The following is a 288,358-nucleotide window of genomic DNA, read 5'->3' on the forward strand; positions in this document are numbered from 1 at the left end:
TCAATCCCGCGAATTTTTGTACAATGATACGTTTTAATTTTCCGAAATTAATGTGACCGAAGAATTTTTTCCATTTCGAGATTCTTTTCACGAGTCTGTCGCAAATTTAGCGATACTTTCATTTCGAACTTTGCGATGAACTCTGACTCCTGGTCTGCACCGACGTAAATTGATTAACTGATTAATCTGGCAATTATCAACAAACGTATCGGGCAGAAACCACCGGTTCTGATCCGATAATCGAAACCGAGCAACGTTTGGGCACCGGTGTCCGTACAGAAACACCGGATGTGCCATTAACGAAGTAATTAACTCGCGGTCCACCGGTAACTATAGATTCCCACGGGTGAGCGTAAATCAACGACACGGGAATGCCTTAAAAGTTTTTATTTGTTTGTTGAAATATATCGATAACAAATGTACATAGAAAATAGAACAACAGTTGATAATTCAGTAAAAAGAAATTTACGTCCAAACGAATCAAGCCTATTACATACCGTAATTGGTTGCGGGAAAATATCTAAACGCGCGTGTATCAGGCACATGACTATCTATATATATTTTCTCTACCTTGGACATGTGTCGTCGTTGCACACGTGTGTGTGCGTGCGCGCGCACGCGCGTGTGTGTATATATTTCTATATTCAGCTTAAATCGGCTAATTAGCGGAAAGCGTTTGAGATCCACTGAACAATTAACTGTTGATCCGATTGCATTATATATCCGATACTGATCACCGTTTCCTTTGCCTCGTAGCGAGATTTCGTCATTCGAGTAAAGAAATAAATAAAAAGTGTTTATACAATAAGTGTTCGTACGCCGTGTTCCTTCGGTAAATAATACTAAAATTACAATATAAAAAACTCGCTACCGTTGTACTGGCTGGATCTACCAAGTCTTTTGAATAGAAGAACGCGTCGTCGCGCGCGGAGAAATCGTAATTGTGAGCAAATTTACGTGCACGTAACGCAGATCCCGATCGGGAGTCTCATTATTCTAACGAGTCGGTTTCGATAAATCGAAGAGTAAAAGTCAATACGTCGTGGTGATGTCGAAACAATTTTTAACGTTCCAGAGAGCACACGAGACATCGACACCGAAATTCGTCGATAGTTTTTCTATACGCTCGTAACTAAAGGAAAGCGACCCGTACACGATTGCTCGAAGGAGATTTTTTTCGAAGAGAGAAAAGATTCGCTTCTTTTCAAAATTTGAGAAAGAAATTCGTTCCTCGAGCAGAACGATTTGAAAATTTGCAATCGGTGTACATGCACCGCGCGTTGGAGAAGTCGTTGAACTTTTACGCTTTAATTTATCAAGTACTTTCCAATTGTATAATTGTCTAGTTGCCGGATACTTGCATACAAAGTTACAGATATACGTGTGTCACGATGCGAATTCTATGCGATTTTTGTATAATACGCGCACAGTATATGTATGTATGTATGTATGTATGTATGTATGTATGTATGTATGTATGTATATATATATGTTTGGCGTTACAACATTAAAAGTAACTTCTCGTCTTCCTATTTTAAATACGCATTATTGCAACGTTAGAGCGGTCACGAACAATAGAAGCCCGAAATTGCTACCTGCGATGTAAAAAGAAAACGTTTCAATCTCGGTTTTAAACGATAGAAACACAGCAAACTTAATGTAAAAAAAAAATCAACTAGCTGCTCGTGATTACGGAGAAGCTATCGTCCCCATCACAGTTTACTTTTTTTTTTTCACCACTCGTATTTCTTTTCCTTCTTTGCGGATAGAAGAGATTAAAATTAATCGCGATCGGGTTATCGGGAAACGACCAATTTGTCGCGAATCGCGCTTAAAATTAAGTAATGTCCCGGGAAGACTGAACCGAAGAGACTGCACTTTAACGATTATATCGGTGGGCCTTAGTTTTACAATTAACACGAGTTTCTCGAATGAAAAAAATCGCTTGAACAACGATACATCAATTTTGCTTCTTGTATCCTTCTACTTTTACGTTTAATCGATTTTTACATTCCGTTTAAAATACAGTATATGTATACATTGAAACTATATATTCTACATGTAACAACTTACGCCTAATATGTACCAGCTTCGTTCGTTTGCTTCGAAGGTGCATAATTTGCGAATATATATGATACACATTATGTTACACGAATTACACGGAAATAATCGCGATGTATACAGAAAAATATATTACACATTACGTTACAATAATTTAATTATGCACAAAAACGATTATTATCGTAGAATCGAATCGTGTCCTGCTTCGCCGTTTTTAAAAAATAAATTATTCTATTGTAGGATTCCGCGCAAATTATATTCAATAAAGATGAGCAAAAATGTCGCGGCTGGTGTCGATTGACTTGAAGCATTTAACCCATTCGCCCGAATACGTTAAAAACATAAAAGAGAGAGAGAGAGAGAGAGAGAAAATGACTAAAAAGAAATATCCTTAAGAATGTAAGCGTAATCGCGTGAGCAGTTGATACGAAGACAATTATTCTCCTCGAAGATATAATACGCGCTAAGAAAGCTGCAAAGTTTCAAGCTAAAAGCTTCCCGGCTTCTGTGTATTTCATATTTAACATGTACGATTATTTCGGTTTTTCCTTATCTAGGCGCGTAACTTCTTAATACGCTAAGAACTGTACATAAACGTAATTTATAAAATTCTAAAGCTGAAAACTCGTTATCGGATGCTACACCAGTCCTGAACTATTTAAATGTATCGTACACGAAATTGTGTTGCCGATTACGATAATATTTCGTTTGCAATCGTGAACGACAGTGAGACGAATTTTCGCTTTCGAACTAAAATTCTTGATATTACCTTATGAAAATATAACAAAAGCGTCATTGAACGCCGTTATCATTACATATTTTTATATATTCTAACGCTCGTTGATGTGCCCATGGCGTTCTGTGCAATATCTAACACGTTCGAACGGAATATCGATGATTATAAACCTTCATCTATATTTTAATGTACAATTGCTTGATAACAGGTTGCACTTTCCTAATTACACTTCATACAAATGTCCTTCGAAACGTATGCGTTCAAATGATCAGTTTTGTTATTACGAGTTCTTCGATGCTTACACTGAGAACAATCTATTATAATGATCACTTTGGTTTCTCCCCCTTGTTGGCAAATTCGTTAACCAACATTCACTTTACGCAATGTAAAGAAGCAGTGTATAGTGTATTGTTATTGTTGCTTACCAACCTGTTGAGAGGACTTTATTATATTGGACGATTATTGTACGGTTTCACCTTTAAGTCTATTTTGTTTCAACAAGCCAAGGTTTAAATGACTTTAATGTTCGTTTTCGAGTTATTTTTCTCGTTTATGCTCTTTCTGTTCTTCCGGTGATTCTTCACGAACAGCTGAAACCATTCTCAACATAAGAATGGCCAATAGTTTGTCCAGGGGATCCATGAAACCTCGCTGAATCCATTTTGGTATTGTTGTACGAGCATGAGAAAATCCTAGCTTTTGTAAGATGTAATCTATACCGTATGGTTCGATGCTTTTACCAGCCCACGAGAGTAATCTTCAATACGAACAATAAAGATTAATTAGTGCGATGTTTAAAAATGAGAACAGTAAGTGTTTTACGAGTAGCTCAAGTTTGTATTGTGTTACCGTTCATATTAGTCCTAAATATATACTACACTATATTAAGAAGGTTTTTTGTATCATAAACCATATTTTTACCATGTTAAAGCGAAATTTTATAAGATGAGAATAGTCATGGGAAGTCTGTTATTACCTTACGGTCGGTTCTAGGTGCCACGTTTTACATCTGTATGATCGCCAGTCTTTTATAAACATTTCTGATGGATCAAATTGTTTTCGTTTCTTTTCGTCTTCGGAAATAGTCGATATAGCAGCTGAAGTACTGGCCGTGGACGCAGCTCCGCTTCTCCTTCCATGGGAATCCGAATTATGTGCGCCCATATCCTGCATTATAAATTAAACAAGATTACGATTAATAATATAATTCTTCTAGGTACTTGATTCTTATAAAAACGTGTAAATTGAGCTCACCACTTCTTCCTTTACATACGATGTAATCAAATCGTGCAGAAAGAAAAAGGCTTCTGCATCCACCGTAACAAAGATATGGTCCTCAAATTCTGTTATAAAACTACATTCGACTAAAGGTTTTTCACCTGTGAAACAAACACTGCCTGTATAATAGATTCTATAAAATATTTCACCTGGTACTAAATGTAGCATTGTATTATAAATACGAGTCAATACGTTTAGGGCAAAAAATTTTTTTTTTAATTTTTCTTCTAGAATTACACTAATTAATTATCATTATATAGAGGAACATAAATGGTAAAATATGACAAATTTTATATCTAACGAATTCTATACCTATATGAATATGACTTCAATGATTTTTTATATCATATTTTGATACTTTTACAGTGAAAAAATGTATTAGCAGATTATAGTTATACTAGCATTGCTTATAAAGCATTTTCATACTATTCCATTAGTCTTGTACAAATAATTATCAAATATAATATTCAGTTTGAGTATAAAATTAATTCTCCTCTTTGTCTACAAAACATGCACAATAAATAAAAGTACAACCATGAAAATTTACTAATCATAAATAGTTAATAATTTTCAGTACCTTTTAAGCATTTACTGAATGTCTCATGTAAAGCAAATTGTTATGCAATAAGCAATAGAAATAAAATGTACACTATACACATTATAAAGCACTTAAAAACCTATGTAGTATACTCTACAAATTATAATTCAAGAGTATAAACCAAGTATTTCTTACCAGACTTCAAATAAATCAACTTTCACACTGTACTTACTATATAAAATATGCTTAGGCACTCCTAAAAATATAGGAAGAAAATAGTTGCAACACAGAATTCAGAAAGAGACAGCTTCTACTTAATAAAATTGAGTCTTTTACACTTGTGTACGCATTGCATAAAAAGAAATGAATATATAAAAGGTTTTGTTATGTGTAGTTGTATTGAATGCTCCATTGACAATTGTGTATTATCAAACGAACACGTATGTAAAAGAAGCACATTTAAGTTCATATCTATCCATTAAAATAGAACGCTAATACAAAAAATATTATTTACCAATGACATCAGGAGTTTTGGCGGTTTGAAGGTGTTCAGTTTTTAAATGTAATTGCAACGACGGTAGTGCAAATATAACTTCCCTTGCATGAGAATGTTCTTGTAACTTTCCAGAAGTTGTAGATGTACTTCTTCCACGAGTCATATTGCCACTATCAGATGTACTGTCTGTTCGTTCCCTTTCAACGCATGGAAACCGATCCACAGCTATAAATTTAAAAAATTTATCAACGCGTTAAACTAAACATTATAAAATTTTAATTTAAGAACAATTTTTAAAATTCGAAGATTATAAAAAAAAAATTAAAATAATGTTACCATGTACACGCACGCACGCACGCATTTTACGTACCATCGATTTCACTACTAGCAAATGCATAATGAAACCATTCTTGTAAGGATTTAAATTGTGGTGGAAATAGTAAACTGCGACTTAATCTACAGACAGTAGCCATAGAATGATGCCTTGCGTGTTGTTCTTGTTGTTGACCTAAACTGATGGTCAAAGTTTGCACGACATGGACGTCACACGTATTTGGTGCTACAAAATATGTAATTGTTACGTAATTTTGAATAAAATTAGAATCTTACGTGTAAAAATTGTGTTCAATATTTCTTACATTCAACACTTGGAATCTCCTGAGCTTCTGTAGCAAAACTAATACACGGTTCCTTTAACGAAAATAGTGCCCAACTTTTGCTCTTAAAATTAATCCCGTGGAAACATGCTAAACTAATGTTGCACCCATGAAGCTCCATTGTCCCACCGAGTACAGTCCCCGTTGATGGTAAAGAGAATCTTAAACTTCCTAATTGAAGACCTGCTACTTGGGCTAACACTCCTTGCCAATGCCTATGATGACGAGCATCCGATATCGTAGTTTGATTTAAGTTGCATGGGCCTGCGGTATGTAATTTTCAATATATATACACTTCGTTTCAATTATTTGTACTTCATACCAAAGACACGTGTATTCAAATTTACCTTCACAGGTAGATCTATGTTTCAGTTGCCTCCTTTTAAAGCTACTATTGTTTACCCTTTGATGTTTCGGTTGTAAAGAACTAAATACTCGTTTGCTACTTTTAAATTGTTGATTGGAAAATTCATCCAATTTATAGTACATTTTTAATAAATCAGCTGTTGTTGATTTACTAATCATAACTTGCAATTGATCCCATCCTAAGTCACCATGCATGAAAATTATTGCTGGCCTATATTAATATTTAATCAAATAGTTAATAATTCGACCAATGGAAGTCTGAAAAATAGGAAATATGTATAAATGTAACCTTCTTGTTGGCATAAAAGCATCTCCGCTATTACTTCGATTAATTTTCCATTCATCTTTTAGTGTTACATCCAATGAAGACACTCTAGACATTAACACACTAGTACCCATATAATCTAATCGCAATTCTAATGCAAATAACTTCAAACCCAGAGTGTGATCAGGTTCTATTCCAGGTTCTTCTCGAATATGGACTACAAAAATTTACATACATTATGTATCTAAGTTGAATCAAATTATCAATTTTTTAATTATTATCATTAATAACTTACTGTATGTATCAATTTTACTTAATTCTATGGTACCACCGACAATACCACCCTTTGCGTCTAAACTGGAACCTCCCAATCCAACACTTATGTACAAATTTTTATGTCCAGTACTACCTATGGATAGCCTTCCATCAGATCTAAAATCCTTTGCCATCCATGTAACATTGCCCATCACATTACTCATGTTCATATGAACATTTAAACGAGTAAAATTTATAGCAAATAATACTAATGTTTCCCATGCTGCCTCCCTTAATTTAACTTCTGAAGATGTTTGTTTATCAGAAGTAAAACTCCATCCTCTGCCAATATCTAATATAAAAAAAAAATAATATGGTTAAAATGATATTTGAAACTGCAATTGAAGAAAATTATGTTTTACGGCATACCTTTCAGTCGTGCATGTCTAGGTATATCACTCTCTAAACTTAATCTTAGTTTGTCTCTGTTCAATGTTGGACTTCGTTCTGGAGCACTTTTTGACAGCCCATCGGTAGCATGTCGATCGTAATGTTTTAATAAAGAACTGCCCATAACTGCTTCTTCTTGATTTAAGGAAGGACTACCATCACCTTCAGAATATGCAGTACCTGAACTTAAATCTCCCAGAAATAAACGACGCACTATACTACGTCTGTACCATGCTTTCGGAAAAGCCAAAATTTCACTTAATCTTCGCATATCATATTTAAACGATGCAGATCCGATATCAACAATTGCTGTAAGATTATATAAAAATATTTTATTATTTAAGAAACCCTTCCGATATCGTTAGTACGTTAAACTACTATTTCAACGTATTTTAATAATTATACTCACTAGAGAAGCGTATAACTGCACGACTAGTATCCGACATCTTCTTCGACTGTTCACTTTGGAAATTTATTTTGCGACTTCTTGACATATGAAATTTTACAAACTCAACGTTGATACTTAAAGAATCTTTTCTCTCACTATCCGATAAAGGCGACCACTGTGCTTCTTTCAAACCTGTTTTCTTTCCTCCGCCATATGGATGGAAAATATAAACAGAAAAATCGGCGAGACATCCAGTGACAGATAATCCACCAATCGCTGAACTTGCTTCTTTTCCCGTGGACTGTATGCCTGGAGATTTGTACTCTCGAAATTCTATGAGCTCTTCTTCCGCTCGTTTGGACGAAAACACTATATCAAGGGACGGCAATTGAAGCATACATTCTACACGAGAAACCGGTAAACAGGAAAACCTAGAATAACGAACAATTCTCATAACAATTAATATTTATAAACATATCGATAAAATTTATAAGACTTACCTGAATGTAGAAGGTTGCATATGAAAATATACTATCACATCAACTGGGAAACTTGCATAAACGTAATTGCTACTACTTGCTGCAGTAGCAGCCCAAGATGTGCTCTCCATGTTTTCTAATGGAAACACTGCGTTCGTTTGTACAGTACTATGAAAACTGGTTTTACTTGGTATTGGCTCTAATGTTTGCTCCAAAAATTCAAGAATATGTGGACTTATTATAGTTTCTTCTGGTATACTTTGAAGTGTCATCCAAGCAAACAAACTGGCCTTTTTGGTGCTACACTTCTTAAGTGATGTTGTCGAAGAAGGATTAAGCAAACTATTATCAGATGATACACGAGGAGACATAGATTCTTCAGGAAGCGTTTTAGATTCATAATGTACCTAAGAAATATTGTTACGAAAATAATATCAAAAGTAATATTGTCATTACTAGAATATCGCAGCGTGCATTTTTGTAATAAAATGATTTTACCTTCACATCTAAGCCAGGAATATGAAAAATTGTTAAGTCCACTAAGGGTACGTTTGCATGTTGCAAATATCGTAATCGAGACGTACTCGTAGTTGATGATTTTTCTTTACTACTTAAATGTTTTCTACTACTACTAGGACTGCTTGGTTGAAATTCGAAGGTGCCTCCCGAGCATGATCGCTCTTTCTTCATTCTACTCATACTGTAAAAAAAGTATTCATCATCTTAATTACATAAATTATGTACAATTGTAAATTTAGTCACATAATATACACGTACATTTTAATTTCATCATCTTTCCCTGGATCCTTTGTGTGGAGTACACATTTACCACTATTAATTAGGACTGTTACGTCGAGTTCAAAGTCTATATTAGGTTCTTGAGCTTTTTGAGGTGTTACATATGGTGATGAAGTCAATGATGATTGCTCTTTCCCAAACGAATCAAGTAATGGGGCACTGTAAATGTTAAGATACAATAATAAAAATCAAATATACGTATTTTGAGAACATAAATGAGTAACGATAAATTTCATGTTTTATTCTTGTACGTACTTTCCTTCCATGCTATCATAACTTGAGGTGCAACTAATGTCCCTGTTTTTTTTCCTTAACTCAACTCGTTCTCCTTCTATTTCAATAGTTTCTGGCCATTCAAGCTCTCTTCCCGGTAAACTTAATTCTGATCCAGCACTTGGTAATGACGATTGCCTACATAATAAAATAATTTTACTCAACTATAATAAAAATGCTAAAATTACGCAAAGGAACGTACCTGCCTATTGTACGTGTGTCACTAAAAGTAACGCGTGGCCCACTATGTGCTCTTACACGAAGGGAAGCAGATCTATAAATTAATATTCACTATTAAAAATAATATCTATAAATAAATATTCCCTATTGAAATAGATATGTCATACCGGCTTGGACCACTTCTAGGACTACTTTCATAACTAGCAGAATTAGCTGAATTAACTTCCATATTCATATCTTCAGGACTTTCAAGTTGATTTTCAAGTGTTGGTGATGGTACAATAAATGAACGTGAGCGGTACGTATTTGGTTTACCACCAAGCCCTAATTTACCTTTTATTCCAGATGCTTTGACTGACTGTCTTCTTAATTTCTGAATCATATCTCTGCATAATTTATATAAAAATATAAATAACGATGTTTTGTTTCACTGCAATCTATTAAAATTTACTGCATATATACCTTCTAAAATCTTTAAATACCATAGCTTCTAACTCATGCAAACGTTTCATTTCTTGTTCTATGGTACCATGAGAAGCACCTAATGATCGTAGATCATTTATGATCTTTGCTTGTTCGTTCATTTCTTTTTCAATTAATTTTGATCTCTTTTTCGCGTCGAGCGTGGGATCAAAAACAAATGCTGGTAGACTATCTGTCCAATTCTTTGACTTCTTCATTAATATACTCTCCTGCAAACAGACATCGATTAGCGAATAATACATGGACTATTATGTGTGTTAACTAACATAAAGAAGGTTAAGGACATTGAAAAATAAAGAAATTTTAGTTTATAACTATCTTGAAAACTAATATCTACTTTGTAATACATTACCAAACCAAAGGACCGAAAAAGTATTATAGGATAAAATAAATATAATTAAACCATACTTTTTTCTTAACCTGGCTAGTACTATTATCTGGCTGATCCGCGTCGTCGCTATCATAATCTGCAGGCACATGAATGTCGTCTTCCTCAGAACCAGTTAACATGGTTAGTGTGTGTCCAAGTGCAGATAATTGTTGTCCCACACTGACATCTAAGTGAATATCAACACCTTCCATTTGCCACTGTACGTTTAAAATCCACTTAGCATTATCTGAAAATAATTATAATAAATTATTTATGCAGTAGAAAAGATTATTATGATTATGTAATTATATTTTTATTACCAGATTTGTCTTGTTTTTGTGCAATTGTTCTGCTACAAACTTCATAAGTGCCTTCAGACACTATACACAAGTTCATTATACTACTATCAGTCACATCTGGTTTCCAATCATCCAAAGAAGTTTCAAAATCTTCAGCAAATCTTAAGCACAAACCCATAAATCTGCATAATATAATTTCAGTATTTTTAGTTCGATTGTAAAACTCACTAAGTTAAAAATAAATTTAACAATAACATCATACCTTCCTTTACTAACTAAACTACCACTGTTACATGCAGATATGCTTGTATTTTCTAAAGTCACTACCACAGCATCCCTTGATTCGCCATCATACAGTCCTCTATTCATGCCCCAAGTAGGTGGTAAAGGATTAAGGGGTAAACAAATACCCATATCATCCACAGTCAGTTGCAAAAATAATGTTCCCAGGTGAGGAGCACTAAGCTGACTTGTTATCTGGCCAAACGGAACTTTTTCAAACACTTGCTGTGTAGCCGTTAAAACCTCTTTATTCAAATTAGCTCTTTTCTCATTCCAATATTCATAAGCATTTTTATAATTTAACCACACAAGTATAGCTTTATCAATGGCCACCGGTTGAACATATATTAGGGGACGTTTTAACGTAATTAACACAACTTCTTTATCTTCGCCTTGTGCCATCTCTTCTTGAAAGGCATTACGTAATCCAACTCTAGTATTGAAAAAGGCAAATTGCTGGAACTCCGGTTCCGCCTCTTCAAATAAGACGTTCTTCAATAACTGACCAAGACTTAAATTAATATCAACTTGTGCCTTTCCAAATAATTTCATATATGGATTTGGTTGAGTAGCACCAAAAACGTTTTGCACTCTATTAGATAACTGGAGCTCGACAGCACCAGTTTCTAATCGTACTGCCGAATTCGTTGGTGTTGTTGCAGTCAATTGTATTCTCTGCTCATTGAGTGAAAAACGTTTAAAATCGTAGAAAATACGGTTTACTAAATAGTAATGACATGAAAATATCATACCTCAATGCGAATAATTAATGAGAATAATATTCTCTTTACAGCTGTATTATTGGGTTCTTCATCCTCTAACCATAAAGGAACAGGTTTCTCCCCACCATAAACTTTCTGTACAACTTCATTTACTTCCTTCATAAATACTTTTTGCACAAATACTAAATGGTTCAAAAGATCTGTAGTTAAAGAGTGTTCAAAGACACCAATATCAGCAGTAGCACTTAGATAACTGCCTTGCCTCAATACAACACCATCTATGAATTGTAAAATGTTCAATTGATCACATTCATATTGTAAAATACATATTTTTATAATTATAATATAAAGAATTATTTCCTACTCACCAGCTAATTTACTGTCATTCATATTACTGCTACCATCTTGAATATACTCTGCAGATACATGAACTTTTGGAAGTTCAATACTAGCTTCTGAAGGTAAATTTGCTTCTGTCACTTGAAGTTTCGTCGTAAAACTCAGAGTGTGATGAGGTAGGTCTATTGTAAATTTAGCTTTACTACCAGTTATACCAGAACTAGTGACTTGATCCATTTTGTATTGTGCTTGTAAAGATGGTAACAGAGCTGCTGTTATACTCAAACTTTGAAGTATTATATTAAACTGCATAACAATAGGTTCCAACAGACTAGATACAACTTGTGGCTTTTCTAGATCAACTGATGGCGCAGGTGCATAATGATGTGGACTACCAGGTACAGCTACATCTACTTCATCCTGCTGCTGACCTCTGGACATTCTTGAGGACGTCCTTGTTACCCTAAGTTCCTATATAAAAATTGTTATTCGAAATCATAACCAATGTAATCACTACACATAAATATAAATAATACTGTACTCAATTCAATTTTTGTCATACTTGTAAGGTTGATGATAATTGTTTACTGCCTCTGGTCATCATACCATGTAAAGCTACCGGGTGTTGAGGGATATCTATATTTACAGCGCCGACAGTTAACAAACCACTATTCTTATCCTTTTGACGTCTACTAATACTAGAATACAAAGCCTGCGATTTTCCTACGGTTACTCGTACGACGGTTTGTTGGCTAGGCGCTACGCCTTCTAGTAAAACAATCATAGTTCTACCGATTTGTCCAGTTAAGCTACATTCCAAGCTCGCAGGTCTTGATTTTTTACGGCACGTTAAACTGGCATGAAGACTTGTTATTTCTGCCTCAAGTTTTAATCCACTTAGAGTAGCTAACAATCTAGTCCTATGTATTCGGGCAACACCAAAAATAATTAATCTTGTTCGCCCTGTGACAATACCTGTAATAGAGTGTTATTAAAGTGTAATTTTAATTTTAAATATATCTTTTTTTAATTTAATTCCATAGTAAATATCGCGTTTGTACTAACTTAATTCTCGTGGAAGCGGCACCGGTGTCGAGCTATTTTCAGCGTTTAATCCTTTTTCAATATCTGCATCTTTCGTTTCGTTTAATAATTCATACTTTCGACCACTTTTATAGTGCTCCGACGCGTCCGCAGGTATAGAAAAACGATGCGTAATAGTTTTAGTCTCTGGTCGTGTAGCATAAAGATCCAACAAATAATAGATTGTTTTCCAGCACCGTGGCGTCGGATGTGGTGTATCTTTACGTTTATCAGGAATTACGACAAATTTATCTAAACCAGATCCATTAGGACTTGCTCCAAAGTTAGGAGTTATGACTCCCTCACTCAGGTTAATATATCCTTTCACACTTTTTCCAGTGCTGCGTAATTTCTGAGCAAAACTTTGTGGGCGAGATCGAATGCTTGTTCCAGGTGATGTGACTTTGGATATATTAGGTTCAAAATTACTATGAAGTAAAGGAACATCCATTTTTTTACCGCCTAGCAGAAGTTGTTCTTGTAAATCGGATGCTGTTAATCAAATGTAAAAGTATTAAATTTATGCTAAAGTTTAAAAAAAGAACACAATATATAGTATTTACTTGATGATGATCCATTTTTTGCTGTCGTGTCATTGACAATTAAGTTATTGTTTCGTTTACTTTCTGGTTGCTGTTCTTTTAGTTCCATTTGCGTTTCTTTAACATTCTGATACATATTACTAATCTGATGTAATAATCTGAGAAGAGGCATATTTACTTGTTGGCTAATGTATCGTATATTTAGACTAAAATTCACAACTGTACTTGTATGCTTCTTTAATTGGCCCCGAGATATGTACAAAACAGTTTGCTTTTGAATCATATCATCTACTGTCATATCAGCCATTTTTTTCACTTCTATATCAATACCAATTTTTTCACATAAAAATGCAGGAGTTTCTGGTGGTATATCCAAATGGAATTTGTTGTTTCCTTTCTTCGTTTGGTATTTATTACCTAACATGTTTATTAAAATTTGTATTAATTTATGGGTGTAATGCTGTTCATTAGATTTCTTACTAAACATTTTTCTTTATACCTTTTTTCTTATCTGTTAACTTCCCAAATTCACTAACAACTATATCAATACGCATAGTCTCCATACTTCCTACCAAAGATAAGTTTGACCCTAACGAATCTAAGGAAGACACATTGTTCACATTTCCTGAACCAATGGCTGATAACATTTGTTGCGGCATAACAGATAAGGAAGACAGAAGTGGCTCAAAAATTAAATGTGCATCTAACAGTCTGAGTGAATCTTTCATTGGATAAAGAAGAGTGCCACTGTGAACATCAGAGTCTTCTGTATCATCTGTTGTCATTGTATTAATTTTGGAATCCTGAAAAATACATAGATTCACTACATTCAAAGGTGCACTAAAATAAACAAATATATCATAACACACAAGGTGTGAAACAGTAATTGCATAAAGTAGCATATCAAATTCTAAAACACATTTCAAATACCTTTAAAGATTTTTGCTCTGCGCGAAAGACCTGAGGTAAAAGGAATAATAATAGTGACCACAATGTAATGTATATTTTGATCTGATTCTTGTTTAAAATTGCAATTGCTTACCCAATTTCCTTTTAAATTGCTTTTGTCATTGTCCTTAATAAATTCTTGTTGTTTAGCCATCCAACTGTACAAATCTTCACCTGTATTTAAAGGTTTATTGGAATGATGACTTGTTGGAGATGTCACTTGATCCAAGCTTCCAGTACTATGTTGACTACCATGTCCAACTCCAGAATAAATACTTGGATTTGAACCAAGTTGATGAGAATGAGAAATATGAATTTGCGGTGTCTTTTCTTCTCGTAGCGTGCCGTAACCTACCGTAAAACTCCATTTGTATTTACATGAACTTTATTTTAATAAGAGATTATAATATTAATTGAAAAAGTAAAATACAAAACAATGGTTAGAAAAATAGAAACATAAAATTGCATATAAAGGGAAACAAATATGAAACAGATGTCTAATGAGTGCTATGGTGAAATAATAAGCCAATACAAGTATGAAGAAGAAAGGAACCAACACATACAAATATATGTAGTGTTGTAATTGAAGTGCGAAGCAATGCAAACTGCAGACAAACCTAATAGTATTGTATAGTCAATATAGTTAAAACAGTCTGTACACTAGAGTATTCAAGTTATTAACACAAATAACAATTGATACTTTCTTTTTTTATATATCACTTATCCTAACTTTACTATATTTTACTATTTTCACTGTAACATAAATTGAATCAAGTTTTCTTTGATTCAATTTAACTGAGTGAGAAAATTCATATTACACCAATGTATAGACTGCCAATATATAGTCTATGAAGTTTGATTATCTCGCACTTACTTATGTTATTTGGTTCCCGAGTTTGATTGAATAATCCGCCACTTGCAAGCAATGGGAAAACAATACTTGCTCGTGTACTAGCAGGCACTTGCGTGGGTTGTAGTGATTTTCCTTTCTTTGGATGAACTACTGGTGGAGAGGGGGAGGTTAATGAATCCGGGCCTGGAACCGGTGTTGCTATAGGGGTTGTGTCTTTCCCCCGAGGAGAACTTACAGGAACCGTCAAACCATCACCACAAATACCTGGTCATTCCATATCAAGCCATATGTTTTGTTCAAAAAGCCCAAGATTATATTATCAAATTGTATTTGAAGAAAGCATATTACAGTTTCAATGACGTTTAGTATAATGTTATTTACAAAATGTAGCTGTTAATTTAATTTCTACAAATAGTTGCCCAAATGTAGGTTTAAAATTTAATTACTGTAAAGACTTATATGCAGAGTTATGCATCAAATTCTTTTAATAGTTACTTCAACCTCTTAAAGAGTTTTTAGATAAAATATATTATGAGTTTATAAAATCCTTTCTGAAAGTTTCTCAACTTAAAAAACTCTACATACAAGTCTAAGATTTTACTATTATTGGAAGTCAAAGAACAAAATCTGGGAATACTAGTAGAAGCAAATGAAGTGTTTATGTAGCATAATAGAGAATTTGTAATAAAATATTGATGCTAATGCATAAATACTTTATACTCACTAATTCTAAAGGCACATGCTATAATGTGCCTAGACAAAAATGCAGAGTAGGACATGAAGCAGTTATTAAAATTACAATTTAAAGCAGATGCTAGAAAGCTGCAGGTGTATTAAGTTAAAGTTTCATAAAACATTGGATAATCCAATAAAATTGTATCAGTGGTATAGGAATATTAAACAATGTATTTTTTCAATCTGCTGTATCATGGGTCATATAATTAATATTTTTGTTGAGTTCAACTTATAGTACCTGTAGTTTTTTCTTGTCCACTCTTGACATGTGTATGCTTATGCATGTGGTCCGTATGAATTAACATAGCACATTCATCTGTGACTTCCTGATCATCAACTTCTCCTGCACTACCTTCACCATCTGTCAGCAAATTTTCCTGTGGACGAATAAGTTAAACCCGAAATATTTATTCCATATCTTTAGCAATGAAAGATAAAATGCTTTATATATCATTACCAGCAATAAACAAAGTAAAAATCGATGTTTTCTAAATTTTAATCAAATGCGATAAAGTAAACGATTAATTAGTAAATAGATAAATCATTTTGGGAAGATTTTGGTTTCAGAAGTTTTGAATTTCACAGGAAGTCTTAAGATTATAACAAAATGTGTACGTATAATATTCATATTTTCAGTTATACGAAATATGCACAAGCATTAGAAAACCTTCACCAATTACAATTTATATCAAAATAAAGTGTAAATTAAAACTTTGTATTATATACAAAGTAGAATAAATATATTTTAGTCACAAAGTACATGTGTCAGTGGCATGAGTAGGTAACTTTTTTTATTAACAAAGACATGTATGCATAATAGCACTAGCGTATTATTTTATGTTAGAATAGAGTTAATGTTTAGTCACGTGGTAAAGCTTGTGCATTCGTTAGTGTAAAAATAAATTCAAGCTTTTATAAATTTTACTTATGAAAAGAATTTTTGAAGATATTGTGTTAGGACTACTGCTGTGCATATATTTTAAAAATTCTTACTCCATTTTATATCGAACTCATCCTTCTGCATTTCCTTGCTTATTTGCTGAAAAAAAAATTATCTACCGCATTATATTCCCCATAAGATGTATTATGAACTTCTGAATGAAATAAAAAACTTCTTTAATGTCAAAGTTATATTATTAAAAGAATGAAATTATGATACTTAAATATTATTTAAACTATTTACATACAAGAGAAATAAGATAACTACAAACCAAAATATGAAGTGTTAAAGAAAAAGATGTAATGTTAATAATTACTTCAGAAAAAAATTAATAAGGGTCAAAGTATTAAAGAATTTAGTTATTATGTTGCATGAAATTGAATACAACTCCATTCCAAATATGTCCAATAATATGTTCATACCTCATCTGGATCTGAAACAGCAAATGTGACGTTCAATGGTTTCACGTGTTTTGTTTTATAATTATGTTCCAACAACAATGGAGTGTAGAGAACATTTTTCCATTGCCTGCTCAATACTATAACACCCTAATAATAAGGTCATAAACGTAAATGCATAGATGAATTTGGTTTGGAAAATAAAAAATCTTATTCTTATCATGCTTACAATACAACTTACCTGGCGAAGTGTTGATAACAATGGTAAATCAGATTCTTTTAAGTTAACTTCAATATTTGTTAGATCATTTAATAAAACATAATTTTGTAAAATTGTACATAATTGACATGATGGATCTTCTTGTAGTGTTTTTGCTAATGGAGTTAATCTTCCATAACGACTCTAAAATATATAATAATAATGCTGATAATTTTTCAAGAAGTAATTTTTTTGTTACGTAAAAAAAATACATATTAAATACCTTAGCAGGCATATGAATTGCCTGCACATCTAATGCTTCTGCCATAAGACAAGCAACAATAGCAGTCGATCTCCTGTACATAGTTCTGAACATATGCACGATTCGCATTGCGAATTTATTACTAGGATTCATCCAAGCATTTATAGCAGGTGATGCCGTACTCAATAAATTCCAATCTAATCGAGTATAATCAATTTTCCGTGTTATTGGAGTACGCGGTGGTGCTGCAAAATTAAACCATACTGTTTTTAATTCTATGATACAAGAAACGGTATTTCCATTTCCTGCTTTTGAAGCGAGACTGGCACATGTAGCACTGGTATTTATTTGTGCTCCGTTAGGTAAATTCGTTGATGTTGTTTCTGGTTCAGCTGCAGTCACAGTAGGAGCTTTAATATGATAAATAAAATAGTTTGTAATAATATGATATATAGAATACACATAATACGTAAATTATCGTTAATCATCTAATTACGAGTTTTATGTACCAGTTGTATTGTCTAATTCCTCTTGACTCTTTACACTGTCTGTATAAAATAATTCAGCATCGATTTTTTTACTGTCACTTCCGTTCTCTCCTTTTTCAAACTGAGATCTTTTTACCACTTTAAGTTTGATACCTTCTAATCCGCATTCAAACATTATAAAACCCAATCTATCTTCTCCACTTCCTAGAGTAAATTCCTCTGTTGCTTGTGGAGGACCAGTTTGTTTCTGTAATAAATATATTTATAATAAATTAAGAATAATTTACACAATTCGATATAAATTAAAAAGAATAAAAAACGTACAGTTTTCTCTTTGTCATCTGTAAATTGATGCAGATAATAATCAACACATTTTAGCGGAGAAGTTATTCTGGTACACGTAAATAACACTCTTGAATAATGAGCGGGGATGGCCGTTATAACAGCATCTTTTAAAATTGACGATTCATTTCTAAGTCTACGCAACTGTGAATGAGCTTTGCCTGTTACATCAAATGTTTAAGTTAGTTCATTGTGATACATTAAGATTGCTATATTAATATTCAGAATAATGTATATTTACCTATATTTAACGTGACTACAATTTCTTCTTGTTGTTTTTCCGAAGTTTCTATGTAGACTGTCTCTCCACTTCCAATGTCAGCAACTACAGCGGCTGTTTGATGACCAGGTAAGAATGCCTTACTAATTTTGTTAACTTTTTTCTGATTTGGTAATACAACTGGTTTATGAAATGTTTGAACTACTTCTCGGGCTTGTTTTCCAATATAAAACCTTGCTGTTACATCGTCAAAACAAATAGCAAATAATGACACACACGTTAAATCGCGAATGTTCTCAAGTGCAGAAAAGGATATGATTTCTTCCACGACAGAAGCTTGTAATAAAGTTATGTTCATCTAAAAATAAATAATAAATTATAGAAAATTATATACAAAATATTACTACATAAACTAGAAAATTATATATTATAAATTATTAATTACCTTTGGTAAAATAATACTGCCTTGTATTTGAGTCATAATACTTTCTTCATAGACATTTGTTTGTAATGCGATTTTACCTGATATAAAAAAATTAATGTTAACGATATGTGTATACTTCAAGTACAAAGGAAATGTATTTAACAACTAACGTTTGTCGTCACCTTGACCATTTTTAATATTTCTTTCAGCAGTTGATCGTTTTGAACTAGTTTGCACTTGACCCCAATATGATAAACTCTGATCCTGTTTTAAAATATTAGCATCTTCGACTTTTCCAATACATTCATGATGAAGATGATTTAGAATCGTTAATGGATGTAAGGTGGCTAATGTTGGTATGATAGCATCAATAAAACGTTGCAAAGATTCCAACACCATGGGACTTAACATAATATCTACATCTCCTTTAAATTTTACAATAATCGTTGTACGTGATCCACTTTCATGCTGCACTGTTAATAATTCTTCCTCATTATGGGTTGTATGGTCTTCTTCTCCTAAGTATAATAGTATAATTTTTTATTTGTGTATAAATTATAATATAATAACATTTGTTTGATAATAATATCAAAATAATTATCACAAATTTTACCTTCCATTTGATTTAAAGTTGTACTATCCCACAGATATGGATGTGTAGGTGTTTTATTAGATGAACTAGCCACAGGCGAGCCATCGGATCGAGTGATCATTTTTAGTGATGTAAATCCCTCAGTCACAGTTTCAAATTTCGGCACATATCTTCCACCAACGTAAACTAATCTTCCATCTTCACTACGTTGAAAAAGAGGCGTAGTAAATGCACCACCTCCAGCTGGTATTGATGATTGGCTCCAATTTGAGCAACGTACCTGAGATTAATTATGCACGTTGTATTTATCAAAATATTTAAATATGCAATATACATGTGTTTGATGTTACCTGAGTTAAATGACTAACATAACTTGACATCAGTAATGGAGAATCAACAATCGGTTTATTTACTTGCATGTGCAAATTTACAAGGGTAACATCTTCTTGTGAAGATACAGCAGATATAAAACTTGTAGAAGAAACGGAATGACTATCAGACGAATCTCGTAATCCACCATTTTCGTTCGACTCAGCGTCGTTTTGAAAACTAGTGTTTCTATTTACTCTGGGACTTCGTTTCGTGTTTATTGTTTGTGGTTTGGCTCTCTCTAAAGTATGTGCTTTCTCAGACACAGGAACATTTACATTCGCTGAACTTTCTACAATAGATAAGTCCGATGAAAATTTCTTTTTCATGCTATCATTGCGAGTCAATACCGAACCAGATCCGACGATAGATTGACGTAAGCTAGAGGTACGACTTCCACTTAATCCATGACTTGTGTCTTCGTCAGCAGAGTAAAAGGCCTCTGAATGGTTTTCCGAAGACATAGATATTGTTCGTTGAACCTGTAAATGTAGAAATAATTTAATATAAAAGAATATATTGGAAGATAGTTGACAAAGAATTAAATCACACATTGATCCTACCTCTTTCTTTAACCTTTCATCAGACTCTGATTTTATATATAATGAATGACGAGAATCAGAAATGTTAATACCATCTACAGTTTTCGTACTTGTTTGCATTGAGTCAGAAAAATTCGTTTCTGTAGATACAATTGGTAATGATTGTGGACTATTTGATTCAAATGGTTCTACATCTGATGCATTGAAATAATCCACTGCTAATTTAGAATCAGACACGCTACTTTTTGGAGCACTTTCAATTTCAGGAACACTTAAAATGGATTTACTGCGCTCTGTATGTAATTTTGAATCTGAATCCAATTTTTGCGGCAACTGTGCAACAGGACTCGCATCAACTAATCGAGAGTATGGAACATCTTTTACACTGTTTCCACTGTAACAAAAAATACAAAAATGAAGTTCCCTAATATAACAAATGTGAAAAATTATCTAATTCTGCAAAATAATGGACTTGTCACATATCTTCACTAGAATTCATTAAATTTTATGTCATTGCACATGGCATTGTAAAAATGAATATTTGGAAATTAAAAATTATTTTTTACATTCAAAAGGTATGGAAAGCTTGCAAGAAATAGAAAATTTTCGTGAAGACAGGACCTACTGAAACTTAGGATACATTATAAAATCACATTGATGAATAGCAGTGTAAATGATATGCAGTTTTCACATTTTATTATTGTTATCAATTTTTCTTGGAATTTTTATAGTTTAAACTGTATTTATGAGTATATTATAAATTTAAGCATATTTATGCAACCATGCAGTATTTAAAAAATAATTTAAATTATTAATAAGCCAGTTCTAAGCTATTCCGAAGATTACCGCATTGATGTATAAGAAAATCTTCTGCCCAACAGTTTCCTTTCCCCACTGCATGCGAATGGACTTGCTGATGCAGCAATTAATTTTGTACTACTATTTTCTTCAAAACCGGAATCTTTATTATGATCTGTCACAGACCTTGGACGTTCGACACCCTTTTTCGAAGTATGCGATCCATCCTGCGTGGTGGTCAACTTTAATCCTATAACTGGGTGGTCTTGTAAAGATACATCTTGCAAGTTATAAGGCGAGGTATGAAATACCAGTTGCCCATCATGTAAAATAGACTGACCAAATCCTTTTTCTTTTCCAGACTCGTTAATTCTAAAATAAAAAAATTAAAAAATTATATAATTATATTTCTTATTAAATATAAATTCATATATAAATATTATACACAATATACCTATATGCAGCAACATTAATACCATCTTGAAAATCAAGGAAACTTGGTTTAAAAAATCTTGGCCCATTTCGATTATTTCCAAAAAATGCACAGCCACCTATGCAACCACACTTTGTTGGCTTTATACCACTTTCTTGAGGCCACAAAAACCATAAACGTTTTGTGGCTTCATCGTGTAATTTTAAATATTTATTTTGTACCAAGTGTAAATTGTGTTCAGGAGTTGGAAGTGAAATTGCAGCTTCCAAAATGACTGGGCCTAAAGCTACAGATCCTACTTCTAACCAAATATCAGATCCATCGCCTGAAATAAATTATAAATCAATAAAATTATATAAGTTAGTTTTAAGAACTGTATGTTTTCAAAATTGCACATTATTATTATACCTGACATACGACTGCTTGCATTATTATGTGATCTTCCACTACCAGTTGTATTGGTATTACTTGTGTTTGCAAAATGATCAGCCACTGATACAAACTGTCGTATTAATATCCTAGGTAACACACCAGTTGCACCAGATTTGACTTGTTGACCATGAAGATTACATGTTGAAATACGAATTGGAGATATCCAAACGTGTACAGTAGTTCCTACTTCTTGAAAATATAAATCAACTGCATCTATTGCTATTCTTGTCATTCTATATTTTATATCTTCAGAACTAGGACATCTGTAACAATATAATAAGTGTCTGCATGTTTTACAAAAATGTATAAATCTAAGAAATTATTGTGTACCTGTAATGTTTATCAATGTCACTATCAGGACATTGTAAAGGAGGGATACCATGATGACAATGATGTGGTAGATCAGGAGGACGTAAACTGTTTTCATTATTTTTTACCATTAATAAAAATGTTTCTAGAGATGTAATAAGGTGATGCATTTGAGGGGAACTCATTTTCCCAGTTAATTTTCCTAATTGTATTTCAATTAACCATGCATACTCCAAAGTTTCTTGATCTAAACTTCTTCCTTCATTACTGAACATTGCATGTCCTCTTACTTGCAATGCACTCAACATTAAATGTCCTTGAGTTAAATGACGTTCCTTGTTTGAGCGAACAACATTATCAGTAAGTAATGCAATTGCAGGTGAGAGAAGCAACTGAAGTTCTGTTTCTTTATACCGTTTATTCATTTCAAATCCAAACCGTTCAAGAAGTATAACTGGACAAGGTGGATCATTCTCGCCACAATTTTTCACTATATGAGCTTGTATATCATGCATAGTAATTCCAACTGTTACTTCCAATGGTCGATAATCTCTTGGATCAAATGACTTTGATTTTGCATCTTCATCTTCTACAGATTCAATACTGCTATTTTGCACATCTTTGTCTTTGCTTCTTTCTGTACTTACAGATGTAGGATTTGTTCGACTTTGTTGCATATCAGTAAAAGTTTGATAATCACCAAATAAGTTTTCTTTTAAATGTATAAAATTTTTCAAGAGTGATCCATACACAATCAATATAGATGGACCTATTTCAAGATCTAAACTAACTTTATCAGGAGCTATAGATTGTGGATCAAATTTTTGACTACCGTTTCTAGTCCATTGAAGACCAGGCGATTTTCTACATCGAGGAATTCTCATTGGAGATAAAAGAATTTCTTCTTTCTCTGGAGTTGTTATATTTGCTTGTGGGGTAGGTCCTAGAGGTGGGCATGGATGATATGTATAATTAATACTTAATGCCACAATTGGCACGGACCAACAGTCAACCCAGCCTGCACCCTTCTGACAAACGTTTCTCCATTTTTTATTTTTATTTAATTCTGATAAATAAATGTGTGAGCCATCACGTGTCATAATTTTTGCATTTTTATTCAAAGCTAATAAAATTGTACGACTTGTATTGACTTCTGGTAAATAAAAGGAAAGATCAACACTTTCACCTTGAATCCAAAAACATAAAGGTATTGTAACAGGTAAGTAGTCCACAAATGGGAGATCAAATGACAGCTCAAAGAATTCCCCACAAAAAGCAATGTGCGCATTTTCTTGATTCTGTGATGAACAATCAATCCAATTATATTCGTTACATAATGTAATCAATTCAAATTCTTTTAATAATAAATTAAATTTCCACGTATAAGGTACAAAATGTAAAATATCAGGTCTGGCTTTACTGGCCCAATCATTAATCATATCTTGAAAAAACTCTTTGTGCGAATAAACTAAGTTAGCAGTGGCTTTACATCCAGTTAAATTTAATGTCCACTCTTGATGATCATTCCACCTTATTGGATAATGACATTTTATACCAAATTCTAATGTTTCACTTTCAACTAAACTTCGATACTGTAAACTTGTAGTTGCTTCTAAATGTAACAGTTGACCCGTTATCTTTGTAGTATATCCATCTTGTAAAACTATCCAAGGCATAGTAATTTCCAGATAAGATCCAGGTCCTACATTAATATGAACAGCATTTGTTTCTCTATTCTTACTGAAGAGAATGTCAACTGTTGCTTCATTTAATGTTGATAATCTAATATCAAATGATTGAACTTGTCTTTTTTCTCCAGACACAGGTGTTTTTGTAACTTTTAATGGTTGATAATCATTAGGAAAAAAGAATTTAAATAAATGTTCTCTTTGTCTGTCTGCCCAAGGTCCATAACTAAAATCAGTACCCTTTCCACATTTAACATCAATACCCCAAATTGGTGGCATAGCTTCTACCATGTCTCCATTTACCAATTGAATCATTTCTGGATGTTCAGGAACAAATCCAGGTTCATCCATATAGTAGTAAACTTCCATATTATTTGAGCTTAATACAACAAATCCTTCACCCATGTATCTAGGTGGATCATCTACCATTCCTGTATATTTTGGACTAGGTGCTAAAATGACTTTGAAATTTTCGGCTTTACATTTTGTAAAATGCATGAAATGATCATGTCGGGATGCTGCTGGTTTTGTAGAATACACAAAATGCGCTTCTTCCACAGTTATTGACAGTGTTGTTGGTACTAATCGATTACCAAACACCAGTCTTCCCTAAAGTAACAAAATGTTTTAAACCTAGAAAAAGTGTATAACTTACTGAAAAATAATCTATAAACTAACCGTGCATACGTCTAATTTAATAACAGGTATTAAATCTCTCCAAGTTCGAGCTATAACATGAGCTTCTTTTTTCCTAATGTTATCAACATGACGTGATACATCCATTGCATTTATTTGTTGACGATTTTCACGAGCAGTATTATTAAATGATTCTACATCACGTTCATTGATATTAATAGTATGATCTTCGTCAGAAAATATTTGAGGTGTAAGGCCAAATGCTTTTTCTAGTTGTGCATATAGTTGACAGCGATTGTAAACATGTAATTCAAAGCCATTTAACATGACTGAAAGTCGAGTGTCGGAATGTGAAAGATCTAAAAAGAAATATTTTCATTGTTATAAATTTCTTAATACAAATTCTAAATGAAAAAATGTAAATATTATAATATATAAACAACTAATAGATAATAATATTTATATATTATAAAAGAATAATAAATGTTTATATATTATAACAGAATAAATACAATTACATAATTGCATTCATTATACAGAATACCTTCAGATACATCTTTGGGAACGTAACTCCTCCACCACCTAAATATAAGCCACCCATCCTGAACTCTGATACTATAATCTGTTGTGATATAAACTATATCTCTAAACATTATTTTTCCACTTAGTGCACTTAGAGTAAAAGACCCTAAATATAAAGAAATATTACAATTAATTAATCAATTATGATAAAAATATATCAATACAAAACAAATATTCATGTTACCAACACTTACCTACTTTAACATATCCATCCCTAATAACAAATCTATTTAATAATTTTGTTAATATATAACCAATAACTCTGCTATTATAATAGGCTATATAAATAATCCAAGAAATAGCAGATACTAATGAGCAAAGTAAATATATAAAACTACTATCCATCTTAAGATCATCGAGGATGACATGATCGGAATAATTCCAAAAAGCTGGTTCAATTCCAGAGAAACATGGAATTGTAGCATTGTACAGTTCATTCTCCTCCATGATGATGTTTTTTTTTTGTTTAATTGTCGAATCAAGAACTATTAGTCATTTTGTCATTCAACACTAAAATCATAAAAAAAAAGTATTTGTGAAAATGATAAAAAAATTCATTGAGTTTAATTTAAGATATTTAAAATTCTTTATTTATAGCTAAACATATGTACAATCTATGATTTATTATAAATTTTTACTTTTATCTTAGTTTTTCCCATTTTGATAAAAGTAAATATTATTTGTTACTAATGTTCAACAGTTACTATAGAAATGACAAAAAGGAAAATTAGAGTTTGTAAACATAACCTAATCAACAAAGTGTAATTAAAAAATAGTCTTTATAAGTTATTAATCAGCTATATTAAATACTAAACTATATCTCATGACATTTATTATTATCACTAATATTACTAAATGTAGAAATAATATTTCTTCTCGATCGAAAAGATGAAATTTCTTGTAACGTTATTATCAACGCGAAAAAACATTTATTACTGTTCACATTAAAAGATAGAAATTGTACTTCATCATACGTTGATTAACACTGAGTTATTGAAATGATTATCTACTTATCAATGAAAGCAGAATGCCTATACTGTGTAATGCAATCACAGTATTTTTTAAAAATATACTTTGTAAATAAATGTCAAGTCAACCTAATTTGTTTGAGGTATTTACCTTTATTCGGTACTTATATAAGAATTACATTCAATTTTTGTTGTGTCACTCATGGTTTTATGTTTATTAGTATATCAGTTTCAATAGATGTCATAGAACTGTCATCGATGGACAGCAACACACATAACCACTCCATAGTGACTACTGTCATTGACTATAGATTTAGTAATGATGCACTATCCTGTGCTACTGATAAGATTTAGCATATTTCTATTCACTTGACAAAAAGTGCCATCTATACCGTTTGTTAATTATTTCCAAGATTATTTAAATTAATAAAGCAGATTGAAAGTTAACAGAATAATATTTTGTAATTTATAGCTGCTTAAATTAACATTAGTAAAGCTTTTTAACAATATTTACTATAATATCATCTCCTATTTATTAAAAAATTCTGTTTATTTGGATTTATTTTCTCCAGTATATTTTTTTTTAATTATTCTTTTTGGCATATTTTCTACATAAACTTGCACGTCTATATCACATGAAAATGGCACATGATAATAGTGCGCGGTTAAATAAAATTCAATTACATAGAATCTGTACTTTTACAATCATTTCTATTTTTCCTAATGATACATTAAACAAATTTTAACGATTTGTAATGTTTTAACTCGTATAAGTGTTTCTATTTGTAGAATAGTACTTTAAATACTTTAAAATAATATCAATAACAACTTATATGAGTACTCGTTAAACGTTATTCTTTCAAATTCGTTTTACGTGTTTCATAATAAAAACAATTAAAAGTAATTTAAAATATTATTAAAACTTGTATATATGCAATTAAACTTTTTTTTCCTTTTCGCTTTCACGATAAAATGTTGTTTACTTTATTTACAAGTGTGTTTATTTTTTGTTTTTATAGTCATGGAAGAATCTATGGACACATTTGCTTGGACACATAAATTAGAATGTCCACCAACACTATGCAATGATTTAGTAAAAACAATGTTTGTATAAATTTTATTAATTACTAACTTCAGTTTAGTAATGTATATTGTTTAAAATGGATATATTATACAATTATGTATTTTGATTACAGACTATATTGTTGAAGATATAGTCATTTTTTGTAATAATAAATTATGCAATATTTTTGATAGATTACGTAAAGGACTCGTTGGATTTCTGTGGGATGATTTAGCTGATCTTATATTTACTTCTGATAAAGCTCAAATTATACGAAAAAATGTTTTACTACATCAATTAAAACAAGGGCTACCCAATAAAGTTGTTCAATGCGTGCAAAATATATCACACATAAAGTCAAATAAAAATGATTTAAAGAATCGAATATCTAAGTTAGAAGAAGAATACAAGCAATTAGATTTTACAGTGAGACAAAGAGGTATGCTGACTATTGGAAATACAAAAAAAATATCTATTTAATAAGTAATTTTGTTTAGTACAAGAATTACAAGAGGTATCGTCTAAGCATTCACAAGTAAAGGTAAGAAAACAATTGCTCAAGATGAAATACGATCAAACTAATACACAACTTCGTGATTGCAATGACATGAGATTAGTTTGTCAACATTTGATGCCAAACTCATGTAAAGATTTAGATCCTAAAACAATAATAGAAATGTTAGATGTAGTAACAAGTCTTTGGGCTGGAGCAAATAAAAGACAAGTATGTATTTAGGTAATATTTAATACAATAATAGTTGTAATTATAATTGCAATTATATTGTTCAGATTACATTTGTAGGTTTGGGATACAGTATCAAATAATCTTGATAATATTGAAGTAACTACATTATGGCATCATCTCTATCAAAATTTGGTAGAAGCTGTGGAGACATTAATTAAATCAGAAAATAGTAAATCTTCACATGCAGATGAAAAAGATATAAATGCTGGTGTAGCCAAAATATATGGACAACACATTTCTATGGTTTCAAAATGGTTATTATATCGTGCAAATGCAAATAATCATCAGCAAAGTGTTGTTGAATTTATAGAAAAAATTGAGGTACTATACATTTATGAAACATACATAATTTCAAATTAAAATTTATTGATATTTTAGGCAGCTTCAAATAATTCTACAGATATTAGTGAATGGTTAGCATTGGCATTGGAGGTTCGTAAATTAGAAAGTGAACAAAGAACTTTACAAGAAGAAATTGACAAAATTCAAAAAAATTTGGATGATAATAATATGTATACATTTGACCTAATTCAACTGACTTCAGAAGTACAAGATATAAATACTGAAATTGTATGTTAAAATTTTAAAACAATTACAATTTATTTGAGTATCATTACATTTTATATTAATTGTAAATGAATTTAAGGTGGAATATATGCAAAATATACAGCAATCATTAAACCTTCTAAAATCTTCCCCAATGCATCTTACAAAAATGAAAGAAAAGATATGTTTGGAATTAGAAAGAATACTAACATTGCGAAGCAATGGTTGTGACTCAACATGGTTGAATAATAATTTAAATACTGAATTAGATATATTTCAAGACACCTTGGATCTCAATGCTTTAAGAAAAATCATGTTAAAAGGGAATATTGGAGTTTACAGGTTTGTTTGTTTTTATATTATAGAAACTTATGGCAGTTGGTACATTTTACTAACATTTTTTAATTAATTTGTAATTTATGTAATTCTTTTAGGTACACAGAAAATTGCTTTAACAAAGCTTCTTTAACAATTAGTAACTCTCAGACTTTGAATATTACGTGTTACTTTCCAATGATTCAAACACCAATTTACTCTTTGATAGAATGTTATAAGAATTTAGTTTTACAATTTTTTTATAAAAGATTTGAACTATTGAAAGTTAAAGATACTTTAGATATATGTCAAATGCCTACATTAGCATACAAAGAAAATAACTCTCACACAATTAAATTGTTAAATTTATCAAAAGCTGTTAACAAAAAGACAAATGCAGAAATTGACGAGTTTAACGAAATATTAAATGTTTGGTAAGTAATTGGACAGAAATACTATTTTTACTGCACAAGGTAGAAATATTTATTTTTGTATATATATTTGCAGGATACGTCAAACAATTCAGAAAGTAATGGAAATTATTGAGAAAACTGTGGATGATGCTACTTTCTCAACCTGGGTTGAACGTTACAATTTATTATTATATATGTTACAAAATCCTAAACAGTGTTGAGAGTATTAATGTTTTATTTTATGTACTAAATATTTTTCATCACATAACATTTTTTAAATAAGAAAAACTGTAATGTTTAATGCGATTAAAATAACACGTTTGTATATAAATTTATAATAGTAAATATTATATCATTAAACGTCATTATCAGGAAAGTAATAAATTATTATGATTTATTTCAAATAGAATTATTTAACTACACATTATTTTACTCTTCAATATATTTTTTACTATTTGGAGTAGTATTGAAAAATTTGAGTCTTACATTTCGTTAAAATATATAAATATTAAATATATAATGTATGTAGAAAGTATTCGTATACCGACCAATTTTGAATAAAAATTTGGGAAATTGTAATTATTAACTAATTCGTTATAAATAACCAAATTCATCTTTCGAAACAGTCGACAGTATTTTCTTAAATAATAAAATAAATCGTTTTATTGTAAATAATTAAAGTACATAATTATACTTCCTTTATGCAAATAAGTGTATTAATTTTTTATTATGTTACTTTAAAAATACGCTACTCAACTATCATACCACACCATTAACATCCACCAAAGTTGAAATTGGTGCATGCGATCTGAAGTACCGACTTTATAAATGTCAATGATTCTAAAGCACTCTAGCGAAGTTATAAATATAGAAAACTCATCTCTGTATATATTTGTGATTTTATCGAAAGTATCAGTTTCAAAAAGTATTGTAACAATATTTCTTCCATTCATTCTTAAAGATGAAACGTGGAATATTTTATCAATATGCGATTTTTATTAACATTTGCGCATGTTCCGAATATTAATGTTCTTAAATGCAGATGGCGCTCCTGAATCATTGACATTTTCGAAGTCGGTATTTCAGATCGTGTGACACCAGTTTCCGTAAGACGAATCGTCTATTTCATATCTCATCTGTGGCGAGTGTTAATGGTTGTTGTATGGTACTTGAATAGTGTGTTTTTAAAATAACATAACAGTGAGAAATTAAAGCAATTATTTTGCATAAAGGAATTATAATTGTGTATTTTAATTATTTACAATAAAACAATTTGCTTTATTGTATGAGAAAATGCTATCGACTGTTTTAAAGCATGTATTTGGTTATGATGATTTTAAAAGTGATATTCAAAAACTAGCAACTACCGCTGTTTATAAAGGTTGTATATTGTTTCAATTAGACATTATATTGCATATTGTATTCTCTTATTTATTTATGAATACTTACGAATTCGTTTTAATTGTACTATTTTTAAAGAAATTAATTTTTGACATTATTTTTTTTTTAGGTAAAGATGATGTATTTGTATGTATGCCAACTGGAAGTGGCAAATCACTATGTTTTCAATTGCCAGCAATAATGAAAGAAAATAAAGTCGCAATTGTTTTTTCTCCATTATTAGCTCTGATGAAAGTATGTCATCTATTAATTTAATAAAGATATTTAGAAGTAGATTGGAACAAGTTATATAACAATAATTTATTATTACAGAATCAAGTTGATTTTTTAGTTAGTAAAAAGATAAACGCTAATTCATTAAACTCAAATACATCTACTAAAGAAAGAAATGCAATAATTAAGGATTTAACTTCTAATTCACCAAAGATTAAATTATTATATGTTACTCCTGAAATGGGAGCACAACCACATTTTCAAGTAAATTATTTTTGTTATTTTATTTGTAATAGTAGATTTATTGTAGAAAAGAATTTAAATAATTGTTAATATTTTTTTCTGTAGGATATAATAGTAAAATTAAGAAAAGCAGAAGTATTGTCTTATTTTGTTATTGATGAAGCACATTGTTTAAGTCAATGGGGTCATGACTTTAGGCCCAGCTACAGAAAATTAGGTGTATTTAAACAATTATGCCCTTATATTCCTATAATTGCATTGACAGCTACTGCTGCAAAAGAGGTAACATTTTTAGAACTTACAATATTAAAGTACATTTAAAATACATTTATTATGGAATGTATTTTTGCAGGTTAAAGATGATATACTACAATGCTTAAATATGAAAAATCCCTTGATATATTCAGTGCCTGTATTTCGACCTAATCTTTATTACGACATACGGTTTTTAGAAATATTAGACAAGCCATTTGAACATTTGAAGAAATTTATTTTGGAATCTCTTGGTTCTCAAGATGAGTCTATTTCAAAAGTAAATGTGTACAATATAATTATTATATGTAGCCTAAGAATTCATCTTATCACTTCTGATAAGAAATTTGAAGATTTTATTGATATAAAATTTCATTAAAGGTGTTATTTCAGGTAAAGAAAAATTGTGGGATTATTTATTGTAGAAAGAAGGAAACAACTGAAGTGATTGCAAATAAATTGACTAATTCTGGCATACATACTTTAGCATATCATGCTGGTATATGTCAACATTATTTTAAACTATCATAGCACTAATAAAACAAATAAAGTAATGAAATAAATAATTCTGTTTGCAGGTTTAAAAAACCAAGAACGTAATGAGGTGCAGAACAAATGGACGTCTGGTGAAGTACCTGTTATTGCAGCTACATGTAGTTTTGGGATGGGTGTTGATAAAGGATCTGTCAGGTAAATTATTGTATTTAATAAAGGCTGTGTAATGTTATTTTCCTGGGTACTTTATATTATTTAAAGACAAACCATAAACACATACTTTTTAATATTCTACAGATTTGTGGTGCATTGGACAGTCCCCCAAAATATAGCAGCATATTATCAAGAATCTGGTAGAGCAGGTAGAGATGGCAAACCAGCTTTTTGTAGAATATATTTTAGTAATGAAGAGTATGGACCGATTGCATTTCTTATTAAAGAAGAAATTACACAAAAAAATACGGAACTTGTAAAACTAAGATGGAAAAATTTTGAAAAAACTGTTTCATATTGTCTTGAAGCAAAGTAAGGATCATAAATTGTAAATATTTTTATTACAAATGCATATTTAATGTATTCTTGAATGTATATTTAAATAGATGCAGGCATGCTGTATTTTCTAAATACTTTGGAGATAGCCCACCACTGTGTAAAAATAGATGCGATGCATGTGAAAATAAAGATGCTGTTCAAGCAAGAATATCACAATTTGAAATGTCTCAAACTAGGTCACGTAAACCCAACAGTAATTTAGATGGTGTAGCACTACCAAAGTATGATAATGAGTAAGTAATATTTAATACATAAGTAATGTAAACTCGTATAAATTTCATTAGAGTGTGATTATTTAAATATATACAGCGAAGACGAATATAAAGGAAATCCAGTTTCAAGAGAAAAACTCTTAGCAGAAAGTAAACGGGAAGCTAAAGAATTCATTGAAAGACAGTTTGCTATTAGAAGAAACAATAATATAAATGACGAGGTATGCATGTAAAAGCTAGATTTATCAATCTCTAGTATTCTTTTTTGTGTCGTTATATTATTTCAGATAAAAAAACAAAATCTTGAAGATGCAAAGCAATCTCATGTACGTGCTGCTGAAAGTACTGATATAAAAATCAAAGGCTTGACAGTCCAAGTGCGAGAACATTTTTATGTTCAATTAAAATTAGCATTAAAAGATAACTATGAAAACACGTTTTTGGGTTTAAAAGGGCAGCTTCAAGAGAAAGATATACATAATATAGCCTGTGAACTTGAATATAAAGCATTATGTAATACCAAAGTTGCAAATAAGTATAGATTTGATATGTCTAAATTGGTACGTAATTTATTAAATTCATATAAACTTTTATTGTTTTAATTTTACTACTTAACAAATAAATATTTAACAACTTATATAAGATGTAGCAATTTTAATCGAGTTTTCACTTTGTTGATGAATAAAGATTTCTTCTGTGCGGAAGTGCATTACAACTAATACAATTCACGAATCATTACATGATTATAATGCAAATAATGAACAGGAAGTAGAATCAGCATATTTGAATGATGCTACTGTTAGTAAAAATAAACAAGAAGAAAATAATGATAGTTTAGACGCACAAAATAAAAGCGTATTAAATAAGTTTTGTGATAACGATATTCGCGTTTCTTCCCAAGAATCAAGTGCCACAAGCAAGAATAGTTTGTTTCCAACATTTAAGACTGCTTTAGAACTTAAGAATGACAAGAAAATAATAAAAAGCTCATCTAATAGTAATGTGAATTATTTATTTGATACAAACACTTTGAACGATGATAATAAAAATATCAATGTGACAGAAACGAAAAGTAAAGTTAATAAATGTACTACTCATTGTAATGATCGTGTAGATTTTGAAAGAGGTAATGTAAAAGATGATAATCTAAAGAACGTCGAATCATTGAAATTAAATGGTTTCACATGCGCCCGAAAACTTCACGAAGAGAACAAAATTGTATCTAAAAGTCTTGATAAAAAGTCACGAAAATCTTCGCAAGAAGTTCTGAGAAAAGATCTCAAAACTAAAAAACCACTTTGTACGACTAAAACAGTTTATGAGCAAATTTTGTCATGTGCGAAATTGAAAACTAATGCTGCAGTTAAAGAAATTATTGAACCAACTCCAATGAATGACAAAAATGATGATAGTACAAATGTAATTAAGGATTTAATACAATCAAAAACTCAAAGTAAAAGAAGATGTATAGATTCATTTGGAAATAATACAGATACTGAATCAAGTAAAAAGGTAAAGCTTGATGGAGAGACATTACCTTTAGGAAATACTAAAAATAGTATAAAAGAAATTGCTGTCGATCAGAAAAAGGATAAAATTAAAGATACGAAGAATGAAAAAATGTTATCAAGTATAAAAAACAGAAAGGAAGAAGAAACATTGAGAAATGAGAGGGGGGTAACGGAGAATTCAGGAACAAAAATACTTTTGGAAGAGGAACATCGTAAAACAAACCGTTCAAAACAACACTCAAGTACAATTGATAAGAAGGTACTGGTGCCTGCAGATAAAGCCATACAATTTAAAACCGCAGAAATTTTAAAATCATACTTAATGAAGTACTATCCATCTAAACGTATTCCTGATAGAACAACATTTTCAAAAACTTGTAGAGAAATGCATTATACTCTACTAGCTCAAAGAATATTCGGTAAGGTATATTTTAATAAGGTTGCACCGTCAATCTATTTGAAGCAAAGTACATGATAATTGTTTTCAGATAAAGAGGGAATACAGAAATTTGTTAAAAAATACTTGACACAGAATTAATATCTATTAAACAGAATCAGCAGAAATATTTAGCAGAATCCGTGGACTTTGATAATGATTAAGCTACATTTGTACATATGGCTATATACTACATATATATAAAAGATCATTTTTATTTAATTATATTTAAATGTAATGTAACATATAAATTTTAAATTTCTTAAACGCATTTATTAACTCTTGAATTATATTTCTTGAATTTAATATTATAATACATTTATATATACTTATATATTAAAATTTAAGTTTATCTCGCAACTACGTACTTCCTAGATGTACAAAATATTTATTGAATATGATCTTGTTTTTTAAGAAAATTTTTTTTGTCTTTCATAAGAGAAACATAGGGTAAAATAATAAGCATTTTTCAAGTTCTAGAAAATAAAGTACCAAGATATAAAATTTGTATTAAAATCATTTATTGAGCAATTTTTATAAATATTCGCATCACTAACATTTCACTGGCAAGAATTACAGTAGTTGTTACAGTGAAGAAGTTAACAACCATTACATATGTGCACATATGTGATATTGAATAATTTTATTCTTATAAAATATATTGAATATACAACTGAAGGAAACAGAAATTGTTATGTGTACTAATGCATTAAACATTATTTTTTTCATCATACATTAAACATTAAGAGAATATGATTCATAAACATATGTTTATTTTCATACTATAAGAATACTGTTTCCCTAGTTGATATATTATTTCCATAGGTGAGGCAAGATTGTTATTTAAGAAGTGTTTATATTTATTGGCCTACTTAGCAATTAAAAATGATATAATAACCTATGATTTTGAATATAATGATATATATTCCATATGAAAATTATTATCTTTTTAGACAGAATATGTGATATGTGTTTTGTAATTTTTCAAGTTCAATATTAATGCATATAATTTGAACAATGTAAATACTACAAGTATTGATGATTCATAACTTTTGCCTACGTATGTACAATATTTACAAGTGATTCTTTTCATAAAACAGTATAATTTTTTAAATGATTTGTGCAGGTTTTAAGCATTAAGCAATGGTTCATTAAAAATAAATATAATTGTAGTCTCTACTATTGTTTATCCGTTTTTAATATCATTTGTCTATTGTTAACAAGACTAACAACAATAACAATGTATATCTTTTAAAAAGTAATTTAATTATAACTCTTTAATTATAAAATTCGTGTAGAATACAAATTTGTCTATTAGGTATATTTAAATATTTTTTTGAAAACAATAAACTTATAAATTTTATAATTGCATAATTTGAGGTTACAGTAGCACAAATCATTTGGAATGATTATCGTATGCATTATGTACATGCATGCATTACTATGTCTGCACATACTTTTATGAGAAATAAAATGTCCTACCATTAACTATTAATAGGATGAATTGCATCGTGAGATTAAGATAATTAATTAGTTAAAAATTGGAAAATAATGATTAATCTCGCGTCCATTAATAAGAAGATATTGATAAAATAGATACATGAAATAATGTTTGACGAGAAGTTTATAAAATATCTCTTATAAATCATTCTTTTAAAACACCGTCACAAATAAAATAACATGTTTACATATACATATATATATCGAAGTACAATTTCACCGAAAATTCTCGTTTTCTATTTACTCTTCAATAAATATTATGTATAAAAAAAATGCTAAAATAGTGGGAATGTATAAATTCTTTTGTTATTGTTTTTATATAACAAATTTTATATATACTTTTATTTAATTTTTTAAAACTTTATTATGGTATGAAATTTATTTGACTATAAATTAAATTACTTATTTGACAAAAAGTGACAAACGGTGCAATTCCAAATTAATAATTTTTAAAAAAATATTTTTGCATTAACATTTATTTTTGAACTTTTCTAGCTTTTTCTCAAATATTCAGTTCAATTATGGCCTTGTAAAAATCACTTAGTTACTACACCAGTCTATAATAGTATCAGTCTTAATATATTTAATCGTTTATATAAAATTATGATACACATTCTTGTGCATATCTTTTTTATTTTGTCTAATTAGTGTACTAGTTCCTTAACGAACATCATAAATTACTATTCATAAAAAAATGGGAGTTTTTATAAATTTGATGCAATAACGTAGGCAAGGAATCTTGTTAGAACAAGAATTTTTATATGCATGAAATTAAACATTTTTTTCGTATTATTGTTTACTTTATAGATGGAGAATATTCTACGAACTTGCACCGTTTGTATTGATAGATGGTAATTGCAGTTTGATAAGAAAATATATAACGTGTGTCACTACTTACCGCGAAAGGTAATATTTACGCTACAATTGCATTTGAACTATATAGATATTGAGCTATAATCATGTCATGGATACTTCCAGTACATTTTTCAATTAAGTACTTAAAATATAGTTTCAATATAGTTTGATTTCTATGAAACTAGTGGAAAATTACAAAATGTTGATATGAATAAACCTAAGCTCTTGTTAGAGGTAGGAGCTCGTTCAGAACGATTGTATTTTCTCGAAGTCCGAAATTATTCGATACGTTTCATTAATTACGAGCATAAAACGAGTTTACATGAAAAATAGTCTCTTCCTAGAGTTTTGTTTGCAGATTATCGATCATACGATGTCCTCTTTTAAATTTGATATTTCTGTCGTTGGGTTAGACATCGCGTTTGGTTCCTTCGATTCGAGTAATGAACTATAGTAAGTGTCCATTTCCTTGGTTTTACACGAGAGTCGTCCGCTGCTCAAAAATTGTAGCTTTGGGTTCTTTATTTCCGGATTTAACCATTGCCTAGGAGATGCTGATTCTTTTGGTCGGTATAAAAGGATTTTGCGAATACCGATAAGTATCACTACGATTCCGATGAGCATTAAACAGTAAATCAGTATGTCCTGTAAAATTGGTAGTACGTTCAAGTAGAGCCAGAAGCGAGTAGACATTGACGTTGGCAACTCGCGCATCCCCTGAAAACAGCAATTCGTAAATGACACTTTTTTTTAATAATAATTTACACTTTTATGATAGAAATAAATAAATTTGTTACAATGACTTCACAACTATGAAGCATGAAACAAAAAAATGTATGCGAAACTGACGAAATGTATTGTTCATTGTTCATTGAAATAACTATTGAAAAAATTAAGTAAGCGAAAAGAGAAATATCAAAATATCGCTGGATGAATCTGTCAAATATATTTACGATAATGTATGTTAATATTCAATCGTTTTTGCATTAATTTGTAAATATTAAAATACAAGGAATATTGAATACAATTGTGACAAAATATTGCAGTAATCTGAATGCGACTTTACGTGGTTAATGGATCAATATTGATAATATCTACTATATCGATACTTTGTCGATAAAACTATTTCAGTGTTACCTACATCTTAATACTTACGATTTCGAACCATAGGAGCGGTAAAACGAAGTTCTCGAACTTCTCCACCCTGGCCATATGGCCAATATTTTGTAGGGCCATGTTGATTTGAAAACGGAATGCAAGGCTCACAGGGAGACCCGATTTTGGTTGAATATAAGCATAAGACTCGTGAAGATCTGCCCTCGGATTCAAACCCTCAACGGCTGCCAAGACCGATGGATCGGTTTTATAAAAATGCGGATACGACAAAGCGATTGGAAAGCCTGGAAAAGTCATAAGTCGTCGATACACGTAAGTTAAATTTCATTTGATTGTTTTTCATTGTTTTACTCCGTTCTCGATGCCACTAACTATAGTGACTACATTACCGACACGACATTCTCAATTTATTCACGCACGCATTTAGCCATATTACCGATCTGAATCACACGACATATTAATCGTTATTTATCGATAACGAAGACTGAAGACTATTATCCTGCGTTAATTGTTATCGACGTTCAAATCTATTCGATGAATTTTTTTCGTCTTACGAGGATAATTCGATGACGCTTCATTTCCATTAACGTGAATTGCGTCGAACATTATACGAACGATATAAAAAAAAAAGCAACTTAAGCATGTGTTTCAAGTCATTACATAGCGGTAATTCGTAACTGTGCATGTAAACGCGTATCCACATTTGATAAAGAGTACAACGCGAATTATCGATTACAACTTACCATAATAACAGTCGGTAACGTCGATTAGGCCAGCTTTTTGACAGTACCCATGACGACAGAAACACTTGTTTTCCGGGTTGAAAACGCCGTTATCTAATTCATTTTCAACGAATTTAAACATATACGTGTGCAGTCCATTCAAGATTTTTTCTCCACTTTGTTTCTATAACATAGAATTTAACATCGATCTTTATAAAGTTACTGCGTTACCATACGAGTCCATAGTTTTCATTGAAGTGATTTTCGTGCAACACGATCGAAAACAAGTACTTGAAACTTAAATTTAAATTCATACGTGCACCTATAGCGACGTTCGTCCAGTCTCCGAGAATTCTACTTTTCTTTCGTTCTGAGTATCAAGACCGGAGAAATTACATCATATATTTTCCGTACGCATAAATATTTTCTTATGAAAATTTACGAAAATACTGTTCTCATATACTCGTAAAATCACTTGTAGTAGACTTACGGAAGAAATTCTCAAATATCAAGATTTTTCTCAGCCCGAAAGATAGCGTTCTTCCTTAACGTGTACTAAAGTTCAACGTACCATGTAAGCACTTCTGCAGAGACTTTTCCTGAAGAAAAGTACAGTGTCGTTCGGTTGAATGTAACTTGGGAACTTGACTCCGTCGCTTGCACCATTCACATTCGCGCACTTTCCTGTCCATTGCGGTAGATTCACGTCGCCGTTGTACTTTTCAATTAGACCCGTTAGACGAACATCGTTTTCTCCAGTGTAAACTGTTTCATAATCGCCATCAAAATCGTACATCTGCGAGTAAAAAGAAGAGTAAATTCAAAACTACCGTTTACAGAATCGGTGAGAACGTTACGTTAGCTGGATACCTTTTTTGGGGACGATGTGAAAATTTATATAAAGGTACTGTATTTTTATTAACTTTCGGGTGCTGAACGTGTCATATACGACTCGTTGCGTGCACGATTATTTTATTACATTCCGTTAACATTTTTTGGTAATATATTTTTCTTTCTTATATTCAATTTTATCTCTTTTTATTTTTGATGTTTCTTTTATCGTTTTGTAGATTAATGGTATTCTAGTTGGGACTGTTAGGGGTTAAAGTAAAAATTATATTAATAATAGAGACTCACTCTATCGATGAGACCCAACTTGTCGAATTTGATCCAGCTTGGCATTACTTTGTTACCAAGGGTGACAAGGGAGGATTCGTAGCCGAACATAAATTCTCGTGCGGTCATGCTAACCAGTGGCTGGGAGTCAGTATGACTGATCAACATGTTCAAACCGAATCTAGTCAAATACGCTGAATCCTTCATTACATTCGTGATACTCTGGAACAAAAGAAAAAAATCGTTCGTTCGAACAGTCGTACTCGGAGGGTAAGTATTCAAAGTATTATAATCGAGTTTATTACGAGTTTCAATTTGAAATAGAACTTGAATTTCAAGTCGATCAATTCAAACTCAAGCTTTCAAATTTTCAAACTTTCAAATTTTCAAATTTTTAAATTTTTAAATTTTCAAATTTTCATATTTTCATATTTTCAAATTTTCAAATTTTCAAATTTTCAAATTTTCAAATTTTCAAATTTTTAAATTTTTAAATGTTCAAAGTTTCAAATTTTCTAAATTTCACAAAATCGAGTTTATTACGAGTTTCAATTTGAAATAGAATTTGAATTTCAAGTCGATCAATTCAAACTCAAGCTTTCAAATTTTCAAACTTTCAAATTTTCAAATTTTCAAATTTTCAAATTTTCAAATTTTCAAATTTTCAAATTTTTAAATGTTCAAAGTTTCAAATTTTCTAAATTTCATAAAATCGAGTTTATTACGAGTTTCAATTTGAAATAGAATTTGAATTTCAAGTCGATCAATTCAAACTCAAGCTTTCAAATTTTCAAATTTTCAAATGTTCAAAGTTTCAAATTTTCTAAATTTCATAAAATCGAGTTTATTACGAGTTTCAATTTGAAATAGAATTTGAATTTCAAGTCGATCAATTCAAACTCAAGCTTTCAAATTTTCAAATTTTCAAATTTTCAAATTTTTAAATGTTCAAAGTTTCAAATTTTCTACATTTCACAAATTTTCGTCATTGATCCAGATCTTCGATCCCCACACGTTTCTCCAGATATTCCAGAAGATAGTTAACAATGTTCCAAACCTAGTTCGTACTACCCAAAAAATCTATCAAGCCTACGTTAGCTATCGATCTCGTATTTCTCTTCTTTCGTTCGTAAATACATCGATTTTTGAATGGACACATCAAGGCGTTAATTACCAATCGCGCGTTATCGCGAAACCATTGAGGGGTGCGGTTCGTTTCAGATCATTATTCATTTCCGTATCATTTATTATTCGGTTTCATTTTGTAACGTGTCGAGCGACAGAGTCGTTCATTTCCCTAATATACGTAAACAAAGCGGTTCTTGAACTTCCGAGGTTCGTATTGTCTGCGAAAGTTCATTGACGCTGTTGCAATTGGCCGCGCATTTACCGCACCAACGTGTACGTCGAGTCTCTCGTACGTTTTAAATCAACATTCAACCGGCCGCATACATATGCATGCATAACGTATCGATACACGTGTTACATAAGGATGTACTTCGCAAATTATGCCTGGCTGTGCACTTCACCTGCTGTGAACGACCACTAAAGTGTCTCGAGGAACGCACCTTTGATCGTATCTTCGTTCGTCGATGACTCTTTCAATGAAACGTAACAGCCATTGAAATATTGCGAGACGTTTTCAAGTTCGCCAATTGTCGAGAAACTGCATTCGAAATCACAAATAAATTTATCACAAATAATACGTTCGCACCATTTTTTTCCAACGTGAACTCTAAAGAATCTTAAAAAAAAAAGAAACAATTCAAACCGGATCGGGTTTTCTCCATTCACCATTCCTCATTTGAACACTATTGCGAGCAGTGTTCCACTTCCAAACTTGAAATTGCATCAATTATCTTATCACACATTTCAACGACGATTCGAAGGAATATGTTTGCTCTTGCGATTCATCTACTTATCGATTTATGAGCGAGCAGAGTATCGTGATCGAGATCGAATTTGAGAAAGATTTTTTTTCTACAGATAGGTCGTGAGATTCGTTACGTTTCGACTAGAAAGAACAAAGCGTTTTATCGAACGTGCAACGTAGTCGTGTATACAGCATCGCTCTCTTGTCGAATGGTTTGCATAATGACGCGTAATAACGGAAATCGATAATTAAGGTAGCGAAAAAAACACTCGCACAACATCCTGTGCGAAACGTTTGCCATCTCTGAATTCAGGTTCGGTGGATTGTAAACAGTGATTAATTATTTATACGCAAATCTGTCGATCAAAGGCCCGTCGTTTAAGTTGCGTTGATAGAGGTAAATACGTAGGAATTGGACTACAATTATCGACACCGATCGCCGAACATTGAATTTTCTCTTTCGCGATCGGCGTTTCTTAACGGTAGAAGTGCAATGTAGCGTTGCAATAAAGTGTCACCTTTTTCTAGGTCATCGTAGTTATGAAACGCAAGCATTTAGTCGGGACGTGTCATTGTTTCGTTGGGGAATTATGGAACCATTCGATAAAAGTTTTCGATCACGTTCCATCGATTTCTGTGATCTCTACCATAATCTTCGCGTAAATCACGAAAGGAAGTTTCGCAATTGCAGCAAAGAAGGCAGTGGCATACGAAACTATATTGCAGACCAATTTTTCTATCGTTCCTCCGAATAGATTTTCCATCGAAGGGTATTAGATTATATTGAATGATCGGGAAAGTGTGTTTTACGTAGAAAATGACAAGGTGATACGCTATTTATCTTAAGAATATATAATTAAGTTACACACGTTGGAGAATTACTAATATCTCGGTTTCTGAGAACTGCGTGTCCTTGTGCCGTTACATTTTTAGTAAATTTATGCAACTCTGCGAAGATATTGAAAATCAACACCAAGTCAGCGCAAAGTAATCCAAGTAGGAGTAAGATAAACAATTATATTAATTTATGTCGCACGAGTTAAAAAATGTTTCCAATATTTCTAACGTCTCAGTTTCCAGAGACTCCACTGCAATTGTGTTGCATCCTCGTTGCATTTGTACGATTGTGCGTTAGAAGCATCGAAAACTCGTACCGATCCAGTACAAAGTAATTGAAAGAACAGTGATATTAAACGTGAACGACAATTATATTAATTTAAGTCACACACGTTGGAAGATGACTAATATCTCAGTTTCTAAGGATTGCACGTCTATTGTATCGTTGCATCCTCGTTGTATTTGAGTAGCGCAGGAGCGAGTTTGTTTTTACGTGGTTTTCCGTTAGATTAACGACTAAAGTCGAGTCGGTATAAAGCAATCCAAATAGCAATGGTATCGTGTGTAACGATGTTTAAAGTAACTTAACCTCGAACTCAGTACAATGGAACTAGGACCCGGTCCTAGTTACTAGACTCATCGCAACTCGCGATGCTTTCTCGGTGCAAGCGTGATGCACTCGTTAAGAATGCACTTCGTGCGTCGAATGGAAATTTATTGTACGCGCGCAGGAAATTGCGTTTTTTTTTTCTTTTTCTTTTTTTTTTCGAATGTAGTGTGACTCCACAGGTCTCCGCGGTTGTTTCCAGGGAAATCGAGATGCGTCACGCGGTGAACCTTGTCAACCCTCTTCCGTGTTTCAGGGGAATTCTTTTAACAAACAAGGCCACTCGTAGAACCGCGCGTTGTTCTTTAACGTTAGAACTACCAATAGATTTTGGTGTATTGAAGTATTCCTTGTACGCGTCTCAGGAAAATCGTTGATCGAGGAAAAAGAGGAACTTACGAGATTGATTATGTATTTATAGAATAAAATAAGTCGTTACGTCTTTTGAAAATATACTATGGAATTGAAAATAAATTTCTTTGTAAAAACAGCTGACTGGCGTTTCGACTGGTTGGTAAATCTAGCGTTAAAGAAGCTAATACCGCAATGATATGATTTATTACGACATTATATCGTCACTAGATAATTTTCTTAATAATTTTACTCGATCGAAGCTTCGTGACTGCTGGATTATTAGCGAGAATCAATTTTCTTCGTAAGAACAACTTGAGAAAGAATACAAGATGTTGGATATACAGGTAACTATTACAATTTTGGTTACTTCGATCCATAGTATCGTTTTCTGTCGTTTATGGTTGTTCCTTCAAGAGATGCAATACAGTTGAGACTGCTCTAATTCTCAGTTTTGCTACTAGTGAAATAAAAAACCCTTAAGTATAAATTCATAGAGTGAATAAGGTATTGATATAATTCCTCTAAAATTTGTTCTTCCAAGTATCGTTGGTATCTTCTGAAATAAAGTCAACGTATATCTCCGAATACAATCGGTAATTGTTCCTTGATTTTCGTCACAAATATATTGACAAATCTATCGAGATCTATTATTCTCCGCTACCGAAATTTCTTAACGATGTTGGCGCTCCAATGAGAAATGAATTTCGTACGTTATCTCGTTAGCTTCCTCGATACCCAAAGAAACGATTAAACATTCGACATATTATATTTACGACGTGCCATCCTGTCTAGCTTTCTGCTTAGCTGAACTGGCTTAGTTAATCGGTTACATCAAGTGGGAGAGATACGCGACACGTTTTCGTGCATATAGCGATGACCGATGAAAGGCACCGCACACGTGAGCAACTTCTCCTTTTAGCAACGATCGAAGATTGCAAAATCAATGATTCCCGGTGCACACGTGATGACAGTTGCGAATACGAATTCCTCGTTCGAAGATACTAATTTCATTCCGAGATTTCTTTTACTCTCTTCCGTCAGGGAACGACATAGTTTCGCATATCTCTCGAACGAGAACGTGTTTCCATCTGGAAGTTGTTCATAAAAAGTTGTTCTCTCGATCCAATCGTGTAAATCGTTTCAAAGATCCCATAAAACAACCGAAAGACGAAATACACCCAGGCGCCATGAATATTAATTCTCGTCATTTTGCGAACGAATAACGAAACGTAAAACACGATCGTTATCGAGGAGGTACGTCTTTTCGTAAAATATGTTAATCTCTGTGAAATCGTGTTTTTGGAATTTTATCGCGGGATTTTTTGCTCTCCGCGTAGGTATGCGGAATCGAATGGTAATTTTGCATTTCGCTGATTTTTTTTTTTCCTTTTCTTCGTGCTCGTGGCAATGATTTCCAGCTTCGCGAGAGAACCTCGCGATTGGTATCGAACATTTTTCGACAGCGACGATTTGAATAAACTCGATCTCTTGAGAACGGCAACGTAATTTTTAAATTCGTTGTAATTGAACGATGTATCGATATGTATCGCGGAGTACCTGGAAAGGAGTCACAGATTGTTACTTCGTCGAATGAGTATTATAATACATCGATAAATTACGATGGGAGTACCCCGTGTTCCTGGTAAGTGTCTGATTATGTAACAATATTATTTTTTTTCGATTCGAAAGAATAATTATCACCAGACTGAATTCTCGTATAATTGGACATATTACGACGCAGTTATGTTAATTATACGATATATTACCACTGAATTATACATTTCTTCGATAAGAAAGAGGGAACGAACAATTATGACAATTTAAACGGTGCTTGGTAAACTAAACTGTTTTTTTGGAGGCATCATCGAAAGTTTTGTTGTAGTCTCGGACCGGAGACGATAATATACAAGTTTGAAAAAAGTAACGTGCAGTGTAAACGGTGTGTAATAAAAAGAGACAAATCTGTTTTTGGAAATTTAACAATACGAATTAGTAATTCGCAAAAGTGAAAATGTTGCGATTCATAGTGGACGAAAAATCATCTCTCAATACCGATCAGTTTTATTTTGTTGGTAGATTTTTATTTATTAAGTGGTTAATAGTACTAGGGAATATCAGTGTGGAATAATATTGTTTAAAATTTATTTTTGCGAACATCGCGAATAAAATAATCAATATTTTTCCGGTTCGTCTGTTGCACATGCATCTAATCTTTGCATCAGACGCATTACACTTCGTTGAACGATTGCACACGATTGCACACGATGCGTTCGGTGATTTTTTCGTCACCTACTGACTTCTGTATATTATTACCTGACCTTTCTCTCTTGTTGTTTTTTTCAACTCTAATCGATAGAATTGAGAATTAATTTTGTTCGGTACTGGAAGACCTTCCCCCCATACAATCTTTTTTAATATTTCAGTGACATAATACATTCCATGATTCCTTCGTCATTCAATGACATCTGTATATTATTACCTGACCTTTCTCTCTTGTTGTTTTTTTTCAACTTTAATCGATAGAGTTGAGAATTAATTTTGATCGGTACTGGAAGACCTTTCCCTATGCATTCTCTTTCAATATTTCAAAAACGGAAACAAAAAGGCTTTTAATATTGTAAAATTATGCAAAATATACTATATATTTTACAAGTTGTTCGATGGCGTTAAATCTTGAAGTTAAAATTAATTTTGATCGGAACTGTAAGACCTTTCCCTATGCATTCTCTTTCAATATTTCAAAAACGGAAACAAAAAGGCTTTTAATATTGCAAAATTATGCAAAATATACTATATATTTTACAAGTTGTTCGATGGCGTAAAATCTTGAAGTTAAAATTAATTTTGATCGGTACTGTAAGACCTTTCCCTATGCATTCTCTTTCAATATTTCAAAAACGGAACAAAAAGGCTTTTAATATCGTAAAATTGTACAAATTTCATTCCAATATATATTGTGCATGTTCTTCAACGGTTTAAAATCTTTTACTTCTATCGGCCGATCGGGTTCACGTGTCACGAGAGCCGAACCATCCGTCGAGAAAATCGATGCAACGATTTGCATAATGAAACGCATCGCTATAAGTAAACGCGTAACACCGGAAAGCGTAGACGATAAGACGAAGTGAATGCACGATTACGCGCATCTTCCATTCATCGTCTGGCTCGTTTAATCTTCGTTGCATCATTTCGCGGACAAGAAAGTGCCACAGTCGTTTCTTTGGTTAGATCTATCGTGCCACGTGTAAGTTCTTTCACAAATAAAAAAATGAGAGGTCGTATTGTTCCTCGGGGAATCAACGTCGATAAATCGTTGACCCGATTGATAGACGTTCATCACTTGGAGAACGAGATATCGATACATTGTGATGTATTGTTCGATTCGCATCGAATACTCCGATGATGCCTCGTAGGAATGATTCTTCCGTGAATATGAATTTTTCGTAATATTCTTTCCACGCATCGTGCACAGTGTTTATATTTACAGTGGATAAATTTATGTTTCTTTAAATGTAAGTGACTTAAATTATTTTCAGGTATAATAGAACCTTGGTCAAACGAACTAATTGGGGAATGAAAATATTTGTATAAGAGAATTTTTACACAATTGAACAAGTGGTTAACCGAACTTGTGGAACTTCACAAGAACTTTTGAATCGCAAATCTTTTTGCAAGAAAATGGTACAATTTCTTCGATTGTTACATCCCTTTTGACTCGATAAAGTATCCACTGTTTGCATTCGCTTCAGATAGTTCTTAGTAGCAGATTTTTATTTTTTATACCGACAATCGTTGATTTTGCAACACCATATTCTCGCGTCAAATTCGTTGCATTTAAATTTCTCAATTAGGTTACATTTTTCCTGATCGAAATTACGATATACCGATATTAACGTATACCTTACTATGTTAATTCTTGCACTTACTATGTCAATTTTGCACCGAATCATCGCATATAAATAGGAAATACAGTATATTCGTATAATAAAAAGTTCACAAAGCGGAATATTCGTAAAATAAAACGTTCACGTACCGAGTGTCCATAAAACAAAGGTTCTACTGTACATATACCCATGGAAACAACCTCTAGCCAGTCGAATTTGAATCGAGAGTATCTACTTTCCTTCGATTCCTTTTTATCTCGTTATCTCGTTCGAAAATATCGTCACTTTACGATATCCAACGAGTGTAGCCAGCAATGTAATTTTATCGAAGCGATTGAAACAAATCGTTTTCTTTTCTCTGCTTTTAATCGCGGTTACACGGGTTATCGATGACCATCGGAGTCGTTTTTCTAATAAAATTACACCGTACGGTGACGTTTAATTGATTTATCGGTCGGTAGTTAATCAACGAGTGTAACGAGGCATTCAATTAGATAGTCGAGCAGTCTCGTAAGATAAAATTCTTCTCTTGGCGATGAACTGGCTTAATGTCTCTGTTGGTTAAGGAACAGACGATGCGAATTTGTAAAATCACGGGGTAATAAAGCAAACTGGTTGCAGCCTTCGAGTGCAACAAGGCTGGTGTAAACGGGGATGATTTATAGCGATTGTTTCAACATTCTAGGTCACAGCTGACAAGTAAGCGCAGTTTAACAAGTGTTTCGGTCGTCGGTTATGGTGGCTTATTAAGTATGAACGGCTTGTAGTTTCACCGCGATGTACGAACATAAATTCGGTGAACGAAAAGGTAGTTCTGTGTGGAGTGAACGGAAGACAATTGCATTTTAAGAGTCACGAGAAATAATTTAACACTAGAATTACCAAAGGGGACAATTCGACTTGTTTCGAATTTCTTTTTGAAATTACTCAATTATTGTCAATTATAAAATAGACAATTAATGGTAGTCGTAAATTAATTGATATTAGTAAATTAGTGATTAATATTAGTAGTTTGCATATTTAGTGTTAATATTTGTTCGCGTTTAGAGGCAAAGTTTAATAGATCAGTTTCTCCGAAGTGTTCGTCAAGGATGAATCGTCAATTTTTGTGAATCATGCATTGTAGGTTGAAGGACAATTCGGATGACTTATGTCTGAATAATAAGAGTTCACAGATTACTCCTACTACCGACGATTTCTCGTTCGAATAATAATAATAATTACGTAATGCGTGCAGCGAAAAATACAAACGACGATACGTACAAATGCTTAAACGAGGTGTCATCTAACCTCGGTAAAAGGTCATGTTCGAATAACTCGAATCGAGGATATCGATTGATTGTGTTGGATATTCCGGTGTAAATTTTCAAGAATTTCCGGTAATAATTTACTTAAATTACGATAAGTGGGTTTTACGTAGAATTTCTCCACGGTTTCGATAAATGTTCAAAATGGACGCGTTAGGATCGTGCGATTTTGCACAGAGAAGAAGAGAGGTATCCTTCGGACGTTAGGCGATGGTATTTAATTGACAGGGAGATTTCTCTGTGACTGATGAAAGGTCTTGACTAAGAATAATAGTGGAGAAGTTAATGACAGTGTTTTAAGATCTTGACTAGCGATAAAAGTGCAGGAGTTAATGACAGTATTTTAAGATCTTGACTAACGATAAAAGTAGGGGAATTGATGGCAGAATTTTAAGGTCTTGACTAACAATACAAGTGAAGTTAATGACAGTGTTTTAAAGTCAAGACTAAAAGTAGGGCAATTGATGACAGAATTTTAAGGTCTTGACTAATAATAGAAGTGAAGGAATCGATGACAATGTTTCAAGTTTTGACGAATAGTAAAAGTGGAGGAACTCCTTCACTTGTCATTAACTGATGACAATGTTTTAAAGTGTTGATCAACGATAAAAGTGAAAAAGTTGACGACTCAGATACAGGCCTTTGTTTGAAAAAATATCAGACGTTCCATTGCAAATCTAGGCGTCTATATTCGACAATTTGAAACTCGCATAAAAGTGAACTCGAATAGTTTCGAATAGTGTTTCGATTAACGTTAACATTGGAAAGTTAATAGTAGCCGTTTAAAAGGCCTTGACTCTTATTTTTATTCCCGAACGCGCAGCAGAAGACAACAAATCTTCCATCTCCGTGAGTTTAATATACTGCGGAGAAGTTATAATAGATGAATGGATAAAACGTTATTTATCGTTGTAATTAAAATGTGTAAAAGTTCTTGCGCTGTGTTCCAATTTTTTTTTTTCATCTCTGACGCAGCCAGTTCAAACTTTTAACCGTGACAAAATTTCCAGGCAAGATTAAACTTTGCGCGAAAAAACTTCTCATTTATCGATCGCTCTAGATTGCACAAACTCGAACAATTTACGAGTTGGATACATTTATATACGTTCTCCAAGGATTAATCAGCGGAAAAAGTATTTTTATTAATTATTCCACTCGAATAAAGTATTCCACTCGCCAATAGTGCGATATTCGATAATATCGTTATCCAACGATTAATTAGTAACAAAATATTTTTATTAAAATCAATTATTCCACTCACCAATAGTGCGATATTCGGTAATATAATTATATAAGGCTTAATCAGCAAAAAAATATTTTTATTAAAATCAATTATTCCACTCACCAATAGTACGATATTCGGTAATATAATTATTTAAAGCTTAATCAGCAAAAAAATATTTTTATTAAAATAAATTATTCCACTCACCAATAGTGCGATATTCGGTAATATCATTACATCTTCCTCAGTTCCATTGCTCATTTCCTGTACGTAGGTCAACGGATGATGAACCAGAGCAGTTACAGTGCCGTTATTGTTGAATTTAACGTTTCTGTGCTCTAACAATTCCCTGAAATTGAAAAAAAAGTTAATACGATGCAACTGCGTCGCTCGATAGAAACGATAATTAATTGTAATTCGTACGAATTATCACTCGATCGATATCTCCGTAAATTGAGCGCGCAATCGTAAAACATCACGTCGAGAGTTCAACACTAGACTACCAAAGGGTACAATTTAACTTATTTCAAACTTTTTTCTAAAATTACTCAATTATTAACAGTGGATCCTTGCCTACAATATTCATGGACAATTATCAAAATGGACAACTTAACGGTACTCATAAATTAATTTGCCCTTTACACATCCAACTTCGAAGATACGTATGTGATATAAATAGTAATAAGTTCACTGTTGGTGGTTCTGATGTTAATCCTATCGTTGGAAATCAGGATCGATATCGACGAATAGAGGAGAACTTCACTCACCTGTAAACGTACGGGCCCCTTTCTTGGAACCTAAGTTTGCTTTCCTTGCCAGACATGTATTCCTCGTGATTCGTCACATTGAAAAGATAGACCTTCAGGTAAAGCTCGATATCAGGTTTCCGCCATATTTCGAAAACCTCGCCGCCTTCGCCGAATATTACCTTCAGCTTGAAGAGCAATTCATACGGTTGAAATACATACAGAATGCATCCGGTGGCGAGGCTGAGCGAACCCAAAGTCATCAGTATGAAAATACCTGTATCGAAAAAGGACATTGATTGAACGTGGGCGATAATTAATACACTGAGAACGATCACGAGACATCTCGAGGAAGGTTTCCAGCGTTGACTAAAATTACGAGGATCGACTGAGAAGTAATGTGTATGTTTATAACTGGAATATAAAAGACTGTTTCGTGTTACGAGATACACAAAAATATAGCTGGCTTCCTTTGCTACAAATATGCGAAACAAGAACGTATAAATATTAATATTATAGAAACGTTTCACCAAGGTACAAATAATTTTAGTTGGTATTTTTAAACAGTTTTGAATTGAATTAAAAGCGTTTGAAATTACAAAGATACAGTTTCAATTCGCTGAATGTAGAATTGTGCAAGTATTAACGAATAACTGAATTTTTATCGTTATATTTTAAATCAGTTCCCTCCAAGGGAAATATTGATTATTTTATGTGCAATGTTTGCGAATATAAATTTTAAACAATACTATTCTGTATTAAGAAATAATTTTTATATCGGTTTACGAGATAGATGAAAAATTAGAAAAACGACTCGCAGAGGTAAAGAAACGAAAATCAAGATGTTCGTTTTAAAATTGATATTTTCAATTATCGTTAAAAATTTATCAGACGCATCGAATGATATTTCAAACGAACTCGAATGTAGCGAATTAGCACAACTTGTACCAAGTTTTTCAGTGAACCTAAAGATATACCGGTCTTGGAAACAAGTTGGGCGAGCAAGACGTCGTACGCAATAGTTAACAAGCAGCTATAAAACTGCTTCATTTCGTCACTCGATGCGTATTAATCGCGCGAGCGAAAAACGATAATAAAAATTTGCGAATAAGAATACTCGACCAATAAAAAATTTTATTGACATCTCGGCACAGTGTTTTATAATGCAGTAAATCGTTACAAGAAGCTCCTTGTGTAACTGTTACAGTGACGGGTAACTTTGTGTGTATTTGTTTTTTTTCTGCTTTGTCGAGCATCGTTGCAAATCGAATCGCTATGGAAGACAATCGTGAAAGCTTTAAACATTTTTAAAAAAGTCCTCTTGTTGTTCATCGACCGGTTAAACGTTTACGTGTTAGTTATTCGATTTATCGCGAGATCCTACCAACGAGACGCGCTATAGAAACATACGAATCATCCTTCTATTCTAATTTCTCAAATAACGTGAATTTGGAATTATTCGTCGAGGCATGGACATTTCCGAAATGTTAACACGTCACGAATAGTTCGTTAGATTTGCATGCGACACACTTGGAATATACCTATGTGAATTCCGGATTAGGTCTGGGTTAGATCCGGTCTACGAACGATCGTGACATTGTAATTTTTCACATTTAACGAGTCCGTGTTTCGGAAATTATTCACCGAGTCGTTGACTTTTGACGTCATTTCGAGTATACGACGCGATTCAGGAATTTTTCGCTTCTTTCGAGCGATTGCGCGCGTGTTATTGCTCGGACCAATCTTAGGAGAAGGTAGACCCGATAAACAATAAAACGTGCCACGTTGATTTTAACAATTTTAACGACACTGTTAGAGAAGGTAGAGAGAAGGTAGATTAATTAATGAAAGAAAACGTCCTACGTCGATTTTAACAATTTTGACGATACTGACAAAAGGGGTAGAGAGAAGATAGATGAAATAAAAAAAGAAAATTTCGTTTCAAGTCGATTTGAACAATTTTGACGATACTGATAGAAAAGATAGAGTGAAGGTAGATTAGACAAGAAAAATGTCCCACGTCGATTTTAACAATTTTGACGATATTGACAGAAGAGGTAGAGAGAAGATAGATGAAATAAAATTCGTTTCACGTCGATTTTAACAATTTTGACGATTCTGATAGAGGAGGTAAAGTGAAGGTAGATTAAATAATAAAAAAAAACCTCCCACGTCGATTTTAACAACTTAGACGATATCGATGGAAATATGCGCTCACTTTGGACCGATTGGTGGATACACATACCGCGAGTTAATTGTGCAATTCGAACGAGTCTCACGTAGTTGCATTCTTCCCGAGCGTTATGTTAATTGTTTCATTTCAGTTTACGATTAAGGCGCGCTCCGCGTTCGGTCAATTCTTCCATTGAAATTTCTCTGAAAATCATTAATCCCGATGACTAGGTTCCTTCGATTTGTTTTGAATAAATCGCTCGATATCCATACAACGTTTACAAGGAGAACGTTTGCATAATTGATGAACTCGCAATTAACGCACACAATTCGTATAATGTTTTCCCGTGACAATTATCGCGGCCGCCGGGCACGACGAACGGAACGCGATGAAACGCTCCACCGATCGACGGTTTAGGCTTGTTTTGCAAAAATTGACTCATTGACACGTGGTAATTAACGAGACACCCGTTTCATTTCCTCGTACGCGAGGCATTTACGTCTCCGGTTACCGAAGACATTGAGATTCTTGATGGAATGGATTTATCGTAACGACATGTAACATATGACAGAGATTTGCTGCGTGTTGTTTATCGATCTGATGAACAAGAATTATGAAAAAACCTTGGATCGTCTTCGAGATTAAGAACGAAGGACTTTTCCGTCACGATCTGCATGATTTTCTATTTTTGTTGCAACAAAGTGTTTCGTTATTAACATTTTCATCTCTTCGTTTCTGTATCGAGAGTGCCGTAGAAAGCCAATTTCTATCGCGGTTTATCGTTTCGACGATAACCGATTTTTTCCTCCGAAACGGCTTCTTATCGATCGAAGTACGTTCCAATTGGCTCCTTACGCGTTTCTGGGAACGAAAATTGGTTTCTCGGATCGACGATTCGAAGGACCTCCTTTGTGTTCGATAAACTTATCCTTGGTGATTTCTAGCATTCTCGAATTCTTCCTCCACTGTTCCCTCGAAAGACGAATTCGCTGCAAAGCCACTCGGAAGATATTTCACAATGTTAACAGTGCGGTTAAATACCGTACTAATTGATTCGATGGATCAGATTCGGTGTAGCGACTTTTGATCATCAATCTGTCGTGAGTACCGAGAGGCTCGGTATAAGAAAAGTTAATCAAAGTCGCCGACGTAAATCATCTTGTTAGAGAATCCAGGTTAATAACAGCCCGAGCATACGCCATTTTTTTCTTACCGCCGCAACATTTACCAACGTAGGAATAGGTTTGTTCGAGCATTGAACACGAGCCAGCTCGCTGCTCGGTTTCCTGAATCTTGAGTATTCAAATCCATGCGGATTATGCTCGATTCCCGCGCATTTTCTCCTCGAAGCTGTCCGGGAGAATGAATTGCACCCGGCACGTGCTGCGCGATTGTGGTCCTCGTCATAGTCCGTGGTGTTACACACCCACACTGATTCATCGGGACACGACGAACGTTATAACCGATTGCTTTGGTAACCGTTAAGTAATCTCATCGTAAATCACGAGGAATACGAATGCGTCACGGAAATGCGACCCGCGAACATCGATTCTGTCGCGGGGATCCGCGAGATGAAGATGTCTCGATGATTTATTAAACAATTCGTGACGCCACCAGACACCAAGCATCCGAAGAGAAAAATAGTACAGGGATCGAAGTCAAAGTCAGTTCAGTTCTCATTTCGCGAACGATACTCTCTTAGATTCGTGGGACGAGGATGTCTCGATGATTCATTGGACGATTCGTGATTCTATTAGACACGAAGTATTGGAATAGAAAAATAATTCAAGGATTATTAAAATAAGGATTGTTAGAATATATAAGGATTATTAAAATGACGATTGTTAAAATATATAAGGATTATCAAAATAAGGATTGTTAAAATATATAAGGATTATCAAAATAAGGATTGTTAAAATATATAAGGATTATTAATATAAGTCAAAGTCAGTTTAGTTCTCTTTTTGCGAACGATACTTTTCTAGATCCTTGATACGATGTTTCGATGAATTATTAAATAATTCGTAGTAACATTCACTGGCAACATTCAATAGCACAAAAATAGTATAATAATACAAAAATTAAAGGAAAAGTTAGTTTAGTTCTTCTTTTTATTCACTACCCCACTCCTTGTGGGGTTATTTGCAGTATGCACTTTCTAGTGCATACTAACATTGCAGGAGTATGTGCACGCGTCCTTATTCTACAATTTGAATCTATTTCGAAAAGAGTATCGATTGACGTTGAATTATCCGGATCTAAAATTTAAGTTAGTTTTGCTTCTTTTTACAATCTATCGTTTCGTTCACATTCAATCGGGACCCCATTGCAACGATTTCGTATTTTAATATTGCACAATTATCCACGACACGTGTTTACAGTGACGAAGAACGATAACGAGATGTCCAGCTCGTCAAGTGTGTATAATTGAATAAAAGAAAAAAGAACCTCGACGAGATGGAAATTCAACGATGGCGTGTCTCCGAGTGTAGGTACTTTTGTAACTGGAACAAAAAAGCGACGTTGGATAGCTTTTGTAATCTTTTTTTTTTTCATTCTGCAAAAAGAAGTACCTTCTGGAATCGTTTTTGCGAAGCCACGAGCAATCGTTCTGCATCCCTGGTGTGCATTTGCGAATTTTACACGCGTTTGAAATCGATGGACGGTGAGTTTCGGTTAAATATACATACGTACGCATAACCGATGAAATCTCAAAGGGGGATTAAGGATTGACAAATAGTTGTTTGTACGTTTCGTAGAAGGAGTCATTTTGCTCTCGACTATTGCAAGATTGCTGGCAATGCGGCACGATGTGGTAATAATTTTCCGACGCGGGTAATCGGGACGCGACTGCAAATGCAGTATCCAATAGAAAGTGCATATTTGCCCCCCGTCGTTATATTTTACATCCATGGAATCGCGGCTCTTTTATGGATGTTAAATCCGTGAAATATCAGCTCCCTGTCCGCGGGTGGGGACATTGCAAAATTATCGCCGCCGAAAACAACATCGTTTTGTTCGATATTTCCAAATCGTCGAACACGGTATGCAAATCTCTCCGCGGATTAACAATAGCTTTGTCGCACCAAACTCTGCGAATAGTTTCACGAATTTTGTGTTACGCGAGGTCTGTCTTCCGCGAGCGTACGTATGCTTGGGAGCAGCAACGGATAAATTGAAATAAATGAAATAAATTATTAGGTCGTTCGGAAAGTGATTTAGTTTTCAAAAATGGAGAATGTACAATTTAATAAAATGTTTATACACTCTAAAAAAATCGTGTTTCATTTTCACCAAAAAAATGAAACGACTTTCCGAACAACACAATAAATAAATTCTTGAGATTGATAAGAGAAAACTTCGAATCTATAATGTTTATCGTGCTATTGTATAAATATTTCATTTTCTACGATTTCATCCGGGAGTTTGGATGAAATTTCGTTCGAATTTTACAGTTGCATGGCAAAAAAAAAAATGGGATAGTTCGCTTAAAATTTCAAGGGTAGTTTTCATCCCTTATGCGTGAAGAGGACCGCCCCTAGAGATTACAGGGTCTGTTAGTTTTATTCTGAGATAATTAAGAAGTTTTCAGGTCGTTGTAACGTACAATGTACTCTAAAAACTAGATTTTCCGGAAAAGTATATTTTACGATACATCTCAATTCCGTTGACACAGTTTCTAATTTAAATTTACTGCAAAATTGATGCATTGGGTGTACAAATTAATTCTCGGCCTTTTCAAAATAAATTTACTCTCGGAAAAAATATGGCGGTTTTTGAGTCGATAAAATCGGTAATTAACCTCTTTCGCACGTCCGCTAAACGATATTGAAATAATCGTAACAAATGGTAATTTAAAGGGGTTAGGTCCCACGAATAAGAGTGAATTTTCTCACCCATGGAATCTTAGCCCCACTGGCGTTAATAATAATTTTTCGTCAGTTGGAATGCTAAAAACACGGTGTCTAATGTACTGTTTCGCGGAGACCATTGTACTCGCCACTGTTTTTTAAGGTTATGTCGGTTATAGAACTCTCCCGTTTCAAAGTTAACCTCTCGCGCATACTTCAGCACCCTAATGAGAAAAAAGTTTTCTTCGAACAATTACTGCGGTTAAGTTAATTTAGCTGTAAGTGTTCATTAAACAAAAAACTGGAACGTTTACATTTTATAAAGTATAAAACTACCAAAATCCGCCATAGTGCCTTGGAATTATCGATGAAGTCAATTTACCTCTAAATGTACATTGATCAAAAAACTGGTACGTTTATCTTTTACAAAGTGTAAACATTAAACACATTAGACAAAAAACTGGTATTATTTTTTATAGTAACCAACAAAATCCTCCAAGAATAGCGTATTGTAATTATCAGTACCAGTATCAAGTAACGAAAAAAAAAGAAGAAAAGAAACAAATACTCGTGTATTATTTTTCAAAGAAGAAAGCTCCCTTCGTGTATCGAGTTTCGTTAAAATCGATGATCGATCGGAGCCGTGTCGCGGCTCGATTAGCAACCTAGACGAGAGTTCCGAAATTGAATTTAATCCCGTCGAACTCATTAACGTCTACGACCTCGGGTCGTTCTCCACTTAATGTGGCACGTTACTCGGAGATAGCGTGTATCCATTAAGTAGATGCATTGTAGCATCGGGGCCGTTGGACGTCTGCACATGCAACCGTGTGCAATTTATCGTCGTGTTGTCTGGGGGGTTGAGGATCGCCGCGCCGCATTGCCATAACGCGCGACACGCAGCGTTCTCCTACCACCGCCGCGGTCTACGATCCACGCTCAGCATTGTCCGCGTTCCGTTCAGTGGCGTCTGGACTTTTTTGTTTAATACGCGGGTCGGCTCGTGAAATTGCGCAACGTAAATAAATCTAGCCGTGGTAGGTACTATGGTCACGTGCGCGCCGTTTGCACAACCCCGAACACGACGAGGCCTTTTAAGAGACGAGGGCGACCGTTTTGCGGAATGTCAGCTTCAATTCGCGGCGAACTGCTCCGCCAGGTAATAACGAGACACGAAAACACGAGATACTGCGCCCACCGATGATTACCTTTCGTAGATTGGGCCCGCGTTCGTGATATTCCGATTGTATGCGTATTTCGTTTCGTATCGGGTCTGTTTCGTACACGTTTCATCGAAAGTGAAACGTTCAAGTTGCTTTTTCAAGTACATACAATTTAACACGTTCGCTACCATCGCCGCGTATATGCCAGGTTAGGTTTCTTGTATCCGAGCTGATCGCGGTGTATGTTCTTTACGAGTTTAGGGTAACGTTTTGCGATAAATTTGTAAATAAATAGTGTTGAGAGGTAAAAAGATTATAAAATAAATGTATTTTAACAAAGGCGCACTTGATTATGGTGTAAGATTTGAATTGGGGTCGTGTTCGTGATTTTTCGATTGAATACGTATTCTGTTTCGTATCGGGTCTGTTTCGTACACGTTTCATCGAAAGTGAAACGTTCAAGTTGTTTTTTCAAGTATATACAATTTAACACGTTCGCTACCACCGCCGCGTATATGCCAGGTTAGGTTTCTTGTATCCGAGCTGATCGCGGTGTATGTTCTTTACGAGTTTAGGGTAACGTTTTGCGATAAATTTGTAAATAAATAGTGTTGAGAGGTAAAAAGACTATAAAATAAATGTATTTTAACAAAAAGCACACTTGATTATGGTGTAAGATTTGAATTGGGGTCGTGTTCGTGATTTTTCGATTGAATGCGTATTCTGTTTCGTATCGGGTCTGTTTCGTACATGTTTCATCGAAAGTGAAACGTTCAAGTTGCTTTTTCAAGTACATACAATTTAACACGTTCGCTACCACCGCCGCGTATATGCCAGGTTAGGTTTCTTGTATCCGAGCTGATCGCGGTGTATGTTCTTTACGAGTTTAGGGTAACGTTTTGCGATAAATTTGTAAATAAATAGTGTTGAGAGGTAAAAAGACTATAAAATAAATGTATTTTAACAAAAAGCGCACTTGATTATGGTGTAAGATTTGAATTGGGGTCGTGTTCGTGATTTTTCGATTGAATGCGTATTCTGTTTCGTATCGGGTCTGTTTCGTACATGTTTCATCGAAAGTGAAACGTTCAAGTTGCTTTTTCAAGTACATACAATTTAACACGTTCGCTACCATCGACACGTATATGCCAGGTTAGGTGTCTTGTATCCGAGCTCGTGTTCTTTACGAGATTACGATAACGCATTGCGATAAATTTGTAAATGAACACTATTGTCGAGGTGAAAAACAATAAAATAGACGTAAGATATCCTTGGTCTAAAGATAATTACGGGATGTAAAAACGGATATTCTCGCAAAAAGCTCACTTGGCCGTGGTGCAAGATTGTCTTCTCGGAGTCTGGTAGCGTACGTGTTAATTTACAATTTATTCTCCTCCATTATTAACAACTTTTTCCCGTGACGATTGTCATGGATCATTACGCGTAAGAGCTTTCAGATTTTCCTCGGTCGACAGTAATTATTTTCATTAACTCGATTAAATATTAATTTATTGGAATTGATACGTAAACAACCGAATAAAAAAAGGAAACAACGATTATTGCACAATTTAAGTAAAAACCGTACGAACTCACCGACCGATCCAATATTATACGTATTGCAACTACGCTGAAACGGGTTTTCTAAAAATAGCCCTAATTATTATAGTGGCTCCGTATACAGGCAAGACAGGAACATTTTATGTTAAGAATTATAAATTTACTTTAACATATTTGAATAAATATATGCTCGTATTAACGTATCAATTTCTCTGATAAAAATATTATCGAGTACGATAATGATTTGAATAATTTTTAATTACGATAAGTGAGCCTCGCTCGTTTATACGAAACGGGGCATACCGTTGTCTTTAATGGCTCATTGCGTGTGTAAGAAGCGGTCAAATCGTCGTGGAACGATTCAAAAGTTACGTTTCGTTCGATTTTAAACGAATGGACGAGAAATCTACGTGCATCACTTTCATTCTCTCGGATTTGCTTTTCTTTCTTCCTTTCTCGTTCGCTCTCCCTTTCTTCGACCGCTCTTCATTCTTTCCCACTCGTTTTCACTCGCTATCCTTTTCTTTGATCGTCGACAGCCACCGGTGAAATATTAGATTGCTGCGTAAGTTCTGTCTACTTGTGTACAACTTGTGCAAATTCGTAGTTATCTCAAACTATGTATTATCCATTGTTATTCTTGTCTGTTCTTTGATGCGTTATTCTATGTTAAAGTTGTGTTAATTTTTTTTATAAGTACTGATTGTACGAATGACACAGCACAGATAATTTACGCAGCAAGTCAATATAAAGCAGATCGCGAGTCGTACGCGTTATAAGTCTCTGCTTGGTCCCGAGCAGCGATCTTATAACGAGTATCGATCGTCCGTTGCTTTTCCTTCGATTAATGTTATTATAGTAAACGCGACTGGGTGTTTCTATATTTTCTCAGTCTTATCATTGCATTGTAAAGTTAAAAAACACAAATTTCATACGATAAGTTCACCGAACGCTTCTGTATTTCCTTAGATCGTTTCGAGTAACTGTGAGAACTCTTTTGCGTCCATGTATACAATTATACAGCAAAGTAGACGAAGCTTCGCGAGAAGCACCGGGAAATACTATCTTGTTGCGTTAACACGATTCCATTCCAACCCTGGAAATCTCGGAACTGAAGATTCTGCGGGAATAAAATTAAATGAGAATCTCGAGAAACTTGTGGAGAATTCGGTACATTTTCTGGAGCGCTCTGTCTCATTAGAGCGTACTCTGATTTTGAAGGAACTGTATTCTAAATAAAGAGTCAAATTACAGCGTGTTCATAAAGTAACAAATTCTAAGAAAAATTCATCGATTCCGTTTCCTTGAGATTAATTTTCGAAACGTTCGAAAGAAAAAAATTATTCTCTCAAATTAACAATTGAACACAACAGTCCAGACTTTACCTTGAAAGCTACCGATACTCTTATCGCAAATGTTCTTCCCTAATCGAGGAGAAGCTTACATCGAGTATACCTAAAGCGCAGCGAATAATTCTTCCTTCACGAAGTAACGTTGTTCGATATCCGTGGTTTCCAACCGGTGTATTGTAAAGCACGATCGAAAATAGCACGTGCAGTGCAACGTACGATGCAAAAATGATCGTCTCGATATGGAACGTAGGAGATAATTCCACGAGAGATAATTCCATGCCGCGACAAAGGACGCCGAGTGATTACAGAAAATAGTAATAGCGAGGATAAGTACCGAACGTTTATCCCGATACGTAACAACGCGTTGTTAGCGTTTTGAAATTTTCGCGTAATGATAGTACGCGAGAGCAATTCTTTCACTCGGGCTTTCCGTGTACCATTTCATCGTAAATGCGAACCGTCGAGACCATTTCTTCGTTCGATGCACAACGCGTTGTTTGTTTCCCGTCCGAGAGACCGAGGACGAGTGTCAAAGTTCACCGTGTGTGCAATCGAGTGCAGTTTCGTTGGCAGACGAACCGCAGGACGGGCACACATGAATTTAGGACTCTGATCTTTCGCACGGTGGAAAAGAAAGTAAAATAAAAAATCTCCCACGTTATTGTGCCGGATTAGCATTCCGACGTATCAAATGCCAGCCAATGAAATATCAAATTACCAAGTTTCACTGTGGCATTTTCAAACGGGCACCGTACTTACGTCTTGCACAAGTTGGGTGCGCTCCGACAACGAAATCTGCTTCGTTTCGGATCGATTTCAAACGGAGTATTATTCCTAACGAACACGCGACTTCGCGAAACGTTAAACAACGCGAATGAATCTTTTTTTTCTTTTTTTTTTTTTAAGACGATCGAGATCCTCGTCCGTGGATATTAACGAGATCCATAGATCCGGTTTCTCTCAACGTTTTGAAATTCATTGTTCGATACGGTCGCGAGTAATCGCGAGCGAAATCATTACATGGAACAGCAATCATCGGTGAACTGTAAACGCACGCGAGATCAGTTCCAGTTTTTAGAACGGATCGATGTGACACTGGTTTAATCGATCGATCGATTTTATAGACAATACTTATGTAAAATTGCATAAAATAAACGCAGCTATTGTTGGAAGGGAGAATAACGTTGAATAACTGGACAGTCATTACACAGCGGTGATACTGACATCATTCGTGGAATAAAAACCGTGATTTTATCGTCGAGAACCGGTTCATTATAGTAAAAAGGAAACACGATATTAGAATTTTCTAGACTCGTGATTCTTACTTGAATCCGATCAAATGTAACTCTTTCGGGATATTGGCGATTTCTTTTCGTAATTTTACGTATTTTGCATGCAACTTTGCAACACAGGTGCATACACGATTGAAAATAATTTGAGGATCAAGTATTACAAACGAAAGAAATACTATTTTACTGTGCAATAACGTAGGTGTTATTTCATTATCGTTTACTATTATTTCTATATTCCTATTCGAAGTTTACACAGTATAAATATCGTTTACAAATATTGATCGATACACCGAAGCAGGCGTTTCTAAAATCGAGCGGTATATTTTCATCAAAGACGAAAGTTTACGTATTTTTAATTCTCTGGTTTCCGAACTGTTTTAAAGAACGTTAAAAAGAAACCATATTAATTCAAAGGAGCGTCCTGGTATTATTTATAATTTTTTCTAGTCTTTTCAATGTTCTATAAGGTATCACAGACGAGTAAACGTTTTATGCAGATACAATTTTCGAGCAAGGAACAAAAGATAAAATAACTTTTATTTTTAACTTTAACTCGTCGAATAAAAATAAAAATTTCAATTTTGGAACGCTACGAACGAAAGTTTAATCGTTCGACCGAGCAACCGTTGCACTTATAAATAAAAATTTCAATTTTGGAACGCTACGAACGAAAATTTAACCGTTCGATCGAGCAACCGTTGCACTTATAAATAAAAATTTCAATTTTGGAACGCTACGAACGAAAATTTAATCGTACGACCGAGCAACCGTTGCACTTATAAATAAAAATTTCAATTTTGGAACGCTACGAACGAAAATTTAACCGTTCGATCGAGCAAACGTTGCACTTATAGATAAAAATTTCAATTTTGGAACGCTACGAACGAAAATTTAACCGTTCGATCGAGCAAACGTTGCACTTATAGATAAAAATTTCAATTTTGGAACGCTACGAACGAAAATTTAATCGTTCGATCGAGCAACCGTTGCACTTATAAATAAAAATTTCAATTTTGGAACGCTACGAACGAAAATTTAATCGTTCGATCGAGCAACCGTTGCACTTATTAGAAATTTCAATTTTGGAACGCTACGAATGAAAATTTAACCGTTCGATCGAGCAACCGCTGCATTTGTTTCAATCGAATTCAGCTCGTCTCTGATAAAATAACACGATCGTTTGTATCGTACATTCGCAATCGCGAAGATACGGTGCAACGTTCGTAATTAACGAGGTCTTTGGGCCATTCGTGCTAACAGTTCACTGTCTGATTTTGATCGAGTGACTCATCTCGAATATTGTCGCAAATATATATGTTAATACATTCCGTGTGTGTATCGTGCCATCGATTAAAGATGTACCTGTTACGAATAGGCAACAAAACGTTTCGAATGTGGAATGTAGACCTGGCGTGCGTTTCTGTTTTCACACGATACGTATTCCATCGATGTTCGCTCACATTTCGATTATCGTTATCGCCCTCTGTATAGTGGAATAAATTTCGCGCCGATGAATATTCGAATATTTCGTACGCGCGGAAAATTTCTACTTATTGCGAGTATACAACGAAACCGACGTTTATAATCTCCGTTTATCGTTACATCGAGAATCTAAAGTTCGTTAGTCGATTGGACTTATTCGATCTAATTTTTATCGACCGTGACGAGTTAACGTTCCGTGTTTGTTATTCGCTCGAATTAAATCGATTCGTTCGTTTTCTTTCAATTTCGAACGTTTACGTACTCGCGGTTCGGTAATTCATTCGTTCGTTAACAATCGTGATTCCTGTTAAGTATCGTAACAGGTGGTACGATTTCTTGGAACAAAAATCGTTACCGCCCTGTTATTGTTCGCGTAAATTTGTTCACGTATCTCCGGGACTTTTGTGTCGCGCATTTAAGTGCGATCGAGTGTCCCATTACGAGATCCTCTCTTAATTAGTATTGCTGAAATACTGGTTTCCGGTATTGTACGAGGAAGGAAGCTTTTCATATTCGAGGATTTGATGACGGTCTTACGATTCACCGACACGTGTGTGTCCAGGAAGGATGATCGTTATTAGCATGAACTACGCGTGTCGCTTATTTATTACTCCATTGAATGCTTCATATGGAGACGGGTATACTCTCCTTACTTTTTCCTTTGTTGTCACGGAGAAGGTATCGTAATTGTTTCGTTGGTCGTCGACGCGAGATTTCATAGAAAAACAAACATTCGAAACCGAACGGCGACCAATTGTCACACAGAGTTCAAATATATGAATTTTTGTTTCCAACGATCCTTTAATGAAATTCAAATATACACTTCTCACACGATAGTAATTTTATAATCGAATATGCTTAATCGTTTGCATCGATGATTAAATTAATATTATTTGTGCATCGAAGGATTGAGATGTTCATTCAATCGTTTTGAATAATTCTTTAAATTGATTCAAATTTGATTGAAAACCATCGTACGTTATTGTATCGAGTTGTTCGGAAAGTAATTTCTTTTTCCAAAATGGAGAATATATAATTCAATAAAACGTTTATACATTCTAAAAAAATCGTGTTTCATTTTCACCAAAAAAAAAAAAAACGAAATGACTTTCCGAACAACTCAATATAATAATTATATAGCAAATCGTACGTAGAATTTTCTTCGATAAAATGAGACACTTCTCTTTCACGCGTTTACTTTAATTTCGAGTACGTGAACAATAGAGGGAATTGTTATGATGTAATCATTGTTGTATTGTTTCGTCGATAGTGTAATTTTATTTTACATCGGTTTCGTATTGGTTTTTCCTGCCGTAATTCATTTCAATTTCCCCTGAATCGTGCAACACAAACGAGGCTTTGTCTCAAGCCGAACGCTCGTGACTCGATTGATCGACGATGTACAGTTTGCGATCTTCCGCGGGCGAGTTAATTACTTTTATCGAAATACAATTATGTAAATGTACACAAATACGTGATACGCGATAAATTTAGCTCATTGTACGGGTGGAAATAGGTCGCGGTTTTCTTGTTTATTTTGCAGCGGTAATAAATACACGCGCCGCTATCTATTTACGAAATAATTGACGAACATGGGAGACATCATTGACATTTGACACGGGAATTTAGCAGAGGGCGATAGAAAAGTTAATTCATTGATAAATTCGACGTTATCGCGGTCAATAGACGAATCTCGTACATTTCGTACTGGTCCCAAACGCTAATTGGCAATTAAATATCCGTTAATCTAATAACGTTGAATAATCGCGATACATGTATTTTGCTTTCGCTCGAGAAATTTCTAGGTCAGCGAACAGACGAAACGTCGTTGCGTCCTTAATTTTTTTACAAACGCAATCCGCGATAGACTCGACTCGATCACCTTTTTCCAATTGTTCGATGTTGCAAAAATTTGATTCCTATCGATCATTTTTCCACAAGGCGAAAAGAAATTAGAATTTTCATCGAGTACGCACCGCGATTGATTTTCGTGTCGCTTGTCTATTCATTGGAAGTGTCGTTTAAATATCAACAACACTTTCGTTTCTCGTTAGCAGCGCGCACACGAAGCTTCAACGGGCGGGGCGGGGGAAAAAAAGTTGCAAACTCAACGATGCGAAAGTAAGAAGAAAACGAGCGTAAAAACTTCTATAAATTTACATAATGCGGACACAACCGCGAAGCAATGAACGCGTTTTGTACCACGATTCCGTCTTGTGAAATTTCTACGTAACGTTATCGGCGAATGCGCGATTTTTCTACAATTTCCTGCAATAATTGGAGCGAACTTCTTAAAAAGTTATTGCAGTGTTTCACAGGCCTGGTACCAGGAAGTAATTAACGATCGTTCCCGTATATTTCGGCCATGGATGGTGATCCACGCGTAAGAAAATGTATCGAATTTCGTATCCGCGTTGTGCAATTTGCAGCGAGTGCATCGATTCGTCGGGTGCATCGTTCGAAATTGTTGCGTTTCGAGAGTACACGTGCAACGTTCGCGCGGGTAGAATTTTTGAGCATCTTCGAACGTTGATTTTCATTGAACACCTCGATTCGAAATTCCGTATTCGTTCATGCGTACAGAATCGTGCGAATATTGTGATTCAATGTTATTAACACCGGTGTCTCCGTAAAACCAGTTTATCTTGGGAAAATTGTGCGCAAATTGCCATTGACATTGGCACAGGACTCAGGCTTGTTTACAATTACCAGGAACGCGTATACCTAGGAATCATTTTGGAGAACGCTATCGAGCCAATCGACTTCGGATAATAGGTCGCTCATCCGTTCCTCGAATACCGAGAAATCATAAATAAAGCAATAAGTGACGTATACGAACGACGTGCTATAAATTTCTTTACGACCAATGAATGTACATTTATCGCCGCGGTTATTTATTCGATTAGCGAATTACTTAAACCGTTTTTTTCCCGAATGAATTATCGGAGCCTGTCGCATAATTTTCAACTCCGATCCGTGAGAATTCCGAAGGGTGTGATATTTCGAAAAGGAAGAATGTATTATTTGCAACGCGTGTCGTTTCGTTAGTTAACTTTTATCCACGAGAATTAAATGGAAATTGTATCTCGAAAACAGAGAAACTAATCACAGTTTTTATATATTGTTAACACCATAAGAAGAGTAGTATCGAAGAAAAGAAAGTTTAAAAAGCATCAAGAAAATAATCACAGAAATTGTATCGATAACGTGCTTCGAGAAACGTTTGCAAGCGTATACGATACGTGTGTGTATAACGTTACTTTATCCTCGACTCTGATTCGCGATAAATGAAAGAAAACATTCTCAAAGTGGAAAAAATAAAAATAGAAACTATCAAAAATTCTTGTTCCCGTCATTTTATATTCCCCATTCTCAGTAAATCGAAGGAAATGTTAGTATCGAAGAAAAGAAAATATTAAAAAAATCAAGAAAACGTTTCTAAACGTATACAATACGTATATGTACAACGTTACTGTATCATCGACTCTGACTCGCGACAAATGAAAGAAACCGTTCTCAAAACGAAAAAAACAACCGTAGAAACAATCCTACGTATACAAGTAAGACGATCGTGGTCTCGAGAACTCTTTGTTTATCCATTGTGACTGGTAGACGGTACAATCATCGTTAATAGTTACTCACTTCTAGACCATTTCGGTCTGCCGTCCGAATGCACCGGCAATGTAGCATTGAAGAAGCGGTTCACGACGACCGAGGACTTTCTCCTAAGGCTATTCGTCTTTCTATTGATCGTCGTCTCCTCCGATTCGTTGGTCTCGGTTTGATTTTGATTGGCGGTCACCGACGAGTAAGGACGACCGGTGAAGCTGCACCATATCATCATGAAGTCCTTCATGGTGACACTTCACTCGCACCGTTTACCGTCTAACCGTGTGGAGAACGATCGAGACGCGGGGACGTTGGCGACGTACACGCGAAATATACACGTACGCACGACGAGGGAATTCACTTGGCGTTCGTTATTACGAAAACGGTTACGTTAACAGCGGTGTGTTTTGGCACAGAGAACTCGCGCGAAACGGAACGGGTTTGCCGGTATTACTGTTTACGGAATGAAACTGTAGCCAGACGGGATCGGTGCTTCGTCGGCACCATGCGTGGAACCGATCTAGGAATCCCAAAGTCGCTGAACTTAGTTTATTTATCGTTGGTCGCGGCTCGATGTCGAGGGTATACCGTTCGCGCGACACTTCGTACGACAAACTTCGTGGACCGCCACGTTGTTAAATGTACCGACGATTCTCGAGCACCTACCGAATCCACGGCTCCGTGATACGATTCCGATACGTACTCTATCACCGGACCGTGTATATGTATATGTATATACACGTGTATACACTCGAGAGAAGCTTGGTGTACCGATCGACGTTCCGCACGGACGATAATTTTTTTTTTCCGAACGCTACATGAATTGGCGGGAAAGAAAGAAAATGATCGTATCGTCGACCGACGATCGTTCCCGTCTCGACGAGCGAACTTTCTTCTCGGTGCGTACGCGGTGCGCTTCCGTGCAAAAGTGATGAAAATACTTTCAAAAAATGTGTTAGAGTCGTTGCAGTAACCCCCACCTTGCGTGTTTCGCCTCGACGATCGTGGGTACGCAGCACGTGGACCAATGACCAATCGGTAAACGGAATCGGTGCCCCACCACCGCTGGGACGAGATCGCTAGTTCTAGGTGGAGGATCGGATGATCACCTGGTAGCGAGACAATTGTGGTTCGTCGATCGTTTCGAACGATCAAAGGTCGATCGAATATCGATCGAGACCCGATGACTGACACCAGGTTACACGTAACTCTGTCTTCGAGGTTTCGTACATTTGAACGAGGCGGGGGTTAAGGAGTGGACGTGGCGGTAAATTGATAGTTATGGTTAATTACAGGTTACGATTATTATTCTGTCATGGTAACGCTTCGAACTGGTTTATAGTTGTTACGTGTGGTACATATTGGTAAGTTTTCGATATTGATTTCCTGCGTGACGGAAATTCCCTATTTGTGGGGTTTGAGTATGTTTTGGCTTGATTTTGTTAAATTTTGGTATACGAGAGAAATATTGGAAAATATTGTTAAATATTGAGATAAATTGTTAGTCGTTTGATAAAACTTATGGAACAACTTAGTTGATTTGGATTTGGTAAACTATGTGTAATTGTATATATTCAGAACTAATTCACACTTGACACAGGCTCGATCCAAACTTAACCCAGAAGATTTAACCCAAACCCAATCCAAACCTACTTTAGATGTTCATTAAAAGAGTTTTGAATTGTATCTGAGTAATAAATTTGCGCATTAACTAAATGTAGTCGATACAAAGTTTAATAGTAAAGAGATATTTTTTGTTCGAATCATTCGTTTGAAATTTGTATTACACGCGTGGCAATTAAAATGTTTGTTTACCGGAAACATTTTAGATCCATTTCACACTTTGTGATTTTACAAGACGATGACTTTGCATTACGGCGAGCACGGTCGCATATATTTTAGTTACTTTTTCTCAGCGTAATTATACCGATTTCAATCAATTATTGTATATTAACCTGCCACTTGGGGAGCTTCGTTTTTACAAACTTTTACAATCTTCCACGATCGAGCTCCTTCGATCGTTAAAGAGTATTTAACGTGTTGTTTACCTTTTTGTTACGTTTCAAATTGTACTTCAAATGTTGTTTCTCTTGTACGAAATATTCTAATTGCGTGTTTCAGGTATACACTGTTGCGTGGTTACAAACGACGTGAAAAACAATTTAATTGTTTAAAAACAACGACTCGAACTATATAATAGTTCGTTGACGACATTATGAATTGATTTCACGTTGAACAGTTTCGTAATGCATTTGATCTGTCATCAATGTAATTAAGTGTCGCATTTAGTTACAGGAAGTGAATTTTTTAACCACTCCCTAATCGAGGAGGACAAATTTATCTTGTACGAAAATTATTGGTCGAAACATCGAAAGAACTTCTATATTTTATTTTTGTGCATAAATTTCTAAATGTCAAATTCGATGACAATTCGACGACAGTTTTCCCCGATTCTCGTGTCGTAATTACTATACCTGTTCGTCTTGTTATTGCACAGTCACTCAGCAAAAACACTCGAGCAATTTTGTACCGAATAATATCGTTCGAACTTTTTTCCTGATTCAGTTTTAATTAAGTATCTGCACACAGATCGTAAATGCATTTGTCAACAAGTCATAATACAGAACGCCTACTCGATTGAATTGTAATTTTGTTTTGTGATCTCGGATCTTTTTGTTGACTTCGTTCGGAATCGTACTGGAAGTATATATGCGCGATTATTACGTAGCAAAAGAAAAACACTTTGAATCTATTGGCTGGAGGGTCATTTACGATTCTTCGTTTGAAAGAAACGTCAATTTTCGAGCCAAAAGAAGCTGCCATTTGGAAATATGCATATGTATAATAAATATAATATTTGGAACAATAACCTTTCGCAGAAAAATGCTTGTACAAAGTTGCGTGCTTTACGTCTTTTATAAATCTTCGTTTAAAAGAATCGTCAATTTTCGAGCCAAGAAAAAGTTACTAATTGAAAATTTTCATACGTTTATTATAATTTATAATACTTGGAATGATATTTCTTTCAGCTTTCACAGAAAACTTTTAATACATATCGAAATGTTACATTTTGAAAAAAATATCAATGTTTTCAAGTTTTCTGTTACATCGAGCAAAGTTATTTGAAGTTCGAATAGACGAGTACGTTTCTGGGAGTACAATTGTGCAATGTTACGCGCAAGAATTGATTTTCTTTACGAAGAGGTCAAGAAATAAACGATTTGAAGATTACTGTGCACATTCGGTCAGTCTTTATTCAAGTTTAATGCAACCGAGGGCAACAACTGACACGAAAGAGCGACGGTAACGTGATTAATGATCGCGTTGTTTCGAAATAGCTCGAGAAGTTTAAAAATCGTCGTTTCGAAGGCTAAAGATATACATCTACGTTAATTGAGAACGATCCAGGGTACGCGATACGAGGTATTTTATGCGGTTCGCTAGCACTCAAGGAAGTATCGAAAAATAACCGAACGTGGCATATGGGTCGTGCATAAATTGCACGAAAAGAATTATAAGTTCAAACGGACCAGAAGCCAATTTACATAGTATCGATATTTATTTTTTGTATAAACTACTTCCACATATTTCGCAAATACAGTGATGGGTATAAAAACTTTTCAATATACCTGTTGGGCGGCCAGGAAGTCTTAATTCTTAAAAATAAATCACGACCGTAACCAGTTTCGGAGGCGTTCAACCTTCTTTATACGTTCTGCGTAAAGAATTCATGAATCGTAAAGTTATGAAATCATATTAATACGCGTGTTTCATTCTTTTGTAACATTATCATCGTTCAATTCACTTTAGAAACTCGATACACATTTTTACACATTGCGTTCACGGTGCAAATAGAAACAATACAAATGAATATTTCAAGCCCACATATCGGTAGCTGATTAATACATTCTATAAGAAAGTTTTAATTAAAATATCCGCGAAATTGTATAATTTTTCAATAATACGTCTTCGTCGATCGTTTACAAGAATTGTTAAATAAATCTACCCGACTCTCGTTTTTATAAGCGGTTACCTCGCACAGCTCTCGGTACTTGCATAAGAGTTTCTTGAATTGGGAAAGATTTCATTTCTGTTTTACTTTTACAGTGGTGTGTTATCAGTTTGAAATGAGGTCGAATGATAGGTTTGGAGAAATCCGCGAAATGAAAAGTAAGTTTCCAGACAATTACATCGACCAGTTTCGGACCAGAGAAACTTTCGCGTAATGTAAAATTCAAGGCTGGTAAATTCCGAAAAGATTTTACCGTGTTTGTATGCAAATAAATTTTAAGCCATCGCCCGTTTTCGGTTCATTGTCATCGACTTTTTGCTCGGTGCTGTATTCATCTCAGTTCGTGACTCCTTTTAAAGGAGACACAACCCGACCATGGTCATCTAAACGATAAATTTTCAAATTAAATTTAATTACGATGCACACGTATCGTTTTGCATCGAAAGTGACGCATCGATGGACATAAACGAGACTGTTTTGGCGATCAATTTTCTTTTTCTTCTTTTGAAATACAATTTCGTTCAGTTTCGTTATCTGGTGTAAATTTTTATCGATCCCTCGTCAACGCAACAATGTGCTTTACACGATGTTATTGCACACCTTCGACGAACTCTTTCTTCTTTTCGTTGAACAGGTTTCATTTATTTCGTTTTACCGTTTCGTCTTTCGAAAACGAATTAAATTAAAATACGAATCGAAAGACTTTTCTTTTGTGACAATACTCAAGAAAGTTCGTAAATCAACGAGTTTACGAGAGATTAATTTTAACTTTGCTTCTGTTCTTTTTTTTTTTTTTTTTAACTTCTTTCGAGTCCTTTCGAACAATCATCTCGCACATTACATTCGTGATATAAATAAGACCTTCTCTGTTCATTAATCAACCACACCGACCAACCTACTTTTGTTTTGTTTTGTCGAGGAATAATTACTTCTTCCTTGATCACAATTTTTTCGCGATTTTTACTCGTTCACCTTTGTATAGAACGCACCTATTAAATGCAATTTGTGACGATTTACGTAGTCCTTCCCAGCCATATAGAAAATTATTCACGCATAGAGTGGCTTTATTTGTATGTAATTAATGGTATGAAACACGATATAATTGCAGCTCTGATTCAATGCTCATATAAAATTGTATCGACTAATTTTTTCTCTCCATCGTGTCTTACACGGTTCTTTGATGCATGTCACTGTTGAAGAAACAATGTTTTGCTAATTTTATACGATTCGTATCGCGATTTACATTTATCTACTATTAACGAGGCGAGTTCTTTCAGACAACAATTGTTTCTTTCAGAAACAAAATATAAATACGATATATGAATCTTTATATATACTGTGAAAGATTTGCGTTGAGATATTGCAAAAAATTGCTATAATTCGTAGTTGAACCTTATCTAAGTCACTCGAACTATTGTTTAGGTTTTATTGTTCTACTTTTTAGAACGTGGACAATTTTTGTGTTAAACGAACGAAGCGATCTTTTGCATAATTCATAAAGTATTACCACCCATCGTATATTTATAATTCCAAAACAAGTAACATAAGGTACTGAACGTTCATGCAAATCGTTTAAGTTTATAGGCTCGTCAGAACACCATAAACGTACGCGTTATGACCATTTTTTGACGCCATAAAGTTCTTACCAGAGTTCAAGGTGTCTCGAGTGTTTTAGCTCGTTTTTGTGAAATGCAGCAAATTTCAAATGCATTTTCGAGCGTTACACTCATACGTGTGTATCTTTGTACGAAAGCATTTGTACAAAGTATCTGCAATGTATAAAAATTGCATTTACTACTTTTATACCTGTCGTTCGAGACTCGTAATTCACGATGGATTTACAAAAATATATTTTCGTGACATTAAAGACAGACATTAAAAAAAAATGCATAAATCAGATCCTGATTTGTGAGGGCACGTGTAGAAAGTAATAAAAAGTTTAACCTTGATTCAAGCCTGATTTAATAGAGTAGAAAAATATACTTGCAAATACATCGTTAAGGAGTCTGTTTAAAATGTCATCTACTTCGCCAAAGTACGCATAAACTTTAGATAAACCTTGCATATTAATATAGACTTTAAATTGTGATGCAACGAATTGTATGCACTTATCGTATCGAGTGACAAGCAACCTGATAAGTTTCAATGAAAAATACTGTTATTGTTTAGGATTCATATCGAGTTACAATAAATGTTGTTAAACACGTTCAATGAAAATGATCGATAAACCGTGGTGTGTACCACTATACACTTTTACTCGTCTCGTTTCAAATCGTAACGAAGTCAATAAACACGCAATTAGGTTTCTGTTTTGTAACACTTTATGAATTAAACTATGTTATAGTTATCGATTTCATTGAACAGTTCTCCTACCAAGAGGCTCGCGGTGCAAGGATTCATAATATATGCGTTTTTAATAAAAGTGACACAAAGAATGGACACGTGTCATTTCAAACGATTAACTTGATACGATATGGCTATTTCGAAGACGTTTTACTATAATTTACGAGCACATTTAACGATGATTAAACGGTTACGTAAAACGAGCTCGTTACTTCCTTCTTCGGATAAAATATTTTTTTCATGTAAAATTAGAACCAGATTCCAAACAGAATCTACAAATTACGTTTCCTTCCTGAATTGCAAAGTGCAGTGTAATAATTTCATCGATTCACATCAGTGCAGAATCGACATCCTAACATCATCGATAGATCGAAACTTATCTGCACGTTACCGATAACTTATCGTTACTTACTGACGATATTTTTAATTAGAATTAAATAACACAAATCGTTTATCGTTTTTGTTGTTCGTAAACAAAATTCATCGACGTTTTTCAGCAAGTTTCGCAATTAATTGCGTTTCGTCTTGATAATTTGAACATTTGTTTACTCGTGAATCGTATTAGTGAAAAGTGTCAGAGATGCACGAGCACGATACGTGCTAAATGTAATTAAGAGTCGAACCTTTCATTAATTTTAATCAATGGTTAACGAGACACGTATTATATCGTCATTTAGTGGATTCGTGATTCGACGCGTCGATTGTTTTCGACGTTACAATTATAATAACAAAGACAAGCCTCGAAAGCGGGCCATTCTGGCGTATCCTTTATAACAAATTCGCCCTCGATCTCCTATTGCGGTATAATTATGCGTAATTGAATATCGATTAAAAGTGGTAGGAAATATTCGCAAGAACAACGATCTCGTGTGCATTTTTATCAAGAGAAATAAATTTTACGTGAATGGGAGAAGAGACAGCGTAGTGTAAACGAACTAAATCGCAATTGAATTTCAAATATAGGGGATTTCGAATTATTGGTCGTTAATGTTCACTCGATTTAACAAAAAGCGACTACAAATGTTAAAATTTCGCGAGTATCGTAAACGAGATCGATTGCAAACATTCTCTTGACTTTTCGTTGAATTTTTTTACCGAACAAGATATCGATTTTGCGACATTATTATCTCATTTAGCGAGTATTAATATAAAAAACAACGAGAACATAAAATCTTCAAATTTATTCGAGGAAGATGACTTCGTAATGGTGAAGTCTCTCGAAGGATTGACGGTTTAATAAATTTTGCTAGGTTAATATTCATAAATGCGAGAATCACAAAATTGTTACGCTATTAAAGGTCGTGAATTATTTTCAACGATTCGAGACATTTACAAAAGTCAAATCAAGCGAGTAATATATTCCCAATGATCACGGTATGTCTAAGTAGTGTTTCAACGTTTGGAATGTTTTTTTTAAATATCTCATAATAATGGAAAATTAAATACGAAGATATTATTAAAAATCTGGGAGGATGTTACTTTCAGAAAGGAACGAAGAAAGGTTCAAAATGTTAAAAAATGAATTGAAAGTGTGTTGTGACTATGAAAAATGCATTTCGTACATTTATTTCTGCTATTTGTTATCGTACACGGTGTTATTGGTAGTCTTCTTATTATAATTGCAACGATAATTAATCGTAAAATTAAAAATTATCGATACCTATCGATGACAAATACTAAGTAAGCTACAAGGGGTTGAACAGACTACTTGTTCCATTGATATTGAGTTTCGATGTTTTTCTGGGCATCGAGTAAACAATAACATAATGTTCAGTATTGACAACGAAATCGTGCACGATGTCGAAAGGTCAAAGTTTAAAGAAACGTGGCAAAGTCAAGCTTGTCGGTGTTCACCTTTGCACCGATCTTTTTTTTTCTTTATTTTTGTGCAATTGGGTGCATGATGTAAATAGAATCGATAACTGAAAATTGAACGTAGATTCCGGAAGTAGTCGATATTTTCATAGATAAATAAATAAAGACTCGTTATTTTTATTTTCCAGGTACAAAAGTATCTTTCGTAATATTTCGTTGTTATCGATATTTTTGAACATCAGAGTCGATTGAACACAATTTTCGGCCATAATCATACAGCGTACAAGAATATAAATTATTTTCTAAAGATTAACACCTTTACGGTGGCAGGTTCACCGTAGAATATTTTACGTTCGTTTTATGCAAATAAAATAAATTCGATTCGGGTATCTCGAGAAGTAGGTGAAAATATTAAACGAAAACAAATCAATTACGAATACACAAATCGATGAATTTCACACAGGACTTCGTCGTTGTCTGTTTACTGGCAATTAACATTGATTTTTTACAACGAACGAAAAATTAAATAAACGGTTCCCGGGGAACCGAATAATTATTGTTTGTGGGTAACACGACGTTACGATTCGGTGAATAATTTAGAGGAATCGCGAATTTTTCGAGCAACGAAATCATTGCAAATCTTCGCGTTGTTTCGACGTAGGAACTATTTCAATTGCGCGAGAATGTGAAATATTTAGCATGTTTCCGTAAACACGGTCCAAATTTACGTTCGATGACACACAAACCTCTTTTTGCACGTTTTATATTCCGGTCGAAAGTAACAAAACTGTTTGAAAATTAATTCGAGTCGGACACGTTAAAAAGAAGTTAACGACGACGAAAGTATTTATATACACACGGAATTACAAACTGCTTATTTATTCTTTACCGGCGCGGATTCGAAAATAGAAATTCGTTCCGTTTTTCGAAAGTAAGGAGAGACGAATTTTACATTTTCAAAGACTTCGATAAATGTTTCGCACTGATAGTAATCGTGGTGATATAAAATGAAAATATTTATTTCGTTTAGAGAATCATCTATTACAGAATATTTCATACACGAAATCAGTTAGAAATAACAAACTTTGCTCCATTTGGTGTTTCACATTTTTCGTTACAATAGTGAACCGTGGAGATCAACCATTTCTATAAAATAAACTATTTTGACTGTATATTTTCAATTTTTCCAAATTATTCGTTAACACGTAGAAAATCACAGGTAAATATTTTACTTCGATCGATTAAAATTTTTGGTCAAATTCCCTCGGTACAACTCCGCGTACTTGAACGTCCGTGACCTTTAATTTTCGCTACACCCACGAAAGAAACTCGTGATTTAATAACATAAATATGTGACTGGTCAATTCGTGCGAAATACTGCGAATTAAGGAATATGCGCAAAGGGATAATCTATGAATTAAGCGATAACGAAGAACCGATAACTGGAGTTCGTTAATCGTGTTTTATAAGTAGGTTACTTGGACTAGTTCGATGTTAAAAGTAGGTCAGGTCTGGGTCAGATCGTGGGTTAGATCAATTTTTTTCGACTTATTTTATGTAACTCCCTGGAGTTTCATCTTTCGAGATACTGTGTACGTATTCCCGTTTACCCTTGTACGTAGCTTTCTTAGAAATCGCAAACGTGAACGTAGATCTTGTTAACAACGTCTTAATCGAAAACCCATGTTAGCCCGAGTGACAAATTACGTGGAAATTGCATTCGATTTATTCTCCCGAGAAACACGTTTCGACCGTATCTTTGATCGTTGAATAAATTTTTTCCCGACCGTTAACGGAAAATGAATTGCAACTTTTCTCCAGAAGAAAAACTCACCATCGATATTACATTCACCGTTCACTTTGTTACTAATCACTGAAAATAGTATTGCAAATAAGTTGGCTCGAAATCGACGAAACCTAAGATGTGTTTATTTCCATTAACGAAAGAGCAAACAAAAAGAACCAGTGTTGCCGATCGCTTCAGCAATTATCTTCTTCCAAATAATCACCCGTGAACTCTGTCCGTTTCGGTTCTGACTCGTGTGCATGTTCATTTTTTATTTATGGGAAGTCGTCAAGTGATAGGTAAACTTAACATTCCTTCGCAATGATTTACAGGGTGTCCCAGAAAGAAATAGACTTTTGGAGTTCACTTTGGAGGATTAAGAAACGTGAGTCGAGTGTATAGCGAATAAGTTTTACTTTGTTCTTTATTGGAGAAGATAGAGGATAAATAAAATTCTATCGTGTAAAATTTAATTCTTTTTAAAACTTATTTCAACCATTTTCAAAACATTTTACGAACGAGGAATATCTATCTGGGAAACCACAAGCTTCCAAGAGGTAACCATGATTATCCACGAGTTCATTTTGCTCAGAATATAATCAGATCCCGAGATAAGCATACGAAACTTAAATATAAATCTTCATTGAAATCTATTCAATCGTTTGAACGCGCGTTAACAGTCATACACACTTTTATACGTTGTATAATACGCACGTGAAAAAATTGCATCTGGTATTACAGCGAATAATACTCGTTCGGTACAATCACGATTATTTATTTCTTACAAAATGTGAAAGTAATCTAACGATAAATACAGTGTCCCTTAAGTGCACTACTACAGAACTGATAAATCTACAGAAGCAATTTTTCCGCGCGCTAACTGTACAATCACGATCGTTTATTTCTTACAAAATATGAAAGTAATCTAACAATAAATACAGTGTCCCTTAAGTACACTACTACAGAACTGATAAACCTTCAGAAGCAATTTTTCCGCGCGCGAACTGTACAATCACGATCGTTTATTTCTTACAAAATATGAAAGTAATCTAACAATAAATACAGTGTCCCTTAAGTGCACTACTACAGAACTGATAAACCTTCAGAAGCAATCATTCCGCGCGCGAACTGTACAATCACGATCATTTATTTCTTACAAAATGTGAAAGTAATCTAACGATAAATACAGTGTCCCTTAAGTGCACTACTACAGAACTGATAAAACTCCAGAAGCAATTTTTCCGCGCGCGAACTGTACAATCACGATCGTTTATTTCTTACAAAATATGAAAGTAATCTAACAATAAATACAGTGCCCCTTAAGTGCACTACTACAGAACTGATAAACCTTCAGAAGCAATCTTTCCGCGCGCGAACTGTACAATCACGATCGTTTATTTCTTACAAAATGTGAAAGTAATCTAACAATAAATACAGTGTCCCTTAAGTGCACTACTACAGAACTGATAAACCTTCAGAAGCAATCATTCCGCGCGCGAACTGTACAATCACGATCATTTATTTCTTACAAAATGTGAAAGTAATCTAACAATAAATGCAATGCCCCTTAAGTGCACTACTACAGAACTGATAAACCTTCAGAAGCAATCTTTCCGCGCGCGTACTGTACATACACACGTGCACGGTCGAACGCACCGTGATCAGGGGATTTTAAAACCTGTTTTTCCCTACAAAAAGAAAAAAAGAAATCGTTCCGTAATTTTTATCGATTGCACACGATCTCTTGTGAAAGAGTTCGGTACGTGGAATATTAAAACGTTCCACGGTTCCACCGATGATCGGGATTTTTGTTTTCCACGTCTGAGACGAGGCTGGAAAATTGCAACGGATGCGATTTGCATATCGTAAACAGCCGGCCGTATGCAGCGCGGGATATTTGCGTGCAATTACCTGTCTTGCGAGTGGCGAAAAATATCGGTTGCAGATAGCGCGGCGGGAAACAAAATAAATGAAGAGAAGTAGGAAAGGGTGTTTTTGCACGGTGATGTCAGCCCGTAGGAAGAAAACGACCACGGTCGAGGATTTTAAAGCCAGTTTACGACTCGGTTGCCCTTCGGCCAGTTCCTTGGCAGAAGAACCAATTGTAAAAGAACAGATCGACGGAGCAGTTCGTCTCATCGGTGATTCAATGACTCACTCGCGGCCAATTCTCCGAAAGCGTCGTATTGGCGAAACTAATCGTTCGTTAACGGCAGCCGTGTACGGAGCAGATCTAACAAAATGGCCGACTTGTACCTCTATTTCTCTCGAAGACGGAGAAAGATCGCGGTGAGAAATTTTATCGTTCGTCAGGCTCCCTCGTAAATGTTGCGCGACTTCTTTCAGAAGTGCATCGGTGCACTTGCAGTGTACAATTATACTCGTTCTTATTTTTTTTTTTTTTCGTACGGAGCACTATAATTTTCTCGTGTAACTCTCTTTCGAGGTACTTCGGTGCAGTTGTAGTTGTTTTTTTAAAAAAACGAAACCTTATCAGTTTTTTTGCGCGATTCCTGTATAAAATTTATTAAACTACTGTGTTGATGTATTGAATAGCTTTTAAGATAACTTGATGAAATTCTAATCTCGGTTTTGAAATATTTCTACGGATGTATGAAAAGAGAACACGTAAAGGAACTGCTGATCACATTGGAAATCGATTAGAAAAGCAACGAAGAAGTCTTTCCGAAGAAAAACTTTTATTTAATATTTATTAGAGCACACATAGTATGTTCGCTTACATGTATATTTATTGCGAAAATGCACAAGGGTGAACCGTACGAGACATTGATAGTGATCCGAAATCACTCGTTCTCAAGTTCCATCGGAAATTTTCTCGAACAGTGAAAATGTTGAAATGCATCGCGTATAAGTCCGATCTAACGAAGGATAGACACAACAATGTATAAAAAACATAATAATGTAGATTTTCGAACGAGACTGTTAAAGACCGTGTTAATTACCATTGGCTAATGAGTTATTTCAACACATGTGGTAAAGTGGCTGTTATGTAAGCAGTTTCTGATCTTGAACGCAATTATAGATTTATGAGGGCACTTTCTGAAAGACGCAGTTGTATGGGAAATAACTGGTCTGCCGCTAATGTGCAGTTTTTACGGTTTCTCTCTCCAAGCTTCGTCGTTTTCAATGAACACGAATACTCTGGTAAATCTAGTTGCAATATCACTCGCATGAAATAATCCGGTTTTTCCTGTTCGGACTCAGTTGTCGCGATTAACGATGGTGAGTTCTTGGGGGCCTTCGAGGGCATGGGAGGTTTGGGGAATTCCTATGACCTACGATTAGAAAAGACACATACAAGATCCTCGAAATAAATATTAGTTGAAGGGTTCGTTGAACGTGATGATAAAAATTCTTGCGACACGGACAACATATTTCGTTCTATGATTCAAATTCGAACTTTGACTCGACGAAGAATAGTGTCTTTTATTCGTTATTCGAACGTAAATAAAAATTTTACTCCTCTCTGATCAAACATCTTTTGTATTTCTAGGATCTATCGAACTTTGGATCATCGTATTGGGTCACTTCGAGATCAATAATGGCAGTTCTATCGAGTCCCAACTATGAAGGATTCATGCTCCATGTGAATGGTATCGAGTGTACATCGAAGATAATATCGATGTTATTTAAATTTATATCGAGTTCGATCGGTATTGAAATTTTCTCCAATGAGTGCGAGATGTACCACTCACACATTTTTAAATCGATTTCCTTGAAAATGTAGCCTCGAAGGAACGATTCACTTTTGCATGTATAATAACTCGCTGCGTTGCATCATTGATTGGGGTGCATCCTGCACAATGTCGATCGATTACTATTGGTAGAATATGAGAGATCGTAATCATCTTTTTAGTAATCAATTTTAGACACGATATTATTACACGTCGGTGCGTCAAAGAAGGCGATTGAACAAAAACACGATTGCAATTCGTGATCATTAGCAATGTGGTTTATAAATCTCTTCGAGACTTCTTGCAGAAGTGTTTTTACTTTATTCTCGTTACTTTCTTGCAACAGTGTGTTGCCCGTGTTGATTTACAATTTAATGTCCGAACAATAATGCAGAGTATACATCACCATAACGTCCGCAGTTCGGATTTATGATCATTATTTAACGAATTCATAATTTTTATTAGAGACGTATACTTTTTGTGCTATGTTCGATCGAACTTCCATAAATTCCATTAGCAGCGGTAAGAAATTATTTTGTACGACATATGGTATTGTTATTGTGTCATACGTGATTTTTTGTCTCGTTGTGACACGCAATAAGAAATTCACGATCTCATTTTGAAACAAACTACCGAACGTGTCGTTTAATTTATGGATCGTACGATACATCGAGTAATAAAAAATTGTTTTCATCCACGAACGACACTCGTCAATCGTAAGAAGATGCGATGAAAAAAAAAAAATGGAGAAAAACGTAAATTAGAGATCGGCATAGATCGAGACTACCAAGTGTCATTCTGATTTTCCAGTTTATTTGGTATAACGAACACGAGATAGCTAATTAGCGAACACGTACTAACTATATTATTTGCATATACGATTGTGATATTTAATATGTACAATAAATTTCATCAATTTCTTATTATTCCCTGCATTGATCAATTGTTGTAAAGTTTATTGTTAATTAATCACTGGTAATTACCGTTTCGTAATTTCCGTGCGTAATGATAATTGATTCGGAAAAAGTATACAATGGAAATTTATTTACGTAATAATGAACTTGAAATCATTAGATAATTTTCACAATGATTAACTTTCTACTACGAAATACGCGAACATACAGGATGTTAATGGATAGTTATTCGTTTTTTGATCTTACTCGTTCATAAATCTTCTATCGATTAAAAACATTCAAAATTTCCATATCTTTCGTTTTGGTGAAAGTAAACTGACTCGATTGTGTAAACTAATTCCATTCCACACGAACACTCTCTAAAAAAAAATTTTCCAAACTTATTTTCTGACAAGAATGCAACAAGAACAGATATTTGTTTGAATAAAAAATTGATCGAAAGTACCAAGTATAACCGCGTAAGTCGAATTCGATCTGGTAGAATTTAAGAGAAATTGCACGATTATTTTAATTGACAACAATTATTAATCATAATGAAGAAAATGGCACTGCGATGCTACATTCAACGCCTTACGAATATCTTTTTAAACAGTCCGGGATTGACTACACGTTTCTTTGATTCCGTAATCGCGTTGTTATAACAAATGGCGAGTTCAAGAGTTTCCGATAATTTCTTTTGTACAGAAGAAATTATTGTGCCATATACTCTTTATCGCCAATCGTATTCTCGGACACGCTTATTGAATGTGTTTCGTAATAATGTGTGTATTTCGTCGATAGTCTTCGCAAGTTCACGGTTTTCGAGTTGCAATAACATTGTTCGCGATTAAAATTTGTTTTCATCGAGAGTTTAAGGATATTTCATTTATCTGTACAAATATGCGCGTTTCGTTCGCGTTTTGTCAACAGAGTTGCCCGAGTACACGCGATCGAGGTAAAGCACGATTTCTCGAACAAGAGGGACCACGTTTTTAATTTTCAAACTGGTTCGAAGAATGTTCGTTTATTCGAATAATCGAACTACCTCGATGAAACGGGATACTCAACCGAGTACTCAATATCCGAAATAATCCAAACCGATTCGTTTCTCCCGAACACTCGAATATTTTCACTCACTGCAGAAAACGAGTTCGAAAGTTTCGTACGAAATACATTTCCCGCCAAATTTTCGCCAATCTGTTTATCTCAATATTACTCACGACGTTTCAGAATTCGATGCATATTTCTATCCTTATCGGTTGCTTTGACGAGTTGCACGAATTCGATCACTGACGGAACATTTCAAACCAACAAATACGCGTCACATCGGCACACAAAGAAAATGGCCGGGAAACAGCGTGCCTATGTTCAATTCCCAAAACAGTATCAACTACATTTCAGGTACGAGGAATGAATCTACCATTAAATCACGGTATACCCGACTGGAAGCTGCATTACATCGTGTCCGGTATATGTACATAGTGTTTCCTTCACGAAAGTGTCGAGTTTCTTGTTGCGAGTTCCTTTTTAATAGATTTTTTGCCGATTCTTCAATTCTCCGAGTTTAATCGGCCGATCTAACGAGGCTCGAAGTCGAGTCCCTACCTCTCCACGTGTACATTTCAGAAAATCTTACATTATGTTCGGTGTTACGTGCGAGCATCGAGTGCCGCGGGACTTTATAAATTGTAATGATTAATTCAATGATCTTGATACGAGTTTCCCGCGCGATGTCGCCATGGTAATGATACAATGCGACGAAACCTTCGATTCTTTGCCAGCGATTCACTTGTTAACGTTTTCCAGGTATTTGTACAACGGTGACGCAAACGATGCACCTTTTTTTTTGGTTTCTCGAGCCTGTTAAATAAACACGCGGGTAAAATTCTGTACGATACGCTACTGTTTAACACCGGATTTAATCGATGTCGAAAGAGTATTTGGATCTTCGATACTAGCGAAAGGGCGCTCTAATTTCACTCTATAAAAACACGCGGGTAAAATTCTGTCAGAGACACTACTGTTTAACACCGGATTTAATCGATGTCGAAAGAGTATTTGGATCTTCGATACTAACGAAAGGGCGCTGTAATTTCACTCTATAAAAACACGCGGGTAAAATTCTGTATAATACACTACTGTTTAACACCGGATTTAATCGATGTCGAAAGAGTATTTGGATCTTCGATACTAGCGAAAGGGCGCTGTAATTTCACTGTATAAAAACACGCGGGTAAAATTCTGTCAGAGACACTACTGTTTAACACCGGATTTAATCGATGTCGAAAGAGTATTTGGATCTTCGATACTAGCGAAAGGGCGCTCTAATTTCACTCTATAAAAACACGCGGGTAAAATTCTGTATAATACACTACTGTTTAACACCGGATTTAATCGATGTCGAAAGAGTATTTGGATCTTCGATACTAGCGAAAGGGCGCTCTAATTTCACTCTATCGAAACACGCGGGTAAAATTCTGTACGATACACTACTGTTTAACACCGGATTTAATCGATGTCGAAAGAGTATTTGGATCTTCGATACTAGCGAAAGGGCGCTGTAATTTCACTCTATAAAAACACGCGGGTAAAATTCTGTATAATACACTACTGTTTAACACCGGATTTAATCGATGTCGAAAGAGTATTTGGATCTTCGGTACTAGCGAAAGGGCGCTGTAATTTCACTCTATAAAAACACTCGGGTAAAATTCTGTATAATACACTACTGTTTAACACCGGATTTAATCGATGTCGAGAGAGTATTTTGATCTTCGATACTAGCGAAAGGGCGCTGTAATTTCACTCTATCGAAACACGCGGGTAAAATTCTGTACGATACACTACTACTTAACACCGGATTTAATTGATGTCGAAAGAGTATTTGGATCTTCGATACTAGCGAAAGGGCGCTGTAATTTCACTCTATAAAAACACGCGGGTAAAATTCTGTATGAGACACTACTGTTTAACACCGGATTTAATTGATGTCGAAAGAGTATTTGGATCTTCGATACTAGCGAAAGGGCGCTGTAATTTCACTCTATTAAAACACGCGGGTAAAATTCTGTATGAGACACTACTGTTTACCACCGTATTTAATTGATGTCGAAAGAGTATTTGGATCTTCGATACTAGCGAAAAGGCGCTGTAGTTTCACTCTATCGAAACACGCGGGTAAAATTCTGTACGATACACTGTTTAACACCGGATTTAATCGATGTCGAAAGAGTATTTGGATCTTCGATACTAGCGAAAGGGCGCTGTAATTTCACTCTATAAAAACACGCGGGTAAAATCCTGTATGAGACACTACTGTTTAACACCGGATTTAATCGATGTCGAAAGAGTATTTGGATCTTCGATACTAGCGAAAGGGCGCTCTAATTTCACTCTATAAAAACACGCGGGTAAAATTCTGTATAATACACTACTGTTTAACACCGGATTTAATCGATGTCGAAAGAGTATTTGGATCTTCGATACTAGCGAAAGGGCGCTCTAATTTCACTCTATCGAAACACGCGGGTAAAATTCTGTACGATACACTACTGTTTAACACCGGATTTAATCGATGTCGAAAGAGTATTTGGATCTTCGATACTAGCGAAAGGGCGCTGTAATTTCACTCTATAAAAACACGCGGGTAAAATTCTGTATAATACACTACTGTTTAACACCGGATTTAATCGATGTCGAAAGAGTATTTGGATCTTCGGTACTAGCGAAAGGGCGCTGTAATTTCACTCTATAAAAACACTCGGGTAAAATTCTGTATAATACACTACTGTTTAACACCGGATTTAATCGATGTCGAGAGAGTATTTTGATCTTCGATACTAGCGAAAGGGCGCTGTAATTTCACTCTATCGAAACACGCGGGTAAAATTCTGTACGATACACTACTACTTAACACCGGATTTAATTGATGTCGAAAGAGTATTTGGATCTTCGATACTAGCGAAAGGGCGCTGTAATTTCACTCTATAAAAACACGCGGGTAAAATTCTGTATGAGACACTACTGTTTAACACCGGATTTAATTGATGTCGAAAGAGTATTTGGATCTTCGATACTAGCGAAAGGGCGCTGTAATTTCACTCTATTAAAACACGCGGGTAAAATTCTGTATGAGACACTACTGTTTACCACCGTATTTAATTGATGTCGAAAGAGTATTTGGATCTTCGATACTAGCGAAAAGGCGCTGTAGTTTCACTCTATCGAAACACGCGGGTAAAATTCTGTACGATACACTGTTTAACACCGGATTTAATCGATGTCGAAAGAGTATTTGGATCTTCGATACTAGCGAAAGGGCGCTGTAATTTCACTCTATAAAAACACGCGGGTAAAATCCTGTATGAGACACTACTGTTTAACACCGGATTTAATCGATGTCGAAAGAGTATTTGGATCTTCGATACTAGCGAAAGGGCGGTGTAATTTCACTCTATCGAAACGTGTATCGCGGTGCACGGGTGTGTATCGCGAAACGTTGCGAAAGCAGGTCGTTGTTTTAGGGTTTAACGCGTAATGATCGTTCACGGAATGGTTACAGCTGTGGAAATTACTTAACGACCCGGAGTAAATAAATTGCTATTCATAGGAACGGTAATTAGTTCGTTCGATGTGAGTTTCGTGCTCGATCGATCAAACACGACCGGTGGTGTTCGATTAGGTTCGTTTTGGAACGCAACACCTTACCGTCGACGATCATTTAAATTCTTACGATCGTGGAACGAAGTTACAAAATAGCCTCGGTTTAATTAATAATTAATAAGTTGCGCGGATAGTGATCTAGGGAGCGAATGTACGAGATCTCGTGAACGTGACAATGGTCGATAAGCGTTGGATATGTCAGGTACAACAGATGACAAATTATCGAGAATATTGTTCGAGAATATTGGAGACGAAATTCGAAATATTCCTTGAAGATGTAATTGTTTTTCGTGTCTCGACAATAAAGTGTTTTAAGTAAGTTTTACCAATTGATGGATCGCTTTTTTTAGTAATTAATTATTTACCGTGTATTCGTAGTATTATTCTGTATGGTTGTGAGTACAAACTATGTTTTTTTTTTCTGAAAGTAAATTTTGTGAAAGCTTGTCAGAGAAAGATATTTAAAAAATTGGTACAGGCTATGAGAGTAATATTCGTCCAAGTTCTAAAGATTCTAATTTTATTCGATACTAATTATTAGGACCAGAGAAATCCACGTCACTATGCAAGTGAGAAATTCTGGTGACACGGTACGAGGACCCTTATAATTTTCTGTACAGGTAAACATTTTTTTTTTATGAAAATTGACACAAGATACCGACCGGCGTAATATTCGTACGTGTTCACTATTCGTACGTATTTACGAAACACTTGTATCGAGTATAATTATACATTTATGCGATGTCATTATTTCGTCTATTGGCAATGTGGCGCGAAAAATTTGGAGCAAGCTGTACAAAATGTTTCTGGGTTAGAATGTCCTTCTGTGCCAGTGGATTAGAAAGTTTTCAACAAGTATTTCCGGTTTACAGGATTTTTTCGTTGCGATATTATTGAAGTTGTTGTGTCGAAATTTGATCTCGATCGGTCGTTTTCGAATACTTCGTTTCCTAACTTTCCGTTCGCAATTATGTCCCCCTTGTGCTCTCACCGTACAATTTTGTCACACAAATCGCACGCGTCCGTGTAGAATTATTTAACATTTCGTAAATTCAGTTCGTTGACGCACCCTTAAAATTGTTGGCCATCGCGACACCGGAAGAGTCATAACGCGTTACGTTAAATGACGCACGAAAGAAATAATGGTTGCACAGTAGCAAAACGCTTGCAGCTAGTACGAAAGGAATCCTGTCGGCACAATTATGTCGTCTGAGCACTGAGACAAAGCGACGGGAAAATAACATCGAAGAATCTAGGAAAAGAAAGGCGATCTTTCAGAATTTCTAAAGCAGACCACTTCTTACTGTGACAATTACTATACAAGAAGAAAGGAATCTTACCATATCAGCCATTTATTTTGAATTTTACGTATCTAAATCTTTCAACGACAAAAACGAAAACTATATATATATTGGGTTGTTCGTTTCGTTTTCCAAAATGGAGAGTACATAATTTAATAAAATGTTTATACACTCTAAAAAAATCCTGTTTCATTTTCACCGAAAAAAACGAAATAATTTTCCGAACAACCCAATGTATATAAATAATCCAAAAAAAAGGTCTTAGAATCGGTATTGTGCAACTGTTGATAAAACACGTGTAAAAGTAGACTTTCTGTCAAAACACTATAGCCAATCTAGTCACCCAGTTAAACGTTCAAATATTCTATCGCAATGTCAACGACGAATGCACGAATAAACGTGTAAATAAAACACGTGTCCGAATATACGTACACGTTAACGCTCGTGCAAACGTCTTAGCGAACACCTGTACCCTTTGCGGATACAATGAAGCATGAACGCCAATCAAACGTAAATGTTTCCAGAATATTCATCAGTTTCACACCAAGCACTATTTCCTCGTTGTCGGTGATTTTTTCCGGACGATATACCACGTTCCTCGCGGTTACAATCGTTTCTAAGCCTGTACCAATGGTACGCCAATCCATATTCATCGAGATATATCTCGTTGAAAAATGACAACTGTCGAACACTAATTGTTTCAGGCAAATTTTCATCACAATTTTTCCTATCATTAACCATTTATCACCGCGCGATTTACATCGATGAATTTTAATGCAAGAATCCTCGTCGTACACTTTTAACCCTACAGCGATAGATTTCTGCGCAAATGGAGGAAAAAAATATTCGCGATCGTTGATTTTCCATTCGGGAATCCGTCGCGAAAATAAACCACGATTTATTTGTTGTTCGCAACGCTTACTTACGGATCAGTTTCGGTATCCTTGCGTAGCAAAACATCTTAACTTCCTTTGGATACAATGGTGAACGCGCGACTTGTCACGTCGACGACGATGGGGATGAAAAATAATAAAAAAGAAAAAAAAAAATAACCACGATCGTTTCAACCCTACCGCACCAGGTTTCTGCGCAAATAGAGGAAAAAGTATTCGCGATCGTTGATTTTCCATTCGGGTATCCGTCGCGAAAATAAACCACGATTTATTTGTTGTTCGCAACGCTTACTTACGGATCAGTTTCGGTATCCTTGCGTAGCAAAACATCTTAACTTCCTTTGGATACAATGGTGAACGCGCGACTTGTCACGACGACGACGATGGGGATGAAGAAGTAATGAGAAGAAAAAAAAAAAAAAAGAAGAATAACCACGATCGTTCCAACGATGGATTTGGTGCAGTTACGGACGTCTTCGTCGACGACCGGTCGTGCACTGAACGTGGTGGCTTTATTCATCGTAAACCTTTCTTTTCGAACGAACGCCTGAAATCGTCGGCTGATAACCGACAGTTGCCACTATGAGTAGATAACGAGTCGAATCGTTCGTACGAAGACGGTAACGACTTATCTATTAGTGTACTGCGCGGGTGGAGATTACTGTGACTTTGCTCGCTGGCCGCGTATCTAGCCCCGTTGTGTCAACAATATGGGTGAACACGCATGTGTACGGAAACGTGTTTTCGGTACACGGAGCGTGGTTATCGTCTTTTCAATGAACACGAACAACTAATCTCGTATCTAACAATTTTTCGTGAGTTCTTCAACGATCCTTAGACCTTAAATTCTATCAAGGTCGACACAAGATACTTGCACCTAACAATTTGTACGATCGTTGCGCACACATCGCTTTTCTTAGTAATTATTTATTGGTTTTTGATACTTGAACCGTGTATTCGCAGTATCGTTTCGTACGGTTGCGAGTACAAATTATGTTTTTTTTTTTTTTAAGTAAATTTCGAGAAAGCTTGTCAGAGAAAGAGATAAAGATATTTAAAAGATCGGTGCAGTCTACGATGGTAATATTTGTTCAAGTTTTAAAGATTCTAATTTTATTAAATACTAATTATTAGGACCAGAGAAATCCACGTCAGTGTGCAAGTGAGAAATTCAGGCAGCGAGAATTACTGAAGATTTAGAATGTAGCAGGTTTTTTCTTTCGAGACACAATATCTACCAAGAAGGTCACAATATTGTCTAGGATATTTATAAATTTATAAATCGCACGATAATAATTGCGTATAAGTTTTGCGAACAATTGAATTCTTCTTTGTCACTATTTTGAAACGAGTTACTTCTTAAGCATTTTTAGATGTATACAAAGGGGAGTTGGTTCATAACTAAAGAATTTTTATTATTGTTTTTCTAACTTCCTCGAAGTTGTATAGTTGTAGATATTCGTTGGTGTCGATTGGGGTTGTGTTAAATTCGTTGTTTCATCCAAAGTATACGAATTTGTAAAATTCACAGATAAAAAAAATATTCAACAGAATATTAACGTCGAGCATAGAGATATTGTATAGACAGAGTTCGGTGGATTTGTCCCAGGCCGGTTCGTAGAGAAGAATCATCGAAAACGACCATAACCCGACCTCAGGTACAAACTTAAAACCGAGTATACGTTCGTACGAACATTTTCAATTCTATTCTCCTCTCACGTGTTACGAAACACCCAGTATGTGGAAGATAGTTTGCATATCGAGAATATTCGATTCGAAGATCGTTGCACGATAGAATCGATTGTTAAGTAGCCTCATTACGGATATCTCGAGGTTACGGTTACTGAAATGGAATATCACAGTTTCGATTCTATGGGGCGATAATTCACCTCGAGACGATTTCAACGAGTTCCGTCCCGCGATACAACGGATTCGAGATATTTACGATTAAGTGCGATGCATCTCGTTATTTCTAGTCACAACAGATGCAGCCAACGATACATATGTTGCACAATAAGTGGAAGATCGAGTGAACTCTATTCTCCGTTTTTTCCAACGAGTAAAATCTTCCAATGATTCAATTAATTGCATCCACGATGGAATATAATCGATTCAATGGCGAACAAAAAGTGTAATGAAGTTTTTTCTTCCATTCGTCTCAAACTGATACTTTTAATTACGCCAGTATTGCGTATGAATGGGTCGTGGGTCAGGTATTATCCACGAAGAGAATTTTAATGCGTTCGTCGTGCACAGTAAAAGGAAACGGTGCTGACAACGATGCGAAACATGCATCGGATTCCAGTTTGTTTAAACGCGATACCACCGACTTTGCATATTATTATCAGTTTTTTATCCTAACTGTCGCTTCCGATCTCTATAAGACGCGAACAATAATAAGTGGATAGACAATTTTATCGAGTTTAAGTAACGCTATTTTTAATTCAACGAGACAAATATGCCGTTGCAAAACGGTGTGTAAATTACAGGATCGTGTAATTGTTTCTCGTTCAATTAACCGTACGAAGAAGGTACTTACTTCTTTTTTTCTTTTTTTTTTTTTTAATGTAACGTTCGTTGGCGATCGTTGAACATGCAAAACTGTATTCTCTAACCGTGATTCGCGTATTGATAATTGGTCCCTGTTTTCGATCATTAAGCGAACCATTGCTGCAACGACCATTACGAGCTTAAATCCTTCTTCTCTATCGAAGTAACATAACCTCGTACTCGGGATCAACGAACGACCAAGGATAATACGGATGCGTAAAGATAATTGTAAAAGTTTTTTCGAGGAAAAAACTAATCCGGTTAAGCTTACAACTGTACCGAGAGATTCTGGTGTATCGAGGAAAGTGTAACTTGTACGCGTTTCAGGAAAATCTGAGGAAAAAGAGGAACGGAAAGAAATGGTCGAGGAAAAAGAGGAATAAAGTTGATCGTGTGTATGGAATAGAAATCGTCGTGACGTCTTCAGAAAATACGCCATGGAATTTTAAATAAATTTCGTTGCAGAAGCAGTTGGAAATGGTTATTTGGACCGGTTGGTGAATCTAATATTAGCTGTCGATAAATTCTTCCTCTCGAAGTCTAACGTTCAAAATGGCCGTATACATCCTCGTCCAAAAGCATTAAAACACTTATAGAAAGCGAATAAAAGACTGGTTCGAACTTATCGAGGAACACGAAAGAATCATCCGTCATTTGATATTTTAAATCATAAAATAAGTAGGCAACTATTGCACGTGGATTTGTTGGAAAGAAATTTTAAGGTTAGGTCACCATCGCAATAGAGAAAAATCGAAATTTTTGTTGTACAGAACGACATTTTGGATCTTTAAAGATAATATAGAAAAGGTCGCGTTAAGAAAATTACATTATCGACAAAAATATCGTAGTCTAAAGCGAGGACTGTATTTTTCTTCGAAGAGTCTTCGCCATTTTTACGAAAACTAAACGTCGCGATACTTACGGACGGGGGTGTACCTTCGATCAGGATTCTTTTATAAGATCGTGTTCTCCGCGTCTGCCCACCGAGGGAACCGGTCCTCGGGAAACCCAGAAGACCGCCCAAAACTTTTCAATTCAAATCCATTGGACCTTTCGCGCGACCAACCACATTTACAATCCCCGAAGAACACCATTGAGGGAGTGGCTCTGATAACAAAGCCAGGACTTGGTTTCACCAAGCCACTCTAACTCGTAAAATCCTTCAAAATTAATAAGAGACTAAAAAAAAAATACATTGCACTTGCCAACCAATCCCTTTAGTTCATACTTTCGTCAAACCTTCATTTTGTTCAATCTCGTTCCACCTTTAAAATATTCTCTCGATCAATTCTATAACTTCTAATAAACACATCCAGTAAGTTGCTCGATAAGTTTCATCGTTGCATAAGAAACGGAGCTATCAAGTTCGTCGTTTTATTTTTCCAAAGATAGTACTACTGTTCGATAAACATATGTAAAGTTTCGTGGAAATCTGTCGACTCGTTCGTACATTTACAATTATTCAAAGTCGAAGTGTCATAGTATATTTTTACAATGGAAAACACGAAAAAACTTATCGAACAACCCAGTCAAGCTACACCACCCCGTTTACATGTACGTTCGTTTCGTTATCGATATAACGCTCGTTCGAAACATCTTATTTATTTTTATTTCGGAGAATCGTACAGGTTTGCACTGAATTACAATATAGATTACTATTGCAACGATCTATTGAGTGTTTCTGTTCCAATTTCGTGACTCCATGAGCTGAGTGACACGAACGAGATATATCGACACTGTTTCCGAGTGGACTTCTAAACGATTATCAATATTCTTTAACGCAAAGGGGGCCGGTGTCGTTTGTACCTTTTATCCTGAAATCGGGGATCAATCGAGTCTTTGATCGGGTGAAACTGGCGGAAAGTTCTTTACCACCGTGTAAATGGACACACACCTTTTACGTAGAATAATTCTGGATCATCGGTGCGATTATCACGTACCATAAGGGGCAAGCTACAGAGTAGGTAAAGATCGATTATCTACAAGTTCATCGCATTACCTCGGTATTTTTCCCATCCCGTTTATGCAGAATCTATTACTGCGCTTGATCTATCGTTGTTTGCTTCGTTTCTTGAATTCGACTTCCTTTTTCCGGGTAGTTGATTCGCGCGAACGCCATTCGCAACGATCCTATTCAGCGGTCTCATCTTCGACTAATTATCCTTCCTCGGTTTGACGACGATACTCTTTTATCTTCCTTTTGTCCGCGGTTGTTAACCTTAAGCCTGACGAACGAAAAAGGTCTCTTGGTAATAATAACAACGACACGAATACGAAAGATAGTTTGTTTCAATTTTCGACGAATGATTCGCGTTGAATCGAAGGAAAAGGAAAACCTTAAGCCTGACGAACGAAAAAGGTCTCTTGGTAATAATAACAACGACGAATACGAAAGATAGTTTGTTCGAATTTTCGACGAATGATACGCGTTGAATCGAAGGAAAAGGAAAACACGGATATTCGCCCATTTGCATCGTTAGCGTATACATACGCGCAATTTTCCTGGTCATTATCACCAAAGTGTATACATAGACACTTTCACGCAGTTGGTGAACAGTGGTCGCCGAGAAGAGTTAAATTTTCCATTCTGTGGAAATTTCGTTCGTTTGTTGTCGAAATACAATTGAAAAGAATAATTGAAAAAGAGGATAAAAGAATATACGCATACGAATTTCTTTCTTTGTCGTCCTGTAATATGAAGGTTGTAATATTGCTCGAAATATTTGTACTTGGATTTGATTGGAGATAGGCTAAAAAATGATGATCGAGCATTTTATTTTTAATGTTTAAACTCCTCTTAGTTTTGGTTCTCTTTAACGATCATGTATATATGTAATATTAATTTATCGATATTGTGTATCATTGCCGAGAACGATCAGAAGAAAATGATGGAAACGCTAGTAAAATGTTCGGACGAAAGAAATGTTCGTTCAATAATTGTTTCATCATGATTTCGGATAACTGAAATCGACACAAGTGAAAGTATCGAGGTCGTTTCAAGGTCACTCGCATTTCTAGAACGCAGTACACATAAATAAACACGTTTTGTTTACAAATTTTCCAATTTGTAATATTTCCCTGTAATATTTGTAGCTTTCATAATGTCTTTTATTACCTGGAAAATATACCTACATATATTATGCAAAATATACCTATGTATCTCATACGTGTTACACGTAAACGGGGTGTACTCGTTCTCGAACAGTACATCCGAGTCACGTGCACAAAAATCAATCGTCGAATAAGGGTGTCAATATAAAGTTATTTGTTTTTCGACCTTGCTCGGTCATAAATCTTCATTCAATTAAAAATTAAAAAATTTGCATATCTTTCATTTTGGTAAAAGTAAACTGAGTCGATCGTGTAAACCAATTCGTTGAATAAATTGAACTCGATTTACGTTGACGCGTTCGATAGATTCATTTTCACTTTAAAAGAATTATCGCGCTTAAATTTTTCGCAAGAAACCTTAACCAATTCGACAAACTATATTTCTATCGAAGAAAAATAATAATGTTACCTTCAAGACACACGTAACTGTCGAAGGAGCAAATACTATCGCACTCGATCTCTTTCGAATCCACGAACTTCTTCTTCTTGGCTTGTCTACGTTTTCTCCTCGTTCTTTTACCATCAATATTTTTCTTCGCGTCGTTACTCGTCGCTTTTTCAACTGGTTTCGCTTTTCCCTCGGTTTTGCTTTCCTCGGTTCCATCGTCTTGCTTTTCTTCAGTCTCACCTTTCTCAGTCTCGTCTTCTTCAGCTTCATCGTCCAGCTTTTTCTCAGTCTTGTCTTCCCCGATTTCTTCATCCGGTTTTGTCTCAGTCTCACTTTTCTCGATCCTTTTGTCCTCTCTTGTCTTTTCCTCAGTCTCGTCTTCTTCAGCTCCATCGTCCAGCTTTTTCTCAGTCTTGTCTTCCTCGATTTCTTCGTCCGGTTTTGTCTCAGTCTCACTTTCCTCGATCCTTTCGTCCACTCTTGTCTTTTCCTCAGTCTCGTCTTCTTCAGCTCCATCGTCCGGTTTTGTCTCAGTCTCACTTTCCTCGATCCTTTTGTCCACTCCTGCCTTTTCCTCAGTCTCGTCTTCTTCAGCTCCATCGTCCAGCTTCTTCTCAGTCTGGTCTTCCCCGATTTCTTCATCCGGTTTTGTCTCAATCTCATTTTTCTCGATCCTTTTGTCCACTCCTGCCTTTTCCTCAGTCTCGTCTTCTTCAGCTCCATCGTCCAGCTTTTTCTCAGTCTGGTCTTCCCCGATTTCTTCATCCGGTTTTGTCTCAATCTCATTTTTCTCGATCCTTTTGTCCACTCCTGCCTTTTCCTCAGTCTCGTCTTCTTCAGCTCCATCGCCCGGATTTTTCTCAGTCTTATGTTCCCCGATTTCTTCATCCGGTTTTGTCTCAATCTCACTTTTCTCGATCCTTTTGTCCACTCTTGCCTTTTCCTCAGTCTGGCCTTCTTTCACTTTTTCGTCCGGTTTTGTTTTTTTCTTAGCCTTCGTCGATTTCTCGGCTGCTCTTCCCCTCTTCCGAATTCTTCGTTTTTCTACAAAAAAAAAAGGTAATATATTATATACAATCGTGTGATTCCTTTTTTTTTGATAACACCCAAAGGGACGTGCAGTCTACGGAAGATTTGTCATTGATAAAAAGAAAGATGTTATCTCTGATCGTGTATATATTTCTTTGAAACACACAAATCAATATATATGTCTGTGAAAGGTCTCGATTGTCATTAATAAAAAGAGAAATATTATTTCTAATCGCGTGTACACTTTTTTATAATACCCTAAGGGACATAGTGACCCGTAGACTCGATTATCCTGACACACAAAGTAACTACCAGTGTATATTCATGTATATTCATTATAATAAGTGCATCAGTTTTTCTATAGTAATATTATCACTATTACGTGTATTATAATACACAAGTTTTTTCTTTCTTTCAATAATAATATGCAACGTGTGTAATAATACTCTTGTTTACAAATAGAAGGTGATGTTATACGCGAGATATAATTTACAGATGGTGTATATATATATATATATATATATATATATATATATATATATATATATATATATGTATAATGTACACAAGTTGACAGTATTATTACCGATACTAAGAAAAACATGATCGATGATGAGAAACCAGAAAGTCATCCTTTATAAACTCTTCCATACCAGGAACGTGACGCTATAAACAAACTATAGCGAATGAGACACTTGTTTTGTACTTTTTCTGCTTTGGTTTTTTAATCCTTTGTTCTTACAGTTTTTATATTCTATCCCATTATTTTATTCTTACGTTCGAAAAGATAACTTCACCCACGTATCTTTACAAACGAAGCCACTTTTCTAACGTTTCTCGTATCGTGGTGTCAGTGTGTCTCACAGTGGTTCTATTTACCCAAGAAGTCGTAACTTTATCACTGATTTAAAACACCCGATGATAAATACTGTCGACACGTACGAAACGATGATATTCGAAAAAGAAATATATACATACGTAATTTACACGAACAAAAATCCAAAATACTGTCCTGGTCAATTCTATTATAAATTATCTTAATTTATTCTATTATAAATCTATCGAAGAGTGTTTCTACTATAAATATATCACAGAAAACTCAATTCTTTTCAAAAGAAAAGTAGCTTCACGTATTTCACTCTGTCCTCATTCTTCTCTACAATATTACAGAACAGTTCTACACTATAAATACAATTGTTAACATTTCTGATAGCATTGCGATCCAGCCACACTTTCGTTATTGTCAAGACGTTAATGGATCGATCGACGTTGAATTGAACTAAAAAAAATCAACGAAAACTATTTTTCCAAATTTTACTCGTGATTTCCGTTACGTCTGGCGCAGCTCCAATTGTCGATGAGTCAGTTTGCAGGCAAACGAAATGACGTGGATTGAGAAATCGTTCTCTCACTTCCAACGAGGGTTTAATCCTGTTTAGCAACAATTCTGACAGCGAAACGATTTTGTACACGTGCGTTTCACGTGTCTTCGGTTTTCTAATTTTCTTCTCCTTTTTGCATCTCTCCGAGGAAACCGTTGCAACATTTTCCGCTTGGTATTCGTCGATGCAGTCGGTTACCGAGTTCTTTTTCAATCTATCCTTTTTCACTTCCTTCTTCGGTTTTTTCGATTGTTCTCGTTTCCATTTCCTGTACAACCGGCACTCCGTGTTACGAAACATGTTCCCCGATGCGCGAGTAACTCGACGGAAGTTTATTTAAAAAATGTAAAACGATCCATGGATGGAAATGGATCGTTCGGTCCTACGGATCGACATTTCGATGGATCCTCGGTGTTCGTTGTTGCATCCTTACGTTAAACGCATGATCGAATTTCGACGATGTTTCGATATTTTGGGGTTAAAGTTGTACGGTTACATTTCGTTTGACGAATGAATTTTGTTACAAGGATTGGAGGGAGTGTGATCCTCATCGTTTGTTTTTTGGGCAAACATCACGTGGTTATCACCGCATGCAAATTGACACGTATCTTGTATCGTGTTTCGCAACGTTCTCGACTTCGTCGACGAACTGTCCAAAATTCTTAGTGACGCGAAAGTGAAAATAATCTCGACGAGAATGATAGATATTCGCGACTCTTCGATCCGAAGGGATTCGAACGAATGATTATCGGGAAAATTTTTGGGTGAAGTTTCGCGCGAATCTTTCACTGAAGATGTACGTAGGTTAAACGTTGTATCGAGTGTTCGTTTAAAATGTTGTGAGTTGCAATAATACTCGATTGGATCGCGCGAGTTACGTTCGAGTTAACGGGGGACGTTACGAGGAAATAAATTGTCGTTGAACAATGGAGAAAGGAAAAACGGTGTACGAAATCAGTCGGGAGAAGAAAGAGGAGTTCAAGAACAAATTGAAACAGCTCGCGGAATGCGACGAGGTTGTATCGAGCGAAACGATGAACGCTATTGGTCGCGTGACCGAATTCGTTCGCGGCGCTGACGATAACGCTCCTAGCAGCGACGAGCTCGATAAGGATCTCGAGGGACAGTACAACGACTTGAACTTCTTCCTCGAGTTGCCCCACGACACGTACTCGTTGACCAGAATCAGACCGGAGTTACCCGTATGCATTAAGTACGGCGTACGCTCGGGATTGACTCACATCAATATGACCAAGTTTTCGCCTCTGTCCAGAGGTCATCAGGTAAACGAAATTTTAACTTTCCAAGTAGGGGTGATCTTTCACAGCGCGATGAGAATGGTATAGAAAAGTGGAATATAGTGTCGAGGTGCAAAATAAATAGAAAGATCGACTACTTTGGATATTGTTTTCTGATTATGGTTACAACTGTAAACAGATGATCAACCAGGTGTTGATTTTAAAGAAATTGTAATGAAGTGGGTCCTACACGATAAGAGTTGTTTTGAAACATACAGGTGATCTCTATCAGCGCGATGAGAATATTATAAAAAAGTGTAATGTAGTATCGAGGTGCAAAATAAATTGAAAGATCGACTACTTTGAAAATTGTTTTCTGTTTATGGTTACAACTGTAAATTGATCAACCAGGTATTGATTTCAAAGAAACTGTACTAAAGTGGGACCTACACGATAAGAGTTGTTTTGAAACATACAGGTGATCTCTATCAGCGCGATGAGAATATTATAAAAAAGTGTAATATAGTGTCGAGATGCAAAATAATTAGAAAGATCGACTACTTTGGATATTGTTTTCTGGTTATGGTTACAACTGTAAACAGATGATCAACCAGGTGTTGATTTTAAAGAAATTGTAATGAAGTGGGTCCTACACGATAAGAGTTGCCTTGAAACATACAGGTGATCTCTATCAGCGCGATGAGAATATTATAAAAAAGTGTAATGTAGTATCGAGGTGCAAAATAAATTGAAAGATCGACTACTTTGAAAATTGTTTTCTGTTTATGGTTACAACTGTAAACAGATGATCAACCAGGTGTTGATTTTAAAGAAATTGTAATGAAGTGGGTCCTACACGATAAGAGTTGCCTTGAAACATACAGGTGATCTCTATCAGCGCGATGAGAATATTATAAAAAAGTGTAATGTAGTATCGAGGTGCAAAATAAATTGAAAGATCGACTACTTTGAAAATTGTTTTCTGTTTATGGTTACAACTGTAAACAGATCAATCAGGTGTTGATTTTAAAGAAACTGTACTAAAGTGGGACCTACACGGTAAGAGTTGTTTTGAAACATACAGGTGTTAAGTTATCTTTGACTCAATAGAAATTATTTTTATTAACACGACGAGTATATAATACAGCGTTTTAGAAAGTGAATAGAATTTAGAGCATAACAAGTCAAAAAATGTCCCACACACTATCCCTATCACTATCACTACCCTGTTACGTTGAGATATTATTCGAATAGAACAGTTCAATATTCCACCTAGTAATTACGTATCCAACCGATTAATTTTTTATTTTCGGTTACTTTGTATCGTTTCGTTTACCTTTTCGATCGTGCCCCGAGGAGTTGAAATAATAGTCACGACGTTGATTACATTGTAGCTCCGAGATCTGCTTCTAACTGCCTCCAACTAGATCGTTGAAAGTACACGGTCCAGGGTAGTGGTTACTGGAAGTCCCTCGAGTCGTTACCGGTCTTTTCGATCCATAAACCGTAATCTCGCGATCTGGAATCGTCTCTGAAACGATTCGAACGTTAAGCAGGAAAACCACGGGCGCGTAACCTTCGCGTAAAATTCAGCCGATTTGGTACACGCGCGAAGCGGGTAATAACAGTCGAGAGACTTCGATGCTTACCCCTTGTTACCCCTTATCGTTGTTGTCGATCGTTTCGTACGACAGGCCGGTGCAACAGCGATAGCAGCCTTCGCGACGACAATGGTTTACAAGTCTCGGTGTTGGAACGAGAAGGTTATCGATCAGATCATCGATGACGGGGACACGTTCTACTGCGAGTCGTACAAGAAAGTGAACACCGACGATCGACGTATGTTGTCCATCCTGGACCTGCAGAGGACTCTCTGCGTACAGAACAAATTAACCGTGAACATCAGCATCGAGGACGCGGCATACGCGGGTACGTTCCGATCTAACGAACCGAAGGAGCTGCACCTGTTGAAAGCGTTGGATCTGTTCTTCAAACGCAAGAACGCCGGCATCTTGTGCTCATCGGTGCTCCACGTGGCCATCTGGAAGGAGACCAAGTACTACAGCATCTTCGACGGTCAGGCCAGAAAGGAGAATTGCGAGCCGGCCTCCGACGGTGTCAGCGGTACCGCGAAACTGTTCCACGTCAGAGACCTGATTGGTGTCTTGTTCGTCATTCTGGAGAAGAGCAACGTTCAGAACGAGCCGTTCGTCATCTACGCGATAGCCATCAGCGGTGTGGATCACTATACCCAACCGATCGACACCAACGTGACGGAGAGCTTTTACAGCAAACCGTCCAGACGACCCAGCGGTTACAAGGTCCAGGAGAAGTATCGAGCAGTTGTTCAAGGCTCATACCACATCATGCATCCCCTGGTCCCTCAACTGTTACGCGGTCGTACCCACATGGTGATCGCTATAAGTGCTCTGATTTACTCGCGTCTGGTAAACGCTAACAAATGGACCACAGCTCTGGTCGACTTGATATTCAATCAAGCTAACATCTACTTCGTCGATCTGGTACGTGTACTTGGCAAGGATCTGAAGAACGAGAACTTCGAGCTGAAACTGGAGGAGGCGATGGGAGACGTAATACTCGGTGTCTACTCGGCCAAGGTGAAGATTCGCGCGAACGTTGTCCCAGGTCACGGTCAGATGAGAGGCAAATTCACCATGGACAGCGGTATACGAGAGTTCTTCCAGAGTCAGAGTTGTGGTTTACTGGAGTTGAAAGGGATCTACTACGCCATTTGGAAACACGACGATACGTATTACTACATGGATCCGTACGCCTGCGACGACGAGGGTTTCAGATCGGACACGGCCGAGCTGGATGGCACCGAGAAGAAAGGCGAATCGGCCTGCGTCACCATGAACAGCTCGATAAATCAGGTGCTGGAGACCGTTCTGGAGAACACGCAGAGCAGGGAGAGAGACGCTTTCATGATACACGGGGTGCGGGTTCTTTATGTGAAAACTGGCACCACAGCTGATGGACCGTTGGAAAAGGTGATCTATCGCGAGAAGGGCACCAGTCGCAGACCCCAAGCCCCAATAACCGAACCGTTCGTGAAGGAGTTCGGGGACAGGGACGAGCAAGCGATCAACATGAAACCGACGATGAGGCCCGAGATGGACAAGCTGAGGGACGCGGAGGTTCAGGCGCCATCACCGATGAGGGACGCCGATTCCTACATGATGAAGGAGGACGAGCCAGAGACGTACGTGGTGCTCCCACCGGACGAGGATAGGGAAACTGAGGAGTTACTGGACGAGGAAGAGGTGGTGGGAGCAACACCTTTGACAAAATTCGACCAAGACGAGGAGGAGTTTACGGTCAACGAGGAAGATCTAACTGAGAAAGGATTGATCGAGGAGCCGATCTTGAACATCGTCAGGGGATACAGGCTGATAAATCCTCAACGTTTGGTGGTTCGAGGCACCAAGAACTGCCTGGACGACGGTTTCAAAATAGAATCGAGGGGTAAGCAGGGATTGATCGCAGCTCTCGCAGTTCTGGCTTACAGGAGACTGAAGGATCCCAAGGAATGGCGAAATGTGGACATCGATCAGTTGGTAGACATCAGTGACAGGACCTACGGTGACGTCATAGCGTGGATACGTCAGGGGAGTCCCGCTATTATCGAAAAGAAGGAGATATTGGGAGAGGTGGAGGAGGAGGAGGAGGAAGTGCAAGCGGAGGAGGACGAGGAGGAGGAAAGGGAATTGGTACCGGCGCCCAGCCACCTGGAGTTGACGATGTTACCGGTTAGATTGAAATTGGGCAAACACGACGTCTTTTATCAGACGAGAGCGAAAGTTATCCAGGGTGAGGCCAATCCGCTCGCCAATCTCGCGGAGGCTCTTGAATGTTACTTCAATCGTTACTCCGAGTTGGTATTGGAGAACAAGAGGCTGATGTACGGTATTTGGAAAGAGGGCGCCAATTACTTCGTCTTCAATCCGTACGGTAGCGACGAGGAAGGTTGGAGGGTTCGCGATTACCCCGCATCGTTCGCCGTGACCGGTTCTTTGAACGAGCTGATCGATCTCCTCTACGGAACGATCGAGTTCAACGATCCCGGATTCGTCGTTCATTTCGCGGCGTTGAGCTCGATACAACCGGGTAAGTTCGCTGTCCAGTCGGAAATAAAGGTACCCGACGAGGCCACCGTCGAGCAATTCAAAACAAGATTCCTACCGATCACCGACGACGATCTGGAGAGATTGAAAGAGGAGACCAAGGAGCCGGAGAAACCGAAGGAAACGGAAAAGGACGAGCTGGACGCGATGGATATTGGCGAAGAGGAGGAGGAGGAAGAGGAGGATGTGGAGGAGGAGGTGGAAGAGGAAGGAAGAGGAGCTCGTTACGGTATGGAGGAGGAGGTGGAGAAACCTATAATAGATCCGTTGCTGGAGATCGGTGAACAGGATCAGCCGGATTCTCCCTACCGTCTCAATCTGGTTCTGCTGACGGCTGGTTTGAAGATACCCAAGCAGAACGTGGAGGATATGCAGCATGTGCACGAACAGGTGACCTTGGAGAAATTAAAGTACAACCATCCCCCACCGTACGTCATGCCGTCGAACAAGACCTTGCTGAAGCTTCTCGTGGCGAAGAAGGCCAAGAGATCGGTTCCTTCGTTGGTGTCGAGGTTCACCATCGACTCTGCGTTGGACGTGAAGAAGAAGGGTGGTTTCCCTGTGACGATGATGGGCAAGTCGGCCGTGACGATGCCCGACATCGAGGAGGAAGTTAAACCATCGAAGAAGATTAAACTCTCCCCGAAAAGTTACCTGTTCTCCAGACTCCTACCCATCTGCCTGATGCCTTTGAGGGCGATCAACGATCTCTACATTCAACACGAGGACACGAACAAAGCTCTCGAGGAAGCGGAAGCTGCCGAACGGGCGACGAAGATACGCGATTTCGTTCACGACGACGTGCCAGAGGTGCCAATTGGCGTTCGCATACGACCGGTGTTGATACCTCTTGGACCGGTTATCAGAACGCCTGTCCGCGAGAAGAGGGTGATCACCTGCTTCGAGAAGAAGAAACGGAAGTGTATGCTGGCGAAAGGCGACATGGGGGATTCCTTTACGGAGAAGCTCCTCTGCAATACCGAGAACCTACTGCTGGAACTCTTCTTCCCGGATTTCAAAGCGAAGGATCAGGTTCGTTGCAACAATCGAATAAAATTAACCTGTCGTGAACTATGTATCTCAATAATGATCAATGTGACAAAACTTAGCACGAATGTGAAACAGCACCAAAATGTAGGCTGTTAAAGTGGAGACTTTTGGTCTTCGGGGCAATAATGAACGCAATAAAATGATGAAAAGTGTTAACAATGATATTTTAAAGAATATCATGCTTTATGAGAGTATTATTACCCCGAAGATCGATAAAGGTACGAATAATCGACGATCGTCCGCTAGACGAAGTGTACCGTGGAACAAAAGATGATCTAGTTTTATCAATTGCTAGTTACAACCAGAGGAGAAGAGCATGGACTCCAGAAGCAAAAGTTTGAACAAAGAATTGGTGGATTCTGAGTTGACGACTATCAGAAGGCGAGTCTCCAGTCGAAAGAAGAAGTACCCTGACGAATCCGTCGGTTTGAAAGTGAGAATCGTCTTGAACGAAGTCGTTGAATCTGGTCTAAGCAAAGTTGTTGAATCTGGTCTCTCGTGTTTCTTCCAAGGTCACCGACGATGGGATTGGAATACTCCAAGGTAACCTGTGCCTGGAGAACCGCGCCGAGAACGAAGCCAATCACTTCAAGTCCTGTTTCTTCTCCGCGTTGTTGTGCATCCTGGCGAAGATCAAGCTGGACCCGGACAGGTTTCGCGCGAGCACCTTGGACCAGTTTATCTTCCTCGGTGATAAGATTTACCAACGAACCGGGAAACTCCGTTACAAACCGTACCGATGGTTTCATCGTGTGGAGATTCTCAACACGACGTACAACGTGATCGTTAAACAGGACACTTACGCAGACCCCGAGAACACGAGCGACGATGATCTCGATCCGATAATGAATTCGTTTCTCGAGAAGAACCAGACCGGGATAATAGTGTTCTCCAATTGCTCTTACGGTTTCTGGACCACTGACAAGAGATACTATCTGTTCGATCCTTATCCCTGCGACGAACAGGGAATAGCCAGCGAGGAGGGATACTCCTGTCTGATGGGGTTCTGCGATCTGAATTCTATGATGAAGAGGATCGAATTGAACGTGGGCGAGAACACGAGGAAACCGTATCGCCTATACACGATATGCATCGCTCAAATGGAGTCGAGGAAACGGAAGAAGAAACGAAAGAAGAAGATTGTCCGGTGCGAAGAGATCAAGGAACAGGAGGATCGAGTGGACGAGCCACCCGAGATGGAGTTGTCAACCGTGTCGTCGATGTCGTTGATCGAGTTACCCGATTGGGTGAACTCTGGATCCAGGACCAGTCTGGTGTACGACATGACCATTCCTGGTTTCGCTCCCATCGAGCATTACGACGCCTCGATGCTCGACGTGATCGTTCTCGAGAACGAGATCACCGTTCCTGTACAGGCTCCGTTCAAGAAACTCCGGACAGAGTTGACGGATGACATGGACGAGTCGGAAGCGGTGAAACTACTGGTAAGGAAGAAGACGTTCGACAGAAGGTTCAAGGCTCACGCGGCTGTCACGTCCCCTTTGGACATCTGTATCATCGCCTGGTCCTTGATCCACGATCCGATCACCTGGTCCGTGAGAACCGTGAGGGGTTTGTTCGAAGCTGCGTTGGACTACACCTTCGACAGTATACTGGCAGCGGAGGATTCGACCGTCAGCGAGATGACGGACGGTCTGTTGCCCGAGTTCGAGATAGCCAATTACATCTTTCGCGCAGTATTCGTCCCTTTACACTACGGGACCCTGTACGCGGTCGAAGGCTGGAACCTGTCCATGTCGTTGCAGAAGATATTCGAGACATCTAGTTACACGGGGGCTATTCTCGTTTGCAGCGAGGTGCACATAGGCGTCACGAAGAAGGACGCGAACTATTTCGCTTGGTGGATCGTCAGGGGCACGAAGAATTTACGGATCGTCACCTCGACCAATCTGACGGAGTTCTTGAAGTTGATCGTTCGTGAACTCGAACAGCCCGAGGAAGTGATCTTCACGATAAGAGTGATCACTGTGTCCTACGCTCAGAAGGTGGACCCTGATTGTAGCGATACCAGAGGTCTACACGAGCCCGTGGTACCGTGCACCTCGTTGGCGGAGATTCACAGGATGGCTACTGAACCCTACGATCTCGAAGCGATATTCAGACCAACCCTACCGGACATCAAACCGATCTTCGTACGCGGAACGGTCGCCTTGAGCAACAGGGATACCTTGACGGAGCCAAGAGCGAAACGCTGTTACTTCGTCGCGATTCTGGTGGTGATGGTGAAGAGGGACATTGTTCAGAGCCCGATGCCGGGAATGATAGACAAGATCCTGGAGGTCGCCGAATCGGTCTATAGAGAGTTTCAGGAACCCAAGTTCCATACAGAGCACATTCTGCGTAACGTTACCGTGATGAACAGGATCTTCGATCTGAGGGTCTGCGCGTCGCCTCTGATAACGATCACGATGAATCCTCGAACGCAAAGGAACGACTTCTACGTTCAGGTTAGTTGAAAATATCTAACCAGTGTTTACTTTTTGCTCAATCTAAATTACATCGATCCATTCCTAAGACCTGCTGTGTGTATGCAACTCTATTCTGTGAACAGTTCACTCGACGTGAACTCGACTGCCTTTGTGACATTTTTGAACACTTTGAACTGAATGCTTCACCTAGGATACTTGGAAGACTTTCTTCTATCCGATATTACTCACGATTGTGTACATTGTACGTGTAGGTTGGCCAACGGTGTCTACCATCCTCTAAATATTTTCTGGATCATCTTTTCTATCGAACTTTCTGACCTAATCCCTTCTATTGATATTGTACGTATTATAAAGATATTCTTCTACCGTAGGTGAAGAAACATTTGAAAAGATTCTTCAGGACATACGAAAGCGGAATTATACATTTCACGAACTGCTGTTACGGTTTCTGGTACTCAAGGGGAACGAACGCCTACTATTATCTAGATCCCTACCAATGCAACGAGAAGGGCAAGAAAGTTTCGAACGAGGGCAAAGCTTGTCTGTGCATCTTCTCGACCATTTGCCAGATGGTGAAGCACATGTGCATCAATCAGTTCGAGGACACTTCGGGTTTCTTCGTTCATCGGCTGAACGTTGCCTCGATCAACGTGCCACCGTTCAAAACCTTCAAGGAGGATCCGATGTGGTTGTACTTGGACTATCACTGGAACTTCAAACACGCTCCGGACATCGTGAAATTGAACAACAAGAAGAAGAAAACCAGTCAGGAGGAGGGCGAGCGGGAGATCATGAAGCTGTTCTGGAACAATTACGCGGTCGAGGTGTCCACCCTCATCTATTCGGCATGGGGCACCATCGGCTCGTTCGATTCTCGATTCGGTGATCGAGCTGGTAAAAATCAGGCGGCCATTTGCGTGGCGGTGCTTGCCATGCAATACCTCAGTCACCCGTCTAGATGGGGCCCGGCCATCTTGGATTCAGCCGTGATATGTGGCGACTCGTACTACACGGAAAGTTTGAGAAGCGCCACGTTGAAGTGTACCAAGCACTCAAACAGATACAATCTGCAGCCGTGTTTCAAGATATTCCCTCATTTGTGGACGATCCACTTCAAAGAGGACATCTGCGGGATTCTTTACGGCGCCAGGAACAGATTGACACTGGCAACAGCGCTGAACCATGCGTTCCAGAACTCGCCTAACCTTATAATCGAGTGCGATAAACTCCACCTGGCGGCCTTGTCGGCGAAGGACGGATTCTACGTGGCTGATCCGTGTTGGGTGGGGCCGCCACTCTTCGACAGAGATCACGGGGCGATCTACGTGCTACGATGTCGAAACATGAACTGCCTGGTGTACACGGTGGTGAAGATGTTGAACACGAACCAGAGGTTGGATTTCCGTTTGACCCCGATCGCGTTCACGTTCGAGCAGGAAGACATGAACTTCGTGGACAACGAGACTCCCAAGATCAAGAAGCAGGTTCTGTTGGAGCCTATCGGAACTGTCCCTGGAAAAACGGAGGATCCTGGTCCGCCGATAATCGGAGCCTTGACCTCACCGAACGTGGCTTCCTACCTGGTGTACAATAAGAACCTCGCTCTGGGTATCACGAAGGGCCACGAATTGGAGAATCCCGAAATAACTCACACCGCGCCTGTGTTGGAGGGTGATATAAAGACTAGCGTGCTGGTTAGTACCACGTGGCGTCTCAACAAAGGCCAAGCTGCTCCTTTGGAGAAGGTCGAACCGGTGTTCGATCCAACGGTGCTCCAACCCGATCCGGAGCACCGCGAGTATCATTCCTTCAAACCGTATAAATCCGTGCCGATGTCGATCACCGATTTACTGGCAGCTTGCGACGATTACCCGAGAGTGGTGGACTTCAAGAGCGAGACCCCGGTTACGAGACCTTTGGAGTGCGCAGCCGCGAGTAACTTCCTCGCGGAGACCGCGCGCCAAGAATTCCGCGCGAGGACGGCGGATATGCGCCAGGATAGCTACAAGACGTACAAACACCGATTGCCAAAACACAAGCCAGTGGAGACCGTTCATACGATCGCCGAAGAAGTCACCACCGACGGGGAAGAGGTGCGATACAACTCACCGGAAACTGAAAAAGAGGACGACACGGAAGACGAGAAGGTCATAAAAACGGAAGTAACGAGTGACGACGATTAACACGGTCGTTGAAAGAGAAGCTACGCCCGACGACGATTAACACGGTCGTTGAAAGAGAGGCCACGACGGAAGCTACGATAGAGGCTACGACAGAAGCTACAATAGAAGCTACGATAGAGGCTACAGCAGAAGCTACGACAGAAGCTACGATGGAGGCTACAGCAGAAGCTACGACAGAAGCTGCGACAGAAGTTACGACAGAAGCTACAATAGAAGCTACGATAGAGGCTACGACAGAAGCTACGACAGAAGCTACGATAGAAACTACAGCAGAAGCTACGATAGAGGCTACAGCAGAAGCTACGACAGAAGCTGTGACCGAAGTTACGACAGAAGCTGTGACCGAAGTTACGACAGAAGCTATAATAGAAGCTACGACAAAAGCTGCGAAAAAAGCTACGATAAAAGCTGCGAAAGAAGCTACGACAGAAGCTGCGAAAAAAGCTACGACAGAAGCTGCGAAAGAAGCTACGGCAAAAGCTACGAAAGAAGCTACGACAGAAGCTACGGTAGAAGCTAAGATCGGAGCCACGACAGAAGTTACGACTTACGAGGATTAACACGGTCGTAGAAAGGGAAACTACGACAGAAGCTACGAATCATTTTAACAAACTTTGTTAATAGACAATCTTTGTTAATATTATACACTTATCGTGACGTTATAAATATGCAAACAGTTAAACTAAGAGATAATTGGAAATCGTACAACTCACTATTTTACGAGAACATCGGCTTCCAAGGAAAAAATTATACGGAAACGCATTGATCAAACTGTAATTTATTTGACAAAACAACGTACAAATTAGTAAGAAATTTTCAGTAGTGGACGGCAATTAAGATTAAAATTAAAACTTTACAACAAAATGATACATAAGTGGTGAACATTATTTTATAAAGTTTATTTTATCCACGAAGACGATGACACAGTTACTAAGCTTAATAACGATACAAATCGTAAATGTAATAGTAAAATTGGGGATACATTTGTAAAAAATTACAGAAATATTTGTAAAGTGTATAAGCAATATTAAGATACGTCGCGTCTTAAATATCTAGAGACACAACGTTAATGGCGGCACGCGCAACTAAAGATAACGTTACCTCGCGTTCACTGATCCTTAATAGACGATTCTCAACGATCGCGGTACAAATGAAAATTAATAAAATCTATATAATCTATACCCCTCAAGCATTCGAAAATCCACAATATACAAAACACAGTATACAAACGTTTCAAAGTAGCTCGGATCGTTCTGTTTTGATATGATTGAAAGTGTGTGATCGATACGTCAATTCAATAATTATTTTCAATTACCTTCGGCGTAGGATATCGTAGATAAAATTTCATCTCAAATCATCTCAAATCAATACGGAATTCGGGATTTAATGTTTTTAACTCGGGTTCTCAACATTTACCTTTATATCTTTAGTCGTTCAACCTTCATAAAATTCGATACATTTGTATTTTATTAGTTTATAGGTATCTTGTACGTATTCACAGCAGCTTATAGGAAGCGAACTTTTCAAGCAACTTTTAAACGAACAGCACGTACGATACGAACGTTACACTTAGATTACATTTAAATGCGCGACAACAATATTAACAATAGAATTTAAGTACGTGAATTCGATTTTCTTTCGTGTTTGCGACATTTAGAAACGCGTCGCTATGTTTCAATCCAATACTTTCGAAAGCTTGATGCATTTGTTTCTAAAGAAGCCACTCGATGAAATTTTTACACGAAATAAAATTAACTCTTTTGAACATTTTTCAAATCTTCCAACGTTACCATGAATTTCGGTGAAATTCATATTTATTACAATTAAATGCGTGTGTATTTTGAAATCTCGGGTTCTTGAAAATTAATCGTATTTATCGAAAACATTTCGGGAGACTTTTGCATCACTGAGGAGAGTTGATTGACAATTTGTTTAAAAATTTGCATCAAGTTCCACGTATCTTGGTCTGCACGGTTACAAACGTCTCGTACACGAAAGAAAGAATTAGGCTCGGTCGTTGCATCTATAATATACTTTCACGACGCCGCTGTTGAACATTTAGCTTTTGCAGAGAGTTTATTCTATTTTCTGCTCGCTCAACTTTGAACATTAAGTCTTCTTCGTCTTTGTACGCCATTAGACGCATATCGAAAGGCAAACGGTTAAGATTAATGGTTATGGTAACGCGAATTTATTTACCCGCATAAAGGTGTACATTCTTCAACAACCGGTTTCCTTTTGTGGAATTTGCAATAAACTAGCTCGTTGCGGACCAATGATCCCCAAGCATCGTTTTATTCGAAATTACCGACGAAACCTTCGAATTCTATTCTTGGAAATTACTGTATCAGAATGTTCGCGTATTTAGCTCCTCCTGCGTAGAATTATAATAATTTCACGCTCTCTTCGATCGTCAAAAAAATTTCGGTTCAATAATATCTGTGATGCTTACGAAAATTTGAGCCATTCTATAATAGTTAGAGCCATCTGTTTACGATTGGACAATATTTTGATATACGTATTAAATTCCTTTCTTTTTTTTTTTCTCTTCAATTTCCATTTCCTTATATAAATTTAAACATACTCGAAATAAGTAACTCGTGAGAAGTACTAAACTAGATAGATCCATAGATCCTTTCCAGTCAAATGTAAACGTATGGCAAAAAGGTACTCGTACGATCAACTTTCGATACAATTTCCATTTCCACGTGAATATTATTCTTTCGAATTTGGAATCGTTCCTTCGTTACTGCGATTGCTTCGAATATCGTTCTTCGTCGTTCGACGATAGAATCGATTTTTCAGTGTCTCGCCATACGTTCACACTTTCTTAACGTTCTACGACTATTAAAAATAAATTAGAACTCATTTTTAAACCAGTTATCCTAAGACTAACCGTCGTGTATAAAATATGAAACGAAACATATTGAAACAGTTGCTTATTTCTATCATAAGACGTAAACTGAAAAGGATCGAATAATAAAGCGCGCCGTTTAAACGGCGGAAAGGTAGGAGTTTGATTGTATTTTAGAGCAACCATCTTGCGCGAACGACGAATATGTTTATTCGTTGGGCGTCTCTTCCTCCGTCGTTGGTTTCGTGTATAAAATTTCAGCGTATTCCGTTTTGTCCTCGTTCAAACGGCGTGGAGCAACACCTTGTTGCTGCAGCGTCAAGTCCAATTCCGCGTAAACTATTCCACCTTCGCCCGTGGATGGATTAGCCTTGTTATCTTGCCCAGCCGGTGTTGCGGTCTGCAGCTGTAAAGTCGAAATTACTTTGTTCAACATCTCTGTTTCATCATTGTTTCATTCGACATCTTTATTTCATCGCGAAAATATAGAACAGTAGAATATCGAATGGGCGAGATTCAGCAACAGTTGCATTGCAATTTGTATTTCTCAAAAGATAAACACCAAATACACTGTAAGAACAACTGAAGCAAGAATGATTAAAAGTCTTATTCAGATAAAAAATATTTGATTTCGTACCTGTCAAGTAAAAATTGCAATTTGAATTTTAAAATGAAATTTCAACATCTTTATTTCATCATTGAAAACACCGTGAAAACATAGAACAGTAGAATATCAAATGGACGAGATTCAGCAACAGTTGCTTTGCAATCTATATTTTTTAAAAGATAAACACGAAATACACTGTAAGAACAAGTGAAACAAGAATGATTAAAAGTCTTATTCAGATAAAAAATATTTGATTTCGTACCTGTCAAGTAAAAATTGCAATTCGAATTTTAAAATGAAATTTCAACATCTTTATTTCATCATTGAAAACACCGTGAAAATATAGAACAGTAGAATATCAAATGGGCGAGATTCAGCAACAGTTGCTTTACAATTTATATTTCTCAAAAGATAAACACCAAATACACTGTAAGAACAACTGAAGCAAGAATGATTAAAAGTCTTATTCAGATAAAAAATATTTGATTTCGTATTTGTTCAATAAAAATTACAATTTGAATTTTAAAATGAAATTATATTTCACGTTGGAAGAATAAGGTCTTATTTGTATAACTGATCCATGGAATAAACGTGGCGGTATGTTTATTCGCCATCTATTGCTCGAATCAAATTTTGTTCGTCTCTGAGTCAAAGTGTACGACACTTCGAGTGACTTACACGCATTAAAATCACTCGCGCGACGTCCACATTAATATTACATTCATGAGATTATTGTACGAAAATTAGATGTATTATCCATCAGAATTTTTTACTATTACATTACAGTGTGGTCCTTTAAAAATGTAGAAATTTGCAACCTTTTATTTTAAAAATTTGTAACTTAGAAATAGGTATAAATTCTCTCAGAAATAAAAGTACAGTACGATGAAAACGTTTGTGATGTACAGAAATCGTGCCAGAAGAATATTGTGTTATTGGAGGGTTGTCGTAATTTTTGCACCGTGTTGTAAGAGGGTACAGTACATTACCTTTTCGTCGTCCACTGTAACGACAGTCCTCATGGTGTCGGTGTCAGCGCCGGACACTTTGTCCTTGTTACGTTTGAACAATCGAGACAAGCTGATTTTCGGTTTTTTCCCACCTCGAGATGATCCGTCCACTTCCGTTCTGGAGTATCGACCAGCACTCTCCGTGTCGCTTCTGATCAACAACAGTTAACAATCTTTAGTACTGGTTTGATTTCTTCCAACGTCCTTGCACCCGAATAAGCTTTTGTAAGTAGCGATACGTTGTCCGGAAGGATGCAAATCCGGACAAACAAATGAAAAGCCTCCAAACCGTTCCAAGTAGACACAACAATCGATTATGAGTCCCGTTTTTTTCCACCACGTACACGTGACAATTGAAAAAAAAAAAGAAAAAACTTTTCCGATTATAATACGCGAGCTAACTCGAATAATTCCATAAATATTGACTTCAGGTGAAATTGATCGTAGCGGATGTCAAATGGAGATCTTGGAAATTACGAGTGGCGAAAAAAAATTTATTTATCGACACGGTGCTCGTTAAATTGTTCCATATATTCATGCGCATCAATTAGTATCGAAATCAATATTTGAGAAATTATTCAGGTTCTTCGTGACAGAGAAATATTGAAAACGAGCAATAAGAGGCAGAGTAATTGTAGCATTACGTTAAGTAGTAAAGTAGAATTAGCGATTATCGTCGATGACAACGTATTGCATATGGAGAAACTGACGTTCAAACTTGCAAAAAGAGTTACTGTGTGACGAACGTTCGTAATTGTCGCGTGTCATTTTTTACAATATCTCGTTGATTTATGGAAGTATTAATGACTCGACTGGCGTTGTTTCTTTTACGAGACTACTCTAGTTTTTCCACTCTCGCCCAAACACCGATATACATGCAATAAAATTCAAGTGTATTGTATAGAGGAAGAAACAAATACGCGAGGGAATCCTACCTTGTTGAACAATGCTGAACCAGACGGTCGTAAACGTTTGAGTATAAATATTAATCTCAACCAAAACATCTACACGTCCCCATAAATTAAAATAAAAAATTTTATTTCACACAAATTAAGAAAGTTACAATGTTTTATCCAACTAGAAACGATTCGATCTGAAATATTATTCTCTACTTTACTATTCGTTTTGCTCTATGATTTGCTTCTAATTATGGTTATCCTCGGTTTCAAGAACTATCACGAAAAGGTCCTCGGATTCATAACGCGGAATTACCTCCATTATTGTCAATCTATAGCGTGAGATGACATAGCAACTCGAGTTATTACGACTGGCTGTCGAGAACATTCCTTGTGATTTTTTATTTTCAAAAATATTCATTGTATTTTCACCGATCGTATCCGAATTATTTTTAATTCCGTGCAAGATGGAACGCTTTTGAATTGCACGAGTTCGCGAAAATTGGAGTTAGGTTATGTTTGGACACATTTTTATCGAGGAAACCTCGCCATCGACGATATTTTCATTCGAATAAACAAAATTTTTTCTGTCTCGAGTAAGATAGTTCCGAAAACAAAGTTCTCGACTCGATGTGCCGGGTGGACCGGATTTTTCTCCTTAAAATAGAGAATTATCTTCTATCCGAGCTAAAAGTAACTTATAACCGACCGTTTGAGATTTTTTCGTTATGCTTCGGATAGTTCAATTAACGAGTTCCTTAAATATTCGCGATAGCGGCTATAAAAATAGGGGATTGATTAGCGTCTGAATTGATGAAGGAATATTCTCTTACATGTTATTTTACGCGGCAATTATGATTTGAAAAGAAAAAATGAAACTAGATCAATTAATACTCGAGCATTCAAGGTTGGCTTATTTACCTTTGACAGCCACAGAAAGAGTTGTTGCAACAGATTCAGACTTTTCTTATTGCTCATTTTCAATAACAAGAATTTATGTAAAGCTACGAACCTTATACCAGCAGTGACTCGTCACTTATTTATACGAATTAAAGATAATTTAAAAAAAAAGAAAAAAAAACTCGTTTTACAGGAAACGAAATATTGTGTTTTCGATGGTAAACCGAGAGAATGTAACTTTTTCGAGTGATTACTTACACTTGTCTAGTTCATTTTAATTAAAACCAAAAAAAAAACAAATAAAATATACGACAGGTAGACGTAACAAATTTATCTTGGAATCACGATTTCCACATGGTCGATGAGATAAAAATCTATTAACGGAAATTCGAAGAAATTGAGAGGCTGCGATTGAATTTGATATTCAAATTCTCCAATGAAAAGGTTACTTAAGGCGATCGTTGATGCTCATAATCTTACGACAACGCGCAACATGATCGATTTCTGTCTACCGGCTACTGCAGGATGTTTATCAACGTCTTTTTTTTTCTTCAATTTTTCCCGTAATGCGTTTTTGCCGTCCCGAGTTTTGAGAAGTCGTTAACGAGCAAGTGTACCGCGCACGTGCTCCAAACGACGATTATTATTCTTCCGTTTTCAGTGCGGCGAATAACAATTTGACAAATAGAACACTGTTTCTCTCTCTCTCTCTCTCTCTCTCTCTCTCTCTCTCTCTCTCTCTCCCTCTCTCTCTCTCTCGTCGTCGTCGTCGTAAAATTTCGAACGCGAGTGGAAAAACCTCGCGTTTCCTATGCACGTATGACGCGTACGATGATTAATAAAGCACGCATTTGCGTTGCGAAAGAAACGTTAACGATCGCGCGAAGAAGCGAGCGAATTAAGCGTAAAAAAAGCGATGATGGTACTTCATGCGACGCGAGACACGATTTTTCCACGCATAAGTCCTTCGTGTGAATTCACCTCGTTTCAAATTATATATATGCACTCCCTTTTTGCGCGGAGACCGAACATTAAATTCACACGTAACGCGGCGGTTCACGATGAAACTTTTTCATCCTCGTCCAGCTATGCAATCTCGAATGACATTGATCTCAAAGTTACAATAAAATCATTATCCACGAATCGATCGTTCGTGATTTTGCCAAGTTCGCAATTATCCTGTGGACACGATTCGAACCAAAGCGACATTGGCTGAAAAATGGTATCAACCCTCGCAATACCATCCACGCGTGGGTCAAAACGGACCCGTAGTTTGAAATTATACAAATACTTGGAATAAAAATTCTATTGTTCCATCGTGTCTCTCTCAATTTCCAAGGAAAGTTATACCAGCTGTACAAGCGAGAGTAAGGTCTCTCCGGGTCAGAGGAGGCCTACGCGTGGGTCAAAACGGACCCATAGTTTGAAATTACACAAATAGTTGGAATAAAAATTCTATTGTTCCATCGTGCCTCTCTCAACTTCCAAGGAAAGTTATACCAACGGTACAAGCGAGAGTAAGGTCTCTCCGGGTCAGAGGAGACCCACGCGTTGTACAGCGAGGGTTAACATACCGGACAATGTGGATCGTGGCTCGTGTAACGTTACTCGATCTCCATGTATCTCCGTGGTCCCCATAAAATGATATTTCGACGAGAACAACACCGGTGAATGGCTTGATGGTTTTGTCGTGAAGAAACAAAAAGATAGAAAGAGGCTTGCCTTTGGCTACTGACAGTCTCCGCATTTTTCGATTTCTCGAAACGAAGGAGATTAATGCTCGCCGCTGCATCCGCGATGCTTCTGAAAATTGTGCGTTTTGCTAGCAAATATGGTGAGTACCGATCGGTAAAGATTTCCAACGGGAGTCTAGAACGAATCTTCCTTTAACTTTTTGTTCGATTACGTTTCACTTTTCACGTTCTTCAAATATTGAAAATAGTTCTCGGTTCGAAGATACAGAGGTGTTTCTTTATTCGAGGAATCTACTTGCGGGGATTCGGCGCACAAAATTAATACAAAGTAACTGCTTAACGTTATTTTTGAGTTACAGACATTTCTGGAATAAATTGTACCAGTGTACCGCGCAAATTGTTCAAAACGATCATCATTTTTCGACTAAAAATATTCATTTTTCCGCATTTTCTTGGATTATAATTATTCAAGGATACTGTTCTAAATTATTAATTAAAAATACGAAATATTAATTAAGATTATATTTTTCACACATATGTATATATTTTTGTGAAAATTGGCAGAAATATTGTTCCGTTAACGTTTGTGTGGAACATTCATCTTGGACGTTTCCAAATAATAGTAATTTTTTTGACTCACAAGTAACCGAGAAACTGTCATTGGACACTGTCACTGAGTATTTAATGAACAAGTCTTTTGCAACAAAAATTACTATGCGACAGATCGAGTATTTAATAGTAAAAAAAATGGAATAAATAGTTTCGTAGCTAATAGCTACGCGAAAGAATCGTGTCAGGAATCATTTCATCCAACGACACTGTGACAGTCATCGTTTGACGTAAACACGTATAGGGGCTCTATTGGAGTACTTCCGTATCGATCGAGAGGACGAAAATACCCGTGACTTTCTCTTCGTTTCAACCCGCCGAATTCATATCCACCGTAAATCTCATCGATAAAGAAACACCGTGTACCATTGGACGTTGTTCGATCGAAATTATTTTTGAAACCGACGTCACTTTTTATCGAAACGAAGCAGTGCAACGCCAAGTGGAAAAGTTGTGTCGTCTTTCATCACGTGGGTGCAATAGGGTTTGTCAGCGGAGCAAATTATACTCACTACGATAAAAGTACTAGCGGTGGGTTGGGGGTAAGAGTTAGTTACGGATATCGTTGGAGAATACTGAAACACCAAAGGAGTGCATCGTGCTACTAGAGATCCACTACGAACCCCGAAGGAATGGAATACTCACGACTCGCCGAGGTTCCTGGACGTTGAGCTACCTGAAAACAATTTAAAAGAAACAAGTTTCGTTTAATGATAAAAAAACACACGATCGATGGTAAAAATTGACCGGAACACTACCGAGCGAAAGTTTGGTTGCATTTCTCCACATTCTCGAGAGATACTCGAGACACGGTGGACGTTAAATGGACGTTCGATTATTTTTGAATTTCGAACGTTTCGAAGAAGGGTAGGACGGGATTCCGAGAATCGTAAGGAACGATCGAGAAACGAGTTATACGTATAATGTGTTAGGTACGTCTTTCCATAATTATGGCCCCTCTATGATTATTTATTAATGAGATATTAATACACGACTAGAACATTTTCAAGGCCCCGATGCCGATTAATAAACGGTTATACCGTGGCGGTAGTTTCCTCAGATGTATAAGAAATCCCGGAAACGTTATCGAATCGAAAATGTATCGACGGATGCAGGACGTATGGTAAATTGATCGTAGTTGCAAAAGTTATATAAAACCGTGAACGTTCGAGTCGTTTAGAAAAAAAAAGAAACATTCGTCAGAAAGATGGCCGTCGATGAAAAGCTGCGTTTGCGCGATGAATTTCAAACAATTTGCGAATTTTTCTACTCGTTGCATCCAAACTTTCGAACGGTAGTGTTTGCACTTACATCTATGTGTAAACGATCGACGAGAAAATTAACGAACGAAAATTGAACAACTTTCGGGGGATCTCTCGTGGAGGAAATTATAACCTAATGAATTGAATTTCCGATCGATATCGATCGGTAAGTTGAATAGTAAAAATTATACGTTCAATTTTGTAAATGCAGAATTTCATTTGGAGAAACTTGGCGATGGCAGGATGGCACAGTTTCGTGTACGTTCGTGTGTATTTAAAACAAATGTTTTATTTCAAAAATCATATAATACCTAAGTATAATATCATAGCGATGAATGAACTTACAGTTAATTACATACAGCTCTCTATATATTAATTTCATTTGAATTCTTAATTAGATTTACTCTTGCCTATTGCGTTGTATCTACAAGTACAGATACAAAATGTTCATGTTCTTCTCGTATTTGTTTCTTCGTGTGCTCGCAGTGTTCGTGTACGTGTGTGTACGACTGTGTGTGTTGTATCTATGTGTGGACGTGTACGGTACATAAGTACGCGTGTGTTGTTTCTTGTATTCCATTTATCGACCGTATAACATTCAAACTTCGACTTCTTATTTTCTTATTCGTAAAATCGTAATTTAAATCTGTGTGTGTGTTTTTTTTTCTTTTCTTTTTGTTGTTGTTGTCGTTTGCTGTCGGTGTCGTTTCCCTCGAAACGTGTCGTTCTAAAGTAGCGATCTCTGAAGTATTCTTAAAGTGCTTTCTCCACGGTGATGCTGTTTACATTGGGCCCTCGTTACAAAAAAGTATAGAAAAACGTCGGTACCGAGAACGGATCATCAAAACTGACGTTTTCGAAACGCGAGCATCGCGGCGGCTCGTTTAATTGATACGATTGACTTCTAAAAATGTTTCAGAGAACACCATTTTCAGGTATTCGTAAATCCGTTTATCTTTATAGTCGTATTTAATACCTAAACTTACGTTAACATAAATATATATATATATATATAATATAATATAATATATATATATATACTTCATTGTATGGCCAACGATCATGCTTCTTACAATATTACAGTACTTAACCTTTTTCTTTTCCACGTCGTTAATAAGTATTACAAATTTTCAACTTCGAGCTTTATTTCTAATTTCGTTACAAAATGGGCGAACGGAACGATGGTAATAATAATATCAACAATAGTAATGATAATCGTGATAGTGATAAAATTGCATTCGAAGTGCAACATTTCGTTACGACACACCGATTCGTCAGAAATATTTGAAGAAAAAGAAAAAATAATAAAAATAGAGAAAAATCCAATGTATTCGCTCGTTTCTTGCATGCGCTGGTACGTGTTCTCTACACTTGTGTACGTGTGTACGTGTTTGAGTGTGTCTTCCTTTGTTTGCACGCGCGTGGCGTACGTGTGTGCGTGTCTCTCTCTCTCTCTCTGTGTGTGTTTGTGTGTGTGTACATATACATTTACGTTTCGATGTATACGCGTACAAATGGTAAATCGTAGCATGATCATCGTGTTTTAAATAATTATCGTTACAGTTAATGAATCATAGAAATCAATTACGAAATAAGTGTCTTAATATCAGTTAAAAATGTACCGCAAGGAATTTTTTTGTACATTAACGTATTCTCGCGCGTAATATCCTTAAAAACACCGCGTTACAATCGATTATCGTTTCGACGCGCTTCATTGTCGTGTGTGGTCGCTACGCAGGCTGAACAACGCGTGTCGAACGTCGACCAATGGCCGCCCGATGTTCTTTTTATTGTATTTTTCCCCCAAGATCGTCGCGCGTCGCACGAACGCGTTTCCATTTATGGGCGCAAGGTGGTTGCGTCTTTCACGACGAGATGCAACGTCTTTGAAATGTTTCTTTTTTTTTCTTTCTTTTCCCCAATGCGCAAGGATCGCGAAAATTGCATTGAAATCACCGAAAGATGTTTCAAGGTTTCTCATTTGTGCACGCGCGCGCGCTCGTGGCAGTGATCTTCGTACTATGGTCAATTGGTAAGTTGGCGAGTGGAACGTTGCAAGCAGTTTAATTTTGAAAATGAATCGAATCGCGTGTTCGAGGAGTGGGGAAAGATAGGGTGGAAATAGTTCGAGAAGTAACGAGTGTTTCTATCGTATTATACTTGGGTATATGTACTTAGGTATACTTAGGTATACTTAGGTATACCGTTGTAGCTTATAACTATTATATAGATACAATAGGTACACTCGTTATTTTTTTCTACTCCACCCATTTTGTCTTTCCCCCACTTTTTATACGCGACATTCGAGTAATTTTTCTGGCTGGTTGCAAACGAAGTAAAACTAACGGGTGTGATTATTATATTGTAATTACCATTGTAACATGGAATACCAAATACAATAGATACACCCGTTACTTTTTTTACTCCGCCCATTCTGTCTTCCCCCACTTTTTATACGCGACATTCGAGTAATTTTTCTGGCTGGTTGCAGACGAAGTAAAAGTAACAAGTGTGATTATTATATTGTAATTACCATTGTAACCTGGAATACCAAATACAATAGATACACCCGTTACTTTTTTTACTCCGCCCATTCTGTCTTCCCCCTACTTTTTATACGCGACATTCGAGTAATTTTTCTGGCTGGTTGCAAACGAAGTAAAAGTAACAAGTGTGATTATTATATTGTAATTACCATTGTAACCTGGTATACCAAATACAATAAGTACACCCGTTACTTCTACTATTTCGCTTACATTGCTTTCCTCCATCATTACGCACAACGTTCGACTAATTTCTCTGGCTACACTGTTCACAGTTTCGAGTATAGAGTTTCAAGTAAACAAAGTTTCGCAAAGTGGTGCGAGGAAACATGCAAAGTATACTTTCCGAAAATTGTAATTACTCTAGTGTCTATCCCCCTAGAAACGACTCCGTCAGCATTCTTCAGACCCGCCAACTTATCAGCTCTCTGTAATACGTACACGAGGTCCTCGATATTAATTCCTTGGGACCCCGTTTGTGCTAATTTGTATCGTTTCACGTGTTTCGTTAAGCGTCATCTGGAACGCTCGAGACGACCGGAGACCATTTCATTTACGTGGCAAAACTTTATTTCCCGTTGAGAAGAAAAAAACTAGTCAAGGATTCGTCGTAGCCGGGTGAATGATAAAGCACACACGGTTTACCGTTCTCGATTAAATAAAATTCCGGTTTGTCCCGTAAAAAGAGTGCAACGAACGTCTCGAGAATGCCACCTGGGGTACGTTTAATGCGTATTCAAAAATGTTAATGCTCGGCCGCGTACGTCATCGCTGTTTCCTTTTTCATTTTATTTCTTCTTTTCGAATAGTTGGATCGTTATTTCTGTCGGTGCGAAATGAGCACAAAAATAAAAAAGAAGATTTTACGGCTTCCGTAATCGAGAGAAACGGTCGTCCCGGTCGTAAAGAAAGATTTCGCGATCCCTCGCGCAGATTTCCCAGCCATGCTTGCTCCTCTCGCCGCGAAACGTTTAAAATTCCCGCGCAACGCGCGTACGAAATGGATTTCGGGCGACCATGGGGTACCAGAGTTGTTCGAATACACACGATCGAATAAATCGTCGCGCCTCCGTTGTCGACGCGTCGAGTGGACGCGCACTGGCGCCATTTTCTTCCATTTCGTTTTTTTTTCTTTTCGTTAGGCTCTCTATTACATATACCGATACGTTGTTCTCGTTAGTACACATAATTACATACCACGACGGTTACATGCGTGATTCGCTGGTTAACGAGCGATTGAACGTGTTCTGCCAAGCGGGATCTTTCGCGAGGAGACGAGGTTTTTACGTTGATTCGGCAGGATGAAGTCGTACAGCTAACGTAAAAGAGGCAGGCAACATAAAAACATCGGCGCTTAAGATTTAATTTAAAGTATCAATGGGTCGCGACGCGCGAGATCGCTCGATACGAGTCTCGGAGTATCTCCAGAGACATTGGATCTGTTACGTTACGTTGTCAGGAATCGATCTTTGGGAATCGATTTGTGTTTCTTCGGACGATATTGAAAAAATCGATGGTCGACGATTTCGACGCGAAACGTATGCTCCGTGCGGAAGACCTTCTCGTGTAACGTATACACGTGTACACTGAACGCCTGTAGGCGTTCACCGCACGCTGAGGACCGATTGTCGAAGGGGTAACATTGTCACTGTAGATCTGGACTTGGATCAGTTTGAAAGATCGAATGGAGCGTCAGAGACGAAGGACGACACTATTTTATCAAATGTATAATTGTATCGGTGAAGATTTTTAAGTGTATGAGTGGACGATCGTTTGGTAACTTTTGGTAACATGGTAAACGATTTCTATTTGGCGTGTATATCGTATTCCGTATTTTCAATCCCATCGTTCGATAGAATATCCAAAACCTGCGACGAACACCAAACCCAAGACCCTTAAGAATCTTTAGGTTCGTCGCGAGATTTTAAAAAATCCTGAAAGCAGAGTATCCGAGTTACTTCGAATTTGAGGATCAGTTTGCAACACTCTAGATCTTTTCAGGGCAAGCATCGAAATGTGGTTTCAATTTCGAACCAAGTCCGATCTGTTCCGAGGGTTACTTTCCAAATTTCGAATGATCGAATTATCGTTCTTCGAACTCTCTCGATTTTCATTCAATTTGATCCTCTCCCTTTCGATTCTCGTCAAACACATCGTATCCTGATCGACACTCGGCGCGTATAGTTCGTTGAAAATGGACGTCCCGAGCGTCGCGACCCCGCTAAAAATACAATGCAACGAGAGGCAGTAGATCCGTGCTGGTCTCTCCATCTTGGCAGAACATGGATGCTCGAACGAGCGTTTCTGTGTTGTTTTTTTTTTCTTTCTTTAATTATTTTATTTATTAATTTTTTTTTCGCGGCGATACAGACACTCGGATGCGGCTCAGCCTCTTTAACGGCGTAAACAACACTTTCGACATTAGCGAAACACGATACAAAGTACTTAATTGGCAACATACACGTAATCGATCCTTAATACCTTAATATCCACGCTCTAGTTTTTCTTTCCCTACGTTATCGACCGTACGTGTCACGGACCGCGATCGATCGATTTCTCACCGCGCTCGCAATCTCGGTCGACCCTTCGCGAATTTCTTAAATCACCCTTAAGTGTTAACCCTATACTCTGCCCGATAATAGTCTTCCTCTCAAAAATTCACGGATAACGACAGGTCGCTCGGCAATTGGAGTGCAAATGGATAAATAAGTATTCAATTAATATTTACGAGTTGCAAGCCAAGTGCCCCCGACACAGAATATAATATATTCATTACTATTATTCAATCTCGTACCATAATATTTATAATATATTTATATATATATTTATTTATATATATATATATTTAATATATACAACACGCAGTAATTTCGGTCGTCTTCGTTCGACGAGTTCCCCCGGGGGGGATCAGAATCGCTCCACGTTTCGTCTTCAATCTTACTTTACTTTATTTTATTCATTTATTTACTTACTTAATTCTTTTTTTCTTTTTTTTTTTCTTTTTCTTTTTCGCATACGATCTCGACTGGGAGAACTCCGCGGAACTCGTCGAACAGGACGATCGCCTCTTTGTAAGTGAAAACACGATCGCGTATGGAAAAAAGTGAAGGAGTGTATGTGCAGAATTCGGAAATGTTTCGTCAACGAATGACAGATACAGGGATCGATCGATCGATTCTCTCATTCTTCTCTACTACCGCCATCCCCGTTCGTAATTAATTGTTTCTTTTTCTTTCTCATTAGGGTCACCTCCTCTGACGGTGCTCAGTTTCATAATTCCTCTGTACGACGCCGTGGAGACCCACGTTCGTGAACTTCTTTTCTCCTCTGTAACATATATTGCATCTGTGCGCGTGTGTGTATGTTTGTGTGTATGTGTGTGTCTATGTTTCGCGTGTACGTGCATTTCGCTCTTGCTTCGTTTCTCACGTTTCTCGCGACGACTGAGCTAAGCAAAGATCACCAGTACAAAAGTACAAACAACACTTATTGTCGACGGGAATGATAATGAAATTACGAAATTCACTTTTATCGAAAGTATTCCAGTCGCGGTTAAGTCTTACGGGTTCTTTTGGTTTTTTCTTTTAACGCTAGATTCTCGTCACCCTTTCTTACGGTTGCTTTTTTTTATTAAGAAGAAGAAAAAAAACAATGAAACTTCGCGTGCAGGACGAGTATTCGATGATGTGTGGACCCTTTAAACCCCCCATCCCCCTCGTGTGCGAATCGTCGCGATATTTGCGATCGATGAACTCTTTGCACCGAATGGGACGCCATTTGTGGCACGAGCGAAGAGGACAAGATTCTACCCGCGATGGATTCTACCCGTTTTCAAGTACATCGATGGAGAAAGGTTTCTGGGGCACGCTGCTATCGTTGTTAACGTTCAAGTTCGCCCAATTAATCTCTATCGAGTTATAATCGGTATTATTCAAACGAGTAATCGAGGCTCTTGTTCGATCGAAGGAAAGTGTATACGGTAAATCGAAAGAAATTGTGGTTAAAGAAAAAATATTGATTTGCAAAATTAGTAGAATAGTACCAAAATCTTGTTATGTTATTTCGAGGCAAGTTTCCATCGATCTTTGGAAATAAAAATAGAAAATTTCGTCAGGATTTACCAAGAGTGTACTTACTAAATTTACAAATTTATTTTAATAGAAAAAACCGTCTAAAAAATTAAAGATACACTTTAGAATCCATTTGCAAAGTTATTAGAATAGTAGCAAAATCTTGTTACGTTATTTCAAAGTAAGTTTCCATCGATCTTTGGAAACACAAATAGAAACTTTGGTCACGATTCACCAGGAGTGTAAGTAGTAAATTTATAAATTTATTTTAATAGAAAAAACCGTTTAAAGAATTAAAGATACACTTTAGAATCCATTTGCAAAGTTAGTAGAATAGTAGTAAAATTTTGTTACGTTATTTCAAAGTAAGTTTCCATCGATCTTTGGAAACGCAAATAGAAACGTTGGTGAAGATTCACCGGTGGTGTACGCAGTAAATTTTCAATCTAAATTTATTCTAACGGAAGAAAAACGAAAAGGAAGAAAGGAACAAGTCCTCCTTTTTCGGTCGTACCACGAATCACGTCCCATTTCGTATACGCGCGTTCGAACACGTCCGTTAATTACAAACGATCTTCGCGACGCTATATTCCACGCTAGTTAATCACTCGCGCGCGTTGAATATTCATTCCCGCCTAAACGCCGCGTCCCGCGTCGGAGCGTTTCCGGATACGGTTTGTCTTCGAGTGCTCTTAAATTATTGCCACGTGGACTCGAATTGCAAAACGATAAAACTCGTACCGTTAAACGTGTCTCTCTCTTGTACGCGAAACGACGGGAAAAACGGATATCGATCGACGAAAGATCGCCGACGACGCCCCGAACGAGGCGTCGGGACGAAGAACGCGCGACGAAGAGAACGGGTCCTCGTGTGTAATTTCGTTAAAAAAATCGTTAACGCGACGATACTCGCGAATACTGTTCTCCATATCGCGAACGAAAGGGAGAACACGAGTACTCGCGGAGTCGAACGCCGCCATATTGATCGAACGAAATTTTTCTTCAAAATACAGCGGTCAAAAAAGTATTCTGAAACCGTTCGTTCGCGATCGTTTATGGTACCATTCGCGTCGAATGCGTGACAAATCGTGCGTCAACCCATTTCCCTTCGTGGGACCAAGTTTTGGGTGATTCCAATTATTTTTGAGGTTATCGAACCTTAATAAAATGTTGTTTCAGCGACCGTACGAAAGATTGAGCGAACTTTGTATCATATTCTCTTCCATCACTTATCGATATTATCATTAATTTTTTACGTGGACAAGTGCAAGGGAACAACGGAACGATGAAAATTAATATTTGGAGAAGAAACGGGTTGCAACGTCTTGTAAAATGCGACGCCATTGGTCGTGGGATAATCTCGATGAGTTCACGGTGATAACTCGCGATAAGAGATACTGTCTACGTAAACGTTTCCAGTCTTTGTAATTCCCTAATTGCAAGTTCCCGGTATTTTTGAGGTTAGTTAGCCAACGTGCTTTTACAGATCGTTGAAAACCTCCGAATATTTAGGTTAACTTCGATATCGTAGTTCTCGAGTGGAATTATTTATTATTATACTGCGAGTTTGGTTTCCTTAATTGACACGGAAGATGCAACGGGACAGAGACAACAAAGTCGAAAGTTTGAGAGGAAATGGGTCGAAACGTTTCGCGAAATGCGGCGCCATTGGTCGTGGGATAATCTCGGTGAGTTCACGGTGATCGCTCGTAATACAAAATGCTGTCTAAAAAAGAGTGTCCTCGAACACTTTTGCAAAATCTCGATGAGCGAGGAATGTTTCCAGTCTTCGTCGTGACACGAGTGTATATATAAAAAAGGTTCGCGATGCGGATGGTCGCGACTAAAAGTTAAGAATATCGTTCGTCGAACTCTCGTGTTTCGAATCGTGCCGCCATAACGGTCGCGTTGACCACCTCGGTATAAAGTTCGCTACCCCGAGTTTTATCCTACGTTGTATCTTCGTGCATTTACAGTGTCGTTTCCGTGTAAGAATGTTTACACGATGAGTTCGTTAATGAACACCTCGAGCGTGCTTGTGCAGTCGCGGGGAAAAAGTCTCGTTATAAAAATTTAGCGCAAATGGGAAAGTCTCGTTATAAAAATTTAGCGAAAATGGAACGTTGTCGATAAAAAATGGTTAGAAAACGATTCAATGTATGCAAAATTCGTTAAGAGTGGCCTCCCTAAGCGAGGAGAACCTACGACGGACTTCGACGATATTTTTTCTTAATAGAAATCCGATATGTCGCGACACCATCCGATCGCGGAGTATTATAAAAGCATTCGCGAACAAAGAAAAAAAAAAAAAAAGAAAACAATTGAGTGGTTCGAGCGTCGCATCGTGCACATCCGCGCGTGCGCGCGAAAAAAGTCGCGCGACGTGGAGGGGGAAGAGGAGGGCTGTGTCAAAACCTCCTCCACCCACCCCCCTCGTTGCCTCAAAAATCGAAACGGAAAGAGGATAGCCTAGTTTCGATGCAAAATAATACTGTCCGTGGGACGTTGTAAATTACAAAAGTCGATAGGATCGCGCGTCAGTCGGGCACGTGTGGCTCGTGTACGAAGAAAAAAAAAAAAAGAAAAACCGGCTACGAACCAGAGCTACATCGTGGAATGTGTTCGTTTGTCTTCGAACGTGGTAACGGCTCGATATTGATAGATTTTCCTCGCGCGTGCACGCGAAAAACGCGGTTCTCTATTTTCTTTTCTCTCTCCTGTTTTCTTTTGTCTACTGTTCCTTTTTTTGTCTCGTTTACCACGAATGTAACGATAACTCGTTTTCACGACGGATCGCCGATCGAGTGAGTCGTGTGTACAAAGTTTTCCGAGTTCGAAAGAAATTTCGTTTTTCTTTTTCTCGAGAAAGAAAAATTTCCATAACTGTTTTTCCATTTCTCAAGGCGCGTCCCGTGTTTTCGCATAGGGAAAAATCTCGCGACTCGAGGAACGCGAGATTCTTCGAACGTGAGGAAAACGTTCGAATGGAGTTCGTTCGCGCGTGGAAATTCACACGTTCGTCGTGCGCGCGCAATTCGATCTAGGATTATTTTGTTCTATACCCTCTCCCCTTCCCCACCCCACCCGCCCACCCCACCCTACCCACCCCTTTGACGTAGATGAGTCCCATTAGAAAAAACCTCGACTACACAATTTGATTTGTTCGCGCGCCATCGTGAGATTTCCCCTTTTTACGGCTCTCGTCCACTCGTGTGTGATTTTTTTTCTTTTCTTTTTTTTTTCGTTCACTCGATAGCGTTTCATTTTAAATGCTAGTTTAGTCGCTTTCAAGAGCAACGCGCTGTTTCGTCGCTTTGGAGCGAGGACGACGACCGTCAACGATCGACAGTCTCACTCTCTCTCTCTTTCTCTCTCTCTCGTTCATTCTCTTTCGCGCACACACACACGCACGCACGCACACACACACACTCTTTCTCTCTCTGACTCTCGCTCTTTCTCTCAATACTCGAATCTCCGGATCGTCGTTCCCTATCACGGGAACGAGGCCACGATCGCGCGGAAAAGTTACAGAGCTCGTACGAAAAGTCTTACAATTTAAGAATCGGCTATCATTCATCCTAGAGTAGAACGGTACAATTTTAAGGACAGCTCGTAAACACGTGTTACTTAACGATATAACCTTAGCGATCTCCCTTGATCCCTTAACTCTTCGAGGTCCAGCCGGATGGACGAATTACTATATTTTCCGCGTGTACTATCGCCGATAATAACGCGAGGAGACGGGTGCGGTCTTTTAATTTTTTTTCTTTTCTTTTCTTCTTCTTCTTCATCTTTTCTCTTCGATTCGATCGAAACGCGGAGAGAAAAAGTTGACGCAATCAACGCGGAACGGGAACAGGCGGCCCGCTCTCGAGCGGAATTACACCTCCCCGGTTTCAAGTCACTGTTCGCCGCGTGTTCAGTACCACCGTCGATGGTCCTCGAAAAATTAACGATCGAACGACGTACAGTTGTAATCGGTAGTGTGTATGTAAATATCGTTTACCCAAGCGAATGTCCCCGGTGTTGGTGACGATTATACCCCCTCCCCGCGCTGAAAGGGGGGACGGCGGAGAGTGAAAAACCCGGCCCAGGCAACTCGCGCGACGCGGTTACAACGTCGCTTCGAAGATTCTATTTACAAAACTTACACCGTGTGACGAAAAAAGGTGAGCGAAACAAATTGTGTTCGCGGCGCAGTATCGAGGCGTCGAGGGATAAATCGTGTCCCGATTCGTCGACGAAATGATCGCGATTCACCGCGACGTCGCGTGAGACGTCGCTCGCGCTCGCCGAGAAAAGGAAAAAGAATACGCGGTCGTCGGTAGGTCGGTGGTGTTGGTCTCGCGTGGCTGCCATTGAAGGGACGAAAAAAATACTCCCCCGGTTCGTTCGTTAAAATGATAAAACAACTTTTTCGAACCTCCGCCCCCAACCACCGTGGCGCGAACTTCGAACAACTTCGAACCGCGACTCGTTCCAAATAAATACATCGAACCGAAACTCTTCGTTTCTCTTAAAACTATCGAGATTCGAGTCGAGGAAGAAGCACATGGACCACCAGGTACCTCGCGATCCTTCCGTATAACCCAGACTCGGGACCGAGCATCGCGGATCTCGGATCGAAACGAACCGCGCTCGATGACCGAACAACAAACCGACGCGACCCACGAGGGATTGTACGCGTCGGTGTTGTCTGTGAACGGATTCGAGAACCGAGTAGAAATACTCGGGACGATCGACCCTAGGTGTCTTCTTGGCACGAAAAAAAAAAAAAAAAAAATCTCCAACCGAAAGTGTAGAACGCCCGAACTCGAGGTATCCGAGATATCTCGGATCTATCGACGCGTCGTTGAGAACGATAAACGTAACATCGTTCCCCGTGACCCGATCTCGATAATTTTACCGGTAAAGATTCCAGGTTCGTACAGGATCGAGGTGTGTTTTTCGCCCCGATGGACCCCCACAGCCCCACCCTCTACCCTCGGTTCCATTTTGGTTGCGTTTCGGTTCGTCCAACGACCTCCGGGGCCAACGCATCGACCACCGCGAATGAAATTCTCCCGAGCGAGACGAGCAACGAGCGCAAATAGGGGTCGGTCGGTCGGTCGGTCGGTCGTCGGTTGTTCTTTTTTTTTTCCGGGGGGTTTCGTTTCATTTTATTTTTTTTTTCGTTTTTTTTTTCTCTCGTTAATATTTTGAATCCGCGTCTCAGAATCGGACGAGCGTCGCGCGGTGAACCGCCCTTAAACAGGTGTGTCCGTCTTTTCGTCCTTCTTCGGTTCCTTGACGTCCGTGCGGCCGTTCACGTATTCCGTGCTCGCGTGTATCGGATTCTCCTGGCCACCCTGCGGTATTTTCTCGTCGATGATACGCGGGTCCTCGTGATCCTCGTCGTCCTCGTCCCCGGGGGTGATGTGCGCCTCGCTTCCGGCGCCGACACCGCTCGCAGCTTCCTCGTCGCCCCGACGCCTCGCTGCAACAAGCAACGCCACGATCGGTCAAGGCAAAAGTGTGTGTGTGTATGCGTGTGTGTTTGTGGAGTTCTTTCGTAACGCTCTATTTTTTTTGTGGTTTTTTTTTTTTAATCGTTTTCGTATCGTCGCTCTCCTCGAACGCTCTTTGGGTCGGTGTTCGTTTTTCGACGTCGGAGGATCATTTTTCTACTGGGGTGTGTGTGTGTGTGTTTTTTTTTCTTCTTTTTTTTTTAATACAAACCGTGCACGATGCACGATCGTCGTTAAAGTGTGTCGGGCAAACGCGCGAGTTCTACGCTCGGATTTACGCAGTTCCTCTTTCTGACACGAGAAATGGTCCTCGATCGGTAGTATCGATCTTTGTTGGAGGTTGTTGTCCGATTCGCTCGAGTTTCATGATTTTTTTTCGACTTTTTCGTTACGCGTGATTTTAGGTGTCACGAAGCACGGTCCTGCGATATTTTTTTTGCGATATTTGGTTCCTCGAAGAGTTAGAACAGATACTTTCGAAGCGTTTACGACTGTGTGAATATCGATACCGAACTCGGTTTCAAGGAGTATCGCTTGGAAAACTCTTGGAAAGTAGAACAATTATCGATACGATGAAACGATACCGAAAGTAACATTGCGAAAAGTTTGTCGCGTACTTGAGAAATACTCGAAGCTCGAATCACCGATACAATAATAACACGAACGATAAGAACACAAAATGTGCACTTGGAAAAACGCTCGATTGTAGAAGTTCAAATTGTTTTGTTCTCTCAAGATTGTACAGATTAGAAAATACAAGGAAAAAATAGTACAGTATCCAATAGAAAGAGAAAATAAAATTAAACGTAACTTCATCTAACCGTCACGAGGTTACCGTACGAAAATAATCGATCTTCCATCGTGAAACTCGAACAATCCTCGAAAATTGATTACACTCGAATCGTTTCACGATACTCGCCAGGACCGATCTCGTCGAATATTCTCCGAATTAACGAACCTGTTCTCTCTCTGTACCGATTTCGAAAAAGATAATTTCCATCCAATGTCAGCGAATTCAAAATGACCGTTCAAACACACCGAGACAATCAAATTCTCTCGAAACGTGAGGATGAGGACTGCGTCCCGTGTCGCGTCACTCGGGCGTTTGCGTTATCGTGGGTGGATCGATCCGATCATCGAGCGGTTAATAATCATAGCATTCGCAAGCAGGTCATCGGCACTATACTTAAAACCAAGCAAGGTAAATTTGTGAACGAACGCGCAAACGTGGCCAAACTTCGAACAACCGTGATTAAGTTGAATCGTACGAAGTGGTACGCGTGTCGGGAAATTTCCCGGGAAAATCGGAAACATTGATTCGATATGGATGGGGGTGTTATCGGGCGAATTGAACGATGCAATAGGGGTGAGCTCGAAGGTTTCTGGGGGGAGTAGGGGTACCAGCATGCTCGAACGAACTAAATCGTGACGAAGACTTTCCGTACTGTTCTATCGGTGGGGGTGTCGGGGAAAATTGGGGGGTCGAGAAGCGATAATCGAGAGAAAGAAAATGAACGCAAAAGAGGTCTTGGATTGTTTGACTTGGAACAAATGTCACCACACTTGCCTTCGCCGATTGTTTAACGTTGCTTGTCGCAAAGAAGGAAACGTTCTCCACGTGGCCCACGTGTGGGCTTCGATCGTCCACCGGTTGGTCCCCCGTATGGAATTTGTCGAAACAAGTGTCGCGACAAACACCACCGACGTGTGTCCCCCCTCCCCAATCCTCGGTGTTTTTCAAACGCTCTCCCATCGCGACCTAACCGTGCACACTTCGAATCGAAGACTCGTCGAGTACTCACCGGGTTTCTAAATTTTTTTGCTCTCTCGTCGGTTCGTTCAAACCGCGTTTAAATACACGCTTGTCGGAGAAGTTTTCTTATTTTTTCTCTCTCTCTCTCTCTCTCTCTTTCTTTGTTTTTTTTTTTTTTAATTTTTGCGATGCACGCGTGCATGTTTTAGTTCGTTAACAAGCCCATAGACGTGTTCCCGTCGAGCGATTTTTCATTCGATTTGCCCCGAACGCCACGGTTCGCCGTAAACTTTTCTCTCGCCGCTGTGGAAAATTAGTTTCCTCCTCCGCACCACCGTGGTAGGTGGTAGCAGGCCGCAAGGAACGAAGTTTGAAAAACACTGCGTGAATAATGGTCGAATGCGATATAAAAAATTAGGTACTAGATAATTATTACGTACATGCTGCGGTGGTGTGAACTCGTGAAAGCGCAACGTGCATGCCGCTAATTCTGGCTGACGAAATGTCGATGGAAACGGTTCCCGTTCGATCGATCGCTCTCGCATAAACGATTTTCTCTTTTTCGCTTTCGTTTTCGATTTTATTTTCATCGAGACCAAACGGACGAGACTTTTCACGTTTGCAACGACACCTTCGCATCGGGCGACATTGTTGCGACGAATTTAACATTTTTCTGGCTGCATTTGAAATTTGAGAAATTTCATAAAACTATACACGCCCCCTATCGAAGTGTTCAACCCTTAATCAGTGCAGTAGTTATTTTGACACATATAATGGAATTTGGTAATTTATTAAAAAATAGAACGAATTCTATTCTTGACGATATATTCACCGAAGTTTGTCAAACACCATCGTACCAATTCCAGGTTAAGTAGAATTTTCAGTAATATAAATAACTGTAACGAAACTTAATTTTTTCGAAGAGATATATACACGAATTTTAAATCGGTAAAAATTCTATCTATCTTGTAATTGGTAAGATGGTGTTCGACAAATCTGAATTTATCATACAAAATTCAATTTATTCAGTTTCTTGGTAAATTACCAAGAGTGATTCGCGTCAGATTTGTTGTTCACAAATGTCGACAGATATTCGAACAATTATACGAGATCTTACCCACCGTATCGTATTATACATATGACAAAATAAACACCATACCGATTAAACACTTCATCTCGTGTACAATTCCATGAAAATCCATCAATTCCAAATTCAATCTCTCTTTTATTCTGTCCTACGATTGTCAACGTCATAACATTATACATACGACAAAATAAACACCATACCGATTAAACACTTCATCTCGTGTACAATTCCATGAAAATCCATCAATTCCAAATTCGATCTCTCCTTTATTTCGTTATTCTACGATTGCCAATGTTTACAATTATCAACGGTTCAGTGTTAATTGCGTTAAATTCTCTTATGAAAATGTTCTCGACGCAATGGGCCCGACGCGAAGGGTCGAACACTATATATTCTCGCGGTGAAATGTCTCGTCGAAAAGGGACAGTAAGCGATCGACGAGATTGTACGGGAAACGGTAGATCTTGCCAGCTTTTATTTTCCACGAGCGATCGTTGTCGAGAGCGCGTGGAATTTACGCGAAAAAATATTTGCGAGAAGTCGCGACGCGCTCGCACCGCGAGTCGATAAACGTATCATTCCGAACCATGAAATTTTGATTTGTTCATTCGTCGCGCATGGTCTCGCTCGTACGGTGGATTTCTGCCCACGAATAATCGAACTCTCGCCGCGTTCTTTTTTTTTTCTTCCTTTTTTTTTTGTCTCTTTTACATATTATCGACGAATTTGTACGATTTTTCCTCCGCAACCCTCTCGTGGCAGCTCGACTCGAACGAATTCGAAAAATGTATCGGAAAGCAGCGGAGAATCACGGAAATCGATCAACGCGGAATTTATCTTCGATTACAAAAAAATAATATATATTGTTTGGCACGTTTAAAGCAATTTTCACCCGTGGTTCCGAAGAGACGCTGAAAACCGACAATAAGGTATTTTATCGTTCGTTTTTAATGAAATGTAATCTCATTTTTCAATGGATCGGGTCATTTTATACGCAAGGTACTCGAATTTGCGTTCTTTTGTATACGATCGGAAACATTTCCAAAATGTGCATGTTGGCGATTACGCGCACGGATTTTCTGCGTAAATTATAGATACTTTATTTTACAATCGATAGGTTAACCGTTGATTATACATTTCTTTTCCAAGAGTTGAAGTTGTCGATGAAATTTTTTGGAAGATCTGTTAAATATTTGTAGAATTCTATGAAATAGAAGCACAAATCGAATTGTTTATAAATATCCCAGTTTTATGAAAGGTAATAAACGTTGATCGTGCGTAAAGTAAAGTTGGTACGTTTCCATCGTGACCGTTGGCTTCACAGCGCAAACAGTCGGAAGTTTGTAAATTAAAATGTGCTCGTCTGGCAAGTAACATATGTGTATAGGCCACCGCTGTGCACACTTTGGGAATGGTTAAACACTGAACTTTTCTCAAGTATTGGGTTTGATGTTCAGCAATATTTTCTTATGAAATTACGCGTCCTCCGCCACTTCGAGTGGAGTCGTACAGATTTAAAACACGACGATGAAAATAAAGTTCGTAAAGGTACGAGAAAATCGACAACGTCGTAGTTGTGCGGAATATTTAAAAAAAAAAGAAAGAGGTCCGTATGAAAATTCACGTTCATCTCGAAGCACGCATAGCTCGAACGTTACCACACTTTCACGCAGGATGAAAAATGTTACACGCTAGTCGAGAGTCTCGAGAAATTAACGTGCTGTAACAATCGATCGAGAGGGAACACCACCTTACCAATTCCGAAAAATTGTTATTCTTTTTCGTTCGAATCTTTAAACGAGTTTTTCTCGAGAAATGTTTCTTCGAACGGTACTGTAACTTTTTTAGGAAAAAAAACAATTTTTCTTTTCGCTGCAAGACCACAGAAATATTTTCAATATCATTCTCTATTGTCGATTTTTTTCCCTTAATATTTTTCGAGAAGATTTCAAATTGCTCGATATTTCCTACAAAATTTACATTCCCTCAATTAAAAAACCTATTGTTTCTCGATAAATCAATATTTTTCAAAATCGTCCAGTTTCTAAAAATTCCAATTTTATTCGATTCTGTCTATCACGACCAGAGAAATGAATCTCACGGTGCAATATCAAGAACTTCCAACAACGTTGTACAATCTTGTATTAATATTTGTAATATTTGTACACGTTGACGTAATTTTACGAAAATTGGCAGAGACACTGTTCAAAGTAGGTACTTTCGATCCACGCGCGAAACATTGATACGGGACGTTCCGTATTGTCGAGAAAAAATTCGGAAAATATCAGCTTTTCTTTCTATTCGGAAGACAGTGTTCCCTCTCTCAAGGGGGTGGGTACACGCTGGTATCCAGTGCAGTGATTAAGTGGTCCTCGTCGATGAATCGGGACGAAAACGTGAGATGGCCGAGGAGCTGATAAAAAAGTGGTCGCGGGGAAATAGTGACGAGCAGACGAGCTGATGATGAACGAGGAAACGAGCAATACTTTGCAGACAGAGGGATTTTGTTGCTTTGCTGCCTGAGGTGACTTACCCCTGGACAGTGTCATGCCTAGAGTACGGAATCGCAAGGTAATTGTTGATGTTTCTCCATATTCTTTACTTGGCCCGACTTGCATGCTGTCCTATCGGTAGCGGCACAACACACAAGACATTTGTATACATACAAATATATAAATGTAAAATCATAGGCATTTAAATATTAAGGTGGCATACAGCTAGCAGATATCGTTTTGCTCTCCGGTTGTTACCTATCGCGTTACACTATCGATCTATCTCAGATCGAACCCCTTTTCTCTTCCTCGTGTAACATTATCTCGTTCGGAGACATTTTAATGGTTTCTCGCGCGAAAAAGGTAAGCACGTTGATAGATTTTTGAAAAATACGAGAGATTCAATGGACGAGAATCGAAACACGTGATGCTTGTTTTCGTTTCTCGGGGACGTAACAGGAATCCCGAACTTCTTTTTTGGATCTTTTAACAATTTTCCGTAATACGTGTATCTTTGTCGAACGGAGGGACCGTGAAGATTTATTTCTCAGTTTCGTACAGTGATTTTCTTTTACTTTTCTTTTTCGTTGTATTCAAATACGAGAAGTCTTTGTTTCAATTTATGGCAAATGTCCGATCGTTGTTTGTAGAATTCATTGTCTGTGTGATCACGAGTCGTGGAGAAAGAAAAGGATACATTTGGAAACTTTTTTTTTTTTAACGAAATTGAAAAATAGAAATTCTTAATTACAAGTAGACGCGGTTTCGCACAGCACGAGAATTCTACAGGTTCGCGACTTTCGATCGGATATCCATCGAACACGTTGATTCGTTGCATTCTGATTTACTTGAACGCTGCAACCATCGAACGAAGAAAAAAGAAACGTACAACTCAATACGGCGAGAAGAGTCAGCTACAAGGTGAATGCTATAAAAAGAAAATTAATTTCGTACACGAACAACACTGTCGTGAATACCTACGGCTAGAAAAATAAAATCAATTATTTACACATCGACGCGCGGTACGTCGTACAAAAATCATAAATAAACGTTCTCCTTTCGCAAACAAAAATTATCCGTGTGGATGAACCGCGTAAAATCGCTGAACGAGAGTCGATTCGTTTATGGTTAAAGTTCGAATATTATTATTATTAGTATTTTTCTTTTCTTTCAATTCAACGCATCGCAATTTTTCTTCAATTTATTCGGTTTCACTGCGTCATCGTACACCGTAGTTTCTATCGCTTGTACGTAATTAAACGTAATTAAAAGTACACGAAAACTCGCCAAAATGGGGTAGGGGAAACACGTGGCACGGACGGAATAATTTATGCGAATTGTTGAATGAACGAGTACTCACCTGCGAAGCACCAGCGTCCGGTCGCGCGGGCAAAAATTAGTAGGAAAACGACGAGAATTAGCACCAGGGCACCAACGACGATCCCGATGATGGAACCAGCGTCTAAATCAACGCCTGAAATTTCGTAGAAACAAATTTTTTAGCTGCGGAATGTCTTTTCTTCTTTTTTACAAATTTTCGCGTCGTTCTACCTAGACAAAAAATTTACGATCGATCTCGAAATTTCTCCGCGATTTACTAGTTTTTACCACGTTTGAAAATTTCCCCTCGTGGTGTACTATTCACCGTTTCAAAAGTTACGTATCATTCAATGATTAAAAAAATAGAGAAAAAAAAAGATTCATCGACTCGTCTTTGGTTCGTAATATTTTATATGGAATACAAACTGTATTTAAAAAAAAAAAGATTTCTCGTTGCACGGTTTCCTTAGATTAACATTAAACTTGAAACATAATTGTATCATGCGCCAGCAGCTCAACACGAGTATAATCGAAGTTATTGTAATTTAAAGAAATTAAGAAAAGCTAGTTTGGGCGAGGCTTGATGATTCTTTAAGCGACATCGACAAATACGGGGCGTCCCAATCGTCACCGGTCGATTTGAATTTCCCGCTGTTTCTAAAACGTCGAACCGATCGACCTGAAACTTTACAGACGTCATTTGGACAGATGGGAGATTAATCGTGGAAAAGTACACGATGAACGCAATGTGTAATTCCTCGAACAGGTGATATCAATTGACCATTAAGATTCTACGTTTTGACACCTTTGGCCTTTTTTCTCTGGACTCAAATCAAACCGCGAAAACGTCGTGAGAAACTTTGTAAAAAAATCAGTGGTCTGTAAACAAGGCCGAAGAAACCAATTGGAAGATATCTTATCCCATACTTAACTCCCAAGTTTGTACTTTGAAATGAAAAAGAAAATATCAAGATCGTTCAAACCGTTCGAGTTTCATTCGAAAACAAAATCGACCGGCGATGATTGGGACACCCGGTATTTGCGTATCCGTCGAACAAAGTCACGATAGAATGATCCTCGTGCCGCGTGGAACGTTTAATAGAGAGAATTGCACAGCAAGCGTGAATGTTCCGCGCTGGTAATAAATATATTCGTACAGATTCAACAAGCGTACGAAGCCTTCCGCGCGTTCTGTGCGCGCTCCGTGTGGGACCAAAAACTAATTTTGATGCAAAAGTGTGCAAAGAAATCAGTGCCGCGGACCTGGGTTCGATATCGGGTAAGCGTCAATTCATAGAGAGGCAATCGCATAGAAATTTACACGCCTTTCATGAAAAATATAGATCTGCCATTCACGGTCCCAGTGATACGAATAACAACGTAACGTTAGACATACGCATATTCAGTAGCGCGGAGTTCCATTCAGGGCAGTTTCTATGAAAGATTTTTCTCTTCTTTTTTTCTTTTTTTTTTTTTTTTCATTTCAGCCCGTTTCACGGAAACGATCACGATTCCCAAACAAAATGACACCGCGGAACACGCGAAATGAACGGTTTTTCGTAGTTCGCGTTCACTGTGAAAATATTGATTTCGACAAACAACCACGACGATCGTTCCATCTCGCTAGAGATATCTCGTGCAACGCGCACGTGTTTAAAATATCAACGCTCGCAACTTTCAAGACCTCGAGATTAATTTTTTTCAGTTATTTCTTTTTTCTGCAGAGAAAAATTAAGCGTCGACTAAAATTTCATTTGCACCCAATGGAAAACATTGAGCTGGTTTACAGCGATACACGAGATACTGTACAATGAATCGTGCACGAGTCTTTCGAAAGTGATTTTTCGTGAAGATTCCGACTGTTGTCATCTATGGTGTGAAAAGTTCCAATTGGAGACTAGCTTCATGAATTTCTGTTCAAATCGATACGTACGTTGTCGAAATGTAGTTAAAGACTCTGATTGATCTTTCCACGGAATTTTTGAACGTTTTTATTATTCTCCGTTGAATCTGTCCAGGAATTATCGTCGATGAAAGTTGCAAGCGGTAGAAAAAAACCGAGCGATGAAATATTCAACGTCGATCATTGAATTATAAACATGATTCCCAGTGGTATGGAACTCCGCGCCCGGTTGACTACGATCGGCTACTTACGTATAGTTATTTGAAAGAATGACATTACCTAGTGCGTGCATGTGTTCGGAGAGCTTACCATAGAAGTGACTGAGCGCCCCTGCGTGAGTGCATGCGGTGAAGGATCGATATCGTTAGAAAAACACAGTGAGCACATGTACACGTACGCATACAGAAAAGTATTTTAATTCATATTTTTCGGCGGCACCGAAAACGTAATGATGACTGACGGTACATGAAGGTGACAACGAATGTGACGTAGACCGATAGACAGCGGTGTGAGAGGAGTATGCTCGATCGAACGGAATGGAAGTGACGAACACGAAGTGCGTGAACTAACAGCATGATCGACAGCTACCAGTGAATTCGAATCGTTTTTCATTTATCACTCTACACTCCTTTTATATCTTTTTTTTCTCTCTCTGACCCGCGATATTAAAATGTTTGCTACTACTGATCCGACGTTGAGGTAGAGGATCGAATTATTTTTTCTTTTTTTCGTTGGCTCACGTTTCGACCCTTAACGCACACGATCGTTTCTGCTTTCTTCGTTTTCCGTAGTCTTTTCGATTATCTTCAATCGAAATAAACGATTCCGCGATTCACGGCAGGAACAGGGAGATTTTATTACTCGTGGAGCATGGGAATCGCGAACGACGAAATTGCATCGAAGAAACTCGTTTGAAAATCAGTCGAGCACGTGTACACCTAATGATCGGTGTTACGAGTTTCGTTGTACCGGTCGTTAGGTGGGCGCGAGTACTCGATCGATTTTCGAACGTGTTTTTCACCAAAAAGGATTGTCTTCGGTGCGATTACGTTGTTCTCGATTTTCGTTTCACTTCGAGTCACAAAATTTTCTTTGCTCAGTTCGTACCGTGAATTACTACACTGGCAAGTATAGATAATTACTATTTTAGCGAGTATGGGATTCCTGGGTCGAGGGTCGAAATTCTGCGCCATTGTTACGAAAAATTGAAATATTATCTTTTCTCAAAGTTTAACGTGATGTTTGCCGTGTTCCGTTACGCTACTCCGGTGCAGAGTGCGAGTAAGTGATTCATGATACTTCAGTCGCGAACATTTCGATAGTTTTACCTGCAGGTTCTGTGGATGTCGACAAAACGATACGGTATTCGAAAGCTCCTTCGTCGTTGCGAGCTTCCAGGATGTACTCCTTCTCCGTGTCGGATTTTTGAACGCTGTCGATCGTGAGTATCACGCTCCACGCTCCTCTTCCCTGTAACAATAGATTTCATTCTGTCGTTTGAACATTTTTACATCCCACCGATGAAACATCTTGGTCGTCGAGTCACTGAAAAGAATTTCTCGTTAACGTTCATCGATTTGAATTAAATTCGCACTATAGATTGCTCCGTGCAACGAAGAGATTCTTAGAATAATCGTTGTTAATTTATAGTGTGATTTGCAAACGGTACCATAGAGTATCGGGCGATTCTACTTTCAAAAATGAATAGAAAATATGCAGCACCATTTCTTCTACGGGACATTGTTTCAGAGGAAGTAAATTTCAAAACTGCTTCACTATACTCTCACGAAAATACAAAGAGAACGTATCTTCTGTTGCAGGGACCCGTGGGTTAGGTCGCTTTGAAGTTTGGCGATCGTTCACTCTCTCTCTATCGTACTCACTCATAGTGAATCTCTATCGCTTCTTTCCTTCAACGATGCACAAGCGGTCGAATCAAAGCCTGTGATACGAAAGGTCGATTACGAGAACAAATTCTCCACCGTCCCTCCTTAAAAAGCTCCATTCGAATCTAACTAGCTCTTTGTCCAGGTTTCATTCTCCCACAGAACCGGGGTAACGCGCGAACGCGTTACGTTAAAGTTTCTCTCAAGAGTACCTCTCACCTGACCTCACGTGACCTCATGTGACCTCGCCTGACATCTCGTAACTACCAGTTACCTTTGGCAATCTCACGTGACGTCTAGTGGCCTCACGTGACCCCCGGTGACACCCCAGTGACCTCACGTGACCCCCCCCCCCCCAGTGACATTACGTGACTCCAGGGTAGCCAACGTGATCCCCCAGTAACCCCACGTGACCCCCAGTGACCCCACGTGACCCCCGGTGACACCCCAGTGACCTCACGTGACCCCCCAGTGACATTACGTGACTCCAGGGTAGCCAATGTGATCCCCAAGTAACCCCATGTGACCCCCAGTGACCTCACGTGACCCCCCAGTGACATTACGTGACCCCAGGGTAGCCAACGTGATCCCCAAGTAACCCCACGTGACCCCCAGTGACCCCACGAATCCTCCGGTGACGCCCTAGTGACCTCACGTGACCCCCCAGTGACATTACGTGACCCCCAGGTGACCTCACATGACCTCTGGTGACCTCTGGTAACCTCTGGTGATCTCTGGTGTCCTCGTGCGAAACTCAGAGAATTAAAACAAACCAGACTCGTATGTTCGTAGGACACTTTTTGAAATGCAGCCATGAATTTCCAAATCGTCCACTCATACGTGAAAATACACGTTAATCGTTGCACAATGAACCACGCGCGACTGAATTTACAACAATTCCTAGCGTTCGATACCCGCGTGAAAACGTGACCTCGATCGGTGTCACGACGAATCTCACTCACTTTTAACAAGAAAATCTACGAAATGGTCGCAACCAGTATCCGGGCACCCCATTGCGGTGTACAATCATTTCGATCTACAAGCCTACCCAGCAAATAGAAGGAACTCGAACCTCCATCGAGTGTCCACTCTCAAGAAACATTACTCGGTGATGATTTCCATTCTGTTTTCGTCGAACATTGTCGTTGTTCCCCCGCCACGAGAGTATCACGCGAACTTTGCACGCTCCCATTACTGGTTTTGTTTTCGATTTGTTCGACCGATCGGATGCCGCGATCGGTTATCTCGCGAGCCACCTGGACAAAGATCAACCATCCGCTTTGCGAGTTGCACACGCGATGCGAAACTCACGGGAAGAAAAATCGTCGATGCGTTCCATTGATCGACGCCGCGCGTCCGTGCACGCCCCCACCCCCTCTAACAAAGGAAACGCAACTCTTTCGAAGACCGTAATTGCGTTTTCATTGAAAACGAATTCGCGTTCGTCGACGGCAGCACTCGGCTGCAGTTTTTCACTCGACGACCGCGAGTCCGTTTGAAAGCCATTCACGCTACCAGCTAGACAAGCGGTTTTTTTTCCTCTTCTTTTTTTTTTTTTAACAGAGGAGGGGTTTGACTTTATTGGTTTCTTCTGGAGAGGACGTGGTTAAGGAATCTACGTCCATTCAGAAGACTTTCGAATCGCCGTTTCGAACGTCACGTGCACATATTGCAAAATCGAAGCGCATCTTTGAATTTAACGCCATCGATGGTATTACTATTTCTATTGGAGATGTTTGTTGTAATTGTCTTGTTGCTCCGTTTGTATCGATGTCCGTGAAATTTTCTTCTTCGTGCAAACTAATTGTAATTATCTTTTTCTCTTCAGATTCTTTCTTCTCTACTAGAATTCTCTCTTCTCTGTTAAAATTTTTAATTCTTCTGTTAAAATATTTTTTAATTTCTCATTGGATTTTCGAAAGTGGATGGAGAACAGACGAATTAATTTACCGAATATAATTAGTTCTTTGTTTCGATAATTATCACCGAATATTCTTCTTCCGAAATTTTCTTCTTCGTGCAAACTAATTGTAATTATCTTTTTCTCTTCAGATTCTTTCTTCTCTACTAGAATTCTCTCTTCTCTGTTAAAATTTTCAATTTTTCTGTTAAAAATTTTTTTAATTTCTCATTGGATTTTCGAAAGTGGAAGGAGAACAGACGAATTAATTTACCGAATACAATTAATGAATTCTTTGTTTCGATAATTGTCACCGAATATTGCAGTTAGAAACACCGTTAATAATTGAGCAACTTTGAAAAGTAATTGAAAACGGTTTGAATAATTCCTTTGGTAGTTTGAATGTTGAACGAAACGTGTAATACATTTTTCAAATTTCGTTCGTCGGTACCTTTCTCCCTGTCTTTGAAAACCGTGCATCGCAACTGTACGATGAATTCATCGTTGAATATCTTATTCAAGCTTTCTTACGTATTCTATTACTCGAGAGCAGACTTATTAATTATTTTTCGAGCTCGAGCGACTCATTGCTACTCAACGATGTTACCGAGATCTCGTAGCGATTCCTTTTGATCGCCAGATAAACACGAGAAACGAGATTTACCTTTAATTGTTTCGAGTCGCGGCAGTTGCTAGGAGTTGCGTTATTATTATAGAACAAATAGAGGAGGACGACGAGGAAGATCCAGAGACGTACGATTTTTAAAAGAATTTTTAATCGAATCGTTGGAAAGAGAGTGAATCCGCGACGATGCGTTATCCTCGTTATATAGCGACTCGATTTTGTTTTAATTGTAACAAACGAGAGTTGGTGTAACTACAATTCATCTAAAAATTACTTTGAAATTTATAGTAAACGATACTTGTTACTTTCTCCAAAAATTCTTTTCTAAGAGCATCGATTGCACAATATTTACGCGTTACTTTCACGGAACAGCGATTTTTACAATAAAACGATACTTGTTTCTCGTCAAACGAACAATTACTTCGATTACTTCAATTTTTAGTCACGTTTAACAGTTCGAAGAGACATTTTCCCAACGATACCGATAGTTAAATCGTTCGGAGCAACTACTTGGACCAATTTGTAGCGCCAGAATCCAGAAGGAATTTCATTAAGTCTGTTTGATTAGGAGAGAGGAACTTTCGATCCACGACAATGCGTAAAAAGCGTTAACCGTGTAAATCGAGGTCCCGGAATCCGAAACCTTTGTCCCATTATCCTCGAGTTTCTTTTTCTTTCCTCGTTCGAAATCCGCGCTTAATTGTCTTGTTGCTCCGTTTGTATCGATGTCCGTGAAACTTTCTTCCTCGTGCAAACTGATTGTAATTTTCTTTTTCTCCTCAGATTCTCTCTTCTCAGTTAAAATTTCTAATTTTTCTGTTAGAAAAATGTTGTAATTTCTCATTGGATTCTCGAGAGGGGAAAAAGGTTCGTTTGTTTTAAAATTCCTTGCTTCAATCGTTCGAGAGACAGTGTACCTATTATTATTTCCTCGTGAGAAAACTCCTGCCTGGTGATGACACGTTTTAATTGTTATTAAAACGTAGCTTATTCGAAAATCTGGTCGAAATAAATTTGGAAAAACAGCATCCTACGAGTGTTCACGACACGTGTGGTGTTGTGTTATCGGGATAGGAGTGAACGATCGATGAAACGTTTCGTCGACAACGCTTATTAGACTTTACAAGCAGGGGAAAATTTTACGTCTCGGTGGATACAAGCGGTTGCAACTTTCTCGTACATTCTCTCAACAAATTCATGGTACTTTATACTCCATCGTTTCCCTCGAGTCGCGTACTTTCGAGCAACCATCGGGTGGACTTCTTGCCATCGGAGGAACAGCGAACGATGTTTACCAGTTTCGATACAGATACGAAAAAAAAAACGATGAAAAGAATCGGATTAATTTACCAAATCGACGGCAGTCGAGGTCTCGAGTCGGGTGCTCTCGTCGGTACGACCCTCGTTGATCTTTTCATCGTTCACTCGCCATAAGAAGCTCGGTCTGGGGTTCGCGTAAACGGTTACGTTCACGATACCCTGACGTCCAATTACGTATCCAAAACGCTCGATGATTGGCTGCGGTTGCGGAGGATCTGTGCAAAAGATGGAAAAATTATCGTTCGATCGTCATCTTTCGCGAAAGGTTTCTCAACTTTGTCGAGAGTGTTGCTGAAACTTCGAGCGAAGAGATTCCAAGCTTTTTAAATGAATCAAAAGAGATATTTAGTGTCGCAAATCGGAGAGAAATCTGAGTATTTTTTTCTTATTACAATTTTCAACTAGTACAAATGATAACTTGTTTTAATTACGATTTACTTTTAGAAGGTCGTCGATCTTTTCGGAGCACTTTCGCGTTTAAAAACAATTGTGATTATTTTCCGAATCGGTCAAACTTTTCTCGCTCGAGTTTTGTGAATATTATGAATTATTACTATTTACTTTCAAAGTATCGATACTTTTCGCGTTTAGAAAGAATTGTCACAATTTTCCAAATCGATCTTTCTCTCTCAAATTTCTCAAGACACGTTGTTCTTATTCGAATTTTGTAACTATTATAAATTCCTACTATTTACTTTCAAAATGTCAACTTTGTCGCGATACTTTCGCGTTAAAAAAAATTGTCACAATATTCCAAAACGATCTTTCTCTTGATTTCCTACTTTAATTCCTACTATTTACTTTCAAAATGTCGTCAACCTTTTGTCGATACTTTCGCGTTAAAAAAGAACTGTCACAATATTCCAAAACGATCATTCTCTCACAAATTTCTCGAGACACATTGTTCTCGCTCAAATTTTGTAACTACTATAAATTCCTACAATTTACTTTCAAAATGTCAACTTTTTCGCGATACTTTAGCGTTAAAAAAGAACTGTCACAATACTCCAAAACGATCATTCTCTTCCAAATTTCTCGAGACACATTGTTCTCGCTCAAATTTTGTAACTACTATAAATTCCTACAATTTACTTTCAAAATGTCAACTTTGTCGCGATACTTTCGCGTTAAAAAAAAAAATTGTCACAATACTCCAAAACGATCATTCTCTCCCAAATTTCTCGAGACACATTGTTCTCGCTCAAATTTTGTAACTAGTATAAATTCCTACAATTTACTTTCAAAATGTCAACTTTTTCGCGATACTTTAACGTTAAAAAAGAACTGTCACAATACTCCAAAACGATCATTCTCTCCCAAATTTCTCAAGATACATTGTTCTCGCTCAAATTTTGTAATTACTATAAATTCCTACAATTTACTTTCAAAATGTCAACTTTTTCGCGATACTTTAACGTTAAAAAAGAACTGTCACAATACTCCAAAACGATCATTCTCTCCCAAATTTCTCAAGACACCTTGTTCTCGCTCGAATTTTCGGCCATTGGCGATACCAACGAGTGTTTCGTCGCTTACAGTATACTTGTAACTGCACGTTAGTTTCCTTGGGTTTGTCCAAAGCGATGTGACTGGCGACGCAACGAATAACTTTTCCATTGTCGGTCCAATCCAAGCTACGTGATGCGTTCTGCACGGCCAATGAGTTGTCGTCTACGTTCGAGTCGTAGATCGTCGGTCCTTGCTCGTTCCCGATCGGTTCCTCGTCTGACGAACGAAAAACAATACAAATAACACGTGCAAAAGCTCGACGTTGATCGAGACGCGAATATTAATCGAACGGAGCTAGGTCTAGTCGCTCTCGAGAGGTGATTACCAAGGAATAAGGAAACGTTCGCTGCTGGTCGGCCGGATGGTGCGCTGCAACTCACTTCCAGTTTCTCTCCTTTTCTGTAGACATTTCTGCCGTGTGAACCGGAGCTCAAGTGAAGTTCGGGACTCTTCGGTGGTTCTGTAATTCGAGTTTGTGGTTTTCATTCGTCGAGTCGTCGTGCTACCACCCAGCGTGGATTTGTTACGAGATTCGGAGGAAACAATCCGAAATTAGTAATCGGGGAGAACTACCGCGCTTTGTGACTTATCTCGAAACAAATACGTCTATTTGGATTGTTCAATTCGATCGCGACTCGAAGGGTTGAAATATTTCAGTTAGCGTTATATTTACTTACGGAAGCTACGAAGAGTTATTTTTGCAACGGTGGATTTGCAAAATAAGGAAGTAGGAAGTAGATCGAAGGAAAGGACTAAAATATTTAAGTTCGCGTTAGATTTATTTGCGGAAGATACGAAGAGTTATTTTTGCAACGGTGGATTTCTATCGTAGGAACAGATTAAAATATTTAAGTCGGTGTTACATTTATTTAAGGATTACGCGGAGAGTTTCATTTGTGCAACCGTGGATTTGTGAAGTAACGATGAGATTGAAAACCGAGAACGAAAGTTAAACTCGACGGAACGACAATACCGAGTTCGAGACTCGTAATTTTTATTCGAAATTTTCACAACGATGTTGAGAATATTTAACAAGAATTTAATTTTCAAAGGCGTTCGATCTCTGGGGATTTATCGCGAAATTCGAGAAACAATTCGAAATTTGCAACGAAGAGACTTAAGAAGGATGTCGGTAGTATTTAACGAAAGTTTAAATCTTAAAGAAGTTCTTCGTTGGTTCTGTAAATCGAATTTGTGGTTTTCATTCGCTTGTCCGTGGTATTCAAGCTTCGCGGATTCGTCACGGGAATCGAGGAACAATACAAAATTAGTCACGAAGGAATTTAATAACGACGTTACGAATAATTAAACAAAGTTCAAGTCTCAAAGAAATTCTCCGTCGGTTCTGTAAATCGAGTTCGTGGTTTACAATTTTCTTCTCGGTGTGGTATTCAAGCTTCGTGGATTCGTCACGGGAATCGAGGAACAATACAAAATTAGTCACGGAGGAATTTAACAACGACGTTACGAATAATTAAACAAAGTTCAACTCTCAAAGAAATTCTCCGTTGGTTCTGTAAATCGAGTTCGTGGTTTACAATTTTCTTCTCGGTGGTATTCAACCACCGTGGATTCGTTTCGAGAAACGTTTCGAGATTAACAATTCGGGGAACTTAATTAACGTTGTAATAACCACGTCGAAGAATACTCGAGGAGAGAATTTTCAAAGAAATCGTTACAACGAACGTGGCGTTCATCTCGGTAGTACGGATCGTTTGGTTAAATTCCTCGTTAAATCGGGGTTCATTAATTACCTCGAGCGATCGAATGTGCAAATCTCGATTTAAATATGGCCGAAACATCTTCAGACCCCGATTATTCCGTGCCCACTATCATTTATCTTTATCGACTTTATCCGAAACAGTAATATACTTCCGCGCTCTCTTATTTCTCCGGCCGTAAGCAGTTCTCTTAACGAAGATTAATTAGCTTTCGAATTCTCCTATTTTTGTTCTTCCGTAATATTCTCGTCCCCTCGCCGATGGAATACTTTCCACGGAGAACCGAATTTACGAAGCTTCGGGGGCTCCTTTATTAATTTACAAAATTACGCGCGAAATGTTCAACGATTATACTCGCGAACGCGACGAAATATTAATCTTTCGGAGACGAGCCCTTCTTGATAAAAATTAATTTTCTTCGCAACAAGAAGGGAATTTTTGATCAAAGAATTCGTTATTATCGAGGAAACGCGGTGCTGTTGAGATAACAACCGAGGGACGCGTACGGAAAAAGTATTAACATTACGCAACGATACAACCGTCGAGGAATATCGTCGATATTTCTCCGTAATCGATTCAATGGATGGAAACAATTAACGAAAGATTACACGCGTAATATGTATAATCGATAATGTTTTAACTCGAAACGGAACGTTTAATGCGCTTGAAAACGCACAGCCCGATTTACAGTTGATCGCTAATTACATTGCAGCGCTACCTTCGTCAAAATAATTAATTCCAATTACGAGATCAAATAGTGAAAAAATAATGCATTGTTCTCCCCGTGTTGTAATCGTTGCACTTGAAACTATTTTCGAGCCAATTGTAGTTTTATCGATTAATATCAAAAAGAAATTTAGATTAGATTCAGAAAAGAAATTTCGTCGATTTTATCTTTAATCGATTACATTCGAAAAGGAAATCTCGTCGATTTTATTTTTAATCGATTATATTCAAAAAGGAAATCTCGTCGATTTTATTTTTAATCGATTATATTCAAAAAAGAAATTTCGTCGATTTTATTTTCAATCGATTATATTCAAAAAATAAATTTCATCAAATTTATTTTTAATCCATTATATTCAAAAAAGAAATCTCGTTGATTTTATTTTTAATCGATTATATTCAAAAAATAAATTTCATCGAATTTATTTTTAATCGATTATATTCAAAAAAGAAATCTCGTCGATTTTATTTTTAATCGATTATATTCAAAAAAGAAATCTCGTCGATTTCATTTTTAATAGATTAGATTCAAAAAAGAAATCTCGTCGATTTTATTTTCAATCGATTCAAAAAAAAGAAATTTCATTGATTTTATTTTTAATCGATTAAATTCAAAAAAGAAATCTTATAAAATAAAGATTTTATTTCCAATCGATTAGTTTCTCGACTTCTATTGTCGAGAATACGATCTACGGGGGGGGGGGGGGGCAGAGATTAGATCGGTTTGAATCACACTTACTGGCAACAATGATCTTCACGGACTCTGGCACTTCCGGTTGGTTGGTGGACCCTGTCAATGTGCACTTGAAAATTCCGTTATGGCTTTCCTTGATATGGGAGATCGTGACCCCGCATTGACCCGTCTCGGTGCCCTCCCCGTAATACGCGATACCGTATTCGGATGGCGGTTGTCCTTTCCACAATACGTAACCTCCTTCCATGCCAGGTATCTCGACACGGCAAACACGAAGAGGTTCGCCCATTCTGCACATAATTTGCAAACTCTCGCCGAGCCGCACCGTGATCGGTCGTTTGGGCTCGATGTCCACGACCAATTTCGATTTTGTTCCTGAAACAATGAGAACGAACGAAATTAGACGGTAACCCACACAATTAGGTGGAGATGAATCAAATTGGACGATGATGACCGATAATTCAACGATTGCGGACAAAATTGGGTAGAGACGAACACAGTTGGACGAAGTAGAACAAAATTGGACAAAGTGGAACAAAATTGGATAAAGTGGAATCAAATTGGACAAGGTAGAATAAAATTGGACGAAGTCGAACAAAATTAGACGAAGTAGAACAAAATTGGATAAAGTGGAACAAAATTGGATAAAGTGGAACAAAATTGAACGAAGTCGAACAAAATTGGACAAAATGGAACAAAATTGGATAAAGTGGAACAAAATTGGATAAAGTGGAACAAAATTGGACAAGATGGAATCAAATTGGACGAAATCAATAAAAATTGAACGAAGTTGAACAAAACTGAACGAAGACGAAAAAAATTGAACGAGAACGAACGATCGCAAGCTGGTTTCCTTGCACAAATAAAATTAGGTAAAACAGGCGTCCACGTTTCGTAATATTTCTTAATTCCCGCGTCACGCGCGAGTCTTGCGGATATTTATTCGACTTCTCTCGAACTACGTCTGCGTACACGTGGTTTCATACCGTCGGGGATAACGAAGGCGCGATGTTTTATTCAAAGAAATAATAACACGTTTATTTCCTCTCCGCGAACAGTATTACATACATTTGTATCTGAACAGGCATTTTTTAGTTACTGCACGGTAGAATTAGTTTTTGTTTCATTTTCGAACGCATACGAAACAGGAGAATTTTGTAGTACCCTGTGTAAACAGGATTGTATTTTTCGTTCGATACTGTAGGTACGTAAAAATAACAATAGTTGTGCAAGCAAAGTATCCGGATAAATATATCGAACAGTAATGAAAAATAAAAATTTCAATCACAGGATCAATTTTCCCTTTGCATTCGAGAGTTTTGTTTCTATTGCAGACAGGTCGTTTGCAACTCGAATGAAATATTATAAATAATTTTATCCAGGATTGAAACGATAAAGCGTGCACACGAGGTGAACATAAAATCGCAAAAATGTTTATCGATTGAGCTAACGTACATATCCTTGAGCATCCTTCATCAATCGTGAACGCGAACAAGATGTCCCCCTTCGTAAATTTTCGACTAAAGTAAGTCGATGGAATCGATCGTATTTTCGCGGTCATCGACACATTGCAAAATACTGTGAACGTTCCTCGATATCCCCGTATTGGTCCACTCTCTGATATTAATTTATTCCCCGGTACTAGAAGCTCGCGAAGTCGCGCGCGACACAGACATCAACGAGGGGATTATGCAAAACGTATCTCGGCAGTAAATTTTAATCGACAGGCTCCTGTAAAGGATGCGCATAAACGAAGCGAATTCTCGCGCGGGAAAAGATCGAAAAACGATTCTGGGACCGTGTCGCGCGAGCGAGCGGACCAACTTTCTCGCGCGTGCGAGATTTATGAGACAAAAAAGAAAATTGATTAAATTCTATCCCCCTTGATCGTTGCCACGGTGTTCGTGTATCTCCCTTGTTCCGACACGCTTCGTGAAAGTCAGCCGACAAAGTTTCTTTCGTGTTTCTTCCCTTCCCCTTGTCCCACACCTCGCTTCGTCGAACACTCCCTCTACCGCGTCACCGCTAGCAATTAGGAAATTTCAATATTTTAGTTAACCTTACTTCTATCTCGACGTGTTCGTTCGCGAGGAGAAAATTTGACACGTTTTCTCGACGATATTTCTATCCGGACGGGCTCGAATATCGTTGGCTCGAGCTAACCGTTCGGGAATTCAAGTTTGTTTATTTTTTAGAGGAATTTATATCCGGTAATGGTAATTAATTAGTATTCCGCCGTTAGAATTAATCCTAGTCTTTCGCGAAGGCAAAGTTCGTAAATACATTTATTATTTCGAGTACAGAATTTACGACTTTATGCTGTTTCATTTTATATAGTCACGAATTACACGAACCGGTATAATATTAATATTAATCAATCAAGTGTCCCAAGAATTCCAAACACCTGTAATTATGCAACATTTTTCTACCTCTTAGCTCTTCTGCACAGCCAAGAACTCAAAAACAGAGAAATTTTCACTATCTGCTTTCTCGCTCAATATAGTCACGAATAATCGAGTATAATTTACTCAAATCGGTATAATATTAATCAATCAAATATTCACTTGTCCCAAGAGTTCCAAACATCTATAATTACATAACATTCTTTTACCTCTTACATCTTCTGCACAGCTAAGAACTCAAAAACAGAGAAATTTTCACTATTTGCTTTCTCGTTCAATATAGTCGCGAATAATCGAGTGTAATTTACTCAAATCGGTATAATATTAATCAATCAAATATTCACTTGTCCCAAGAATTTCAAACACCTGTAATTACATAACATTCTTCTACCTTTTACCTCTTCTGCAGAGCCAAGAACTCAAAAACAGAAAAATTGTCGCCATCTGCTTTCTCGCTCAATATAGTCGCAAACAATCAAATATAAATTACTCGAACCTACTCAACGACCTATTTATTCAACCGTCCCAAAGAATTCCTACTCTAATTACCATCTAAGCGCAACGTTCTCTCGTCGATGTCTCCTTCGCACCCGAGAGCTGAAAAACAAAGAAATAAAACGAGACCCGTGGAACCCGAAGGAATTTTCTTCCGTCGGGCGCCAATCATCCCCACCCATCTCCCTCCTTTCGTCGCTTTTCCGAAACTTTCCGTAATTGTGGCGGGTGTGTGTAACGGATAACGAGAACCAGCAGGCCGACAGTCCGCTTGTACTGCGAACGAACGAAAGTTTCGGCGCAAAAAGCTCGCGAAAGTATCGACCCGCCCACCCACCCCCCACTCCGCAGCGCCCGTGAGCGCGGGAGTGGGGAGGCGCGAACGCGTAGCGGCACATTCTCCATTAATAACTGTATTGTCAAACTGCTGTTCGTCGTTCTCCCGTATACGCAACTCGCATTACAAGGGCGTCCGTTGCGCCGTAGAGCGCCGCGGCGACCCCTCACCGTTGCTCCACCGACACTTTTAGCAACGCCATACTTCGGCACGTGCAACCTACCCGGCCAAAGTTTCCTGGTATTTTAATACCACTCGATAATTAATTATTCGCCGTTCGTCCAGCCTGTGCGGCGTTCTCGGCGTGGAATGTTCGAAAATGGTTAAAAGGTAATCTTCTAATGGGCGAATAAAAAGCGGGGCTTTCAGTGTTCCCTTTTTTTTGTCCTTTTCTTTCCTTTTTTTCTTTTTTTTTTTTGTTCACTCAGCACGGCTGAAATTATACGCCGTAGATTCGCGTCGCGAACGTGACTCCATTGTAAGAGGGTTTGGATATTATACGAAACCGGATTTCGTTGGGTTTCCAAGGGGGGTGCGGGCGGGAGGGGGAGAGGACTCGTTACAACGACTGCATACTTCGCGACACACGCGTGCGCGGTACGCGTGACGTGGCGTAAAAACGAGAAACCGCTTTGTCGAAGGCTTGTTCTATAACGGATTAAACTACGCCGGAGAGCCGGATTCGGTATCGTCGTCGAGTATCGCCCGGTGTATCCGTTTAAATTTTAAGGGGACTAGACACGCTCGAGTTGCGAGATCTTCTTTGGGAATTAATTTCGCGGGGACGAATGCGAGTCGAGATTTCTACTTCCGGGGGATGCTTGTTCGTATCGCGGGGAGTCGGGAAATATTTTTTGCCGAGTTATATTTATGCGCGTTAACAATGACGTTGCGTGAAATCGACTCGAAGAAATATAATTCAGGAGGAACAAAATTCATTGGGAATCAATTCCAAGAAAATTACTGCATATCTGGTATTTCTTTTTATTCTTATTTTTTACTTGTATCTTAAGAAGTGAGAACATTTTTTTCAGTTATGTATACCATGGTTGTCAAGACTGACCTCTATTTTTTTACTTAGTAAGAAATAATCAATTTTTCAGAAAGAGAACTTTCTTCCCCTTTATTCGTTACTATGCAATTAATTCCAACAATTACTCGCGAAGAATGAAAATTGTAATTTTACCTACGACTCGAGAGACTCGACGTCGAAATAATCTCGAAGAATATTTATCGAAAATGTTGCTCGTTTAAGGTACGGCTCTCGTGTATCGTACCGATAACGAAACGATTGAAATGCATACTTTTAAATACAAGTGAAAAAATAATTATTCCACAGTTGGCGTGCCGTGTGAAAATGAATTCCAAGTGCACGATGGTGTAAAAATTCACGTAAGGTTTTCGGCGTTAAGTCTGATTCGCGTAGGTGACGTATGCGTCGCATGATGGGGAGATTGCGCTTAAGAGGGTGCGCTCGAATTTCGTTAGAAAGGTTACAGCCAGCATCAATCTCGACCGAGCTAGAAACACTGCTCCCCATCGGGCCGAATGCGCTCGATCCTGTGCACGAGATGCCATTATGATAATGCACCCGAAGAAATATGATAAACCGGGCGTGGCGCGGGTAACGATTATCATATTTCATCCGACACGCTTCTTAACGCATCGAATAATAACTAGTCGCGAATTGTATCGGCGGTTCTTGCAGGCGTTTGTCTTCTCGCGTCGTGGGCTGGTTAGGTTGATGAACGAGCTGCCTGTTCGTTTTTCCAGCACGCGAATAAACGGATCGACTCGCCTAACGTTCCTGCCCTAAACTGTCTTCCTTGTTTTTTCTTTTTGTTTTTGTAGTTATAGACGAGTCTTGGAAAAAATAATTCCAGATCGCAAACTCGGATGTTTCTCGAGTAAATATTTTTGAAAAATGTAATTAATCTTAGCGATGTTGGTAATATAATAGATGCGTAAGGTTGTGAATTAAATTATTTTTTTGTTACTATTTGTTACTTTTTTCTTTCAGTATAGTAAAATTTCAGTGATTTCTCAAATCAATTCTTTTTTAAGTGGAAGTAACCTAGTTGTCTTTGTTAATGATAAAAGAGCTTGTATAAATTATCTTGGTTGTTTTTTAACTATGGACACGGCTCAGGGAAAATTATACCCGATTCTATAAATTTTTCTTTTCTAATATTTAAATCTCTGATATTTGACGATCGAATGTTTTCTTTTTCTTTAATGAAATTGATCTATATTTCGTCGAGCAACGAATACCAAGAAACTCTCGAAACTTGATTTTCTCTAGCCGTTTGATCAGCAATTCGTTTACGCGGGTATTTCGTATTCGTTGTATTATGTTTACGCTAATAATAATATACCGAAAGGTTCGTTAGCGCGTACATCACGCAGGGAAAAAATATATCATGATTATTATGGTCGTTGCTAATACAGTAAGTTATGCATTAATACATTATACATGAATATGGTAAATTATTCAGCGAGAGAGAATGAATGCAGTCATTGCTACGACCGGATGAAAAACTATCGTTACAGACTTTTACCCTTGTACCGTTACGGAACTTGAGAAATGATGTTGTTTCTTCCTTTTAATTTATTTAGAGCGCTTAATTGAATTCCGTCTACCTTCATTCGTGATTGTAATCTCCGTTTTTACTGCGACGGGCAAGACGGTACCTTAATTTCGTTCGGTGAAAGAACTCGCTAAGCGATTTCCTTGAAAGAAAGAAATCCTTTTCGATGTTGATTGTCTGGATTGGAGCGGGCTGAGTTTGATTTGTGAGCGAAGATTTTTGATTCACCGTATTCAATTTTTTTTTTTTTTCTCACAACGACGACGATTCAAACGAGACGTCTCTCGAGGTAACCAAACTTCGGAAGCCTATTGTACCTCGCTGTTCTTATTCCAATAAAAATAAAAAAAAAAAATTCGTACAGCATTGATATTGCGTACTTTAAAAATCGATATTTTTCAAGCAACTACATTATAATACAGTTTCGTTACAATGGAACATCTCGAGTCCCTCGACGAACTACCTAACCAAAATTTATTATAAAAATAACACACTCGAAAAAGTACTCAAAAACGAAAGAAACTTATACGTCTCGAGAAATACAATTACAATTCGTCTACTTTTCACGAAATATACAAGTATCCCACTTCCCCGCTTTCGTGAGCAGATTTCCTCTCCAATGGGTGAATTTCGCCTCTATTGACGATTCTCTCGCGACGATAAAACGAGTGCAAAAAAAAAAAGAAAAAAAATGTTTAGTTCGCCTCGCATCGGTGCAGCGCCGCTTTCAAGTTGGAATCGAAGAACGTAAATAGCGGCGCGGGGTTGATCCGATACGTTTTACCGGGGGAGAACCGCGGCTATTTATCGAGGGTACGCTCGATCCAGGAATTCTCCGACTCCGTGCACGAGTGACGAGTCTTTTATCAAGTTATACGGGTATTACGTAGACGCACGCGTTCGAGGTTTCTCGTCGCGGTGCCCTCGAACGAGAGTTCACGTCCGGCGGGCGATCGTAAACCCATAAATCCCATTTGATTTTCCGGTCATCAATTTGTTACACGGCTGACGTCGCGATCTAATTCGAAGTGGTCCCTCCCACCTCCCACCTCCCCCCACCACCCACACACCCCGTGTCCCTACGTTTACCGTTCGAGGGCAGCGTATTCCGAAAACCGCAGCAACAGATGCGATGATTTGTGGACAGTGGCGTGCATCAGGGCACCCGTGAACCTGATGCACTTTGCACGCGAGCGTGCTGCTACCCGCAGCGGGGAATTGCCACGGCGTTCGCCTATAAATTAAATTCCGTGAAATCCGCGGCAAGTCTTGTCCACGAAACCGTGTTTCTCTGTAAGTTGGCCCCCTCGAATCCTCGTTAACAAATGTACACGACAACGCGCCCGCGCGGTGACTCGATACGACCGCAGTCATACCTAACGGAAAATTATTTACGCGCGGGGTGATAATCATCTTCCATGTTTGTACGAAGAATCTACGATCGAGAGAAATTGGGAAAGATTTTTCCTTTTTTTTTTTTTTTTGCTTTTTTACGGAAATATATTTAAACACCACCGGTATAAAATACTTGACTCGGTGTTTCGACGTTTGAAGTTCTTTTTAGAATATTTTTGCAATATTTTTATTGCAAGATTCGATTCTATCTTGAGCAAGGTCTGTGAATAACGATCAAGGATTTTGTAGATTTTTTATTTTTTGTATGAAAGGTGAAACATGTAGGTGAATCTTAGGGATGGAAATTCCAGTTGGATGCACCGGTTATGGAAAACATTGGGTATGTAAACTTTTTGTTATTCACATACACTGCTAGTACCAGCCTTAACGTTTTGAAGTTTCAAGTTTAATATTTTTATTGCAGGATTCGATTCAATCTTGACCAAGGTCTACAACGATTACGTATTTTGTAGAATTTTGATTTTTCTATATATTTATTTGTAAGGAAGAATGTTTGAGATAAATTTCAGAGAGGATGAAAGTTTCTATAAGAGAGTTACATAAACTTTATCCGTATTTTTTCCAATAAAGAAAATATCGAATGAAATGTTCTACCTCGAACCCGAGTAATAATACTAATTTGGATGCTCCGGTTACGGAAAACATCGGGTATATAAACATTTTTTAGCTTTTGTCTTGCAAATTCTATACGATTTTTCCCTCCTCCGTACAATTTCGACGTACATTTAGCGGCGTAATTCTCGAAAAATAAATGGTGAAATTAATTCAGCGCCGTGGTTTCTTCCACCGCTGATTAATTCAGCGGTGAAAAGCTTGGAACAGATTTTTCCGCCGGAAAGTATTATTACGTATGCGTCTCCGTTAATTTTTTCATATCTTGTATTTTATGAAATATCAAGGGAACCTTGCGTTCTCCATACGGGCCCGTGTGCTTTTATTCTCCTAAGTAGTGCACCGTAGTCGATAAAAATGCAAATTCGATGTGTACCGAAGTAATCGTCACGCTTTGCAAACTTAAATTATATCGGTTCACGGTCTGTGGATTTCGATCGGAAATTCACGTTATCGAATCGAGAAATTCTTTCGCTTGGGGAAACTTTGGTGTCAATTGGGTGTCGAACCAACTCGTGAACAGTCGAATTGTTTATAAAATTTAAAGAAGTGAAAATTGGACGATATTGCCGTAAAAGTAGGGCAAAATTCGCGAAAATTTCTCGAAGACAAATTTCGAGATACGCCCTAAGATTAAGGGGGGACACCACTCTGAGAGGCCAGAAAAGGGTAAATTTTGCGAATTTTTTTCCAAGTAGTTACTAAATGAAAAATGTAGTCTTTTTCAGAGAATATAAATATAACTTTCAGCTTCATTCTACAATTTTGCTAGAGTAAAAATCGTACAAAATGGCGAAGCTATTCGCTGTTCCCAGAACCCCTTCTGGTGAACATTGTGTGTTAACCGTCACAGTTGACAAGAACTGGAAGCTTTGAAATAAAAACTGTAGATTCATAAACTAGAGACTATTGTTCAAAATATAGCGTAAGAATTTTCGAAAATTTTAATAATTCTAGAAATGGTCGATGTTTGAAGGAAAACCACTCGTTTGAAAGAAAGAGAAAAACGACTTTAAACGTTTATAAAAAATTGAATAATCAACATACTAAACATAGATAGAACACTCTTTACAGAAAATCTCTATAAAATTGGAACTAAATCGGATGTGTAATTCCGTAGATTTCGTGTCAGTCGAGAAACATAATTTCGAGGAGAACGTAAAGTTTATTAATCTCTGCCATTTCTTTAAACGTTTCACTTTCGAAATATCGTTTCGACGTAACGTTTTAGACGCTTCAAACTCTAAGAAAATAAAAAAAGACGAAAAATTTGAATTTTTTTAACTCGTCGGGGTGGTGTCCCCCCTTAATCCGTGTTTCTATTTAAAGTTCACCGTTCGGGGACACGACAAAGTTGTGGTTCCTCGTCGTAAAGAAAGCACAGAAAACAACCGACCAATAATCACGGAGCAGGTCCTTCCCAAGAGATACTACCACCTTCAGGACCACGATGTTTCGCGCGATGGAGCGGACAAAGAGGAGTAGACGAGCGGTGCCGACGATTCAATTTGCCTGGCGATTTCCACTCTCGGTTTTCTCCCCGCATCGAAATATCGTTGGTGAACGCGTTCGAGAAACCCCTCTCTCTCCCTTTTTTTTTTCCACACACTCGTGGATTTCCGTGTCTCTCATTTTTTCTACATTAAAGGAGAAAGCCACGCGTCCTGTTTCAGAATGCATGTAACCGCGAACAGGGACGAAAAAGAGCAAAGCGAAGGTCGAGAATTCAAAGCACAGGAAACACGTACGCGAAAATGTAATTCTCGCTAATGTACGGGGCAATTAAAAAGTAACTTCGGTGTTGCATAATATTCGGGAGCCCAGGACGAGAAATGTTTCGGTAAGTGATAACGACTTCTTATTCGTGGAGGGAAGCTCGTTTTGAATTTAAAGTAACGCACGATTGGAAATCGAGTCGATTCGGTGACTCGAATAAGAGGGAACGATTCGAAAAGAATGAGATTCTCTCGGGAGAGTTTTCTTTGAAGACACAGAGGGAAGCTCGAGGATTTCAAGCACGGGAAAACACGTACGCGAAAATGTAATTCTTGCTAATTTAGGGGGCAATTAAAAAATAATTTCGGTGGTGCATAATTTTCGAGAGGATATGCGATAACGAGTTTTTACTCGAGGAGGAAGATTATTTATAATTTAAAGTAACATTCGATTGGAAATTGTCGATTTGGTGACTGGAACGAGAGGGAATGATTCGGAGAGAAAGAAATCCTCTTGGAAAATTTCTCTTCGAATTTTACACGTTTGTAAATTCGTACGATCGTTGTCGATTATTGTAAATTTTCTACTGGTTAGATTTTAGTTATCTGTAACAATTATATATCCGAGAGTGATAATTTTTTGAGCGAGTCTCGGTAAGATATCTTCAAAAATTTCTTAATATATTTACCGATGTCTCGGTTAGATATCGTTCATAATTCATTAATTTATTATATTTTGATTTTTGCTAAGAATACTTTTTCTTCATTTAGGGGTAAATTTACAACAAGAATCGATTACAATTACACAGATCTACGAGTGTGCGGAATTTGAAACAAATTCTTGGAGAGTGATTTCGTTCTATTTGAATAAGAAACTTTCACGTGGATGTAGTTAAGTGACAAATAATTGTTTTGTCGCTTCTGAAGTAGCGATAAATTTTTTTTTCCTAACGATAAATGTAAAGTTACATCGGACAGAATGTGTTCATCGAGGTATATTTTTATGCGCGATACTTTTTTAAGTGAAAAAAAGAATATTTGACATCGCACGAAAAATCACGAACAAAATTCGTAAATTGAATTTTTTCCGACGCTGTACATATATTACCCAGCGATGGAAATGTTTAGTTACAGAGTATTTCTACGTGTCCGTCAATGTTACACGGCTGTTAAAATTCACAATTTTTGGAAAAATTCATTTTTACGCCCCGTATCGGTTTTCACGGCGGACGACTCTTAAATGTTATTTTTCCGGGTGACGTAATAACGCGATGAGATAATCTCGGTCGTACGAAATGAAACGTGTCAGGCGTGTAGCCACATACATACACAATTTCTCGCTGATTTCCAATTTTCTCCTTCGTTCCTGTTCGTCATATATGGGTCACCAGTGATATAAAACGAAATACGGAAATACGAAATGACAGATGTATTAATAAAAGTATTTAAAGAGATGTTAACAATGACTTATCGACAGATAAAAGAAAGAACATTCGATGGAAGAAATTAAAAAAAAAATAACTTCGAAGAGACGAGCACAACCAGACTTGAATTTCCTTTAAACATTTAACCAAGCTATTTTCACTGACACACGTTGTTCTATGAAAATGTATCTCGAAGCTTTTCGATATACAGGCTCGAGATGTTCCTAAGAACTTTAACTACGTTAAACGGTATCCGTTCGAATAAATGGATAGGAGAAATAAAGAGAAACCAGTAATCTTGGAGAAGAATAAAGAAAAGTACGACAATTAACTTGGAAAGAGTTAAATAGAAGTGAAACAATTAACTCGGGAAGGGTCAAGGAGAAATACAATAATTAGCTCGGGGAGATTTAAAGGGACAAGAATAATTAACTTGGAAAGGGTTAAAGAGAAATACAACAATTAACTTGGAGAGGGTTAAAGAGAAATACAACAATTAACTTGGAGAGGGTTAAAGAGAAATACAACAATTAACTTGGAGAGGGTTAACGAGACGAGGGGCAAAAAATGGTAGGGAAATACACCGGATGCAAGTAGAATATAGGAAGACAGGATGCATCGGACGAAATCAGGGGGTGGAGGTAGACAGCAGATGCAGGATGACGGCATAGCTGCAGCAAACCGCTGCGGTCAGCTTGCATGTGCACGTTGCAAGGGGTGAAACTAATCCAAGCCAGCACTTCTCGTATTAGATGATATTCCCTAACATTGCTAATTTCGCTTCGTGTGGCGTTACGAAATATGCGAGCCTCCATCCTCCACGAGTAACCTTCCCCCTTCGCCCTTATCCTACCTGGTTCACCGCATACTTGTAGATGAGAGGACGCAACTCGATTTTCATCGTAATCAGACCGAAGTGCTGGGAGTTCCAGCCAACTCGGACGTCAAAATTCAAGGCGAAGATTCATTCAAGAGACACGCCAACGCGAATATTAATTCTCGGTGATTCATTATTCCGGGAACTGTGTCATCGAGGACAGTGTGCATTCACTTTTCAATGAAAAGCGTGTCAACGCGTCTCTGTATTTTTATCAGCACTCGACAAAACGTGTCCCTTAATTTACTTGGTGGTTCAATAAGTTTCGTCGTTCGATAAAACTTATCGAATAGTGTTATACCAGTTTCCTCAATCCTCTTAAGATTAATTCGCATAGAATGTTCGACGAATTTCAATTTTTACAATTCTTCAAAGAATTGAAATTCGTCGAACATTCTACGCGAATTAATCTTAAGAGGATTTTGTTCCAGGGCTTCGACAAACTACACGTCGTATTTTACATATAACTTTTTAATGAAAATAATTGCACAAAGGGAAAACAAGTTTTCCGAAAAACCCGACGAAAATGATAAAACTGATTTTGAACTGATTTTGAAATTATTCTGCAAAATTAAATGTACTTGTAGCCCGTACAAAATTATTACGGTTAACACCGTACTGAAATTACGCGAGAACGGATTTCGAATTCGTTTTTGGAATAATTGTTTTTATTCTCTTTGCGCAATTATTTTTATCCGACGATTAATCGAACGAATTTTATTTTTTATATTTAATTTATAGTAAGCGAACGTGTACCGATATTTTTTACACGTAATGTTACTTTTTCCTGCAAATATTTGTAAATTCCAGTTTGGCGAACTCTCGGGTCCAGAGGGGTCACGGATGACCCCTGGAAATCATTCCAGTACTAAAGTACTCTACCTTCCAGCGATTTCAACAGTAGATTCTTTCTGTATTTCATTTCACACAAATATTAGATTTAAACTTGTGTAAATCAAGTCTGGTAAAAACTCAAGTCCAGGGGTCATCCAAGACCCCTGGAAATTATTCCAGTATCAAAATACTCTACATTCCATCGATTTCAACAGTAGATTCTTTTTGTATTTCATTGCACACAAATATTAGATTTAAACTTGTGTAAATCAAACCTGGTAAAAACTCAAGTCCAGGGGTCATCCAAGACCCCTGGAAATTATTCCAGTATCAAAATACTCTATATTCCATCGATTTCAACAGTAGATTCTTCCTATATTTCATTGCACACAAATATTAGATTTAAACTTGTTTAAATCAAGTCTGGTAGGATCTCAAGTCCAGGGGTCTCGGATGACCCCTGGAAATCATTCCAGAGTTAAGTACGAACGATCGTGTTAACGAAAGTAAGTCCATCGATTGAAACGTCGATAGATGGCGTCTCGCAACGAATTATCGTATCCATTAAACGCGTTGGAAAGCTCAAAGGTAAATATTCTTGGCGTCTGCTAATTTCGAAACATCCGGCCGACGACAGGTGACGCGGTGGTGTTCCGTGAAATGCCGCCGGTCTCTCATTTGCCTCCGAAACGCGCGGAAAGTATTAAACCGAGGGACAAGCATATGCAAAGAGGACTTGACAGAGAAAGTTTGCGCTTCACAGGGGAGGGGGACACGACTATCGAGTACGCTGGGAGAGTAGCTCTCTATGTTTCCAATCCCCAGAGCTTTTTCCAGACCAACCGAGCAAGGAAAAGGGTACATCATTCAACCCGTGGAAAATAGAGCAATCTTGTGACACATGGGAAATCCATGCATTACCTGTACGGTGTGCAGTTACTCACGAATGCATTGCATTTTTGCCGCCGGTGTTCCCGGTGACTGACTTTAGCACCGAAAGAGTCCGCGATCAGCAAATGGATGCATTCGTCCATTCACGAAACTCGTATTTGATGGCTTAATGACAACTGTCGGGGCTGTAAAAATAAAAAGAACAAAAAAAAAAAAAAAAAAAAAAACGCCGCGCGGCAACGTTTTAACAATTAGCGAGCCGCGTAATACTTTGAAACGCTTCCAGATGAAAGGATTCACGCACAGAGAGAGAGAGAGAGAGAGAGAGAGAGAGAGAGGTAGGTACTATACGCAATTTATTAATTCACCGTAACGATCTCGGATCGACGAGAAAAATCGCTCTCGACGCCCGGAGAAAATATTTTCCACGAAACTCGCACCGTTGTTTGCGAAATTATTTCGGTTCAACGGACAGAAGTATTTTAACGAGTTTACGGGAGTCGATATCGAATTCGGAGCTTGCGTTCAAGGCAGATTTCAGTTTACAATTTTGAACCCGGGGGCTTCGTGGATTCGCTGAGTGGCTTGCACCGGAAGATCGCAGTTTTTGGTACTTTGTGACATTTTGCGAGACGACTCGGTGTTTCGCTTAATAGACATATTTGTTTGGAGGACGTGAAATTTTATAATTTGGAAACTATTGGACCTGTGTTCGTTTGTTAAATTTCTATCAATTTGGAAACTCTGTTAGATCTCTAATCGTTTGTTAAATTTCTATCAATTTGGAAACTCTGTTAGATCTCTATTCATTTGTTAAATTTCTATCAATTTGGAAACTCTGTTACATCTGTATTAGTTCGTTAAATTTCTATCAATTTGGAAACCCTGTTACGTCTCTATTCGTTTCTTAAAATTCTATCTATTCGATTGAGTCTACACAAATTTACATATTCTATTTATATTATACAATTTGTACACGTAAGAGAGATCCAATACCTCGTGAAATGATTTCGAATCGTGCAATAACGATATTCCAAGAGACGCACACACGGTCCGTTAATTTATACATTACGTAGATTCGCTTTTTATCGGAATAGATCAATTTCAATATTTCGAATAAAACACTTCACACGTCTCTCCCGGATTTGAGCATCGTTAAACGTTCCGCATAAAATAATAAACGATCTTTGAAGAACGCAACACCTCGCGCTCGAAAAATGCAATACCGCGTATTTCTCGTTTATTTTATCATACGTCGCTCTCGATATCGAGCAATTTTCCAACGAAATGTATTCTCGTGTAACCGGCCGTGTTTATAAGTAATGTGCGCCGCGGAGAATTAACCAACACGTTTTTATCCGGATTTTGTTAAAAGTGCAGCAGGAAAACACGCGAGAAACCACCGATAATAAATTGTAACAACGGAGGACCGAAAAGAGGTGAATTTTATTGCGAAAATTACAGAACGAAGAATGGATCAACGGTTATAAACGATTCATTTAATGCATAATCTCGGAATATTTAATCGTCGTTGGAGAGTTAATCTCGCAGCCGTTACATCGCGTTTAACAAAACCAACGCATAAATTTTTCACTAACGCCGGTCACACTGATCCGAGCATAATTATCATCGCGTTGTAAATCGTATTTCATGCATTAACGGTATGAACTAGGTTCCACCGGCACTGCATTACGTCACGGTGTGTATATATTCGGCTAATTAGTCATTATCGAATGACGACACGCATCGTTAATAATCATTCAAATTAATGCAGGTTACGAAAGGACGATCGGTCGGCGTTTTGTAAATTTTCGGCCAACGAGAGCTAATAAATATTTTGTAATTGCTGGATAGAAGGGAGGGGGGAGGGGAGGGACGTCGACGACGAGTGTACACGCTGCCGCTCGGTTATTGATTTTTAATTTTAATTACCCTCCTCGTTAGCCTGTCGCAGCGAGCAAGTACGATAAACGCGAAACTCGATGCACATGCATCTATGCACGACCGTGCGCGCGAAATCGTGCGATTTTTCAAATGTTATTCGCGCGAAACGCTCCACCCCTCTTTACTTTTATCGTTTCCTTTTTTTTCCTCTTTTTTTCTCGACCGTCCATGAATAATAAAAAATTGAAATTCAAGCTCGATACACAGAGTTGCAACACCGTGGGATGTACCAACCGGGTCGAGAGATCGTTGTGCTATCTCGATCGTATCGATTATAATAAATTCTTGTAACTCGATAGAGAAAATCTCTCTCTGTCTCTCTCTCTGTCTCTCTCTCTCTCTCTCGTGGATGTTTTATACGTTGCAACGTTTAAGCGGCACGGAAAACAATTTATTTGGAAGGAAAATATCCATCGAAAGGGTCTCGCGAAATTTTTGCAAACTCTGTCCACAGAAATTACCATTTATTCGAATATTGCCGCGAAACGAGATGTTGAACCTCGTTCCGTGGTGAAAATTAGTAATCTAAATGAAAATGCACGGAAACGTGGAATTAAATGTTAAAAAATAATTACCCTCGTGTCCCTTCCAAAGACAAATATTAATTGAAGAGATAAGAAATAAAGCTACCGGTATTAAAATTAGACGAACCGTATTATTGTTAAACGTTTTCCAACGAAACTGGGACGAAAAAGGGGAAATACATTGCAAATTACACAACGAAGAATCACCGAACGTACGAATTCAACGGGTCGGAATATAAAACGAATTATTAAACAAATGGTACAAATTGAACACACTGTACACGTAGGTGAAGACCAACCGTGTGAAAGGGACCAGTACCACGCGTATCGTAACGTGATTACGATAACGTCCAGTATTTTTAAATATTGATCGAATTTTAAATATTATGCCGCGTACCTCGTGGTTCGATTTACTTAAGAAAACAGCAATGGAAACCGATCGACCCTTATCGATCATCGGCACTCCCGTACACGGTGAATCGAGTCCCCGTTATTTTTAATAAATTAAATTATTCACCGTCAGAACCGTGTATTTTCGTAACACACCGACGATGTGTTACGAAGAACGATCGAATATCTAATAATTCCATTTTCCCCGTTCGGTCTCGATATACTTCGTTAACACGTCGAGCAAGGTGTTAACGCGACGCGTTTCATCAATCCTCTGTTCCCTCTGCCTCGAGTGCATACACTGTAACCAACATCGAAATGAAAAAAAAAAAATTAAATTCAAACGAAGAGACACGGAGACCAATCTCTCTCTCTCTCTCTTTTTTTTAACCCCAACCGACTGAAAAGGTACTGAATCAATTCTCGACGGTTGATGGACAGCGAAGAAAGCCGCGAACGCCAGCGAAATGATAACAAAATGTCCGTTCGATCACGGTGCAAGAAATCTCCCGTCGAGGTCTCCCTCTCCGAGCGGCAATTTCGACGAAACGGCTACAAATCTTCGCGGAGATTAAGGTCGGTTTACACGGGAGTAAATCAACTCATCATCGGTCGTCCGGTTCGCTCTGCGGCAGCCCCGATCGACAGTTCTTCCCCCCACCACTGTACCCTGACCCCGACCAATCGGCCATTTCTTCGATCACGGGTAAAGGAGAGACCACCACCGCCGCCGTCACCCTCGTCTCGAACTCGATACGAGGGAAAACGTCATCGAGCTTTCCTCGTCGTTCGTCGCCACGGAACGGGCAAATCGGTTTTGCCCGGCCCGATGATAGCGTTGGAATCGAGTTACGCAAAATGGATTTCGCGTTAAATAACTATCGCGTGTCTCGTCGTCGGACGACGCGTCGGTTTCCGTCGGGGTGGGGGCGATCGTCCGAGAGCTTTTCACGCGACTCGTCGGGAGCTCATTATGAAATTTTCTCGATCGATGTTGTGTAAATATTGGAAGGGAGGGAGAAGAAACGGTGTGTAATTCTCACCGTGTAAAACGAGAACCAATCTCGTTGGACGACAGGGGAGGTGTCTTTGATCAATTTTTTTCCAACAGTGTCGCGAAACGAGAGTCGGTGGGTGAAGTATCGCGATCGATTAACGAATACTGGACGCGGTACAGCTCGGCCAGGCGAGAGCGTTGCGAGTGCGCGTGCGCGGAACGGTGAGTGGGATTGGCGCGCGGAGTCTTCCCCCACCACTTCGTGTTCCGCGTTGAGCGCTGGGACTACTCGGTACCGAAGAGAAAAGCCTATTGTAACTGCGCGACAAAGTAGAGAGATTGTAACTCGCTGGGTCTTTTTTTATTTACGTGGAAGATATTTTTAGAAAAACTTGTTTTTGAAGCGGGTCGAGAGCTGTGTGAGATTCTACGTATTGAAAGGTGCAGAGTTTGGAGGTTATAAACCGAACAGATGGGCAAGGTTGTACGATATTATTTATTTGAAATAAAGTGTCCGAGAACGATTTATTAAAAGTTAAAAAATTATACATTAATATTTTCCTTGGTACTTCAGCGAACAAAAAGTACGAAAGTGCTTGCACGATTACAATTATTAGTTATTCTTGTTATTATTATTATTATCATTATTATTACACGAACGTTCACGATCCGAGAGAAATCAAACGACGTCGAGTTATCGTTTGAAGAGGGTCCGAATTTGGTCGAAACGCGTCGGTAGTTTGTTTAATTAGATTTACAGTGGGGTCTCGTTTGGGAAAGTAAGAATACTAGGCGCGTGGATCGCAAATGGAAAAACCGTAGAGAGTCCAGTTCGCGAATTTTTCACGGCGCACGAACGCTCGGAACTTTTGCTTTGCCGTTGGATCGTTAACCGTATTTTTTGTTTCTGTATTAGAAAAAGGAATACAGGCCGGTATTAAAATCGAGAAAGAATTTTTAAAATACCGCGTAATTAGCCGTGGTTTCTTTTATTGAATATATTCGCTTGTTTCAGAAACGAAAGAAAAATTCGCGTTCTCTGCGAACGATGGCTGCTGGCCGAATAAAAACCGTTACACGTTGTTGTTTCGACCTTATTGTTGGATACGTGTGTGGACTCGTATTTACGAAAAATTACCGTCCAGATCGCATCGTTTTTTAGCAGAGAACGAAGCAACAGTAACGAAATACGACAAGAAAAATAGTATTCTTTGTCAAGCTCATGATCCGGGCAGTGTGAATGCTGCATGTAATCGGGAAAAACCTTCTTACGCGTACCTCACTGAATACTCGTCGTTCTTCAAAGTTTTTTAGATTCCACCTACTTTCCAAAAAGATAGAGCTAATATTCCGAACGTTCCGTATTAAATCTATGAACTGTCTCGAAGACTCGAGAATATTTATTTCAAAACGGAGCGACAAATGTATCGATTCTATCGATCTATCAGATTCCATTAAGTCTGAAAAGTAAAAAAAAGAAACTATTTTACTATTTCTTTCTCGAAATTATTCACGTCGATTGTTTGCGTTGATTCGAACGTTTCGTTCACCTCGAACACACCTTGGCACATTGCGCGTGCAATGTTACTCCGTTGTTCTTACAATCCTCCCTCGTGAAAGTATTACACTGTATGCTAATTGAAATAGAAACAACACGGAGATACATTAGTCGGTCGACAAGATTGCCTTTCTCAAAAAGATCGTTCCCTCGAGGTAGTTATCACGATCTCCTCGTTGTTCCCTCGAAACAGCAATGGCTTATAGCAACTCTCGTAGCCGTGCTTCCTTCGAGTTGTTCGAGAAGTTTGGCGCCTCTGTTGCTGCTACCGTTGCTGGCAGCGACATCGAGCGCTTTCTATTGCAAAAGCAGCCATGGTTCGTTAAACCGTAACAATTAAACGGGGCTGGGGATTCTTCGAGCTTTCTGTTCCGGATTTTTAACACTTCCGGGTTAACTGTTCACGCTTCTGGGTGTTAACAGAATTTTCAATTCGGCTTCCCTAATATTTGCTTCCCTGTCTTTTCGTGCTCGTAAATGAGACCCCTTGAAGAGAACACTCGCGATACGAGTTCGCAAAGATTCGCCGAAACTGGTCGAAGAATACCGAGCTTCGTAATAGAAACGATGTTGAACGAGCTTTCTCGTTAGTTGAATATTCACGTTTTTTTAGAGAACTTTTCAAAAATAGAAATTTTAAAGCCTGTAAGACACTCGTGTCGATAATTTCCCAGTGAATCTTTACAATTAAGATGCACTTCTGCTTTTGATTTTTATAGCAATTTCTGATGCGTGCAATATGTGTATCGAAAATGTTATTGAAAAAATACACTTTATACTGGAAGAATAAAATTATTCTCTTCGACGAGCCACAATTATTACTCGTTGCACCGTTGGGTCTTCTCGGACCCGGGTACAATTTACTCGGTTACGTCGTTGGTAGAATCTTCCTCGGAAATTGAGAAAGGTACTTTTCGGAGTTATGGGTTATTAAAAGGAACAACTGTAGCGTGCTGTATTTTACTTTATATTTTATTTATCGTTCTAGAAACTTACGCAGTGCAAAATGGAACTCGAGTGTAGAAGAGGGTATTAGATGCAGTTTTCTCGAGTCCCCTGATTCTTTTCTACAGCGCGAAGTAAATACTTCTAGTGTTTCCAGTACCTCTTCTGTCCATCAGATCGATCTAATGTATATTTCTCCAAAGAGATAAATTATTGTACATAAATACGTATAAACGTATTTTATTTTCATCGTACGATAAAATAAGAGAATTCTTATTTGAAACCTTTGCTTTTATCCCTTTTACTTCGATCTGGAGTTTCGAGATTTTTAATTCGAATCGAGTGGCGATTCAAAGTCGTTCTTTTGCAAGAGAATCGAGCTCGTATCTAGGGTGTTATTTTCACGGTGTTTCGTCGTAGATACGTAGCGATTAGAAACTACGCGGATAGAATTATTTAACGAATAATTGTCAGACAAGTGCGAGACGTACACTTCGAAGCGAAACGCATTTGTTTCGAACGTTTATCCGCGAACGCGATCTCGGCTCAAGTGTGAAATTACGAGTCGCGCTTGCTGGCACGCTCGATGTCGAAGCAAAGGTGTAAACACGACCCGAAACATTATCGTTAAGCCCACGCAGCGGCAAGGGATGCGAAAGTGGACGCAATTGGAGCTGATGACGCCTGTTTGCGGCATCATTTTGCAACGCGCGACACAAGCCTGTTGTTTTCTCGTAATAACCGTGTTCATTCTTACGCGATAGTTCCCGCGCACGAGAGTTATCGTTAGCATCGCGTACACGTTCCGAACGTTCGATGGAAACGAATTTTCCACCATTTCGAGCCGCTGGGAAAATAAAATAGCGGGCAGAAAGAACGACACGCGATTCCGACTCGACAGCGAAACCTGATTACCGATCATTTTCTGCTCGTCGAGCAAGCTCTTTCTCGCGATGCACGAATCGCGAAATAAAAATTCTAGAAATTTTAAACACGTTCCGTGGTTCGGTTTACCGATGTTTCGAGAAACTAAATATTATTTCAGAGATGAAACTTGACGAATAGATAATTTTGAAGGGGATTTAAAAAGATGCTCCAAATATCGGAGAAATGAGATTCAAGGAACAGACTCTCGCGAGACGCGAATTGTGAAATAAAAATTCTAGAAATTTTAAACACGTTCCACGGTTCGGTTTACCGATGTTTCGAGAAACTAAATATTATTTCAGAGATGAAACTTAACGAATAGATAATTTTGAAGGGGATTTAAAAAGTGCTCCAAATATCGGAGAAACGAGATTCAAGGAACAGACTCTCGCGAGACGCGAATTGCGAAATAAAAATTCTATAAATTTTAAACACGCTCCGCGGCTCAGTTTATCGATAATCTGAGAAACAGAGTACAATTTAAGAGGAATGAAATTTAGCGAGCGGATAATGGTGAAGTGAATTTAAAAAACGTGCTCGAAATATCGGAGAAACGAGATTTAAGAAGCAGACGTAGGTAGGTACCTAGTTAAAATTTATCCCGAAACTCTCGCCAACATTATTCGCAGCTGGTTAAAATTTCCCTTAAAATTCGTTCTTTCACGTCTATTGTAAAACTGGCCGGTAGAGTAGTTACATCACCTGTCTGATCCACAATTAATAGATCCAACACGATTCTCATTTAAACTGTAAGTTAGATCCAACCAAAATCTACTCGAGCTTTCAGCAAAGCCAATAAACTCAATTGGATATTAACCAGCGCCGCGCCAGACTCGCCGCCAATCTAATTTGCGTTCAACTAACCACAAACCAAACAATTCGGAAAATAATAACCATCGTGCCATTTGTAGCCGTTTCGTTCGTAGTTTCTTTCGACAAATATTCTATCTTTTATTTATTATTGCATTTTTACGCGTTTTATAATTTCTTGTGCAGACACAACGATTCGTTCCACACGTAGGTACCTTAATTTTGAAATAAAAAATTTCTGGCTAGAAAAGTAGGAAAGAATATTGCATTGAAAGTATTACAATTCTGAAAGAAACTTAATACGGTAGACAAATAAATATTCATTTTATAATTTTACGTATACATAGAGCGAGTCGTTATATTCTCTATTTTAAACAATAGGAAAAAGAGTTAGCTTTTTTTTAAGCTGTCTAATCAGTTTTTGGAACAGAATTCTAAGAATAAAAGTGTAGGAGTACAAATGTCCTAAAAGTAACTGTTCACAAGATATTCGTTCGACAAGTTACTATGCGAACAGTTACTCGTATAATGAACTGCAATAATGCCAGTATCATTTAACGGAAAGCTGTTAATGATACCTTGGAACATTCATAGTATCGATAATTAGAACACGAAGTTGGTAACGATAGCAGTTCGTGGATGGTTATTTCTACATTAATTACGACGCGTGATTAATTTGGTATCCTGTTCATTGACCTTTTGTTTCCCGACAAAACGAGTCACGGACGAATATTCCCTATAAATTGAACCCTACAGGCGGAACAATAGCATTTGTTTAAGCAATCCACGCGTTGTATGTAATTACATACCTGTTACACCGAATGAATTTTCGTGATTGTTCGATTTACCGCGCCGGGATATCCGAGAAATTTAATGAAAATTTCAAATACAGGAAAATCTGTCCCAGTTTCGCGAATCGACGCACACCGAACAGTCGTAACGATCAATTTTAACAATTTCTCGAGATCCATCTGGCAACGAAAACAATTCTTATTCAATCGAGAAGAAAATTTCAAATCCACTATCGTGAATTGGAAATTCTTCTCGAATACTACGATATAGATTTAAAATACTATCTACTACTAAATCACAAACGTTAAATGTTCGAAACACGATGGAAAGATAATTTTTGGAATCTACAAAAACTGTTCGCTACAACGTACGATCGAGTTCTAAAATATATTAAAATAAAATATACACGTTAAATCGTGCATTATAAACTATCCAACGACGAAAAATGATTGAAAAATGAATTTTTCAAATGATTTTTTCGCAATTTACTTACAGATCGAAGTACTTCTATCCACGATGGAAATGGAATCATTTTTCTAAAATTGTTTCGGCTCGAACAACGCATTCTTATTGCGAAGTTTTGCAATTAATGTGTTCCCGTGGAGGCGAAGATTCATCGTTCCCCTGGCCAGACGTCTATTGTGTCTGATCGTCGATCGAACAAGGGAAACAATCTCCTTTTCGAATGGTCGTGTTCGTGGCAGCTCGAAAATGCAAAATCAGCCAGACTGATCGTTGAAGCAACCGTTGAGGGCACGGTAGAATTGGCAACGAGTAAACTCTTATAAACATTAAAGTACGCAAAAAAGAGACCGGCGTAATCAAGGGTCGGGGCGACGCTTCCCATGAATCCCATGGTGTATTACCTTTCTGACGAGGGAAATTGCGTGCTCGCACGTTTGTTCTCAAACTTTTTTAATAAAGAATTTGTTGCCGGCAATGAGGCTTCTCTTTCACCATGGAATAACAAGAGTTCCCGGGTTATATTACGTCGGTGATAAATTGCCCGGGCTGCTAATACAAAGACAGCGAGTAGATTCTGGAAAAAACAGAGCCGGCATTTATATCTCGTATGCTCGATAATTAAAATCGTCTCTGTACGGGGAATTTTCGAAAAATTATTTCATCGTTGAAATGGATCAACACCCGTGGAATCGTTTGAACAAATAACGAAGAAGAAGGAATAGAAAACGGCACAGGCGGATAATAATAACGACGGAATTAAAATCCACTCGAGGATTTCATTTTCCCGTTGAATATTCATTGAAAAATCTACACGTCCTATCGAATAATTTCCCGGTAATGGACGTTGCGAGGAAAAATTACATCGAGGGCTGGTGATTCTTGTGTCGACGAGTTTCGCGCAACGTCGAAAATCATTGAACCGTGTGGAATTAAAATCGTTGATATTGCCTCGGATCGTGAGTGATCTCGAAAATTGTACGTGTATCGTTAACAGGATATTGTTCGATAGCGTACGATATCGTAAATTATACGTTTCCGTTGTGAAATGTTGTGAATATAATTTAAAGTATATTACAAATCGACTTAAGTATGAAAAAGGGACAAGTGCTAAGAAATGGAACGTTTAAGTCTTTCGTTACACGGAGCGTTTCGCGAAGGGTGCTACGATCGAATAACGAGTAATTCTATGTCTAAAAATAAATCGAAAACGTGTGTTAACTTTTGTTCCTCCGAGGATTTGTCGTCGAGAAAATTAATTTTTAATATTCGTACAGCACGCACTCGATGGAGTCTGACCGTTGCTACTTGTTTCTACTTGAATCATCGACCCAAGTAGAAACAGTGAGCAGTGGGCAGACAGTATAGTCAAGTTGCTCGTGTGCCTATTTACATTCGAACTAGATTTTCTCAAAAACAAAAGCTCGTACAACAAATTTTTATTCCACATTTTCGATTCATTTTTACGAAGAAATTTTTATTCCATATTTCTGATTCATTTACTTTAGAAGTAAAAATGTTTCTTTCATTATCCAGTCGTTGCTCAAAAATGAAGAAAAATTATCTTCAATCCAGATTTATCTTCAATTCAGCCAAGTGTTATTTCCTTCCACGGTGAGCGAAAATTTATCAAAGATATTCAATCAGTATTAAATAAGTATATCGATCGAAGTAAAAATGTTTTTTTTCGTTATCTATTCGCTATTCAAAAATTAAGAAAAATATTCGGATCAGAGCGGTCTTAAATCTAACTCGATTTATCTTCAACTCAGCCAAGTGTTATTTACTTCCACGGTGAGCGAAAATTTATCAAAGACATTCAATGATTACCAAATAAGTATATCGATCGAAGTAAAACTGTTTTTTTCGTTATCCATTCGCCACTCAAAAGTCAAGAAAAATATTCGGACCGAAGTTCTTGAATCCGAGAACTCGATTTATCTTCAACTCAGCCGAGTGTTATTTACTTCCACGGTGAGTGAAAATTTATCAAAGATATTCAATCATTACCAAATAAGTATATCAATCGAAGCAAAAATGTTTTTTTTTTCGTTATCCATTCGCCACTCAAAAGTCAAGAAAAATATTCGGATCGAAGTTCTTGAATCCAAGAACTCGATTTATCTTCAACTCAGCCGAGTGTTATTTACTTCCACGGTGAGTGAAAATTTATCAAAGATATTCAATCATTACCAAATAAGTATATCAATCGAAGCAAAAATGTTTTTTTTTTCGTTATCCATTCGCCACTCAAAAGTCAAGAAAAATATTCGGATCGAAGTTCTTGAATCCGAGAACTCGATTTATCTTCAACCTAGCCGAGTGTTATTTACTTCCACGGTGAGTGAAAATACTTAAATTCGTCCCAGGGCGCGGTATTAATACCAACGATAATCCAGAGTTAATTCCAGAAGCAATCGTGAAACAAAGCACGTGATATAGGTAGGGGTGCTTCGATTTCCGAAGGAACCACTCGAGGGCGAAAGTCGATGGAGAGGACCAGGGGTAATCTGACTGCGATTTTTTTTTCTTTCTTTTTTTTTTCCCTCGACATTCTTTGGTTTTAATGGATAGCCCTTACGCCGGAAGGGGGTCCACGAGTGTACTTGGCTGAAGTATCTCCGTGGCCAGGAAATGAAAAAATCATTGAACGACAACGAGGCGCGGGAAGAAAGGCGCGAGGGAACAGTCGAATGAAAGGACGACGGAAGGGCAAACGACGTTCACGAAAAAGACAGAAGTGACTCTCTGTCGATGAATTACAAGTCGACGATTCTCCCTCCTCGAAGGCGCGAACTTTATTCTCCGACGAGGAGGAATTTCACCGTGGGTCAACGGCGCTTTCTCGGTTTTAATTTAGCGAAACAATTGAACTAGGGGTAGAGAGTTCGGCCAAGTTACGACATTTTAGTTTCGCAGCTGTTTCGCGATTTATTACCGACCTCCTCCAGCATACACACACGTGTTTGAGTTATTTCGAACCATTGTACTACAGACGTGACTGCGAAAATTGAAGAATAAACATTTTATCGACGACGCGTCACCGATTCGAAGAACTTTATAGCCATTGTTAATTTGAATTTTCCTTTCGAACGAAAGAATCCGTTCTTGGAGAAGACAAGCTGGAGTTGTAATTTTCAGTCTCGTGAATAATTAACGAAGCGTCTCCAATTGGGAGACATTTTTGCGCTCATGAATTTGAAAGGGTACAATTAAATATACGAAACTAAAAATTTCCAATTAAAAGTTACTATTCGTAAAATACCCCTTTTGTCGTGCAACAGGAATTAAGTGTCTGGAAATAATTAAGAAAAATTCAATAGGTATTTCAACTCTTCTGTTGAATCTATGAACGAACTAAAAATTTCTAATCGAGGATTAATATCTGAAATCTCTTTACGCTTTAAGAGTGTGTTGGAATATTGGAAATAATTGAGAAAAAATAATTAATAGTTCCTTTAACCCTTAATCAAATTGGGAGAAATTTTTACGCTCATAAATTTGAAAGGATACAATTAAATATACAAAACTAAAAATTTCTAATCGAAGATTAATATCCACAATCTCTTTACGCTTCAAAGTGTATCGGCATATTGGAAATAATTGAAAAAAAAAAATAATGAACAGTTCCTTTGACCCTTCTTTCGAACGCATACCTTCTCGGGTTTGTTCCGTCCCGTTCCGTTCACATTTCCGAATAGTTACGATCTCTTTCGGTGATCGTAGGTTGGGGGGGGGGGGGGGGCAATTTTCTCGAATTAGATCGAAAATGGGACCCGATGAAATGATTTTCCCTTAGCTTTTTCCCACGAGTTTCTCTCAGTCGGTGCGCGTCATTTCGAGCGGCCGGTTTGCAAAGTACCTAGTAAAATCAGGGTGGCGCGTGGCTGGTGAGATTCTGCGCTCGGCAAAATTACGAAGAATACCGAGTTTCTTCGAGGGAACGACTGGACATTAATTCGAAACTTCGTGGAGATGCACGAACCAAGGGGTAGCGGGGAAACGTCGGAGTTTGAAACTGCTGCGCGGCAGTTAAACGGCTCGAGTCATCGAAGAACAGAGAACACGTTCTCTTTGGTTCAAAGGGAAAGCTATATAGTCGACGGCATTGTAAGACACACGTAATCCATGGGGTAGGGCGAGAGGATAGGGGTTGGGGAGAGGTACGGATTAGCCGACAGGATTTTGCGAAACGCGGCGCATCCGTGTTGATAATCAGATAGAAGCCGATTAACGTCTAGTGGCTGCTTAAAACGTAGCCAAATATCATCCGCAGTGTCCTCGTTCACAGAGACCGGCGCGACACTTGTGCTAATTCCCTCGCCACGATCGTGACGCTTTGTAATCTTCTTACGCGCTGTCGAACAGGTCTGTTATAATACAAATAACGTTAAATATATGCAAAGTTTCGTTATATTTCTCCATCGAGGGAGAGTTTAACCATCGTCCACCTTGAGAGAATTATTTATCATCGTATGGTCTGTGAGTAATAAAAATATGCATTTGCATAAAGATCTTGCATTTGCAAGATTGACTGACTGACTTGTGCATGTTTGAAGGTATTGGCAGTGTTGTGTAGGGTATTTTAAAGACCACCGTTTGATCACTGGATACTGGCTCTAGTCAAATATAATAAAGAAAAGACACCTGGTGTAATAATTAGTATAGATATACGACTACTGGTTTACTAGGTGTCCAGAAAACCAGTCCCATTATTAACACTGAATTGGGTCACCATTCGATCCTAGAATAGATACTGTCACCAATCGAATGTAACAAAAACGTAACACCTAACGTGCAAGCTTCCGACTATTAAACTCCCGAAAATCAGTCTCTAACAAGAAATCGATCCACTATTTGACCCTAGAGTAGATACCAACTCCGTTCAAATATTGCTCCACGCCTGATAAAAATATAGCACTCGATCCACAAACTTTCATCCTCATTTTCTAACCGACTCGTGCGTTCCACAGTGTTCCAAAAATCATACACTATCGATGCAGGAAACTGAAGAGACCTGGATCGACCGTGTCTCGACAAAGCGGCGTAAAATTAAGTATACGGTTCGAAGGTGCAGCCGTACGTTGCTATTAAGCTAACCTTGTGCCGTTAACCTAACCCCCGAGGATCGATAGAGGCGAGAAAGCGTAGCTCGCGAGGACATTCGCCCGGTGGGGAGCATTGTTCGCGGTATAGCTCGACGAGGCGATACATTCCTGCCAGGTGGAAAGAAAGGAACGTCGTGGACCGATGAGGGAAAAAAAGGTGTCTCGGAAGAAACAAGAGCCCTCGTTACGTGACGCAATGGGGTAGGTAGGTAGGTAGGTAGGTAGGTAGGTAGGTTGGTTGGTTGGTTGGTTGGTTGGTAGCTCGCAAGAGCCGATATTGAATCGCTGTCTCGGTATAGACGCGGTTGCAGGACTTTGGGGTTGGCAGCAGCATTAGGAAGGCGTGGTTCGAGCGAGGGTGGGTTTCTGGCTCGACGATGGATGCGGCACCTCCTGTGAGAACAGGAGCTTGATGCGGTTTTAACTGTCTCCGGTGACACCGGTTATAGGGACCCAATATTCTAGACTTCGTCCCACCTCCTCTACGTCGTTGTTCCTCGCGCCAGTTTTTCTTGGTCGCGCGATGCTATCGATGGAATTTTAACGAACCACCTTTCAGACTGGAAGACGTTAGCGATCGTGGTTTAATCTGCCCCGGACGGTGGCAACGGACAGCGGAGCTTTCAAGACCAGAGATTGGAAATATTTGCATCTTCGGTGTAGGTACGCGCGAGCCATCCGGTTATTAATGCTCCGACGGTGGGTAGATTCGCAACGATGATTCATCACGAAGAGCGACGATTTGAATGTGTATTCGTAAATGGGCAGATGTATCGTGGTATACTTTTCGGAGGTATTCGTAAATGGGCAGAAGTGTCATAGTACACTTTTCGGAGGTATTCGTAAATAGGCAGAAGTATCATAGTATATTTTTTGGAGGTATTCGTAAATGTGTAGAAGCACTATAGTATACTTTTCGGAGGTATTCGTAAATGGGCAGGAGTATCGTAGTACACTTGTCGGAGGTATTCGTAAATAGGCAGAAGTATCATAGTATACTTTTTGGAGGTATTCGTAAATGTGTAGAAGTACTATAGTATACTTTTTGGAGGTATTCGTAAATGGGCAGGAATATCATAGTATATTTTTTGGAGGTATTCATAAATGTGTAGAAGTACTATAGTATACTTTTTAGAGGTATTCGTAAATATACAGAAATACCATAGTATATTTTTTGGAGTATATAAAAATAATTCGAGTACATTCCGCATAAATAAATATCGGCTCAACGTGCAAAGAAAGATCATACTTCGAAAGGAGTGTATTCTAGAATAATTAATTTATTTGTTCGGTGGAATTATCCTTGGGAAAGTGCAAACGCGAGACGTGCTTCATTTTTCGAAAGCACGTTCGGTGCATAAAGAGTAATATTTTTCCAAGACGGAACGCTCGTTTCCCTTTCAAATATTGTAGCAATTAACGGGATACTTGGAAAGAGCGTACGGTTCCCTTTGATCTTTCTACGGTGTTCGTAAGAAAGACTCGAAAGCATTCGAACGTGTTTTATCATCGGTCGGCCGCGAGATTTAAATTTCCAACTGGATTATAAAAAAACTTCGAGAGCAGTGACAAATGTGTGTGTACGTTTATTTCGTTGTTACGATGCGTTCATTGCATGTAAATCGTGGTACACACCACGGTCCACGTTCTATTAATAAACAACGTTTATTCCCGGACGACCTTCGAACGATAACGAACTTATTTATTTGCAAATTTGTATCCCGATCGAAGAATTCGTCGGGGAGACACGACGTGTCGCGTTGTTACGTACGATGTGTCTATTTTTCTTCAGGAAGGAAATATAATAACATTTAATAAGTAAACATTAATAGAATAATATCTATGCCTCGTTTTGCACAAATGTGCGCATTATGTATAGATTGGTTTCTTTTTTTTTATGTTTCTACACTCCATAAATGCATAAAGGGGTCCAGCAGGTTATTAATGCACTCGTTGGAATATTTAACGTTGTGGAAATGTTTCATCTATGCGTGGGAAATACGCCATTGTTGGCCGAGTGGTCCCACGCATGCGCGTGAGAGAAACAACGAGGGGGAAAGGCCGTGCGTGTAGACCCCGATTTTGGAACGTAGCTCTGTGAGCTGATCTTTGCGCAATATAAGAAAGTTGTTCCGTTATAATAAATAATATTATACAGTGTAGTGTGAAATTATTTCCAACACGATATTCTTTACTTTCGTACAATTGTAGAAACCAGGAAAAGTAATTTTTATTCTTTATTTTATTATCGAGACCTATTATTCTTTATTTTATTATCGAGATCTATTATTCTTTATTTTATTATCCAGACCTATTATTCTTTATTTTATTATCGAGACCTATTATTCTTTATTTTATTATCGAGACCTATTATTCTTTATTTCATTATCGAGACTTAAATGATCTTAAACTATTGTTTAAGTTGGAGATAAAGTGGATGCAGGAGGAACGAGATATCCGTGGAGTATCGTACTCGAAATGGTGGTTTGGTTTTCACAGTGATAACAGGAGACGTATGTTGGAGCTTCGACACGAAGAAGAATACGACGCCTTATGTCGATCGATGTAGGTCGTTTCTCCATCAGCTCTCGTTGAAACGACTTTCGCTACCTTTCGTATAATTCATCAATGGGTTCGGTTCACCGTGGTAAGGAATGTGAGCAATGCTAACCCGTCCCATCGGTCACCATCGCGTAAACTCGAAGTGGCCCTCTGTATCTCGTGAAACAACAGGTTCGTGGACCCAGATTTATTAGGACATTTTTCGTGGTTCTGGAGATACAGAATGGGTCTGTAAATATCGTGAAGTCGCACTGTATCGTTTATTTGCGCTCTGATTAAGAAGAATAGAGGACAGACCAAAAACAAACATTCCTCGTAAATTAGAACCCAGACTTAACCTAAACCTCGAGGGTTTCATTAGTATTCGGCTAACAATCTCTCGCGTTTCCATCTCATAGATCTTACGCTTTTGAACAATTCGCAACTGCTATAAAATTTCGAGAAACGATTGACAAACATTCCTCGCGAATAAAAACCAACACCTCGTTCATCGATATTCGTCAGCTAAGTATCTCCAACTAAAAGTCACACGGCGATAACAGCGAACGAATGAGAAACAGAGTTGCACATTTTCATTCTAGAAACTTCCAGCCTTTAAACAATTTATAACCGCTATAAAATTTCAAAGAAACGGTACAATAAAACAGACGTACCCCGGGTATAAGAAAATCGATATCGGGCACGGAATATTACTATTGAATAGATCACTCGAAATTACGACCGAAGTCGATTATGAGACCGAATGGACCAGCCGTTTCGAGATACGGATCAGGAAGAACACTGATCTAGGGCCGAATTTCTCGGTAACCGCTGCAAGATATTGGATTTGGTGGCTGCATCAATGTGCGGCGACCACTTTGGTCTGAACAGAATCCTCTTTAAATTGCCCGGTGTACGATAGAGGTTTCTGTGCGGTCTGTTTCCGCTTCATAAGCCCGACTTCTCATTCTTCCCCTATTTTGCCCCGCACTTAAGAATCCCCCCCGATTTTCCGTTCTCCCCTTCGAATGTCATTATCGTGAACAGAATTTCAGATATCTCCATTCCCCGGGCTTAGTTTCGAATGAAACGAAACGCTCAAGGGTGTTCACCTTCTAGCTATTTTCAAGATACTCGGGGAATATCTCGTTAACGGGAGCTTTTTTTCAGCGACGCCAATTTTACGGCTTCTGTTTGCGACGATTCCCATCCGGGTAGATATCCCGGAGCGTTATTATAATCGATACACCCGTGCTTGAAACGCTCCACGACGTTCCACTGAATTTTTGAAGATTTTTACCAATCTCGTAAGTGTACGTATCGTGATATGTCACAACTACGCCATCTATCCATCACGAATTAATGCGGCGGACTGAAATGTCGAGTCACATGGAAGCAACAGAAAAGTATCTCGTGTTTACGACGTTCATTGAATCGCGAGAACGGGGAACGTTGGCAGTTGACAGGTTACAATTGGTGGACGATAACGTAACCGTTGGTAGGGTAAGTGTCCAAGTTTCTCGACTGGTCGAGACTTTATCGACGAGTAGTATTTTAAAACGATCGTTTTAGAGACATTGAAAGTTGTCTTTTAATTTTTGAGTTACACTTTACTTATCGAGTTTAATTATGGGTTTAATTGAATTTAATTTACTTTAATTATTGAGTTTCGGTGTCACATAAAACGCAATATTCTGAATTTCGTACAGTACCACTCCATAATGGGGTAAATTTCGACATACCGCACTGAAATATTCTTGACACGTATAATTTGTTAATAAAACGTTCAATAATTTCCTAGACGTGTACTGTATCACGTTAACACACGGTAACACCATCTATCGATCTCCTATCAACGACGCGACCAATAGATGTACTGTGCGCGATTGAGAAGAAGTCCTGCGGAAGGAACGCTGGTCTAATTGGTCAAAGTACAAGGCACACGCCTCGAATCTCGCGTATTCTGAATCTACCGGCTAGAAAAATCTACACTAACTGTTTCAAGTGACGAAGAAAGTAAACGAGTACCGTCTCGCAGGACTTCTTTCGAACCGTGCACAGTAGAAGAAAACGTCTCGTTAGGCAGTAAAAAAAAAATGGTGGAACACAGTGTCGATCCAACTAACCAGAAGTTCAGAGACCGAACATACTTTCCACCTCGTTCGCTCCGAACGTTTAGGGTTCTCGAAGTAGCAGCTCGGGTGAAAAACAGTGTTTCGTGGCGAAACGTTCGTTTGTCCAGAAAATACATTACAAAGATCACATCGCTCGATATTTACCTGTGCCACTGTCTGTTAAACAGGGCATCTATTTTAAAATTTCCCTCGCTGAAAATCTCGCCGCGTCTCTCTCCATTTCCGATATCACGCACACATATGTAAAACTCCGGGATATTCGCTCGCGAGTCTCTGAACCCTCCTCTGAACTCACTGACCCTCAAAAAAAAACCTCGCAGCTCGCTGACCACTCTCGAGGACTCTCTCCACGAGCCCACACGTACGAAAACACACGTACACTCGCGCAGAGCTAATTCGATTGCACGCGCCCTCGTGCCTCCTCGTGCTCCCGGATTCTGAACAATTTTTGAACGTTGTTCCTTTAGGAAGATTTTTCTTCACAATTATTATTACCCGGTTCGTTAATGGTAAAAACCCGATCCCATTGTCGTGTCCATTCCGTTCTCGCGTGTACGCACAATTGCCACCTCCGATACGAATCGTCGCGCGAAACAATTTCCAGCACGTACGAGCGAGAGGGGATTTATTACACCGGTCTGGCGTCGTTCTTTCCAGAACGAATGAAATCGCTGATACCGCGGGGCGTGCATCTGCATGTGCAAAGCACAAACAAACGAATATTTATACCTTTGTAGCCGTCCCGTGGAAGCTGTCGCAAATTACCGGCTCAATGGCCACCGCCCCCCTCTCGGTGCGCGCGCGACTAACAACCGGCAATGAAAACGTTATATTAATTAGCAGCTACGGCGACCGAGGCGGACGCGTAAAATGAATCGTCGAGAGCGTCCTCGAAAATATCCCTGAAAAGTGGGTTGGTTGGTTCCCTTGGTCCAGAAGAGCTCAACAACCCGAAACACGCGTGCCAACGAATGTTAATTAAATCACCGCTAGAAGCGGCCCAGTTCTTCCTCGGGGCGCTTCGTCTCGCTATTCTTTTCCTTCACTCCCCTTCGTTTCAATCTTTTGCCCTTTTTTTTAATTTCAGGATAATATAATCGAGAATTCTCCGTCCGTCTCGATTATATTATCCTTGCGAACTATTATATTTCCAGTGAGATAGAGGGGGCCTCGAGCACACACTACAAGGTCCTCGACGCGCAATCTTGTAAGTGCAAAGGGAAAGTGGGTGCATGCACTGCCGTGACGAGTGCACGCTGTCGCTGCACCTAAGCTTTTGTCGTAGCCTCTCCCTTTCTGCCGCTATTCTTTCATCTCCCATTCTTTTGCTTTTTCAAGCCCCTTTACGTGGCCCCATTCTTTCCACCGTTTTTTCCGCTATCTTTGCTTCGTGATGTTCGCCCTTTCAATGCACGTACCGAACTGTCGGTAGTCGGGGACCGAACGAACGAACGAACGCGCGTGCGCGCTGGATCTACCGCGCCGGAGATCGTAAGTTCACTGGCGAACGGGATTGGTCGAGCGACCACGCGCGCTCTTCTTATTGGTCGAGGCGGTCACGTGTACGTGGCAATCGCGCGACGAACGTCGCGATGGTGAGACGTCGAACAGAGCGAGAGCAAGCGAGAACGATGAATCGGCGGGATCCATTGGCGTGGACACGGGACCAAAATTCTTTTACCTTTTGTTACGTAATCGGGATACACTGTACGTAACAATGATTATCGTCGAGAACAAACAGTACGATTAAAGGAAATTTTCAACCCGTGGAACGATATCTTATTTAATGGTTTGGGTGTTGAAGATATCTGAATTTTGGTCACTTTGTAACAGCTTGCTTTAGAGCGTGTTTTGTTTTTTGTTAAAATTTGTGTACTCTTAATTTGATAAATTTTACACGAAGAATTTTGAAGAAATTTTCAATATAGGAATCACTGATACAGATTGGAGGACTTGTCGCAATTTATATACGAAAGATGACGAAATTGATTTTTGAAATTGATTTTTACTATTGTAGATCGTCAGGTACCAAAGTGGGATAAATTGATATTTCACGATAGATGGAAAAATAATAAGTTTTCTACATTTATTAGAATTTGTTCAAACGACCAGGATTCTGTTGAGTGTAGATTGATAAGTTTGATCTTAAGCGAATAGTCACATTATTCGCCATAGTGCTCGCTTTGTAGCACCATGTCGAATTTGCTCCTTTGGAATGTCAACCCGATAGTTAAGGTCCGCTAAGCACTTTGACGAAGAGGATATACGGGGTATAAATGATAATTGTTATTGTTCCGGGAACCACAATTTAATACACACGAATAGTAATTATTATAATTTACAAAAAGGTGTAAATCGATAAAAGTGTTTATTACCCTTCTCCTGTTAACGATCGATCAATCTCTCGTTCGTATTTTTATTTTTTATTTTATCATTTATCGTTGTCTACCGTTTCCTGACGGCTCATTCTACGATGTATTACTTTATTTAACGCCCTCGTACAAGTGGAAGGTAACAGACAACGAGCGTAAAAATAAATGAAACGTGGAAGCTCGCTTCACCTATTGTTGGCCCCGAGTAAACCTAAATAAAGAGAGTACTTTTTACTTTACAACTCGGGAATCGTGAATTTCCACGAACTCAAGTATTTACCAAACACATTTCTCTCTCTACTCTGATTACAACTACCCACGTGTAAAGTTTGTCTCATGAATTTACAAAGACCCGGCATATCCCCGAAAACTATACGTGTAGCTTTCAGTTCGCGTTAGAAATTCATCGAGTTAGCCTCTAAACTCTATCATGGCGGGAACTATCGTGCAAACAGTTGACGAAATATGTCTTATTATTACGGACGTAACTTTTCCCTCTTCACGCGCGAGCCCTCGCGAAAGTAATTTCCACGAGAAGTTTGCACAGAGGAGCGGTTAATATTCTGAAAACCGGCAACTCCTCGTTAAAGGTACAGATTCTTGCCTCGATAACAGTATCGAACAATCCCATTCTAATATAATCAAAAATTTCTCAGTTAAACCGGTGCTTCGATATCGTTACTCTCGGATGTCAGTCGTTGTAATGTAAAGTATACTTAAAAAACCAACATTTTTCCAAAAATTTTACACGGAATATCCCAATTCTCTCGATACAGTTTCTAACCACAAAAATAAATAATTCTAAAAGCTTACGAGAGAATCGTAAATCTCGAACAATTACGTTCGCTTTTTTTTTTATCAAACAAAGAACAAACAATAAATACAAGCTCTCTTAAGCAAAAAGGGGGCAGGCAGCAGGTGTCCCGTTCACAATTTCCAAATTCCAAAAATTTGTAATTTTCGAAGATCGTTCTCCACATCGAGCCTCCGATACTCGAGGCGAGAGTTCCAGGCAAGAAAAGCCAGTGGTGGGGTACGGGGTGGTATGAAGGGGTGGGAGGGGGGATCGGAACACGCGAGGTCGAAGCGTCGTCGCTCCGAAAAGGACTAGGCTTCAAAAATCTCGACGTACGCCATTACCGCCGACGTTGGATCCCATTTGAACGCCGCGCACGGTGGCTCTCGCAGTCTGGTCTCTCCTAATGAGGCTGGCTTTTTTCTTTCCTCCGTGCCCCCCTCCGACTCCCATCACCCCCACCCACGGTTCCCTCTCGCTCGCTCACTCCCACCCGTGGCCGTTTCTCGCGGTGTCGGCGCCGTCCCCGCGGCCCGGGCCATTTTTTTTCCATCCTCCCCTTCGCCCTTTGAACGAGAGAAGGTGGCACACGAAGAGAAACCGGAGCGGTGAATGTTATCATCGCGCCGCCAGATGCAGTCTGAAATGGCAACGAGAGGATACGCCACCAGCCAGACTACCACCCGGCATAATTAAAACTGGTACCTCTCCAGCATCTCGAAGGTTAGAAATACGCTTCTTTGTGAATATGTACATCCGCGACTGCCACACGTCGAGGCACTCCCTCTCCCCCTCCACGGTCCCTTGTTTACGTGTCGGTATTATTGTCGTCGTCGGCCGCGTTCGCTCAGGAAATAAGGCTCGTTGAAAATGTGGCGCGGGGAGCCATCTGGATCAACGAACTGACCCTCGAGACACGGCCGAAACAATTGTTTGTTTTATTGGGGATTCGATCAAGGATATTGGATTTTTGATCGCGATCGATAGTTTGTGACAATTTTTTTTTGTAGCATCAGGAATGTATTGTACGAGAATTTTGATACGATCCTCGAGGGGAGTGGCTCAAGCGAGGGGGTGGGGCTTAGATTTGGGATGGAACCGATATGGAAGAGAATTTTCACCGATTCTTTGTGCAGTGGAAAACGTATTGCTCGATAGCTTTAATGTGATCCTCGAGGGGAGTGGCTCGAGCGAAGGGGTGGGGCTTAGATTTAGGATGGAACCAATATGGAAGAGAATTTTCACCGATTCTTTGTGCAGTGGGAAACGTATTGCTCGATAGCTTTAATGTGATCCTCGAGGGGAGTGGCTTGAACGAGGGGGTGGGGTTTAGACTTGTACGATGGAAACGTTACGAAAAAGAATTTTCATCGACTCTTTGTGCAGTGAAATGTATTATCTATCAACTTTGATACGACCCCAGTGGGAGTGGTCAGTGGGTGGGGCTTAGAATTGCAACAAGACCGACACGAAGATGAAAAGGAATGTTCTAAGGAGCTTAAATTGGTATTGGGACTGATACGGAGGAATATTTATATCACGAGAACTGTATTTTACTCGATAATTTTAACACGATTCTCGAGGGGAGTGGCTCGAGCAAAGGGTAAATTTAATTACGGGAAACGGGGACGCGTGATTTAATTCGATGAAAATTTCTATTCTTTAATAAAGGGTAAATATCGCCCTGTGAAAACACCCTGCCTTAATGGCGACTGGATTACGCGTGCAACCGAACGAAAAATTGATTTCGTTATTTCGTATCACGGTGTCGAAGTCCATTTGCTTTTATAACGTTGTTACACGTGTACCGTGTGTTTTCGTATCGCGTCTACAACTGCAACATGTTTTTCAACGGAGAAATTGTCGTTAATTCGCTGTCATACGTTGCCAATGGACAATCCAATGAATTACAATACGCGAATACATAGCACTCCCGAATCCAGCTGCGCGAAAATGTTCCAAAGGGAACGTGTCACGGAGCAAACTGTATAGTTCAATAGCGTGGGGCGTCCGCCACGGAAAAAGCAAACCGTGAAACGTTCGTTTAAAGCCGATGTACCCTGGCTTCCTATTGACGAATGTGGAACAACTGAAATCGGGTTTTAAATCGGGCAACAATTTTATAGAATCACTTCGTACCTCTCAATTAACACGGTACCCGGGGAAAAACTGACAATCGATTATTTAGTATGTCGAACGCGCTCGTACAGAAATTCCATCGTACTTTAAACGGGTTTAATATTGCCGCGCCGAAAACATTACACGATTTAATTAATTAATCCACATCATTTCAACGCTTCGATCTTCCGCGATTCGAATTTTTGGGTAACACTCCGTCGATGGAAACGTTCGTACGATACGTTGCCACGCGTTTCGCGTCGCGATTAACATTAAATTCCGGTAACTCGTAATCACCGACCATAGCTGATTCAATTGTGCCAAAATTACTTATGCTCGTTCCCGTGGTAACTGCGATACACGTTGGTTTTCCCAGTTAATCGAATCTTAACAAACACGAACGCACTGGATATCTGTCCATCGACACGCTACCTTAGGATAATTATTATCTCTTAGTCGGTACTTGATGAATTTTTTTTTTTCATAAATGAATAATAATATAGAAAACTCGGTGTTAAAGTTATCGAATTTACTTACTCTCGGTATAAATCTTGAACGCATTTTCACTTCTCAGCAATACGACACGATGTTAATTACAACCCTCTCTTACCTGCAACATACAGAACGAAGTATTAAGAATCAGTTACAGTAGACAGTTTGAAAATTATTGCAATCTATCGTGAAAGAAAGTTTCTCAAATCTTTACCAGATACGTAACGAACGATAATTTCCCAATTTACAATTTCATACACGTAGAACGAAATTAAAACAGAGCACCTGTTTACAAGGCAAGAAGGATTAAAACATCCAGTCGAAAAAAAAATTAACAACCGGATAACCGGAAGAGTACCGCGAGAAACTCGTCGGATCTCTATCCTCTCTTCCGTATTTCTAAATCCAAGCGAAACATTTAGGTCTTCCGCTTCTCTTGGAATCTCTGCACGTATTCAACTCGACTGTGTGTATATATACATATATATGTTCCATGCAGTTTTGTTTATTCCCATTAATTCCAGAACCGGAACGAAACACTTCAATGGATATACGTGCCCTCTGCGAATCCAACAATAGGCGCATAATTGTCGCCTAATTAACGCCGTTTCCCATCTATTTCCGCGGGAACGGTGTTCCTCTCTCTGTCTTCCAATAATAAATTACCACCCTTGACTTTCGCCACGTCGATGACGTAGCAAGCTGTTTCTGTGATCTTAATAAAGTTTAGATGAACCCTCACGGAGTTTGTGTTCCCAAGGCGGTAGCTACTTAAGCAAGACAAGTGCGATGTAAACAGAGACATTCTCGACGGGCTGGTAACTTCCGGAATAGAGGGTGCACACGGACGTATTCCTAACTAACGAATCCATGCGAGGAACTAACTGCGGAGTGGATTCGTTTCGCCAACGAGTGCACTGCTTTCGATATTTTATCGCACCTTTGCGTTTCATTTTGGCCGGACGTCAAATCGCGAGTTCGTATTAATCTCGTGCCGGAAATAGGATAGGAGAAAAAAAATAAAAGAGGAACGCGAGTCTTTGGTCGCTTCGGAAGCCGAACAGAAGAGCGAAACTTCGGTACAAAACCGGGGATACTTGTAACGAGGAGAGAAACAGAAGTAGAAACGAGCTTTTTTAACGAGTTTCGGCTCGGATGTAAGAGGCAACTGGTAAGAGCTGGTTCGAGATAAAGGGAGAGGAATCGTATTTCACCTTGATCCTTGCGGCCGAGACGAGATGTAACTCGCCAAAGAAACCGGAGACGTCGAGCTGCGCGGTCCAATATCAGGAGTCAAGAGTACGGGGACAAAGTCTGCACGCCTTTTGGCCGTCGGTCTGCGCCAACTGTGTTGGCCGCTCAGTCTGCGCCACTTGAGTTGGCCGCTTCCCCCACTTTGAGTCGCGAACGGGGTTTGATTCAGCTACGTGCACGTAGAAGACTTATACGCGACGCTGTAGCGTGTCTTTTGTTTGTTTTCTCATTTATCATTGTATATTTATATTTTCGACATTTACTTCGAAAACCTCGAGTGGAGAAAGAAACTTTTATTTTTACTATTTTTTTTTTATTATTCTTTTAAGAGAAACTATAGGGGAGGAGCAAATACGAAGGAAACTCATAGTGTAGGGACAGAGCGTGGTGAAACATTTATGCAAAATTGGTTTCCCACGTTTTGCATTTAAGATTATCGAAAAACGAGCGCAGAAAGAAACCTCGACTTTCAGCGATATTAACGGTTAAGTAACGCCGAGTTAATTACAGACGCGTACAACGCAGCTATTGTCGTGCTGCCCCCTCCAAAAAACAGTAACTTTTCATTTCGTTTAATATCGTTAACACGAAACAAGCTTTAAACCCGTATTGTTGTGCAGCAACGGTGATAATTTAATTATGACAGCGGCAGGTGTGTTTCGTTATAAGCCGAAGATAATTTTCAATGTTTAAAATTACGTCTAACTTAAACGACCGGTGGCTGGACCTTCAGGTTCAGAAACCAGTGTCAATAATTTATTTTATCCGCTATGGACGAATTAGCCCCTACTTAAAAACGTTCATAATTTAACAGGGACGGCGACGTATCGTGTCCTGAATTCGCGGTCTTCTTAACGATTCGATACTTCGTTAAATAAATCGTTACGTATAATGCACACTAAAGCCAATCATGAGATTGATACGACTGGATATCGGTGATGCAATCGGGTATCGCGAGTAATTCGATACCTATTTGAAGAATATACAAGTTGTGTATGTTCATACAAGAATATGAAGTATATACAAGAAAATACAAGTTCAAGTACGCGAACTTGCGTACAGAATGACGAACAAGATTTGGACGATTGTTGTTTAGCGAACCAACTCCCCCGTTTCATACGCGAGAAAACCTATTTTGAGTACAAAGTACTTGACAGAGAGTATCGAAAGACCTCGAAATCACGGTTCATTGGTATCAACTTTCGATACCGGTACTTTTCTAACGAATTCATCGATTTGATACAAATATTACACGATACCGAGCAGGCATCGTCCTAAAGTACTTTCAAGGAAACATTAAACAAATATCAAGGGTTTTCACGAGGTGTCGATTCTTTTGTAGAAATATCACGTGTGTTTCGATACTTTCAAAATTGCATGCTTGATACCTAGATATTTGATATTTACATGGTTCGATATCTACGCGTTTAATACCAACATGGTCAATACTTGCATGTTTGATACCTACGCATTTAATATCTACACGTTTGATACCTACATATTTTATACCCACACTTTTAACGTCTACATGTTTGATATCCACACATTCGATACCCACACTTTTAACGCCTACATATTTGATATCCTATATACTATTATTATGATATAAAATTTGATACTGATGATATTCGATACCTACACTTTTGACACCTAAACATTTGATATTGTTCGATGCCAGGTTATACAATCATTTACAGTCTGGTAGTAATGGTATCGATTCGCTACCGTTCCTCATTCCTACCTGAAGCCTTCCTTAATCCTCGGATAGGCTCCTTCCGACGAAATCGTATTAATTTTCTGGTACGGTTATTTATTTTGGAACACGTCGACTGCACCAGTCGCGGAGCATCGTCGTTGCATTGAATTCGTCGAGGCGAACCGAAGCAACGTTACGGCCAACTAACGCCATTGATAGAAATCAGGATCGTTCTCGAAGAATGACGACTACGTTTCTGTCCTATTAACTTCGTGAGACGGCGTCGACTCGAACCGACGAAGATAAAATTGGAGAATTGCTGGAACGAAAGAGATACCATCCCATACTAATACCGCTCCCGTGGACAATAAATGTTATTCCCTCCGATTTTCAGAGAAGCCAGAACAGAGAAAGAGAGAGAGAGAGAGAGAGAGAGAGAGAGAGAGAGAGAGAGAGAGAGAGAGCTCGTTTTCGGCTTATATCTCGTCTTCACTGGCCATTAGACATCGAAAATATGGACGAAAAATATATACGTTCCGTGAGTGACATTATCCACGATGTAACGGTATACTCGTTGCTTCTACCTTGACAATGCTAGTTACTTTTCCGGCGAGTCGTTTCCTTATTTCGGGAAATGTCATTAGCGCTCGGTGCCAAGAAGCGAGCAACACTCCTCTCCGGTTCCAATCTAATGGAGTGGGGTCCTCGGTGTCTCTTTGTGCTCGAGTTGGCGAAGAATTGCGTTTACGTTCCTCCAGCTGTCGCCATTTTCGCAATTTTAGGACATTGAATTTGACTGCAACACCCATTAATTCGTTCGATCGAGCACGGCGATCGATTTTGGGTCAAGTAAAAGAATCGAATCGAATCGAATCGGTGCCCAGCGAGCGAGAACGGTGACGAGAAACTTAGCAAGTATAATTGTTGAGAGAACTCTGAATCTATTTCGAGTACAATTGTTGAAAGAATTCTGAATCTATTTCGAGTAGAAGTGTTGAAAGAAATCTGAACCTATTTCCAGTACAAGTGTTGAAAGAATTCTGAACCTATTTTGAGTACAAGTGTTGAAAAAAATTTGAACCTCTTTCCAGTACAAGTGTTGAAAGAATTCTGAACCTATTTCGAGTACAATTGTTGAAAGAATTCTGAATCTACTTCGAGTACAAGTGTTGAAAAAAATTTGAACCTCTTTCCAGTACAAGTGTTGAAAGAATTCTGAACCTATTTTGAGTACAAGTGTTGAAAGAATTCTGAACTTATTTTGAGTACAAGTATTGAGAGAACTCTGAACCTATTTCAAGTATAAGTGTTGAAAGAAATCTGAACCTATTTCAAGTACAAATGTTGAAAGAACTCTGAACCTATTTTGAGTACAATTGTTGAAAGAACTCTGAACCTTTTTTGAGTACAAGTGTTGAGAGAACTCTGAACTTATTTCGAGTACAAGTGTTGAGGGAACTCTGAACCTATTTTGAGTACAAGTGTTGAGAGAATTCTGAACCTATTTTGAGTACACTTGTTGAAAGAACTCTGAACCTATTTCAAGTACTCGAGACACACTTTGTGAAACTTTACAATCTTGAAATTACCACGAGCCAATGCATTTTGAATTTCGATTCCGAGAGAAAATCAAGAGTGATTCTACGCTACAAATTGTTTCTTTGTTCAAGATCCAAGTAAAATTAACAAGAAAATACAAGTTCAAGTACGCGAACTTGCGTACAGAATGACGAACAAGATTTGGACGATTGTTGTTTAGCGATCCAACTCCCCCGTTTCATACGCGAGAAACGAGTAGTTAATCACAGCTATCAAAATCCGTGACTCTTTTATCCTCCCCCTATCGGTGCATAATGGCGAATGGTACCGTGCAAGGGTCTTTGCTCATGAATCAGCCTAGTCTGGGTAGTTGAAAATTAGCCGGGAGCAACCGATACCAAGCTCATCGGTTTCTGGGCCGAAGTACCAGTCCAATAGGTCGCGCAGCCCTTTTTACATTGTATATTTCAGGGTGTACGATAGTCAATCAACCGGTCAATCGATCAATGCTTATCCATGCGCGCGGTGATCACAGGCCGCGTATTGTCGACGACAAAAGAGGACGAACTTTGTATCCAACTTTGTCGGATACAACATCGATGGTAGGTCACAGGAAGTTCGAACGAGACCTCGAGGATCAAAAAATATATTTTATCGCGCGTTTCGAGAGTGTCGACTTCCCCGGCTAAAGCGTCGCCATTTTCCAAATTTTCTTCCAATTTCAATTTCCGCAACTTTGGTTCCACGTGACGGATTTCGGAAAAAGACCTTTACTTTCAAAGTTCGGTTCACTGCGGGACCGATGCAACTTTTTAAAAATAGCTCTTTGATCGAGAACAGCGTCATCATTAATACACAAATATGGGGCTAAACAAAATTTTTACACTCTTCAAGGTACGAGTGTAATATCGTGCGAGAAGTTTAGATTTGCATTCACTTCGTTGGAATCAATTGTCAAAATTTGAATTTTTAAATTACCCTCCCTAGGAATACTACAAAATAACAAGAGTACATCGACCAATTATCGAATATTTCTTCTTAGACTACTGTGCGAACAAACATCGTGGACATCCTCAACTACCACAGGGATCAATTTGACCTATATCAAACTTCTTTTTAAAATCACTCGATCGTTACTGTTGTCTTCGTCCACGATATTCATGGACAGTTGTCAAAACAGGCAACTGATACTCGTAAATTAATGTACCCTTTCCTCTAAAGGCAACACTTGTTACTACGAGGTTGTAAAGTTTCCTTTCGTCTAACTTCGAAGACACCTATCTGGTTTGATACAAACAATATTATCGGTAGCGTCAATTATGGAAAAAATGGCGCGACGGTTAACGATCCGAACGGATCGTCGAATTTTTTCCGATCCGGTAACCGTGAACACGAGTATAATAGAACGTGACTGGTGTTCTCCGGCGAAACGTCAAATGTTTATGGTACCAGTCGCTGTGCACGTCTCGTCTCCGTTTAATCGGTGTACGTCGTCTTCATCGGTGCCATTTCGTAGGTCTCCGAGACGAACAAACACATTTATCAGGGCGCGTCGATCCATATTGCGCATCGAGCTCACTCTGACGATGCTCTCGACGCGGAAAATTAGCACGTTTGTACGGTCGCCCGTACTTTTACCAAACGAAACGCAATTAACTTTCGTCGGAGCCCTCTGTAACGTATTTTCCCGGTTCAAATGGCGCGCGATTTCTGGGTTGCGCGCGTTACACGTATCAGTTTTAACCGTGGCTCTTTGAAACGATCGCGAACTTGTCTTTGACGCTGGTTTTTGGAACGGGGTGGGAGATGGGGTGGGGGACCGTTTCTCGCTTGAAAATTACTCGCTAAATGAATTCGTTCGTGCACCAGCGGGACGCGTTTGTGTCCTCTTCAGCGCCGTGTGCATTTCAAAGTTTCTTTAATCGGAAACGGGATCATTTTTCGCGAACGATTATTCTTCCAGCGTGTTTCTCGTTACCAGGACGCGGCAAACGGTTTCGCGAAGTGTCGAAATACTTTTCGACTCCGTTTGCAATGTTTTCGCCCACGATCAATCGTGCCTTGAAACGAGAATATTTCAAATGAATATCGATTCGTTTTCTTATTCGTTCTTCTATCTGTACATTTTGATCTATTTTTCCAAGTCACTCTATCGGAATACCATTCCAAGTCTTAATCCTTTGCATTAAAGAGGAGTGTATTTTTTCTAATTTCGGAAGATTTCCGTAATATTTTCTTTCCTTTCTTCTTTTACCTGCAGACCAAGTCCGCAGTTGTCAAAGAAAGACACCAGGACACCCTGTGCACAATCTTAACTATAGTAACCAAGACATAAAACGATCGCTAGAAAGCTTCATATTTCAATATGATTGAAAATGGTTGATTATTTCCAAGGTTCGTTACGCAAGATGCACCCTGATGACCACGGTGCTAAATTATAATAAATATTTACCGATCGCCAGAGAATTCGACCACATTCTCCAGAAAGGGGGTGGGGGGTGGGTTTCGTATTTACACGAGTTCATTGTTGAATCGGTGGTCGCGACAGCTCGAAAATCGATTCACCGTCGACGTTTCCTGGGCTTTCACGATCGCGGAAGCTCGAGCATGTCGTTCCGCGACAATCAGGGCTCATCGTCGTCGTCGTCGTCGACGTTGTCGTTGTCGTTGTCGTCGTCGCCGCCGCGAAACCAGAAAGTCTGAGAGGACGTTGCGTCGACGGATGTCGTTGCGTCCTCGTCTTTCCCTTTTTCCCGTAGCCAAACAGATCGGAGCTTATTTCAATACGAATCGAAAACGGATTGCGGATATCAATGTCAGGAGCCTGAATGAAATTACCATAATAAAGGGCTCCCGGCTCGCTAGAGACGTCGGTGGTACCTGGACGACAGCCTGCGCCAGGATTCACCGAGCAAATGAATTATCGTATCAAACGCAGAATATCGTTTATCGATTCTTTACCAATCGAGTCTCTCTTCGATCATTCGAGCCGACTCGAGAGTTAAACGAACCAATTATACGTTCCTCCTGGATCGACGGAGGTGAGAGACGAAAGTGTCGCGGGAGAAATATTAACGAACGGTCCGTAAACGAATTTCACACATCGGAATTTTAGGGATTTTAATAGTCCTTAGGTGCACGGATCGTGTACGCTTCGATTTTTCGCGTCGAGTGTTTCCGTGGAATTTTTTCTCCCTCGATGGTGCCTCCGAGAGCTTCTCAAGGTTGAGAATCTCTGTTCTAGACAGACGATGTTCGGAATAAAATTGTGGAAGGAAAGGTTTCCCTCGTTTAGAGAATCGATCGTTCGGAGAAAATTTTCTGTTGTTTCCAGGTACCAGGAAACCTGGTTTGCAGTTTACCAGCATCGAAAGGGTTGATTCCCACGTGTCAATATTGTGGGTGTTGTCGAAGGTGTTGCGTATCCTCGACGAATTGAAATGTGAATATTTATAAACAACTCTAGCCAGTGTCTACTTGCTACGATATTTAAAATAATTTGTAAATAAACGTGTGTGTATATAGCAATAAATTCGACCACGAAATAATAATACCCAATATGGGTAAATATTGCTTAGAGTAACACGTGTGTGTGCGCGCTCGCGCGAGTGATATAAAATTCTAACCGATATTTACCTATGCTGTTTGTTAATACATTGTGGTCGAAACTGTTGTACTACATTGGTAAATTTAATCACGAATGTTCATTTGCAATTGTAACCGCTACGTACGTGTTGCGATACTCAAAATAATCACAGTACCGAACGTACACGTATGTGTTCGTAACCCTGAGGAAACTAAGCCAGACAACCGCGCTATCTAAGCGGAGTAACAGAACTTAACTCAACAGTCACCCAAGATTAACCCTCGGTTAGTCGCGCGACTTGGAGACACAAAATTACACACACGGTGTACTCTATACACCAAGTGAATATACGATTATTTACATCGGCGTACCGGGCCGGGGTTAAAATTAAAATTAATTTCAACGGAACGCAATTATTTCGAAAGCAATACCATTTTTCGTTTTCCACCGGCACGATAAAACGTTACGCGTTAAAAATACACCGCCGGGGGTAACTCGAAATACACCATCGGGGGTAGCGAGACGATTTGTAGAGAGTGAGAGAGACGGGGTGGGGGGAATTTTATCAGTGTAATAACCAACGAATAAAACCACCGTGTAACGATTTATCCGCGACGTTTACTCGATTGAACAGTTACATTTTTTATTTCGCTCGCCGCGATATATTTCGAATACATCAAATTCTAATTTTTATTCAACGAGTGACGCATCGAATTTATCTTCTATTCGTTATTGGAAATTTTTATCCGGATAAGAAATTCTGTCCGCCTCTGCTCGTAGATCATCGCTATCCACGACCAACAATAAAATATATTACAACATCGAAGAAAGTTTTCTTCTTTTTTTTTTTGTTTATTGTTTCGCTCGAACGACGTCGAATGATTTAAATTTATCTCAATTTCTATTAAAATTACTTACCTCGAACGCAACTTCCCGTTTGCAACGAAATGAATTTTTTAAATACAAACTCGATACAAGTTGCACAATTGGAATTTACGTAAATCTCATCGTCGTTGTATCTATCGAACCACAAGTTCCTCTAAGAAAAAAAATAGAAAAAGAAAACATAAAATTACCATAAACTTTATTCTATTTATTTTCATAACACAAATTTCATTTTCAATCATTCACATTTAATACTCGATTATCCCATTCGTTTCCACAACGAAGTATTCAACTTCGTCCCTCTCTACAAACTTATTTAATGAACCCAGATTAATACTCAATTATCCCATTTGTTTCCACAAAGTATCCAACATTGTTCCTCTCCACAAAATTATACAACGAACCCAGGTTAGATTCTCCCATTCGTTTCCACAATGAAATATCAAATATGGTTCCTCTCCACAACCTTATTCAACGAACCCAAATTAATACTCAATTATCCCATTTCTTTCTACAAAGTACCCAACATTGTTCCTCTCCACAAAATTATACAACGAACCCAGGTCAGATTATCCCATTCGTTTCCACAACGAAGTATCAAACATGGTTCCAGTTTGCGAAATTATTCAACGAATTCGAAATCAATGTATCGAATTTTTCTCTAACCAGCTTATCCCCGTAGAATAATATCGCTCTCCAATAGCGTTTCTATCTCCTCCGTAGCGTTCACCGTGGCGGAGGATTTTTTAAAAAGCTCGGGTAGCGTTCGGTCCGGGGTATCCGTGACGCGATAGAGAACTATAATCGCCGAGCGATATTTCTCTCTCCGCGGGAGACGAGGACAGCCAGGATGGGCGGTAGGAAACCGAGAGCCAACCTCGATCCTCTTCGCGTTGAAAACGCGGCGGAACGGTCACAAAGAAAGGAACCAGCCTAGCGGAGTATACGTCGATTATCGGGAAAATCCGGTTTTTACACGGTGTGCTCCCTCGCGGTGGAATTAATCTCTTTTCGGGGTGGACGTGGCCGTCGGTCTGTGAACACCGAGTCTGGTAGGTCGTAGCCTGGAGTTGGAGCCAGGAGTTGGAGGTCGTAGGTTGCAGGCGGTGCACGAGCAACGTCGTGGCAACGTCGCTGCGACGTCACCGGGAAAAGGGACGGCGGTGGCGTTGCGTTGTTGCTTTCTGCTCCTCTCAAAGCAATACTCCGCGCTCCGCGCCGAAACAATGCTGAGCGCCGGCCTGCGAGCTCGCTCGAGCATGAGACGGAATGGAACGGAACCTGTTGCAGCGTGCGTCAACGACGCGACGGGAAATTGGATTTTTTAGAACAGTTAGTCCCCCCGTCGGGCCCACCACTGTCGCTGGGATGCATTTCCCGTGTTCGTGAACGACGCATCGTTCCCCCTCCCCTCCCAGTGTCGCTTATGCTCCCTTCCACGTCCGTCCAACGAGCTCGCGATACGCAAACGAGATACGCGACGTCGACTGGTCAACCTTGTTACGTGATTTAGACCGGTCCACCCTCCAGGGAGAAAAGAACAATACCGCGAATTACAGGAGAGGAGTGGGAAGGCACACTGCTGGAAATACCGGTCCAACGTTCGGTACAGGGACGACAATACACGCCGACGGTGTTTTAATAAGCTTTTCGGTGCCTCTTGTTTCGGGTCGAAGAGTCGTTTGATACGGCGAACGACGCTGACTCGGCTGATATTTGCCTCGAATAATGGATGCTCGAACAAAAGCGTCCACGTTCTACCGGGTGAAAAATGTATACGTATGAATAAAGGTTTCGCGTATGACCGGCTGGACCACCGCTCGACTGTTGATCGATTTGATTGTTTTCGAATGTGGACGATGATTTTTTTGTCACCGACGACACGATTTCGATGGAAAGATGCTCGATCTTTTGTTTCGTACGCGTTTTCAAGGTTTTATTTTTGTTTCTTTGGGTTCGTGGTGGTCCAGCCCCAAGCTTATCATTTCTATGCACGTTGATATTTTTAATAAAAATTGACAGATATGTTATAGAAACTGTGCACTTTGGACACACGCGCGAAACATTTGTATGGTAGGTTCCGTACCATCGGAAAAAAATTCCGTAAAAGATATCTAAATAAAGGTGGTGTTCCCCGTTGAGAGGACGTCTCTCCTGCGACAAACGCGATACGGTAAGACTCGCGGATGGAGATTATCGATGTGTTCCGTATGGTTGATTAATATCCGCGACTGGATATACGCGTATCCGTTAGCCAGCAATCATTCTGGTAATGTATAATTGCAGCGACGTAACAGCAATTACAGTTCGCACGTAATCTTCCTGTCTCTGTTCCGGTTGTAACAACCGCCAGCCGCGACGGCATATCTCGACCGTAACAGTCCTAATCTCGGAGACACAGCTAATAACAAGCCGGAGATACCGTGATGCGCGCATATCAACAGATATTACCACGAACGTAACGTATTTCGGGTTGCTTATCGGTCTTCCACTCCTCGAGTCGAGAATCGCCTCGTAAGATGAAAAGCTGGTTCCATCAACCGAGGATTTTCGACGCTGTTTCGTGTCAAAAGCGACTCGGAGGATCGAGTGTTGCTTGTATCCGGATCGGTGGACTTAATGTTTCTTGTATCCGGATCGGAGGACTTGATGTTTCTTATATCCGACTCGAAGGACCAAAAGTTTCTTATATCCGACTCGAAGCACCAAAAGTTTCTTATATCCGACTCGAAGGACCAAACGTTTCTTATATCCGACTCGAAGCACTGAAAGTTTCTTATATCCAACTCGAAGGACCAAAAGTTTCTTATATCCGACTCGAAGCACCAAAAGTTTCTTATATCCGACTCGAAGGACCAAAAGTTTCTTATATCCGACTCGAAGGACCGAAAGTTTCTTCTATCCGATTCGAAGGACCGAGTGTTTCTTGTATCCGACTCGAAAGATCGAATATTTCTTGTATCCGACTCGAAGGATCGAAAGATCCTTGTATCCGGATCGGAGAATTGAAAATTCCTTGTATCCGGATCGGAGGACCGAAAGTTCCTTGCATTCAACTCGAGGAATCGAATATTTCTTGTATCCGACTCGAAGAATCGAAAGATCCTTGTATCCGGATCGGAGTATCGAACTCGAAGAATCGAGAGTTTCTTGTATTCGATTTGAAGAGCCAAACATTTCTTATATCCGACTCGAAGGACCAAAAGTTTCTTATATCCGACTGGAAGCACCGAAAGTTTCTTATATCCGACTGGAAGCACCGAAAGTTTCTTATATCCGACTCGGAGCACCGAAAGTTTCTTACATCTGACTCGAAGCACCGAAAGTTTCTTATATCCGACTCGAAGCACCGAAAGTTTCTTATATCCGACTCGAAGCACCAAAACTTTCTTATATACGACTCGAAAGACCGAAAGTTGCTTGTATCCGACTCGACAAAAATTTGTTTCCGGACAATGTATCGTGACACCTGAATCTCTGCCATTGTGTGGATTCTGTCATTTTATAAATACAAGAGAAACAGAACCGTGGAACTTCGCTCCAGAATATTCTTTCGCCATCTTCTCTAGGTAGGCTCGGATGAATGAATTCAGGGATAGCAATCGTCTCCCTCAAAGTAGAGCTTTCAGGAATGGAAAAACGTGTACCTTTAGTCGCGTCTGTAAAGCCTCGGTATATTCGTGGTCTATGGCTTGATGAATACTTATATTTCGTCAGCGTGTTTCTATTCGTTTCAGGGTACTCGAAACGATGGTGTCCTATGGAGATAGAAATTACACGGTTTCAAAGGCGGAATCAAACGGATGCAACACAATCTTTTTAAATACCAACCGTTTGTAGATTTTAGGATAACTTTTGCTTCATTTTCATTTGTAACCGAAAAAAAGAAGAGGAGTGAAAAATTTTTTTTACCGTCCGTTCTGTATGCGCGATGAAAGAGTAGATTCATTTTCATATAGACTTGAGCAAAATTTGATGTCTTCGAAATAATATGCAATTTTGTAAATTTAAATATTTGGTGTATTTGACTGCAATTCAAGAAATAATTTCGTAAGTTAACAAACTTCTTTACGATCACTTCCATGAAAGAAATTAATTTCGTTCGAACGTACAAAGTAGGTAGATGCAGGTACTTGCTCGACGACTATTTTTCTAATAAAAACTATTAATTCCATCGATGTGAAAAAATTCGTAAATATTCTTCGATGATCGTTAAATACGTGTGATAAATTTCATAACGATCGATGGAGTAGTTTTTTCTTTACAAATCAGAATTTCCTTAACTAACGCACAGAAATAGGTTCTCTTTCGGTCGAAAAAAATGTTTCGGAGTTTCGTGGACGAAAAAAATTGAATTAATTTTGCCATTTTGCTCGCTGAACCGTACGTCGGACCGTTTCGTGTACTGGATAGTACACCGGTGCCTTTTTTGGCGATCATTTTTCCAAACTATGAAAAGCTGTGCGCATACCACGCGATATACTCGTCAACAGTACAAACAGCACGAAAACCGATACGACTCTTAAAAAAAAAAGCGAGTGGAGAAAAAATTACGTCGACTGGATTTGTATACGTAAAAATCATCTTCCAGGAATGAAAGAGCCAGGGAAAATTTTGCGAAACGAGTGTTCGAAATGTATTGAACGCGATATCGAAACAAGTGTACAGTATGGAATACGAACGAAAACGGTCGAAGATCCGGATGGTCGTTTAAAAAAATGTATCGATAAATAACGGGACGTGGAATTGCCGAGAAAATCGTTGTTACGGAAAGAAAAAGAGAAAATGAAATAAAAAAATAAATAAAGTTTCCCAGCGTGTACGTTTGATGCTGCAACGCGACACAAGATGGAAATATAAACTAGGCGAGGACACGGTTGTGAAATATCACGTGATGTCTCTGTCTCTGAAATCACAATGACCGTACACATCGCCGTAGATCAATTCCCTCGGACTGATTTACAGGTTTCGCTCGTAACTGGCCAAAGTGTACGTTATCCGTTGCAATGGATACGAGAAAAGGACGCACCATCAGTTCCCTAACAGACGTTTGTTCAACTAACAACTGGAGGCACGATGTAGGCTGCCACGGTATTGCGGAACTTGAACCAAACTGTACGGACTTGGGGTTGATCCCCGACCAACACTCCGGGACCCAGACCGAACCAGAACTATGACTGAACTGAAACTGAAATTGAACTTAAGCTTGCAATGTTGCATCGGGTTTTAAGGGTTTTGGGGAGTGGGAATAATGGAACAGGGGCGACGTAATATAAGGAAGCACAGAATAATATCGACGATTTGTGATAAAAACATTTATTTAGAAGTTCGTTTTTTAAGGACAAATTTATCGTGTAACATTTTCGAGTGGTGATCGTATTTTTTATTGCACGTATGTACGGTGTACGTTTTATCTGGACGCGATGAAATATCTCGCGAGCAAACGATGCTATCGAAAAATGTTCTCGCGAATGTTCATTGTCCGTGTTCACTTTGTGATTCGAAAAATTGAATAAAAAAATCCTCCATGATAAATCACTCGAATTGGAAAAGCGTGGAACCAAGAAAACGCTCGAGGTTAAGAAAATCCTGAGTGAAAGCTATTTCAATAAACTGTCACGTACAACAACCATCTATCTGGGGCCCGGATTGTCCTAAGCCCCGCCACTTTGACATACTTTATTTTCTTGTATCACGTGTCTCGCAGTAAATGCAACTTTATTTCACGTGTGTAATACCACGATCTTCAATATCCTGTTGAAGGTCTACGAGAAAAATTCTCCCACATAAGATAACTGGCAGAATCCAGTGAAAAATCCTCCTACGAATATAAAAGAAGACCAATCTCGCTTTCAATGTTAGGAAATGATTCGAGTGAAAGCTATTTCGTACATGTATCGTTACCTCACATGTACTGTATAATGTCATAACCTCAATTCTTTTTCAGTTCAGCATTCTCCTCGAAATTTACGAGAAAGAAGAAAAGTTTTCCACCGAAGATAACCAAAATTAAGTCAAAAACCTACAAATATAAAAAGAGACCAATTTCGTAAGGAAAATATGACTCACAATACACAGTATCCTAACCTCAATTTTTTGTTCAATATCCTGCTCAAGATTTCCAAGAAAAATTCTCCCACCCAAAATAACTGTAAAAATCCAGTGAAAAACACGCTACAAATATAAAAGAAGACCAATCTCGCTTTCAAGGCTAAAAAAAAGATACCAGAGAACTCACATTACACAGTATCATAACCTCAATTTTTTGTTCAATATCCTGCTCAAGATTCCCAAGAAAAATTCTCTCACCCAAGATAACTGACATAATCCTGTCAAGAATCCGCTACAAATATAAAAGAAGACCAACCTCCCTGTCAAGGTAGGAAAAAGGTCAGAGAGAAAGTTATTTCAATAAACCGACACGTCCCGAAACCATCTCTTCAGCGGTGGGGATGTCCCGAGTCGTCCATTAATAAACTTAACGACGCTACACGCGCGTTACGCGAGGGCATCGGTTGGTCGTGGTGGGGGTCGGTGAAAAACTCATCGTTTACAAGTTTCCAGTCGGGGGGGAAGCGATCGGTATGCGCGACCTACCCTCGCCAAGACGTCGTCGTGCATATAAAACACTCGGCCGGCATTATCCGCTAGGCGTGTTGCGTCCTCTTCCGGCGTGCATTCTCGCGATGTGCATCGGTTGCACATTCCGTGTGGAACGCGGTCCCTGATAGAATTACGTGCGCCAGCCGCAATAACGATGTTCCTGCTTAGTCGGTATTACTTATATTACGTCGGGAAGTTACGCGGTTCCCCGGTCCGTGTGTCCCGAGACTCAGCCAGTTTCTGCAACTGCAATTGCATTTTCGTTCTCGCCTATGCGCGTCGGTTCGCACACGACGGATCCACCGGATTGTCTGCCGCAGACTCGTGTCCTTCTTTTTTTTTTCTTCGCCTTCCACCGATGAACTTCGACGAGTACGGCTACGTGACGCATTATTCAGGATCGTTGGCGCGCTATCTACGGCAAAGATGGAGTCGTGCCGCGTATAAGGCTAGCGATGGGATTAACTCGTGGCTGAGACGCGTATAGACGGTATCGTACGTTTGACATTTAACACTGGATTACGTATTACCGTTTGCATCGAATCGAATTAATTTACGAATATAATCAGTTTTCTATTTTAATATTTGACCGGTGACTAAATTGAGCAACTTTAAAAAGAAATTTAAAATTGACGAAACTAGGTCTTTGGGAGTTTCAGTCTAAGAGGAATCTCACGACTTGTCCTTTGATAAATTATTTGATAAATATTCGCGAGCAATATTTACCGAACGATTATATAACACAGGTGAGATACTATTGAAGGGAGTATGAGAACTTGTAAGTTCAATGTTAGAGTAATTCGTGAAATTTTTGTAACATTTGCTTCAGAATAACCAGTTTCGGCATACGGTTGTCTACTCCTCGTTTTATATTGAGATTTTTAAAAAATCTTCGCTAGATTTCTTAGACATCGGTAACCGCTAACTACGATGTTTATGTTTCATCGAGGTTGGCGTCATTTCTATGTAAATCTATCGAAATACGTAATGTATTCATATCGTCCGCCATTAAGCAACGCTGCAATAATATCGTCTGTTGACACAGTTGCCTATCGACTTACTGTTCTCGAAATGTCAACCGGATCGATAGTCAACGACCGAGCTTGAATACGGAGCACGATGTAACTCGCGGTATTAACCGATACCGAGTACAGTAGATCGTGCATTCGGAAATAAGTCGAAACTGTGAGGTGAAATCTGTTCGTACGAGGCATCGTTTCGCAAAAAGGACCAGTTAAAAAATTCACCGCGCAAAGGTTGGTTTGTTCACCGTCCAAACCATTGTTGCACCACGATGCAACGGATGCAACGCTACGTTTATAAAAATAGTTTCAATGCGAGTTTCCATGTTACGGGCCAACTTACGTTGTTAGCTGAAAAACTGATAAAAGCGTTCTACTCGTTATCGGGTATAAAATTGAGCTCGACGAATCGTAAGGTGTTAACGAGGAAAGCTCTCGTTGGTTGATAAAATCGCTCCGTTAGTAACATAAAAAATGTTTTTAATGGCCAACAAACACGACACATCTACTATTCTATCGAAGTACGGTTGGGTTTTTTGTAAAGAAAAAAAATAAAATCATCGTGGGTCCTTTGTCCGGTGTTTGCGTACTCGAATACACTTTCGAAGTCAATCTCCTCCGTAATGGAGTCTCTCACCGAAAATATTGCGTTTCATATTTTTCACTTTTCTTCGAACAAAAAATATCCATCGACTGGAATAGTCTGCCGGGGTTTGAAGTAATCGATAAACACTGATCTATAACCAAAGAGAATACAACCCTTATTCGTGCCACGACGAAAGCTATTAGATATCGATTGAAAGCTCGTTTCATTTATAGTACTTTATCGTAGCGGTAATTCAAGCAAACGAGTGCAATGTCGATGGGTAGATATCACTATTGTGAAACGAGGTGCAAGAGAACCGGTAGACAATACGTTGTACAATTTGTTCCACTTGCAATATACTTACGAAACTTGTATAATCGTTAAACAAAAATACAATATAGTAAGAAATGAACGCTAATCGTTCGTATTTGCAAAAATTACTTTTCGATCGAATTACTCTTGTAAGATCACGTGACTTACGTTTTGTTAAGATCACGTTTTGTCGTTAGAGCATTTGGACTTCTCTTGTCTGGCCATAGAAAGGAATAATTCTACTTGCCCGATCATAGACGAGGCAACTCTACTTGTCTGGCCATAGATGGGTAATTCTACTTGTCTGGCCATACACGGGATCACAAACTTGTCCGGTCATAGCCGGGGAAACTCTACTTGTCTGACCATAGATGGGTAATTCTACTTGCCTGTCCATATGCAGGATGACACTAGTTGTCTGACTATAGATGGGGCTCATACTACTTGATCTCGAGTAACGAAGGAAATGCAAGGACAAGTAGTAGGACCACCGTATATGGCCCGACAAGTGGTATTACGTCCGTCTATGGTCAGACAAGGGTAAATGCAAGTGTATAATCAGACAATTATGGATGTATCGTCAGACAAGTAGGTATGCGTGCGTATGGTCAGACAAGTTGAAATGCGATTGTATGGTCAGAAATTTGACCTTAAGGGTGAGTTCCATATTGTGAGTTCCATATCCCCTTAGTATTCACTAACAGTTTGACTACTCAAATTACTGACTTCAGTCGTGACTCCAGTTCTGATTCCAGTTCTGACTTCAGTTCTGACTTCAGTTCTGACTTCAGTTCTGACTTCAGTTCTGATTTCAGTTCTGACTTCAGTTCTGACTTCAGTTCTAACTCCAGTTCTGACTCCAGTTCTGACTTCAGTTCTGACTCCAGTTCTGACTCCAATCCTGACTCCAGTTCTGACTCCAGTTCTGACTTCAGTTCTGACTTCAGTTCTGACTTCAGTTCTGATTCCAGTTCTGATTTCAGTTCTGACTTCAGTTCTGACTCCAGTCCTGATTCCAGTTCTGTCTCCAGTTCTGACTCCATCTTCGAGCAGTTACAAGCCATGACTCTTGAGGTGATCTCTGTCCCCGTATCGGTCACATTGCATTCTCGTTCGTTTCAAATGTCCTTGTTATCGTTAAACAAGTACCATCCATTTAACGAAAATTTCCCTCCATTCGGCAAGACTCCACAGAAACCAACGTACCTACTCTCGCGATCGCTGGAAAGAAGCTCGTGCATCGCAAAAGAAACGCGAACTCTTTGGTTCGCGATCGCGCGAGCTTCGATATCGTTCCCTCCCGCAGTTACACGTGTCTCGCGTTTACGCGCTCGGTAATTACCGACGCTTCGAGAGGAAGACGAAATAAGTTTACGATCCGTAATCGAATCAAACGAGTGCCCGCGGGCTGAGATCCGCGGCCCTGTTAATTACCGCGTTGATATCACGGTAAATTTGGGATTCGGTTTGACGAGAAGCCGAGTAATTAGCCGTTGAATGTCGCGAGGTAGTTTCTCGAATACGAGATGCATCTTGTTTGCCCGCGGAGGTGGGTGCGCGCACGCGAGGGAGATTGCACTTTGACAAGCTGGTCGTGCCGGCGCGGAGCGTGTCAGAGACACATACTCCTCCTCCGCGTGCGCGCCACCGTGTTCCGCCTTTCATACGCGCAGTAAAACTCCGCGTCCTTTCATTACTTTTGAAAGCCTTCCGCGCAGATTCCTCTACCACCGCCCTCCCAACTTCACCCCCTTCACCCCCTGCGGAAACCTTGCGGACTGAATTAACTAATTCTGTTAATAAAATTACAAACACCGGGTCACTCGACAAAGCGGAGCCACTTTGTTTTGTACGATCCCGTTGAACACTTTGTAACAGTGACGGTAAGCTTTGTTGATTTTTGTAATTAAAGAGTGGACCACTGGACGATGTCGTTGGACACTCCCAATTTTGTGTCATGATCGTGCGAAGAAGAATGTGGACAAAATGTGGATCACGATTGAAAGAAATTGAATTTTAAATGCCATATTTTTGACGCGACGAAATGTGACGAGAAAAGAAAATCTTAATTGAGAAATTAAATTCACTGTATTTGCAACTTGTGCCATCACTTGGATTGATTAACTTTCTTAATAAAATTACAAAGATTGGGTAATTGGACCGCTTGACGTGTCGTTGGACACCCCCAATTTTCCGTCATGATCGTGTGAAGAAGAATGTGGACAAAATGTGGATCACGATTGAAAGAAATTGAATTTTAAATGCCATATTTTTGACGCGACGAAATGTGACGAGAAAAGAAAATCTTAATTGAGAAATTAAATTCACTGTATTTGCAACTTGTGCCATCACTTGGATTGATTAATTTTCTTAATAAAATTGCAATGATTGGGTCATTCGATCTACAAAGAAGATAAAGTAATGCGAACAAAATGTGAATCGCGATCGAAAGAAATTCAATTTTAAATGCCATTCTTATCCGTCAATATCGACGCGATCATTACCCAAATTAGAGTAATCTATTATGCAACTGTATACGATTCAACTTGCAAAAATAATTAACTCCCTCTGTACTTAATTTCAATCGCTACACCCGCACCGTGTCCAAATACTCCCCACACCGATAAGATCGAAAATGCGCTACCAAATTCCGTCCAATGTCCGATCCGTTCCCCCTCGCACCTCACCGGTGTAACCCACGGACGAATTTAATTTCACCGGGTAAACTCTGTATTTTCGCGCGACAAGAAATCGAGGAAGAGTCGGCGCGACAAGCTGTGCCGGTGGAAATTTCCAAAAAAAAAAAAAAAAAAACGAACCGTTTTCACCGGCAAAATTTCACCAACGTCGAGTCCGATGGGGAAACATTGCGCGCAGTACAAATAACAGATCCTGGCCGGGATTTAAACGAAGAAATCGTGGAACACCGTGGTCTCGTTCGATAACAAAATTCAGGACCGATACGCCGCTCGTTCCACTTCGCGGTGAATTAAGGGAAGAAGCAAACCGGCAAGCTTTTATTCCGAGTGGGACGATCGTAGGAAATTAAACATCGATCGGGTTTCCACGGAATAGCTCGTGGGTATGGCGGCTTCGTCGTTTCTGCATTAAATTCGAAGACGTTACGGCGAAGTCGTATAATTCTCCCGTATAATCCATATATCCACTGCCTATCTATTCTCGGATTGTTATTCCCGACTCAGGCAGTTCAAGCCGGAGAGTACTAAAATCGAGATATTGCGCCTTGTAAACCGACTATATCCCCCTACCCCACAACCCGATGGATTATGTGCTAACTCAAGGAGCTTACGCGCTGACTTAATAATCCTTCTTGTAAATCAACCAACCGGCTCCGTTCCAGCGATATCGTTTTCATATTTTATCACCGGTTCCTTTATCGCGCGATTGCTCCGTGGAAAGTGTTCAAAGTGTAACTTCTAAACAATTCATTCCGATCGGTCGACCGATCGAACGGTATCTGTGTACTCTTGAGGGTTCCAGTGTGGTATTCCCCGAGATTGGGTAAGGTATAAGGATGTGTGTACTCGGTGATCGCGATTGAACGATTAATTTGAAGGTATTGAGAAAGGAGGTGGAGGTATTATCTTTATCGTCAAATTATATTCAAGGGAATTTATTTGTGGAATAGTTACTTAGAGTGTATTGAATAGTGATGTTCGTTTCGCGTTTGTTATAGAAATTATAGTGTAATTTTTAAGTAGTTAGGGGAAGCAATTTTCTTTCATTTGCAAGTGTATCGGTCTTCATTTATAAATGGAAGAATATCTTTAGTTGTAGTTTTCCAACTGTTGAATTATACTTCACCATCGTGCAGAAACGTGTTAAAACCGGACGAGGATAGGGTGGGTTCTTTTATCTCTAAAAGGATCCAATGTCTACATCTGATATTCTATAAGTTAAAACAGGGAGCAATATCATACTCTGTTACTATTACTATTATTACTATTTCACTTATGACTCCATTATCTACTACTATTATTTCACGTATTACATTTTTATGTATTACTATTATTTTCTTATTACTTCATTATTTATTATTATTTTCTTATTATTACTTCATTATTTATTACTCTTATTTCACTTATTACTTTACTATCTATTACTATTATTTTACTTATTACTTTATCATCTATTACTATTATTTTACTTATTACTTCATTATTTATTTATATTATTTTTCTTTACTATTACTATTATTTCGCTCATTACTTTATTAACCATCACTATTATTCTATCAGCACAGATTAGCCTATTACTTAATTTTCACGCGGCAGTCCGTCGGTTGGCTCCGAGCACAACCTGTACTTTTACGCGACGCGATTTATATCGAGATAACCCAACTCCCTGCGAAAGAGATCCCGAAAGCTACGGAACGATACGTATCGTTCAGGAATTAAAATTTATAATTACATATATTTCGTCGAGCCTTCTCTCCCTCCCTCTCTCTCTCCCTCACCTGCATCGTTCCTCCGTGCACCCGTTGCGCTTCGTATTTTCCGTATCGCGAGTTTCGTTTACGGCGAGGGCGGAAAATTAAATATGAAAGGAGTCCACCGCTCGCGCAGAATCGGGGCTCCTCTAAGGAATATTTCACAACATCCGACGACAGCTGTGCGGTAAAATATTTACACGCGCGCGTAACTCGTACAGCGACTTGAAATTATCATGGGGCCGTCGTCGTCGTCCTCGTCGTCGTCGTCGTCGACGTCGTCTTCTTCTGGCCGCGCGCGTGCCGCTCGTCTTTCCATTTTCTCGTTCCACTTTCGACCCGTTTTCAGCTCGTCCGTGTGTGTGTGTGTGTTTTTTTTTCTCTTTCTCTTTTTTCATTTCTTTTTTTTTTTTTCTTCTTCTTCTTCACTCGGCGCCCTGGTTTCCGCGGATTTGCATAAGTCTGCGAAAGTGTCGAATACCTAGCACAGCGCCGCTGGGAATATCTTCTTAGCTCGCGAGCACTCGGTCCACGTCGTGCGGAATGCATCGATCTATATATGTATATATATTTCTACCGGGTGAAACAATCGATCGAATTTTGCACGATTTGCTCCGACTGCACGACCATCGGACGAGAAATACGGATATTTTCGGTGATTTTTAGTTCCGGTGTCTTGTCTCTTTCGTTTCGATTTTCGTTGTCCTAGGGACTGGTAGATTCGTATCGCGCCAATTTCGATCTTTGTTTGAACACGCGTGGGTCTTTTCGGACCCAGAGAAACTTTACTCGATTATACAGTTGGTACGATATTTCAGAGACATTGAGAAAGTTATGGTAAAACAGTAGAAGCTTTGTGCGAAATTTTTGGTGCGAAATTAAATTATGGGTCCGTTTGGACCCACGCCGTGGTCTCTCCTGTAGATCTTTACTCGAACAACAGTTGTACAAGTATTGATTCGCGATCGTGTGCATTCGATGAAAATTTACCGAACGAATTTTTATTCGACGCGATACAAATGTGTATAAAACGATGTACACGTAATTCGATGGTAATTTTGAACGACCGCACTTTCATCGCGCTATCGTTCTATCTTCGTCGGTGATCGGTAAATCGTTATTTACGCAATTTTTTCATACCTTTTAAATATTCCACTTCCTGAACTCTGGCGGTGGAAGCCATTATCCGTTGTTTTATAAATATTGTACGATCGCGATAGCGATGCGAGACATTATACAAAAGTGATAACGGGTCACACGCTCGTGATGCATAATATTTGCATGTCCTATTACACTTTAATTTCTTATCTGTCGGCGTTTCGTCGGATCTCGTGCCTAAGTAATTGAAAAACACAGCCGAGTATAGATATTTATCATCCTGCGTACCATTATTAAAAGAAATTATTACCAATTACAGTATTACTATTGATTTATACTATTAACGAAAGTGTTGAAGTATTCATCGAAGATTGTACGACTTAACATCTACCCAATAGATACGCAGACTTCTCGCAAATATTGAAATTGTTGTGTACATTAAAAATTGGGTTTCCTTCGTAAATAACTAATCCGAAGCAATTTGGAACGGTTCGGTAATCTCGAGCAATTTTTTTCCACGACGTGTTTTCGCAATATTTATTACGTCTATTAATCGCAGTGATATAATAATCAGGGTATAATTAATTGCTCGAACGCACGACACGAACGCTGATAGTGAATCGGAGCTTGTGCGAATACATACGTTTGTTAATTTCACGCGAATACATTTAACGTACTAGAACGAATACGATCGAGGTCTTTTCTCGAACAAGTCGATCGTCAATTTTGCCTCGATAAAGCGACAATTCTTTCCTCGATTAAGCGACAATTCGTTCGATTTCGTTTCAATCACGCTCCTTTACTCGTTCCATTATTTCACCGAGTGTCGATGTACGTGCCAACGCGACATAATTCCCACCGAAACGAAGATATCTTATTAGGTCAGGGAACTTATGCATTCTTATCGTCGTTATCATCGTGCTTCCGCTGTCGCGCGAGAGCAATTAAGCCAGAGTGCTTTCCTATCTCTGTAATATAACATCTCTATAATACTTCTCCTCGCGCTTTCGTTTCCCGCCTACTGATCCCTCTCGTTGGGTAACTGCGATGTGGATTTGCATAACTCCGAGAAAATTCCACGGACGGACACCTGGTACCGTTTCATTGGCCGAGACAAACCCTGAGCTTCCTCTCTTGTGCACGTTTGAGTAGGTTAGCGATGAAATCACGCGATCATCCTGAAAATTAACGGTACCCGTAGGAAAGAGGTCCTCGAACTTGTTGGTCCCCAAAGCCTCTTTACGAAGGCTACGTTTATACAATGAACATGCTATCGTGGAGATTTTCTTACTCGTAGATTCTATTTTTCAATGTTTATCATATTACAATATGGTCAATGTGTACACTTGGATCCTTTCAATTTTATTCGTAAATACATCTATCAATATTTAACGACACGTGTCTCCAATTGCAGGATGTGCAACATTGTTATTACAGAACACACCCGACCCGAGCAGATGCTGGAATTGTGTTTCCTACAACCGTTTCATCGTAACTGAACAATAGCCGTACGATAATTACGGGACTGCAAGAGCGCTAGCCATCGTTCAGCGCCCGTCCTTGAGGATGCATGGCTTATTCCAGAACCCATTCAGTCCCTGACTCAGCCATGGAGCTTTAGAATGGGAAATAATGTCGTATTATGCGCCTTCAAAGCATTTTCCGAATATATTGTAAGAATGCTATACAAATATACTAGTAATTGTAGGAGTGTTTGTACAAAGGATCTGTTGATAATACGAGTGAAAATGTGTATTTAGAGAAATGACGATGGAAATAGAAGTAGAATCAGCAGTAGCAGTAGGAATAACAGTATCGGTTGTAACGGTAATAATAGTTGTACCAGTAGAAGTGGTAAAAATAGTGAGAGCAGTAGCAACAGTATCGGTAGTATTGATAGTATCTATAGTATCAGTAGTAGTATCGATACTGATACAATGGTAATGTGGATATCGATAATTTCACTAGAAGTAGTAGCAGTAGTAATATAGATATTGGTATTATCACTAGAAGTAGTAGCAGTAGTAATATATATATTGGTATTATCACTAGAAGTAGTAGCAATATAGATACCGATACTATCGTTAGCAGTGGTGGTAATACAGATATTGATGTTACCACTAGCAGTGGTAGTAGTATAGATATTAATACTGTCACTAGCAATAATGTAGCAGTAGTGGTAGTAGTGACAGTAGTAGTAAAGGTAGCAGTAGCAGTAGCACTAATAGTAGCACTAACAAGAGCACTAACAGTAGCACTAGCAATACTAGTAGCAATAACACTAATACTAACACTACTAATAGAAGTATCAGCAGTAATATGAAAGTAGCCAACTGTGTACATCGACCCCAAAGATCCCCAGCCTCCAGTAACGCGATTTGCCCTCGGTTCAACTCAATACTCCTCGGTTCCTTTCAGGGCATATCTTTCCTTCTCCTCCTCGGAATACAAGTGGCACCGTCCTCCTGTCATCTCGTTTCGGGTCAGCACGGTCGGAACGCGGCTCGCTGCGCCTCGAGCCCAATTAATCTGTCTTTCAATTCTCCGACGTTCATTCTTGTCCTAACCTCCTCGCGGCGTTCGGGTGGGTTTCTTCTCTTCAGCCGTCGCGTCTTCCGCCAGAATTCCGGCCGGTGCTCGCCGATTTGCATAAACCACGCCGAAGAACAAATACGGTGCAGCGCCACGAATATCTTATTAGGTCAGGAAGTTTTGATTCCGTGGCGAGGACACGCCTCTTAAAACTGATCTCTGCTGAATATAATTATCCGCGAGCCGGCGCCGTACCGTGAAACGGATAAATGGATTCCGACGACATCGACCCGGCAACAGATGTTCGATCCGTTGGAAAGTTGACTCGGTACGTTGGTATACCTGCGCGTCTTTCCTGCCGGCTGTTCGCTCGGAGAAACGTGCAACGATTCAAGAATCCTACTGTTCCGCGTCCGTCAGTGTGTCCATGTGCGCGTTCAGATTTTTACGCCCTTCCACCCTCCATCCGCTCGATACCCCCGATTAAGGTTAGAAGGTGAGCGAAACTTCCTTGGAAAGTTTCGCAATGGCGTATCCCGGTATACTGCCGTCCGAAATTAGGGAAAATTAACTCGCTCGGTAATCGAGGATCAAGTTACACGTCTTACCTCGATTTCCATCCGGGAGATATATACTCGTTCGCGTTCCAGCTGAACGTCGATTATTGGAATTAACGGAGAGACTTCTCCCGATCGGTCGGAGAACAGGTTAATCCGTTCGAAGTGGTCGCGCCGAGCTCGTCGTGCGAGGTATTAAAATTCTACAACGATCCCGACTCGCGATGGTGGTACGTACAAGCGTTATTTAAAGACACGTGTTCGTACTTTGGTAAGTGAATTTAGACACTTGGACGAGTAAAAAGTATCATGGATATGTATGGTCTACAGATGTTCGACAACTCATTTCGGGACCGTTTGAAATCGATCGTGTGTTCAACGATGTACTGTGCGCAGCTGAGAAATTTACCTCTGGAAGAAACTGAGATTCTTTAGCTAATAGTAAGTGAACATTGCTCGGCACTACATTCCATGTACTAGATCTCTTCTGAAGGAGATACTTTGGTAATCTGGCTTCAAAAAATTGATCTTTTTGTTAAAATTAAATATTTTCTACAATCATTCGTGACTCGTGAACTAAGGTATATAAGACGTACCGTTTACAGGACATTTTTCGCTCGTTTTATTAGGCAGATTCATGTACCGATGTATGGACATGTATTTGTACAATTTTGTAGAAGTGTTTTGCACATTTTAGATTTCATACAGAGTAACTCTAACTACTAGAGTTATCGCGGACATTTAAATACGATACAAACGGGTTAATCGACGAAAGTATTGCGCGTTGAAACGCCAAGAATCGGTAATCCCTGGCACTCGAAGGGAGAGCAATATCATCGATGTCGTTTGGATACGGTCCCGCGTCTACATCGGAGAAAAAAGAAACCAACGGATAAAATGGCGAAAGAAACGGCCAGACTTGCGATAACACCTTACGAGCAACATTTAATGCCAAACTATCCGACCTCTCTTGTCAGTTGTAACATACAAGATGACTGGCACACAGGGAATGGAATATCCACGGAAATAAGACCAATTACCGACCAAAATGAAGCCCAGGGGACTGCCTAGAGATACGAACACAGAGAACTCTAAACGTAGATAGGGTAATGAACATACGACACAAGGGTGAGCGATAAAATGATATCACCTATACGTGACAGCGGCTGTTGAAATTTTAATAGCTACCCCATTTTCGTTCCGATGGTATTGTCTTTTCTTTTTATTATTTATTTCGTAACGAACATCGTGGAACTTCTATTGGTACAATTAGTGTTATTGCTATTGACTCGTTAAACTTTCATCGATTCGCGCTTCTAGTCTGGGTCAGTACAGACCCGACTTTACCTCTATTGTTTACTTTGTCATTCTATCGATCGCTTTATCGGTTCTGAAATAAACAGTTCTCGTCTGAAATTATTCATCGCGAGTCGAGAAGATTGATTTTTTCGCAAGGGTCTGTTTCGACCCACGCTTACTTGACAGAGGCTCGGTGAACCTTCCACGGTAGCTCGTGCAACAAAAGGGATTCGTCATTCGTGGAAATACGATAACGCTCGCCAAACCAGAGCCAACTTTTTAGTAATTAGCGCATAATAAACAGGACGACGTATCTCATGGTCGGTGCCAACCTGGAAAAAATGTCGTACTTCCGCCTCTTTATCGGGGACATACGCCGAGAGACAACGGTGGACAATGGAATTCAATTAAATAATGAAAACTCCAGCCGCGACGTCATCGCGAAAATAACAACGCCCTTGAGAGAACGTCGACCTATAAACTGGTCTTACAAGCGTAAACGCGCGGCTATTTATTTTACGAGCGTGGTCCCTCGCTCGTATTATATGTAAATATACTCTGTATTTAACTTGCGTGGTATACGCGTCGGTTGTTTCATTCTATTTTGGAAAGTGTCTTTCGAATTCGAAACTTTTACTACGGGTGCTTTCGCGCGCGATCGATGTTTCCCAGCACCTCGTGCTTTAACGTTTAATTATGAAAAGTGAACGCTTAATTACGACGAGTGATTTCGTGACAGCGAACACTAACGACGAATGGAATTACTCGACACTGTTCCACCGCGGTAGTGGTTTTCGCGGACCTTAACCACTTAACAGCCGCGCCCGAGTTAACTCGGGACACGTAATCGTCGAATAAACGAGTGAAATACGTGGTCTTAAATATTTGAAAAGAAAAAAGAAAACGTAACCAGGCGAACCGAATTTCTTATTTCTTCCAACTTGGACACGATGATTAAGTTCCATTCAAATTCAACCGGTATTTAATTTTAAATTAAATTTTTGTCCCTTTTTTTGACTCGTGTATTTTCTACAAAATACTTTCCTCTTTTCTTCTGCTCGTCCACGTAATTACATACCTTTTACTTCCCTTCTTTTTGTTGCAAAACGAAGTTACGCTTCTTCTAATTACTGCCAAAGAGGACCCAAGGGAAACGAGGTTGAAATTAAAAAAATATATATATACATATTTAAACAAACACGTCGCACCGTATTGTTCCCTAATTTGAAAGAAATATTTCACAGTAGGGATTCATTACACTTTCGATTAAATTTTGTTCATTTTGATTAAAGTAGTAAAAAAATTACAATAGGTCGAATTCAAAAATATATATATTCAGCAAACATGTCGGACTATATTGTTCTCTAATTTGAAGGAAATATTATCGTTTAAATTTTGTAAATTTTGATTAAAATGGTAAAAAGATTACGATCGTTCGATGAAATTGAAGGTACAGTACGATGAATGTGCACGTTAAAGCGATACAAGCTCTGTCGGTTAAACGACATTACGACAACGATCGTTTAATTATCAACGCTCACCGGTGTGCTCCGAGAATTTCGACCTTCGATAATTAGACTCTTAACAGTTAACGAAGTTGGATGTCAATACGAGTCTGGTTCTCATTGTGCTTTCACAGGGATTTCGGTATTATTGGGACGACATCTCTGTTAATTTAGAGCATTCAATGGCTTTAAGTGATTCTAGATATGTTTAATCAGTCTGTGCTAACGCAACAACGCATATATCACATCATATATATATATGTAGGATCGATCCTATTTATGTTCAAAGCAATTTAATATTGATCACTCCTAATAACGGTGCTGCAGTCTATATACTACGTTCTATAAATTACTCATATTAATCTAAAATCTTTACTGACAGAAATAGAAAGAACATAGTTCACTCCGAATAATATACGTAATATTAACGTAGCTACGGATCGGTCGTCAGAAAATACGTTGTTACCTTGAGATTAAATTTAACGATGTTACTTTCGACGATTACAGGCTGCATTCGTTAAAGAAAAAGAAGTATCGACAGAATTCTACTCAATTGACGACTAACCTACCGTCACATCGGTGAAACTTTGAAATAGGGCTAAGCCAAGGATCCGATCACGGGTTGTGGAAGACGATAATGGCTTCTGGTAAAAACTCTCCGAGGAGTAGCAGAGCACTTACCCCAGAAAGCGATGAAAAACGTTCATGTACAAATATTCTCGACAGTTTTTTACTTATAGCAGGTTCTCGAGATACGATGTAACCAGGATGCTCAAACATTACTTAAGCCTAAGTTAGTTACCGTCTAGATACCCAAGATCTTGTAGTAATTATATTAAGCTTTGCAGAAGACCCGATAGTTTCTAGATTATCCGTAACTCGGTATCTGGCGCCCAAAAACGATGAAAACCTTTATATACCGTTAATACGTAACCGACGATTCCGTTCGCAAATAATTGCTTTCGTTCCGTAAAACTGCCTTCTCTTAAATCCTAATAAAAAGAAACCGCCTCGTAACTTCCGAAGACGCTCTGCGAACGATTCTCGCAACCGATATCCTCCTCCACCCCCCACCCTCCCATCTCCCGCCCTGTTTCTCCGGGACAATGAAATATTCCGCTTCCGCAAGTAGCCCGGTTTCGATATTGCGCGAGCGAGACGCGATCGTTTCATCCGCCGCGGGATCCTCTCCTCCGTATCGTGGAATTAGTTTCCCCAACAGTGACCCTCTGTTCTTGCAGCCGGAATGTTTCCCGGGCGGTGTTTTTCAACGGAAGAAACCACCCGAGGGAATTCCGAGGGAGAGCAATCCAACTCGATGCACTCCCGTGCCAACGTTCGGGCCAACTCCCTCGCGGGTAAGGTAACGTTCCAGGCACCCCCCACCATCCACCGTCGACCCCCCACCATCTACCCACAGTCCCCCCACCATCTACCCACAGTCCCCCCACTCCGCGACCGAACCGCTGCCTTCGAGTCGCGCGCTAACGAGAGACTACCCCCACCACTCGCTCACTGTTTTCCGCGAACTACCGATCATCGCGAGATATTGCCTCTTTAACGGGAGTCGGAGTGGGGGTAGCAGACAGTGGCGTGGCCGTCCGAATATCTCGAGCACGTTTACCTACGCGCGTGTTTGCGCGAACCTCGGGATTTCGACGATATTTGAAAATGGCCAAAACCAGCGAGTTTCGAAACCGGATATTCTTTGCTCCGTTCGCGAGCAATTTTATTCATTTCGAACATGGAATTCCCGATTACACGAGAAATCGATTTTTTCCTCTGGCAAATGGACGAAAGCGCGGGGAAATTTTTCGTGGAATTGTATTCGTTTTGTGGTTTTTCCAACGAAGGAGGTTAGATTCGGAAGGTTGGAAATTTATTTAGGGTGCACGAGAAGCATCGAGTACGGTTTTTAGTCGCGTATTGTGGAATTTAGATACATCGTGATTTTCGCGTATCGCGTTTACGTTTTGTAATACTTCGGTAGAGTTTGTTTTCTACGGTAAAAGTTTTTTTTTTCTGTCTGGAAGGAGATTGTTCACGATTACGGGTAATTATTCTCGGTCTTTTTAATCGAGAATACGAGCAGAGATTTCTGTAACACTCGAGTGTTGCACATTACACTTTACTTTTAGAACAATAATTGTATTTTCCACTAATTAATTACATAGAAGGAAGAATCTGTTTCCATGAAATTTAGATGATTTTATAATCGCAGTAACGGTTATTCCTATAAATTGTTTCGTATTTTTGACTCTTGCATTGGGATGTTCCAAAAGTCATTCCTTTTTTTTGGTGAAAATGAAACACAATTTTTTTAGAGCGTATAAACATTGTATTATATTATATATTCTCCATTTTGGAAAACGAAATAACTTTCCGAACAACCCGATACCACGATATTGAAATAACGTGTACGTATATTTTGAAAGTTTTCTCTTATTTTTATCGCGTATATCATTTTGTCCATAAATAATCGTTCAAGTCGCCTCGAACAGGACCGAAATATTGGAAAAATAACGGTTCATTCGACTCCGAAAAGAAGGTAAAAAAAAGAAAATTGCCAAGCTTTCATTGACCAAGCTTTTAATTTCAAAACGGCGAATAATTCCACGCGACATTCTTGCTGCGATTTCGATGGAACGAAACTAACGATGATGCATCGTTCGAATAAGCTGTACACGCTAAAAAATCAACGAGTTATACGCCATTTAAGATTTACGATACCCGTACCGCAATGCGTGCAAGTTACAGTAAACCCCTTCCGCGTATAATTTTCAAGCTTTATTATCGAGCCGGAACACGGACCGAGTTACGAGGAATTCGAAGTATAGCCGAATAACCCACTTTATGCTCTGTGTCACGTAAGGGGAGCGAAATATGGACTCTTTTAAGGCCGCCGCGTGTCGCTGTAACAGCGAACGTTGCGAATTCATGACAGGTGTTCTTGTTTTAGAATCACTTAGGTCGCTTACGTGTTCCACGAGACAGTAACCCAGTTTTTGCAACCGGAGGAGCGGACGAAATTACCTGAAACAGACAAACAATCGATTCGTTACGAAGGAGACATTGTTTCACCAGCAGAGACGATAATAAAGAAAGTAAAACGTAACAAAAGTAGCTCGATAATTACTACAACGTACTTGAAAGTTACTTCTCTGTTCGAGGAATGATAAATTAATGCGACCGATTTATTAACAATTCTTTTAATACACTTTGATACTTAATTTGTTTGATCGATGAGTCGACAAAATGGTAAACACACTAGATTCTTAATATCTAGCATATTGCGTATTTATCGATATTAGTCACCCTGCAGATATTTTAAAATCGAATTTTCCAAACAGATACAATTTTATTTCAATTTCACGAGTGAATGTTTAAAAGTCGTTAATAAATTTCAGATCTCGTTCCTTGAGAATTTAAACGTTAAGATATAGTACTCTTTCCGCTAAAATATTCGTGGGAACAAAAAATGATGCTCTGAATTTCCTCTTGAAATTCCTTTCTTGACGTTCAAAAGGGAAATTTGTAACGAGATCGGAAGATCGTCGAAAGAAAGTCGCGCGTAACTTGGCGAGCAGTTTAAAAATCGTGTTAATTAATCGCGAGGAGAGACCGATTGTCAATTTTCTGAAAAGTATTCGTCGAGGTTGTAAAATTTCCCCACGGAGAATGTACGCGCGATGACAGAACTTTTAAGGGTAAAAGCCACGTTCTCGCGGCCAACAGGACTCATTCTTATTCAGTAAAAAGTTTCGACCGGCCACAAACTGGTCAATTGGTCGTAGAAGTTAGGCGAGAATAATTAAAAGATTCAACAGGGCCATCGTTCGGGACGTCGAAAAGTGCGCCAAGTAACTTCGTGTTGGGGCGTGTTTGTTAAATATTCATAAGCTTTTTCTCGAGTTGACGTTTCAACATCGCAAACGACCTGCCGTTTTTGCAATTGAAACTTTATCGCCCCTTCGCGAACTATGCGCTGTCTTCGAACGAGAATTGCCGTAAAAATATCGCCACCGGCGATAACTCAATTTTCGAATTTACACGCGGCAACGTTTCCCCATAAAAAATTTCTGTTTCTTTCCCCACGAACGTCGCGAACGTCGATTTTATCTCCCGTCCGGAATAACTGCATCAATTTCGTTTATCTGGGAACGAGATGCACGGACATCGATCGGTTATTTATCGCGGAACAGCCCTGGAAATACGCGTTACACCAAAATAGATAACTTAACCCGACAACGAATTGATATCGAATTTCTTATTGCCCTTGGTACCGCAGAACTGGAATATATATTCCCGTAGCAGAATATACTCGATCGTTGGTCGCGTTAAAAATTCGATTTTCAAAAGAAATGAAATTTTCAAAGTAAAAATCGGCGAGACGAACGGAAATGTTGGTTGTCGCGTACTGCGATACATCGAGGTCAGTATTGCAGATACTTTGTATCGGATTCACCTGTATTATAGCGAACGAAGAATTAAAAACTAAGCGAAGAAACGAATAAAAAGAATTCGTCGCTAGAGATTGTCGTAAGTTGACGCTGATACCGCGTGTTGGATTCGTGCTACGGTGTAATTAATGATAAAATATTGGAAAGAGAAATACGAGACCTTACGAGGTATAATTTCACTAGAAATGGAAATACGCGGTAAAAGAAAAAATTAAATATCGTGAGCGAAGATAATAAATGAATAATACGTTCAAAATGTGCACGACGACAAATGTGTGTTACTATTGCGCATCATATTATAGAATATAAAACTGAAAAACGCAAGTTCTTATGGAACGTAATTTCACTCGAAACGATTCGTCCATGCAGTCGAAATAAAAAAATTAAATATTCAGAGCGGAGCCAACAAATGAGCCAATAAAATCCGCAATATACCGTGACAAAAATGTCTTTACGCTCCAAATTTGAGAATATTAATAAATCCAAGTTCTCGAGGTGCATACAATTTCGTTTAAAACTCTTTAAATATCTAGTAAGGAGAAAAAAGAAGAAGAAAAATATACAGAGTGAAGCCAACAAATGAATTAATAAAGTCGTCCGTAATGTTCCGTGACAAGAGTGTCTTACGCTCCAAATTTGACAATATTAACAAATCAAAGTTCTTGAGGTGCATACAATTTCGTTTAAAACTCTTTAAATATCTAGTAAGGAGAAAAAAGAAGAATAAAAATATACAGAGTGAAGCCAACAAATGAATTAATAAAGTCGTCCGTAATGTTCCGTGACAAGAGTGTCTTACGCTCGAAATTTGAGGATATTAACAGATCCAAATACTTTCGGTGTACACAGTTTCTTTTAAAATTCTTTGAATATCTATTAAGTGGAGAAAGGAAGGAAAAAGTAAGCAAAGACGAGAAACAAAGTTATCTACGATGCACCGCGGGAAATCCGTGTTGTTATTGCATCGCAGGGAAAAAGAAAGAACAGTCTCGGATTAAGGGGAACGCGGTACACCGCGCGTAAGTAGAACGTGGACAGAGTCGAGGCTGACCATAACGTCTGACCCGGTACGTTCGCGCGCGTATGGTTCTTTTTTCTCCATGGAGTACGGTTCCTCCGGCAACTCCATGGTACACCGAAAAAAAAAGATCGAAATTCTTCGTAGGTAGAATCTCGCGCGAAACGACAACCGACGATGACGTTCCACGATCGCACGATGCGATAAGTTATTACCCGAAAAGTCTCCGTGTATTCGTTGCGTGTGTTCTCGTTTGTGGAGATAGGGCGCGCCGCTAACGCACGATTTCGCTCCACGCGATACACTCGAGTCCCGACAATTTCCCACGAGAAGTTCCGCGAAAGCACGTGCGATTATCCGGGCTGTTCGCTCCGATTGTGGTAAGTATATGGAGATACACACATATGCGCGTACGTGCGCTATAACACGTCATACCTCGGTTATGGGTAACGCTGGAAGAGAGGACGGAGTCAGGGGCAAGCAAAGCATTAAGTTTATGCCTCGCGCAGAATTACGTAGTTTAACACGTTGATAACCCGGTAGACGTTGCTACGGGGCCTCGCAATGACAGGAACTTTCATAGAGGTAACAGCTTACCACGGGGACAATATTTTCTATATAGTTTCAACGACCGCGAGATACGTCGAGATTATCGTGTTTATCGGCAAGACGATAAATCGTATTTGTAGCAGGGTTTTTCTCCATTTATTATCGTTAAACGTTCCTTTTTTGTACGCACATGTGGGAGTATTTTTAAATCGGGCCGGAGGGAGTTATTTTTATCGATACTGGGGCCTGATATTTGTCTTTAATGGAACGATGCCTCGATAAAAGGCCGTGCTTCCTCCTCTGTAAAACGGAACATGTTCGTTACTGTATTTTTATTTTTCGTTTTACTCAAATCTATACACGAATATATAAGTACTCGAGTGTACAAGAGGTTAGTACAATGTCTAATTTAATATAAAAAAAACTCTTCGATTTTCTGGTGAAATTATATTTATATTCCTGCTTCTGAATAAAAAGGAATAATAAATGAATGGCAATACAGTACGTATAAAATGCAGATTAGGTACCCACGGTTAGGGGGTTATCGGTTGATAGTTTTTAGCGATTTCAGAGCGAAGCTTCGTAACGCAAAGGTTTTTCGTACCGCGTTCCAAGTTTGTACTCGTTAAGAATAGTTTCTAGAATTATGTAACTAATATGCAATCAACGATACAATGTTTCACGCACTGGTGCTGGTCAACACTAACGACCCGAGAATCGACTCGGTGCAACCAAACGCATCCGCTCCATTTATAATTTACTTTGTTATTTCCCCGCCCAATTATGCAGTATTCGTAATTACAACGACAATTACCGAGCAGCAATGTGTTAATAGGTTACGACGATGATTGCCACACCCTCGACGGAACGTGCACGCAAGTATATATTATATTTCGGTGTACAAATTGACTGCGTTTCAAAGGTACGTGTGTAGCGGTGTATGCACATGGTATGCATCTAGTATGCATCTAGTATGCATGTGGTATGCATGTGGGAATAGAGATGCGTACTTCGTTCCGTTTCCCAGGGGAAATTTTCACAGTAGTTGGCGTAAACTCTGCCCTCTATGATCGTTTTCAGGTGAAGTGACCATCGGCGTTTAATACCGAAGATGGATGAGCGTTGAAGTCATCGTCGAGTACGAAACGAAGTTCTTTACTTCCTCTTTGAGTTAACGAACAATTAGAAAACGCGTCCCGAAATAATACAATTTAGTAGACAGTGTAAAACAGTACACCTTCTTGAAAAGTATTACTCGTGCATTCTCCTTCGTGTGATCTGATACGGATGACTCTGAACAGCTGGAACTCAATAGTAGACGACTTTGGATTGCATGAGCTCGATATAGATGATTTTAGACCCCTGGGATTTAACATATGTCGAATTAGAACCGCTGGAACCTAGGTGACTTTGAATTATTGACTCTTGATTATTGGGACCTAATACAGATAATCTCGACTCTCAGACCTAGTATAGATGTCTTCGAATGAAACTTGGAATACCTCGAGATCACTGATCTAATGCGGATGACTTTCGATCCCTAGGGACTAATATAAATTTCGATTCCTTAGAATTTAATACAGATGTCTTCGGACCGCTGGGCCTTACAATACATAATTTGAAACCGTTGAGAACTAATATTGATAATTTCAGATCATTAGTGTCCGATACAGATGACTTAGGACCATCATGGCCCAATGTAAAAGAAAATATGGGCCACTGGTATCTCGTATAGACGACTACGAAGCTAAAACCTAATAAATGACTCGAAAGTTAGAGATCCTACGTAAACATCTCTAGATCACAGAGGAACTTAGCTCGGATAACTCAGGGTTGTGATGAACACCTAAGATCCGGATCGGTCTCACGGTGCAACTAAGATCTTGAGGACTCCCCGAGGTTCCAGAGGTACTAGGAGTACCAACAGATAGCTAAAGTCATTAAGGTCTCGGAGGTCTTATGAATTTCGGCGCATCGAGATCCCGAAACAGGATCTTCGCCGCGGTAGCGATCCCCTGACCCCTAGGTAGTAGGTATTAGGTCCCGTGGATCTAGAATCTCTTACGTGGAATCCCACGAGTCCCGAATCTTGGGTATTTTGTCGTTTGAACTCGAATACGCCTATACTGTATCATCTTCGTTCTCGATCGTTCGTACTCTCCACCTCGAGCCACTTGTCGCGACAGAGTGAACCAGTACCTTTATCGATGAATCCTCAAACAGGTCTAACAAGTTCGCGAGATCAAAGACGCGACGCATTATTTGTTTCGTATCTTTCACTTTCGTCCTTCGTATCGCGGTCCACGTCGGTCCGTTTTTAATCTATTCCTGTCGTCCTTGCAATCCCTTGACGCGCGATCGGAACGCTTACCGTTGTTCCGAGCCCGATGGAACCTTGATCGACCAAAATGTTGATCTTGGAAAACCCTATTATCGGAAGAGACGCGGCTGTGTTCGTCCGTCTCGCTCGTAAAATATTTGAGTTCGAGGAGAATCAATTTTCTGTAAGCACAGTCGGTGATTATATGCGCTGATGAGGTACATTCCTTCGCGAGTACGATTAAATCAATTGCTGTCCAATTCTTATTCAATTGTATTGCACAGTAGGAAGAATACTCTGTGCGAAGTTTTAGAAAGAAATTTCAAAGATTGACCGAGTTACAGTTAAAATTGTGAGATCGTGCACCGATGAGCAATCGGTGATAATTTTCATCCTTTCTGAAGAAAGAAATTTTGTCTACTGTAATTAAAATTGTCACGCTATACTTGCACTAGACTAACATTACGATACAACTGGATGCTCTGTTTCTGTATCAAGGTGTACCCTTAATCCTCTATCATTCTATTATACACCTAACACAGGTTCCACACACTCGGGGTACTTTTGAACCGAAGTGACTTGGAGTCAATCGAACGGAGGAACCTTTCACGGTTAAAATACGCGAACATCGTCGTCTAGTGTTCTGGGAACTACCCGCGAAGCATGTGTTAAGCGAACGTCTATGTTTTCACAGATTCTCGCGCGCGATGGCTTCTTCCGAAATGTAAAATTGACGATTCAGCGGGCCGGGAGCCGACGATGCGTAAGCGACACGAGCTGGTAATTCAATAAAGCAACGCTTCCGGTCCATTATTCTCGTTCCACTTGCACCGCGGCGCGGAAATCGTTGACCCATCTATCCAGTCGTTATAAATCGGGGCAAGTTCCCGGAATCCTTGGTCGCTCGACAGCTGGTCGATATCGCACGCCTATCCACGACGAACGATTCCGTGCGCGGGAAACCTGCACACCTATTAATCCATTTGGAACCGATTTACCTCGAAAATCGAACCTCGAGCGAATTTCTTGTTTTTTTTTAACGGTGAATCGAAGACCGTTTCGTTTCGAACAATATTTGGCCAGTCAAGACCGGATCGTTTTAATCCGTATTGACATCGTAAGTTTCTTATATTTGTATTTTCTATACCGTTAGACGGTAATTAGTATTCCAGAATCAAAATTCGTGTACAACGAAACACCCGATGGTCGTCGACTGGACGATGGTTATCTTTTGCAATGCATATCTCTCTTTACGTCGTTGCGACGAACAATGTTTGTTCTTTTGTATTCGAGTTCCTAACGCGTTGCTTTTATCGACTCTTCCATCTTGGAATTATTAGCGTCACGCGATCGTTGGTTCGTTGGGTTTCGAGTGGGGTCTCTCTCGTTGCGTTGACGTGTTTTTAATCCATCGACGACTGTTATCACTACGCGTTGATTTGCCCCGGAGATTGTAACGGTTACGCGTCGAGTTCTCAGTCACGAGAGAGCGCGTTAGTACACTCAAGGCGTCAGTGGCGTCACAAGAGAGCGTGTTGGTACACTCAATGCGTCAGTGGCGTCACGAGAGAGCGCGTTGGTACACTTAAGGCGTCAGTGACGTCATAAGAGAGCGCGTTAGTACACTTAAGGCGTCAGTGACGTCAAGAGAGAACGTGTTAGAACACTGAAAGCGTCAGTGGCGTCACGAGAAAGCGTGTTAGTACACTTAAGGCGTCAGTGGCGTCATAAGAGAGCGCGTTAGTACACTTAAGGCGTCAGTGACGTCACGAGAAAGCGTGTTAGTACACTTAAGGCGTCAGTGACATCACAAGAGAGCGTGTCAGTACACTCAAGGCGTCAGTGGCGTCACGAGAGAGCGCGTTGGTACACTTAAGGCGTCAGTGGCGTCACGAGAGAGCGTGTTAGTGCATTTAAGGCGTTAGTGACGTCATAAGAGAGCGTGTTAGTGCATTTAAGACGTCAGCGATCAGTCACGAGAGAGCGTGTTGGTACACTTGTGGTAGTCAATAAATTAACGATAAATTTGAAGACAAAAAGATGTAGAACGTTTTATAGGAAACTAAACAAATATTTCTCGATCATGAATTTCCAACATTGAGATACTTCATTACATTTTCCAAGTATTCCCGACGTAAGTAGCACCTCGTAGAAAAACTTGTGCTTTGTAAACAATTTTCAGAGCGAAAAATATGTAGAAAGTAGAGTTGATTCATCCAATTTCGTTCTTGGAGAGAAAAATCGAGATCAGAAGTATCACATTTGATTCGAAAAATTAACGTCCACCTCGAAAGCATTCACTTTTAAGTTCGATCTATCGAACAAAAAGCGATTTACCGAGGAAAAGTGAGCCATACCACGTTTTATCGGCGCAACAAGGGGATGAAACTGATACTTTCGCGGGATATTTTTCGAGAAGTAAAAGGGGTTGACGGGTTATCCCCTTGATCGCGAACAACCTATACAGAGCTTTTATTCCTTGTAATGGCATCCTCGTACGAAAGGGTAAGCTTTTCCTGTTCGCTAAAGCAGACGCGGCCACTCGAAAACGTTACACGCAAAGCGACTAATCGATTAAGAAAGGACGAAAAGAAAAGTCGAAAATCAATGGGAATTGAAGACGCATCAACGGATTAATTTCTTCTATGGCAAATCTATTCGGAAATGTTTATTCTTTTGTCACTGCAACGCGAGAAAAGATCAAAATTAATTCAATTTCCGACACACGATCGAATTATTTCGTTTCGTAACTTACACGAAAAAAGAAGGGAACATAATTCGTAAAATAGATCTCTAAGAAAAAACTACTGTTAAAAAAGTAGACAACGATAACTAAAGTTTCAAACTGCTCTTTCTAGATTACGAAACCATTCTTCGGATATTACGAACGAATTCCTTTCGTAATTCGCGTTCGTAAAGAAAAAAAAAAAAATTGAAACATAATTCGTGCAATTGCGGTTAAGGAGGCACTGTGACTCGCGAAGCGTACGAAAAGAAACACGACCTCACCACGATCGTCCTCCTCCTCCTCCTCCTCCTCCTCCTCCCACGAGATGTTTAGCCGACCATCCTCGAACCGACCGAGGCATTCCCTCCGCGTTATCAGCGAGTCGACGAAAGAGTCATATCCCTGTTCGGTCGCGTCGTTAACGACGCGCTCCTCGCTATTTTCCCGTCGCCTCGTTATCAATTTTCGAGCCACCAGGATCCATCCAGAAAACTTTCGTTTCCCCGGATGCTCGCTCCATCATCGTGGACCACGATTACACAGAGCCGGTGGAGAGTAGAGGTGGGGAGAGACACGTCGAATTGAGCACGTCGGTTCGAGTCTTCGTTCCTTCGTCGACGTAATCTCTTCCTCGTCGTCGACGGGTCGAGGACGCACGCCGTTGCGTCGCGATATAATAAACAGCAGAATGGAGAAAATTCTAGCGGCCCAAGATCGCCGATACGGAAGACCGACGAGGAGTGGGGGGACTACTCTCCACAGCCACGGTTTAAAGCATCGTTAGCGGTGTCGTACACTGTATATAACCGAGGCTCGAGTTGCAGCCATAACTTCGCCATTATCCGACTTGCCAACTTTCCGTCGACAGTCACTCAGCTTCCACCTCTATCCGTGTCCCCACCCTCGTCCTTAACCTCCTCTGTACGCCGTAGTCTCGCTACCTTTTTTCTCTCCATTCCCATACCACTTACGCTACTTTCTTTTCCTCGCGAATATCCGCTTTCCTTCTTTGCGTCGCTGGTTTCTAGCTTCACGCGTCTTTCGCCCCCCAATTTGTCTACCTTTCGGTCTGGCTGCGATGGTTCCGTCACGGCGGATTGTCTTTGCACGGTTTACTTTTCCTCCTCTCGCTCCTGCAGTCGTCTTTCTTCTATCTTTGTTCTTCCGAAGAAACAACGAAGGATAAATATTGGCCGAACTAGTGCCCGATGAAAGAGAACTACCACTGGACGAACGAGATTCGAGGTTTTGGAGCGATCCGCGGAGGGCAATACCACCGTGCTAGTGCAACTGTTCCATTCGCGACGAAATATACGAACGAGTCTTGGTAAACCACCAGACGAAGGTCAAGTTGCCTTGTAAATAGTTTTCGAACACACGTTTAAACGAAAACTCTATCCACGATCGGATTCTGTAGACATTTCCGCAGAATTCCTCATATATTTCCGCGGATACCGATCACCAAACTACGATGTATTTCTTAATCAATTTCAATTGACAAAAATTTCTTTAATGCAATATTATAAATTCGCAGCCAATTGGCTCGGTACTACCCGCGACGAAGATCGCGATGGCTCTTCAACTATTATTTATACTAGAACATTGTTAATCATTGTTTAATCTGCGGTCCTACGGTTGTTAATAATTATGATAAATAAAGGTCAAGATATTGCGAAGTCTGCGAAGGCAAACAGTTGCGGTGAATAATACTTCGTCGCAGGTAATACCGGGCTAATTGGCTGCGAATTTACAATATTGCATTAATGAAATTTTTGTCAATTGAAATTGACAAAACTCTGCGTAATTACAATTTACACAAAAGTAAGTCGTGTTAAGAATAAGTAAAGACATACGCGATAGATTCTTTGTTCTTCAATCTTTGTTTTTTAGCAGTTATTTATAGTACACTTCGAAGTATTAAACAATGTAGGATATTTGTTGCTGCGATAATCGGTAAAATTTCGCGTTCGAGTTATTATCTATGCTCGTAAACGCGACCGTTGAATTTATTAAACGACGACTCGATGAACCATCAAGATCGACCACTACGAAGAATGTTTTCCCAAGGTGTGTATTTTCCAGAAATGCCTAACTCTACCTTAAAAGTGTTATTGCGGTCCCAGAGATAAAACTAATCTAAATAATCCAAAGGCGGATAAGTTTGTTCTTCTCCCCCAAAAATTACTGTCACCTTCATTGTTTCTCACAAAGAGCCTTTCCTCCCTCGATTGTTACCTCGGCGGTCCCAAGATCCGCAGAGTGGGCGAACGCACGCGGTTCACACACCTCGCGATAACCGACCGGTCGTCTCGAGGTCAGTTGCACCGTCCAGAGCAACTGACGGAATCGCGTCGAATCCCTCCAGTCAGTTATCACGGTTCGCGGAAGGGATACGACGCGAAATGTCCTGCGAACAGTCGCGATGCTTTCGCGTTCCCTTTAATCCACTTAATTCTTCGTTTTTCCCCCACCGGTCCGAGATTCCATCTTTCAACGAGCATCCAGCTTGGTTTTCGCTTCTTCTCGAGACGTTGCCCCGTACCTCCTCCTCGCGTCCCCGCCTCGGGGCTTCCTCGTAACGAGCCCTCCGCGAAAAAGGGACCGCGGAGTCGCGAGATAAGGCAAACTTTCGTTGACGTTTTCGGACGATAACGGGTTCTCGAGAACGGATCCGAGAGAACGAAACGCTTATCGCTCCCGTGACTCCAGCCTGCCCCCTGGCCACCAACCACCCCGTGACTTCGCACCGCTGTTTTGCAGCCCGGTGTTATCGGCACCGATCTTCCGCCTCTCCGGTTCAATTAACCGCGATGTTATACGGCCTGTCGCATGCTTCTTTCGTACCGCCGTGAACTTTCCACACGGTGAAAAAGCCATCGTGTTAATTCCTACGCGCCATTGTCGGGTAACGTCGCTCCGGAAATTCTCCGACCGCGGCGCCATCTGCCCGCACAGTTGGAACACTGACTACCGTTTTTCGAAACGCGCAACAGATTAGAACGACGGGAATTTTCTTACGCGCGTAGAGAAATCGGAGATTTATGGGTTATTTCGTACGGTGACGATGGTTTCAACAAGAATTGTGGAATTGTTAATTAATTTTGATAGCTACGAATCCTCGGTGAATGTCGACTGATGATTCTTTTGCGTGTAGGGATATTAGATACTTTGTTTAAGATGCTTTGTTTAAAATTATTTCAACGAGGATGATTAATTGACCTTAATCGTAAAGTTTGGGATTGCATATGTGTGCAAGAAGAAAAAGTAAAAATAAATTACAGTAACGATAAAATAGATCGAATTGCAACTAATTTTACCTTGCCCACAGGATACTCGTGTAATCGAAGTCGATGAAATACTGTTCAAGATTTTTCTAACCAACCGCAGATAAGTATAACGTAAAGTGACAACAGAAAGAACTTCTTAATGTAAATTGATCTTAACTCCACGATAAGTCAGATATTTCTAACGTATCTACTGCTACTGCGCGAAGTATAGTAATGCCGCATCGAACGCCATCGCGATTTTTCATACTCTCGGTTCTGTCCTACAGAAATTGAGTTTTTAGCCGACATAGGTGTTCCTTCATAGAGCTATCGTTTTCGTGAAACGATTTCCGTGTCACCCATTTTTTTTTTATACCGTACCGTGTACAAGAGTACAAATACCAACCAAATATTTTAGCAGTTTCCGAACCATCCAAGCCGAGGTGTACTACAGATTTCTTACTAACTGAAATATTATACTCAAGCATTTTATCATTAAAAATAGTACAAAACATCGTAGAGATTTTCAATTCCAATTTAGACTCTTCAACGGTCGAGCCATTTTTCTAAAATTATATAAATATAACGTCACACAGTAGACGTAGATATTTACTTCAAAATGACTCGAAACGAACATAAAAATCAAACTGGCTAAGATCCATGAGAACCTCGAGGAAAACGAAGGAAACAGTCAATGAAGTAAGTTTGAACGATCTACCTCACTAATTCAAAAGTATTGGTGCACACTGATACTGATATATACCAATACTATCTGATATTAATCACCGTACAATAATTTTCGTAAACACGAGCTCGAGTGAAGAATATTTCTCGTCGAAAATGGTCTCGATTAAATTCTGGTGAAAACTACGTTTAACAAAAAAAAAAAGAAAAAAAAAAATCTCCCTTCGTTTATCGGTACGTCGTTTAACGACGCACGATAGACGCGCATACCCACTTGAAAATGGCTCGTTCAAAGAAATCGAACGAGCCGAGATCCGAGAGAACCTTTCGGTGGAAACGAACGAGCGAAACAGATGTCAAAGAGGCAATTTTCAATCGGCGGAAAGACAGGCCGCGTTCCTTCCTTCTTCGTAGAAACGTGCGTTGCCGATGGCGAGGGGCTTAACGCGTTTCCGACCGGTTCTTCACGGATTCGATCCACGACTGCCTTCAGTGCCAATAAGAGCCTGCGTTGTACGCGGTATCAAACGAACTGGTGGCGCTGTTCGAGTACCTCCGTTACAAAGGAGGGACCTCCGCGAGATTGCTGCAGGAAAAAGAAATTTCGCGGCCGATTACATCCAGATCGGTGTGAACGAGATTCCGCGCCTGGGGGGCCGAGGGAACCAAAATCGAGAAACCGACTCCACGGAGTCCAAGATCAGATTCGTTCAAGATTTTCACCCATTGCGATTCTGTTAAGACCGATTTCTTCTCGAGTGACAAGTGTACACGTTGATTGTTCAATTAGAATCAATCGGGTTAAGTGTAGTCCGAACTAGCTTCTTCTTTAATATCGAACGTTTTCACTCATAACATTGGGATCCTCTTCGGTGTGCAAGAAGCGATTTGTAAATAGAAATTGAACGCAATTGTCGGATCGAGTGAATGCTTTAGAATTTTTTTTACTGAATTTTGTCGTTACAAGATCGAACGTTCCATTTAAAGAAAAAAAGAAGGAAACCTTGGAACTTTGTTTACCTGACTAAAGAAACTATCGTGATTATACCTCTCTCGAAATTATCTAACTTTTGCAGCAATTCTTTCCTATCGGTTAAAATACACATGTAACGAGGTTTGCTGAATCATCCTGCATAGACACTTGTGCGTATTAAATTTGAACTTGTCTCCGTGTTACGGTCGTTGCTATGATTACTCCATTTCAATGTGCTCGTTAATTATTTTCGATCGTTTCAACGTATTCGTCATTATTTATTCTCCGTATTAATTCTTACTTATTCATCGTATTATTTCTCGTACTCGCGTCGCCATTTTGCCGACTTACCGATTAAATCGGTTATTTATTCACGGTAAATCGTTTCGATCAGCTCGCTTATTAATAATTCGCCGTGAAGCCACGCGGCAAGCAAAATTTCCTTCCCGCTATTACATTACTTTATTCTCGACCTAATTAACCGAAACTGAAACACATCACAGTTCTAATTTCTGAAATTCCATTTATCTCGGGTAGGGGAACGAGATCCGAATCCAGGGGTTTCATCTGCTGCGCGTGGAATGATGAGATAAACATCCTCGCGAACGTTTAAAAATTAAATAATACGCTTTCGCAGGGAACGAAGGGAGGATTAAAAGAATTTCAACGTGGCTCTCAATTTGTCGTAAAGCGAGGAAAACACGAAAGAGAGCTTCTTCCCGGGAGCTTTTCCCCATTTATTATCAATTTCAGTCGACGAACGAATCCCCGCTCGGGGTGTACAAATTACGAGATTCTGATCAATTACACGTGTCTCCATTATCCGGCGCGGAATTCTTTACAATTCTCTCTATTCCGAATTCAACCTCGGCGAGAAGCCACAGACAACCCGGATGAATCCGAACGACGGGTAAAATGAACTTACCGAAAGAAAATTAAGGAGCGAGGGAAAAACAAAGATAATTAACAACCAGACATTAAAATTTCCTGACGCAGCGAAGAATATTTCCAACCAGCTGGATTACCCGGCATTGCCCAACGTAAAAAACACCGAGTGTAAAATTCGTTTCAAATGTACTTTGCGGATACACCGACGCGCGACGATTCACGTGGGTGTGAACACGGGAACCTTGTTATCTCGGTTACCATCGATTCTGTCGAAAATTATCATACCACAATATCGTCTCTAAATTTAATTCCCTATAATTTTCGTCATATACAATTTGGTTCTAGAAATAACTGTAAGAGAGATACCGCGCGTTTTAACCTCGCTGCCCCAAACTATTCCCTCTCCAGGCGCGAATCTTCGAGTAATTGTCGATTCTATCGAAAATTTTCATATCATATCATCGTCTCTAAATTTAATTCCCTACAACTTTCGTTATACATAATTTCACTCTAAAAGTAACGGTAAGGGAGATACCGCGTGTTGTGACCTCGCTGCCCCAAACTATTCCCCCTCCAGGCGCGAATCTTCGGGTAACGGTCGCTTCAATCGAAAATTTTCACATCATATCATCGTCTCTAAATTTAATTCCCTACGACTTTCGTCATACACAATTTCGCTCTAGAAACAACGGTAAGAGAGATACCGCGCGTTTCGACCTCGCTGCCCCAAACCATTCCCCCTCCAGGCGCGAATCTTCCGGTATCACGTAGCCTCTCTGTTTCAAGCGTTACCGTCCAACAGATACGCGACATGTTTCATCGCGATTACTCCATCCGTTTTGTCCGGGATGCGGCAACAAAAGCTGGCGGTATTTTTATTAATATTTCGAATTAACCGGCAGACTTGGCGAGTGGAAAAAAGCATAGAAAAAGAAGAAATTCGAAACTCCCTCGGGGGTGCTTCTTCCCTGTCTCGTTTATAATGCCCGTGCGCGTATCGCGGCGAGGGGGGGTTACGCGAATTCCTTTCACGCGCGTTCACGGCGAGCGACGCAAGGTACGAGAGCTCGTTTGAAAAAAGAACAAAAAAAAAAAAAGAAGAAGAAGAAGAAGAAAAAAAAAGAAGGAGAAGAGGAGAGAAACGAGAAGCAGAGAGAACAGGGAAAGGCAGCATCGAGGGCTGAAGTGTCGTTATCGCTTTAATCGTCGCCCGCGCATTCACGGGCCGTGTTATTACGCGCGCGGGGCCCGCTGTTTAGAAGAAGCGCGAAACAAAACGCGTGTCGCGCGACCTGCCCCCTCCCCCCTCCCCCCTCGTTCCACGGCGGTGGATAATGAGTCGGGTGTCGCTGGAACGAATGGCGCGAATATTTCACAGTGACACACTTCCAAGCGACGAGATCTGTCGAATAAAATCCCCAACATCCAACCCCCATGCACCCCCTAACCCCCCAATGGTAACGTACGATTGCATTAATCTCGGGTTTCGTATGTAAATACACGCGTACGTGCACACTGTGGCGCGTTTCGAAGCATCGTGTATCGATAAAAGGAGAAAAGGGTTCGAATGAGCACGTAGTTCTACGCGAATGCAGCCCCCTTTCTTTCCGAACGAGAAGAAGACGCTGATACCACCGCCGCGGAAAGGGATGAAAGCAACCCTCCAGGCGATTCCAAAGGTGAAAGGAGTAACGACGGGAATATATATGGTTGTTGCTAGAAATGGGATTTTTTTAATCGCGCGATGATGGGTACCAGGGTGTGTCGTTTTCATCGATGGTGAGGTATTTATTGTTAATTTTACGAGAAATGGAGATCATTTGAAATAAACTTTATCGTGGCAATCCTCTGAGCGATTCCAAAGGTGAAAGGAGTGACATTGGGAATATATATATGTGTGGTTGTTGGTAGAAATGGGATTTTTTTAATCGCGCGATGATGGGTACCAAGGTGTGTTGTTTTCATCGATGGTGAGGTATTTATTGTTAATTTTACGAGAAATGGAGATCATTTGAAATAAACTCTATCGTAGCAATCCTCTGAGCGATTCCAAAGGTGAAAGGAGTGACATTGGGAATATATGTATGTGATTGCTGGTGGAAATGGGATTTTTTTAATCGCGCGATGATAGGTACCAAGGTGTGTTGTTTTACTAATGGTGAGATATTTGTTGTTAATTTTGCGAGAAATAGAAGAGAATTTGGAATCCTTCGGAAGAAGTTCTTTTAACGCATTTTCCTAAGGGTATGGTTTTGTAGCTGCATAGTGAAAGCAAAGGTTTTGAATTTTTACGGTGGATAGTGATCACCAAATGGAGCGGAAAAGTTCTAACGAACACGAGTCGAGGAAACTATCTTTAAGAATATTTTTTTGTTTTCGTTCCAGTGAGAGCTAAAGGAGTACCTCGTCGGTTTTTTTATTTTTCTTGATGTAATGTCTCAGAAAGATAATCCTGTGTTGTGATACGCGTCTAGAGTCGAAAGACAAATAATCCATTGCTTGCATACGGTACGATAGCTCTCGAGGTGAGAAAATAATTGTTCGTAACTTTGCAAATATTAATCTCTCGACCCATGTTTATCGGAAAAAGTCTAGAAGTTACGAACATTTTTCCCATCTTGCATGGTACGTAGATTGTAAGGAAATAAGCTCTTTTTAATTATTTTTAAGTAAGCTCGTAAGATACTTTTTTAAGGGAGACGCGAAATGGAGTGTGATCTCATTTATTGCCGAATTAACGAGTGGCAGGAAACGCTTCTCTGCTGAATTAATTTCACAATGTATTCATTACTAATGATACTTGTAAATATATGTACAAATTAAACGATGAAGTAATAAATCGAGAAAATAAAAGAGAGAGAGAATAATATTATTTACTGCGAGTGCACGGTTACAATATTGATAAAATAATGGCATTTTTCAATTTCGTTCTTTTGTAAAATAATACTATATTTGGTGCTATCTTGTGCCACATATCTGCTCGTCTTTCTCGATTACATTTTATGGTAATATTAATGGAAGCGATCGAACAAATATATTCTGAAAAAAAAAATATTCTCTTTTGAAAAGTAATTAATTTAAAACAGAAATATATTTATTTTGCATAGTGTGTAATTTTTTTTTAACCAGTTCGCAGACAACCAATTTTATTGATATCCAAGTGTTTGAATAAATTTCTACGGTTGGTGAAAAACAGTTTCGAAGTGTACCCTTGCGAAGCGTATCTCGCTCTACGTTGTCGTAAGATCTTCGAGGATTTATTATAAGTTTCATGGAAAGAGGGAAGCATCTAGGGTTTGTTGGAACCTGAACCTAAATCTCGGACAAATGTGCCGGCATTAGATCATGAAGGTTTCCGTACACTTTAACTTTTCCGAGCATTACTCTTGGTTGTACAAATTTCCCTGGGAAAGGCGATTTCGATTCCATTTAGTGGCCGTCTTCGAAGAGTAATGAACGTTGAAATCCTACGTATTGCAAGCCAGGGTTTGCATTTACCTTTACAGCACGGTGCCTGTTCCGAGTATAAATCGTGAATTTCGAAAAGGGAATTTAAAAGTGCAAGCTGTTGATAAATGCAGATCCTTCTACGTCTTTATGCAATAGTAATTCCCAATGAATGATCACGAATACGTTCGTTCCGAGTATAAATCGTGATCTTCAAAGTGTGAATTTAAAGCTGAATATTGTCGAACTCTGAAATGTGGAACTCTGTGCATTCTTATGCAATAGTAATTCCTATCGAAGTATCGTTACGCAATAGTAATTCCTAGCGAAGGATCGTTATGCAATAGTAATTCCTAGCAAAGGATCGTTGTACAATAGTAAATCCTATCGAAGGATCGTTATGCAATAGTTAATCCTATCGAAGCATCGTTAACAATGGTAAGTTCTATCGAAGGATCGTTAATAATAGTAATTTCTATCGGAGGATCGTTAACAATAGTAATTCCTATCGAAGGATCACTGTACAATAGTAATTCCTATTGAAGGATCGTTACCAATAGTAATTCCTATTGAAGGATCATTAACAATGGTAAATCCTATCAAAGGATCGTTGTACGATACTAATTCCTAGTATTAGGAATCGAACGATGGCAAATTGGAAGTCGTGATCTACGAAATGTAAATTCGAAGCTGGAAATTGTTGACAAAATACTCGACACCCTTATGAAATATTAACCCCTTCGAGTGGTCACAAATTTCGCGGTAGCATCGCGACGCAAAAATCTTGGTACACCCGACTCGTGGACCAGGAGGACAAACTGCCGAATTTCCGGATGCAACTGTGACGGTGACCACATAATTTATTAATTACGTCGAAAACCGGGTACAAATTTACCCGAGAGAAATTAGCGCTAGTCGAATTCGAGATAGGCGGACAAACGAACGAAACGAGCGCGCAGTTAACTCAAACAGCGATACGTATGATTGACGCGCGACACGAATGTTAACTGAAATTTACTGCAAAAAATGTACACGTCACCAGTTAATGGCGTACACGTCGTTTCCACGAACCATTTCGATCGATCAACGCGACCGCCACGTGACCGAGCAAACTTTCAAACGAAGAAAAAAAAAAAAACAAACAAAAAAAAATACACTAGTTAATGACGTATACGTTTCTACAGTGATGGGTCCTCCGCGAGAGTAATTCAGTGAGGAGGTGAACGCGTGCAATCGTAACGCAATAAAACACGATTATCCGTTAAACATCGAGGCTCGATCGACCACTATCTCCTGGAACACGGTTATTTTTATTTTTACGGTCAATGGAGACTGAACGTCGCTCACCAAAACGGATCTTGATACCGTGGACAGGACCTGGGGATCTCCTCTCGGTGGCTGGGGGAGATGGAGAGCTGTGTACGTGTGTGTGTGTATGTGAAAAGTCTCGCGATCCGTTTACGGCTAGGAAAAAAACTGTGGCGCGATGACGAGGACGAAGAAGAAAAAAAAAAAAAAAATAATCTGAAACGCGGATTTTCGCTTGGATTTCCGAGCGGCACGGATTTCGAGGCCGAAATCATCTCCAACAATGGCGTTCGAACAAACCGACGCGGTGGTCGGTCGTCTGAAATTTTCAAAACTCCAATGAATGGCCGCTAGGATCGCACTGGGGCGTTTAAAAAAAAAAAAAAAGGAAAAAAATATTCTTCGTTTCCTAGCGAAAGAGACGCTCTGTTGAAAATTTCGCGCAATTCCAACGGTGGATATCGCGAACAATGAAATAGACGGATCAAGGATCCAGTTTCTCGAATAATTGGGTGTTTATGGTTTCAGAAGGTTTTACGATTCGGATTTCAGAGACACTGTCGATCCGGCGCGTTATGGTTTCCTCGATCCGTGATTAATACCCGTTTCTATAGCGTATGGTAATCCTTTCGTACCGTATCGAATCGGATCTAACTGGTCGTTAATATTTTCTCTCGAAATAAACAACCCGAAGAATTTATTGGAGCTTGCGTTCGTTGCCTCCTGTGTACGGTATTCTGACTTTAAATCTTTGACTATTTTATTTATCGCACGGATCTTCTATTCTGTAAAATAATCTTTCTCTCGATAATAAATTTATCTTAATGAAACACGAGACATGATTACATTTTTATATAGAGAGTCCTTATAGATCTCGTAAGCGGTATTCATATTCCAATGACGACAGTTTCGTTCTACAAAGCATTCTGTCTATTAAAAATTCATTTTCTTTCCATAATTTCCCTACCCAAACCTATATTTATACATACAGTATTCACGGGTAACGCAACACTATTATTTATATACCGAAGATGACTTCCTGAAATATACATACAAAAAAAAAAAAGAAACTTTAGGAAATAGAAAACATTCTGTCAACTAAAAATACATTTTTTCCCCATAGTTTCGTTCTGTGAATAATTCTCGTCACAGAAAATAATCGAAACCCGTATTTGTACGTACACTCTTCAACAAACGCAACGCTATTGTTCATATTGTGGAAATAGTCTCGTTTCGCGTCATCGTAAAACTTTCTGAATTATATATACGGAAGAGGCTTACTTTAGACGTAAATGGGTTCGTTTCAGGCTCGATTGAATTTTTGAGCGTGTCGTCGATTAAATGGCGAACGGACGCTACCGAGATAATTTATTACCGGGCGGGCGAAAACGACGCGATTGAAATTTCCGCGCGGGCGGCGCGACGCCGGCGAAAATACCGCGGTCGATCGATTCACCGCCCGCGAACGCGTCGCGACGCGAAAGACGGTTAATTTAACAGCGATGTAAACGGTATCGTTGAAATTTTCAATACGCGGCCGTAATGCATTCGGGTCCCGTTTAAATTTCGACAAACTTCCGCGGAATAATTAACTCGCGCCCGGCCGACGAAACGTTAATAAAGAATGGCGGTGGCTGTAATTACAATACAGGTCGAACGAGCCTCGAAGCGTCGACTTTACAAAAATAATCAGCGTCGTTCCGCGCCGCGTCGGGAGCGTAATTATCGATCGCGAGCGTTAACTGATCGCTCCGCGCCACGTCGCGAGAAACGCATCGACGCGGAACGAAATCGAGAGGAGTGCATCGACTGTCATCGAAAGAACGATGCACTTGTCGAGATATAGTGGTAAACGGTGACTGTCGCGAGGTCACGATTGTCCGTGACGAGTGAGTGTTCTTGGGTGAACGTAAGTATAATAACTGAATGACGTAGCAATCCTGTCCCCCTAGAAATCGTGGGGATTGATATTAAGAAGATTATTGCGAAGATATTATATTGAGAAATTTAGAAAAGGTATATTTTTTAAGAGAGTAGATGTTACATCTTGATTCTGTTGGTATGGTCAAGTTATGTGCTACACGAATGATATCATTGTAAGAGTAGATTCAAGAAACGTCTAATGCCTCGGTTAGTGGGATTGTATTATTTATTTAATTTTGTTTAACACGTGGGAGGTGTTTTTAGAAATTTTCTTTCGAAGAAATTTTTATTCCTACGAAAGTTACGGATGAAAGAGTATGTGATCATCGAATCGTGTAAATTTCAAAGAAAGGACAGATTTTGGAAATCTCGAGAGTGGATGGTAAAAAAGTCTATGTTCGATTTTGAATCGATATACACAATGGAGAAATAAAAATGAAAAAAGTGGAAGCGTGAGCGTAAATCTGCTGACGTTGCACACTATGAATCCAGACTTTAGAACAGGATTTTGGTCATTCCCGGATACTCTCAGCCCCTTAACACCTGCGGACAACTGACGACCCTTACTGACCACTGACGACCAATGGTCAACATGGCTGACCACTGGTGGCAATGGTAAGTACCGTTAAACCTCTCTCTCGCAAACCTAATGTCCTAATACACCTCTTTTCACTTATTTATTGTACGTAACTGGTTGGACCTACGTTAACAACGTCGAATTATATTTCTATTTCATTTTTTCATTATTTTTACGAAGATTTACAATCGTAATATATTTTATTTGATCACTTATTACTTTTTGCTTTATTATTCCTCGAATTCTTACAGCTCCTTAGCTAGATATTATTTAGATACATTTAAAGAAAACTATTTACAACGATATAATTTATTCAATCTTTTATTATATTCATTTCTGCATGCTTGAATCTTTTTAAATAAATAACAGTTCTCAAAACTAAACGAATAAATCGGAAGAAGTTTGATATTTTCAATCTCTTCAATTTAGTGATATAATTTCCAAAAATAATGCACGAGTATAATTCAATCATCGAATCAAACTTCCGTTCGAGATCTGGAAATCGGTATTACTCGAAGGATCGTTGCAAATTTAGAATAGTTTCCTGTGACTTATACCCTCGTTTATTTTCATTTATTTTCACTTATTTCTATAAATACAATATCGTAATATGGACAACTTCTGTAACGCGCACGACCGTACGCGATATTAAATATGTGAAAGAAACATAAGAGCATGAACCTAACAACCTCGATCTGTCTCAATAAATGTATTCCAGGTAACATGAACAGCTTTGTCTTTCTTTTCCGGCTTCGCTTCCGTATTCCTTTTATGAGATTCTAAATTACAAACCAAAGAAAGAGATATTAAAGTTCCAAGCATTGTTTGAGTACCCCTTCCTTAGAATCTAAGATATTACAGGGCAGAATCTGAAAATAGATGGGACTTGGAGAATTTCTGTAAGGAGCGCGAGTAGCTGTAACTTTTAAAAATATTCCCCGTTCCGTGTACTATAACACTTTGTTCAAATATTCCGAGTTTCATCTGTCCTCGTGCCTCTGCAATGTCCCAAGGTCCGTTTGTTCCTAACTCCGATGTGTATAATAAAAATCCATCGACGATTTTATTACGAGCGACGTGTTCAAAGGCTGTGTGCCTCCTTCGCAGTTAATCGACGTCATCCCTGCGGAATGGGATGTCGTAATGTTAGGTTTTTCGCGTACGCGGTCAACGCGGATGCATTTTATTTTACGTGCACCGCTTCACATGCCCGGAATGGTTATACACCAGTGATTCTCAATCGGTGTTACGCGAATCCATTTGAAAAATTTCATAAAAATTTAATTCGAATGCCTTGAGCGAGCTCTATAAATTCCAGAGGCTCGTAAACCTTCGAGTGGCTGGATTAAATTTAGAAGGATAAATTATTAAATTCGATCTTCTCCGATCCACCGAAATTATTGCTGAAAAGCCCGAGTATTCGGGTCACAAGTTTAGAAAGTTTTATTATGTGTAAAATATTCGTGTATATTCTCTTAGATGTATGTTTTCTTGGAATTTTATTTTCAGTTATTTTTCTTATTCTTTATTGTTTCGTTGCAGTCTTATTGTACTGATAGATTAAGTTAATATCGCGTGTAGTGTTTGCGCGCGACAAGAAGGCAAACGAGTGTACATTCCCACTCCGGTTTGAAGTCAGTTCGCCTAATATTGCACGCATTGACGCCGAGGAGGGTAAAGAAGATCGACAACGACCAATAGCGACAGTGCACGCGATGATGGGGAACATGGAGTGGGGGAAACTGGAGTGGGGATGTAGAGACTCGTTTGCCTTCTTGTCGCAAACGAACAGTATCTTCTTCCCTTTCTGTATTCGTCTGATATTACGGTTTACAATATATGCAAATATGACACCATATTATTATAAAAACAAAGTAATGTATATTAATAAAAAGAATTGAAAAATAAAATTGTATAAAACATTCTCTCCCTGTGCGGAGGATATCATTATTATTCCGAAAACAAAGTCGAGTATACAAGTAGAAGAGTCGGAAAATAAAATTTTACAAACGAGTCTCCTTATGCGTTGTATTATTATTATTGCGGGAAACAAAGTGGAGTACTCCGGTGAAAGGGTTGGAGAGTAAGATTTTATAAAAGAGTCTCTCTCTCTTTCCGTGTATCGTATCGTTATTACGAAAACAAAGTGGAGTACACAAGTAAGAGGATTGGAGAGTAAAATTTTACAAAAGAGTCCCTTTGTGGGTCGCGTATATACGTCTCGTATTATTACTGTTATTACGAAAACAACACTGGAGCACCCTAGTGAAAGGGTCCAAGAGCAAATTTCTCAAAAACAGTCTCCCCGTGTGTCCCGCGTATTTTATTTTTCTACGATTTTCTATATTTTCGAACGAAGAAACTGGTCGCGATTCAAACGTACATTTTACAATTTATATCATCACGATACAAAAAAAGATCTATTATTACTAGTATTATATTAAAAAAAGAAAATGGACTACTCATATAAAAGGGTCGAAGACCAAATTTCTCAAAAACAGTCTCCCCGTGTATCCCGCGTATTTTATTTTTCTACGATTTTCTATATTTTCGAACGAAGAAACTGCTCGCTATTCAAACGTGCATTTTACAATTTATATCATCACGATACAAAAAAGATCTATTATTACCATTATTACGAAAAGAAAATTCACTACTTCGATAAAAGGGTCGAAGAGTAAATTTCCCTAAAACAATCTCCCCGTGTATCCCACGTATTTTATTTTTCTACGATTTTCTATATTTTCGAACGAAGAAAGAAGTCGCGATTGTGCTCGACAATCCTCGCGAAGGAACACGCGGGAGTAGCGTCGACGAAAAATTGGTTTCGTCGAAAACTTTTTTCAACGGAGGCCCGCGAAAAAGGTTGAAACACACTGTGTTCTATAGGGCGCGCGTAAACGGCGGGCAGGGCTCTCTTGAAAAACGATGGGGGTTTATTGCGGAGCGGGGCGGATTGAAATTGGGGAAACTGCGGGTTGTCGAGCAGCGTGCCCGCCACCAATACAGATTCATCAACTGTCGTCGCGTAAATGGCAGGAAAACCGCTGATACCGATATGGGTTCCGTATTCGAATGCGAGCACGCGGTGTCAGGGTTGTGCCCCGCTCGTGAGTGCGATTCGCGTGCAGAAATAAAAAAAAATAAAACGAATAAAAAATAATAAAAAAAAAAAAAAAAGATAGAAAGGAAGCACGACCCGATTTACGAGCTAACGATAAAATAAATATTTCTCGTTACGCTCATCGCCGTCAAAGATTTCGTAACGCGACGATGGGGCACCGTGTGTCCCTTTAGTGCCCTCATAAACGTACAATCTGCCCTGTCCACGTTTTTACGGCTGCGTAAACGCTGCTCGATACCGCTTTCGTTTCGTTGCTTTCAAATTGACGCTGCTCCCGCAATGTAAAAATCGGTGTTAACGAGAACTCGAATGGAATTATCTTCATCCGTTTGGTACGGTTTGCGTTTCAATTTTATCGAGCCGACTCAATCGTGTTTCTTTGTCAAAAATAGTTCTAGTATCGAGAGTGTAATTTTTTAGAAGGAACGAAGAGTTTCTTCAAATTTAAAATTGAAGGAACAAAAATTTAATTTCTTTTCATCGTATCGATGACCAAAAGTGGAATCCAAATTATTTAGTACACTAGAATATAGAAAATATAGAAAATCAAAAATATACTTTTTTAATGTGTTCTTTCTATTTTCAAGTAGAATATAGTACACGTCATACGCGATAGTCGAGAGAAAGGTAACAATTGAAGAAAACTATTCAATTGTACTATTCTAAAAAGTGTATTGTTGCATTTTTTACATTAACTTTGCATTCTGCGATTTCAATTGTGGTGTACGTGTAATGAAAAAAAATTGTTTCATTGCTTGTGAGGTTGTTTAATCATTGGCAATATCGATAAGGGTGCTTAAATTTTGAAATCGATGGTGCCTCGTAGAAATTGATAGCGGTTCGTTTCTGAAACCTCGACACCCTGTATTCAAGTACTCTGTCGTTTCTGGTCTCTGCAGTTTTTATGATACCGCTGCATTCTTTCCAAGTATACGTATGAATGAAAAATGACTTTTTCAAAAATTACTCGGCTCGTGTCACCCCAGATACGTTTTCTCGCTGGTACGTGTCTTTTAAATTCCGTATTGTAGTCGACTTCTCAAACACAGACAAAAGAGAACGTTCATAGCATTACATCGCAATGCTTTTGTATTTGCGCAACGTACAATGGAACAAAACTCGTAGAAATGGAACAAGCAATTCTACTCCGACGAAACTGATTTTTACACATCATTCTTCCTTTTTAGTTTTCCTTATCGTCGAACGAAAACCTAATATCAATGAACAAGATCGAAGACGAAAAACCCAGTAATGTTCCTTCCGAATAAAAAAAAAACCTCGATAATATTCCTCTCGAATTTAACATACTCAATACTGTTCTTTTCCAATTAGAAATAACTCGACGCATTAAAGTTAAAAATTCTTTTCGAATTGAAAAAAAAAAAAGAAACATTCCATCCAATTTTGAAAGAACTCAACAACGTTCCCTTCGAATTAACAAACAATAATGCTCCTTCCGCATGAAAAAATACTCAAAGTTCCATCTCGTTAAAAAAACCTTCATATTTTCCCATCGAATATAATGCAATAAAAACGTTCGAAGGACCCAGCGAATTTTTCCAACACCCCGGTTATGTAAATTGTTGAAAATTTATTTACGAAAAGAGCCATGGAAGATTCTAGTGACCGGTCGACGAATCGTTGTAATTGCGCGCGAATTCCAGCGACCTTTGAAACGAAAAGTTCGCACGGTCCGCTGTGTAATTGGTAGGAATATTTTATCGGAGGATAATGCCGCGAAATCGATTCCCATCGAGCTTGTGCTTTTGATACTAGATCCCGGGATGCGTATCGCGCGTTTAGAAAGCATTCCCAGAACAATTTCTGCCTGTTGATGCGAAACGGAGCGTTACCTAGCGGCCCCCGCGCGTGAATATTTTAATGGACATCGGACGGACGGCCGTAACCGGTTAAATTCCGCAGATTTTCTATCGTAACGCGCATAATCGACGGGGTTTCATCGAGTATCGTCGCGCAAATGATCCGAAAACCACGGATACCGAGGCCAGATCGTGTATTCGAGCACTTGCCACCGAGTTTTCCGCTTCATTCGATTCTGCACGCGTTAGGAAGCGCCTGTGGCGCGGAGCGTGGATCGCGCCGATATTCCCATGAGTGTGCGCTCCCACACCGCGCCACACACGAACACACACGTCCACGCGCACCTACAACCTTTCCCTGTTTCGCTGATACGCGATCCACCCACTTTCTACCCCTATTCAACTTCGCGTGTCTTTTTTTCCAACCCCCTTCTACCCACCAACGAATCGAACCGTTTCAGGCGCCGAACCACCGGACATTCGCTGTTCAACGTATAAAACGTATTTGAAAATCGAACCTCTGGTGTCCGATTTGAAACAACGAACGAATTCGTTGCGAGAAAAACGCCGGGATATCTATTATTTTGCAAAAAATAATGCTGCTCCGAAACGACACACGGAGAATTATATAATTTACACTTTTGGAATACGAAAATGTACTTTGGTGGAAATTTTCTTAGGATCTTACACGCACGCTTCTCAAGTGGTATTGAATGTGTGATAGGTTGCTCGATAAGTTTTGTCGTTCGATGAGAAATGGAAGTATTAAGTTTTCTTTTGTTTTTCTAAAGATGGTACTACGTTTGATAAACATGTGCGAAGTTTCATGTGGATCTGTCGACTCGTTGGTATATTCACAGTTGTTAAAAGTTGAAGTATAGTATTTTTTTTACAATGGAAAAAGCGACAAAACTTATTCAACAACTCGGTATATACATATGTGGACAATGAAGGATCAAATTGTATAAAATAATTTTTACAAACACACGTTTCTTTAATTTTTGCATCATTTTATCCGGAAGTATGATTAACGGATTTGTTTTCGATACGCGTGAACAACAATATCCCTCGATCGATTAGCAGTAAATGAAAAAAATATTGAAAACGAACGAGTTACGTTTTTTTCAAAACTTTCGGTCTTTCAGTGTCCACTTTGTGTAACGAATGGGGCGAGGAAAAAAGCATTCGTTACGGAAGCGGGTCCATTAGTTTTACAAACACAGAATTTCCACGAGTATATGTTTAAAAAGCCCGTTGATTTTGTGTATAAAAATGTTTCGCGCGGGCTTGAAATTCGATCTCTGTAAAGAGGAAAACGGAACATTCGTTACGGAACCGGGTCCATTATTTTCGAAAACACGGGGGTTTCGCGAGCAATGTTTAAAAAGCATATCAATTTTGTTCGTGAAAATGTTTCGACGATGCGAAATTTTACTTCGGGGGTCGCGTGGACCGATGTACGTTCGTAAAAGGGTACAAAAAGGGGCATACGTTGCGCGAGTGGTTTTATTCCATTATTTTAAAAACATGACGGTTCTACGAGCAATGGTTAAGAAAACACGTTAATTTTCCCTGTAAAAAAATTTCCACGAGGCGAAACTTCCTCCTAATTGCGTTAACTGAAATTCACTTACCAAAAAGGAGAGAAAAAGTATTCGTTGCGAGAATAGTACAAGTCCATTTGTAGTCTTCTTTCTCGAATTAATTTATTTTTTAAACACGCGACAATTAGCGGTTAGTAACAGTTTTACATCTGGAAATAGAGCGACGACTTTACACTTCTTTCGTAACAAACGACCCAAATAAAAGTTTCCGTGTTTGTTTTCCTATTGTGACGTATTTGATCGATCGAGCAAAGTTTGTAATAGTTTTTCAATCGAAATTTTTGTCAGAAAACGTTCATATTTGATAAATTGCAAATAAGACTCGAGAGAATGCAAATGAAAAATATTTAAGAATCTTCTGCAAACACTTAAACCAGGCACTCTATTATCGGGGTAAAAGAATTTGAAAATGAATATTTCCAGTACATTTTTCCAAATTTGAAGAAATTGCAACGGCTTGAAAATGTCGTAAAAATTCGACAAATTTTGAAGGTATGCCGCGGGGATACGTACGAATTCGGTGGAAACTTGTTCGGATAATGGAGTTTTCGTTACGTCGAAATGGCTCGGCGACGAATCCTCTGGGAAAGATAAAAACTTTTTTCTTTTTTTTTTTTCCCCGCCCCCCTCCTCTGTCTCGTTTCCCGGTCAAACGTTTTTAGTCATTAACCGTACACACGCGCCCCGCAAACTCTAATTTCCAGTGACGAAATCGAATTAATCCTCGCCGGGACGAAGGTGAATTAAAAATTGATCGCGCTCGCCCCGAACTTTTTCCATCGAACTCGGACAATCGTGGTGGCGGCTATGGCGGAAGCACAGGAATCGTACTCATCGCGAAAATAGAGGCCCGAGAAGAACGGTGATGAAAATAGACGAATTTTAGAGCGTCACCTGTAATCGAATATTTTTTCGTAGGAAAAAAAATTTCATCGCGTTTCCACGCGTTCTGAAAGTTCAGAAACAATCGTTTCTCGGTTAACGAAACTCGGTTCGGTGACAAATTTTTCAATCGATGTCTTACAGAGCACGGTAACGATTTTCTTACAATGATTAGAGTTTTCAAGACACGTGTGTGTGTACCGAAATAAGGGAAGATACGTTAACCTTTAACCTTGTAGCGAAATAAAATATTTAAAGTTTCCTCGAGTCGATCACGATAATGATTATTTTATTATATTACCATACAAAATTTATCTAGTTTCAACATTGAAAATAAGTCTATCCCAAACTTATCTATTTTCAACAATGAGAATAATTTTATTCGAAACTCATCTATTCCCAACATTGTCCTTCACCCGTTTCTAATCTCCTCCCAGTAGTGAAATCAACGTACAAAACCCGAATCGAATAATTCAATATCGGTACCCACTCCACTAACGAATGACGAATTTCCCCGTATCCGGATATCCGTAAATCGTATTCCCTCGAAGCGTCAGAAACGAAAGGAACGATAAAATTGCAGCACAAGATTTGCAGGGTGAAACGGTGGAAGGATTTCCAAGAGGCGGCGGTGTGGTTCGAAGAAATTCTTCTGGCGAAATCGAGGCGTTCGCTTTCTTCTCCGTAGGCTGGAGGAGAAAAAAAAAAAGAAAGAAGAAAGAAAGAAAAAAAAGAAAAAAGGAAAAGAAAAAACGGGTGAATGTATTCCTTTCCGCTCGTCCCCAACCCTTCACCGCTCTCTATTTCGCCCTCCCTCCCCTAACCCCCTCGAAGAAGCGAAGTAGGCCTGAAAACGACGACCCCGCCGGCCCATAGAACGTTTTCATGCGAGAGTCAGCACAGCCGGCTCGTCCCGTTACAGTTTGTTACCAGCGTATTGTGGATTTCCTTTTCTTCCATCTTGGCTCCTTCCTTCGCGTCTTTTTCGCGGAAAGGAACGACCCAGGGCGCCATCCATCGCTCCGAGCGCTCATTTCCTCACCATAAATCCACCGACGCGGTAATGGTCGGACACGCAAACGATCACGATTGTTCCCGGTAATTTGACCCACCTTCGTACACTCCATGAACCTCCACGGTGATTGTGTCGTGTGTGGTAACAGTCAATCGAACTTCCGGGGACTTGGTCGGCGACGCTTCCTACCGCGTGGTTCCGTTTCTGCGATTTTCCACGGGGAGGCCGCGCGTCGAATCGTCGGTGGAACGGTGAGGAATTCTCAGAAATTGAACGATTTCGTTGGGAACGCGTAGGAAATACCCTTGACGTGTAATTCGTTTAACGGTCGGAGGTCTGCTCGTGAAAACTGTTTACTCGAGAAATGTTCCTAGCTCGTACGATTAAAAAGTTGGAGATTCGAAGACAGCTTAATACGTATACAGTGCGAAATGGCGAGAAAGAGAGAGAGGGGGAAGGAAATTTTATCTATTTTCGTAGAGATAAATAGTCGTATTTTCTCGAAGAACCAGGAATTATCGTGTGATTTAGTTTTAGTATTTTTTATAGCTTTAGGGAAGCTTCAGATTCAATTGTAAGTCGTGTAAACGTGTTAATTATTCTGTACGGTACTTGTTTTTTTTTTATTCGTTTAACACGGAGTATGATAGGCGAAGAGATATTTCACGCAGTGAGAATCGTGGAAACGCGAATTATTATTCTCGATGCGTGACTTCTTTTCCTAGTTTTAGAAAAGCTTTCAATTTAGTCCGAGGTAATGTGAACGTGACGATATTTTTGTGGTACTTGTTTTCGTATTTTTTTGTTTAACTAGTCACCGTGACGAATTAAGAAATATTTAACGGACAGTGAGAAATTTGAAAGCGGCGTTAAATTAAATAGTTAGGATTACCTTTGGTCGAAGAGAGAACGAAACAGTCTCAGGGGAAGGGAAACGTGGTACTGGCGTAAGTAGAATGAGGACGCCATCGTGGCTGACTACAACGTCTGACCCGAAACTTTATTCGGGCTTCTATTTTCATAAACTCTCCTCTAACTTTCCATAATTCTTCGTAATTATATACTCTGAGCTAAAAATTTCTCGATTAATTTATACACACATATTACAGCAACGTACAATAAGTAAGGCATATACCACAGATACGTTTAGTAGTTAGGTCATATTTGTACTTGTACGAGATAACGAGAGCTCTAATCATTGGTCTTCCGCGAGAGGATGTTCGTCCTTACCCGTGGCCCGTGCTAAAATTTTTAACGCACAAAGTGAAATGCACTCTCGTAAAAAAATCCGTGTTTATTAGCATACTTGTGTTCGCTCTAGTTTCCCAGTTTCTCTAATGAAAAATTTTCAATGGCAATGATAATGTAACGACAGAGATTAAGAATTCCCCGAAAAAGAAGGAGAAATAAGTACACGTTAGTTGCGTTAGAAATGTAAATGTTGAGCCAACCCTAATCGATTGATCGTTTCCTCTCAACGAGTTAACAACTCTCTGGGAAATATCTACAAAGATCACCGACGAGTATTCTCGTTCGATTCGTTTCCATTATACAGGGTGATTCAGACGAGTGAAAAATGCGAAGGTATGTTTTATATATCTTGGTTCTCGAGTCGTGAACGATCGAAGAAAATATTTAAAGTATCCTCTTCGTCTTTTATTTTTATTTCAGGACTCTTTAAAAAACTACCGTGTGTTTAATGAAAGCCGACAATGTATCGTACAAATCTAAAAAATTGATCTCTGAAAAAAATCGAGAATCGTTATTACGTTCTCCTAAAGAGAATTTCTTGGCAATATGATTCTTCTTCAAAATTTTCAACAAAAAAAAAATTTCTTCGATCATCCACAAAATTAAAGTACATAAAATCACACGTTCGTAGGACATTTTTCACTCGTCTCGGTGCACATATTTTTAAATCGCGCTGTATGCTCTGAAAATTGATCACTCTTCGTCAACTTTTCGTCATAGAGATACTCTTTGGTGATCCACCTTCGAAAAATCAATTTCTTTCCACACATTGAACACATTCCCCATCGTCCGCAACTCGAAAACCAAGACACGAGTCACACGTTCGTAAGAAAATTTCCTCGGTGCACAGCACCGCCCCTTACGGCCCCATATTTTGAGATCGCGCTGTACCCACTGAAAATCGATCGTTCTTCGTCAACTCCCCGTCAACGCGTAGACAGCGATGAAAAGAGAAAAGCGACCCTAAACCGCGAACTCCCGCTTCGTGGCCACGGTGGACGATTCGAAGAAAAGGTTTCGCCAATTGATTCCCCTCCGGGGTGACTCGAATTAAAAAGACTAAAAAGAAGGTGTCCGGTGGGTCGGTGGTGGCTCGGGGTTGGTTTACCGCAATGCATATGCGGTAAATCAGTGCAGATGAGCAGATATACGTGCACACCGACGGCCAGCGGCCATCGGGCATCGCTGGGGTGGAAAAGGGCGGGTGCGGGTGCATTGGGGTGCAGGTTGACCGATAGTAGGACAGAGGAGGGTCGACGGATGCAACAACGTACCGTACACAGATTATATACGCGTTTGCATACATGAAATCCATGTACACCGTACCCTCCTACCGATGGCCCGGTCTGTGCTTGGCTTATATCACTGGCGCCGTTCGATGCGCGCCGGAGCTACCGCCGACCTACACTACTGTCCCCGTTCGACGAAACGTTTCCACGAGCTCTGAATATGGACGAGCGACTCTCTCTATCCTCTCTTTCCACCGGCATCGCCGGACTGTATCGAAAGTCTATCGAATAATCCGCTCGGTCGGTTAACGCGCGAATAGTGTGCACTTTTCCCCCTTTTCCTTGCGGTTCGCACGTTCGAGCCGCGTGTACCCTCGTAACAGCGCGTGGAAACCCACCCTCTCCCCTCCTCTCCTCCATGGTCCTCCCGCCTCGTACACGGTTGCGCAACAACGTGTTCGAAAATGTAGCATCGTTACCGCGCGACCAACACCGAATAATATTCCTAGTTACGTAGTTTCGGTTCCCCTTTGCTTATTTCCATTGCTTTTCGCGATTATTCGACCGGCCATGGCGCAAGAGCCCGAACTCGAACCCCATTTGTCCCCTTCGAGGAGATATATTTATTCCAGCCGTGTACGAAATTATTTTCAAATCCGTGAACGATGTTTGTCGTTCGACGCGGAGAATTATTTTCATTCGAGATCGATGCTCGTTGTTTATTTAAATCGTGTTTCGGGGAATTATTTTCATCCGTAAATCGATGTTCGTTATTTCGGAAAATTAACCGACGTTCTCCATCGGTTAGACTGGTTTCAACGGGGTTGTGTTTGTTTTTTAACGGCTCGTGTATAACAGGGACGCGTAACGAGGTTCAGGCAGGCGTTCTTTGAGAGTTCGATGTCGGTGATGTTATTTCCGGTGGTATTGCGAGCGGGTTTGTTCGTGTTTGTCGATATTCGTCGAAATTGAACAGGTAGATTCGACTGTTCGCGAGAATGCTGAGCTCGAGGTGTCTTAAATAGAGTGTTACTGTGTATTTTTTACGTAGGTGTAACTAAACGAAGTATTAGGTTATTTTTCACTATTTTGTGTATATTGTCATCGGTGTAGGTTTTAGTAGGAATCTATTTTAATAGAAAGTGAGTGTTTTAATACGAGAGTAAATGTTCCAAGAGACCTATTGTAATCACAATTGGAACTCGTTAATCTTTTTATGCCAAACTGCATAAGCGAAAGAACATTTTCGAAATTGACTACGCACGCAGCGTGTCTATATTCCATCAGCATTTTCAAAATGGTTCTTTTCGAAAAGAGACCTCAGAATATATTAAACTGCAACTCGAGACTGCTGGACATTCATATTTCAGCTTCACATTCATATTTCACACGGTATTTAATCAAACTAATTACAATTGCAAATACAGCTTTCGACCGCGGTATTTCTTCAACAATAATGAAGATACGTGCCGAGTTTCTATTTAGAGCGACGCGTGAATCGTATCGAACCGCTACTTCACTCGTGTTTGTTTTAATTCGATGTTTTTGCACACTAAGAGGAAACACGACGTTCTAATTAAAAAAAAAAAATTATTAGTTTCTTTAATTCTACATATTAACGAAGATACAACGTTTCTAAACATTCTACTTTCATTCAATTCCGATCGTTGGGATACATAAACATTTTTCAATGAAAATTCTCAGAAATACTATTCAAACTATGTACTTCCAAAACACACACCAAACATTTACATCCTTCTTTCGTTCCAAAAACGTATTTATGTACACACAAATAATAATCACTTTTCTACCCAAAACTTCTACATAATTCCCCAAACAAGTCCACGATACGAGTGCCCGAAATTAATTTCCACTCTCCAAAGACCACTCTCTCTAAAACACCACCAACGCTAAACAAAAAACAAACAAAAACACACCTCGATATTTCGACCCAACGTACGCAATCTTAAACAATTCACAAACCCTTTGTAAATCCACTCGTACGATCGACTCTCAGTTCCCCTTAAAAACACAGGGTCCCGTGAAAATAAACTCGGACGAGGCATCGTCGAAACGCAACCGACCCCGTTTAAATTTGAATCAATCGCCCTTAGGAAAATTCAAGCCGGGAGCTCGTTAAGAATATTACCGCGAGTAACATCGTAGTTCGCCGTGGAAATTAAGCTCTCGGGAAAGCAGAATAATCATCATCGCGGAAGACTGTTTCCTTGGTTCCAAGGTCTGTTTGGGCATCCCCTCCCCTAGCCCCATCGCCATCGCCAACCACTGTTCCGCGTTCGCTCGAGAGCAACGCCTCGCGCAAAATTAATACGCTAGAAGTCGCTAATTCGACGAATTACAGCGATAACAAGGAACGCCGCGGTATTTACGTCGGTACGCGTAGGTGCACGCAGACGTCGTGGCCGCAGAATTAATAGTGCGTGTACATTACACGCACACGAACGTGTGCTGGGTGGGGGTGAGGGGTGGGGTGGTTGGTGGGGGGTGCGCCTGGCTATAAACTAAGTTGCTCCATAAACCGGGCTACGAATATGCATGAGGAAGGTGTGGCTCGCGTTGTTGTTGCACCCAGCAGGGTTGATTTCGGAAACGTTATAAGTCGGCCGCGAGTGCATCATGCACGTTGCATCGCATTTGCAAAGCAAAGCACACCGAGCCAGCGCGCGTTTCGACCTGTCTCGGCGAGATTAGCCGGTACTTTGTTGCCGTTTTAAGGAACTCCGCTTCCGCCCCTTTTAGAAGCTTCGTGTAGACCCTGAGGGCCCGTAATTCGCGGCGCCGACCGGAAGGAGGAGAACGACGACGACGACGACGACGACGACGACGATGACTCCTTTCGCAAAAATAAGTCCTCGGGAGAGAAAGAAAATTCCCGAGACTGTGCCGACTTTCTGAAAATCTGGTTTCGAGGTCCTCGGTACTGGCCACGTGGCCGACCGTGCCCTATTTAAGCTACCAGTCTTGCGAAACGGTTAACGGAGAGACAGTGAGACGACATTTCTTCGGGGCACTGGTTTCTTGCAGCTTCGGTTACTCGAGAACGAGTTTTAAGGTCGTGAAGTAGCGTTGGAAATTTATATCGGAGACGATAGTAATTTATAAGGTGTGGTTATTAATTTTTGAGACACGGTTTTCTTCTTTTTTTTAGTTAATAGAAGCGACCGATGGATAAAATATTGACGAATAGTATTTCGGGAGTTGTTAACGAAATACGATGCGATTGTAACAGGAACCAATTTGAATGTATTTTTAACGAAATCTATCGTTAATGGTAAAATATTTGAATTGTTATTTTATTACGCTCCGTGATATTCGGTTGCATCGTGGCATTGTAATAAATCTACAGACACTGAAAATTGAACGTAGGATTGGTAAAACGTATATTCGATTTAATTTAATAATAACGAAACTTCGACGCTCTCGGTTTTGATTTAATAAATTTTCACACGCTTCGGATTTATTTCAATGACCGAGCAACTCGTTCGTAAATAAGGTGGTGCTGTTATAGGTAGCGATTGTCGTCTCTTTTAGATACAGGATCGTTTCGATGCACCGTTAATATTTCAGCGAAGTGTTTTCGTTGAGCTGGATGGCGTTTTCAAAGAGCACGATAACAGATCGTGAATGTTTTACCGTTAATTCTGTCGAGGAGCACTATAACCGAATGTAAATTTTAAATCGAGTTCTCAAGTACGGGGAGAAGATTATTTATGTGGAAACGGAGACATCGGGAAACAGGATGGTAAAATACGCGGAAAGATAACAGAACTCGCGATGCACTTTGCGTCTACGGGTTTCGTTGAACATTTAAAGAAAAGCGCCAGAGATTACGGTAGAAAAAGCTGGCAGGAAATATATTGGTGTCCCGGAGGATGTCTATTTTTGTGTAACTGCCAAAATGAATTAAACATCGGTACCGTAGGGACTGGAAACAGGTACGTATGAAAAACAAATATGTGGTATATAGCGAGCTGAATCGTAGAAACTTCTTCAGCTTCGTAAAGATCGAAGTTAGGAAATCTTTGGGAATCAATCCCAGTAGAAGTGTATATAAAATAATCCATACAATCGTACGAACTCGCGTCTTCCAAATGTACCGCTATACACTCGTGTAATTATTCATTTTTCGAGCTATAAATTCAGTATTTCAATGGGAAAAATTTGATCACCTTTTTTCATTTCTAAGAAAAGCTGAACAAACGTTACGAAAAGACTCCAGATATTATATAAGGGTTAATCACTCGTAAATAAGTATATAAGAGACATCATTTTCTAAAAGGTCATCAGTTGCTTATCATCTCGAATCTGTCTTCCAGAGTCCTATAAGAAAACAAAGAAAAAAATGCTGCTCTGTAGAAGTCTTCTCGGCTCTGAAAAGACCCCAGACATCGTACAAGGGTTAATCGTACGTAAATACATATAAAATACACAATTTTCTAAAGGTCACCAGCTGTTTATCTTCTCGAATCTGCCCTCCAGAATTCTAGACGAAAACAAAGAAAAAAATGCTGCTCTGTACAAGTTTTCTCGGGTCCGAAAAGACCCCAGACATCGTTAGAGGTTAATCGCTCGTAAATAGATACAGAAGACAATTTTCTAAAAGGTCACAGCAGCTGCTTATCTCGTTGAATCTCTCCCCCAGAGTGCTGCGAAAACAAAGTAAAGAAACAGACACAGTTCGCGGACTCTGCGAGTCTCTTTGCCAATTACTGGACTCGAGAGATCTTTCCAGCCTCCGAGTCTCGCGTAGGAATCGATGCCGCCCCGCCGAACAACCGAGACGCGACGCAATTTGTTTAGGTTACGGGTTGACGAGATTCCGTAATGAATACAAAGTTGGCCAGGGCACGTAGCTCGCATTGCTGAGGCGCCGTGGAAGCTTCTGGTAGAAGCCTGAAATTGGAAGAAAGAAATATTTACCCCGAAATTGGTACATCAGCCAACGGGGGTTCAGACGAACGAACTTCTCCACCGGCTGGATAATATCTCAAAGAAGCTTTAAACGGGATTTGGCCGAGCTTCCTCCCGCTCGAATTAGCCGACCACGTTGCAACGAATCCCCTCGTCCGAGCGAAAAAAGAGACCTCGAGAAGGAGTCAGCCTCCCTTCGCCTCCCTAATATGAAGAGGAAAAAGGAAACGGACGGACGAAGGCGCCTCGTTATCGCTTTCCAAGCTTCTTCGGAGGAAATTTGTTTTCCACGGTCCTTCGTGTTCTATCTTCCCCTACTCCTCGACCTCCATTTTCCCTGGAAAACCGAGTCTCTGCTGGTTTACGGCGTGGTAACCCCCTTCGTGCCGGGAACGTTCCGTTGCACCGGTGCATTTTTCGATGAAAGGAACGAAAGGGGTTCGCCGATTGCGCGGAAACCGATTTTACACCGATAGTCGTCCCCGTTCAAACGATTCTCGATCGGTATCGGGGCGCTTGGAACTAGAGAATTTTCGAATTTTAAAACGCAGAATGATTTTTCATTCCGCGGAGTTTTTATCGTAGAATTATTTGAAATCGAATTTCCGCGAATACCGATCTTCCTCGGAAACTGCCATTTTAACGTTTTTTGATCGGTATCGGTGCGCGAGATTAGAGAATTTTTGAATTCTGAATGGAAAATAGTTTTTCAGTGTGTCTGTGTGTGTTGTTCGCGGAATTTTAGAACCGTTTGAAATCGAATTTCCGCGGAAACCGAGCTTCCTCGGTAGCCGACGTTTTAACGAGTCTCGATCGGTATCGGCGCGCGGAACTGGAGGATTTTTGAATCCTGAATGGAGAATGATTTTTTTAGCGTGTGTGTGCGCGCGCGCGTGTGTTTAGAACGGTTTGAAACCGAGTTTCCGCCGAAAGCGGGCCACGAAGTTTCGGAATGGTGTAAAACGAAGAATCTTGCGAAGTGGGACGAGCTGAAACGTTTCAGAATTGTGTAAAACGGAATGTGGAACGAGCTACGCGAGGTTTTGGAATCGTGGGGAACGAAGGATGTCGAAAGTGGAGCTCCGAGGTTTTGAAATTGTGCGAAACGAAGGACGTGGAAACTAGGCCGAGCTGTTGGTATTTTTTAAGGAGAGATACCGGGAAGATCGATGCGGAGAAACGGTCTTTTCGGCGGTCTATTTAGAGAAATACGGTGGTGCCTCGTTAAAACCTCGAATTTGTCCCTCGATAAAGCGCACAGTCTATCGATGTTACGTTCTTCGGTTCGAAGTTCGAAACGACGCCTATCGGTGTGATAATTACCAACGTGGATTAAATATTCTTATTTTTTACATAGTTTCTTCGCGAGAGTACTATAAAACGATTAAAAAGTTTTTCAAAAATAATTCGTATTGGAAAAAATAGTCCTAGTAAGGTCGTGTTTGGTCTCATTTTCATCGGAAGGATCTCACCAATCCGTTAACAACGGAAATAAGAATGTAAAACTTGACTTGAGAGATTTCAAATGGATTAAAATTGTAATACTTGCCAACTAGAAAAAAATTATACGATCGGAATAAAATCGAGAGCATCAATTTCAAGAGTTTCTCGAGTCGTTCGATACATGAAAAATATCGTTCGTACGCATTCAATTCGGAGAACACGATTCGGATTACAGATGGGTGGAACACAGTCATACAAATTACACGAAGCTGCTCGAAGTTCGAGATAAGTTCGAGCGAAGATACCGAGCGAGCTAAAAACTTCGTTCGAATTACGGGAGTGGAAAATTTCTCGAATAAGTATCTACATCGGTGGAATAAAAATAATCGAGTTCTTCGAACTCTTCGAATAACGTAAATAAAGTAGAAGTACCAACATCGAGATTTTCCTTATTTAGATAACGTTCAAGTTCATTTTCGTGTCTCTGAAAATACTTTTCAACCAACGGTGCAATAACTTTTCGACCCGGACGATTTTCCTGGGTCTTTTTCGATCCATCGTGTCGTCTATGTCGTGTATTTTTTTTTAAAATAAAAATTATTACAATAGATACATTTACTCCTATTTACCCATTCCTTTCATTGTACTCTAAAATAAAAAACAATTTCGTACGTTCGGAACATTTTTACCCAATTCCTCGAGTGTACAATCGAACGGAATATTTTAAGATTGAGTCCAGTTCAACGCTTCGTCAACCGATAGACAATTCGTATTATTACACGTTATTCCAACGATCGTTTCGCAATTATCGAGTGTCTCGGAGAAAGTTGCACAGGTCGCGGAAGAAACGTTTAACTCGAGTTCTCCTTCGATCGGTGTTCCGGATGATTGATCCATCGGTCCGTTATAATACAGAGCTGAGAAATTACAAACCGATCGTTCGATTAAAGTTGCGGATCGCTGGCGGGTACTCGAAACGACTCTTCCCGACAGGTGAGGAATCGGAGCTCGAGTAATCGTTGATTTACGCGACAAATTTATCGCCGTTGTCCGAAACTTGCTTTCACGATCGCCTCGGGTTTATTTGAATGCGCAACTCGTGCTCCGACAAAGGATAAACCGAAAGCTCCACGGATAAAGAGTAGCGATGGGATCGAGCTTACCGCGCAACTCGAAACCTCGAATCCATTTCATCTATCGTTTCGCTGGAACCGCGCGACACTCGTAAAACTAAACATTTCGTTTGATTTACTCACCAGGTGTACGATATCGTAAAGCTAACATCGCGAAACATAAATCCCGTAATACGTCGAGTGATTGTACGCGTATGTACATTGGGAAAATTGCATCAATTGTACAAATACGATTATAATCTTACTGCGAGAATTCGTAATTGTAATTATTTAATAATCGGTTTAAAGTTACACAGAGATGAATACACGATACGGTACGTGTCTATTGCTGCAACGTTGATTATAGAAACGCTATTGTGAAAGCGCGTTGGGTCAGAGAAGACCCGAGGAACCTCGCACCAAAGTCAAAAAGAAGATCCATCGTCACTTCGATCACCATCTTTGGTACTTTGTCGCAGTATACTGTACGGTATGTATTTATTATTGTAACCTCAATTATAGAAAAACTTACAGAAGCGCTACGGGTCAGAAAAGACCCGAGGAACCTCGCACCGAAGTCTAAAAGTATCCAATTCTCTCGATTCTGAGATCCACCATCTTTGGTGCTTCGTCGTGGTATACGATACGATATTAATCTATTACAATAACCTCGATTGCAGAAAAACTGTTTTAAAAGCACTACGGGTCAGAAAAGACCCGAGGAACTTCTCACCCAAGTCCAAAAGTATCCAATTCTCTCGATTCCGAGATCCACCATCTTTGGTGCTTCGTCGTGATATACGATACGATATTAATCTATTACAATAACCACAATTACAGAAAAACTGTTTTAAAAGACTGCGGGTCAGGAAAGACCCGAGGAACTTCTCACCCAAGTCCAAAAGTATCCAATTCTCTCGATTCTAAGATCCACCATCTTTGGTGCTTCGTCGCGGTATACGATACGATATTAATCTATTACAATAACCTCGATTGCAGAAACATTGTTGTAAAGGCGCTACGGGTCAGGAAAGACCCGAGGAACTTCTCACCGAAGTCAAAAGGAAGCCAATTCTCTCGATTCCGAGATCTTTGGCGGTTCGTCGCGATGCTCGCGATGCTTTTGCACTCGTTTCTCGGTGACTGGCCCGTACAAGTGGCCGCAACAGATGCAAGGCACGACGAGAAAGAACGCGACACGCTTTTACCCGGCGAGTTACTTACAGTCTCTTGCATTTGCATCGGTGCAAAACGAACCGAATAATACTCGATCGATGAGGGAAACGGGGCGACGAAGAGAGGCTTCCCTTCGTCTTTCAAGGAACCGGGAGAACCATCCTCGAGAACCTTTTCCACGGCGGTTCGCTCGTGGAGACGAACGACGAAACGTCGATCTCGCGTGTTCCGTTTGCGGCGAGCGAACGAACGAACGAACGAGCGAACGCTCGCGATAAAAGAAGAATACCAGAGCGAAAGGTCTCGAGTAAAAAGCGTTTTGTTCGACGGAGGGACGTCTCGTTAAACGTATAATTGTACCACGACGTTTCGTTCCGTTCGTATCGACGAAAATATCACCTCCCTCCTCCTCCTCCTCTTCTCTTTTTCCACGATTATACGAAACAATAATAGTGATCGCGGTCCGAGTAGTCCCGCGTAACGCATTATCCTCGAATATTAAGAGAACATTATGGACCGGGGACAATTAACGTCATCGAACCGATTATTCGCAAAATGGAATTAACGAGGACATGATATCCCGGCGATTTTCATTGCGTACCCTCCCCCTTACCCCCACTTACCCCCGGCCGTCGCTACCGTAAGTATAATAGAAATCGCGAATAAATGAATTCGGGGCCAGTAATTGTACAACTCGTTCGTATCCGGCACCGAATTTATATCATTTCCGATCCGGCGATCGGTATGCCGTTATAATCAAATTCCTACCTCATTACGCGAAATTACGGTAATCATTTAAAAATCCACATATTTTCCATCGAGGGGCAGGGGACAGGTAGAATTTTCAACGAAATTCACCAGCTCCACTTCACGAGCAAATTTGGCCAATCGTAGCTGCGAAATTGTCGTTATCGCGATAAACAATTCATCGAGAAGTTGAATTTCGCGGAAAGTTCGGGGAAATCCGACCCCGAGAATCGCGTCGATTCGAATAAAAATTGAAATAATACGTAAGTTTTCTTCCGATCGATTCGCCGAATTGGATCTCGAAAGCGAATCCTTTTCGTTAGCTTTTGTGATTGAATTCGTTCAGAGATTGGGTTCCGGTATTCGTATCGATGAAGGGTAAAAGGGTTTGAATTTAAAATTTGAAAGCTTTCGCGCGATCGATTTACAATTTTTGCAAACGGATCATTTTCGTTCCGTGGTTCAATTTATTTACGAACAATAAACGATACGAATCGAGTTTAGGGTGAAAATTGTTTCACCGAGTTTTAAATCCCACCGAGTGGTCGATCGAGTGGTACGTTCGTTGCTCGGGGTAAAAATTACCAAGTGAAACAGAACGAAACGAATAGTTGGGTTAATTACAGCACCGTGGAACGTCGTTAATTAACTGTTAATTTATTGATTCAAACCTAGTCGAAGGTTACAGAGTAACGGGACAAGTTTCCATTGATTTCTCATTCGATATCGGGCACTTGGATATACCCGGGGCAATCGAGCAATTTACTCCGATTCGTTATTGAATTTAATTAGCAGTAGGTAAATAACGACGGTGAAGCGTCGTAATTTAAATATAATTCCGTTTTTCAACGAGGATCGCGGATGGAACGCGGCGAAGGACCTTCGAGTCGGCGAAGGATCGGCTTAAGTGCGATGCAATCGCTGGCGCCGATTCTTTCTCTTGAAAACGGAGCGATATTCCAAGGCAGATCGAAGATCTTGCGGAAGATGAAGGACACTTGAAAACGACCACGCCTACCGTAATTCCGCGCTTCCGTCGTCGACGAGTCTCTTTGAACTTTTCATCGACTAACGCCACACCTTTCTGCTTAAAGGGTCGCCAGAGTCAAAAATTACACGCCTCGGGATACTTACATTTTCCATTTACTCGATACTATTGGTTCGTTCGGAAAGTCCTCTCGTTTTCCAAAATGGAGAATATATAATTCAGTAAAATGTTTATACGCTCTAAAAAAATCGTGTTTCATTTTCACCAAAAGAAAAACGAAATGACTTTCCGAACAACCTAATACTTCCAACCCAAATTACCACCATTATAATTACATCTTTGAGAAATTTTAATACATCGAATCGTACCTCTCGCACTACGCCATCGAAAACCTTACAACGAATTTTATTCGTTCCTAACGATACGATGATTTTAACGCGTAAATTATTACACGTTACGAAAAGGTTCGTGACAAATTGATTCGTTTTCGGCCGCAGAGTTAAACCGTAAATAATTCCAGGTCACAAAGAGGCTTACAACGAATGTGGTTGTTTTTGGTAGTAGATTTAACACGAAATAATTCACGCGCAATAATTGATGGATCGTTTATAATTTAAAGGGCCTACCAAGGGATTAATTTCTTCGTGGTAGATTTAACGTGGAATTATTTACGCGTTACGTAATTTCTATATTAAATCTACTACCGAGAGGAAGAAATTAATTCGTTGTAAGCTTCGTGAAACTATTCCTCCAGGCTTCGTAACTTTACGCACACGAAATAATCAATGTATAACCAATTAGGTTTCTTTTACAACGTATCGTCTCGTTCTCGTCCTTCTCTTCTCTTGTATACACGCTCAAATTAATTATTACACGCTATCGAGACATCTGCAAATAACGCAGAGGGAATCTCGCGCGAGGCGACCTAATCGTCCGAAGTTTTCTACGGTGAACTTTTGGAAATCAATTGAAAGATCGCGTGTACGACGAAATTAAAATGTACGAGTCTGACAGGGCCTCCTGATCTTTAATCGAATGTATTGAAACGCGACGAGGCGGTTAGTCCCCTTTAAATTTCGCTTTCCCAGGGGTGATCTCCAGGCCACGCTTCAATTGACTTTGGAAATTGATCGGAACGAGGTAATGCTGTAACGAACCTCCCCTTTTTTCTGGGACACCGTCGCGAGCAGTCGCATGAATATAAATACCATCGACCGAGCAACGTCCCCCGGCTTTCCTCTTTTTTTTTTCATCCCTGCATTTGCATACGTACACCCGATACGGTTCGTCAGTCTCCTGGAAAGAGACGGGAAAAATCCATCGGGCTTTCCTTCGCTCGTTGATATAGCGTTTCGCGAGCCTAAATTTGCCGGTCGAGACCGACCGAACTTTCCCGAGGGAGGAAGAATGAACAAAAAATCAGATTTAGAAAGAGAAGGGAGAACCGAGGAGTGGGGGTGCACGGGGCGCGTAATTTTGCCAACGAGGACCGATTTTTCGAAGCTTTAAATTTCGAAAGTCGTCAGGTTCGAAGGGAAAGGGTACACGTTCGATTGTTCCCGCGTTTTGTAATAGTTCAGGTTAGGTTGCACGATTTGAGGTTAGATTTTAGAATTCGTCATTGGATTTTATAATACAAGGTCAAATTTTATGAGATGAGTTTTATAATTGTGTAATATGTTATTGAATTTTGTAATTTGAGGTCAAATTTTGTAACGTGAATTTTATAATTGTACAATATGTGGTTACATTTTATAATTTGAGGTTATACAATAGAAATTTTACTTCGTCTCTTGACGAAAGAAAATATTTCAACTGAGAACATTTTTTCACGGAATAATATATTTTAAGGACTCTTGTTTTGTATATACTTCTACGTGTACGTAATAAAGGCGTTTAATGATGATAATTGTTTAAGAGAGAAGTTTGTAATTTGTACGATTACTTTAGATTCCTTCGTCGAAACTTCCGATAATTACAGCTGGAACTGCTCGAAATAATTTATTTCTCCGGACTAATGTTTACTACGAACGTTCGAAGTACTCTTAAATTGCACTTTAACGAAAGAAATTACGAACAACCTCGCAAAATAATTTAATTTCATTCGACGGGAAAATTACGTTATACACGTTACTATGAGATTTTCCAATTATTTCGTTCTTTTCTGATTTAATTACGATAATTGACTTAGTTTTCTATTTTCAACCCTCTCCACGGCTTTTAAGATAGGTTTCATTCACAAGCTCTGCTCGGGAATTAAAAAACATTTTATAACGATTCTCTTTGCAGTAGAAAATCAATTTATAAGCAAACTCAGATTGAATCAGCGCAAAATTGTTGAATGGAGATACGTTCTTTTTTTACAGCGATAGAAGAATTAATTGTTTCCTTGATGCTTTTATCTATTAATGTTTCACTAGAAATTGTAGCTATGGTATTAAGTAAACAAATCGGATAATTAATACCGTTTATGAAATATACATAATCGAGAAGTTTCTCGAGTAAATTGTTCTTTCAAATTTCTTTTTCACGAAATATGTTCCCTCTCTCTCTCTCTCTCTCTCTCTTTCTCTCTCACTGTACTTTCAATTATAAAATGCTTTTTAATCCGAAATGGACCACCGTTCTTTCAGAGGGCTTAAAAAACCGAATGTACTTTTACCCCGATAAAAGTAGATTGCGAAAACAAGGGCTCGGTATTAAATTCTATGGAGAAGTCCGGCGAGTTTGCGCGAATTTGTTACTAAATACTCCGCCGTAGATTAAGTCGAGTTCGGTGGATTTTGGCGGAAGCGATATAGGTTCACTGACGAGTGATTTAATTCACTTTTCGGTGAGCATAATTTATAATGTACCAAGCTGTTAATGAAATGGAAAGATAACAAAATTTCACGAATGCATTCTACGTACGCGTGTAACAACATTTTCGGGGTAATATGATAAAATTTAATTAGCGAGAATTTCAAAATTGGAGTAATGTATTTTGATACGCTTGAAAGATGAACGGAGGATGAATTTTACATCGCTTGACGTATAGCGTGTCTCGTATAATAAATTAATTTAGTTTGAAAATAACACGAAAGAAATATTATTTTGGTCGAGTTCGGTTAACTCTTCGAGAAATTCACCCAGTATGGATTTCGATCAATAATTCATTTATACGTATTTCACCACCCTTAGAGTATAAATACACAAAAGCAAAACCTTGAACACTATACTAAAAACAGGACACTCACTTCTGTAACAATATTCCCTATTATTCTCCTATTGTTCATCAAATATTTTAACCTCGTACATCTACCAATATATTTACCCTTGCAATTGTAGATTTTAGTTAATAATTCATCGATATATATTTCACCACCCTTCGAGTATAAATATACAAAACACTATACTAAAAAGAGGACAATCACTTCTGTAACAATATTCGCCATTATTCTCTGGCTGCTCGTAAAATATTTTAACCTCGTGCGTCTGGCAATAGATTTACCCTTGGAAGTGTGGATTTTGGTTAATAATTCATCGATATTTATCGTAGCACAGTTCGAGTATAAATCTCGAGAAAAATGATGTACCGAAAAGAAGGCTCGTACCCCTGTAACACTTTCTCGCCATTATTCTCCGGAAATAATCAAGCGGTCGGTTCGGGCACGGGGTGAGAAATTCCCATCGCTCGAAGGATGCGCCGTGGAACGCGAGGATAATAACGCGCCGGGTCCATCGCAACGTTCTCCACCGGGAGAAGTCCCGCAGGAACGCGTGGACGAACAAGTTCTCTGTCATGGCAGATAGCTCGAAGCTGTCACTCCTTGACCGCACGGTCGTTTATCTGGATCACTCCCGTTTTGCGACCCCTGAGATCCTCGTTACGTCGCCCCGGTTCGATTTTATCCCCCCAGCCCCCAACCTCCGGACACGGTCACCAAGTCGGGTCCGGAATTCGTGATAAGACAGCGTCCCGACGCTGGTTAACGTGACTCGACGAATTTTTGGTGCCCCATCGTCGTGAAGCTCCCTTCCAAATCCTTTTGGGAATTTCTCCAACGTTCTCGATCGTCGATCGTCGATTTTTAACGATCGATTTTCAAGCTCGCGTCGTTACCTCCCTGTTCCGTTCTTAGTTTTTCCGTGAGCGGTGTAAACAATTTTTATACCGAACAGAGAGGGGAATAATCGATCGGCGAAGCGGAAATCGAATTTCGAAAGTTACAACCCAGGTTAACGAACTACGTGGCGGCATGATTGTATTTTATAACACTTGGTGGACCATCAACGTATTTTTATAACACGCAGAGAGAAGCACGATCTCGGTTAACGAGTACTCAAAAAATATAATTACTCGGGATACGGTCCACTCTAAATTTAATTATGCACTTCTTGCAACGTTCTGTAATTTTTCCTTGCCTCTGTAAATTTTGTTACCCTTTGAGCGGTTAGATTATTTATATTCGCAGAAATATATGGCTTCTGACGGGTTCTGCCTCTTGCTTTTATAATCCGCGGACACGATGCAACCGTGGTCCTTTGTTGAACAATTATTAAAATACAACCGGCAACTCGTTGCAACACATTTGTACATAATTAAAGCTCGGTGCAGGAGATGCTACGATATTATATTCGCTATTCGAGCTGTGGATTTAGACAGCGTTTGCGTTATCAAATAAGGATCGTTTCTAAACTTTCGTGTTCCCTGTTTAAATTCATTATCGGAAGATATTGTCGATTATCCACGTTTCGGGGCGAGAATATTCGGAACGATTCGCGAGAAAAAAAAAAAACTCGGCAAAATCAATCCATCTCGCGATATCCAATTGAAAACTAATTCGCGTTTCGTGTCGGGATTTTCGATGTCGACAAATCGGATTAATTACCAAGAAATTGTTGGAATCGACGTACCAGTTAACGCTCGATCCCGTCGACATCGAATGATCCCCCAAAATGCAGGGATCGGATAATTAATCGACAGCGAATCGTTGCAACGAATAATTCCCTGCGAACAATGCCGGTTTTTACGCGCGGAGAAATTCACTCGATACCCCGATTACGGATAACAATGTTATAGTTTAAACAATCCCACGGAATGGGGGAAATATCAAAAAACCGATGTACACGATCGAGTTATTTACTATCGACGGTAAAAAAAAATAGAAAACTTTAGAACGAGCGATATCGAATAGGTCGATTTAACGCGCTAACTAATTTACGAATTACAAAATATATTTATAACGATGTTCGATTATTTTATCAAACGTACCAGTCATTGACCCGAGTTACCAACTCATCTGTTTCACGACTCGAGCGTATACTCCATATTTTCTCTAATATTGATAATTGAACATTTCTGTTACAATCTTGTGATCTCCCACAAATATACACGATCAAGATTTCCCAAGTGATGGTCGCTCTAATCTCCACTATATCGAGAGTCGATCGTCCATCAAAATCATGATCTTCCATAGACCCGGGTCAGTTTCCAAATCCACTGTACTATTCCACGAATCGATCACATGCTCGATATTAGCTCCAAAATTAGAAATCTCTATTACAATGTTATAATTTCTCGGGAATTTTGAATCCAGGACCAAGATTCCCAAGGGATGGTCGCTCTAATCTCCACTATATCGAGAACCAATCCTCGATCAAAATCATGATCTTCCATCGACTCGAGTTTATTACCAAATCCACTAAACTATTCCACGAATCGATCACATGCTCGATATTAGCATCAAAATTAGAAATCTCTATTACAATGTTATAATTTCTCGAATTTTGAATCCAGGACCAAGATTCCCAAGGGACGATTGTTGGTGGAAGCTCCGGTATATCGAGAACCAATCCTCGATAAAAATCATGATCTTCCATCGACTCGAGTTTATTACCAAATCTACTAAACTATTCCACGAGTCGATCACATGCACGATATTTGCTCCAAAATTAGAAATCTCTATTACAATGTTATAATTTCTCGAATTTTGAATCCAGGACCAAGATTCCCAAGGGACGATTGTTGGTGGAAGCTCTGGTATATCGAGAACCAATCCTCGATCAAAATCATGATCTTCCATCGACTCGAGTCTATTACCAAATCCACTAAACTATTCCACGAGTCGATCACATGCACGATATTAGCTCCAAAATTAGAAATCTCTATTACAATGTTATAATTTCTCGGGAATTTTGAATCCAGGACCAAGATTCCTAAGGGACGATTGTTGGTGGAAGCTCCGGTACATCGAGAACCGATCGTCGATCGAGATTTTCGCGAATTGTTCGGTACACGGTCGTAACGACAAGGGCCGTGGACCGATTTCAGGCGCAATATGTATGCACAGACGAAGCGAGACGATTCCCAGAACACGCGGCGAGAGAGGGTCGCGCCGTAAAAAGTCGTGCCGCCACAGCGGCCTGAAGTAGGCATTCAAATAAACCACCTAGGCGCTGGCTTCCACTTTCTGTTATCCAGCAGCGTGGAAGCAACCCTCTTAGAATACTTCCGACGCGAGCAGTAAATTCCATCGAGGCACCGACGTTTCCACTCGTCCCGTTTCTTCCTTCGTCCCTCGCCCCCTCGCCCACTGTCTCCACCAACCCTCGCCCCCATCCCTCCTTACCGCGTTGCTCTTCTTCTTTTCTCGCGACTCTTCGTATTTTGTTTTCAACGAGAAATGTCTTCTCGGCTCGACTAAGATTCGAGTGGCCGAATCGCTATCCAAACCCATCTTTCCCCTTCTCAGTCCTCTTTCGTCTCCCCTTCGAGGGGTTCTTCTTCCCTTCTCCGTTTTTCCAGTACCGCCGGCTCATTTTTCGCCAGTTGATACTCGCACGTGTTTCTGAAGTGTATCGTCGTGTTACAGTGAACGATCAAATTATTATGGACACTTTGCAATCGCTGCTTGTGTTCGTAGTTCGGTCAAGAACGTGTTTGGTGTTTCGAAGAATGTTCTACTCGTAACAACTTCTTACAATTGTTTTGAAGTATCGTTTTACTCGTAATAACATCTTACTACTATTTTCAAGAGTTTACAAGAAATGTATATATGAACATTTTACAATTATTTGAAAGAATTTACAAGAAAAATATATGTGGACATCTTACTACTATTTTAAAGATTTTACAAGAAAAATATATATGAACATCTTACTACCATTTTAAAGATTTTACAAGAAAAAAATTATACACATAAACTTTCATCGACTCGAACATCGATTGTGGACAGATAATTGTAATTTCGTTAGTAATTTCAAAAATGAAGTTTCTCACGAGTCTCGAGTTCATGGCACTACTTGAATCACTAGCACAGAGCTCTTACGGTATCAAGTCGACCAGATTCTGCACCGAGAGTGCAAGATGCATCGCGCGGATCACGTGAACCGGGCCCCTTTCCAGCGACGAAGGGCCCTCTGGGTTCTCAGGTCTCAGAAATTTGTCCACGAAGGGACGAGGCGAACGTTCGTCCCTTTCTCAGCTAAAAGTGTCTTCTGGGGAAGTTTTGCTTTAATTTCTCCCCCTCTGGCGGGTACATCGAAAATTGCGCGCGGATTAACGAGCAGCCGCTCGAGGTTGGAATGGAATTACACGAAATTTGGAGAAGTTTGTAATTTCGAAGATTGGACTCGCGGATACTTGTTTCGCTTTTCCGGGAAACCGTATCCGGGAAAGTACTCACGGAAATCGCAAAGTCTCTGCGCGTTGATTTAATTAACGGTGTTAGTGTCGCGTAAAAAGATTGCAAAGTAAACTAAATATTTCTGTTTTACGACGTCAACATTTTTCCAAGAATCGTTCTATTTTCTTTCGAATGGAAACGAGGCCACGCTCGAGTTAAACGTTGAACAGCGACGAAATTAGTATTATCCCACGGTTGATATTTCAATATTCGGTGTTCACGATTTCGTTTTTACAATGTCGCGAATTCCGATAAATTACCGTCGGAATATACGCAATTTACTTCGAGGGTAACGCGTTGTCAGTTTATTCGCGGCACTTCGGGAACTGAAATTCCTCGCGCAAACTGAATTAATTGCAGTTCCTTGTTGCGCGGAGACAAATAATTTACAAACAATTTAATTCGGTGATAAACTCCGGAATTCTACAGCAAGTAGGTTAAATTAATGTGCGTTCGCTTTTGGAACGCAATTTAGAAGGAACGAAATGTCGTTTCGTAGATTTTGAACTTGTTCGGCTTTTTCTCGTCGTTATCGATAAAGTTCATCGATTGTGATGGTTAAAAATGTACTGGGAGTAGTATTGTAGGGAGAAAGAAAGTTCAGTTTCGAATTAAAGGGAATGTACTACAGTATCACGATTAAGAGTAACGTGGACACTATCGAGTGATCTTTGCTTTATTAATAACAATATAATTCGCAATTTCTTCCAGAAATGTAGACATTCAAACATCACTGACTACTCTATTGCTCTTCCAGAAGTAATCTTTCTTTCTTTCTTCGTACAATACATCAGGCACTTGAAGTTCAAACACAAGTCACTACTCAATTACTTTTCCAGAAGTAATCTTTCTTTCTTCATACAATACATCAGACACTTAATGTTCAAACACAACTCACTGCTCAATTACTCTCCTAGAAGTAATCTTTCTTTCTTCGTACAATACATCTGACATTTAACGTTCAAACACAACTCACTGCTCAATTACTTTTCCAGAAGTAATCTTTCTTTCTTCGTACAATACGTCAGACACTTAACGTTCAAACACAACTCACTGCTCAATTACTCTCCTAGAAGTAATCTTTCTTTCTTCGTACAATACATCAGACACTTAACGTTCAAACACAACTCACTGCTCAATTATTCTTCCAGAAGTAATGTTTCTTTCTTCCTACAATACATCAGACACTTAACGTTCAAACACAACTCACTGCTCAATTACTCTCCTAGAAGTAATCTTTCTTTCTTCGTACAATACATCAGACACTTAACGTTCTAACACAACTCACTGTTCAATTACTCTCCTAGAAGTAATCTTTCTTTCTCCGTACAATACATCAGACACTTAACGTTCAAACACAAATCACTGCTCAATTACTCTCCTAGAAGTAATCTTTCTTTCTCCGTACACTACATCAGACACTTAACGTTCAAACACAACTCACTGCTCAATTACTCTCCTAGAAGTAATCTTTCTTTCTCCGTACAATACATCAGACACTTGTTAACGTTCGAACATCACTCACTCACTCTATCGTTTCTCAATTAAAATTATAATCATTGTCTCGATTAAATATTGCAGATTGGTACACTCTCGATTCGATACACCTTAGAAGTTGATTGCAACGTTCGAGGTTTGAACAAGAGATTGGACGATACGCGGGAAGCACGTGTGTTCAATCTGGCGAATGTCCTCGTAATTTTAGCGCCAAGAGTGGACGAGAGACTTCTCGGCAGAGGGCGTTTTGCTCTTCTACGCGTTCCAGCAGAATTCAATAATGACCTAATACCACCGTGTCGTAAATTAACGGGGAACGTGCAAGCTGGCAATACCCACCGGCCGCTATTTATTGTTGGCGATCGATAAAACCTTCTGCCTGCGAGACGACGATATTGACAATCTGTTTTGGTCGATTATCGAAAAAAAATTACATCCCCCGTCCCACCCTGCGTTCTCCCTACCATTTCTTCAACTTCCTCCTTCTTACAGATTTCATCGACGTTCAAAGTCTATTGCGTCCACGTCGAAGATTTCACCGAGGTTGTATCTCGAGTTTTCTCGATTCAAATGTAGATATTATACACTGGATTATTGCACGGTTCGAACCAATAAATTTTTAGAGTCCTACACCGTGCAAAATTTATCGAATTATTTTTCAACAGACGGGAACGATCTTTCAGAATAGAACAGCTTATCGCACTCTCGATGAAACGGTATCAAAAATAAATTTAATTACACTGGATAAAATAATTTCGTGGTCAAGGGAACAAGGGAAGGTTTCTTCGGAACAATCTACGAGCAGGGGATCGTTAGAAATAATGCACGATAATTGCAGACGAGCTTCGGAGGAATTAAAAAGGCTTTTTATAAGAGCAATTGTAAGATCAACACTTTTATTGCGATTATTGTAAAAGACGTTGAGATATTTTTATGCAAAATGGTTAACTATGATAAACTATGAAGTGAAGTTATAAATACCGTATGTAAAAATCTTAAATATTATTCGAAACAATTTAATTATTTATGAATGAAGATATTATTGGATGAACGTTTAATTTACTCCCCCCTGCCCGTACCGATACGATATTATGTTTGTACGCAACAGAGTATTGCATTACACGTGCTGTGGCAATGATTATTAATAGTGGTTCAACGTTTACCGTACAGTGGTCACGAAACTGCTTCAATTGAAAGAAGTTCGGTATCGATACAATATTGACGATTGATATTTGTACGGCAATATTAAATCGGTCACACTGTAACATTATCTTAACAACGTCAAATATTACTGACTTTCGTCCAGTATTTTGAAGTGAGGCAATTGTTAAAAAAATGTCATAATCGTTCGCTTTCAATCGAGTCTTTCGGTGTAATTGCTTTTTTGGCATCGGTCGCACTTAAGCCAATTACTATTATAGAATATTGTAATTTTATCAAGTATTAGTTCCCTATTGGCGGATCGCACACGCAATTTCCAAATAAAAACGTACTCACTTATCACGTCGTTGTAATTACTCCCGTCGAACCATGTATCACCTAATCGCGCATCGAAGCGAACAAAAATGGTACATACCTGAAACCAAGAAGATTACTAATTAATGGAAATACATACAGTGACAGTGACTGGGTTTACAATAAGCGATTAAACGAGCTCGCGTAACCATAAACGAACAAATTTTAACAAACAGCCGATATTATTAATTGGCGCGGTCATTACGATTACATACAATTTTCGAAAACACTTCATCGATGATAATTACTCGAGTTTGCATTCAGAAATTTACAATCGCCCGCGAGTTACGTGTAAACACACCGTGGAAATAATTGTTCTCTTTCGAAACGAATTTCTTATCGTTTTTAATCGTTGGTTTGCGTCGAAAAATTCGTTTCTTTATTTCATTCTTCGTTATCGAACGATCGTCTTACGAACCATTACCGAGAATTCTTATCGAAAGTGAATCATTTCCAAAACGAACACTCCCGATAATTTGCATTCGCTAAACTCGTCTTTTTGTGCACGTAACGTCCAAACGGACCGGACGTCCATGCAACGCTTCGGTTTCAACCGGTATTTCACCGTGAAAATGTTAATTCGGTACAATTCACGGCGTCCGCAAACGAGATCTGATATTCGACCAGAAATTCGATACTTAATAAACTACCATTCGCTGTATGCCTCTCTCTCTCTCTCTCGTCCCTTTTTGCGGACGAGCACCAACACCGAATCGATATTGAAACAACGGTCTCGGGGAAGCAGCGCTATGTTCCATCCAGAATTATTATTGTTCAATGTCCGTTGGCAGCGTGTAAAGTTTCCAGTCGCAATGAAAAATAGGATCGAAGGAATACGCTATCTGCGTATACTTCGTAATGTTTTTTAACAGAATTGGGATTGCTCCGTTTGCGAATATTTTATTCATCGTGTTCCTATAATAGAGTAAAAAGACGAATTTCGTACATTCGGAGTATTTTTGAGTTGAACACTTTAAGATTATACTTGACCGTGAGATTATTTTAAGGCTAAAGGCGATAAAAAGTTAAGGATAGAAATTTTATACATTCGGAGCATTTTTAACTCAAACATTATGATCGCATAATTGATCATAAGAATTCTTTCTTCAAGGTTAAGAGCAATTAAAAGAATCATCCAATAAAGTAAAGAAGTAGTCAAGGGAAAAAGAGCCATTCGTTTCTTTCATCGCGTCGATTTCTTGGTAGTGAAATTTTTCGCGAATAGAAGATTATAAAATTAAAGACACAAGTTCTGTAGATTCAGGACATTTCTAACACTTACCATAAATCATATAATCGATCATAAGAATTCTTTCCTCGAGGTTAAGGACAATTAAAGAAATCAGCCAATAAGGCAAAGAAGTAGTCGAGGGAAAGAGCTACTCGTCTATTTTATCGCGTCGATTTCTCTCGATAAAATTTTTCAAGATCGTTCGCAAATAAAAGATTATAAAATTAAAGACACAAGTTCTGTACATTCGGGACATTTCCAACACTTGGCTCAAATAATGAACCATAAGAATTCTTCCCTCGAGGTTAAGGACAATTAAAGAAATCAGCCAATAAGGTAAGAAAGTACTCGAGGGAAAAAGAGCCACTCGTCTCTTTTATCGCGTCGATTTCTTGGTAGTGAAATTTTTCGCGAATAAAAGATTATAAAATTAAAGACACAAGTTCTGTACATTCAGGACATTTCTAACACTTACCATAAATCATATAATCGATCATAAGAATTCTTCCCTCGAGGTTAAGGACAATTAAAGAAATCAGCCAATAAGGTAAGAAAGTACTCAAGGGAAAAAAGAGCCACTGATCTCTTTTCATCGCGTCGATTTCTCTCGGTGAAATTTTTCGTGGATCGTCCGCGCACAAAAGATTCCCCTCGCGTTGGTGGGGTGGTGCAGCGTGTGCAAAAAGACGAACGAACGGTTCTCGAGAACACGCCGGGCCCCATATGAGAACCGTATCTTATCCGAATGCGGATGGTGCAAGTGTGACAAAGTGCCGTCCGGCTTCGGTAACCTGTCCGGTTCTACTTGACGTACGAACACGTACGTACACCCCATACATATTCAGCCCCGGCTGCTCGAAGCCCAAGCGGACACACGAGTTACGGGCTAGGAGGACGGAATTACTTTGGAAATGAGCTGGCTCGGCTGATAAAGTCAGCCCGGACGAATGCTATTCCATCGTATGTTTCCGTTCACCGTGGCCGAGATGCGCACGGTGATCATCGTCGTGCACTTAGGGTCGAACGTTCTCCATCCACCCCCCACCCCCCGTCACCACTCTCCCCTTCCTCAACCAATGTCCAGGCTCTTCGACTTTTATCTTCGCGAACGCTGATAACACAAAGCGACGAATCGAACGTACGAGTATCTCGTGCGAGTGTTGTTTCTGATTAACCCAATGCACTCCTGGTATAAATTGTTTCTAGTGCGATTAATTTATACGAACTACTCTAACGTTGTTTTCTGTATGTTTACTCCGTTGTTTGTTGTTCCCAAAATATGCAATATTTTTCCATTGTCGTAGCCTCTCGTCGACAGAAAACAATACCTATTTTTTCGTCTCGGTTCGATGGAAAATGTGATCTCGAGGCAAACGTATCTCGTCGTTGAATTAAATACTTCGCGAAGGAGAGTATATTCCTCGACTTGCGGCTGAATAAATATGCAAAGTTTGAAGAAGTTATCGATAATCGTATACGAGTAGAAAATTTAGTAAGTATCTTATCATAGTACCTTGGAGTAGTTTTAAATTTCAATTCGGACGGTCCAATATTTATAGAAATCGGAATAATGAAAGTACGTATGTGTATACTTGAGAAATAATATAAAATTCACAAATGTATGTATAGAAATGTAGATAAATTCGCTACCGTGATTAGGATGCTATTCGAACGACAACCGGATGTAAACCGAGTCGCGTGTTAATAATAGATTATCGTTCAGAGATCGAACGAAACGTTTATTTTCGTTTTCCATTTCTGGTGAATGGAAGCACGGTTCAAAACGGCCTAGAAATTAAATATAAGTAAATCTATTTTTAAATACGGAGCTACGAATAATAAGGAAATTTATTTTCCAGCTGACAATGTCTTATTAAAATTAATTCAAAGTACGGGTTTCGCGTCGGCGATTATTTTCTCGTGTCACGAGAATAAACGGGACACGGAATAACCATGCGTCCGATTAGAAACGAAAGCTTTGGTTTTATTTCCTTTATCGACCATCTTTTACCGCAGTCTTCAACGCAGGTACGTTCGAAAAGATACACAATACTTTCTAAAATAGGTCAGATACTATACGTATACGATTAAATTTCATAGCGGTCCGGACAGCACCGTAAATATCGAATGGTCAGCACCATAAATATTGCATTATGCGCCATAAATATTTTACCATAAATATTGCCGAAGGTTTTGCGATTATTCGAAAGATATCGCGACGGTCGTCTCTCTCGCTAACGTTTCGAGAAATATTCTTAAAAATTGTGTCGTTCTACTCGCAAACGGTCGAAGATTGCACGAGACGCGTCAGAAATTCTCTATACACGGAGAGTGACGGAATAATGAAATCGATGGGAGTTTAATCTTCTCGCCATAATTGAATCTATAGGTCCAGAGTGGCCGTGGATATCTTTCGACAAGATCTGAAATGGCATCGAGAGTGGAATCTTTCTCGGCGTGTCGAACAACGGAGAGACCAGAATTGCATTTCGAGACCTCAAACCTAATCGCGATCGCATAACGATTTCCAAATAGTGGCGTACTTCCAACCCGAAGATTTCCACGATTTCCAGAATTTCCCTTTCGTTGAATATTGCTTGAAAATTGTCAGAATTGAGAATGTCCCCGGATGCGATCGCGCGTCGAAAAAGTTTCTCGATTCGTGAAACGATTTCTATTATTTTGCTACGTTCTCAAAAATAGCATTGTTCCTTTCGAACACGATTTCACAGCCACGTGTGGTCAATACGATCAATTATAGACACGAATTGCGACGAAATGTAATTCCAGAGCGCTTTAAAATATTTAAAAAATTTCATGCCAGAGAAATATTCAATTACGAGTAACGCGGTACAAAGATCCTTGTACTTTCTACGCGAGTGAACATTTTCCAATGAAAATTGGTAGAGTTATGCTTCAAAGTTTGTACTTTCCACCGATGTACGAAACATTTGTACCGAACGTTACGTAACTTTGGAAAAAAAGTCCCCGAGTATCGCCATTTCTCTGCCACCCGGAGGCGATAACAATTGCGAGTACCGCGGTACGAAAATTTTTGTATTTTCTACACGAGTTAACATATTTTTACAAAACTCGGTATAATTATTCCTCAAAGTGTATACTTCCAACGAATGTACGAAACATTGGGTCAAACGTTTCCCACCTATACTTAGAAGAAAAATTCCCAAATATCGCCTCTTGTCGACCACCCGGATAACAATTGCGAGCAACGCGGCGGAAGAACCTTTGTATTTTCCACGGAAATTAAAATATTTCCACGAAAATTGACCAAAATTCTCTTGGAAGTGTGTTCTTTCGATAAACGTACCAAATATTGTACACATTGACAAGGAAAGTTCTCCGAAACGGTGATCAATCTCGTTGGAGCGATCGAGAACGGTTCATCGGAGAGTTCTACCAGCGGTCTCGTCAGAGCTCGGTGTGTCACAGGTGAGATCTAATCGTTGTCGGTGAAACGGTGTAATCCCGTCGATGTCCCCGGATAGATTTAAATTTCTAGCGGGACGTTGCAACGATATTTCGTGTAAAACGGAAGGGGCGACGGCAAGAAGAGGAATTCGGGCTTCCACTCGAGGCTGTAAGACGTGGCAGGTGGTCTCGAGGGGCGACCCACTCGGCTAGAGAAGGCGTCACGGCTGCAGACGAGGGAGAGGCATTCACGGGTCTTGATTTAACACCTTGGATTAATTACTGTCTGTGTACCCAGCGGGGCTGAGCGTGTGTACGTGGACGGGCCGCGCGCTCCCTGTGCAAGAACTCGCGGCGCCACCTTACGTGAACGCGCGAGCAACCCCGCCCGCTTCCATATTTGTCTATGAAACCGGGGAATGAGAATTTAGATCGGGTCTCGTGACACGTATCCGAGCGCGATTTCTTCTTCCCGTCGTTCCTCTTTAACGCGCGGAAACTATGAAATTTGCCACGGTGACTTCGCGTCGTTTACATTCCGACGTTCTTCTGTTTCGTTTCGATCGCATTTTTATTAGTGTATTCATTATTTTTGCACGAAACGAATATCGGTGAAATTGAACATTGAAATAACAAGTACTTTGTTTAATTTGTTACACTTCTTCGGGATAAAATTTGTCGTTACGAGTATCTCTGTTTGGAATATAGAGAAATCGTTGCGAATGAAGATTACGCGTGAATATAATTTTAGAATAATTTCTATAGATATTGATATTAATATATCGATCTGGTATTTCTATTACTCGGTGTATTAAATCGTTTGACGTTTATGCGACAAGGGAATAAACGAAAAATTAAATGCCGTAGTTGTTTAAGATTCGAATTATCGTTACTTAAAAAGTTTTAGTATTTTTTGTATTCCAAGGACTACAACTTTTTAATATTTCGTTCTGATAGGTTCGCGTGCAATAATTACCAACTTCTTTCACGATGTAAAATACAAAACAGTGGAGTGTACCTTCGTGACCGGTGTAAATAAAATTGAAAGCTGACGAAAAAAATAAGAGAATTTGACAGAGGTGGATAATTTTTACTCGACGCGAAAATACGAATATTTGTGGTCAATTTAGCCGCGACGATGAACTCGCAATGGAAAACATGCGAGGGAAAAGAACATACCGACTAATTTAACGATATCTCGAGGGGAAGTAACCGGTCATGGCGTACAAAAACAATCTTTCCTTGCGAAACACTTAATTCGGAGAAAACGCGGGGGCGGTCTCTGAAAACACGTGCTCAAGTAGAACATTTAATGGCGGTTCGTGACTCGCAGCGTTCCATAAAGCTGGCCGTCACGTTCAAATTAGTTTCGAAGGATCATAATCGAGAGGACTACAAAATCTACGTATTAAGTCGCCCATAAAAATGCTAATGCGGACGATCGAGGGTTTTATGCGCCGCGACCGTATTACCCCTTTCCCGAAATTATATACGCCGGAAGGTTACGTAAATGAGTTTTTAATTTATGAAAATCTTCTTGGCCCGCGTCGGCGTAAAACCGATACATTCGTCGGGCCGGTGGAAACCGAATTAACGCGAATGGAATTTTCTTCGAGGCGTGGGCGGAAAGAAATAACCGCGAATAATTAATCCGGAGCGCTTGTTTAGTAGCTAAATTCCGTCTTCGGTTCACGCGGGACGCTTTAATCGAAACTTTTGTAATAACTTCGTCCAGTGGAGTAAAATTTATCGCGTCTCGTCGTCTTAAATAGGCCCAGACCCGCGCGGCGGGTATCGCGCGATGAAAATTCCGACAAATTGAAAAAGAAAAAGAACTCGAAAACGATCGCGAGACAATTTTATTCGTCGTTCGATAATGATCGTCCGCCACGGACTCGGGGTCTACGCGCACGGTTTCCCAGCACGCGCATGCGCGACACGTGCACGAATAACCTACTTCCAACGACAATGCGTACTATGTACCAAAGGAAACGGATGAACAATTTCTTGAGAAATATTGACACGGTTAACGGAGTAGTAAAAATTCTAAGTTCAAATGTATTATTTATTTCTAATGTAATTATAATTATTTTCATTCCCAGTGTTCGATAGCAAGAAGAATGATATTTTCTCGTGGCAATTCAACGAGTCTACTTGGCGTTTGAAATAAAATTTAAAATCGAATCACCGTCTGAAAATATTTGTCCGGAAATTTTATTTAATCCATCAGCGGTGTTCGCCAAGCGTTCGATTAAAATTCAACGCGGGTCTCCAACAACAATCTTCGTCGAGCGAGTGGAGGGAGATACCGACATCTTCGATCCTGGAAATGATAGGCCACCGCGAACCTAAACATTTTCCCATCGACCCTGTTACTCGACATCGCACTTAGCTTCATTTTTCACGTTAGAAAGGATCCCCGGAAAGCTGCTGGGAAGCTGAGAGAAGGCGCAAAAAAGTGCGATGGTCAGCCGTGGTGAGTAGCTTCGACGTGAGAGCCTCGTTGAAAAAGGAAGGAGACTTTCATTCTCGTGTTTACTACTCCCTAACACGTCCCGCCCATTTTTCAATTCAGGCGACTGCCTTCCCACGTCGATGATTTCTGTATCACCTGGTTAAATATAGCCAAGTAATCCTGGGATTGGCTCGAAACACTTTAGCGAATATTCGAAAGTATTTTCAATCGGACAGAATTTCAGGATTAAGTTTCCTTAAGAAAAAAATGTCAAAATTAAGATAAAAAAATGAGAAACTTCGACCCTCTTATACCGCGGTTGATTCAGTTTGTATTTTAACGAAATCGTGTTAAATACGATGGAAATATTCGTGTTATTCCAGGATTGCTGGAGTTTGTTAAACTTTCAAAACGATTAATTCGTTCCGTGCGGTATCGAAACCGTGTTAAATTAAATCTAAACACTACGATGGAATTATTCGCGTTACTCGAGAATTATTGAAGTTTATTAAACCATGATACGTGGAAATAGTGTTGTAAAAATATCGCGTCACAGGAGAACCGTTATAATTTCTTCACCGTGGTATCAGAGTACCTTGTTACAAGGGAGTAAAAAGTTTCGTGGAATTTTGACGAAAGTTTGTAAGATTTTGAAACATCAACTCTGGGCGCAAAAATATGATTTTCGACTTTCGTAAATCGGAATGGCGAGTTTCAGCAGCGAAAGCATCGGTGCGTTGGATTGATACTCGCATCGAGATATCGTTCGAAGAGAATCATCCCACATCCTCGATTCTCCCATGGTGAAGTGGAATAATGGCGCTAATGATGCTCAACGCTTAAGTCAAGTGCGTCCACGCCGCAGTTTGTGAAGAACCCTTTAACGTCTTCTCGATACGAGGCTTTGGTAGTAGTCGTCTTTGCGAGTTTTTGATAGACAAAGCGGGACGATTTATCACGACACCTTTGTTCGTGCGCAAGAGGAACGCTTCCTTGTGGAACAAAAGCTCTTAGGGTCCTTAATGAGACGAGTAACAACACGCGGAAGAACACGAAGCAAGAAAATCCTTACGGACGGATCATTTATTCTTCGATATCAAAGACTCGTCGTCTTAAACGATGACAAGTATTGTACGTCCGACTTGATAAATTCGATGTATCGATGTCGACGCACTTTCGAGGGAGAATTACCATCAAGATATCGCGTAACATCGTATTAACCGAGTAGCTCGATTTAACGGAAGATTTAACGACGTAGATCAACAGGGAGACGTACCGAGGTGTTCAAATAATAGAGGAATCGCTCTTCCGATATTGAACTTCGTTCGCTCGAATGGAAACGATAGATCGTTCGAGTATTTAAGAATGCTGGACCTCAGCGACGACTACGTGTATTGCGAAAGTAATTGTACGTTAGATCATTCGGATATGGGACACTATTATTCACTCTTTTATTCTAGTATTTATTTTTTTACATCACTTTATAGAAACTAGTATTACTAGGACTGATATTATACAAACTAATATTATTAAGATTAATATTATAGAAATCAATATTGTACAAACACTCGTTGCACGAACATTCTTTACGCAACATTCTTCCACGTGAAATTTCTATAACTCGAACAGAATATTTCCAATTGGAACACAATGCTTTATTTTCCATTTCTCTGAAAAATACGCGATGACTCGAAGTACAGTTCAATTCGAGTTCGAAGTTCAATCCTCGAATCATACGTCACTCGATTGGTTCCTACGACAAAGATTCTACCGCGTGTAGAAACATATTCTCGACGCGATATCGCGATTAGGGAAATATTTAATCCCCCCATTGGCGTCGCACTCTCTCCCTTCGCGGTGTCACGTTCGTCTAGGAAAACGTTAGCCGAGTATCGCACCGTTTGCTCCGTTATCGAACAACGAGAATTTCGTCGTACGGCCGTTATGTATACTCCCCTCAAGAGTTCCATAATCGCGCAACAAGGCAAACAGCTGGCGTTCCGGTAGGTCGGTAACCGTGCATGTACATCCGCAGCCAGTTCATTGCGCGTCGTGCATCTCTCGATATCCTCAAACAGGGGCGTCGCATTGTCAATTAAATCCGGGGCAAATGTTTGCCCGCCCGACCCACTGAATTAAACTAACATTTGCCCACGACAAAGGTATTCCCGTTGATTATCGCGGCCCGTTACAGAATTTCATATTCCAGCACGCACAATGGCCGTGCATTACGAGCGACGGCACGCGTTCCGCTTCGTCCGCGCTGATGCATCGTCGCGCGATCGCGCAAGATAGAAGTAATATGGAATTGCTCGTAAATAATCCAACCTCCCTCCTCCTCTCCACCTCCTCCCATCCCCCATCCTCCACCCCCCGCGTGACTTCGGTCGCTCGGCTCGCGGTATCTGCATTTTACCAAGCGGAGCCAAGGGGGGACACGCAGTACGTGCAACGTCGAGTTGGACATTCGTGACACGCTGAACATTTTTCAACAGTCACTTTATGCGTTGCGACGTTGCTTGTCGAGAAACTGAAAAAATCGCATGCTCGAAGGGTTCCCAGTACTCCGCGGAGGAAACAACCCCGGGAGGGTCGCGGGCATTACGGTGCTTTCGTAGACTCGGTGACGTTTCTGCGCGACGTGGGTAATTACCCTATCGTCGACATTCGTACAACACGGTCCCCTATAACGCGAGAAGCTTGCGCAACGGGGGATTTTGTAATACGATTTGTAATACGATTTGTAATACGACGTGATTTCTCGTAATACGATTTTTCGCGATGCGGTGACTTAATAGGTTGATCTCTAGCGCGAACTAGTGTAACACGGTTTTCTATAACACGGGCTCGTGTAACGCGGTTTTCTTCGACATGGCTCCGTGTAATATGGTTTTCTTGTATATAGACTCATGTAACACGGTTTTCTCTAACATAGATCCATGTAACACAGTTTTCATTAACACGGACTCAGGTAACACCTTTTCTTCTAACACGGACTCAAGTAACACGGTTTTCTCTAACACGGGCTCGTGTAACGCGGTTTTCTTCGGCATGGCCCCGTGTAGTATGGTTTTCTTGAATATAGACCCATGTAACACGGTTTTCTCTAACGCGGACTCAGGTAACACCTTTTTCTCTAACACGGACTCAAGTAACACGGTTTTCTCCAACACGAACCCATGTAACAATTTTTTCTAGCACGGACTCGTGTAACACGGTTTTCTCTAACAAGAACCTACGTAACACAATTTTTTAGAGCACGAACCCGTGTAACACGTTTCTTAGAGCACGTACCCGTACAACACGGTTCTTTAACCCGTACTCGGGTAACGCATTTGTTTGCAGCACGGACTCGTGTAACACGGTTTCCCGGGACGCGAAGAAAAATCGCGACAATGCTCGTGCAACGCGATGAAGCCACGCTTTGAGGAAAGCGAGAGAGACAGCTCCAAGTGGAGCAACCAACCCCACGGTGTCGAGAGCCCCGAGTCGACGTATAGCAAGACAACCTCAACGAGGCCTCGAAGAGTTTAGATTCTGTTAGGGTGTTGGAAGATCCGACAAAGGACTACGAAGTCTGTAGGTTGGAAACTGGCGAGAACCGGTAGGGTTCTGTGATGTTCAACACAGTCCGATGAGTCAGGATCTGTGAAAATTTAGCAGATTTAGCAACAACCTAAGGGGGTTCGAAGCTTGTAAAATTTCCACGCCATTCTCTCGCCGGTTATCGGTAGATCGACGACGAGAAGTACATAGAAACGGAACGAAAGGTTCGCGGTAACTAATCCGCGATGAATCTACATTCAACTTTAACGCGCAATTAAGCTGCTTCTTATTAGCGTACGCTGTAGAATCAAGATTAAGTCCGCGGTAAAACTATTTTACCGGGTTTACGGTACCGTGGCCGATATTACGGGATGAATAGATATGGGAATAATTAACGTTTACTTTCTCCATCCGAGATGATGCGTTTATTACAGGTGGATTACCAGCGTAACGATTTTTCGACGAAGAAATTCAAGTAACGAAACGTTGTTGCGTCGAATACGATACAATCGATATCAAGAAACGATAATAACCGTTGACGATACGCGACACGGTGAAACGCAATATTTTTAGCGAGAAATTAAACGAAAAATATTAATTGTCCGCGTGCGACGATACAATTAAAACGATTCGTTCCGTTCTTTTTCTCTACGCGTGCGTATTTCGTTACGGCTTCGATAGAACATTGAACGCAATTGTAGCTAAAAATGTAATCGGATAATTCGCTGCATTTTCATTTCGGTCAATTCAGCGCGGAATGGAAAAATTTTCCTTGAATAATGTATTTACGCAGCGTGTTCAGCGATAAAACTGTTACCCGGAGCCGTACGCTCATTGTGCAATTAAATTTTCACGTATGCCGCTATTAAGCATCGAATTCGGCGTCGAATAATGCGTCGATCTTGTTGTTTTATAGGTGGCCTTCGTGTATAATTAACGAAACAAAATTTGCCGCGATGACGGCCATGGAAAATTTATACGACCGGTTGTAAATAAATTAAAACGTTAAAATTGATCGAAACGTCGTATACCGAATCCTCGAAACAGTCTTCCGTAACTGTGTCGGCTATCACTCGACGAAACGATTCCTTGCGACGATTTAAAACAGATAGGATTTAGATTTCGTAAAATTGACTCGATCGGTTAAAAACGAATTCAAATATCGAATTGTTAGATTCTCGAAAAATTCTTTCAGAACTCAATGTTTGCCAGTGATCACTCGACAAAGTGATGCTCCATGACAGTTTAAAATTGTCGCGATTTGGGTTACGTAAAATTGACTCGACCGGTTAGAAACGGATTGCAATGTTAAAAACTACTCGACCAGTTGCAAATTAATTAAAATATTCAACGTCCAATTCTCGAAAAATTCTCCCCTAACTCGCAGTACCAACAATCGTCTAACGAAGCGATGCTCCAAACACCTCAAAATTAAAATAGTGATTAAAATATTAAACGTCCAATTCTCCAAAAATTCTCCCCGAATTCGCAGTACCAACAATCGCCAAACTAAGTAGTATTCCGAGCAAAATGAAAATATCAAACGTCGAATTCTCGAAAAATTCTCCCAAAACTCACACCAACAACAGATACTGGACATGGATCACTTAAATCTATCTGTTACAAGTTAATTAAAACTTGTCATTCGATTAAAAATTGAACGTCCAATTCTCCAAAAATTCTCCCAGAACTCACAGTACCACCGATCACCTAACAAAGCAGTGCCCTAAACACCTCAAAATTAAAATAATAATTAAAATATGAAACGTTCAATTCTCCAAAAATTCTCCCCAAAACTCACTGTACCAAAACAATTCCCTGAAGCAAGTTTTACTCTCGAAATAAACACGCGTCTGGTTCGAATCTACTCGAGCACCTACAAAACGAATCGATGCTCTGTATACCGATCCTCGAGTATCGAAGATCGATCTCGAACACCAGCAATCACCCAGCCTAAGCGTAGTCCCGTAACGCGTATCCGCGCGTGGCCAGTGAAACGGGATCGTCTTTGGTCGGACACGGTACTCCCGCGTCCGTGAATTAAGATTTCCTTCTAGGAGCGATAACTGAAGAGAGAGAGAGAGAGAGAGAGAGAGGCATCGTAAACGGCGCATAATTAGGCAAATCGCGTACCACTGTCCGCGCGTCGCGTTTTCCGCGCGCCAAAGCGGCGGTACGTGTAGAACCGAGCCGCGGCGGCAGCTTGATACGCGTTCGTAACATGCAAAAGATGGGGCGCTCAGCTAATGGACGACGCGACTCGACTTTAAACTAGCTGCCGTCTAATGTCCTCGTAAGTGCTAATGAACGCCGCTTGTATCCGGCCGACATTTATCCTTTGAGTCGAGCGTCGCGGTTACGCGAAAGGCGACTCTAATACACGAGCCGGCCGCTCGGCTCGCATGTGCGGCGTGCTTTGAAAAACGAAGGGCCGAGCCAAGGGCCTCGGTGTTCCCTCGCGGCTTAACCAACGGGATTAGTTCTGCGACAGGGGACACCCTTCAACCATCCCCCGTACGCGTCCCAGTGTTCCTCCCCTCCATCGTGTCGGATGAAAAATAAAATCCGGGTTTTAATTGAAAATTTCATCGTCGCTATTTTTGCTTCCGCGACGCGGCTTGAAACGACGACCCGAGTTGGTTTCCCGCGGTCCTTTCGCGAGTAGAACATTCTGGGAACGTTTTGTCGCGACCTGTGTGCTTACCGCGCGAGTTTACCTTTGGCATTTACTGCACCGACTCGTTTACCTATCGCGCGAGCTCGTCGCCGTCGTGGAAAAAAATTTAGTAATTGCTCCACGGTGAAAGTAATTCCACAATTGCTAGGAAAACGTAGCGAAAATCCTGCGCGAAACGCGCCCCGAGACGAACTTTCAACGTTCCCTGGACGACCACTTTTAATCGAGCAAAGTTTGGCAGAGGTTTACGCGACGTCCACTCGGGGGCTGCTTTGGAGTTTTTCTTTTTCTTTTTTTTTTTCCTTCTCTTTTCTTGTTCGTTTCGAGGATGGAAACACTCGTGACCGACCGTGCACCGGTGCATATGTGACCAGGGTGCTTCGAACTCCGCGAACCGATCGAGGAAAGTCAGATTCTTTTTGTTTGTTTTTTTTTCTTTCGTTCAGGTGTACGTGTAATTTTTACCGAAGGAATCTCGTAGCTGGCTATCGACAGAGTCCGGCCGACCCTTTGCCCGAGGGTGACTCGGAAGCGAGGTTTGTATACGTGTGGCGGCGCGAGACAACTTGATCCCTACCGTAACTGTGGCAAACGCGAGTCGACGGATACCGTTTAATTAGTTTTGCAAATTGACTGTGATGTTATCCCTCGCGAAACACGAGTATGGAACCGGGTTTTTACGCGAGCGTCGAGGGTCGCCGATCCCCTCAAGGGGGATAACTACGGTCGAAAAGTAAGCCCACCTTTGCGATCCGACTTTGATCTCGGTAATTACTTTATTATTTCAATTTATTAACGTGTACCAAAACGTTCCTCGTACAGCCGAGTAAGCAACGATTGAAAGATATTTGTTCCGTTCGCAGTTCAAAGGGAGAAATTTCGTTTCGTACGAGATTCAAACAACAAAATTCGTCTCGTTCGAAGTTCGAAGAAAAAAATTCGTTTCGTTCGAAATTCAAAGAAAAACATTTGTTTCGTTCAATGTTAAAAAAAAAAACGATTTGTTTGGTCTAAAGTTCAAAAAAAAGTATTCGTTTCGACCAAAGTTGAAAGAAAAACATTTGTTTCGTCCAATGTTTAAAAAAAACATTCGTTTCGTCCAAAGTTAAAAAAAAAGTATTCGTTTCGACCAAAGTTGAAAGAAAAACATTGGTTTCGTCCGAGATTTAAAAAAAACATTCGTTTCGTCCACAGTTGAAAAAAAAAACATTCGTTTCGTCCAAAGTTAAACAAAAAAACGCAATCTCGTTCAAAGTTCAAAGAAACAAAATTCATTTAATTCGAAGTTCGAAGAAAAATGATCGTTACGTTCGAAGTTGAACGAAAAATTTCGTCACGTTCAAAGTTCGAAGGAAAGAAATTCCATTACGAAATTTCACGAGATTACGAAAAATATCGTTACGGGATACTAATCTCTGGTATCCCAAATCGCGTTTTTTCAACCAACAATTTCTAAAAAAATAGCTTCCAATTTACAAATTTCATACCTTCCCGAAAGTGTCTCGAAACCCTCCTCCAACATATTCTAACCTATTTCTAAGTAACTTTTAAAAATAGAAACCGGTATCGTACAAAATATTTCGACTCTCCGATAAACGCGGTTCGCTTCTGAAATCGTTGTACGATTTCGCAGGCATTGATCGATCGTAACTCGCGTTTTCTCATAATTCCCATAATTCCTACGGCGAGTTCCTTCAATTTACGGGGAAGCGTGCGTCGTTTCCGTGTATCAAACGTACACTGGAACATTTTGTAGTGCAGCTTTCCGATCCGGGTAATAATCAGCTCTGGTGTTTAAGGCACGAAGGAGGCTAACGAATGTAATCGGCTCGTCGCGAGTGGTGCTTTGTAGAACAGGAATTATCGGCGTAATAGGCACGAGGAGGCTTCCGCGTGATTCGAACTACGAGATCACGCATTCAGACTGATCACGCTAATTAAAACTGGCCGTGTTCTCCCTTGCTACGATACGGAATTTATCACCGAAACACCCCCCGACGGTTAACTTCGCCGTCAGGTAAGTAGCTACTCGACTGAAATTACCGAAACAACCTGAAAATAGTAATGGGTCTCCCTCGGTGGCTATGGTTCCGCTTCGAGGAACTAGTTTCCAAACTACGCAGGG

The 288,358-nt window shown here is 39.2% G+C and overlaps 7 protein-coding genes across 11 annotated transcripts; 4 read left to right on the top strand and 3 right to left on the bottom strand.

Annotated features, from left to right (window-relative positions):
* Window positions 1-372: 372 nt before the first annotated feature.
* Tweek (transmembrane protein KIAA1109 homolog tweek) lies at window positions 373-25,976 on the bottom strand. The gene is made up of 49 exons (XM_076307818.1): window positions 25,724-25,976; window positions 25,492-25,635; window positions 24,990-25,306; window positions 22,645-24,920; window positions 22,291-22,577; window positions 21,904-22,207; window positions 21,498-21,821; window positions 20,673-21,045; window positions 20,091-20,591; window positions 19,762-20,020; window positions 19,319-19,666; window positions 19,170-19,246; window positions 18,746-19,082; window positions 18,487-18,665; window positions 18,184-18,409; window positions 17,696-18,084; window positions 17,455-17,616; window positions 17,238-17,363; window positions 16,114-16,252; window positions 14,382-14,638; window positions 14,270-14,299; window positions 13,839-14,142; window positions 13,361-13,756; window positions 12,780-13,289; window positions 12,277-12,689; window positions 11,744-12,185; window positions 11,406-11,653; window positions 10,634-11,328; window positions 10,393-10,553; window positions 10,111-10,319; window positions 9,682-9,911; window positions 9,387-9,605; window positions 9,242-9,313; window positions 9,022-9,177; window positions 8,746-8,925; window positions 8,467-8,668; window positions 7,990-8,375; window positions 7,511-7,920; window positions 7,081-7,410; window positions 6,692-7,003; window positions 6,421-6,613; window positions 6,113-6,342; window positions 5,748-6,029; window positions 5,480-5,668; window positions 5,128-5,334; window positions 4,846-4,869; window positions 4,052-4,176; window positions 3,774-3,964; window positions 373-3,554 (listed from the first exon to the last, which is right to left on the bottom strand). The coding sequence occupies exons 1-49, from the start codon at window positions 25,974-25,976 to the stop codon at window positions 3,335-3,337; spliced, it is 14,844 nt and encodes a 4,947-aa protein (XP_076163933.1). The 3' UTR covers window positions 373-3,334.
* Window positions 25,977-26,773: 797 nt separating this feature from the next.
* LOC143144435 (uncharacterized) lies at window positions 26,774-29,944 on the top strand. 2 transcript variants are annotated; one of them, XM_076306834.1, is made up of 9 exons: window positions 26,774-26,813; window positions 27,517-27,601; window positions 27,755-27,999; window positions 28,058-28,284; window positions 28,363-28,626; window positions 28,684-28,875; window positions 28,952-29,193; window positions 29,286-29,600; window positions 29,674-29,944. In XM_076306834.1, the coding sequence occupies exons 2-9, from the start codon at window positions 27,519-27,521 to the stop codon at window positions 29,798-29,800; spliced, it is 1,695 nt and encodes a 564-aa protein (XP_076162949.1). In that variant the 5' UTR covers window positions 26,774-26,813; window positions 27,517-27,518; the 3' UTR covers window positions 29,801-29,944. The 2 variants fall into 2 exon arrangements, with proteins under 2 accessions (XP_076162949.1, XP_076162948.1); XM_076306833.1 differs by lacking the exon at window positions 26,774-26,813 and adding an exon at window positions 27,202-27,397.
* A 732-nt stretch (window positions 29,945-30,676) lies between these two features.
* On the top strand, window positions 30,677-35,242 carry LOC143144278 (ATP-dependent DNA helicase Q5). Its single transcript, XM_076306537.1, has 13 exons — window positions 30,677-30,960; window positions 31,090-31,214; window positions 31,293-31,457; window positions 31,542-31,718; window positions 31,789-31,968; window positions 32,082-32,187; window positions 32,267-32,378; window positions 32,481-32,708; window positions 32,783-32,968; window positions 33,045-33,168; window positions 33,235-33,507; window positions 33,635-34,877; window positions 34,947-35,242. The coding sequence occupies exons 1-13, from the start codon at window positions 30,873-30,875 to the stop codon at window positions 34,994-34,996; spliced, it is 3,057 nt and encodes a 1,018-aa protein (XP_076162652.1). The 5' UTR covers window positions 30,677-30,872; the 3' UTR covers window positions 34,997-35,242.
* Window positions 35,243-36,729: 1,487 nt separating this feature from the next.
* LOC143144279 (scavenger receptor class B member 1) lies at window positions 36,730-89,363 on the bottom strand. Of its 4 annotated transcripts, none has more exons than XM_076306538.1 (8): window positions 67,546-68,450; window positions 51,055-51,310; window positions 50,495-50,636; window positions 40,225-40,425; window positions 39,659-39,883; window positions 39,109-39,271; window positions 38,405-38,649; window positions 36,730-37,966 (listed from the first exon to the last, which is right to left on the bottom strand). In XM_076306538.1, exons 1-8 carry the CDS (start codon window positions 67,757-67,759, stop codon window positions 37,616-37,618), a joined length of 1,797 nt encoding a protein of 598 aa, XP_076162653.1. In that variant the 5' UTR covers window positions 67,760-68,450; the 3' UTR covers window positions 36,730-37,615. The 4 variants fall into 4 exon arrangements, with proteins under 4 accessions (XP_076162653.1, XP_076162654.1, XP_076162655.1 ...); XM_076306539.1 differs by lacking the exon at window positions 67,546-68,450 and adding an exon at window positions 88,946-89,074 and having other exon boundaries at window positions 36,731-37,966; XM_076306540.1 differs by lacking the exon at window positions 67,546-68,450 and adding an exon at window positions 83,277-83,457 and having other exon boundaries at window positions 36,731-37,966.
* LOC143144541 (uncharacterized) lies at window positions 79,474-82,005 on the top strand. The gene is made up of 2 exons (XM_076307054.1): window positions 79,474-79,757; window positions 80,983-82,005. Exons 1-2 carry the CDS (start codon window positions 79,474-79,476, stop codon window positions 81,029-81,031), a joined length of 333 nt encoding a protein of 110 aa, XP_076163169.1. The 3' UTR covers window positions 81,032-82,005.
* Window positions 89,364-98,298: 8,935 nt separating the features above from the next.
* Window positions 98,299-108,438, top strand: LOC143144938 (uncharacterized). Its single transcript, XM_076307820.1, has 7 exons — window positions 98,299-98,655; window positions 100,305-102,281; window positions 102,420-103,787; window positions 103,894-104,023; window positions 104,111-104,238; window positions 104,318-106,273; window positions 106,627-108,438. Exons 1-7 carry the CDS (start codon window positions 98,299-98,301, stop codon window positions 108,436-108,438), a joined length of 7,728 nt encoding a protein of 2,575 aa, XP_076163935.1.
* Window positions 108,439-109,316: 878 nt separating this feature from the next.
* On the bottom strand, window positions 109,317-150,414 carry Fas3 (fasciclin 3). The gene is made up of 11 exons (XM_076307821.1): window positions 150,395-150,414; window positions 149,372-150,126; window positions 146,511-146,645; window positions 146,213-146,401; window positions 144,707-144,891; window positions 140,274-140,415; window positions 137,083-137,196; window positions 117,654-117,684; window positions 116,428-116,508; window positions 112,889-113,060; window positions 109,317-111,698 (listed from the first exon to the last, which is right to left on the bottom strand). The coding sequence occupies exons 1-11, from the start codon at window positions 150,412-150,414 to the stop codon at window positions 111,501-111,503; spliced, it is 2,022 nt and encodes a 673-aa protein (XP_076163936.1). The 3' UTR covers window positions 109,317-111,500.
* Between the last annotated feature and the right edge of the window lie 137,944 nt (window positions 150,415-288,358).

Source organism: Ptiloglossa arizonensis, chromosome 3, assembly GCF_051014685.1.
Source record: "Ptiloglossa arizonensis isolate GNS036 chromosome 3, iyPtiAriz1_principal, whole genome shotgun sequence".
NCBI classification, from domain to species: domain Eukaryota; kingdom Metazoa; phylum Arthropoda; class Insecta; order Hymenoptera; family Colletidae; genus Ptiloglossa; species Ptiloglossa arizonensis.

Bases quoted from the DNA above. Each gene is read 5' to 3' on its own strand.
- Tweek (XM_076307818.1), bottom strand. From the start codon at position 25,976: ATGGAGGAGAATGAACTGTACAATGCTACAATTCCATGTTTCTCTGGA. The intron at 21,822-21,903 runs GTATATTGTGTA...TTTTTATTTTAG, and splicing joins ATTAATGTTGCTGCATATAG to AATTAACGAGTCTGGAAAAG. The intron at 8,376-8,466 runs GTAAAATCATTT...AATATTTCTTAG, and splicing joins TTCCTGGCTTAGATGTGAAG to GTACATTATGAATCTAAAAC.
- LOC143144279 (XM_076306538.1), bottom strand. From the start codon at position 67,759: ATGAAGGACTTCATGATGATATGGTGCAGCTTCACCGGTCGTCCTTAC. The intron at 50,637-51,054 runs GTGAGTGAAGTT...TTTCAATTTCAG, and splicing joins AGGGGCCCGTACGTTTACAG to GGAATTGTTAGAGCACAGAA. The intron at 37,967-38,404 runs GTAAGTATTAAG...TGCTGTTTTCAG, and splicing joins CGCTCCTATGGTTCGAAATC to GGGATGCGCGAGTTGCCAAC.
- LOC143144938 (XM_076307820.1), top strand. From the start codon at position 98,299: ATGGAGAAAGGAAAAACGGTGTACGAAATCAGTCGGGAGAAGAAAGAG. The intron at 102,282-102,419 runs GTGGAGGAGGAG...GTCTTTTATCAG, and splicing joins AGAAGGAGATATTGGGAGAG to ACGAGAGCGAAAGTTATCCA. The intron at 104,024-104,110 runs GTACGAATAATC...AGTTACAACCAG, and splicing joins TACCCCGAAGATCGATAAAG to AGGAGAAGAGCATGGACTCC.
- LOC143144278 (XM_076306537.1), top strand. From the start codon at position 30,873: ATGCTATCGACTGTTTTAAAGCATGTATTTGGTTATGATGATTTTAAA. The intron at 30,961-31,089 runs GTTGTATATTGT...TTTTTTTTTTAG, and splicing joins AACTACCGCTGTTTATAAAG to GTAAAGATGATGTATTTGTA. The intron at 32,709-32,782 runs GTAAGGATCATA...ATATTTAAATAG, and splicing joins TCATATTGTCTTGAAGCAAA to ATGCAGGCATGCTGTATTTT.
- Fas3 (XM_076307821.1), bottom strand. From the start codon at position 150,414: ATGCCTGTTCAGATACAAAT. The intron at 117,685-137,082 runs GTGAGTACTCGT...AATTGTTTTCAG, and splicing joins CGGACGCTGGTGCTTCGCAG to GTAGCTCAACGTCCAGGAAC. The intron at 111,699-112,888 runs GTAATGTACTGT...TCGACTTTACAG, and splicing joins TTACAGTGGACGACGAAAAG to CTGCAGACCGCAACACCGGC.
- LOC143144435 (XM_076306834.1), top strand. From the start codon at position 27,519: ATGGAAGAATCTATGGACACATTTGCTTGGACACATAAATTAGAATGT. The intron at 28,627-28,683 runs GTACTATACATT...TTGATATTTTAG, and splicing joins AATTTATAGAAAAAATTGAG to GCAGCTTCAAATAATTCTAC. The intron at 29,194-29,285 runs GTTTGTTTGTTT...TAATTCTTTTAG, and splicing joins GGGAATATTGGAGTTTACAG to GTACACAGAAAATTGCTTTA.
- LOC143144541 (XM_076307054.1), top strand. From the start codon at position 79,474: ATGTCAGCCCGTAGGAAGAAAACGACCACGGTCGAGGATTTTAAAGCC. The intron at 79,758-80,982 runs GTGAGAAATTTT...TTGTATTTCTAG, and splicing joins GAAGACGGAGAAAGATCGCG to GATCTATCGAACTTTGGATC.